Source organism: Opisthocomus hoazin, chromosome 2, assembly GCF_030867145.1.
Source record: "Opisthocomus hoazin isolate bOpiHoa1 chromosome 2, bOpiHoa1.hap1, whole genome shotgun sequence".
NCBI lineage: Eukaryota > Metazoa > Chordata > Aves > Opisthocomiformes > Opisthocomidae > Opisthocomus > Opisthocomus hoazin.
Window position 1 is genome coordinate 17,820,664 of NC_134415.1, and position 288,358 is coordinate 18,109,021.

The following is a 288,358-nucleotide window of genomic DNA, read 5'->3' on the forward strand; positions in this document are numbered from 1 at the left end:
AGCTTCTTAAGTCCAAACACCTCTCAGATATTATCTCTTCTGCATTTTTAATTGGCGGGACTGACAGGCTTAAAGCACTCCTGCGCTCAGTGCAAAGAACAGCATGGCCTCGGGACTGTTGCCAGCAGGATGCACAAGTGAGGCCATCCTGCTTCAGAAGAAGCGTTTAGCTGCATGGTTGTCAGCACCACACCATGCTGCTTGCTTTCCTCACCAGAGAGATGAGGTCTTGGCCTCTGAGAGCAGGAGAAACAGTGTCTTGTCCTAGTGCAGAACTTCTGGACTCCTAATGCTCCCTGTCACTGCTCCAGAGCGTCGAGGCCAGGCTGGCTGCAGAGGGAGACCCTTCAGCTCTGCAGCTGTCCCGGGAAAAGAATGGACAGAGCAATGTTTCTGTAGCCCTGGGGCCTTTCTCTTTGCATGCATCCCTCCACAGCCACCATAACTAGGCTTGACTTGAGAAGGGTAATGCGCTGGACTGGTATAGGCTTTTCTCAGTCTTGGGTTTCTCTGTAAGATCTTCTTCCCAGGCTGGCAAGCCTTTTGTGTCCTGTCTCATATCAGACAGTCCTTCCTCAGAGCGGGGCTAGCCCTGGGGGTACTAAAATGGAGCCCCCCAAGGGAGAGACCAGTTCTGTCCTGGCCTGGGCAGGCAGGCACTTTCCTGTCATAGTAACCCTACCTCGTGTGTCGGTTGCTGTCTGGAGCAAACCACCAGCAGAAAGCCACGCGTGCTAAGCTGCGACTCTGACTGGTCTAGAGCCCCGTAGCTCCTCTGCTAGTGGGGATGGTTACTGCCAGCCCTGTTGGCAGCCCAAGCGGTGCTTACAGCAGCTCTGGCCTCCTGGGGTGCCGAGGGCAAGAGGGGGCTGAGGCAGAGGAAGGGCCGCAAGCTGGTGAAAGTGCGCAGTAGGCTAAAACATTCAGAGGGGAGGTGTACAATATCTCTCTCAATAACATCTTAGACGCATGGCCCCAGTGTGTGGAAGAGCCTCCTTCTCCCAGTATAGCTTCAGAAGCAATTTTCTTCTCTGTTTTGTTACGGTCACTTGTAGCAAGATCACCAATCTTGTTCGTGCACCCTTGGTGTTGCTGTGAGATCCTTTTCCATAGTGACACTGCTATAAAACATCCTACTGAGCCTGTCCTCGATATTATCAGAGTCACCTGCTAAGAGAGGGGACCTGTCCCTTTTTCACTTACAGCCTGCTAAGAAATCCCTCTCCCTGGAGGTCCTCGTCCCCATGCTGCCCATGCTCCACTGAACTAGCTGAAGCATAGGTAGCTGCCTACTACCCAGCAGTTGCAAGGGACACATGCATCCTGGAGATGGCCAGATGGGCTTGTACAGACCTGGACCATGCACAGGGTGCAGAGCAGCCTGTCTGGGGTCTTTAGGGCGCAACCAGACTCTGGCAGGACGTTTTCTCCAGTCACGTGTCAGTCTCTGGCCGCCACACAAAACTCCTGGCCGGGACCTTCCCACAGATGCGCAGTGTTGGAGTGTTACAGAGTGAGGTGCTCTGGCACTGTGCATTAGGCAGCCTTGCCACACACTGAACTGTTGTTTTCACAGAAAGAAAGACAGTCATCAGTGCACAGACGTTATCTCATCCGTCCTAGCAGTACCCACTCCAGCCTCCTCAGCATTTCTCGTGGCACCCCCTCAGCCACGTACAAGCTTGATGGCTGGACTGCCTGATTCCTCTTCATTGCACTCAGCTGCTGCTGCCTGCAGCCAGCACCAGAAACAGCTTGTTTTCTCCCAACAGTACTTTCAGTCTTGGGATTAAAGCAGTGAGAAGCCAGGAGTGTTTCCCTTCTCTACAGTCAGGCTGTTGCCATTACAAGCCTTCATTTGCCTGGGCTGAAACTTGAAAGTGGAGCGCAGGGATCTGCAACCAGAGCCGATTGCTTCTATCACCTGATGCTTTCAACACTCACCTGGACACAGTGCCCAGCCGTTCCTACAAGAACCGACAACACTTTCATAGCAGCATCGTTTCTTGCAACGAAAGCACTTTGCTTTTGACAGTTGTCCACACCGTGCTTTTCGCAAGACTCTTGGTTAATGTATTGCGCAGATCATACAATGCTGTCACAAATCCCTCGCATCTTTAGTACGTTTTTCCAATGATATTCCAATTTTTTTGAGCAGGTTTAGGGTCAGATCAGCCTCACTCTGTAACTATTGGTTGGGGGTTGTTTTATTTCCCTGAACACAGAGTACCCTGTTCCTTCATGCATCATTTATAGTCCCTGCACCCTGGCAAAGCTCTGGCCATTTCTCTATTCCAGCCACATTTTCAGAAATGTTCATTTTCTTTCAGATTTTCTTTATAAAAACAGAAAAGCTCTATCATCTCCAGTGACTCTGAGGACAGGTGATTTTGTAGATTTTCCACAATCTCAGCAAGTGCTTTGTCTGCAGATTTAATAGACACTGTTAGGCTATGCAGCAGATTATAAATTTTAGCCCCCTATTACGATCAGTAAACTGCCAGTTTTTTTTTACATATTATACATTGTTCACTTTCGTAGCATAGGGGGAACAGTTTTCTCCCAAGCCAGTGGAATAGCCTGCTTTTCCCAGACAGCTGGACATGTTTAATTCTTTTCTCTTTCCCTCTGCATCAGTGGATTACTCATGGCCCTGTGCCTGCACCATGCAGTTCCCCATGCCATACAAGTAGGTCTCATGGCTCGCGTTGCTCACCAGCAGCCCAGGAACAGGCTAGAGCTGAACCACAAAAACAGGTGGGGAAGAAATCATAGAATCAAAGAATCATAGAATCATAGATTGGAAAAGACCTCTAAGATCATCAAATTCAACCATCAACCCAACACCACCATACCTACTAAACCATATCCTGATGAGCCACATTTACACATTTTTTAAACACCTCCAGGGATGGTGACTCAACTGCCTCCCTGGGCAGCCTGTTCCAATGCCTGACCACTCTTTCAGTAAAGAAATTTTCCCTAATATCCAATCTGAACCTCCCCTGACGCAACTTGAGGTCATTGCCTTTCGTCCAATCGCTAGTTAGTTGGGAGAAGAGACCAACACCTGCCTCACTACAACCTCCTTTCAGGTAGTTGTAGAGAGCAAATGGCTGTAAGTCCTGAGGGCGGGTCTGTACCAACAGCTTTTCAAAGGGATGATTATGTGCACCCATGTGGGTGGAAGAGCCTCACCATGAGGCCTCCCCCCACCTTCTCTGTCCTGCAAAGTGACAGCAGGAGCTCTGCTGATTCCTGCTGTGGGTTTGCATGGCATGGGTCAGCACTCTCATCTCAGCTGGGACCCCAGTTATTGCCATGACTCAAACACCATTGCCCTGCCTGCAGGCTGCTAGCAAGCTACTGCCACTTCTGTGTTGGAAAAATGACAGCCCGGTGGGCTCTGTGCAGGGTTTTGCCTTAGCTGGAGCATCTTTGAAGAGGAGGGTGGCTGCAAACCGAGCAGGTGAGACATTACATGTACTTTCTTCTTCTTTCCCCATGTCTGGATTTCTTTCTGGTGGTTGAGTCCTGCCTGGCTGTTCTCTGAGCCTGGACATCTCTAGTCGGGAGAAAGCTTCGCAAATCTTTGCATTTTGCAGGCTGACTGATGAGGACCTGCAAATGCGCAGCCAAGTAGCACAACTCCAGGAAAGCTTCTGAGTCCTCTCACCACCTGCCCACTCCCTGGTCCCATTGCTGTCACCTTACGTTTCCTCGGACAGCTGGATTTCACTCCTGGTCAACTCTTCTGCTTTCTTCAGCTTGTAGTCAGTTCGCTGGATGGAAGGATGGGGAGATGAGGAGGAGCTGGATGGACAGAACAGGCTGTGTATGTGAGATGCATAGTCCTCAGCATCTTGCTTGGGCAGATGATGGGATCTGTGAGATAAGGTGTTGCTCAGTATCAAGAAGATGGGCACAAAATGCCTTCACTCCTGTGTTGCAAAATGGAGGCACTGGGCTGGCCAAGCTGTGTCTGAGGCAGAAGCAATTGAAGCAGGAGGAAGCACTTTTCTGACGTCTCTCAACCCCTGGTCTCTGGAAGGAGGAGATGCACATCCCAGGCCCAGTGTTCTCTCTGGAGAGCTCTCTGCTCTGGGTTGACGTGCTCTCTGCTGAGCCATCCAGACCTTCGAAGAACCTGGGAGAGATGGGTGGGTTCAGGCAGAGCGTGCCTGAGCTATGGGAGGCCCTGAGGCTGTGATGCAGCTGAGCGGAAAGACAGCTATTGAGTTTGCTGAATGTTTTATAGTGCATTCAAGTACTGAGCCCACTATCGAAACTGGACATTATCCATTTAGAGCTTTGTCTTTAAAACAAATGATAACTCTTCGAGGATGAGCTGTTGCCAGGTGAAAGAGGGGGCTTGTATGTCTGATATGGGAAGAGAAGCTATACCAAGAGGGCTGAGCACTCTCGCCTGAAGGGCAGCAGAGATGGGAAATCAGCTCACAGAACCTAGGTATCTCTCCAGATCATGGCATCATCCAAAGCAAACTTCCCAGACAATGATATTTTTGCATTAAATTGGAGAATTTGGAATCCCACGGTCACCCCAGAAAAGAGGGTTTGCCTATTTTTTTAAACTGCAGAGGTGAGTAAACCCTGAGTCAGTACAAATGGCTGGGGGAGGACAGGGGAATTAGAAGGATTGTGCTGGGTGGGGAATGCGATGCTGCAGGCACTGGTGTGCAAGGAGAGGCAGCACGGGCCTGGGGAGGGAGCTGTGTTGTCGGGGAATTAAATCTGGGAGGAAGATGTGGGTGAAAGGGAGCTGTAGGTGTTTAAAGATGTGGGGGACAGGAGAGCAGTGGGGATACAGGAAGGTTTGCACGGCTCTGCAGGGAGCTGTGGGCCTTGTGAGCCCCAGGGGCCAGCAGTGGGAGGGAGTAGGTTTTCGTCTGAAGGAGGTGCACAGAGCAGGTGACCGGCATTTATACGACGGCGATGCCCACTGTGTGCCCAGCCTTGCTCAGATGTACAGAAAGAGACGATTGCTGCCTGGAAAAACACACGAGCCGTGAAGCCAAGCACTAAACAAAAGGCGTGAGGGAAGGGAGAACAGGCGGCTATTGTGAACACAGGAGATGCTGCACCGGACAAGATGAATGTCCCTTTAGGCCCTTATCTCAGCCCTGACAGTGGCTGATATCAGATGCTCCAGAGAAAGCTGCAAAAACAATCTTCACAACACATGTGGGCATCGGTGCGATAGTATCCCCACGAGGGCTCTTTCTGCCAGACCCCATTTGCTGATCAGCCTACACATGGAAATCAGGAGACTGAGAGCTCTTGTCAGTTTTGCTCTGACTGGTGTTGCAGCCAGAAGGACTTTCACTCATGTAACCTGCTACCCTAGCTGGTTTCCTACCCCCCCCACCCCTGCCATGTTGCTCTGTTCTGGGTGTGCTGTGGGCTCCTCAACACTTCTGGCAAGTGTAGACCCATGAGCTATGTCCCTAACCCCTGTGCTCCTGCAGACAAGAACAGCCCAAATTGGGGCTGAACTATACACTTTCTAGATACATCTAATTGCCATGAGCTGAGGGCTCATCCATTCTTCATCCCACAGTTTTAAGCACCTTCCTTCAGTTGTGGATAGGCAGCTGGAGCAGAGTGCCCCCACTCTTCTCCTCTGTGAGGGACCATTCCTGGAGGAAAGGTTAGCAGGAGTCTGAAGAATAAACCAGGTGACCCACATATCACTGCCACAGATAGTCATGGAAGCACCAACAATGCTACGTGGCCCAACTAGAGGGTCTACACCAGCATTTGCAGGTGCTCTAGACATCGATCCTGCTGCTTCCATGCTGCATGCAGCACGACTGTTGAATAGGGAAAACAAAATTGAGGAAGGATCCCAGGAGCAGACGACAAGCCTCTGGGATTGATTGAGAATTGTTGGGCAAGTTGATGGAGCATAGACCTCTTCATGGAAAACCCACACTATCTGTTCATACTCAAAGCACAAGGAAATCAAACAAGAGAATAATGAAAAGAAATACAAGAACTTTCGAAGCCTTGTTTGGCTGTAGATGACAGTTACTCTGGGCTCTCTGCACAGGATGATCTGCAGGAAGATTTCTCAGCAGCTTAGGTGGCTACTTACAAAACCAGAGGTGGTGAAACTGTGATCTGATAGGTTTTCTGGGCAAAGTCCCCGTGGATCTGATTAGGTGTGAGCCTGGGACTGCACTGGGAAGGACCTTCCCTTCTCCTCAGTGCTGCGTGGAAAGTGGCACCATAAACTGTGGGGGACCTCCTGGCTCACGGCTAGCTCAGTTCCTCTGATGGGGACTGCTGAACACACTGTGTGGGGTGGGGGTGGGGGGGCTGCATTCTGGGACCTCACACCCCCTTGCATGCACACACATGCATGCATGAGCACAAGTGCCAGTGATGTCCAAGTGCCATTTCTGTGATTTCCCCCAGCTGCAGGACTACACACCCAGCAAGCAGGAGTGTTTTTGTTCTGTCCTCCTGTGCCTTCCCTCAGAGAACTGATTTTGGTGAACACACCACCCCAGTTCATTGCTATTCCTTTACGTCCCTACTGTAAAAGCATTGGCTGTGGATCACAGCTCCCCTGGCCCATTTAGTGTGCTCAGGTTCACAGCACTGCAATCCCCGGGGCAGCGGTTGCAGCCTGCCCGCCTCACTGCGCCCACTCGGTGGAGGTGCCCCAGGGAGCTGAGCGCTCGGCTGCTCAGCTGCTGTCAGCTCTCTGGATGCCTCCTCATGTCTCCCTTCTGCTAGCACTGGGCTGTACCCCACGTGGCACATCGTGAGAGGCGGGGGACCACGGGGCTAGGTTGGGACAGATGGGGTGGTGAGGTCTGTCACAATCCGTCTGCCCTCCATGCCCTGCTGCAGCCCCAGAGGAGGTGGCTTTCACTCCTTGACTGCCTGCGTCATGGTATCGGGGCTGTGGTGGCTTTGCATTGTCACCACATGGCATGTGAGCCCAGTGGAGGAGAGCAGGTCATTCATAGGAGTCTTAACACATGAGACTTGTCTGGGCACTCCAGCTGCACTGAAGTCCTTGGAAAGATAAATCACTGTCTCTCCAGGGATGTTCTCTCTGCGCACCAGCCCTTCCCTTCACCTTTCTCCTGGCCTTTGGTGTGAACCTTCTGGCTCTCAGGGAGGTAGGTAGGGACACTTTAAAGCTATGATCCATGGTTTTAGGCTTAGGCTGTCTGATTTTTTAAGGCTGCCATGACAACACACTCATGCTCCAGCAGCTGCTTCGGTGCCATTATGTGCAACAGCACTTGTGCAAGAGTCAGTGCCCAAAGCAATGCCTCAGCAAGACCCCAGGTCTCCATGGTTGTCACTGCCCTTCCCAGGGCAGTTAGGGGCAGTGGCAGCATGGCACTTTGTGCAAGGTGGGGGCAATGGTTACTACCCCTCCTTGGGCTGCTAGTGGGTTCTGGTTTGGTTTATGTGAGCTTTGTGGTTTCTGGTATTTGGTTTGGAGCAACTGGCTCAGAATGCCTAATGCAGAGCAGTGAGCAAAGCCTGTTCACAGACCACATGAATGCTTGTACAGTCTTTCCCTTAAAATTAACACTTTCATATTGTCAACACAGAGTTTGGCATCCCACAGAGATTTGGGGGTTTTTGCCTTTTTTATGGCTACTTTAATGTAATTGTTTCTTCAATAAACATAGTTGGTTGGATGGTTCTGGGTTTTTTTTGGTTTTTTTGTTTCTTTGGTTGGTTTTTAGTAGTAGCAATGGCTATTTCAAAGCTAATTCCCAAACAAAAAAGCCCCAGAACTACTCAGAAAGTTTTTACCAGGCTGGGAAAATGTACAAATGATACACAGGCAGCTATGTCCTGACACAGTTTATTGAAGCAAACTAAGCTTCACCACCCGCCACTTGCAAGAGCAAAACCTGCAGTTAATGCAGACCAGAAATTCACAAAATGTTCCTTACATGGTTAAAACTGTCCCCCCACCATGCACATTATAGCCCCCTCGGAAATAAGAGCTTGGTACCAGGGCAGTCCCACTGTCCACACAATATGGATCCAATTCTCAAGGGCTACACCAACCTGCCCTACACCGCTGTTCTCCAAGGCTTGCTGTGGGGCAGGGCTGACAGGGGAGTGAACACTGTTTCTGTGCAACGAGTTTGAAGCAAAGCTCGAGTCTCATGAAGCTGAGATTAAATGTTCTATTAGCTTTGTGGAGGATTTTGAGCTTGGGCACTCTGGAAGTCAGAAAAGGTATTCGGGAGAGATGGGAGAAGGGCAGGATGGTGCCTCTGGCAATACAACTGTGTAGAAATGTGTTTAGCTGGATAAATTGCATAAGATTGTCTCAGTCTCACAAAACAAGTGTCGACGTCCTAAAAATTTGCCTTCATTGTTGGTGACACACATGCTGAGATGGAGGACTGCAGGATGGATTCATAGCTCCCCAATTGCTCCTAGCAAAGATCCCAGTACCGATCTGTGCAGTGCCTGTTATCTATTATGTGCATAAACAAGAGAATTCATCCTCCGGGGACTCTCAGTCTAGTTTCTTTCATTAAGAATAAATTAAACATTAAAAAAGCAAAAAGTAGGAGGAAATTTAAAAAAGTGTTTTTTTGATTGGAACACATTTCTGTAAAGCTCTGACTGGAAAAAGCAACATGTAGTGCAACATATTTCAAATAGATAGAAATAATGCCTTAAATATACCAGGCTAATTAGATGTACTTTCTCTACAAAACCACAATTCTAATGTTCCTGTCTCGCTGTAATTAAAGAAGCATTTACCACGCATTGGAACTTTTAATTAGGTCTAACATCTAATAAACTTGGAGTAAACTAACAAATATTTTCTCTGTCAGTAGGTAGTTTTTAATCAGTGTTTAGAGGTCTAAAATTTCAGATAGCAGACATCAGCAAGTGCCTAAAGAGCTTAAAAGACATTTGAGCATAACCTGGTGACCATCACGCTCACCCTTGTAAGGACGTGTTGAGGGAGCCAGTTCCCAGCCTTTCCTCTTTGGTAGTTTAATTCTCCTGGGGGATAACTACTTTGCAGACTGTATTTGCATGAGGTATGCTGGGCTATGGAGTGGGCTTGGGTTCCTGCTGGGTGCTGAGTGTGGGCTCCTCTCCCTTGCAGCAGCCATCCAGAAGCTGGACTACCTCCTTGCACTCCTGTAGTCAGTGGAGGAAAAAAGTGTTTATGCCCTCCCAAACAGGTGTTGAAGAGAGGTGAGCCAACCCCTCCGCCCCAAGATTCCTCTCCTTCTCCATCAAGACACAGCACCTTGGTGGCCATCCCAGATTACATGTCTAGATTATAGACAGATGAAGAGAGGTGAGACATCTCTCCATACCCTGTACCTCAAGAAAAACCTGCAGTAAGAGATGAAGATCAGAGTTTGCTGATGTGTCCTTGCACAGAAATCAGAGCACAGTCCCTTGGAGAGCTATCAGGGACTAGAAGACATCTCCTGGTGGCAATGGGGTTGCAGCAACCCAGTGGGGAGAGGTTGTGCTCTCTGGCTGGAGAACTGTGGTCCTTTCCTCAGAGGAGGGGGACAAGGCTGGGACCTGGATGCTGAGGAGGATGGAGGGGCTGGGGCCACAGCTATGCCCGTGTGCAGCGTGCCTGTGTGGGTAGGGAAATGGACAGGTGTCTTGGTGACAACAGGCTGTGAGTGGGAAGGCTGGTAGTCCATACTAAGCAGTTTGCTAAGACTGTGTTGAGGTTCACCTGGCAGTAAGACAGTCAAGAAAAGACACTACAGTGGCCATACACATGCACAAGCGGACAGCAAAAGTGCACAGGCCTTTCTGTGGGCTGACAGGTCTGAGGCCTGGGAAGGAGTTTTGAGGAGATGAGATTGTCAGGGAAGGCTGCATTGGAGGAGGAGAAAAGCACGCAATGGAGGAGTGCATCCATCTGCTTTATCACAGTGGCTCTTTCAGTGGGATCAGACCAGTGTGGACCCTTCAGGACTTGCCCTCTCTGTAAGCTTGCTGTGTGACAGGACAGCCCTTTTGAATCATAACCTCCTGTATCTGTTCCTTTGAAGGGCAGGGACATGATGCCAGAGGGGCAAAGCATAATTAGAGTACGGTGTATCTGCTTGTAGCACCTTCCCTGAGCATCCTAGACTGACTCCAGGCACCAGTCATGCTATCTTCCCAAGTCCTGTGTCTTCCCTCTCCTTCTGACAGTTATTTGAAGTTAATGGCCCCAAAGATCGTCCTCTATTACACCTCTGAAGTAACTTTATTCTGGTGATAACAGGCCCTGAGAGATTTCTACTTATTGTCATGGGGAATGAATCCCCTCCCATCATACCCAGTGGGGTGGCAGGACAGAGGGAGTGGGGAAACTGAGTAATGAAATAGTTCAGAGATTTCCACATTCTCCACAGAAGAAGACAGGGGGTTATGTTACAGGACTATGTGTTAAAGGAGCTGCCGAGGAAGCAAGCAGAGAAGGCGGGAGACGCATGCACAGGGCAAAGGCTGAGGGAACACTGTGGAGAAAGAGGGTGTAACAGAGGGTTTGTTGCAGTGGAGAAAGCTGGAAGGTTGGGGAAAGGGTAAAGGGTTTCGGATTTGTCCATGAAGTTGGGATTAGGACTCTTCAAAGGGGCAGAATGAAGCTGAAGTGTTGCTGAAAAATGGGGACACATGACTCTGTGAAGGAGCTTGGAGAAAGGAAGATGGTAGCGTGAAAGGAAGATGGTAGTATTTGCTTCAGTACAACTGGCAGGTGCCTATGTTTTTGGAACAGAAGGTCATATATTTTGTGTGAAGTCTCCTGCATCTAGGGAATGCCTTTAATGTAGCTTGAAGTGCCAGTAAGTGGAATAAGTATGTGCCATTGCCAATAAAGGTAACAGCCCTGGAATACTTTCTACTCACGGATCTCAAAGCACTCCTTTTTATGACTTATTCATTGACTCTTTATGTCCCCAGGGAGGCAGAGGATGGTAATGATCACCTGCTTTACACGTGGTGAAATGGAGGGCAAGTGGCTGAGCTGTGAATCGAGCTGTGACTGTTCTCCTCTGACAGCATCAATTTCCCAAGTCATTGCTTGGGAGGGAAAAAGCTGCCGCAGCTGCCAGGAAAAGCCTCTGGCGTTGCAAGGGGTGCACAGAGGGTACCTGCTGCACCTTCCTGATGTGACTGCGGTGTGGAGAAGACAGACACCCAGGCACTGCGAGGGCAGACCCGAGCAGGCTCAGCCTTGTGCCGGCTGATGTGTTCCCAGGTGCTCAGGCTCCCGTCGCGTGGATCCCAGTGGCATTTGGAGGTGCCCCAGCTGCAGACCTGCCTGGAGAAACAGATTTACATGGGCCAACCCCAGATCTCTCCCCTCACGCCCCGGCACACAGGCTGTTTCTCGCCTGCTCTCAGTGGGCAATTCATGAGCCAGACACGGGTGTTTGATCTGACCTGAGAGCGTGGAGAATATTTGTGGCCTGCTACCTCCATCTGGCTAGAACTGATGTCCATGTTGGCTTTTATGCTAGCAAAGATTAAAGGGCTATGGTGCAGGTCCGCACAGCTATGGGTCACAGTGCAGACTATATGCTATAGTGTGTGCAATACATACAAGGTATAGAGATATAAATGGAAATTTGAACTCCTCGGTCAGGTGCTTGGGAAAGTTTATATATTTAAGAAGCCTACTAGAAACTTACCTGGGCGCTACCAATGTAATAGACATCTTCCTAAAAGGCAGCTATCCACAGAGGTGGACATGCTTGTTTCCAGATGCAGAGCAAAAGCTAAAAATATTCGTGTTGCAGTGGGAAAGGGCTCAGTCCCTAACTGGAGAGGATACAGTTCAGTGGCTTGGCCAAAGCCATTGAAGAAGTCTTTGGCAGTGTTAGTGAAGCCTCCCTCTTGCCTCCCAACCCCTTCCACCAACAGGAGTCCCTCTTTCCGCACTTACTGCCCTTACTGGACCTGACTGAACAGAGACATCAGAAACACAGACTGTCAGAGCCAGGCTCCTGAAGATGTTTGTCCAGTGGGGCTGGGTCTGTCCTGGTGGCAGAAGATGGCCTTGTCCCTGTTTACATTGGCTGGCTCCATCTCTCAAACATGTACAGGCTAAAGCGAAAAGCCTGAACTTGCCTCCTGCAGCTGGGGAGGGGCTGGGGGAGCTGTATGGCAGCACTGAGAGTTATTGCTACGGTATTCATGGAGCATGTTGCTATGAATCAATATCTCAACGTAATTACCTCATTTGCCCATTTTTCAAATTAGATAACAAGGTTGAATGCTTGACCACACCATCCCTCATCCAGTTACGTTTCCTCCTCTCCTTGACAGAGGAGGGGAGCCCCTCTTCTATTAATTAGCAAGCTTTGGGCTGAGTAAAATCACAGCTCCTTTTGCCTCTCCTGCCTGGACATTGTCATGAAAAGGTGGGAGGCCAGGCCAGACTGCCCGCTTGGCGAAGACAGAGTCTGTTTGTCCCAGCTGGCTGTGTGCTGAGATCTTAGGTGGAGGGGAATGAGCTCATGCTCTGTTCAGACGGTGACATTTCCATGGGGCAGGGCTCATCCATCATGATGTGGTGGCTGAGGACAGCTGTTAACCCTTTCAGGCTGTCTGGCTGCCTCCTGCACTGCAGCCAGGGTTCCGTCCCCTGGGGAGCCCAGGACCCGCAGCATCCCTGGGGAAGCGGTGCCTGGGGCAGTCTGGGGGGAGAACCCAGCCCCCTGAGGGGTGACGGTAAGGGGGACAGGAGCCCCCCCACCATGACGCAGTGTTTGGGGAACACGGGGCATCAATTCGTAGGGGTAGTGCTCCTGTTTTATCCCTCATGGCCAGTGCTGGGGAGAGGTTTTTCTCTTTTGTACCTGCTGTTTTCTGCACGCAGGACAGGCTGACTCCCCGCAAAATATTCGTTACCTGCGTGGATGCTCACAGTCTGCACCACAGGCTGACATGTGTCTACCTCTTACCTCAGGGGCTGAGTCCTTGTTGGACCCATCACCCCGACACACACACTCTGGCCGGGGCTTTTTTGTTCCTGTTGCTCAGCAAAGCACTCATGCTTATCGGGGTGGCCACTTGACTTTTGTGAAAATGCTACTTGCTCAAAATCAGAAGCTCTTGCAGCTTCTGATCATATCCCCACCACACTCGGTGCCCTGTCCTCCAGAGCCAGCCTCCAGGGCAATACCTATTACCAGGTATTACAAGCAAAGCAAATGTGTGTAGTCAGATGGCTCATTAGCTCCCGCTTCTCTGGGGATGCCCCTGTGCCATTCCTCTGCTCTGTGTAATGAGCAAAGGACCCCACCTTTGTCAGCGCTAGATAAAGAACAATTAGAGAGTCATTAATCTCCAGAAGGGATGGCAGGAGGGGCTCCAGCTGCTGAGCTGCTGTTGCACGGCTGAAGTGTGGTGTTTCAGGGGCAGGCAGGAGTGCAGCTTGTATCAAAGACGGGGGAACTGTCTTGTGCCTCTCCCTCGTTGTCAATTAGTCCAAGAGGTTAGTGTTACCTCCAAGGAGCCAGGAGACCTTGGAACAGCTCTCACAACCGCAGGCAGACTCTTTGGAGACTAATTGGGGTCTTTCACCTCACTTTTGCTGCTGCTGAGCAACGTGCAGCAGAGGAGGCACTTAGTTTGCCAGACACTGGGAGTCAGCAGGAATTTACCAGTGCCCTAATAGAAAAAGAGACATGGGAGACACGGCCCTGAGGTGCTCTGATGCTGGGAACAGACCTTCGCATGGCAGGTTGGTGCCAGCAAAGGTACAACACCCCCAGATTTCAGACCCCGCACTGTCACCTCCAGAGCCTCCCTGCTCTTGTGTCCTTGCCCAGGTCCTTGGGTTGACACTCATGCCACAACAACCTGTAAAGGACCGTCTGCTTTCTTCTGTACCTTCTCTTCTGGTGGGAACATGTGTGGGGAAACGTTCATGTGTGTAGGAGGGAGCTGCTCTTTTCCCATTGTGCTGCAGAGGAGGAAAATAATCCACGTGGGGAAGCACCCCTCGCTCCTGCTGCTGGAGGAGGCTGATGGTGACTTCCATCAAAAGGTAATGGAATGTGTCCTATGAAAAGAGAAGGGGAAGGCCTGTCCAGAGGTCTCCTCCAGGAAAGGCAGCTCCTCTCGAGGAGAGGAGCACGGGACAGGGTTGTTCTGAAGAGACCCTCTGGACTGCACCAGAATGCACCATGCAATGAGTTTGAATGGCGTCTGGTTATGAGCCCCAGGGGCGGTGGGCAGCAGGAGCCAGGCTCAGTTATTAAGACCATAAATCATGGAGACAGTCATGGGGAAGGCTGATGAGGCGGGTGTGTGCAGCCAGGAATGCCGGGAGGGAGAGGCGGTGGGCATTGGAGGCACACGGCTTCTCCACATTGCATGTTATTTTAAAAATTTTTCATTTTTATAGTGGTGCTGTCAGTTTTCTCAGAAGAAGGGACCAAATGATTTCAGGCTCCCTGACTTCCTGATGACCTGGGCATGAATTCCAAGTTGCTCCTGATTAAGAGCAAGGGATGGGGAGTGAGCATGAAATGGCATTTGCAAGGGGTGCAGGGCAAGTGCTGGAGGCAGGGACAGGGCTGGGGTGAGGTACCAAAATGCCAACAGGAAACCCATGCTCAGGGCAGGGAATGCCCAGTATTGGAGATGGCAATGTTTTCACTGCCAAAAGCAGTAGGTATTATTTGGCAAGAGGGGAAGTCTATCCGTAGTGCTGTTTGCAGTGGAACATGGAGCTATCTGAGGCAGTGAGGCTGTGCAAAGCCAGGTGAGATGCAGCCCTTCACCTTGGGCAGACATGGTGCTGCTGGCTTCGCTGCTGTCTAGTCTGCTCCAGTGCCCAAGCCCTGTGGTTTGTGGTCAGCCCTGGCATTTCTGTCTTATGCTGTAGATACAATGCCTGAGTATCTGGAGAGTATGACAGGCAGATCCTTGCCCACTTGCAGCTGTCCAAGCCTCCTGCATCTCCTTATGAGCCTTCATCCCTTTCTGGTTAGATGCTGGGGTCTCTCTGGAGTATCTGGGGCATGTAGAGGTAAACAGTCACTCAGAGCTGTGCAGCCAGTGCGCCTGGCTACTGCACTTTGCTCAGGGACGGCCACTGTCAGGCCCAAGTTGATGGTGTGGCTGCTGCTTGGCTCTGGCTTTAGTTTTGGCTCTGGCTTGGAGTATCAGGCACAACTGCAGCTGCACGGGAGACATACAGTGAGCCTGAGACACAGCTCGAGTACTGACAGCAGGGCACTGGGCTCAGGCAAGATGCAAAACCTCTTCAGGGCAAAGGATTTGCAAAAGCTGAGTCTCACGAGTGTAAACCTATTGGTAAAAAGGCCACCCCAGTGATTTACCTCCACAGTCCAGCTCTTTTCAGAGGCAGACGAAGCTGAGAGCAGCCAGGGCAGCCCATGAAAACACAAAAACTGGCCCTGGCATTTGGGGATGGTGAGCTAGCACCCAGGCTGAAATAGGGCAGGAGCATGGCCAAGAGCTGCAGCTCAGCCATCAGGCATGGGGTGGGACCCCCTCTTCCTCAGTGGTGAGGAACATTTTATGAAGCTCGTGCAGGCAGAAGGTGATACCTTGATCTTGTTTGTGGTCTCCTGCTATACTTGCAGTCCTGCACTCTGCAGGAGCAGCCCTAGCCCTTCTGCCTTGTGCGTTCCCAAGGAAAGCCTCCAGAGGCACATCAGTCTGGCTTTTGCATGGAGTAGTCTGTGCTGCACTGCTCTTCCCTCACACCCAGAGGGCTCACATGGGATGTCGAAAGGCCCTGTTCTCTCTGGAATCATGACTGGGCTGTTGTGATGGACGTAGTCACAGGGCTGCAGGAGAAGTGCATGGCCAGACCATGGCTAAAAGGGTTATGGGGGAAGGAGCTGCCACTGAGGAAGGAAAAGAGGTGCTCTGGGGAGCTGTGGGCTTCCCTCTCACCAGAGGTGCTGGCAGCCCCATGGTTTGCTGCAAAGAAACCCAGAAGAACCGAAAGCTCATGTGGTTTCCTCCAGGCCAGATCCTGTACCATCTGCACAACAGCCCAGCAGCTGCACATAGGCACAGCACTGTCTCACACACCCTTGTCACTGCTGTGTCCCCTTGCCTGTCTGTGCCTTGCTCTGCCGCAGAAGAGGCTGCAGAGCAGTGTGCAGCCTGAGGGCTTTTCATAGGCGTCTGTCATGGGTTGACCAGGGGCACCTCTGGGCTGGCCAGAGCAGCCAGGACCCTTTTATGCCCTGCCTTCACGAAGGGCTCCCTCCTCAGCCTGCTGCCCCTCTGGTGGCCCTAGCTGTAACATAAATATGCCCGGCAGCCACATGAGACGTAGCACCCTGCTCCCTGGGAAATGTCGGCGCCTGCCCCAGAACGCTCCCGCGCCGTGCACACACACCGGCCTGGCTAGCGAGAGGAGGCTGACCTGTCTCAGCCACCCCAGGGAGCGATGGCCCTCGCCGGCAGCGGGTGGATGAGGCAGCTCCAGGCTTCGGCTGCCAAATCCTTCAACCCGCCCCGGCTTCCCCCCACAGCCACCAGCTGCGAGGTATCAGGCACTGGGCTAGCCTGTCTCTCCTCCAGGCGAGGTGAAGTCATTAGCCAATTAATCCCCGTTCCCTCCCAAGACATGGGAGCAGACAGCAATTTCATCTTATGCTAGATGTGGTAGCAGAGCTGGTGTGGAGGGCTCCAGCATCTCAAGCCCCTGGTGCACTAGGGGACAGGGCAGCGAGCCCTGGGGACCAGGCTGCACCACCTGCCTCCTGCCATCAAGGGTCCCCAGAGCAGCAAAGAGGGTTGACATGCAACCGTGAGAAGCTGAAGGAAGTCTGTCCTCATGCAAGGTGGAACAGTGCTGATGGTGGGCACGGAGGGAGGAGGGTTTCACAGCAGCATCTTAGGGATAAAAGATCCAATGGGAGCAGAAGACCAGAGCAGATCTGTAGCTGGCATCAGGACAGGGCTATTGCTGGTGAAGAAGGGCTGGGGGAGGGAGTCAGGAACAGTCAGAGCCCTCATGGGGATGGATGTATGGTGGGTACAGGGGACCACACGATGGAACAGCATGACAGCGTGCGTGGAGGAAGGCAGCTGGAGGGAGGTGCCCCCTCCATCACTGGATACGCAAGTGTAATCTAATTCAACACATCTTCCCCTTCTCCTGCACACCGACCTGACGGACAAGGCTTTCTAGCCAAACTCACAGCCCCGCTCTGCTCTGGGGCTCACATGGGCTGGCAGGATGCTGCTGCAGTGGGCTGTAGCTACAGCCTGTATCTCTAAATCTTCTCTGCTCTTTAGGTCACTTTGTTCTGCTTATAAATCCTGGCCTTGTCTTACAAGCCATAAATCTTCCTCTCCAGTCAGCATCATTTATTTTTTTCTCTGGTCTTGTTAAAACAACAGGGTCAGAATGTTTAAAATCCAGATTGTTGCTTTTTCTGCAGTTTTGGCTCATAATAAGTATTCTCTTCCTCTCTGGGAAACTGCCACAGACTCATGGCCAGACGGGACTGCTTGGGAACTTGGGGGGAGAGAGGAATGGCGCAAAAAGGGATCCAAAGGAGGTGCTGAAATGATCTGCCACTCACACAGCCCTCATGTATATGTGTGTAGCACCTACACGCACATAGCCTTGCCTTCTCTGCTTTCACACACCTAGCACCTTGCTGGCACCCTGTACTTGCCTTTGCTGAGGCACAACTTTGCACGGATCCCAGCTGCATCTCTTCTGCCCATCCCTGACCACCATAACCACCCCCAGATACCTGGCAGGGAATGACACAAGTGGCTCCTATCCTGTCCCTTGTCAAGCAGGCCCCTGACATCCCAGCTTGGTGCTCTGCAGATTTCCACCCTCCCCAGTGCCAGGAGCACCTTCTCAGCCACGTAATTACCCAACCCCGCTCCTTACCCCTTCCTGCAAGTTGCTGTTGGGACTCCACCTGGAGAGAGCAGCCCCTCTCCTCTGCTGCCTGACCAGGGAGGGTGAGAGACTCTATGAGAGTTGGATTCACATTGGCACAGTGGGAAATAGCCTCTGCTCAGCACCAGGTACCTGGGCAGCCCTGCACGGGACGATGAGCCTGCCAACAAGGCAGGCATCACCGTGTGTGATGGTACAAAGCCAGCATTCCCACGCTCAGCCAGCCTGGAGCCTGCAGAAGTGCGGTGAAGCATCCCTGGGTATCTGCCTTACGGTCCTCTTCTTAATGACCGTACAACTAGAGTTTCTGCAGGTTTCATGTGAAGGGCTGCACTCACTTGAGCATGCAGTCAATAGTCCTTTCGATCTTCATCACTCACTGTCTGGCTCCAGGTTTTATTTATAGCACAGCATCAAATCACCGAGCCAAAGACAAAAACGGCTCGCTCCCTTGTGGCCTTTTTGGTGGGCATTCCCAGCAGCAGAGCTTTAACAAAATTATCATTGCTTCTGCCTTTGGAGGTGATATTGCTGTCTGCAGTGCCTGCAGCAGGGGCTGAGCCGTCGCGGTGCAATCAATAGCACGGAGCACCTCGCAGGAACAGCCTGGACCTCAGTCTACTTTCTAATCCGCTGGCACATCCTCTTCTCCCTCGGGGAAGAACAGCAACATAAAGCCCAGGAATGTATTAGCCTGTAGGTTGTGGGAATGACTGCAGGTGGGATGCAAGGCATAGACACAAAGTAAAGAGGAGGTCTGGGTTATCAGAGGTAATTCTCAGTGGTGGTGCCCTGCTTGTGAGAGCCGGAGCCCATGCTTCTAAAGTATGTATCATTTTGTAGCTGACAACACACCGAAAGATGTTAAGTGCCTCTGCAAACCAGACCCGAGTGTTGGGACATCTAGAACGGGTGGAATTAACCATTAGTGACAAAAATACAAAAGATCAGTGGCTGGAGCAGACTCCAGCTCTCTGGCTGATATTTAACAACCTTACATGCTCCTTCTCTGGCTGCGCCCCCGCCCCATTTACCTCCCTATCTGAAGCTCAGAAACGAAGCCAGGTTCCTGCAGACAGCAGCCTGCTTTCCTGCCCAGCCCCTGTGCATCCCCAGAGCCCTTCTGGAGCGTGTGCTAAAGGAGGGGGGCCCTGAGGAGCTGTCATGGCAGAGCTGGACTCGGCGTCTAACGTGCATGACAAGAGTGAGCTGAACTGGTGCGGCGGTGAGAGACAAACTCTATGTGCATGCATATATAGGTGTATATATGTATATTACATACACATGTATATATGTATTTGTTTAATAGTACTTTCCATCTTTAAGATCTGAAGCTCCACAGTAATTCCAGTATCCAGCTCCCTCCACTCCCATCTGGAGCAGTTATTTTTCATTATGTAAGAGAAAAAAGTAAGGAAGAATTTACTAGGCATAATTACTTTCCCCTGAGGGAACCAGCCACCCGCTTTGCCAGTAGGTTTCACAACTCCTTGCCATGAACGAAGCATAGGAGGCACAAATACTGGGTTGTCTTGAAGGACCCTTCTGCATTGCTTTGAGCCCTATCTCCAGCTTTCTCCAGGCAGCCCAAGATGCCACTGACTCAGCATCCTTAAAACCAGCAGAAGTGGAGGGAGTGGCTGCAGCTTATGTCATCCACTGGCCCAAAGTCAGGGCAGGTACCTGGGTGCAGCTTCAATGTTTTAGCATCTGTGGAGCCTCAGCCAACAGTTGCAGCTTGTGGTATGTAAAACAAAACTATGTTTGCCTCGCACATCCAGCTCTCTTAAGTATTACTCTAATCGCAGTGCTGGGTTGTGGCAATTTTTACTTAGGCTCTAGCTGGGTAGCCCTGCAGATCTCATGGCAGAGAGAAGGCACCTTCAACCAAGAACATCTTAGGCATCATGTGGGCCATGGCTGACATTGTCCATTCCCTGATGGGTGTTTGGAGTAGCTGGGCCCCTGCTGGAGGCCCTGGGGTGGAGGGGAGTACCAGCACAAGGGGACCTGGTGCAACATGGACAGCCCATGGCTGCTGGCGTGTTTTGCACCTACTAGTTTTGGAGCTGCTCCCTGATCTCCTCTCCTTGTGGTAGAGGCCAAGAGCAAGGGACAGAAGAGGACCAGCTTTGCTTAGCGGCAGCAGGGACCAGCAGCCGCAATGGCTGCAGGCCTGGGGTGGGAAGGAGAGGTTTGGGAAAGGCGGCAGCAATGCTGGGTAAAGGCACATCAGGGGAGGGCTCTGCGCTGCCCACCGCCGGCTCCCTTCACAAGGCTCCCCCAGCACTAACCACCCAAACCTGCCCATGCCCAGCCACCGTGGTGGGGTCTGAGCAAAAATCCCCAGGGACCTAACCAGACATTTGGGGAAGACCCGAGGGTCAAACACTGCCGTTGTGCCTCCGTGTTAGGCAGCAATACCAGCTCCTCCCTCACCAGCCACTGTGAGCACAAACTGCGGGCTGCAGCTCGTCACCCCGACCCGGCACAGAGGGACACGCAGGCTCACCCACTCGAGTACTGCAGCTTTATTTGAGGGAAACAATCCACGTTGAGAGTCTATAGGTTACATGGCGGCTGCGTCAGGGTTGGGAGGGGGGTAGATGAGGCAATGCTTATAAAACATCTCACCCTGTTTAAAAGGTTCAGTTCGGTCCCTTTGTGTTTTGTGCTTTTAACGTTGTGGGCGGCTTGGTATCATGGTGGTGAGAGGGTCCCAGCTCCGCTCCATGATGGTGACAGCACCCTATGAGACGTGGAGCCGGACGGGACAAGATGTGGTGGAGATGAGGGAGACGGGTGGAGAATGGGGCTCTGTCCCAGGGTCCCCACCCAGGATACTGACGGGAAAGGAAACAAAAGACACCAGAGGACCCCCCCATCCTCCATAGTATCCCCAAATACACAGAGTCTGTGTGCAGGTCCTTTTCGGAGGGTGTTTCTAAATGCTTCTGTCAGGTCAATATATACTTTTTACTGGCCTTGGTGACCTGGAAGCACGAGGGTGGCATAGTCCCACTGGCACTGGATCCCACTGAAGCAGTTCACTGTTGGGCCTGAGCTGGTTCTCCCTGCCACTCACAAGCTGAGGACGGGATTTTGGTGTGATCCCCTTCTGTGGGATCCAGAGATGAAGTTTGTTGCTGATCTCTTCAGGCTGGAAATGAAACACTTGGTGAGGATAAGTACCGAGCCGGGGGATGGAGTGAGGAAGCGTGTGAGAAACACTGTCTGATGTTTGCTTCTGACCAAAGACAGGAGGTGCCACTGTTGCTTCCCCATGAGACAGTGGTACATTGGGTAATGGCCCCTTTCTTCCACTATGTGCACTGATACAGGCAGGATAGTTCTGGCTGGGAAAAAAGACCCAAGTAAAACCATGCTGGCACCAAATTTTCCATCCCATCCAGAGATTAGAGATTGTCTCCATGCTGCCAGGCAAGGGCTGTGACCAAATTCACATAGCCATTTGGCTGTAGCATCCACAGCTTTTGGGGAATGTCCTGAGAGATGAATGCATGCTGTGGAGCCCTCCAGGGTGAGATGGTAAATCTAGAAGATCCCAAGAACTGGGAAAACTGGCCAAGTTCATCTGTTTGAAAGCACTGCCACTAAGCCACTTTACTCGGCATTGGTGCCATCAGCTACATCAATGCACTGAGACGCTGCGGATGGGCAGCAGAGAAGGACAAACATCAAGGTTTAACAAGAGGAAAAGGTCACCTCCAGCAAATTCTGAAGAAGTCTTCTTGTCCCAGGATGTCAAATAGCAGGGCCCCCAGGAAAAAACCATATAAATGCACAGGAAAACTCCTTTGCTCCCAGTCTGTAAGCACCTTCCCCCATCGGCATCTGAATTTTCCCAGGGAAACTTCCAGTGCTCACAAGTCTCTCGCTGTTATATCTGTGCGGTACATGCTGCTGCCTCTACAAAAGAGCTGAAATACTGACCCCAGTCAATGCTTGTGGCATTTCAAAGACAGAACAAAATTGATTTTCTCCTCTCACCACAATTTAGGTGCTGTCTGAGCTGACCAGGCTGCTACGGCCTCTCCTGGCTGTTGCCCTGTTTATGGATACCCATAGCTGGTTCTCGACAACAAGGCCCAGTGGCACAAGGTGTACCAAATGCCCCCACCTTGGAGGGTGCTAGGGTTGGAGTGTGGACAGTGGGAGAAGGGAAAGGTGGGGACTGGCCGGAGATGCTGCTGCTTCCAAAAGGGGCTGTCGAGTCCTGTCTCCTCCCTGCTGCATTGCTGGCAGCTGCAACACACCCACACCTCAGTTTTCAGCTCTGATCCCTTACAAGCTGCTAAGATAAGTCACTCTGAGGGTGATGGAGCACTGGAACAGGCTGCCCAGGGAGGTTGTGGAGTCTCCTTCTCTGGAGATATTCAAGACCCGCCTGGACAAGGTCCTGTGCAGCCTGCTGTAGGTGACCCTGCTTCGGCAGGGGGGTTGGACTAGATGACCCACAGAGGTCCCTTCCAACCCCGAACATTCTGTGATTCTGTGATAAACACCTCTCCAGTGCTGGATGTACCCAGTGCAAGCAACACCTGGAGACAGCTTCAGCTGAGCACTGCATTAAATATCACGGTCACCAGAAGAAAACCAGTTGGTGCCTGCCCACGGAGGCTGCGATCCAGACAGGGAAGTGGGGCTGCGCTTGCTCTGAGTTGGTTTGGGCCCAGCCTGTGCCCTGAGCAGCTGTAACGCTGGGGGCAAAGCAGTCACTGCTCACCCACAGTGGCCGAGCAGGACTGCTGACACCTGGCATGTTCCAGCTCCTGCCCAGGGCCTGCCTTTGCTGATTACCTGAGGCATACCACAGTTATGCAAGTTTTGAACATCCAGGAGTAACTCTCCATTACAACAGCTGGGTTTTACGCAACTGAAAGCTGCTTCGCTGCCTGAATGGCAGGACCAGAGCCCAGGTCCCTCAGCCAAAGTAGACCTCTGTTGGCTAGCAGCAGCAGCAGCAGCAGGTCTTCTATCTTCCTACAGACTTGGCTGGTAAACAGGACACACACACGCACAGGGTGGTAGAGCAGGCAGGTACCCTCCACTTGTCAAGGACCTGGCTGTTGTAACATAAAGCACAGCGGTGTGAGCTCTGGGTGGTGGCACTGCTGGGGGTACTAGCACTGTGTGAGGGCTCTCCAGCTGCCCCTGTATTATGCTGAGCTTAGGCCACCCTGGGGGTGAAAAATCCCATTGTAAGCCAAGCATTCATAGCCAAATTCCCCTTTAGGACAACAGTTAAGGGAAGCACAAAATTTTGCCTCCTTCCCCAGGAGCAAATGGTTTACAGGCTATCCTAAATCCATATAAAACCTGGATTTACCACAGACCTTCACAGATCTCAACAAATCCCTCTATTAACCCAGCCCTCCCTTTGCAACAGCTGCCAGCAAAGACAGCATCTCTCCCTCTCCCCTTCCCTTGTTCTGTGCCCGGTGCTGGAAAACGCTCACCACGAAAGGCAGCAGAGGGAAAGGCAGCGCTTGTGTTGCTAGGACTCAAGCACTACCTCCCTTTGTAGCTTCCCCGAGAGAGAACCTGTGTGGGTACACTGGATTGCTTGGCTTCTTCATGGACAGAGGTGCTGGGGATTTGGAGCTGGATCAGTACATTTCACTAGTACAGGTCCATCTGGGAAATGTGGTCTAAGGGCTTTTCTTCAGTCTCCATCCCTTAGCGTCTGAGCAGCTGCAGGTGTGAGCCCACTGCCTGCCACAAGTGAAACGAAGGGCAATGCACCGTGGAGCTCAGCTTTCCCCTCTCCTGTTGAAAAATAACACAAACATGCCTTATCCCATTCTCTCAGCCACCCATGGGGCTGCTCTGAGCCCTCTTTTGCCTCTGACAAAGCCAGGATGTGACCCACTCTAGGTCCCTGATGGAGCTAACACAAGCCCTGAAGTGCTTCTGCCTTCCTGCTCCACCACCCCCACCCCCCAGGCAGCCCCACCAGCCTCTCAGGCTGTGCCAGGGCTGGAGGGAGCAAGACAGAGAAGGTGCCAGACCAGATCTAGGCAATGCAGAGTGTAACAAATGCCAGCGGCAGTCACCAGTGGGACCAAGCCCTGCATCCCCAGCAGCCGTATAGCACAGCGACATGGTGAGCCCCGTTAATGTGCTGTTCGTCTCTGGAGCTCTCTCCTTTTGAGGAAGGATGCTTGCTGGCAAAGTAAATGACCGTACACCTTACACCCAGCCCAGGGTCTAGATGACGCTGTTCTTCCATGGGCAAGAAGTGCCCTGGAGACTACAGCTCCCTGAAAGCTTCCTCCTCTCCTTCTCTGGAAAGGCAGATTCAGTGAAGGTGGCCCTGGGCTGCCCTGCAGTACACCTTGGGGTGTGTCTGGTCTCCAGGGATCAAAGGGTTGTCTCTGGCTTCATGTGACCCTACCAGGCTGTAAGTAGCTATCAGAGGACCCCAGAATCCCCCCATGGTGGGCTAGGTAGTGGCAGATGGAGAGACAAACTGGCATGTGTCTTACTTCCACGGGGAGTACTGAAAAACACATATATACCACAGCTACCATTTGGGATGCTGAGTGTACTGGGGCTTTTCAGCTCCCTGCTGGAAACTGCCCGTTATTACCATGGAATGTAAACTGAGTCCTGTTAAAATGCAATTTCCAGAGCTCTCCAGCACTTGTTTTTCTGCAAATGTCTTTCATCTGCATTAAATGCCTTTGCAGGCTGAGCAGGATGAGCAGTTAACAGCAGGGCCAAAGCAAATACAAAGGGTGGCAACACCTGGCTTCCCCTTCAGCCTGCATGGGGTCCTGCTACTGTACGCTTGGTGCCTCTGCAAAGAGGGGTGCACCCACATGGAGGGCAGCCTGGGAAAGAGAAGATGTCAGGGCAGTTTAATGGAGGGACAAAAACTGCTCTCTGCCAAAGCCAGGAGAGTGAGAAGGCCTCTCTTTTGCGCAGGAGACCCTCATAATGCCACTTCTTGTCCTCACTAAAAAGCAGTGTCCTGCTCCCTGGGTGCAAGAGCTGAGCATCGCTCAGCGCTGTGGTACTGTGTCCCACTGCACCCAGCTTACAGCGCAGGGCCCGCGGCGGTGCGTCCCTCCGTGCTGCTGCTGGGCCATCCAAAGGCACCCAGGAGGCGAAGGGGTGCTGCAGCATTTCTGGAGAGGGATGGACACCTGCGTGGCTCTGACAGATGAAGCAGTATGGCCCCGAAGCAGCAACTCCCTGAGCTCTCTGCTTTAAGGCAGAAGACACCATTTACCATATCTAGGAGAGAAAATGCCCTGGTCCATTTCTCTGTCACTGCTTGGGGCAGGTAGGGTCCCCCAGGGCAGCGTGAAGGAGCCGGTGGCTATTCCCACAGGTAAGCACCCGGCCTCAGCCTCGCTGGGAGCTGGGGGCAGCGGGGCTTGCTCCTGCCAGCGCCTTGCACAGGGACAGCTTCATGCTGGAGACAAGGCTCGGGGCAGCAACGGTGCGATGGAGGGATGCTTGCTGCTCCCAGTGACTGACCCTCCCGGGCTGAGAAGCACAGGGCACCAGCTCAAAAGCAGGGTGCTTCTCCTGGCACAGAGCGATAGGGACGGGCTGAGGAGGAGGAATCCAGACCCTGCTCTCCCTTTGGTGCTAAAGCATTTTGTGTCGTTCTGGAGTAGTGCACCCACAGGATTTTGTATAGAAAGAAATTAAACTTCCGTACTTTGAATAGCAATAGGGAATAAAACACAATTTGTATCATGTTTACTACACTCATTCACATATCCATAAATTATTTTTGCAAGCAATTTACCAGCCTAAACATCTGAACCCACCCCTACATTTTCCCTGATTGCCGCCCTATTTCCTGGCACAAGAAATCTGCTTCCCAGAAGAAGGGCTCCATATCGCTGCTGGTGCAGCGGGTCTTCAGGCAGCACACTGCACGGCTCTGCCGGGGCAGCTCTGCACGCGTGCCCATCGCAACACTTCTCTCTAGGATTTTCCGAACCATTTGTGCGCTACGCAAAGTCTTTTGTATAGATGAAACATTTTTTTGACTCCCATACAGTTGGGAAGAGTTGCGATCAGGCATTCCAAATTACTTAACATCAAAGGAAACTTATTAGCTCCATTGCTTTCCAGTGGCTGATCTATGTGGAAGAAAAAGAGTCTATTACTATTACCAGCCAGGAACTGCTTTTCAGAGCAGCGGTAGGAATTCATGTTCATGTTGTCAAAAGCCATGGATTAAAGTCCTGTTGATGACATGTTATTGGGACTTGCACTGAACTGTGGAAAATTATAATTAAAAAAGTATATTTTTCAGAATACAACAAACAACTACAAAAGAAGGTTTCAAATGGAAGTTTCTGTGTAAGCCCCACTTGTAACTACACAGTAGCATTCATTACTTCTAATATCTACAACTTATACCCAGGAGTCTGCACACTCACGTATTTTTTTGTTTTATACCCTGAAAAAAAAAAGAAATTGAGTATATATCGGCTAACACCCACACAGCATTCTTCCTAATGTATTTCTACAACTACCAAGCAGAGGTCTCCTTGTAAATAAAAGCAGTCTCTTAAATTTATATTGCACTTTTCTTCTGCAGAGACTTTCATACTATGTACAAGAGTAATCTCCACCATCACTGAAATGCAGCCACTTCTGGAGCGGGATAAAGCAGCTACTCGATAGGCACAGAGCAACATAAAACATCAGGGAGAGAAACATAATGTACCCAGTTGGGACTTCAACAGATATTTAACAAGACAGTCTGTAATTAAGTTTAAGGACTGTAATTTAGCCAGAACACTGTGAAAAATGTGAGGGGATCTTTAATTGCAAGGGATCAGGAGCATGGCTTTACATCTCACCTGGGATGCATACCACCACAAGGAGAACTGCCCCCTCAAGCATGAGTCTGGGGTAGTAAACCACAAATACCACTGCCCTCAGAGAGGGGGGACACTGCCTCCCCCCAACCCCACCCCGTCATCGCACAGCTTCTCATCCTTGCTGCTGAAGTGCCTCTTTCCTCTGCTGCACTCTCTCAGCACATCTGCCTGGGAAATGAGGTCCTTCTTTCTGACAAGCCGAGGCACTTGGGTTAATGACTTCCCCCCAAACTCACCACCAGCTGCCTTCTAGCCAGAGATAAAGGAGCAGAGGTCTAAGCAGGAAGGGGCTCCCTGAGACTTTTACTGAAGCTGATGGGTCCATGCCTGACAGCAGGAGAAGGCTTCACCTCTGGCTGGGGTGATCTGCTTGCTCTGCCCTGGACCCACTGCCTCTAATGGGCTTCTTTTTCCCCGCACCGTGAGTCAGCTTGGTGACACACTTGCACTTCCCTCACAGGAGCTGGCAGCAGGGCATGGACACCATCCCTGCAGGTGTCCCTTTCTAAAAATGTGGTGCCCCTTCGTTGACAGTTGCCTCACAGATAATGCTTTGTCCGTGATCCTGAACCTTCAGGCTGCACCTGCCCAGCCCCCACAGCACCTCTGCTGCCCACCAAGCATCAGCAAAATGGGCTTGTGCAACCCTGGCTAAGCAGCCAGTGGAAGCCTGTGGAAGCAAGGCCACAAGGGTCTCTGGATCAGAGCCTAGAAGGTGAGATGGTTGCTGTGGGCTATCTCTTACTGATGGGGAAACACTTCTCTCTCCACCTTCTGCCCACCAGAAGCCCCCTGGAATCAGCAACGCAACACAAACGTGTTACTGCTGAAATCAGGAGCCATCATGAAGCACCCAAGGGTTCCTGGAAAGCACCATCACTCTCCTAGGAGTGAAAATGGACTCTTATCAGGGGGAGGTGATGACTTCTGGCCTCCAACAAACATGGAGGAAAGGAACAGCATCAAACTGAACGAGCTCAGCTAAAAGATGATGGTGGGACTGGGTGTGCATGAAAACGGCGACAGCAAGAAGCAGAATCACTTTCGGCACCCACAGCACCCCACACCACTGTGTGGCCCTGGGAGACAGATGCAGGTCTCCCAGTCACACATTCACAGTGATTGAAGTCTAGGCTCTGGAGGGAGGAGAGGAGACAGAAAAGACACAGTCCTCACTCTTCGGAGTGGAGAAAAGCAACAGGAGCAAGGGAGACCTGTATCATCCCTTCTCACCGTCTTGTGAGGCCCCCTGTGGAGGAGGTCCCCTTGTCCCACAGAGCTGATGTCCTTTCTCTCTCCACTGGGGACTGGAGAGCATCACTGCAGATGAACTTCCCTTCCAGGAGCCAGAGAGAGCTGGATTTCAAGACTTCAGACTAGATTTCTTGGGAGCTTTCCCCCTCCATCAGTGGAGGAAATGAGGCACCAGCTGTTGCTGGAAGCCAAGCAATGCAGCAGGCAGCTAATACATTCAGGTGATTTTAGACAAACACAGTTGTCTCAGAGAAGCTGATGTATTCATCCAAAATGGGTAAGGAGCCATGGACACTTGGGGGTTGTGGTGAGAGAGCTTGTTGTACATCTATGGTGCCCCAGATACAGATTTCGGATGGGGTGTCCCTTAGGGGGAAGAGTCCCACTTAGCTGAACTGCCAGAGCTTGGGCTAGTAAACCCCAGTCCACAGTCCTGTGAGGCTGACTCTGCCCTGTGCAAGGGGAGAAGTCATGCCTACTTGCAACAAAGCTATCACAGCTCCCACCTGGCAGACCCTTCTCCTGCAGGGTTCATCTGGAGCTGCATGTACCTCCACCCTGAGGTGGCCAGGCCAGACCTGCTGCAGATCATCAGCAGAGAGAGGCACTAGCTTTACCCTTTCATGATACCAGCAGGAAAAAGGTGAATTTCCTCCATGCCTGTCTGTTCCCCTGTTCCTTGGTGGCAAACGGGGCCACAGCTGAGCACAAGCGCCTCTGCTGGGTCAAGCTTCCTGCCTCCATCCTTCTTGGGCACTTTCCTGCCTGTTCCACCTTCCAGCTCCTCTGCCCACTACTTTGGCAGTGCAAGCTGAGTGTCTGCAAGACTGCACGTGCTGACGGAATTCAGCCACCTCTGCCCCGAGCGGTGATGCTGTTGCTGTACTTCACCCACTCTGCAGCTAACGCACTGCTAAAAGGCCTCAGAAGGTGAGAGGGCAAGATCAGAGCTGCATGAACTGCTAGCTCAGGGGCTGGGTCATGGGCACGGGACATGCTGTCTGGCTGAAGAAGGCTGAGATGCCTGACTCTTCCCATAAACCAAAGAGCTTGAAGTGGGGGAAGTGAGGCAACAGAATAAAAGACCAAAATAAATAGGTAATGAAAGAGGGGCAGAGAAGCAATCCTGGGCTTAGGGCTGAGGCGATTCTTATCCCAGCATTCACAGGGGGAGGCCAATGTGCAACTCCTCCCCCCTTCCCATCCCAACACACCCCACCCCACCCCTCAGCCCCACAGAGACACCTTTCTGCCTGCAGCTCAGACCTTCTCTCACAGTTTCTGCACCCAGCAAGAGGTACTGAGAGAGAGAAAGGCGCTCAGAGGCCAACGCTGCAGCCGGATCCAGCCGGGACTTCTCCACCACTCAGTGTGTTCCATGTGATGGGTCCATTCCTGCTCCATCTTCTTCAGGCTGGCGGGTGAGAAGCACAGAGCGGTGGGGAAAGGCCAAAGCAAACCACACAGGGGGCAATTAAATACATGAGAGCCTGGAAGATGCGTATGGAAGGAGACACTGAAGCACATGCGGTGCGAGGCAAGATGCTCCGGCCACCGGTATGCCGGGAGGCTGCTGCCCCACGGTCGAGGCCGGCGTTACTGCAGGGAGCTGCAGCCGGAGCGGGGCAGCCCCAGCCAGCGGGAGAGCATGGGGAGACAAGGTGAGTACTGTGGTGTATCATCCACTAAGCTGTGGGCTCTGCAGTAAAGAAGGTAACTGTTCTGGTAGAAATTTGTGCTTTAATATATTTTTGTTTGTTTGTTTAAAACAAGTTCCCACTTCCCTGAGGAAGCCCTGTCCGACATTCCCAAGGAAACATGGGGGTGTTTTTTTCCGCCTTCATTTGCTCTTCACATTTCTTCGTTCCTACTTTTTGTCTTTCATTTCTTCTTTTCTGTGTGTTTCTGTTTCTTTCCTTCCTTCCTCTGTCTCTCTCACTCTCTCGTGCACGTGCTTTTAAAAAATTTTTGTCTTCATTTTTAAATTTTGTTCTAGACATTATGACTTTCTCACGGAGTGCTCCAGTTCTGAACCAGATCCCTTTGTGTGGTCATGCCTGTCAGTCTTTGGTAACATATGGACACTTTGGTGTGCCAGTGAGGAGGGGAGGAAGAGGAGCAGAGGTGGCCGAGTAGGAAAGGAGCAGGAATGTCTCAGTCCGAAGACAGGAGCGCTTGCTTGCCATCATCTGAGCAGCACGTAAAGGAAGAAAGTCAATGGGCCACAAAGACAAGGGCTGTGCAGGGCCGGGACACCGCTTCCTGGAAGAGCAACCGCTGCCAGCCAAGAAAAGAAAAGAAGAATTAGTGATGGGATGGATCCAGACCTCATCAAACAAGTCAGTGCATATCAGTGCCGTGGACTGTCCTCCCCCTGCCCAAATCACGAAGCACTTCCCAGATCTATTGGAAGATCTTTCTAGCCTTTCCTGGACATTGTCAAGGCTTCCCAAAATTACTTCTTTTCCAGCTCACGAGAATAGGGTGAATCTTAGTTGCTTTTTCAATCCAGCCCTCCTTTCTTCCCCAGAAGATTCAACTTGGGTCAAAAAAAAGGTTCTGTTTATGTTTTGGTTACAGCATGGCTGTCCTAGGCTGAAACAGACCTCTTACTGCACCTGAATTTTTGAAATTTTTAGGGTGTTTGGACTTTTTTGATGTTTTGTTTCCCCCTTCACCTTTGGAGTTAAGAAAATTGCTGCAAGTGACTCTTCCTCACAAAGGTTTTTTCCTTCAAAAATAAGACAAATTGAATTTTGCTCACAAGTGCCTGGTGGCTCTGCTTTGTGTACTCTGAACATCGGCTCTCTTGCCCACCTGAGGCATGTTATCGAGGGCACAGGCAGGACTAAGGCATGAGGCACATGAGTGATTGCCACCCAAGGGCTAATGCCTACGCACTGCTTATGCACCTTGCTGTGGCTTCAGCCTATGGTGCACCTCAGCGAGAGTGGGGTTGTCTCCATCTCTGCAATGCTAGCACCAGGATGATGTGGATGGACTGGAAAGGGGCTGGTGGGATTTAGCTCAAGCATTTACTGTCAGTATCGGGAGGGAGGTGATATACAGCTCAGGTAGCTTTCTCCCATCCTGCATGTGCAACACCCTGCCTGGCTGTACCTCTCTGCTTAGAGGGCAATGAGAAGCCCAGCCCTCCCTGGCTGCAGATCCCAAAAGGCAGATTTTTTTCCTGGAGAAGGACTGACCTAATGCTGCAGAGGTCATCAGAGCCTGCAGAAGGTCTTTCCTTTTCCAAAGCTCCCATACCTAGGGCTTCCAGGAAATGAGATCTTGCAGAATCCTGTAGCTGCCTGAGGATGACAACCCCAACCCAACATACTGGTCTAGACATCAGCATGCTGTTGTCTTGCAGCAGAGTTCCTACAGGATCTGGTTGTTCCTCTGAGCTCTTGCTAACTCACAACTATAAAGAACAAGTTCAAGAGTCTGACAGACCCTTTTCTAACTTCTGCTGATGAGTCAACCATCTTGTTGAGTCTCACCAACGTGTCAACATGCTCTGAAATTAGCTGTGCATCCCTAGCACATGTATGCATGTATGCATTCCCACCGACTCGTTTTCTTCTGAAGCACGCACACTCTCACCCTTATTCGGTACAATTGGCTTCCTTGGACAGTCCCCCTTTTTCAGAGTGACATCATCAATGGCAATGTCCCCCTCGTAGCTCGTGCCCCGGACACCTTCAAAGATGATCTGCAAGCAGAGCATGGGACAGAGCCCAACGTGAGGCTGCAGTTGTAGAGGACCCTTCCCATGCTGCAGGGCTCTGCAGAGGTGAGCAGGGCACAGACCAGGTCCCCAAGCGAATGATTCCTCTCTGTTTCTCCAGTACTTATAGGATCTGGAGAGCTGGACCCCACTGCTTATGGGAACAACGTCTGTGTGCTGAGTGTCTGCAGAGTAATAAATGAGCATGTAGAGCTCTGCTTTATTAAGTGTGCTGCACTAACAAACCAATTAATACTGAACAGCACTTGCAAGAGTAACTAAATTCTTCATTATTATTTTAAAGTACACAAAATCATGCTGGGCATTTTGCCACAGTGTCACAACTTACCAGCCTGCACAGACTCAACTCTCACAAACAACTCTTACAACAGCTTGTAGTATGTTGGGCAAAAGCATCAGCAATAAAACATCCAGTAACAAAGCAGTCCACTTCCCAGGTACACATAAACATCTTGAGCAGATACGGAGTGCCCAGTTCGTATTCACAAGCTGTCCCACAGTCCTCGATGAGGGGGACAATGGGGATGGGCTCTTGCAGCACACGCTAGAAGAAACCTCTGGTGCTTAAAGTCACTTTACACCAACAGGCCAGCATCCCCCAGCTGCTCAGCACTAGCAAACCTGTCGCACAGACCTGGTATCAGAAGGAGCTCTTTGACAAGCAGTTTCCAGCAATAATCAGAAAATTTATAGTAACAAACTGATGCTTGCACATAGCAAAGTTGTACGTCTTCAGAAAGACGTGGATTTGATTTCTGTTCATCCACCAAGCTCTTGCCTTCCCCAGTGATGCTGGGGGGTGAGAGCTCCCAGTGCCCTCCCAGAGCCCTCCAGCCGCTGTGCCATGGAGGCAGATGTCTGCTGGGAAGCCTCCATGGCCATGGCACATGGACAGGACAGGTGGCAGATGGTTCCTTGGCTGTTGACCTGACCTACCTGGAAGGGCCCGGGTGGGTTGATGGGCACGTGTGCTTGCTGCCACACGTTCCCCCGGTTCCCACTGAGCGACCAGACCTGGGTGTCGATGGCTCGCTTGTTCCGCACACGAACTAGGAGGTTCAAGGAGCCTGTAAGAGAGAAATCAGGTGCTGGAGTGCTGGGGCAGGCAGAGCCAGGTGACCTCTGAAGAGAGTCAGCTTTCTCCTGGGTTGATGGGCAAGTGCTACTGGCAATGTTTCACCCATCTGCGCTGTCCAAGGGAGGGCACAGACCCAGATGAAGACACAGAGGACAGGACGAGGAAGAAGCAGTCTGTAGCATGGCTGGGGTGGCACAAAAAGGGGGTGGCAGAAATGCTAGCTGCAAGTGACCACAGAGGCATCCCATCCAACCTCCTGCTTGAAGCTGTCTCCAGCTCTACATCAGGGCAGTACGGCTTTGCCTGGCCAAGTCTTAAAGTCCTCTGAGGAAATCAGCTTTTCCTAACGTCCAGTAGGAACATCCAGTGCTATCAGTTGTGGCCACTGTTCCCTGTTATAGTCTAATATTACTGACAAAACTTTGCCTCTATTATCTTTGAAATTGCCCTTCAAACAGTTGTGGGCCAAGGGCTGATAACAGCCTCCTCTTTGCCAGACTGAACAAGTCCAGCTGCTTCAATCTCTCTTCTTTCCCTGAACTTCTGGTCCTGGCTCCTGACCATCCTGATGCCCCTCCAGTTGGACCTGCACCAGTTTCTCCTCATCCCACTGGAACTGGGGAGCCCAGGACACGTTTTCCTTGTTCACCACTAACACCTGAGGTATACTATGTGGCTTACAGCACTCTCCCTGCCCTGGCTCTGGCCATCAGCTGCAGAAATAAGACCTGTGTCCCATCGCCATTTGACCTGGAAGCAGCCTTGGAGTGAGCAGCTGGTCTTTGCTGGTGCTGGGTGGCAGTGCCTGTACCGCACTGCCTGTACCGGCCCATCCCCACATTTTCAGAGGAACACAAAGCCCCTGTGAATCAGCACTGACTCCAAAAGGTTTCTTCTGCCATTAAACCAAAACTAAAGCCAACAAATCTAAAAACATTTCCAGTTCTCACTTTGAAAACAGTGTCACAGCCCCTTACCCTCCACTCACAAATGAAACCATCTCAGTTTGTCTTCCTGCAGCATCTTTTTAGTAATCTCCTCAGCTGACTTTTTTTTCCCTTTTTTCTTTCAGTGAAAAAACATTTTTAAACGTTCATTCAAGGCTTCCCTGAAACACTTTTTCTGCTGTATTTTTTTCAAATTTAGCTGGCAAACCAAAGAATCAATCACAACTCTGGTCACACTGTTGCTCATCAGTGTTTCTGGTTTCCATACACAGACATAATACACCTGAGAGCAGAGAGGCAATAATAACTCTTACTTATATGTCCATAGTCTGTCTGTGCTTGGAATGCTGCATTCCTACCCATGTACGTCCTTCTGAGAGCCAGCAGCAAGAGGTCAGAGGAAAAGACAGGGAAAGAGAGTTTCCTCTATAACCTCCCTCCTACATGATCCCCTGAAATTCTTCATTCTTGGCACACCAGCTTTGGGGGCACTGTGTGAAGGACACGGACCTGGAAGTACCCCTATCGAGTGTCTGGCTGTCAGAAAGTGACAGATACATCACAGGGAGTTCAGAGATGCATAATAAAGATGATGAAATGTTTAGATTCTGAGTGGCTGACATAAGAAAAGGTTAAAAGAATGAAATATGTGTATAATTTAGTCAACTAAGGATAGAGGGGTATATTATTGCCTGGAAATATCCAGAAGCATTAGCACTAAGGCTAGCTGAGAAAACTAGATGAAGGCCTGATGGGATAGGGAGAGAGTATCCAGTTCCCTTCCTCCATGGTACCCAGGTGGGGATGCACACCACAAACTAAGATGAGGAGTGAAATAACTTGTTTCCCTCTCTCTTGAGACCAGCTGGCACTGCACAGCCTTGGGGAGACAGAGGTAAGCAAGTGGGATCTTTCCCCTGGAAACACAGAGCCAAGGATGAGAGAAGTCACTACGGGAACCTCTGGCAAAATCAGCAAATCTGGAAAAATCTGGAAAAATGAGGGACAGTCTCTCTGGGAAGGATACCTAGTCCTCAAGGAGGCCCTTGGCCAAATTGATGGCCCACGCAGGAGCTACATAACCCCATAGATCAATGTCAACAGGAGCGTGTTCAGACCAGCTAATTACAGACGCCAAAGCCGGTGAGGTGAGGTATTGAAAGCGAATGAAGAATTAATATGAAGCTGCTAGCAAGCAAGGATTAAAACCAACTGCTGTCTATTCTACCCTTATTTGGGGACTTGCAGCTAGGATCTGTCACACAAGAGCCTGCCTGAGCAGCCAGCACTGGGACAAATCAGGCGGCAAATGAACTTTGATGCTCCAGGAAAAAAGTGAGGGCAAGATAGAAGGGGACCCAGTGAAGCATCTGGAATGCAAATTAGTGGCCCCAAAACACTGGCTGTGAAAGCCTGGCCTAAACCCAAACCAAGTCTGAGTATATTCTGGCTGACAGCTCTGTGTCCTTGCAGCACCAGGAAAAAAAGTTTCAACCTTTTCGCCCCCAAATTCCCTAACAGAACAACACTGACTATGAACAAGCATTCTTCAAAAGGTTTGCAATTGGAAAGGAAGCTCCCTTATCTGCCCACAATATGCAGTGTTTCACCACCCCTGACTAGACATGGAAAACCAAAGGTCAAAACAGTTGAACAGCATGCCCATGACTGTCTTACAAATCAGTCAGAACTGCAAAGGGAGAGAGATCTCATAGCCCCACCTGCAATCCCTGCTAAGTTTCCCAGCCTCCCCAAGGCTAGGAAAAAACCACACCACTCCCCTTTTCCAGTAGTGCTGTCACTGGGAATGTGCTTCTGGGAGGCATGGCAGACTCCAGGATTTCAAACTAAACAGTGATGAAGCCTCTAGCCCATATGAACTGGGTCCACAGTGTTGCAGATGTTAAAAGATTGTGCAGGTCTTCTGCTTTATTCCTTTCTGTCATGTGTCAGTCTGCCACAGGCTGTCAGTCAAGTTTAACGGCATGAAGCCTGTGATGGATGTAAAACGTTGCAGTCCTGGACTACAGAAAGCTCCAAGTCATCTTTCCAGTTGCTCAGGGCTCCTTTATCTCCTTTTTTCAGTCTGGCCCCGAAAGCCAACTGTGTGATGGAACAAGTCCTGCAGGGCTTTGTGTTTTCCAAAGGAAAGCTTTGGGTTCAGCCCACTGCCCTATAATCAAACGTTGCTCAAGAATCCCATTTACAGTCATGAAAATCCATAGATGAAGTCTCAGGCTAAAAAGGCAGGTGGAGCTTGTGTAGATATTGACATCTGTAGCTCCTGACCTTTGGTGAATTCACACCTGCCCACACCCACCTCCATGCAATCCAGCAATACCCATCTCATGCCCTACTAGCTACCTTCACTCCCTGTGTAGCTTTTAGCATGTCACACAAGTTCAGACCAAACCAGCCACCTGATGCTTGCAAAGTGCCCCTCCTAGAGCACAGGCTCCAAGCCCACTTCGCAGGAGGCAGCCAATGCACGGTCCGTGCACCTGTGGGGTGTGAGGAGCGCACTCACAGCTGTGAACTGACTCACCACGTGGTCCTTAGCAAACCGCTTTTACCTACTTTTATCTGCTGACGTGATACAATGATGATAATCAAGAAGCATAATAACATGCACTCACTTAGAAGGGAACTCAGAAACACAGAAAACATTTTAAAAGACTTGAGCAAGAAGACACTAGGGAATGGAAGTGCCTGAGCTCTGCTGCGTTTCCAGTGGTCACAAACTGAAGAAGAATCAAAGTGCGGCCTGCTCTCCAACCCCCATGTCTCCATCAGTGGAGTTGTGAAAGGCCCATCTGGGATGTTCTCCAGTGCCAGCTGTTGCAGCTATCCCTTTTGCCTGGTTTTATACTACAGTTTTGCCCAGTTTCCTGTATTGGAGTCCAAATCCAGCTGGCCAGTTTTTTTACCTATTTCTGTCATTGTCAACCCTTCCTCATCTCCCCCATCAGATGTGTCTGGCATTTTCTAAGGGCACCTGCTGGTGAGGCACACACAAAGACTGGCCATCTATCTACTGCTAAATCTCTCCAGCTAACCAGAGACAGGCAAACAGAAGGGAAATCCCAGGACACCGGCAATCCTGTTGTTACCTCTCCCCATACAAGGCAATCTTTGCATTTGTCTTGTAATCTGTATTATTCCTTCTTCCCAATCAAAAGGGAGAATAAAGGCCAGTGACAAGTGATGAGGAATCAATTACAGGGAGAGTGAGCCGTACCTTCTGCTGGCTGCCTTTAAGACCAGAGCTGGCATTTCAAAAGAGTGGCACTCACATAAAAGAGCACCAGCTGGCTGCCAGATAGAGTAGCCCAAGGGATGCCTTTAAATGTTACCTTCTCAGGACAAGAAAAGATCTTCTCTCAGTTTCCACGGGATGGGGACTTCACTGTCGCACTGAATAGCAGCGTAGATCCAGAAGAGCCATGGGCACAGTCCATGTGGGATGGCAGAGAAGGCAGAGGATTCCTCAAGAGCTGGGGGGGGGAATGCAGGTCGATGGGGTGGGGAAAGGCTGCTGCCTGCCGAGGTTGAGGCACAGCTCAGTTTACAAGGCTCAGATGCAGAGCAGGCAGCCAGAGCTGCTAGGAAGCAAAGGGAGGACGACGCTGCGCGCTGAGGGACAGGGTGCTGTGCCAAGCGCAGCTGAGCTCCGTGGGATGGGAAGCGAAGGCTGTCGGGATCCACAGCCTGGAGCTGGGCTGGCCGTGGATCTCGTGCACTGCCTGGTCTCCCTGCGACTCCCCACTGCTCTCCTGCAGGATCCCCGCTCTGGCATGGGGCGATATCAGGAGATCAACTATCCACGAGAAATCCTGGCTGCAGCCCCAGTTCAGGTTTGGCACCCAACTGGGAATCCAGGGCTGAAAGCCCCTGTGGAAATTCCTGTGGTGTTTCAACTGCAGGCAAGACACATTGAGATAAGAAGAAAAAAACGGATGCTTGGCAGGAGATGTCCAGTGGATAGAAAGAGATACACAGTATGGAGAGGACTCAGACCTTGTACAGCCTGGCAGAGTCATGTGCAGACCCAATACCAGGGCCAGAACCAGGCCAGGGAGAAAAGAGCCCTTACCTTTCTAACAGGTGGTCTGGGCACTTCCTTAAGTGTGGTTTAGTGTAACACCACTGATCACAAACTAAAAGCCCAAAGCTTTGTGCAGGCAAATCCCCGGAGTGAATGACAGTCCCCAGAAAGAATCTATTACTGTTCATAATCCCCGCAGCAGACACAGGTCTCTCTCCCTCTCTCGTTTAAATGGATGCTAATGAATAGCAGTCAGTGTCAGGCTGGTGTTCTCAGTTACAGTGCTCTGAGAAGGAAGCAGAGGGTGGAAAAATAATCATAGCACAGATAGAGATGGAGAAATAATATCAGCTTGTACTGAGTCATAATTTCTAGGAATGTAAGCTGTCTTCATGCCATGATGGGATGCATTTACTCTTTCACAGTCTCTAATGATGCTTCATACATTAACATATGCAGATTACGACCATTAAAGCCTGTCAGCTGCTTTCCACTCCTGATGACACAGATCTTTACCTCTACATGTCTTTAACTGATCCCAGCTTGGTGTGCAGGGTTCCCTCTGTCCAGTCACAGGGTCACTATACAGACCCCTTCCTGCAGCCACCGCTTCACTAACTTCAGAGCGGGAGGGTTCACAGAGCTCATCAACAGTGAGAAAATGGAGTTTTGGTCAGAATTTGGAAAGCACCACTATCCCACCTCTACTCACGAGACATTCGCTTTGGCTTCAGAGGGGCACTGAGCATGTTCAGTGCTGTGCCACAGACTGGCTAATTGCTATGGGACATTCTCTTGCTGCTTGATTGTAGTGAGAGGGATCAGGGGAATCAAAGCCTCCAGTTCCCTGCTGTGCCTGGGACTTTCTGGGGATATAAACAGCAATATGTTAAGTTTTGATTGGCAATGTTTCCCCTACAGTAAACCTGTGAAAATTACTTATATCTGGCTACAGGGAATTTTCTTTGGATTTTACTGTGGATTTAAAAAATCAAAGAAACAAGCACATATCCACCCCTGACCTCCTAAACCACCATCAAATGAGGATGGGCTTGAAGCAATATCCCCTGACATGGCAAAGCCAATTGCACAGATTGATCTATGATTCATCACTAGCTGACCTGTCTGGCATGCATATGAATTTTGGGATGGAGAGAATGGACCAGCAGAGAAGCAGCAACACTGCACTGTAAAGAGGTAAAGTGGATGCGTGGCTGGACCCCTGGGGGGGGACATGCTGAATGGAGGGGACTTGGGGTATTCCAGCGGTGGGGTAGATGCAATGGTACTGTCATCTCTGCCTTGTGATGAGGAATGCGAGTGGTAGTAGGAGGAAGGCAGGCAAACTACAGCTACAGTTCCTTCTCTCCAGCATATCCCCACCTGTCTGTGTACATAGACTGCAGATGGTGATATGGTAGGAGCAGACTCACAATGGAGTTATGTTTGAGCTCCTTTGCTCATTTGATCCACGGTCTAATTAGAGAAAGTGTTGGCATAGAAAGATGAATGATACAAGACTTCCATCTTTGATGCTGTGTGTGTGGAACAAAATCCTTCCACCGCTTTTCATGGAAAATTCCCTCAGAGGTTGTTTGTGACCAGTAACAGGCTTTCCATGCATGGACAACAGGATGTGGTTTAAGGAATTCAAAAAATGGAGAAAAAGATCTCCATGCTCCATAATGTTAAATTAATGCTTTCACAGAAGAACAAAAGCCCATCCAATATACAGCCAGCACGGAGCAGAGGGAGGGTACAGAGTCTGGTGTTCAGAAGAAAAGAATTGGGAGTCCCCGGGCTTTTCGCCAACTTCATGTCTGATACGTTATGCTGTCTTGCTTAATCCTGTACTTAAACATTTTGCAGGGGACGTGGGCAGACTATGTCCTTCCCTATAGAACAGATGGGGTGTCTGACTCTCAGCCCCAAGCCCAGCTGTGTTTTTACAGCCCCTGAATGCCACCACGGGCAGCAGCTCAGCTCCCACGTGCCAGCTTCCCACACCATTGTGCCACATGGCACCTGCCCACAGCCAGCGCCACAGTCACCTTGGCAAGTCACATCAGATCTGACCATGGGATCAGGCTAGGAGCAGGTTCCCTCTGCCTATCACCTGCCAAGTCACGGTCCCGCTTGCCTTCAGTCCAGACACGCAGCCTGGTAGTCACCAGGTCCTCAGTTTCCCCACACCTCCTGGAGACCTCCTGCCCTCTCAAGGCAGAGGCAGGCAGGCAGGATGGTGCCTATGACTCTCTCAGCTGGACATGTGCTTCTTCACAGCCCAGAAAAGCAGAAAACGAATGGCATCGTGAGCTGAGCAAGTCTCCAAACACCTGCACTCCAGCACGCGTCCCCCTCCCTCGCCAAGTCCGGCGGGGAGAGCATCCACTCAGCCCATGGGGACCAGGCAGCATCTGCAGAGCTCGCCCTTTGCAGCCTCAGCTCAGGGTACACAAACGCTTCCCCAGTGAGGCAGTCACTGACCCACCTCAGTGGGACTGGGAAGCACCCAGTAATCTCAGAGTCAATGACAGAAGGGACCTTAATGTGTGTTCCCTGCTTGCTTACAGAGAAGGCTGCTGCTTGAGCTGCCTTGCTGGTCACCTCGTCCCCTTGCAGCCCCAAATGTGCTGCCAGACCCTGCTCCTGCACGGTGATGCTCCATCATGAGATGGAGATCCCCCCTGGGGTTCATCCTGCCTTGCTACACCCCCCCTCTGCACTGGCATATGCAGCACGCTGTCAGAATGCATGGCCTAGCTGCAGAGAAGCTCCCATTTGCTCTGTGTCCTGTACGCCATGGTAATTCACGGTAACACTCCAGCTCCTTGGGTGACTCTCCATAGCCAGTATGTGTGATAATTGACAAAGTTTGTCTGTCCATACACCTCTTTACACAGAGATTTTTATCATGGGATTTCTCACCCTTCAGGAAATACCACCAGCCCCAAAAAGGAGGAATATGCATTACAAGAAAAACTATATACTTGTCGGAAATGTCTCCTGTTGTTTTGTACTCCAGACCTGCCTCAACATCTTGTCTTTATCCAGAGATCCTCGTAAAGGTTAAGGATGTGCATCCTTAGAGCATCCCCCCCAATCTCTCCAGCCTAAGAAGGAGAGAGACAGACGCAGCTGTGCAAAGAATTCCTCGTGGATGTTTTGAGCAGAACTCCATCTTTAGAGACTGAGATTGCACCACCCCTTATCTAGGGCTTACCCTTTTGCTCCTGCCAAGGATCCACTGTACAAAAACAGACACACGATGTAGCCTACCTAAAGTCACAGGGCAGGATGAGATAAATTCTAGTCTAATGGCAGTTTTGCAGCCTCTCCTTTATCCATCCAGCCCTAAAAAAAGAGTTATGACCTTTCCACAGCCAGTGCTTCTACCTGTGTAGTTCATCCTTGTCTTTCGGGAGCTCTCCAAGCAAGCCTGCAACAAAATAATCTACGTAAATGCAGAGGAGGCAGAAAATGGACCCTTCAGACAGCAGTATTGCCTTCCTTGCTGAGCATGAATAAACTAGACAGCTGGATCAAACCCTGGGTTTTGTCTGCTTAACAGGGAAAAAAAAACACTGTCAGTGGAATTGTGTTGGGAGGGAAGAGGTAGTAAAGGTACAAAGTGCCTGGTCAGGCAAAGCTGGTGCTGGTAGGGGAAGAAAACATGATTCCAGCAGAGCAAGTTAAGGGGGATTCAGGGGTAAGTTCAGAGCTGGTTCCTCACCACGGCCACAGCTGTGTATAAGTCCAGCGCTGCCTCTGACTCAGCCCCAGGCAGGGCAGAGGGACCCCAGGCACTCATCACTGAAACGGCCGCTGCCACCTTCGTTTCTCTGTGCAGCTCCTGACAAGCAGGATGGGACGTGCAGGTGGGGAAGCACTCGCAAAGCCCTAACTCCCCCAGTGCAAGGAGGGCAGCTTCTGTGGGCAGCAAAACAGCCTGTCCCTGATGCCTTTTTTATGGCCCTAATCCTCCCAAACACAGCACCATCTTGCTCTTAATTTAATGAACAGTTGTGGGACCATTTCTGCACCATTTCTGGTAGGCAGGTGGGGCAGGGGGACAGAAGGCATGCGAATTAGCCTTTATGGGGCATGTGATGCGGAAGGGGGGCTCCCCCCAGCTTCAGCTGCCAGGAAAATAGACTGCGCAGGGGCTTAGTATGTCCAGACAGGGCTCCAAAGGGGGCTCAGCGGGTGATTTGGTGGGGTCAGCCTCCTCTTTGTCCTGAGTAGGAAGACAGCCAGAGTTGGTCTTCCTCAGACACACCAACCTCTGTCTTCTCACCTGACCGCCCGCATCACTCACCGCTCCCCTAAAATTGAGCGCTGTAGATTAGAGTATCTAAATTAATCTCCAACCCCAGAATGGACTGTTTGGGTTATGGCCCAAAGGCCCTACAGAAGGTAGATGCCAGACCACGATTTCTGATTACAAAGACCTAGTCCAAGGCAGGACTTGAGACCTACTCTGGTGCAGGAGCTCTGAAGAAGAGCCTCCACAGGTAGCAGTGCTGGCCAGCCCATGGACAGGATCATTGCACTTGCTCTGTGCCTCAGGCGTGTGAACTGCGGCAGCCTGTCTTTCTCCCTCTCTGATGTTTTCTGGAGCGAAGCTGTCTGAAAGCAGCCAAGCAGCTCCTTCCCTTTTACTGTTCCTGTACCTGGTGGTCCCCAGAAGTGATTGGTACTACCTTAGGGAGGAGAGGCCAGCCTGGAGGAAAATGGGAGTACAAAGAACGTAGCAAGAAGGAGACCATGTGTAGGCAACTTTTCCCACCAATTCTGCAGACTGAAGTAGTGGAGTGAACCATAGTTGCTGTAAGGTCTGCTTGCTCCTTGTTCACCCTCTGTTTTGTGACATGCCCAGATGCCTCCAGGCAAATGCTCTCTCTTCTCCCAGCTTTGATAACAGACCCTTTCATCTTTGCCACCAGAGACAGCTGGGTCCTTTGCGCAATTCCTGCGCTCTGCTCTCAGACTGAGAGCAAGCACTGTGCTCAGCTCTCTCAGACGAGCTGAAACAGACGTTTGCTTCGTAGACACTGCCAGGTTTAAAAGAGCATGACAGCCAGAGAGGAGGAATCTGCTTGCTTCCCTTCTGTGGGCAGGCTTTGCAAAGACCTCAGCCAGCGAGGAAGAAGCCTCCCAGAGCCCCCAGAATACAAGTGGTGTGGGGGGAGAGTTGCTGACAAAAACCTTGCAGAAGCAGATGTACTTTTGCAGATGAAGACTGTCCCTGTCTCTTCTCTATCCTTATTAGCAACCTGTTTCCCCATCATCACCAAGTCTGTGGTCTCAGTCCCTGGAGCCAAGCACAGGGCAGCTGCATGGCTGCAGGGCTTGGAGCAGATGGGCTGTTTTAGTTTGATGCTGAAGGCAGTGAGACTGCAGGAAAGAGCAGCTGAGATCAGATATTCTTCCTGTTGAACTGAAGACTCCACTCAAAATCTGTTCTCTGGCCTCCTCCTCTGCCTTACCGAAGAAAAGGTGAGATGAATGTTTCAGGCCCGGGAAGCAGTTGGCTGCAGGAAGGCTGTTAGAACAGGCTGTGTTCCCAGCTTTGAGGCAGGATGCATTACAGCAAAAGACTCGGTTCCCATTTCATGCCTGGCTGTATTCTCACCAGAAAACTTCCAGGGGACTGGCTGAGACAGTGAGTCTCAAGTTCTGGGGTGCCTGTCATCTCTGCAGAGCTCTCTTTGGAAGATGTGGTCACTCCTCGAAGTAATGGTGATGACTGACACTTGTTGAGCATTTTTTGATTTTCTGGGAAGCATTTCAACATGTTACAAAATCGTGTCTTCTTGAAGTTCAAGAACAGATTGGGATGGTTGCACAAGTAGTGCAAGATAGTCGTGCACTTGAGCCCCTCAGCCTTTATCCTGTCAGAGCACCCAGGGGGGTCTCCAGATGTGCACTTGGAATGACCAGCTTCAGTCTCCATTTGTACAGTTATGATACTACTGAAATAGTTAATGGTCCATGGAGAGAACAGAAGAGTGACCTGGGAGTGCTAAAGAAGTAGTTGGATATGCACTGAGACCTCCCATTTCCTCTTAAGTATCTGTTAAGTTTTGTATAGCAATTTCAGGGTCTGAATAATTGATGCAAAACCTGATGTCTCAGGAGATGATCAGGTTGCAGTATATCCTTACAGCTACTCAACTTTGCACAAGGCCGCCGCTGTTGCTGTGAGCCAAGTCTGAATGGAAAGACGCTTTGTCAAGAGCTTGGAGGAAGGGAGGAGGGATCATAGCAGCTTCCCACCAGACGAGCAGCAGGGACTTAAATCGGGTGAGCAGGAGCAAAGATGATCTGTGGGGGTTCAGGCATCTGCAAATGAATTTGTGTCAGCAATCTGTGCCCCAACAACTTTCCCAACAAATTCTGCAGTAGGAATGTAGTCAGATCATAACTGGTAAGAGAGAACAAGAGGACATTTGAAGAAGGCAACAATTCAGTGGCTGGCTGCACTGTGAACTTGATTCAGTGATGCACTTTTAGTGAGCAGAAAGGAAAGGCAGGGATCAGTGCACCCAGATTCAAGGTACTAAGCAGAGTTCCTGCATCAACACGAGGACACATTATTCATGGAATAAAAATGAGATATAGCCAATCTGCATCTGAATACCTTTCCCTTCTTTCTGCGTCTTCTTCAGCTTTACCTAGCATGTTCCTTGGCTTAGAGATGATTCAGTCCCACATCTGCAAGCCATGTCAACCATGCTGTTGGGGCTCTTTCTAAGTAAATATGCAATGAATGTGTAGACACATAGTATTTAATGTATCCTATGAAGGTGTAGACAGCAAGAGTAACTGAAGGCAGTTCTCTGCCCTTCCTTATGCAGAAAGTTTGATTAGATGACGTATTGGTCCCATCTGGTCTTTATAATCTTTAAATCTATGGCTCTAATCCAAAGTTCTCTGAAGTCTTTAGAAAAACAATGACTTCAACGGTCTTTGGTTCATAGCCACAGTACTGAACCAACAGAACTTGAATGACACTTTACAAATATGTGGTTATCTTGCCAGGTATTTATAATCCTTGCTTATGATCATGGTATTTGACTAACTTCCCCCCAAAACAAGCAGATACTACCAGAAGAGACCACAGTCTATCCAAAGGGTCCATACCATAGCCCACAGGAAGTTGCTGGAAGTCTGCACAAAACATTAGTCATATACACATCTATTGATGGAAGAATGAATAAAGCCAAGAACCCATCTGAACAAGTGCAAACAGAAAGAGTATTTAAAAAATTGAATACATTTTTTCATTAAAAACTGTTCACTTAACTGTAACTGCAACTTGTTTTCAACAGCCTAGAGGGAAGTGAATCATACTCATTAGCAAAATCAGCTCAATCAATCCAGTGATGTAATCTCTACTGTGTAGAGTTACTGCACTGGAGATAACGGCATGGATTTCATGAATGATGCACTTCTATATAATGCAAACTTTATATATCCAACAGAATGCAGCTACCTGAAGGGTGTCACCTGTATAACTGTGTGCAGTAGCAGGATGCTCTGTTCATAAACAAGGCTTGGGTAGCAACACAGGAGCTACGATGTTGAATCTTACAAAAAGGATGTCTTCATGGTTCAGATTGCTTTTACATTGACATAGCTGGTACCTATCAATCTGTGTGACCTGACAGCTCTGACTACTGTCACTCATCAGAAACAAGATGCAGCCACATGGCATCTGTGCTACAACAGGCTCCTGACCGTGATCATTCACCATGACCTCTGAGACACACCTTTGCATGGACTGCATTATCTGAGTTGAAGTAGAGAAGCAATTCAGTTTGACAGGCCTTCCAGATCTGCATTTCCTACTCAGTAGGAAAGTGACGGTGGTGACACCACCAGTGAAAGTGGCCTGCCTACAACCCAATTACCTCTGTGAAACAGCTTATGGCTTTCTTGAACTTGGATGCTGCAGCAAGTGATCTGGTCAGGTCTCATTGCTTCTAGTGACTCAGAACCAAAACCCCTCTCAATTAATCCCAAGCACTGTTCCTCACAGTATCTTAGAATAGAATCAAGTATAGAATAGAATAGAGTAGAATAGAAATAGAAATGGAAGTAGAAATAGAATAGAATAGTTCAGTTGGAAGGGATCTACAACCACCATCTAGTCCAACTGCTTGACCACTTTTATCACCTCTCTAGGAAGCCTATTCTAGTGTCTGACCACCCTCTCAGTAAAGAAATATTTCCTAATTTCTAGTCTGATCCTCCTCTGATGCAGTTTTGAACTATTCCCACATGTCCTGTCACTGGACACCAAGGAGAAGAGATCAGCCCTCTCCACTTCCTCTCCTCAAGAAGCTGTAGAGAGCAATGAGTAGTTTACAATTTCATTGGAAGCTTCCCATCCTGATTACACATTGGCTAGACTTAGCTGGGGTGGTCAGATGAAGTCTGTGTCAGCACTAAGGTGGAACCACAGCTTCAGCTGTTGAAGGCTGAAGATGTTGTTGTTGTGTCAACACCTTCAGCTCTCCTTGAGTTTCATAGATGCTTGATACATGCCAGAAGATAAGCTTGTTCCCTGATTTCTGGGAGAGGAACTGGCCAAGACCGTGACACTGCTAGTGCAGAAAGGAGGCTCAAAGTGTGAAATTTGCAAGCCAGGGCCTCCAGACATTGCATTCAGTCAGGCCCAGCTCATAAAGCCCAGGACTTTCCAGTTTCACTACAGGAAACAGCTGAACAGTCCCATCTTGGGAGGTACCCCAGGGCAAGGAGGGGTCTGCCTTCTCCCCTCTCTGAGGCCGTATCTCATCATAAGCCTGCACGCAGAGAATAATGCTATTAAAAACACAGCAAACATAGCCTGAAAAGGGTCTACCAGAGAGCTCACAAATCAGAAGGAGGCTAAAAGAGTGCTGCTTGGATACATCCTCCATCACTGCTTGCATGTAGGTACCCGTGTGTGCAAGCAAACTCTTTGACCCAAGTGTTTTCCCCGTGAGCACAGTCACTGGCTCATGAGATAGGGAGCGACAGTGTTAGCAATCGCTGACGTACCGTGGGGACCACAATGGTCACACAAAAAGCTAAATCTACTGTGGCTGAAATTTCCTTGTCCCCTGAGCAACCTTCCTCCTGCGGTCTGACCATGAAGGTATCTCTTGCTGCAGGGCCTGTGAGAGCATCCAGCAGTGGACAGGAAGCTGTGCAGATCATAACCTGGTTACCACTGAGCCAGGAGACGTGAGATAGAGGTGGCAGGGAACTATGGTGGGAGCAGTCCATCAGGGACACTGCACCAAGCTGACCCCTCAAAGCATCCCCCTCCCAGGCAGCCCCTGGGAAGAGAGGAAGAAGAGTCTGATGGCTGAAGCAAGGACTTGAGGATCTCCTCCCAGGTGCGATGCTGACTCACCAAGCCAACTCAACAAAGAGTCTTTTGAACTTGGCGACTGGTCGCTGCCTGCCATGGCTAGCTTCCTCTCCTGGAGAAAGCAAGCAACTCCTTGTTTGATATAGCTGCACCTGCTGCAAGCAAGACACCCTCGTTCTTCAGTGCCTGGTGAGAACCAGATTTCTTCCCCTCCCCCTGATTTTTATGTTTGGGCTAACAGTATTGTAGGGCAAGGGGAAGGAAAACCAATGACCAGATAACTCCAGAAGAACGGGAATTGCCTCCAGGGAGCTCCCCTTCACCCTGCTCTCTCATCAGCTGAGAAATATTCAACATCGCCCTGCTCTGCTAGTGGCTGAATATTTTATACTATGGCTACAAACGCTCCATTTGTATTCTGTTTCTCTCTTTCGTCATATCTATTATAAACGAGTAGTGTCTGGCAACTCTCCCAGGGAAGATTTGCCTGGATGGCTATGGATATTTTATAGTCAAATTGTGAGAGTAAACCAGCTTTCAAGTTCTGTAGAGGGGGGAAAAAGGTAATAAAAGGGTTATTAAAAAAATAAATAAATGTCGGGGTTTTATATGGCTTCTTTTCATAGTGACAGAGCTTCAGTTTGCTCCACGATGGGCTGGAGCTGCTAGGAGAGGCTTGGGCTGGGAGATGTCCTCTTGCTGGCACTGTCTGCCAACAGGAGCAATCTGATACACTTTTGCTAAGTGCTACGGCTGGCTCAGCAGGGCTGGCATCTGGCTTGGTAGGAACTGGCTGGCACTACATGACCCAGGGGTTGGGGCCACATCTGCAGGCTCAGGGATAGCTGGCTATATGGGAAGCAAGACATGGCCCAGAGTTGTAGCCATGCCATATCTACCTTCGTATTGTCACATATGTGACACAGGTAGAAGGCCAGGGTCTGTCGCCTCATTTGACAGAAGTCGTCCTAGTGAGGAGCCCTGCATCTGAGAGGGGGCACTCTCCTCCTACCCAGGGCTAAAGAAGAGCTGAAGAAACTTGCTTTGCCCTCAGCCAGGCTGCCGCTTCCTCAGGGGACTCTGAGAGGAGTTCAGCCACCAATGGCATCGAGCCTGGCACCATCCGAACAAGCTAAAGCTCTCTGGCAGGGTTTCACAACCTCTGCACAAGCAAAACCAGCCAGGGAATAACCAACGTGCATCAGAAATGTAGCTCGAGCCATTAGACCTGCTGGTGAAACAGAGCGTGCCCCAGACGCGGGTTCGTTCAGGCGTGCGTAAGGATGAGGACAGCTATGCCAGAGTGCTGCCAGCATGGCAGCCAGGAAAAAGACGAAGTCGTGTAAGAGTTAGTAAGTAGCATAGCAGGAATGATGAAAACCAGACAATTTTAGGATTACTAGGCATTCTGATTTTTCCTGGAGAGGTCTCAATTTCATCCTGGTGCCTGGATATGTAGAATAGAAGCCAAAACAATTACAGAATATCATGACTGGCCTTAAAAGTTCAGAAGAGAGAGCAAATACAAGGCACTGAATTTCAATTTGCAGACAGCTATATTGTGGGTTCGCTAGACCAAGCCACATATTCCACAGCCCAAGAGAAAAAGAACCTTTTCTCATTTCTTTCACTTTCATTCTCTGACTCTATCTAGTCAGTCTAATTTTAAAATAATTTATTCACTCTCAGCCCAGCAGCACCCACCCTGGAAATCATCATATGGCATTAAAAACTCTGTCCACCTCGCACAAATTTATCAGCCCATTTCTGCAACAAGGGGAAAATGGGGAGCAGGCAGGGGCAGAAACAGTGAGTATGAAGGGAAAAATCAACGGATACAAAAGGTGCCTGAAGCCGAGGAATAGAAAATGGCACACAGCAGCTTTCTTAGGTCTTGGGAGTCACTGTATCTTTTGCTGTGGGCAATTTGTGGGTGGAGCAAGTAAATAAAGTGTTAAAAGGCTAAAAGCCAAAAACCCATAATGTATTGATTCCCTGGCATGCCCAGTCCGCCCCATCTCCAGACAGACCACCACATGAGAGCTGTAAAACAGAGCTCTCTTCCAAAACCTAAGCAAAGCTGACGGGCTTATACTTTCCCGGTGAAATGAGCTTGGAAATATGACACATAGCTGTATTCTAAAGGAAACACAGCAGGAGAGGGCTCCTCCCTCCACTTCTTTCCTTGCCAGTCTCCCACTGGTCTGGGCCACCCATCATTGAAATCACAAAGGATGAGATCCCTTTCCAAGCCTCCAGGAGAAGATGTGCAGGAATTAGGCAACGAGGCTGACTGACCACAACAGACCACTGCAGGGAACAAGGGAATTTGCATTAACAGCTGGACTCTGTCAGCTAAGCAAGACCAGCAGGTCCAGGAAAGCCTGGTGTGAACCAACGCTGACAGTGCTCTGCCTGAGCAACCCTCTGCCATCGGTGTGAAGGCAGCGTGGAACAGCCTGTCTGCACGGGGAATACAGGTGTGTGCAGACACCTCGGACCTAGCTGGACTCTGAGCGTGGACAGCAAACACAGGCCCTCAGAGCAAAGACAGAGATGGGGGCCTGCTCAGTGAACTGCAGCCCAGCTCTTACCACCCAGGGCCAACAGGATCAGGGTTTCAGCCTTGCCCCCACTGAGAGGAGGAGATTCCAGATTTTGCAGCTTAACCGCTCTGCTGTGCCACACAGGTGCAGAGGCGTAATGGCTGGACTCAGGAGCATGTTCCCTCCCAATGACATCAATGGTGCCAAGGCAGAGAGCTGTTAATTAACCCCGTTTATTGAAGGGCGGACACATTCCTGCCTGGGCCCTGATTTTTCAGTCAGGCTCCAGTCCAGCAGGTGATTAATAACCCAGTGTGCTGTGGGAAGAGTGTATCTATTATTCAAATTAATGAAATTATAATCAAGAGGTGACGAATTAGCAATTGCTCCTTGACTGGATATGGAAACTCATTAGTGTGCCAGGCGCTTCTGTGGTGCTTGCTGCACTCATAGGCTTACGGTTAGCGAGGAGGGAGTCGGGCAGAGCAGACAGCCCCTTGGCAGAGCTGAGGGAACATGCATCCTGCCCACCCCAAAATAGCTGCGGCCACCGCAGAGCCCTCTGGTCCCACAAAGCCCCTCCACCTCTGTCTCCTTGCCGACAGACAGACTGTTCACCTGGTGTCCTGCTGCCTAGAGAAGGTGGCTGTGGCTGTGAGCAGGGGAAACGTCTGCGCAGGAGTACAATGCCCTTTGCTGTGGAGGGTAGGGAGCCTCACGTGGAGGAGCAAGCCAGAGGAGGAGAGGTGATGGCTGACTGCAAGATGCTGCCCCGAGGATGGGCTGCAGCAGGCTCACAACCCTGACACTGCTGGGGTGTGGGTAAGGGACAAGTATCTGAAAGCAACAGCCCACCCTGGTGCTCCGAACACCTGAGTAGGACTCCCACCCTCCTGGATAGCTGGCTGCAGGCACAGCTGGCAGAGCAAGCGGCTGGAGGTCTTCCCTGACAGCCTGCTCTAGGCTGGGTTTACCCTTCCCTGGAGGGTACTCACCAATGTGCTTCCCGTACATGTGGTAGTAGAAGGAGACACAGTAATACTTGGCAGTAATGTTGTAGAGGGGGCTGATGAGCCGGGCTTTGTCTCCCGTCACCCGGGGTCGGGACGCCTCGATGAACATGTAATAACCTACAGAAGGAGAGGGAAAGGTGTGCAAAGGCAGTGTGCATTGGGCCTCCCTCACTGCAAGTGATGAGATGCCCGAGGCTGGGAGGCCGCTCCTCCTGTGAGAGACATGGCCCTGCTCTTCCCCCCTGCTCTGCACCGGGTCTGATCCGGGCCAGAGGCGCTTGCAGGATGTCTGCAGTGCCTCCCCTGCCGCTGCGCTATGGAGGGGAGAGCAGGAGGGACGCATCAGCAGACCTGCTGCGAGACCACGCAGCAGATGAGTCCCTGGACATGCACACACACATCTGTCTGGGTGCAAAGTTAGCCTTTCTCCTGCAGCACAAGGAGCCCCAGAGCTGACTGCACTGTGTAAGGAGAAAACCAGAAAGAGGAGGGAGAAACCTCTGCCTTAAGCAAAGGGAGAGAGGATTCAGTATATCTAAACAATATTGTTATCTAAAGAGAACAATACCAAAGCAGTTGTTAACAACCCAGGAAGGAACAGATTAGCTATTTAATGTTGGCAATGTTTTCAATGCTCGATCAGCCTGGTGTACTGAACACTAATGGGAAAAGCCATTTCCTTAGCTGGCCATTCGATGTTTCCCATTTCTTCTGAGTTCAAAGATTTGTGCTTGCATAGAAATTTACTTTCCTCATTAGAGAGAGGGAAGAGTAATATCCAGCTAAAATGGGAGCATGTACTCCATGAACAGCTAGCATGAGCAACAAACAACACCAGTGTCCTCCAGACAGAGGTGAAGCACTTGCTGTCGCCCTGCAGGCAGCTCCTGCCTGGTCTCTCATGCTCTTGCTTGGTACCCAGGAGATCCGTTTGCCTACCCGAGACCTTCTTTGAGTAAACAGCTGGCTAAAACCAGCAGGGCCATTTCTAGGTGTTAGAGATGTTCTCCTACTTGTTTATCCTTTTTTTGACTTCAAAACAAGCATCAAATGGGACAAGGGCATTAGGCAGCAGGCCATTAGCTGGTAACAAGAACTAATGCTCACACTATTCCTTTAAACAAAGTCGTGGGTGTTTTAATTGTGTGTTTAATGCCAATCAGTAAAACACAAATTAACTGCCTGCCCCCTGCACCCTGTGCGGAGGAGAAGCCTGTTGTGTGGAAAGCAGATCAGCACTTCACCAGCTCCCAGAGCCGTAGGACTCCTGACAAGCCGAAAGAAACCAGATGTGTGCCTACCCTCCGGCGTACCGCTGATGTCCGTGGGGGGCCCGGTGTTGACAGTGCGCTTGGGGTTCTGCGTCAGGGCGTTCTGCCGGGTCCAGTCAAAGTTGTCCATCTTGTCCTGCACGAAGCCACAGATCTTCTCGTCCTCAAAGCGGCAGGTGTTATCTGTGGGGAAGGGAAGGGGCTGGTCAGCTGTCGCTTTTCAAACCTCCTACCCAAGGCTGCCTGGCTGCTTGCTGCAAGTGTGACAGCACTGCTATGTCACCACTGCAGCTCTGTGTCAAGTCGCGGACAGACGGGCAGCCCCCAACATCAGGAGGAGGCTGAAAAGGAATATATACACGATTAGTAGGATTATGGAAGGGCTAGTCCAGGTTGATGGATGCAGTGATCTGATGAAACGGAAGAAGGCTATTAGGGCTAAAGAGAAAGAGAGATTCTGCTGGGAGGTCTGAGGGGACAAACGTAGAGGAGAGTGAAAAGAGCATTGAAGGAAAACAGACCACAAGGGCTTTTAAACCATAACAACCTGATGGCAGAATAATTTCTCCGAGAGAGGAAAAAGAGCCAGCAGATGACCCCCCCCTTTGGGCTACATATTAAACTAAACTACGACACACATGAAAAAAATCAGCTGTGAAGAAGAGGTCAGGTCAGTGCTACAAAAGTGTCATTTAGCTAAAGTACATCCAATTTATACCAGCTAAAAGGCATATTTGATATTGCAGCTTATGCTGGTTCCCCTAACAAAATAAGTTATGTAGGTAAAAGATTTTTATGTAGGATCAACCACATGTGCAGTAGGGCTCGGTTTTATTACTACCAGAAGACAGTTGCACCCTGAAGCAATATTGCAAGGTGAAAAATTGTGTGCATAGACATAACCCAATATGGACTTGCAGAGATTGGAAGGAATTGGACTTCACCAGGCTGAAGATGGTTCTTCATCTCTGACCTCTGTGGTAAAAAGGTAATTCTTGAGCCACAAAACCATAGGCCAATAAACCACTTTGCACTGCTGATACAGTAGAGAAGGATGGAGAAAACAGGGAGAAGAGAAAGAGAAAACAGGTCCACGACCTGATGTGAAAATTGCTTTGTGTTCTGAAAGGTCTGTGGGCAGAAACTGGAGCTGGAGCATGGGCTGAGAGTGTGATCTCCAACCTCGTGAGCGGCACAGACACAATAAGCACAGACCTTTTTACCTTATGTTTTCATATAAGAGCAAGGAGGTGTGCTATGAAACTGAAAGTCAAAGTACTTAAAAGCCATGAAAGAACACACACAGAAAGGTAAACAAGAGTCTTGCTAAGGGCTTAGGACATGCTAGAAACGTCACCCATGGCATGCTGGTGCGACATTCAGCTGTTTGGGGTTTACCCCCACACTGTTCCTGTTATCGTGCCCAGATGAAGAGAAGCCTAAATGCCTACTTGGGCTCCTGCACTCCTCTATTTTCAGTGGTGGTTTGCTCTGGTTCTTGGGCAGGAGGCTGCCCTAACATGAGTGACTATCAGGACGTGCATGAGAGAGCAGCGTCAGCAATCTATGGACTGGGTGCCAAGCATGGGATGGGCAAGGGAAGCTTTCTGCAGTGCCAGGGCCAAAAGCTCCAGACATGGTGCGTTGTGACAGTAGGAGCCTTACACACCTACCATGCACACCAAAATCTGCCTTCTTGTACCAGAGAGGAGAAACTACCCATGAAATGAACAGCATCTTGCCTCTGAGATGCTGCACCTCATGGTTCCTACCCTGCAGCTCAGGCCCTCTCATGGGGTCTCCACACTGTTGTTCCCCCTTCTTGCCTGTGTCTCTCCAGCATCCCACCAAAGGAGTGAGAAAAGAGGAGGCAACCTCCTGCTGTGGCCTGCAGAAAAGTCTGGGCACCGTGCTGCAAACCAAGGGCTTGGTTCATGGACCAGGGCAGCTGGGTTTTCTGTAAACTCAGCAGTCAATGTGGCTCCTGCGAGCTGAGCACAGCCATTGGGAGCTCGCCTGGGCTGGCCACTTAACTGCTGATTAACCCTCTCTAAGTGCTTTCCGTTCAATCCGCTCATTTCTAATTAGCATCCTAATCCAAATTAGGCACTGCTCTGCAGTGCCGAGCACAGGGGGCCACATGGCAGCTGGAGCCGAAGGAGGAGGGAGGAGCGGAGGACTGGGCAGATGCCTGTGGGGTCTGAGGCAGGACACCTACGTGGGATGGGGGGGGACCTCTTTCATCCCCAGCACAAGGATATGGAGGGGGAAAACGATGAGAAAGCAGCTTCTAAATTTCCTTCCCCAGCCCTCGTGGCTGAGAGAAGGGAATTTACGGCTGTACCAGACACCCACTGATCCTCAGAGGAGAGGCTGGAACCCACAAGCTTTCTGATGTTGCTAGGTTGGTCTAACACCCCAGTTTCTCTCCATTGCACCAAAGACAAAGATTTGCGTGGCTCCAGCTCACAGGCTGCCAGCTGCAGTTAGAAGACACAAGTTTTCTCTTACAATGGCATTACTCTACACAGCAGGATCCACTGTGATGGTCCTTTTGCAATCAAAGGGGCCAGGATGGTTTGCACCTCTAACCCTGTTGTCCACATGAACCTTTGGAGGAGAAAGGTGACATCTTTCTCCAGCACAAAATTCCCTTAACATACCACATCAGGTAGAAAGCAGAGCTGAAAGATGTAACACAGAGGTCAGCCAGGCAACTGATCGAGAGGGAGCAAACCCTTAGAGGATGAGGCACAGAAGCCAAATGAGAAGCTGATTAAGCAGAAAGCCCAAGCTCAGGTGGAGATCAGAACTATGCAAGACAAGAGGACTGAGGACAGTATTCCCAGCTTAGTGCCAAGGCCTTGTCGTGCCAGTTGATGAACTACTGTGCCTCATCTGTAAGAAGCCACACACACCCGTGGGAGGAGACTGCTCAGAGAAGGAGACTCAAAAGCCTCAAGAGAGCTTTTTAATGTCAAAACAGGGTCCTGTCCTGACTCCACCTTCTCCTCTCATTCAGATGCAGCTCCTTCCAGAAGGCAACACTTCTAGCAGAGAGCATCAAATAGAGCAGGGTCCTATGCACCACAGACACCACAACATGATCAGGCTTATGTGCAACACCATTTGCTGCACAGGAATTTATAACTACAGCACATTGCCTTTGCTTAGCTTGGGATCTCAAGGCACATTGCAGTAACTAATGAATAAGGCTTTTTAACATCTTTATGAGGTAGTGGTGCCTCTTTCTATACATCTCCTGCATTACACTGGGGAAACAGATGCACAGAAGTATAGAGTGACACATTTAAGATCACAGCAGGTAGTGCCAAAGCTGGAAACAGAACCCAAGGGCTCTGACTCCTGGTCCTTTGGTTTGAAACAAGCCACAGGAAGGCAAAGCTCTGGTGTTTCTCCAAGCTAGAAGTGGAGGTGCCTAGAATAACTAGATGTTCGGTGTGGTTTGGGACACTGCCAGCACATCACCTTTGGATGGTTATGAGCAAGGCTCACCAGGAGCAAGCTGACAGAATCAGCTGAAAAGCAAACCTTTAAATAACCTGCTGTATCTCAGAGGCCACAGCAGTGGTCTAACTGTTGACCTCAGCTGTGTGAAGCAAACCTGCTTGCAGACTCACATCATCTGCCAGGGATCCTGGCTCAGCACTGCGGCGCAAAGGAAGCTTCCCGTTTAAAAATTAAACAGTAGATTTAAATATTGAACACAGATGTTGTTCTCTGGATTGTCAGAGGCAAGGTGGAGGTGTTCCTCAAAGGCTGGAGTCAGTGCTGTCTTCACCAAACAGATTTCCTTGGCAGGCTTTGCAGTGGCGGCCGCTCAAAGTGCAGAGATGCTTGCTCCTGGTTATAGACACCTCCCTGCATTCCCAGGGGAGAGACCCTCTGCCATGGCTGTTAGCATTTGTTGTTGCTTTGCCTTCTTGAGAAACATAATGGAGGTTTTCATTTCAGGTCCTTAGGGGGAAGCCATCCCTGGTCCTGAAATTCTGGCTGTCAGATGAATGCAAAAAATAATAGTCCTATTCTAGCTGCAGACTATGGGTGAATAGCAGATGGAGCACACTTGAATAAAATTGCCTTTGTCATTTAGCTGTGGTCTGATGACTGAAACTGGCTTGGAGCATAAGGGACCACGCTCTGAGCCTCAGCTCTGTTGCAGACCTGCTGCGTGACCCACAGGCTATCACTTTCTCTCTGGAGATCAGTTTCCCCATCTAGAAGATTAAGACAATGAAAACTGTATTGCAACTTCAAAGTACGTTGGGATCTAAGAAATAGCATTCAATAGCCTTTTCCATGGTAAGCTTCTAAAGCATTTATAACCAGTAATGGAAGAAAGCTTCACAATACTGTAACTGGTTGGGTCATACTGGATTGCCATCTGCTTTAATATCTCCATCTGCGCCAAGGGGATAACACTATCCAGACAATCCTATCTGCCATCACGATACGAGGAATTGGTGGCAGTCACCTTTCTTAACCTTTGCGTTACACACATTCCTGTGGAATGGACACAGACTTGAGGAATCCAGCTCTAAACATCTCATTCCCACATCTTCGTACTGGGGCAACAAGCTCAGATTCCTCTAGACTATGAGGCATTGTCAGAGAAAGGACACACAAGCACTAGACAGTAAGCAATCAGCCAGGGCAATCTACAACAGCCAGCATCTGGTACTGATCACCACCCACTGCACTTGTCCATGATCCCAAAACATTTTAGCACCACGTACAGCCAGACTGCGGATATACAAGAAATAGTGTTGCTGCTCTGGAAGGGCAAGATGCACTGGCCAAGAGAAAAAAAACCCAGAAATCCCATATGCTACTTAAGGCTGCAAAATGCTACATCTGCTAGAACCAGGGAAACCAAACCATCCACTGCTGATGAGCTGGAATAGCTAGCGGGGCACCACTGCAGGGTTTGGGTTAGAAAGTGAAGGCCATATCCAAATGAAATTGCAGGGGAGAGGTAAGAAGGACAGAGCAGATTCCTCAGCACTGGAATTTAGTCATGACATTAAAATGATCAGTTATTCAAAAAGATCTTTAACGTAATATCTTAGAATTAAGATAATTCCAATACAATTTTTTAAAAGATAAATTCTGGTTTTTAGAACTAGATTAACTGATTTTGAAGGGTTACGGTCAGTCTTACTGCTAACCTCTAAATATCTGAAATCCCCAATGTCTTTTGTTCATTTCCTCTTCTTTTACTTTGCTTTTGCTTTATAGCCCCAGTACCTGGCTCTGTAATCATGCCACATGCATGCCTGCCCCAATGTCATTAACATCTTATTAGGCTGAGAGAGAAAATGCGTGAAGAAATAATTGTATTAAGTGACTCTCAGAGTTTGTAAATTAATCACCATTGTGCTTGCCCTTGGATCAGGCTGCCAGAGGCATTAATCATCTAATCTTTGCCTTTCACTCGAGAGCTCTCAATGTTTGCTCCCAGAATTTGGCTGGGCAGCCTAGCGTGAGCATACCTTTACAATCCTGTCCCAACCCTTTTCCTCCAGGGGTGGTGGCAGCAGGGAAAGTGGGAAAATAAGAGGGGGTAGCAGGGATTTCCATGTTACTGGGATGAGAGTCTGGGAACTGAGCTGTGGCCCAGAGACAGAGCTGAGAGCCTTTGGGCTCGTGTTTCACTGGCAGCAGGGCTGAAAGGAAGGGGCATCTCTGAAAGCGAGTGTGCTGGGTGCAATTTCAGGCAGTCAGTCTCAAGGTGTGAACTCACAGCCAAGACCCTGATGATTGGCCCAGGGGTCCCCATGTCCATCACAGGCTGGGTACCTCGTATCAAGGAGGATCCCCAAGTGCTGGGTTTACTGCATGAAAACGCAAGTGTGGCTGAGTTATCCTCCACCACAGGCAAATTTCATGTAGTCGTTCTGGTCTCAGTCAAGCTGCCAAAGCAACCCCAGGCGAACAGTCTGCAGGCTCAGTTTACAAAAAGACCCCCAAGAGATTTACACCACTTGGACTGAAGTTGCTCTGGCTTTACCAGCGATTTATGGTAAAAGCAAGTGGCAAAAGGCCAGTTTTTGTCACATCCTCCTGCAGGCTGAGATGATTGCCTCCTCCAGTGAGTACTGAGGGACACATTCTGGAGTGGGTCTCTGGCAATACGTTCAGTGTTTCCCAGTGAGTCTTCTATGAAGAATGTTTAAAGAGGATCAGAAAGTGGGGAAAAGCAAACCAAAGGGAATCAGGAATCAGAGACACAAAATCCCTCTGACAAGCTACTGCTCTCAGGCAGAGTATAGTTCATCAAACCATCCTCAGAGTGTGAACTTGCAAGAGTGAATGCCTCGAGGCTGCCCTAACAAGCTAACCCCATATACTGCTTCCTGGCTGCTGTTTCCTAATCCTGGCTTCTCCTTCTGACCGCTACCCTGCTGTGCAGCAGTAGCACTTGCTTATATAGACAGAGTAATAGATATAAAGACTGAATGCTGACTCAGCAACCGGAAACGGAGAAAGAAACAGCTGCACGGAACCATCTGCTCCCCATAGACCACCAGCAAGTAGTCTGTCTATCTGCCCAAGATCTTTGCCTGGGCTTATATCCAACAACCGAAGCAAAGGGACTTTGTTTCATCCTCTGAAGATCACTCCACCACTACTTCGAGCATGCTAGAAATCCTCTTTTATGCTCAGTGGGCACCATCATATCCTTCTTACAGGCCATCATTCTGAGACATTGTGCATTCTACTCTCAAAACCAATGGGAACTCTGGGTGCTCACTGAACATGGGCCTGCATCCTAGAAAGAATGACCAGAAGGTAAATAAGCAACTAAACAGCTATGACACTGGAAAGAAAGAAGAAAGGGACTGTGCTCAAGCAGTTTGCAAGAAGAACCACATCTGAGCTGGAGAATGCTCCATACCAGCCTGCAGAGATTTTAAGTGTCATCTTTCCTGGTCAGAAGAGAATAGGGGATATACATTCCTCAAAAACAGATATTTTGGGGAACATTTAACAACCTGCTTACTGGATGCAGATTGCTAGTGTTAGGGGGTGGGTGGGTTCAAGATAACGTCCTATCCAGTCACAGAGAAATCGGGGGTGAGTGGGAGGCGTATCTCTGGTGTGTCTCTCCTAACGTGTACTACATTCAAAACACAAATACAAAGGTCTCATTGCTTACCTGTTGGGTTGGGGTAGTTGATTGCTGGAAGAGGAAACAGAAAAACAAGTCAGAACAGCTAGTACTCCCTCAAATTGCAAATCACAGTCAAAGTCTGAAAAAATAAAAGGAACACATCAGGAAAGGTCATAGATGCACAAATCTTTTAGCAGCATCCCTGTGAAACAGAAGTGCTCGGTGTCTGCCTTGGTGATGGAACAAGATGCTGACTCTTTGATCCAAACAGTAACAGACCTTATGAAATCTCCACCTAAGGCGTGATCCTAGGATTGTACAGGGGAACCTTTCTGGCAACCCAAGCATTTTCTTTCCGGAGTACCCACCAGGATAGCACCCACTTAGATACCAAAGCTTGGTATCTAAGAGGAACTTCAAAACAGTCTGGGACGCTGTGGAAGTTTGAGACAACAGGTATGCTGGGGACACCAGAAACGCTGTCACTCCACGGGTCAAGAGGGTTGTGTGAAATCATGCACACATAGGGGGAGGAGGGTCTGTACTTTCTGCTGAAACACAGGGTCCAAACTCCCGAGGGGAGTGAAGAAATCATAGGGATGTGGAAATGGGGGGAGATGTGAGCTGTTGGGGTGCTGGGGAGAGCAGCATGGTCAATATATATCAATGGGGATATCTGGAATTCAGGGTACTGGACAGAGGAACAGGTTTACTAGTGACTAGTAAGGAAAGGAACTGTGTATTCAGCTCTGGGAAGAACTGAAAGCCCATGACATCCTCTTACTTTTATGGGCATGGGGCTAATATGCAGTGTCCAGTGGCTGTCCTCTAAAATAGGCCACCGTGCTACAGGAGGCTGCAGCATGGCTTTACTGGGGTCTGGTGTTTTGGGGCTCTGCTGCCCACAGAGCAGAGAGTGCAAGTCAGAGCTCCTGAGTGAAGGATGAGTGGAGACTGGCCCTCAGAGGTCTCTACCCATTGCTCTGTATTGATGGCAATAGCCAAAATATGGCCAAACATGATAGCACTGTGCCATCAAAACTCCAAGAGTGGGGAGATCCACCCAAGGGTCACAGGAGACAACATCCATGCATGCCCATGTCCCTAGGCCTGAGGCTCGGACCTGCTCTCGTAGCCAGGACCGAGGAGAAGACACCTACGTTCCATGTACCGGATGATGCGGGTAGCCATATCCCCAGCCCCAAAGCTGGTGATGGGTGTCAGGCGAACTTCATAGCTCTGAGGCACTTTCAGGTTGGGCAAGATGTGCTCCAGCAGCAGGCCCTTCTCCATTTTCTGCACAGGAATGAAGGTTTGGATGGTGTTTCTCTGAGTCAGCTGCATAGAAAAAGAACCCACAGTGTTACAAAAACCTTGAAACTGGAAATCTGAGGGATCCTATCCACCATCTAACACCCTACTCCTCCTCTTCCTGTACAGACAAGTACACCTGGTTTATCAATGAGATCTTCATGCAGAATTGGTTTGAAAATTCCCACTCCTGATACAGAACAGTGACCAGGAGCCTGAGCTCTCCCTGAAGTTGTCCTCCTGGCTGGGGGGACAACTTGAACTATGGGTCCCAGAACAACTCTGTGTTGGAACCAATGTCTCCAAGAGGGGAGGAATGAACCCAACTCACCTCCATTAGTGCACCAAGGTCCTGTGCACACACAGCATGGCATTTTGCCAAGATACCCTTCAGTTCACAATCACTGCTGCAGAATTCATGCATTTGTTGCCTGGGTCCCGTGGCATTTGATGGACCATACTGTCATGCTTCCTCAGCACCCTTCCATAGGATTGACCCTTGAACTCTAGCCCATGCTGCCTCTGCAGACCAGTGAAAGCCATCTAGTTCAAGTCAGTGGTCCTCTGGAGTCGTCCATAGGCTCCCTCTTTCTCTGGTGCCCACTGAGGATGGAGCTGAGCCATGCTAGCTGAACCACACCAGCTGAACATTGTTCAGTCTGCTAAGGCAGCAGGGAAGTTTCAATAACGGGAAAAATATCGTTGTCAGAATCACCACCACTAAAAATGATGAATTACATGTCAGTGAAACTTCCCTGCCACAGTCATGCTTGCTTGGGGGGGAAGGACAAGAACAAGGATTGCATTGTGAAGATATAATTTCCTGCCTGTTGCTGTGCAGTGCCTGGATCCTTGTGGCAAGATATGTTATTTGGGATGCTGGTCCTGGTAAAAAGACCTTTGGCAGGGCTTTCCGTGGCCCAGCGTTCATTGCCCCAGACACTAAGCTTCCCCCTGCCTTTGACTGACCACTAGACTGACAGGTTTCATTGCAAAGGCAGTTCTCCAGACAGGCAGTCTCAGTGTTCATCATTAACTCTGAAATTACAGGGTGACTGGAACAGAGATGCAGGGAGGAAGGTTTAGAGCAAATCTGTCAGTGTGGAGAGTGTCGGGCAAGAAAGTGAGGTGAGGGCCTGGCAGGAGCAAAGGCCATCAGCAAGGCGGGGCAGGGGAGCAATGCAGATCTGGCACTTGGTAAAAACAGGCACATGCAATCCCTCCTCTGCCTGCCTCCAGCCCTAACATACATAACCTTAAGTTCGAACTCAGAAGCAGTGGCTGCTACTGGAGAGCTTCCCATGGCAGAGCCCTGTTCATTTCGCACGTGGTCAGGACCCACCTCCTCACCTGAGCTGATCTGCCCACAGTTTGGATGGTGCTCCCAAGCGAAAGGGCAGGGCTGGACCAGATCCAGCCACAGTACCATGTCGGGGCAGGGACTGGCCCCTGGGAACCCATGGTTGCATGTGGTTCTCAGAGTGAAACATAAATTTGTACATGCCTTCAACAGATCTGTTTGCAAATTTCTTGAGGCACTGCTTTCTGCATCCTCCTCCTCCTCCAGGCAAGATGGGTTAGAGTGTTGGAAACTGCTCCAGTGCCTTCTCCCAGCTCGGTGCCTGCCTGTGAAGCATCTGGGAGTGGTCCCGGCGGGCAGGACCAGGACAGTGACTGCGGGAACCAAGCATGAACTTGGTACCGGGATGCTGCCAGGATCCTTCCGTACCAACAACACCCCATGTGTATGCACGCTAGTCGAGCGCTGACCCAACTGGCACGCCCACCGCTCAGCCCTCCTGTTTGCCAGCCCTCCACACTGCCACTCTGCCAAGCAAGAGCAGAGCTGGCTCCCAGTGGCAGTGACCTCGCCTGGGATCATTAGCACCAGACCCCCAAATATCTGGGAGGAGAGGAGGGGTCACAAGCCACAAGCAGGAGGCTGAAGCAGTATAGCTCCTGGCATGGGGCTTTTCGGGGAGCGGAGCCTGACTGGGAGGAGTGGCGGCAGCTCCTCCCCACAGGCTGCCATGAGCTGGGGTGCTGGGAAAGCAGCCAGCAAACAGGAGGAGTCAGGAGCCATTTCCCTTGTCTAGACATAACCTTTAGAAGAGAAAAAACATGGAGAGTTGGAGAGAAGCCTGAGGGTGAGATTCAGACAGTGCAAATTCCACTTCAGCTGGGAGTTAGGTGGAATTTGGGTATCTAAAGCCTCTGGGAGCAATGTCAAATCACTTACTCTCCCACATCACCTAATCCAGGACAAACTGAGAAATCAGCCTCTAGTCTGGACCGCAAAGCTCTAGATCCCCCAACTGAGTCTATCCTCAGGGGCACGTGGGTTTAACCAAACAAATACCTGGCTGCCACTCAGGTTTCGCGGTGAAACGGAAATTAATAAAGGCACATATGGTCTCCATGGGTTGCAACTGTCCTTCTTCCCAGGAGAGACCTGGATCACTAGGCAATGGGAAAGGCCCAGCTGGGGCCCAGCATGTGTGTCGTCTTGGGACACAGGGGAAAAACGTTTTGTGAGGGTCTTTTTCCCCCACCAAATACTTTGGACCCAACTCTTCCCTCAGCCGTGTTCTGTCCACAATTTGGACAGACACAGCAACTGGCTGCCAGCAAGGCTGCCCTCCACACATGCTTACTACGGGCCATGCAGTCCTGGCATCCCGACAGAACTGGCTTTGGAAAGACTGGCTCTTCTGTGTGAAAAGCAGCATGGGCCAAACATCTCCTCTGGGCTAGCTGCAGCCGTCAGGAGAAGGGGCCAGGTGCGCTGCCAGCACAGTTTAAAGGGAATGAAACTAGTGCAAGGGAAAAAAAGGGGCCAGTTCCAGTCAGCCGACTGCTCTGCTCACACAGAGAAGGTGCTGGCTTGCAGTCACTAGCACAGTGACTAGTCCAGCAGACAGAGATATCAAGGCCAAGGTCTGGCTTTGTCTTCCCCTCGCTAAACATCCTTTGCCTCTCTGATTGCCAGCAGCACGTCTGTGCAGAGCTGCGTGCATCAGTCCAGAAGGAACCCATTTTTTTAATCCTCCGCTTCAATAGCCTGCTGCTGCCCTCGTTCTCCTGCTCCATGCATGCTCTTCTCCCATGCTACTTGTGTATCTTCTTCCCTCCACCCTGTCCTCAGCCTCCTTCCTCCTTCTGATCACACTGGCCCAGTGCTCCAGCTTAATATTGCTGTGCTGCAGTTAATAAAGCAGAGGCAGGTGCAGAGAACAGTGAAATGCTGGACACCTTATTAGAGATACTGAAGCCTCAGTGAAGGATCTTGCGCAACAAAATCATTCATCACCAGGCTCGGGACACTGCCAGTGGGGCCAGAACAAGAGCACAGCGCAATGAACACCCTCATCTCTGCCTTTCCCTCCTTTCATTTCCAATAATGAGAGGGAGGGGATGGGAAGGGAAAAAACAAACAAACCCACAGTTCCTACCAGCTAGCTGTGAATATCACACAAGCTGCATAGGGGAGAACATTCTTGTAGAATGGGCTCACTGGAAACACCATACAAAGGGCAAAATCAGCCCCATGTGGGATGTATGTATTCACACGTGCAGTGTGCAGCCTGTCCCTTTCCCCTGTCACTTGTAAGCAGTATTAGCAGCCAAGGGAGAGCACACTCACACGCTCATATGTACTTAGCCATCAAGCCTACAAGACCGGCAAACTAGGTCTGCCCTTTCTCATTCCTCACCATCGCATCCTGTTGGTAGGTGTGGTCTGCCCAGTCCCCTGTCTTATCGTTTGAGTTGGCTCATGATGCTTAGAGAGTGCTTGTCCCACCGTGGCCAGCTGAGCTGGCTCATGGTCCAGGAACACACACCAAGAGCTCCAGAGAGAAAAGCAGGATGCCACACTACCCCTGCCCCCTGCTTCCATCCCAGCTGGGATGCTGTCACAGCAGAGGGGTCCAAAGTATGACACTGCCACATCTACATTTTCTTTTTATGTAGGCTGTTAAAGGAAAAAAGGATGTTGTTTTCAGACTGAATAATCTTTAGACCAGTTACATATCAGCTAACAGACATAGTAAAGCCAAAGGAGATTAGCAAATACATTTGTCGATAGTTAATGTTGCAGTCCTGCTCAACAAACCCCACCACGGATTCACAAGGCCATGATAACCTACCTGCGCTGGGACTTGGTGTGACCTGTGTAGCCACACATGGTCTCACAACCAGCTACACATTAAGCAGCTGCATGATCGTTTGAGGGAGGAATTAGAAAGAAAACCTGTTTCATCAGCAAGCCCCAGGGAACTGATGCAAACACCAGCTAGAAAAGCATACATTAAAACAACGCAGATTCCCCAACAAGCTGATCGGAGCAAAGGAACTGCTCTGTGGGCATCCAGCTTCCCAGCATTGCTATTTACTCCTGCCACTCTCTCCTTACTTGTCCTTCTTCTTAAGCAACTTCTCAGCTCAGGGCATGAGAACTAGCTCTCCTTTTCAGCACCTCCCCTCCAGACCCCTTCCACATACGCTCACCCTCTCTCCCTTTTTTCTCAGCCTCATTCAAATTCCCCCGGCTGCTCCTTCCTGCAGCACAAATGAGACAGGGGTGGCTGCCCATGCTCCCGCTCTGTCCTCAACAGCTAACCGCAGGTGTGGGGCACTGGGAAATCTCCCAGCTCCATCCCCAGCCATGCTGGCCTCTCCAAAGGGAGAGGACATGGCAGACACAGGCACGCTGGTGGGGCACAGCAGGGTCCCGCCCTCCAACAGGTTCTTCCTCACTCCCTGTGCAGCTCTGCGGAGGAGCACAACAGACAAATGCTGTCTCCAGCATGCGTGCAGGTGGGGCATTAGGCTGAGCACCCCCCACCCCAGCTCTCCTCTCTCATGTGAGAGAGTCAGGACACTCTGGAGAGCTGACACGCATGACATCAGGAGCCCTGGGGAGACTGGTGGTGCAGGACACAGGTATCTCAGAAAGGCCTGAAAGAAGCACGGAACAATAATGGGAGCAAAATAATCTTCAACCACCCATGCAGCTGGTGGACTGCACTCTTCAAGCAACCAGCAAATAAGGTGGTTTTCAAAGCTCAGCACCCTCGCAACAGTAGGTGCAAGGGCATCCGTGTCCTTCGTGCGTAGCAGAGCAGTGTCAGCCAAGCTGCCCAGTTTCTCATCAGGCATAGACATCCCAGTTTAGCATAGTCCAGGGGCCTGAGGAAGGTGACAGTAGCAGAAGGGCACTTATCCTCTAATGGGCAATACCACTCAGGATGTGAAGGAGCCTTCCATTTTTACCGGTTCAGCCTGTTTGCCAACGGTCTTGGACACATTATACAGCTCTGTCCTAGGGGACTGCAGGAACCTTCCCATATCAGATTTCCCTTGTGGCTGCAACTGCCATGAACTCATCCCAATAAAATCCAGCTAAGACACAGCTGCTCACTTCCAAAGGGACTGCCATTCACAAAGACTAGAAACAATCACACCATCGCCCTCAACATGATGAGACAGGCAGGGTCTGTGGCCTGAAACTGGTGACAGCCAGGAAAGATACTCCCAAGCACTCCATCCTAGTGACTGGAACAGACTGAGCTTTGTTGTGGTGTTGGTAACAACTCCTGGGATGAACACAGGGCTTTGCAATGCAAAATACATTGCTTCCTCAGCAGACATGCCTTGCCCTCAATGTCTGCCCCCACTGTACCTCCAAAGCTATAGCATGCCTTGCAGAGAGGTAGCTTCAAAGAGTTTAGATGCCATGGACTTCTTAAAGCTAAAAAAAAAAAAAAAAAGGAAAAGATGATGACAGGATTTATGTGTGTCACAGTTTACAGTGTCAAAGATTGAAAGCAAGGTATCCAAGGGCCAGACCCGCTCTCCATTGCTGGAGAATGAGATCCCAGAAGATGAGAAATATGATCATTGCAAATTCCTTGGGAAAAGAGGAGTGAAAAATGCCCAGAAACAAGGGCAGCAGGAAGATGGGGACAGGAAATTTTAGGAACCTCCCCTGAACATGAGGCTCCAATATTTTCCACAATGATGGAAAAATGTGCCATAAATCTGGCCTTTCTCTCCCACTTCTTCCCATGGACTTTCTGATACACAGCAATGGACTGAGATTCTGGTCCTTGATGCCACCTTAGCACCACAGGACAGAGCAGAGGAAGATGGATTGTCTTTGACATTGCAACTGAACACCACAGATTTGATTCTTGCTCTTTGAACTCTGGCAGAAGGATAAAACCCCTCCACACCAGCAGTCCCCTCCTATCCTCCAGGAGATCAAAGAAGAGAAAAGCACGGCCACGTTCAGAGACACAGCAGGGGAAGTATACTCCCCTGTCACCACAAGGGCTACCTCTGCTTATTCATTGTATGAATGTACCACGTCCCATCTTAAAAGCCATTCGCATCTGGCCTGCTTCTCTCACTGGACAGCTGTTCCAGAGCCTGACTGTCCTAATGTTCGCATTTCCAGCCTGAATTTATTCACAGGCATCTAGCACCCAGTTGATCTTGTGCCAATATTGTCCTTTAGCTTAAATGGCTCTTTTGCCTCCCTGCTGCTTGACTCCCTGATGTCTTTATAGACAGCAACCACAGTCCCCCTCAGTCTTTGCTAAGCTAAACAAGCTGAGCACTCTGCACCTCCTCTTGCGACACAGACTCCCACTTTCCCTGATCTACTCTATAATCCTTTTCTGCATGATCCCTCTTGCTGGAGTTCAGTATGCCAGTCCTGCATATAGGACACAGTAGCACTTCACCTTGCCTGGAAGTACCTCTGGCTTCACCTAGGAGTATGTTTGCCCTTTCTCACACCTGCATATTACCAGCAGCAACTTGAAGTCAACTGACTCACCCACATCATTCTTCCACTTCAGTCATTTCCCACTGACGAGCTCCCAGCCTGTAGCAGATTCCAATGAGAGCGCTCTCCACACGCATGACCTTGCATTTTTACTGCTGCATTTCATCCTGCCTGAACCACTCAAGCAGTTTTCTGTCTTTCAGAACTTCCTTAGTTATCAGATATCCTGATCCTTCACTAGAGGTGGTATTGCCTCCCAGCCTGATGTCAGCTGCACAAAATTTCAGCAGCACAACCCTAAGAGGGAAATGTGACCTGACTGGCTGGTATCAGCCATGGGGAAGATGCCTGGCCCCTCAGCAGTGTAGATGCCATCTGAAAAAGCCATTTAGGTAAGCTTTGAGTGGTGGAGAAATTTGGTTTGAATATGAGTCATGGTGGTGTTTCGCTATAATCTCTCACCAAACTTTCTGCACCTGTCAGAAAAGATTAAAACATTTTCCTGGGTTAGTACTTCATCACCACCTTGAATGGAAATGATGTCAAGCATTAGCAGCATCAGTTAAAGGGCTAGGGTAAGTTTAAACTTGGATTCATTTAATTTTCCTTGCTTGATGACCATTACACATTAGGGATTTCCAGAGCAAATAATCACATTGCAAACATAAAGTCGACATTTGCCAGACAAGCACACCAGTAAACTGAAATTCGTGCCTATGTTGTTCACCAGTCAAGCACACAGGTTCATATACAGGGGTTAAGCAAGCATGGATGGCCAAAGCAAATCCATTATTCATTCTAAATGAGGAGTCCTGGAAGCTTTTTCTCCTAAATTGTCCTTAACAGGAGGCTCCCTTTCTGGGCTGAGACATTCCCAGCTCCAAGGAGAGAAGGAACTGCAACCTTCAGTAGCTATTGAGGACAGCTGGAGCCATCTAAGCCAGGAGACTGTCTCTCTCTCTTCCTCTCGCACACACAATCAGCTGCCCATCCTCATTAGGTGCTGAGAGCAGCAGTTTACAGCTTCCCAGAGAAGCCAAATTGGTGCTGTCATGAATTACTGTAAGTGCTTGTTCCACACTCTTCAATAATGTCTTTCATTAGGGGATGATCAGAAAGCAATATGTATTTTATTAGCATATGTTCCCCCGTCTAAGAAGAACAGACCTAATCTTCACTCTGTCAGTAAAAGCCTTAACTGAGGCACAGCGTGACTGGCAACTTCATGAGCCATGGGCTTGCTGGGTCATCGCACGGCCTGAGAAGGGGGAGCCCGGGAGCTGGAGGTAAAAAGGGGTAAACCAGCACCTGAATTTGGTGATGGGTGGGAAGGGAGGGAGAGTCATGCATCCCCTAGTGTATGCAAGAAGCCTATGTTGGTGTCACTGGTTGGTACTGAGCTGAACAGGTTATGTGTATGCCTAGCTGTGCTTGTTATCTCTCTCCTGCTGTCTCAGAGCCGTATCTTCGATCCTGAAGGCACATGCAGTCCTTCTGTTCAGACTGGAAGCTCTACACTGCTGCTGCAAGATTCTACCTGTACTTGACTGCGCACTGCAGAGCCTGAAATCACATTTCTGTCTGCAGCATGGGCATAAGCTGAATAAGGGACAACATCCCTCATGTTGCTCCACAGCCCCCTCCTGCCCAGATCAATGGTTCCCATCTCTTTTGAGACTCATATCTGAAAATTGGCACTGCTTGGTGCCTTACACGATCCAACTTTATAGTCATCCCTAATCTCAGTGAGCAAAGTCTCCTCTTCCACTCATTTCCTTGCACTCATCGTGACTGCTTGCAGCCAGACCCACGTACATGTCTATGAAGCATGCTGTTAGCCCTTCTGGCTCCCAGAAGAAAAACCAAGCTGGCTCTGCCATAGCCCAAGTTCACCCATACGCAGTTCGGTTGAGCTCTGAGCCATTTTGTCTACAATATGGTTGTAATGTACCAAGGGAGACATGCTCCACCAACAGTTGCCATCTCCCAGGCTTCTTTTCTTGCATTCTCTACAGACCCTGGCATAGCCCACTGTTAGGGCACCTTTACCTGAGAAAACAACAATCAATAAAGGATGGGGCTATTGCTTACTGGAGCAGAAACAGCCTTCATGTAGGACTCTGGGCTTCTCAGTCTGGTACATGTAATGAAGACATATAGGTAAGTATCATTCCAGAGCCTATAGACCACCTCTAACTCTACTGCACTTGCAGTCCTGCCTCTAGTAAAGAAGGGTCAGGCAGCACACCATAAGGAGGGAGAGCCATAAAGCCCTTCACATTACTCCATGCTGCCTGCACTCATTTCAATTTTTTATGAAACACAGTCAAACATTTATGTAGTGCCTACTCCTGTCTGTTTGTCACTAGTCACTAGCTACAGGAGAGACTACATATCTCTTCCAAACCCTTCCCCCTTCACACACTCGCTCCTCTCTTATCTCCAGCGTGTTCTGGGAAATGAGAGCCAGGAAAAAAAAACAAAACCAAAACCAAGAACAAAACCAAAAAAGGAAACAGAAACAAAAGAGAGAAGAGGTGGAAAATAGGAGGGGAACAGGGAAAAGGAAGAAAGTGCACAAAGAAAAGACTCTGAAGCAGTAGGAGGAACATGGGCTGACTACAGAAAACAACAGATGAGCAGAGTAAACGGGAGGAAGCTGCATCACAGCCTATCGATAGGGACTCTCAGAAAGACTCGGTAACTAACACATACCCCTTGAAGCCACGGAAGGATTGTGGATAAGAGATGCACACAAAGGACTCACACTTATCTTTGATACCTGGCAAGCGTTTTTCATCCTGTGCTCAGCTTTGTGAAACACAAGCCAACAGCCTGCTGGATACAAACAAGCACGATGGTGTGAAAAAACATCTCAAGCCTGCAAGGCTGATATAAGGGATATATTGGTGGGGAGAATATGATTATCTCTTCTCTCATATTCTCCTTACCCTGAATGAGCGCTGCACAGTGGTGTTAGGAGCTAGAGATAGATGAGATTTTGCTGCTAGATGTGTTTAAAGATCATATGAGCCTTTCCAGCAAGATTATTTGTGCTGTTCTTCTCAGGCACTGTAACTATTCCAAACAGAGCTAAGAGTGGGAAAACTGTTCGTAATTATTGCCCTGTACTTGGCAAGCTAAACAACATCCTGCTTTCTCTCTTGCACAGTCAAGTACCTGAATTACATTAGGAGAAGTACTTATGAAAAGTGAATGTTAAGACAAAATCTCTTCTACACGGCACCTTATGAATGGCAAGCCACCTCATAAAACTTTCAGTTACCCTGTTTTGGGCAGGCTACCTTACTTTGGATAATCAGAGAAGAGAAATGGTACCATGAGACCGAGGCATAACTAACCTGCCATCACTCTTATTACCAATTTTCCCAATGAACTGATTACAAATTATCTGTGGGCCAGGGATAACCTGCTCAGAAAAAGCATGAATCATACTCAAGAGCAATTTGTGAATACAAAAAGACAGAATTAGTCAGACTAATTAATTAGTTAGGGACCGTTTGCTACGCTATCGTGGGCAAAGTGAAATCTCAATAGTGGCATTAGGAGATGTTAGGCAGACCCACGGGGGAAACCTCATCCCACGGCTCCCAGCAATTTCCACTGAATTCACCTGACCCATTGGTGCTGGTTAGGCCCGCATCAAGCTTCCCTGGCCAGCCATGTAGGAATCACTCGATCCTCTGGCTGGCAGGGCTGACAACAACCATCGCAGGGCAGACACCTTTGCCTGCAGTGAGCAATGGCCAGGAAGAAACTCCTTCCCTTTGCGCTGGGCGGAGGCTCTGCTGTTGCCAACTTAGTCAGTAAAGAATACATATGCAAAATGTGGAAAAAGTTCCTTGTTTCCCACCCCTACCAAACATCCAGCTGTCCTGGAGTCTTCCCTTACAGCACAGGTAGAGAGGACTTTGTTCTAGCAGCTGGTCTCATCGATACATCATCCCCCATGACAGATTGCTAGGGATGAAAAGAGAGATGGCTCAACGTGCTGTCAGCTGCGGTGACTGACGTTGTGTCCCATTTTCAGGCAGCAGAGAGCACAGCTGAGGTGGGATTCTGCCCTCTCCGCTCCCAAATGCCTGTGGCAAAGTAGCTGCTTTACCCCCAGGTCCCACACAGTAATCTTATTAAGCTTTCAGCACAGCTTGTCCATCAAATGCTATTGATCAGCCAGCTCTCCTTCCACCAGCACATGGCTGCCACTCAATCCCACTGCATATCCCAAACCTCTCCTCCTCTTGCAGACCAAAAACGCAGTGTCACCTCTCCTTTCTCTTGCTTTCCCTGGCTTTGCATCATGTTGGCTGTTCAAACTGTCCGCCAAGCACACCTCCTGTTGACACGATGGCTTCTGTCATCATCCTTTTCCACCCCCCTCAGGGCTGAGTTCTGCACAGCATCATGTATGCCACTAGCACAACTGAAGGCAATGGACTTGAGAGCACAAATGTGATCTGCCTGTTCTCACTGCCTGGACAAATATTGAAATTAAAAAAAAAGCATCAGTGGGTAGATGGGAGAGTTTGAGCTGAAAAAATACCTTTTCCTTCTACAGCAAACGGCTCAGCAGGTAGGTGGAATTGCGTTGATTTGACGCTGTCCCATATGACAGCAGCCTGTGATCAGACATCAAACTGGCAGCCACGGTAGACAAAAAAGAAGACAGGACTAAGGACGCTTTCTGGCAGATGTGACTTATAAGCCATCCTACACCAAAAGGTCTGCTTTTAGATTCAGTGCTGGGCAAACACTGGGAGGCCAAGTCACTGCAGTCCCCAGTCCTAACACCAGTGAGACAGGACCAGCACAACCTGTATCAAGTGAAATGATGAACAGTGAAGGGATGTGCCATTTGTCACACCCCGCAAGTGTTTTGATCCATGCAGCACCTCGCATGGCCACTGCCTGCTGCTTCACGGGAAGGCACACTCCATTCCTCGGTGCAGCTGGCTGGGACTGCGATGCTCTAGCAGGGAGGAGGAAAGGAAAAGGGACTCACACATCCCTTTTCCATATGTCCTCTCTATGCCACGCACCGGGGCACCAAACTGGACTGTCCAGTTAAGAAGCCTCTCAGCAAGAGGATTTCTCCGTGGATGTGGCACCACAAGTCCTTTTGCTTTTCCAGGTAACACAAGGTGAGTACAGCACAGGTCATATTTTATCCAGAGCAGGATGGGTCCCTCCTCACTTCACAAGTCACAACTCTGTGCTTTAAGCTTCTCATCTTCTAGTATGAACAGGACTTAGGATGACAGCTCTGACTGCTTTTTAGCTAAGCTGTCCCAAATCCTCACTATATCACCTCCTCAGCTTCTGCAGCGTCCCCCAGGAGAAAACCCCACCGCAGCACTAGTGGGGGACGTGCAAGATGGGGCCATGGTGCCCCAGAAAGCCTCGGGATGAGGGCTACGGACCCAGGCCAGTCGGCAGCCCCACGTGAGGCAGTTACCTTGGTGATGGCAGTGCTGCCCAGACAGCATGTAGTCTCCAGGAGTCAGCAACATGTTAGCGCCTTGGTTTGTAACGTGAGTTTGGCCACCCCTGCCTGCCTTGTACAGACACGCCTTCTTTCCTAGCCCTCAGTGTCCTCCCGGCCCCGAGGTGCAACCCCTCAGGCCACCCCCCAAAGCTCCGTCTGCTCATTTTACCAAGAAGCTTTGTCTGAAGCCACGGTTGCCTCTGCAGAAGAAAAGGGATTTTGTTCACCTCCTAGAGCACAGGGCTGGGCTGCTGCCAGGGCCACCACCTGCTCGAGCACACCACCTTTCTGCATTCATAGAATTTCCTGACCTGGGACCCAATAAACAAATAGGTTTATAATATCTAGAGGCAGAGAAAGCAATACCGCATGTGTCTGTCTTGGTTTTATACTCTTCTCCAGACACTGGCTACTGCTGAAGACAGGAGAAGACAAGCTTTTGGCCTTGATGTTCTCACTCCTGATGAGTACAGGGCTGGGTCGATTAGCTTGCTCTGGAAGGTTATTATACCCTGGCTGCCCAAACTAGCTGTTTATTTTATCACGGCATTGCTTACAAGCATTGGAAGATGCACCCAACTTCACTAGGCTGGGTTCTTCATGGGCCAAGGGCCATGCACGTGGGTTCACCAAGCTGTGGTGGTGCACAAATAGGAGAAGCACAGTGGTGCAAGTTAATTACGTTCTCAACTAAACATTTAAGTAAAAGACTATGGGCTGGTGCCTTGCTTGCTCATCATCCGTTTTGAGTAATATCACCCTTGCCTGGTACATGAAGAGAGTAAGAGACATCCCTGCCCTGGTCTGTGTGGCCTTGGAGGGGCGTCCAGCTCCATGTGCTGATGAAGCCAGAGACAGACAGCAGTTGACAGACACTGCTGAGGTGGGCTCAGAGGAGAGCAAAAGAACAACTCAGAGGCAGAAATGAAGCGATACAGATCCGTAGCTCTTGGGCCTCAGCATAAAACCTCTCCTGCTGCTTTGCGATGGCCATCAACAGAGTTAACCTTCCAGTCTAATCACAATCATTAAATTCCTGCTAATGCCCCTGTCCTGTGTCTGTCCAAACAGCTCTGTTATCTGTCACCTCCCCACACGGTGAGCCCGGCTCCCCACTGCCGTAGCTCTCATTAATGCCGCTCTGGCTGGCTGATGAGGCAAGTGGCAGCCGGCTCCGAGCCCAGATGAGTTCTGTAGACAGCGGGGGATGTTTATCCAACATGGAAGGGATGAAAGTACAAACAAAGAGAGACCGTACAATTACTCAGGCATTGCACAGGGCCAGTCTCATTAAAGACAGTCTCCCTGACAGGAATTAATCTGAAGTGACAACCCAATGAGCTAATTTAGCAAATGGGTCCAGGGCTTGGCCCAGTGCAAATTAAAGGGTTCTGCCTGGCAGGTAGAGCTGAGCCTGCTCTGAGGAGGGGAAAGGCAGAAATGTGTTAAGCTGGTCCCATTCTGGCCCAAGCCTGCATTTCAGAAGGTATGGAGGAGATAGCAGCCTCAGGTCTCCTTGAGGGGCACAATGAAGATTAAACTTCCCTACTGCACCAATGCCTTCTCCGTGCTCTTTCTCCTGCAGCCGCAGGTCATAGATGGGTTCCGGCTCATTAAGTGCACAGTAATTCTGCCACTATCCCCTGTAACTGTAACCACCAGCCCAGCTCAGATCTTTCCTCCAGGATGCAACCTGCTTGCAATATTAGATGGCTTTTCATTTCTCTTTAATGTTAGAGCAGAGCTCTGGGAGGGGATAAAATACACAGAGAGAAACAAGCAACTTAAAAGGCTTTTTATTTTTTAAGCAAAAATCTGGTTTAGGGAGGCTGCTTTGAATCCCCAAGCAATGAAAAACATTTTCAGTTGAAGTGCAGTGCCTCAGTGCCTTTCTATGGTACAAGAATACAGGGAATAAAAAAAAGCTGACCAAACAAATAGCCCAAAAGCCTCATGGCATCTGCCTACAACCAAACCAAACAAGGCAGTGAACCCATTAATTTCACTGGCTAAGGTGAAGTAAAGGTGGTCGGTGTTTGAATCAGTTGCCTTGGAGCAAGAAAAGAAAAATCTCCCAAGCCGTCAGGACAGACATCTGTATGGCCCCTGCCGCTCCTCAGTGGGGATGTTTTCCCCTCTGAATTGCCACTCAACACAATGCCACTGTCTAAGCCCGCCTGACCGATGTACTCCGGGAAATGATGGCCTATTTGCCGAGACATACAACAGAGGCTTTACGAGAAGCTCCACGTTGCTGTCGTATGCGCTTTGCCTGGGTCAGTGGCTCCAAGCTGTCAGGCTATTTATTTGGTTTTAATCAAAGGTTAATTCTTATTCTGCTGGAACTGGTACGTCTGCTGAGCCGCTCAGCCTGCTCCACAGTGCTGGGAACAATCAGCTCCTCTGGAAATACACCTGTCTGTCTTGCTGGGAGCCCCCGTGCATTGCTTAGGAAACCAAATTCCCCTAGACTGCTTGCAATCCCCCCAGGAATGCCTAACCAGCCCTCGGAAGCCGTTGAACAGGAAGAGTTGCAGGAGCCACAGCACCAGTCAATTAATAAGCAGCACTTTGACTCTCACTCAGCCCCATTTTCAGCAGCTTCAGCAAGCAAATTCAATTCAAGGGTTACCAGGTGCCTTGCAAAGCATCCTGCTACTTAGAGATCTTCATATTACTTATGCCAAGAGCTCTTCAAGAAAAATGGGGAGAGCAAAGCATTTTAAAGCCAGTGGGCATCCCAGCTGGCTGCCCTTTGGATTCCAGCTCAGCAAGAGTTAACATCTCCAGACAGCCCCTCACCACCCTGAGACTGCATACTGCTGCCGTCCCATTCATCCTTAAGATGCTGAAGAGCACCCGCTACTGAGACTGGGGAGCTCCCAGGGCTGGAGGAGAAGGTGGGCTGGCTGGCTGGGTAAGCTTTCATCAGCTTGATGCTGGCAATAAATCAGTCATGACTGGCCGCGTGTAAGGCCCATTTTATCTGAGGAGAATATTCCACTTCAATCCTAGCTCTCTAGGACGGTTTTTGTGCCACCACAGCTAGTGCCTGGAAGCCAGTATATCCAGTGAGGAGGGCACACAGGCAAACAACAGCCCCTCATTCAGGCAGACAAATCCCCTTGCTTAAGAGCTCTCCAGTCAGCAATGCTTTTAAGCTTTTGAGCTTTTCACAGTTATATTCAGTAATGTCACTGCGTTCTGCAGTCTGGCAATGGAACAGCAGGACACAAAGCTCAGCCAAGGTGCCCCAGCATGGAGAAGAAGGTGTGACAAAGCAGCAAAGGCTGTGGGACATGGAAGAGGGTGACGGCGCAAGGGAAAGAATGAAAGGTCAGGAGGTGTCACAAGGCTGCTTGGAACCAACGTGAGGCATCATGAGGCAAACACCAAGAAGGAAGGATGTGGGCACAGAGACAGCCCTGGGAAGCAGCAGGTTGGAGACCAGAGGGGATGTGATCCTCTGGGACAAGGAAATGAAGAGGGCTCAGTGAGACCTCAGTACGGCACATGGAGGCAGAGACCATACCATGCAATGCAAGTGTCTTTGTCAGAAGAGGGCCAAGAGGAGGCAATACCATGCAAGCCTTTTACAGAGTGTTTCCTGCTTGTGCTTGACAGATGTGGGAACAAAACTCTTCCTCTTCTTCCTCCTCTCTCTGCCTCCCCTTATTCAGACCCAGGCCACTGCAATGGCACCTACAGCCATTTCTAAGACACTGCCCATACATGAGACTGGGCTATAGCAGGGCCACGGTACAACACTCCTCTCAAACACACCACTAAATAGTCACAACTATGTAGTGATGCTGCAAAGGAAACATTAACAGCCATAACCGATAGGGTACGAATAAGACTGCGGGAGTTAGATTTGCACAGGCACTCGGCTTCCTTCATGTTATAACTTAAAGCAGAAATGTGATTTTCCCTTTTCTTGATCCTTTTCAGTAGGAGCTCAATGAGGAACAGATCCAGGATTACTTGTAGGCACTGTGCAATAGGAAAAAAATCTCAACATCGCTGGAGAAGGATAAAAATCACAAATTACTTCATTGAGTTGCAGTGCTGATAATAGCGAAGCTTGGCTAAGAGGGAAGGGGTACTATGACAAACTGCCTTCATTATTAGAGGCTCCCCTGTGTCCTATATTATTATTAAGCACTGACAATGTTCTCTGCGCAGTTTGAGTAACAAACAAAGGCTGTCCAACCCCAGAGAGCTCACAATCAAAGAGAGACATAAAACTGGAGCCTACTGTGCAGAACTAGAGGGAAGAGACACTTGGATCTTTTTAATTATTTTGTTTTCTATCTACAGTAAACAAACTTTTCCTTGCAAAATGCATTTGGTTCCAAGATACTTCTGAATGGCAAGAACCGCCAATTTTAAGTGTCCCCATTTTTTAAAATATGTTGAACACTGGCACTTTGCTGAGCAGGGATGAAAGTACCTGGCAATGCTGCTAGGTTAATGTGCTCTTTAAAAACATCAGACTTTTTTCCCAAACCTTCTCCAAGCAGTGATCTCTTCAGATTTCCCTCAGTTCTCCCCCCTCCCCCCCGCTGGTACGATTTCTCTTCAGACTCAGAAACCCTGAAACTCACTTTTCTTCCCCTGCAGGGTTTATATAGTCCTGATAGCTTCATTACTGAGATAGTATGAAAGCCCTTCTGCAACACAAACAACCGATGACTTTTTCCTGCAGTTCCTGCCCGGAGAGCCCTTCAGCTTATTACCTTTATTTCGTATGAGTGAGGAGGATGGAATTCCACTAGCTTGAGTCTTTCGCCTATAAAATCTACAATACCTACTAGTGACTGTGGGGTTTCATTCACATTGAAACCCCATTCAAAACACTGAGCATGAACAGTCTGACGGAAGACAGCAGGGCTTTGAAAGCCCTTGATCATACCCAACACCAGATGTAAAAACGAACACTGAGCTGTGCACTTGGCCTGTTCTCTTCCTTTCAGTGGAGAAGGTGCAAGACCATCAGTATCTGGCAATTTCATCACCTTCAGCTTTTAATTGACAAGGAGACATTGATGTAACTCCTTCCTGAGAGGTCCTCTTCCCAAGCGCATGTGCTGAGGCCCCAGAAGAGCAGACCTTACCTGCCGGACCTCCAGGCGGTACTTGAGGATGGGATCCACAGCATCGGGCTCCTTCTGTGTCCACTGCAAGACGTAAGAGTAATTCTTGGATTGCTTCTGGCTCAAGGTGGGGTTAGGAGTGTCATAGTAAAACTCTGGGCTGTAAGCTTTTGCTGGAGGGGGAAAAAAAAAGAGGGAGGAAAGTAAAAGATTGGGATCAAGGGGAACATAAATTACAAAGAAATGTGGTGAGAGTGGAACAGTTCCACTTGCCCAGCTCATCCACTTCCCTTTGACATGACGGACACCTTTACTATTGTAGCTGGTGTTGAACTGATGTGCCATCGTTTTCTGTGAATCACTGCTGCTTTCACAGCCTAAACTACTGGGAGAGTTAGCAGCCCTGCAACACCAGTGGGGCATGACCAACACCAGAGAAAGTGGGAACTTCAGTTCTCCAGCTGGAACCAGCTTTTATCTTTTTTCTCTTGCTTTGTAGTTTAGATTGAGGTTTAGACTGAGATTACCACTTTAAATTGGCATTTCTCCTGTTTCATGTTCTGCTTTACAGAGTCTCCTGCTAACTAACCCCAAGGAAAGATCATTTGGCCAGTAGGTCATAGGAAAAGTGTTATTTATCACACAGAGACCACGGCATTAAAAAGGAGACCTTGCTCCTTCTGCATCTCCCCTGCCTTGGCAACACAGCGCTCCAGCCTCTTTGTAACATGACAGTCAACTCAGCAGCAAAGGGGATGCTGACCTCAGCTTGGGTAAAAACAGCGGGAGCTTTTGCAGGGGCGGAGATGTCTTTCCTAAACCCACGTCTCCCCTTAAAAACAGAGGGCAGCAGGAGGAAACACAGGAGAAACGACGTACCAGAGAGAAGCTGAATAGTTCAGAGACGAAGAGATTTCCTGTCATTTCAACCAGCTGCTGCTGTCCTGAGCCACTACCAAACAGGATTCGAAGGCTACTGCCATGCAGCCCAGCGGCTAGTGGACCAATGCACAGGGCCCAGAAGCAACTTGAGGTCTTACCCACAACTGGTTTTTCCCTATTCGAAATCACCTTCATTTCAACTTCTGCACTTCAGTCTTTGGCAGATCCTGTCCTGGGCCAGGCAGGAGCTAGGCTGGAACCAAAACTCTCCTTTCTGGTTTCAGGTCCGACCTGGACCTGCACAGACCAGAAAGATGCCTGGGCAGCAAGGGAGAGCAAAACAGACATAAACACCATCTCCCCAGGCAGTCTGCTGCACCTTTCCACTTGAATCACGGGCCCTGCCATTCTGTGTGGTTATAATTAGGCTCGAAAGGATTCAGTGTTTATTTTTTATGAACTCAGATGGATAATATTGAAGTTTATTTCCAAGTCCTTTTTTTCTTATTATTTTTATTGACTTGAATTTTTGCACAAGCAAGAAGTTCAGAACCACCTCAGAGACTAATTGCTGCTTATTCAACTTGCATTGACTGTGAAAGTCAAGCTTCATAATGGATTCCAAAATAAAAACCAGAACTGATGATAATCATCGTCTTGCATGATATTAGTTCCTTATTAATTGACTCCAAGATGGAAACGGAAGAGGAAAAAAAGGCTTCAAATAGAAATGCAGCACACCAAGACACTTTTGGAACTTCCTTTCTGGAAAATTTTACCTTTGCTGGAAAGATATTTCTTCTGCTTACAGCTGGTGGGAAGAGCTGAACCTGAAAGGTTATTCACTCCATCTTTCAGGGCTTTCCTGTGCTTGTAGCTAGTAGGAGAGCAGGTGGTGACCAGTGTGGGCTGCCCTGATAACTTGCTTAAGGGGAATGGTTTGGATATCTTGGTATCCTTCCAAAATATCTCAGGAAGCTAATCTCCCATCCATAGAAGATATCCATATCCCATCCTGAGCAGGTTTATGTACTCGGTTTCCAGTACATCTGAACATCTCACAGTCACAAATGGGTCACTGCCTCCCTGTCAGATAGGAGGGTTTATTGTCCTTCCTTCACAGAGCAGAAACAGAGCATGCCATTCCCCCTGCTCACTCAGGAAGGCTGTGACAGATGGGAATTAAAACTCCAGTGGTCCTGAGCCCAAGTGCAGCAATCTAGCTACCAGATTATTTTTCAGGTTGCTCTACAGGCTCAGAAGGTCTAACTGATTTGTGGCTGTCCAAGATACAGGCAGAGATATCTGGAGCTGAAAAGCCACCATCAGGTATTAACGCCTTGGAAACAGAGAAGGAATGCAGGAAAATAGATGCTTGTTACTTTCCTGATGAGTGCTCTCTAGGAGCAAGGAATTCTGATCCTGGGAGCAGTCCCAAGCTTGCTAACGACAAGGTTTGCCGTGGTGGCTTATAGTGGGATATGGTTTGTCTTCATTTAGCTAGTGACACAACAGTTGCAAGCATATGAAGAAAGGGTAGAGAGGGCCAAAACTCTCAAGCAAAATCCACTGCCAGACAAAATTCCAGAAGATCTCAACGGGTCAGAGCCACATCCTGAAAAGGGGCCCAAACAGTAGAAGGGGCTTGGGCTTCCCCATTTCTGAGACTATGTCAGTTACAGGATACCAGAGCTTTTCCAAACCCTGGGAAAGATCTGCTTCAAAATCAGGCCTCTCTGGACGTTATTTATTCTCATTTATTCAGCCCTGACTTGAAAAGTGTTATAAATTGGCCCTGGACTAAATGTCCAGTATTTTGGCTGAATTTACTGCTTATTAAGGCAACTTCATCGGAGAGCTTGACTAGAAACTGGTGCCCAAGTCAATTTTGGGGTCATGGGAAAAGCAGATTTAATGATCAGCTGGAGAGGCTAGGTCAGACACGTGGGTTTAGATGCTATATAACTCTGCCATCTCTCTTTGCAGTTGCAAGTGCTGGAGAGGAGTCCTGTTACAGTGCCTGCTGGATTCACAGAACACTGTGAGCAGCAAATCCATACCAAGTACATGGATACTGAGTGCTAGTATCCATTCCCAGCTTGTGTTTGTCCTAGCAAGCATTGTGACACAAAGACAGCCAGGGGACATGGGGAAGGTACAGGAATACATAATACAGTTTTTGTTTGTTTGGTTTTGAAAGGGAAATTAGATGGTTTCGGAGGCTGCTAAGGGGGATGTAGAGCCTCTCACTCCCCCGTAGTCAATACTTCTCTATGACACAGGTTGTCCAAGCTGGAAAGCTGATGGCAGCCTTGTGTCCTGTATCTTTCAAGCTAGTGATCAAACACTGCTAAAAATGTACCAGTGGCTGCCACTAACTTCCCCAGGCCCATCCCAGACTTGGACTGCCTGAAGGATGGAGGCAGATCTCCCTCCTGGCTTACAGAAAGTCATCCCTTTTGAACACACAGGGGAGGCAGTGAATGTTGCCTGTACCGGCACCAGCTGACAGAGGAGCAAGCTTCCCAACTTCACGACCCCATCCGACAGCTCACTCTGACGTGCACTCCGTGACTTACCCGACACCTGGAAGAGGCAGGTGGAGACCCCCACGTCGTTGGAAATGCTGCACTCGTAGCTACCGCTTGTCTCCCGGCTCACGCTGTCCACCTTCAGCTCCGAGTAGTCCTGCTGCTCTGCCAGGGGCTGCGCCAGAAGGGTCCCGTTGAAGCGCCAGACGGAGGTGGCCACCTTCATGGGGCTGCCCTTCAGCATGGTGCAGCGCAGGGCAACACTGCGCCCCAGTCCCTGGCGCACGTCCTGGAAGGCTGGCTCCACCACGGGGGGGACTGGAGACCGAACAGAGTAACAGACGGGGTTGCTGTCAGGGAACAGCCATCTCGCTCATCATGGTCACCCCAGAGGTGCCTCTGAGGAGACAGGCGCCTATGATTCCCAAGAGGGTATTTATTTTCTAGCAAGAACCAGGCTTCATCAAACCAAAAGCAGTAACAGTCCTCTGACATCCCCTTCTGACTGGGCTGGGGCCGCTTCCCACCTCCTTCCCATTTATTAGGTGTCGGGGGCCTTTAGCAGGTACTCATCCCACCATAAGACACTGCTTGGAGGAGGTACCAAGCCCTGCTATTTCATGTGAGAAGTGCAACTTCAGCAGCTGAGCACCACAGCTTGGATTCAGTCCTTAGATCCTAACCAGAATAACCATAGTCCTCATATCCAGAGTAAACTGCACTCTTTGAGCAGGCAGGTATGCTCCCAAGCAGTTACAATCATGTTGTCCGCTCAACCTCAGACAGGGTTATCAGGGACACCATGTTCAGATGGAGGGATACACACTGGCTGTTCCCACAGAGAGCAGACCTGAGACCCTCAGAGGGCCCATCGAAATACATCAATACAACACATCAGAGACTAGCTACAGAGACTCTGGGTCCCATTTTTACCTCTGGCAACAATTCCCTGACGCTGGGAGGCGAGTCACGGCTCTCCATGTCAGCTTCTCTGCCAGTAGTGTGAGAATGGTGATATGTGGCCACCTCCTTAGCAAAGGGAGGATACTAAGTCTAGTTTTTTTAGCACTTGTAAAAATTTACAGGAAACTCACAATTTGGTCATGGCTGAGGCAGAGCAAGAAGAAAGTCTGGACTGGTGTTGCTTGGGTTACCCCTTACTTAATGCAATGGCAGAGGACTTCAATCTCCACAACCACCTGATGGACATGTTTCACTTGCAATAAACTCTTAATTAAAACACTACAGCATGGGAATAACCAGAAGCTCTCCTTCTAAAATAAGAAAAGCTTCCTGAACACAAACCAGCTGTTCGTCTGAATGCAAAAGAGAGGGAACAGATTTATGGCAGCTCCAGCACACTCACGACTCACCTTCTCCAGGTTCAAAGCACCTGCTCTTCTGCAGACAACTTCTATGCACTACAGGTCTACAAAGCACCTGCCTCGCACAGCCAGGCCCAAAAACCTGCAACACACAGCATCTGCAGTGCCACAGACACCGCTCCCCCAGGAACCATGAGTCCCACAGCATGCCTGCTGCCCAGAACACAGCCATGCCCAGAGAACTCCAGCACACCAGCCTCTCCTCTCCCATAGCCTGATCCCAGCAAGACCCGAGCTCTGTAACACTAGTGCCATCTCCATCTTCACCACAGATGAAGGTGGTGCATGCACTGCCTTACAGGTCTGCACGCACAGTGTCCCCTCTCCCAGGGACACAGACACATCTGTGGGCGCGCAACGTACAAGTGTCCTCTCCAGTCAGCAGCCCTGGTTTGACAGTGGCTGATTGTTTTCTAGGTATCCATCCTCGACTCTCAGCCTCTGGGCCCTTTGCTGCATGCAAGTGGATTAAAAGCAGCTCTTGCCAGAGCTCACGTTGCCGTGCTGAGTGGCGTGGTCAGCTCATTACAGATGGCTTTCCTATCAATGTGTCTCCGCGGGTGCTCCAAGCACTGACTTGCCTTTGGCTCACACATCTCCCACCTCACGGTGAGAATAATGTGAGAAGTTGTTTGATTAGACTTAGTGCCATGAACGTGTCATCTCCATCCCTAGCTGCTATCCCATTTCTTGGGTCACATCCTCTCCTTAATTGAAGCCAGTAGGGTCTTACATTATAATCAAGGCCAGCTGGTGATGTAGGGAAAAAAAAAAAAGGGGGAGAGAACAGGGAAAGGAAGGCTTAAAAAAAAATATGGCACAGCAGCTCCAGATGTACTCAGAGCAATCTGTCTCATGAGGAGGAGAGAGAGGGGTGGGGAAGCAGCTTCTCTCACTGCACTGAGTGGCACCTGTGTATGGAACTGGGACAGAGAAAAAGAAAAGGTCTGAAATTGGACAAAGTGCTCCCTGCACAGACACAGGCTGCAAGGAAGGTGCCCCCTTGGGCCTTGCTGAGGGAGTGTCTGGGGCTGGTAAAAACTCACAGCGGAGCAGGGCTGAGACACTCCAGATGCTTCCGTAGGTCACAGCAACAGCAGGGCAGCCAAGGATGCAGAAGATACTTAATCTGCTTCAGCTGGGAAATGGATTTACTTGATTTGTATTGGGACAGGCTCTGGACCTATGTCGTCACCTCATGAAGGGAATGTATGAAACTGCCTATACAGTAAAACATGATTACGTTTTCCCCTCTTGTCTGTGGCACTAGGAAACACCCAATGAGCATTAACTCTGCAGGTAGTCCTGGAGTCCCTGGGTTTGCTTGAGAGAGATGAAGCAGGTCATCCCATCACTGTGAAGGATGCATGCAATACTATGGCAAGAGGCAGCTGTTGCTGAAGGCTGCCAGTGGACGTGAAAGCAAAGAATAGTCAACAGTAATTACAGAGCCAGGCATCAGCTCTGGCCTCCAATGCCTACTGGGTAGCCCACTCTTCTTCACAGAGGTTACACACAAAAGTGAGGCCCATCACCAAGGCAGGGATCCAGTCTGCAAATCCTAACAAATAACAACACAGCCTTTCCTCATCCCTGGCTTAAATGTAAAATAAAGCTTGTTTAAATTAGCGGGTTCTCCTGCTCCACAGAACTGGGAACTGAGCAGCTCCCATACACCTGAGGTGTTGACTGTCTCAGCGCGGAGACCTCCAACATGACTCCTGCACAGACACCTTTAGGGAGCTTCAGGAAATGACAATGATTTTCCAGGTGCCATTAGTACCCTTAGGGAAGCAGCATCCCTGCTGGCTCTCAGGGAGCACATCTGGCTGTTCATGCTACCAAGATTCCACGGTGCTCTTTGGGGAGCTTGGCTATCAACCCCAGTTTTTAGCCCAGTTCCAAAGGCAGGTTCTTGTCCAGAGGCTCCTCAAACACCTTTCTGTATCTCCCCTGAACTCCAGTGCATGCAGCTGAAGTGCTCTTTCAAGCAGCAGCCACACTGCAGGCAGCAGGTTGCTACACTTAAAGAAGGAGGTAAAAAACCTCTCTGCGTATACAGGGCTTCGGGATCCCCTGGTAAGAAACACAGCAAACAAATATAGACAATTACTGTTTTCTCTCAGCATACAGCTTAATGCTAGAAGAGCTAGCTGGCAGGAGGAGTGATGAGAGGGCTGAAGAGGGAAGCACATTACCGTTCAAGGCAACACTGAAAGAAGGAGGCTCCTCCAGCAACCTTGTTAAGATGCAGCTGCTGTGAAACACAAGGCAGGGCAGCCTGCCTTTGCAGCAGAATTATTGTGCAACAGGAGAAAATATAATCACTCACCTGCTCATTAGGAGCAAATCAAATCAGCTGAACACAGGCAATCTACTCCAGCATGCCAGGCACCCTAAAGCAAAGCCGGGCTGTAGGCAGCTCGCTTGCTGTGAGCCGGAGCAGATGCTCTGCACTGAAGGGTTGCTAAGCTAGCACGGTGTTCACGATGATGAAGGCCAAGAGCGAGGCAAACACAACAGAGAAATGTCAAGTGTCAAGGGGTGTTGCTTTGTGCCCCCAAAACCTCTTGTGTTCTTGGTTTCACTGGAAATAACCAGCAATGAAATGCTCATCCTGCCAGATGAGTGAGAAGTGCACCAGCTCTTGAGCTGTGGTCAAGTCTCTAAGGATTTATTTTAAGTCTGTTTTTATTTTAGCCTTGAGAAAGGGAGGAGCGTTCTTATAAGAGCCAAAGTGCTTGCAGGAAACACCACAGTCTCCTTACACTGTTACTATGCTGTCCTGCTTGGGCACAGCTCAAGGTGGGGTGCTCAGTGATCCCTGCAATGCTGTTTGATTGCTCTAGGTTCCCATCAAATTCAGATGCCTCCAGAAGGTAACGATGCTTCTTTCATCAACGATGAAGTCAAAGCACCCCAGGATGGCAGTGATGCACTATGGAAAGCTTTTCACTTGTGGGGTAAATACAGAAAAAACATTTTAAGTGAAAATTTTTCTTTTTTCACTTTCAAAAATGGGGATGTTGTCATGAGGCTGCTCAATCTGCTATGGATGAAAGGCAAAGAAAGGCTCATATTGGAGTGGACAGATGCATGGAAATCAGTGACAAGATGAAACACAAGCCAGCATCTGCAGAACAGGGAAACACAGAGTGAACAGACCTCGCATTAAGAGCTCAGGCAAGAATTGAGAAAGTCAAAAACAACTACGACACTACTAGGCAAGACACACGCAAAGTCTGCTTTCCAACCGTAGCTTGAGGACTGTGAATAGCATATCCTGGTCAATTCCCAAATGCTGGCTCATTTTGAAAGGTCTGTCAGAGCTGAGACGCTCACTCGTAACCTGCTTCCTGACTCACGGGCAGCCCTGTCCTCCCTGTAGCCACCCTGACCCGCGGCTGACAACAGCCAGCTCTGTAGCTGGTCAGCTGCCCACATTGTACCGCTGGTCTATGCAGCCACCACGGACTGCTGCACTCTCACTTTTCTACAGGGATTTACTTCACGCAATGCTTCCTCTGCTGCAAGGTGCACCACAGTGCAGCAATGTCCAGGCAGAAAAAGAGAGGCACAAGCAGAAAGATGGCTTGCCCGAGGTCACACGAACCAGCAGAATCAGCCAGAAGCAGTGCAGGAGTCCTGTATCCTGATCCACACTTCAGTCCCTAGCCCAGGCTTCCTCCCCTGAGAACAACACACTCTACGCTACCCTCCAGAGTCAGTCGTCATTTAAGTTTTTACTTAAATCTAGAAAGCGCAGCAAGTAACACAAGTGATGAAAATAGCAAGCAGCTTTATTTTCAGCGGGTCTCATCCCACTCTGCTGGATGACTCCCTCTAAGATTAGCCATGCAATCACAGCACCGATGGGACTCTTGTTTTTATTCTCCACCTTATCCCACGTGTCAGAGCTAACTGGCCACTCGCTGGATTAACATTGCAAAGGACACAGAGATAACCCGTTATGAAAGACTAACTTCATGGTTAGCTACAATTATTAGCTGTGTTTCATGATACAGAGTGGCTAACAACACCAGGCAGTAATGTCTCTCTCTGGAAAGCGAATCAGCACAGGCTGCTATTAGGGCCTTATGAGACCTCTATGACCCCATCCAGCATCCATTTAGTTCTGATAGGTACCCTTCTGCAGTCACACTGGATGCAGTCTTCCCTGATCTTCTCTAGAAAACCAAAGCGATCCCAGCAAAGGGTGTCTTCCTCATACAGCCCCTGGTCCCATAATCCAGGGTAATAAAGATGTCAGAGGAGTCAAAGATACTGCATCCCTGCTTTCACAGCAGGTAGAAAACTCCATGGTTTCTGCTCCAGGAGAGACTCTACCCAAGCAAGCAGGAAGTTCTTTTATTGTCACAAGGCTGGAAAATCACAGCTGAGCAATTCTGTTCCCTGCAACAGCACCCACACTCCACAGCTCAAGAACTCACATTAGGCACCAGCACCTTTCCACATGGAGACAAATATCCAGCTAGTATTTACAAGCCCAGTCTTTTTGCTTGTTTCTGAGAGATGATATAATTGAGTAGTTAGAAGAGGGGAGCTGGAGGAAGGCTTTCTCAACCTATTTCTGCTAAAAGCCAGAATCTCTATGTCTTTCATCTTCTATGCCTTTTGCCTTTGCACTTCAGTCTTCCTGTGTATAAAGACATAATACGTGTATTTTTTGCAAAGTGCTTGAAAGCCAAGTTGCAAGTATTGTTATTTCAAACAAAACAAATTTGTTTGAGTACATTTTCTGTTAGTCAAGTGGGTGCAAGGACCGGAGAAGCAAGGCTTAGAGCAGAGAAGGCTTAGTTCTGTGCTAGTTGACGGGTTTTAAAAGAAGAGCAAATGAAATGTATTCACTACCATCTTTTCTGCTTTCCTCTTCTCTGAACTTTCCAAGCTAATTAGCTCAACCAGTCTTCACCTTGTTTTTAAAAAAGATGGGTTTACTAAAGGATTTCCTCTTCTGCATGAAGAGCTGTGCTGATTAATACATGAGACCCCTAGTTCACTTTACTCAGTGCTTTGAAGAAAGTCCATCCTGGGTGGGAATTTCCAGACCTTCTGCCTCACCGATATGCCTCCTCAAAAAAGATCTGTCCCAGACATGCTGGAACTCCACTCAGACTCACTGCCCAATTAATTCATGCTAACGAGACACTACAAAGACAAGTATTCTCCTGCAGTGTAAAGCCACCTCATTCCCATGCCTCACTTACCTTCAAGTGCCTGGTTTCAAAACAGTATACTCCCCTAATTGAAAAAGATAAGTGGGATAAGATGGTACAGATACAGAAGACACATACACATTTGTATGTGAAATGAATGCTGATAATCCTCCCCCCACCCACATACCATCCAATTAGCAAAGTTAGGCACAAGAGAAATAGAGTGAGAGTGTGGGCATTTCAGAGCTAATATATTCAATTACTGCCAGACCAGTGGCATAACCTAGATCTAGTTTTTTGTTGGGTTCTTTTTGCCACAGACTAACTTGAAAATGTTGTTTAACTCACAGATGATAATGCTTGTTATAACATGGTGAAGCAGGATGACGGCTAGGGTGGATCTGGGATTCTCATGCCCACCCACATACCCACAACAGGGGAGCCCTCTGTGTGTAGCAGCGTCAGACCACTAACTCTCTGCTCAAGTTCTGCCTCTGTCTTCTAGCAGATAACGAGATGTCAGCCCATACCCATGCATCTGTTATTACATGCTTCTGTTTAACAAATTGGGCTGGCAGTGACATGCCGCTCCCAATGGCATATAAATAGTTCAGATCCAAACATTCTCTAACAGCCAGCCAATGATACTCTTTCCCCAAAAGCATCCCATATGCATTAACTTTTGGCAGAGAACCAGTTATCTTACTACTCAATAATTCATAGGTGAGCTACTCAGCTGGGTAGTTCTGGGAATAAAGCAACTCATTGCCAGTGCAAACTAAGGAAAAGCAAAAAAACCAAAAAATCAACCCACAAAGAACAACCAAACGAGATTCTTCTTCTCAAACAGAGAATCCACATCTTTGCTCTCCCTTCAGAGTCTATCACTAGTTTTGCTTACCATCTAATCCAATTCTCTTGCTGCAGTTTAAGCCTACAACAAGTCCTCCCTATAGGTGTTTTTATGTCCTAGTAATCAACTCTGTCCTATCCCCGGTAGTTCCCAACCTCAACAAATACTCAGAAAGGATTTTTACTCCTCTTCTCCTCTCCCAAGATCCTTGACAAGATGATGTTGACATTTTTTATATGTGTGTGTGTGTATGTATATATATATCTTTACAGTTTCCTTTTCTCTCCTTCCTGTGCTCTTCAGGCGGCAGCAGCACAGCTTTAGTTCCTATCTAGATTTTGTTTTCTCTGGGCAGAAACACCATCGTAGAGTTTTAAATACCAGAGGAATCACATGCAAAAATCTGGCAAAGGACATAATATAAGAGAAACCTAAATCTACAGCCCTGACTCTCCTCACGTGCCTGGCAGAGACAAGCAGGACACAGGCACCTATAATGGGGCAGAGATCAACAGGTACCATTTGCAACATTGTGAGCAGAAACATGGGTTGCTTGGCCCATCACAGCAGAATCCATTCCCTATGCTTCCATCCACAGTGTAAAGCAGGGAAAACGGAGGGAAAACAGCAAACCTGTGATGTTCGTTGTCCTAGGATAGGCCCTCCACATTCCTGAGAAGGATTTTGAACAACTGAGAAAGGATTGATCATCCCCCCAGGTTTGACAGCAAACCTGGAGCTAGCTGGAACAGGACTCTAAAGCCCAAACTCATCCCACCTAACTTCAGGCTCTTCACTGAGGCACCCAAGCTAGGAATGCCATGTCCCTCCAAAGCCACTGAGTGAGAGGGATGTCTCCAGAGGACGATGTGGATGGTAGGAATCCCTAGTTAGCATTACCTCCCTCTGTCCTGTGCCTGTACAGGGAGCCTAAGGCGATCCCAGCCCTCACTTCTCTGCTTGATGAATGCAGACCACAGCAAATGCTTGTGCGACATCTGCACAGAAGTGGCCAGTGCCACCCCTCTATATGAGCCTCTCGAACTCTCAGTGCCTTGTTTATTGAGTTCATCAGTAAGCTGAGTCACAACACACATCTGATACTTGGGCAGCCTGCATGTTCCCCATAGCAAATATAGTGATAAATCTTTGGACTGCAGACAGCACCCCATTATCACCGCTGCTAGGGTTCATGTCCAGAGCATGCAACTGTCACCTGCAAGGAATTGACTGAGTTTCCCACAACCAGAGGAGCTACCAGGCAGAGGTGACTGCTGACTCCGAGCAGCAATCCAGTAGCAACAGGCTCCTATTCCATCTCCAGCTGCCTGAGCAATTCAATTGTCTCCATACGTTTAGACCCTTTTAATAAAAGAACTGAAAGTTAAGATGAGGGAGGCTGCAGGAGAAAGCAACTCCGAGAACTGCAATCCTGTGAAAATGGAGAAGAGTCCCTGCTTAGAAATACAATGATTGTCAGGGCCACAGGTGGTCAGAGCCTTCTGCTCACAGCTGGGCTACAGCGTTACCTCACCTTCTGTTTTCAGTTTGAAAGCTAAATTTGGAACACTAGATGATCCCTCCAACAGCTGCCTTTCACACAGGCAGGCAAAGCAAGAAGCAGCATAGCCAAAAGCAGAAATGTTGACTAAAAATCAGACCTGCTTGAAAGATGGGGTGGTGGGGTGAGAGCTGGAAAGTGGAGAGATCCAAGCCAGAAACAGCCTGGTAGGGGAAGGAAGACCTTCCAAGGCAATTAAGATGATCAAATACTAACCAGCACTCCTTTGTATGTTTACTTTGTATTCTTTGTCTGTACTAGTGACCAAAAAGGACACATGGAGCAAAGCTAGACCAGGAAGAGTTAATGCAATGGTTCTGCACTATCTACAGAGCGGAAAGAGGACAAACTTCCCCACACAAACCACGCTTTTCCTCAGCCTCTCCTTCAGGCCTAGTAGGGAATTTGGACCAAGGAGGAAGAACTCTGCATAGAGCAACTCCCAGTTCTCCATCACTTCTCTACCCGCTGCCTCGGAGTTCTGCTGCCAATTGTTTAATATCCTGCTCCGCTAACTGTCACCATTACCCCATTTTTCCATCCTTCACCCTTGATTGATCTTGATTCATCTGAGGAAGATGACGACAATGAAAACGTAACCGTTCAGAAAGACGCTGAAAGTATGCTTAAAGTAAAAGATTTATGGCAAATGTTCAGTCTCATAGATGAAGAAGCTGAGCTCAACAGATATCGAAGCAATTTTTCCCATAAGAATTAATATAACAAGGGGGGTGGTGCATACAGGAACTTAAGAAATGCATTCAATTTAAAAACACAAGATCAGTATATATAGCATAGAGAAAGCAGAGTCAAGAACATTTTTTACTGTAAGTATTTTTGCTGTTGCTCTCCGGATGGTTACCTCTTCATCATTGTCATCATCATCTTCAGATGAATCAAGGTAGTTCAAATCAATCACAGAAAAAGGATGGAAAAATGAGGCTAGGTTCAGGCGGTCCATCAAATGAAATGGGTGAGGTCCTTCAGAATAGTGACTGGCTCCAGAAAGCCAACTGCCAAATAGCCACCTTCTCTGCCATCTGAAAATCCTGTCTTTCCCCCTCCATCCTTCATAATGTTACCTGCATGCATTTAAAATGTGTGAATTCCATATGTGCCCATGTCCAACTCCTCAATTAATTATGGAAAAATAATGTATCTGTCATATCAGTAACTGTCATAGCTTTTCATAAATCCATCTTCAACAGATTGCTGGTTACAGAGAATCATCTCCCTAACTTTATTCCCAAAACTGCTAACTACCTATGGAGACAGTGGAGGAACTGGCAGTCCCGTTTCTTCAAGCCTGGATGATACCACCCATCTCAGAGAAGGGCATGGACTCAAGCTATGGAGGACTCGCTCCCCTGTTGGAAACATCATGCCTTCTCTCTACATTGCCACCGTGTTTCCAGAGAAGCAGCAGCACACCAGCTGCGCTGCTGAAGTGGACGCAGCCCTGCGGCTCGCGTCTTTCCTGACATTAGGAAGAGCACGGTCACTTCTGACAGCCACAGGTGTTCTGGGTTCCCAGCAACCACTCTCGGGGGCTTGGGATCTCCTCTGCAGCAAAGGGCACAGGAAGGACGCCAGTGACAGAAATGGCAATCATTCAAGGACAGCAGCCTGCTCCCTCGACATCCCCATATGGCTATCAGCTCTGTCCCATCTCCTCTGGACTTGGACCAGGAGAGGGAAATTTGTTAACAGTGCTGCTCACTGGATAAATCTGCTCTGACATTGATATTCCAGGCTGCTCCTCTGGATGACTTCAAACCCGACCAGCCCTACAGGAATCTTTTGGAGGAGCAACATCCCTGTAATGTGAGCACATGCCTATCCCACACATACTTTTTCATGTTGACTGAGAAGGACTTAGGCTGCAGCAAAGGCAACTTGCAGGACCAGTGTGAAGTACATGCTCCATTTCTTCTGCTTATGTCTGGGTTTTGGTCCAACAGATAAATGCCGGAAGATGGCTCCATGAAGTTTCCATTGTTCACATTCCTGACTCTTCTGGGACACAAAAAGTAAAGCTGTTACCTTCCTCATTCGCACGAATTGCATCAACATCTGAAAGTGGATCCTGGACTGAGTCAGTCCGTCAGCAATTATCAACCTGAGGCGTTGCAGCAGCACACACTGTAACATACCATCCTGTTCCTTCTAACCTGTACGTGACAGACAGTATCATCTCCCAGAATCAGATACCCCAGGTGAAAAGGACATTTTAAACAAGTTTCAGCAATGTTTTCTGAGCCATTCCACTGTGGTGGGCAGAGAGAGGGTATAATTCTGCGTATAGCTCTGAAAAGAACCTGTGTGGACTTAAATCTGAGAACATCTGTGGCTAAACCTGTGATAAAAGCTAGAGATGATGGAAAGACAGGCTCCTCTATACGCTGTTTGTAAGACTCTGGCTGGATCTGTGCACCCTGATCTGAATTCATCAGTGCAAAAAAGGCAGAACGACAGACTAACAACAGATCATAAAAACCTTAAAAATGCCATAGAAAGCAGGAAAAGATGAGGCAAAACTTGATCTAGCCAGGCTTTTGAGAGGAAGTTTGTGATAGCATTCTGCAAACACCAGAGGAGATAAAATTATTCTGTACCCTCTGTGCATGTGTTGCCTATGGGAGTACAAACACGAATCAGTTGGGTCAATGTAAGCAGAGGAGACAAGCTCAGAACAAACAGCAATAAACCTTTTTATTCCTCTCTGATTCCAGAACAAAACTCATGGAAGATGAATGTGGGATGCAACTTTACACGTTAAAAAATGGATGATGATTAATATAGTTCTATGGGTCCCTGGCAGACAAACTGGGTAGTGTTTGAGAAAGCAACAAGAAAAGTAACTATCTTGTCATAACATCCTCAGGCATTGGAAAGATCCTGGCTTGCTTCCACACGACAGACTAATTGAAGATATACCATTCAAATGCAGCCCACATTAAGCAGATCAAAAACACATTAACTGAAAGAGTTCAAAAAGAAATTTTAAATGGGTGCATGCACCACTGAGATCTCTCTAGTGAGAGGGAATACCTCCCTCGTGCGATCCCATATGAACCTCTTAAACTGATGCTATTTCATACCTTCATCAAGGTGAAAGATCCAGCCAGCAGGCTGGCATAGCTAAAGCATATCAATTACAAAGTACCCTGTTCAGGCTGTGTAGTCAACATCATACGTAACCACCTTTGGTGTCTGAACGACCTTACATCCATTTGCAGCTGGCATGACCAGGTGCAGACTTTGGCACAGCTCAGGGATGTGGCTTGTGCTTTGCTTCCTCCCCGTCCCCAGAAGGCAGCACTTTAAAGTGCAATAACTGACAATCACCATCCTTAAGTGCCTATGTCAGGACAAGATACCAACACCTGTAGGGAACACAATATGCAACAGTAAATAACATATGAGAGATATCTCACACAGGACAACGTGGTTTGCTTGATGGAATGTGCTTATGGTAACTGCATTCAATTCATCTGGGACAATGTATAGGTTTGGAAAGAAAACTATTGAGGAAAGAATGTGTTGCTTTTGTTAGGAAGGTGACGACTCTGAGAGGAGCCTGAGTTGATATAATGCAGTGAAGACCAGCTTTCAGCTTAATTCTGTAGTCCAAAGATCTCCAAATCCTTGGATGATTAAGCCAAAAGCTTACTAAACATATTGTGACATGGGCGTCACTTCTGCATCTGCATCGGTGAGATCATTTTTGAAAATTGGTTTAATACAGGTGACCATGCTGTCAGAATGATGTTGAAAAAAAACCTAAAAGAGGCCTATAAAACTGAATGCGGGGCGGGAGAACATGCCTTGCGGTGAATGGCTAAAGAGACTCTTTCTGGATTGTCAGCTGAAAAAAGGCTAAGAGACTACTTGTGCTGGTGTCTGAGACTACACCAGGAAGAGACTGCTCATAACAAACAGCTCTTTATGTGAGAAGACAAAGGCATAAACAGAGCTTGTAGTTGGAAACTGAAACGAGACAGGCTTAGATTAAGTCATGACAACTGAACCACGAGAGTAAAAAAACGCTGGAACAACTTACAGAGGTACACACTGAATTCTCTATCACTTCAGTCTGTGAGTAGATGCTGCACTGAAAATGTACAAATAACCCAAGATCCACAAAGGTAAACTCACCTTGTTCCTCAGCTCCACTAGGGAGAGAGAATATGCTTGGCACATAACTCACTCTCCTATTTAAACAAACAGCACAAAATGGTTAGAAAGAGATTCAAAGAGCTTTTGCTTTCTTGTAATGATCAGGAAGTTGGAGTCCCAGCGTTTTGGGTGGACTGGAGGACATAAGCTTCTACAAATTGTTTTTAAAAGAAAAACAAAACCACCAGAAAACCTGACTGTCTTTCCTCTTCTCATTAAAACCTATAGGTAATTTCATTTGCATCTTTTCATTTATACGTGTGAGTTAGTTCCTAGAAAGCTAATCAGAATGATTATGATGCCCATTTCCATGCATAAAAGGATTTTTGCAAGGCCTCATTACAAGCAGCCCAAGGGGAAGAGAAAAATCCCCAAATCACAAAAATCCATTTTGAGTGTTTGTCTGTTTTAATCCATCCCAACCAACTGCCACCATCTTCTCATCCCTTTAGACCCATTATGCTCTTTCCAGCAAACCACCTTAGATGGAGGGCTGCTCCCTTTCCCTCAAGACCCAGTTCCCCATTTTAGAGCATAGCAAGACATTGGCTAAAGGGCCTGTATTATGCATAAACTATGAACTACTCAGAAAATCCCTGCAGATCCAGCACTATTAAGCCCATCTATATTGCATTAAGTTGTTATTAGCTACTGCATTCTAGCTTATGATTAGGACAGTAAAATATCTCTTTGCAATAGCACTTGGTAGGGAAAATCCTCGTTCAGTGCAAATGCCACTATTATCTATTGTTCTCTTGACCTCAACAACAGCCACTGTCAGGAACCCCTGTCACAGTTTTGGCACTCCAGCCAATTCCTCTCACCAGACACTTGGGTGAGTTGGGCCCAGAGTTGTAGCATATTTGTGACGGATGAGATTTACAGCACTCATTTCATCAGATGCGAGAGCAGGTCACAACAGATCAAAAGCCTACAAAGGGTTGGCTGGAACGGCCTTCAGTTGCCATCCTTTCTTCAGCCAGCAGGGATTTATCCGAGATGCTTCTTCACCACAGAAATGGAGTCATTTTCACTCTCTTCTACATCCCATTCACCCTCTTGCAGCTTGGCAAACAAGCGAACAGTCTCAGAAGTCAGCTCCCTCTCAGCCCACAGTAATGAAAAATTTCCATGGCTTCCTGTGGTCACACATGACCCTAGAAACAAGGACTCCAAAATCATACAAAATGCAACAGGTCTGCATGCCACTAGGAAATTTAAGCATGTCTGTCAATTCCTGTGGCCAATGAGGGGTTTGCAGGTTCATCGCTGGGTTCATAAAAGAAAACCAACTGCTTTACCTCAAGTCCTGGAGGCCAATGAAATTCAAATCAGAAGCAAAAGCTGAGATTACATAGGAGCATGTGCACACACGTGCTTATTTGTTTTTGCAATAGAGAGGCAAGAAGGAATGGAAATCAGGAACTATATGAAGTGAAATAGGGAGAGAGGGGTGCATGTTTGAAATGTGATCTCTGCCTATTGAGCAAACACTGTTTCCTGGCTTCAAAGAAAAAACAGTTTCTTTCTCAGGGACTAGCCCAAGCGGAAAAGCACAGACTAGTAACTGAATAGTTGTTGCCCCCCAGATAGCTCCAAAAGGCGCCTATGCTCTTTCTAAAAACTGAACCATCAGCCTCCCAGTACAGTGTCCCAGCACAGAACAGGCAGCAGGAAGACCTGCTGAGATGTACAGAAGCCTGTACACCTGTGAATTCACATTCAAGCAATTTCCCTATAGAAGTGAACGTAGTTGGAACTGTTTCAGAGCTTGGGGTCTGGACGCTCAAATCTAATTAAAATTCAGAATCCACCCAGGATGCTGTTTCCTAGTAGGGTTCCTGTTTATATCAGGAGTGACTTGGGGCCTTCCCTGCATAAACCCCCTCCTCAAAAGTGGCATCGCTCTTCAGTGCGTTGCCTCCATGTGCCTGGCACAGTCCTCCAATGAGGCAGGGGAATATAGCCCTGGTCCAGCCCCAGGGCAGATGGAGTAGGTGAGAGACAGCATGGCAGCCTGTTCCTGCATTCTTATAGGTGCTGCTTGACATGGTTTATGGCCCAAAAATCATGGCAGAAAAGCAAAGGCACCGGCACAGGCACAATACCATGGCACCACATAACCCTCTCTGGGAAAGAGGCTGGGGGAAAAGAGCCTCTGCGCTTCGGCACAGGTCCTGTGTCAGGTCTGATGTCCTCTCCTCCCTGCAGGTGTGGGCAGCTGTTTTCACCTCACTGTGCCTCAGGCTCTTGCGCAGAGGCTTGAGAGTTATCATGAGAAAATAAACTGGGTTTTTTTTGCCTGCTTGGTTCCCCCAGTGGTTGCCTCACTGGTCCCCCTCCAGTGAGTCCTGATCCGTGGTATCTCTCCCCCCACAGCTGGGCACTAGCACGCTTATTTCTTGGTCACCAAGTAGCAGAATTTGATAGCGACAGGGCATTCCCTCTTTTCCTGTCTTGTGACCCCAGCCTTCAAACCTGCAAACTGACTGCAGTTTTCTAACTCCTTCTGTCTACCACCTCCCTTGCCCCACATCTCCCGATGCCAGTGTTGCCACATACAGTACATGCCTTCACAAATCTACTCTGCTCAGGTGTCAGCAGCAGCACTCTTTTTTACTTGAACATATAGTCAAACCTTCCCATTCTCTTGGTTCTCCTATCCCCGGCCTAGAGACCCAAAATCAGTATTTTTCTTTTTCAAATATACACACTACATCAAAGCCATGCAAGCAGGTACCATCTTCTCCTCATCCTACTGCATTCCCCATAAACTCAGATCCCAGTCCCATCCATCACCCCTGGCAGAGCGTATCTCGCCACTCCACTCTCCAGGATCCACAGCCCTTTCTCTGCCTTGCCCCAGTTTCTACATCCCCTGGACGTGTACTCGTGCTGTGCAGACCAAGAGAGAAAGCTTGCCAACAGCTGCCGTGCCAAGCTGACCATCTCTGACCCGCTGACTGGAGGTAAGCATGCAGCAGAAGTACTCACAGCGTATGCCAGAGAGAAACCTGCCTTACATCCACATGCAAACAGAAGCAGAGCCAGGGCAACCTCTCCCTCCAGCCAGGCTGCCTCGATGCACTCTGGGTACCACCAGCTGTATCGCACTTCGGCGGTCTTTGATAAAGGTTGTTTCACCTATGGCCTAAACCCAGACAGCAACAACAAGGCTCAAAAAAAGGTAGTTTGTTCAGAATGGCAAGATTCGAAGCACTGGGAAAGTGTCTGACAGTACTTCCACGGCAGTATGCTCCTGTGACTGAAAGGACACGCTTGGGCAAGACCCAAACATGCACAGCCTTGCAGGACGCCCAGCACAAAGCGTTTGAGAGGATTCCGGAGTTGGTTTTTATGCCAACAACCTGATGTATACCTAGGTCCTACAGGGAAAATAGCTGCCATGGCAGGAAAACCTTAAAAGGAGTGTCTGAATTAGAACAGTACGAGATGTGGTGTTCAGCCCTGAAACGGCCATGGTAGGTGAGCAATTGTCCACAGAGAGATGACCAAGACTGTCTGCCATCCACTGTGTCTACACAGCTCTTGTCTGTCCTTTCCTGACAAAACTGTATAGCTTGGATGTCTCTCTCAATAAAATTAAGTTGCTCTTCCTGGAAAGTCTGGCCAAAAGGCAGGATAATGGCAGCTTATGGAAAGTGTATTTGTTTCTGCCAACAATATCCGAGAAATGGATTAGCTGATTTAAACCAGTTCTCTTCTGAACAAACAAATTCATCTCTCTAGGTGAGGAGCTCTCACACAAGCTTTTACTCAGACTATCATTACAACCGCAGAGGTGTTTAGAGATGAGCAATAAGCTGCACAAAGGCTGAATGGCAGTGCAGGCAGGCTGCAGTCTCATGGAGCAGACCCAGGTCGCCTCTTAAAGGAGGGCTCCCACCTTCCTGATGCACATATCTCGGTATCATCCTCTCTTCTTTCACGGTCGTTTACCGAGGGCACAGCGAGGAGGCCTCGCGGTACTTCGCATCTGGTGTGTGGTGCCACAGATTGAACATGCCAGCTTTGCGAAATCTGCTCCCCAGCCTCCACTGCTCCGGTGAATTCTCCCTGCCATCTGGGCATTTTGCTTTATGTCTCAAGTCTCCTATATCTCCTGGCCACCACAGCATGCAGACACGCTCTGTCAGACCAATTTCAATCAAAGAGGTAAACTGGAAAAGCTCTTGGGGTGCAAAGGCGACATACCAAAAAAATCTCGGTGAGTGGCAGCACATGGGAACCTTCCCCACAAGGCAGCAAGCAGAGAAGAGACCAGGGTCCTGCAGAGCAAGTCCTAACTGCTACACACTGAGGGAAAATATGTTTTCCTCCAAAGCTACGTACAAACGCTACAAAAAAAAGCAGCACTGGGAGTCCTGGGGCTTTGCTCCACAAACATAAAGGTGGTCACAAAGAAGAAGGTTTTAGCTGAGTGTCCTTAGCCTGTCAGACTACCTACCCCTCAACGCCATGAGGCTGGCAGGAGGATAGGGCCAACAAGTCCTAGACAAACAGGAGCCGTCCTCTTTTCAGCTACATTTAGTACAACCCCATCTTAAGACCAAATCCGAAACTGATGTAAGTGCTGTCACAGCCTCCATCTGCCAGGCCCCAGCACCAATAGACGGTAATTGTTGAAACAAATCCGAGGTCGGCTAAGCCTCTGTGGTTGTTACTGTGCTCTGAACCATGGCCATTTGGGTTTACAGCCATGACGGAGTAAAACTGATTCCTCCCTTCAGCCTGTCCTTAGACTGACAACTCTAATTAGTTGTTAGCAGCCCGGGCACTGGGAAGTGGAGTGAGCAATCCTAATGCTGTATCGCTGAGGACACAGCTATGTGCACAAACATAACCTGCAAGCAACTTAATCCCAGGCACAATACTGCAAGCGGAGAGTGTGTTAACAATCAGGAACAAAACTCTCTGCCCTAAACAGGGGGAGCATAGGGGTTCTGTGTATTGATAGAAACGCAGAAAAAACATGTATACATTCAGCTTACTCACACAAACCGCTGTACAACAAATTAGGGGATAAACAGGGAGGAGTTCCATCAGCAGGACCTAACAACCAGGTCAGCCTTTGTTCAGATCGGTGGCTCAGGACTACAAATTATTTTCTTCTTTTCGCTAATGAAGGTCTCCAGGTTTGCAAACACTGAACTTGCAGAAGGCACAGTTTTCCTGTGGCTTTGAATACCGACACGCCTTTCGCAGAACATCAGTTCGTTCTTAAGCCTCTGATGGTCTAAAATGAACCAGAACATCCCAGAGCTCTGGTTGGTAGAAAAGCCCAAGGTTTCCCTTTCTTGGGAGTGAGACCTGTACCATGTAGAACAGCGATACTGAAACATGAATGGCAGGGCAGGAAAGCCCCAGGCACTGCAAGGATAGAAAAATCATCATCTTCCCTCAAGTTAGCTCCTGAACTGTGCTCCTCATCTTGGAGGAGGGTGTCAGGATAGACATCACTGATGAAAATAATAAAAAAAATTAAAATAATAACTATTAATAAATACACCCAGAAATGAAACTAGCCAAGTCTAAAATTCTTAACAGATGGCTCCATACTCCAGCTCACATGGCCAAGCAGCAAGACAGATAAGCCAGCTCTGTCACAGATATGGGTCAGCTCTGGCCGCAGACATGCTCGTTTCTCTTAGACTTTCTTCACATAGGCAGGGAATACTGTAGGGAGCTCTCAGGATCCAAAAGCCCAGTCCTAGCCACTCTGCAGAAACATCTCCATGCCAGGAGCATGTCTCAAGAGTGCTTTTAATGGAGCAGTTAATATCTAAGCTTATGTTTCAGAGGGGGCAGGGCACCAGCAAAGAGCACTGACATTGAGCGATGGCTTCAACAGTTGGTCCAAACAGTTTAATGCATTTCCATTTCCAGTTGCGTGGATCCAGCAATGCTTCTTACTTATTTACACTATCACTCCCTCCTCTCCTCCCTGCTCTTCTGTTTGCTACATAGATAACAGGGGAAATTGATGCTGACTATTGCCTGCCTGATGTACAGCACTGCCAATGGGTTCAGCAAGATATTAAAGAGGAATGAGTCAACAGCGTGTGACCAGGAATAACACTTGCTGGCATGTGAGCTTGACTAGGAAAACATATCTGTGCCCATCTGAACATTAATTTAAGTGACAAGGGCAGCAGATGCCCCGGCAGGACTTATTCTGGCTGCCTTCCAGGTCAGGGCAGTGCCAGACCTGCTGGTCACCAGCCCTATGGCAATGCCTCTGTCTAGGACCATGCAATGGCTCCTGAAATCCTGTTAACCACAATAACGGCCTCTCCAAAGAGAATGTCAGTGTGCTTCCCTGATTACATCTTATATTTACTACGCTTTGAAGATAAAGCACAGAACTCCAGCTGCTGCTTAACGTGTTAAAACTCTACCTAAGGGCAATAAGTATAATCCTTTGGAGATCCATCCCAGATGATTATGGACTATTATTTTGGATCCAGAAGGGGCCAAATTTGCAGGCCATGTTATTCCAGGGGAGGAGACACTCAGGTTAACTCCTTTTCTAGTCTTTCTTCCTGCCAAGATTTCACCTGCTCTGACCCAAAGATGAGGAACAGGATCATCTTTCAAACTTGACTATCCAAAACAATGTCAACCCTATATAAACATCTTCTCTTCCTTCTTCCCTTCTTTGTCCGGGCACTCAGAGACACCAAGGCTTCTACCAAAGACAAAAAATGGCTCCAGCGAAAGTTTGCTTAACCGATCATAAGAATTTGGTGAACTAATTAACATCTCTGAACAGAGGAGACGGGTGCTCTTCTACCAGGCTTTGGTGGTTATCCAAAGAGGGAGAACCCATTCAGGTGATTGAGCAAGGGCCTGAGATAGCAAGTAGGTTTATCCTCCTTCACACTACTCACTATCTGTGGGAAAATACTGGAGCAGATATATCAAGGATCAGGTGTGATGAGGAGTGCAGGGTTGAGCTGGACTTTGACTGAGCTGTCCAGTAGTTGACGACATGCTGTTCAGGAATGACAAAGCATCAGAGCTGACACAGTATCATTCAAGCAGGATAATGTACTAGGATTGCAATTTACACCACACTGTTATATGAGGCTCTAACAGAGCAAACGTAATATTCGCCATGAGGAGACAGCCATCTCAAAGGCCAGTTCTAGGAACAGCTAGAGTTGAGAGTCACTAGTAATCTTTGTAATTCATAGAAATGCTGTTTTGACCAGGCTTTTACGATACATGGCTAATATATTTTTTTCAATTTGTTACTATGTACTTGGTAAATTTGTGTCTAGGTAGCACCCTTTTCACTGATGCACACATGCACACTTACTTTCTTTCGTCCTTTAATACGTACTGGCTCAAGTGACACTTTGTATTCCAAAACTTAAAATGCTGCATATTTTCAAGCCCAGTGTGTGTTTTACAGCCTTACGCTATCTTACCTACACAGGGTGACCCAGCCCTCATTTTAAACCCACCTCTGCAGAGGTTTCATTTTTCTGCTGGGATTTTCTTGAACGAGTACCTGGTCCTGAAAAAAACCTTGACAACAGCATCAGTAATAGCATTGATGTTATTAACAACAGCACTCTGCCCTTCCATTACTATTTTTATTTCAAGATTTCAAAGTGCTATATTTATTATGCCTCACAAATCCTTGAATAGATGGGTCAGTTTTATTCCTGTTTTGAGGATATGGGAAAAGACAACAAGAAATTGTCACTCCAAGTGGTGGCCAGATCCCAAGGAATTCTGACAAGCCCAATCTCTCACTCTAACCAGTATACTACATTTCTTCACCCTAGCCACAGAGCTATAAGGCTGCAAGGACTTTCATAAACTTATTAATCTTCCAAAGCTCTACAGTTCAGACCAAAAAGTTCAGGGAACAGACTATGCAGCCTGTCAGAGAGCTGATGATACACAATTACAGCACACAAAAGGAGAGCAACTTTTTCTGCTTGCAAAATAATAAAAAAAAAAAAACCAACCCCAAACACTTTTTTTTTTCTTGACAGCTGACTTGTTCTTTTTGTCTTCTTATTCTCTTTCCACTACTGCAGTGCAGTTGGAAAAGCCTATTTCTGGGCTAGTTTGTTTCAATACAGCACTATATGCATGAGGGTGAGAGAAGAAAAAGAAAAGAAAAGAGAAAAACAGAAACAGGTTCCGACATCTAATCAGATCTGCTGTATTGATTTTGCAACTTTAGCTTTTGAGCAAATCAGAGGAACAACCACATTATCACCCAGAATTTGCTCTTCCCTTGTTCAAAAGGAAGCTCACACCAACACATAAAGAGGCACGCCTGCATGCACACACACACACACGCATGCACGCCCACCCGTGTGGACGAACACCCCCCCCTGAAGCGGCTCTCCGGTGGGATGCAGGGGCTGGGGGAGGCGGGAGAAGTGCTCATCACGGAGGCTGCAGAAGCCACACGATCCCCATTTCTGACAAGATGAGAATTCCAGAGCAAGCCACTGGACTAATGAGCTACCCACACTGAAGAGCAGCATTTCAATTAACCACAGCAGCCCCCACCACAGCACCCACCTCCTTCCAGCTGCATGAACAAGGAAGAAAGGGATAAACAGGGACTGTGTTGTTTGATGGGTTTTTTTGAGTGGGCGGAAAGGGGGGAGCCTATAGAGGGGACGAGGGCAATTCTCACCCTACTTTCTTGGTTCACAGTTTGTTTTTCGTGCTGATGGAGGGAGCAAACTGACAGCCCTAGAACCAAAGCTGCTTGCTCAGTCACAGAACACGCAGTGCCACCGTAAGGTCCTTCCACCGCTTCCAGGCAGGAAGTGGCAGCTGAGGTGTACACTCAGTACACACCTAGCTTCACCTAAGGGTACACAGAACTGATGGAGAAGGGAAGACAGCTGTCTTGTGGGCTGCTGCATGGACCATGCCACCATTATTTGGGCGAGATCACAACAAAGCATTGCTTGGCCTTGGGAAGAGTTATAGGAAGAGTATGTTGAGTGGCTCTTTACACAGAAGTTCAGCACATCTTTGCATACTTTGGGGTCACATCAAAGGCTCTGCCCCAGAACAACATTTGGCTTGTATCTACCATCTTTCTTGCATGGGGAGTCATGTCCTCCCCTCTCCAGGCCAAGAGTCAGGGTTGTGATCTCCCTCCAGACCACCCAGTAAGCCAGAATCCATCCCAGGCTCGGGACTGCCGCTCCTTCTGCAGTGGCAATGAGGGTCAGCGAGGACCACACAGCTTTCAAACACCAACACCAAACTGGGGACATCAGCAGGGCTGATGGTTCATCACTCCAGAGTAAGATTTTTCTGCATCTCCCATCAGTTCCTGGGGTGACCAGGAGTCACCATCCCCGCCATGCCCCATACACCTGACCCAGCCTGCCCTCCAAAACAGCTCAAACCAAGATGCACATTTCCACCCTGCTTAAGAGAAGCTTCTCCATGCACACCTACCTGCATGGAAATCTGCACACATTTCCCTGTCCCCATCCCATAATTTTGTTCCTGCCATGCTTCTGAATTGACAGAGATAATTTTAAAAGGTTATCTTCCAATACTCAAAGTGCCTGCAGGATTTCGCACGCTTCCATTACTGCTGTGCTCCCAGCAGCTCACACCTGTGAGCTGTGCGTCTGGTTGGCTTCAGCCAGGTTATCCGCTCCAGTCTCACCTCTCTTATTCCCAGGGAGAAGCCTGGGAGGAGTGTGGCAGCACATCTAATGAGTGCTGCTGTGCTCTGTGTGGAGTCTCGTCAGTCACAGCCCAGAGGTAGTCCACCCGGGTGCAAATTAACCTGCTCCCTACCCATCCCACACCCAACAGATCCTTGCGTCTCAGAGGACTCGGAGAGAGTTCAGCAATCGCACTGTCCCAATGGGATGAGGTTGCAGGAAGGGCTACTCTTACAGTCACAGCTCCTTCCAGACCAAGGCATTTTACCCAGCTACCTTCCCCCTGTCTGATTCAAAGTCTTGAAGGAGAGAGCACAGACCCTTGCATGCCAAAGCACACCTCAACAGCATCAGAGCTGAGCAGGCACTCACTTCTCTGGAGGGACAAGCCACTGCAGGGAAAGGAACGGAGACAGTCACCCAATACAGACACCAGCATCCTCCCTTCCTCTACGTTCACCTTTATGCACAGATATCACCTTCAGAAGGGGCTGGGAGCACCACCCATCGCTGAAATCACTCAATACACCACATGCTAAGAACCAGTTTTCTGTTACTCACAACTTTATTGCATGAAAACCATTTGGGAGTATGCAGTCCCTACCGGGGTCTGCCTAGCACTGCTTTTCAGGCAACATGGTTTGGGCACATCCAGAAATGACAGCTGGGGTAACTAAGGTGAAGAATGGGTTGTGGGGTAGAAATGGTCTAATTAACATTCATTTGCTACCTTTTGAATACTTGACTTTACAAACTTACTAATATACCCTGAGGTATTTTACACATACATGATGCACAAAAAATCACACACCTGATAAAGCTGCTCTTCTGCACTCACCCACCGATCGGGAAATGGAAAGCATTGTGCACAAACACATACAACACCTCTCCTTTCCACTTACAACACGCTGGCCATGCAGTATCCTGCCCTTAGCCTTGTGTAGCCAGACCAATTAAATAGAAGCTGTTCAAAGGTCCCTAGACAAAAGAGACGTGCCCAGTAAGAAAGGTCAACTCTGCCTGAAAGCAGTACTGAGTGTTTCAACCCCGCTGAGCCTACAGGCTTTTGCGTACACAGGCATTCAGACAGGCGCTCCGGTACCGTACGGTTATACTCACACTGCACGTTGAGCTGCACCAGGGCTTCCCGAGGTCTGATGTTAAAGCCATTGTACCTGGCTGTCTGACACTTATAGGTCCCGCTCATTTCTCGGCTCACACTCTCCAGGCGCAGCTTCCCATCGTATGTCTCCATGGTCATTGTCCCTGAAGGCATGGGGGTTTCCTTATCTACCCGGGACCAGATGATGGGTGGCTTGGGCTTCCCTCGAACCTCGCACTGCAGCTCAGCCTGGGAGCCCTCCCGGACGGTGATTGTGGACTGACCCTTAGGGACACTGATTGTTGGTGGCACTAAAAGGGAAACAACATGCGAATCATTTCACGAGTTTCCAGCAAGCAAGGAATACTCTTGAGATGCTTGTGTTCGAGTCACACCAACAGCCCTGAACTCCAAAGGTTTCCACTTGACGCAGTGCAACCCCTATACACAGTGACCATGTAAGTCATCCTACAGGGTCTGGAGTGGCAGGGCATCAAGGAAGATCCAACAATGTATCCCAATGCCAAAAGCAAGTATGAGCTGTACTGGGGCATTCTCCAAGCTCCCATCCCTCTGGTTGCAAAATGCTGCCCAGCAGCAGGGTTAGCACAGAGGAAACCAAAAACAAAAGCCTCTCCGATCCGTTTCTCCAATTCTGGTCAGTAAACTTCCCAACTGCAGTCTTTTGGTCAAGAAATAGAAGTCGTGTCTGCCAAGGTATCTAGTTCCCTTATGCAGACCAGGCTGAAACTAAGACATAGGATTAGTGCTTGTAGATTGCATCTCCAGCCTTATCAGACATCCAGCATTCTTGTTCGCTCCGAAACCACAGCAAGGAGCCCGCTCTGTTAAGTGCCTTTGCTTACTTTACATTGAGATTCACCGTGCACTTGTTGATCTCTGGCTCACTCAGGCAAGAGATGGGTCCCAACAAAGATCACTTCTGGCATCCCTTCCAGGCCAGGCTGGGAACAGCTCATGCAGCAGAACTGCTGCTGAGTCAGGGTTAGAGCTGGAGGTACAGTAATGCTCAAGAAATATCCAGCTATCAACTGACAAATGAAACTTTGCTGATAAACAAAGCTCAAAAGAAACCAAATGACTGCAGCTGAAGGGTGCAGAGATGTCAGTGGGAAGAGGTTTGTTGTTCACATCCCCAACTCCACCAAGAAGCAAGAAAGGGAATGTTTGTGCTAAACCCCATGTAATAATAATATTTTATTTGTATTAGGCTTCAGAGTTAACAGCTCAACTGAGGCAAATAGGATCGTCATCATTTTCCGAAAGCTCCTCTTTCAGCCCTTCCTGCTGACAGTGGCAACACTTGGATTGACACTTCCGTAACTGCAAGCGCCATGTACTTTGTTTCCATTTAAATCAAAACGTAGAACTACAGAGGCTGTAACAAGCTGGTCTGACCAACATTAGCTCAGTTCAGCTCCACCAAAGGAGAGTGTGCTACAGTAATTGCACACATTACAGCCCACAGCTGCTTTAAGAGCAAATTTAGGACGGCTACAGCCCAGTCTCCCTCTGCAGTGACCTCCCTATGCAACAGCAAGGCCGCATTTTCAATTTGCAGGTCTCCTGTGGGCTGGGGAATCTCATCACACCCTGTCCCGCACAGCGTGAAGGGACGACGACACTCATGGCGCCCAGCACTGCCAGCAGCTGCTCACCTGGCGACAGGCAATTTTCTCTGTGGGGAAAAGCTGTAAATTGCATTTGAAGATTTTATTTTTAATTAAAGTTAACTCCTCAGAGCTGCTCAGTGGAGGCAGCCACCTTGGCGAGCTCAGGCGTTGCTCAGCAGAGAAACATGGAGCCACCGGTGCCACCCTCCTGCTCTGATCCTGCGATCTGGGGAAAACCAGCTGGATTTTTACATGGGAACCACGTGTCAGAGGCGGCTCATGTCTGTTTGTCGGGATGCCACATACTGGACAGCCTCAGCTGCTACATGAAGGGCTGCTCCAGTGGGGACGGCTGTTTTCATTCCCGGAGTCACAGAGCAGGCTGGCTGGCTCGGGATGTCAGAGACGTCAGAACATCTCTGGCTTTTCTCCCATCCTTCCCCATCAGCAGCATCCACATGAGCATGTGGGGCTCACCCTCCACCAGCCGGACCAGAGCATGGGGCAAACTGGCACTGCAGACACCTCCTCTGAGGAAGTGGCCGGCTGGCACCTGGATCAACACTGGCACCAACAGACACTGCCCAGCCTTTTGGTGGGATCACCCAGGGTCTCCCAGCCCTTCCCTGCCTCCTACCCTTGCAGTCTTAAACACAAATGCATTCTGCCATCTAGTGATCTTGGGCAAAAAGCATTGCTCCTGACAGCAGCAGCCACACAAGGTTGGGAGAGCTGGCTTTGCACCAGGATTAGAGGGTTCCCCACATTTTATTCCCTGCTGGTACAACCAGGATGGTGTCTGCTGGCACAGAGAGCACCCTATTTGCCAGGGCTGCCAGCAGAAGGGAAGCACCAGCATTCGGTGTTCAGAAGGTCCATGGCAAGGTCAGGGCTCGATCTCCAGGCTGCTACTGGACTTTGGGCACAGTCTCATTAGGAGCTGGCTGGTCCCAGCATTTCTGCTGGGAGACCATTGCTTCCCAAAGCACCAAAAGCAATCACAGCACCTTCTGCCGGGGGGCTGAAGCAAGCAATGCGCAGAATCAAAATTGGGATCAGCCTGACCAATGGATCCAGCACATCCAGGGACTGAGAAGAAACTTTCCACAAAGGTTCAGAACAAAATCTGTGGGCAGTTGGTCCCCTTGAGAGTCCTCACTGGATTATTAGCCCAGTGCTGCTTTGTGCTGTACCCTCAAGGTCCTGGAAAGGCAGCAAGATGACATGGATGTAATGGAGAGCAGAGCTGGACCCTCTGCTTCTCCAGAAGCAAGAAGGCAGCCCTGAGACCCTGCATTTCAGTCCCCAAGGTGACTGACATGCACACTTACAGATTAGTCTTGCCCTCACCAAGCTATGGGGTGAAGTTTTGACCCTGATTTTAAAGAGGGGAGGCATTTGTAACACTTGGACTCCTACAGACAGATTGCAATTTCAATCCAGTAAACATTAAAGCTCTTAATAGAATTTTCTATGACAGACGATACCAATCTCCTGGCCACAGCTCTGAAAAAAGGGACGTTCCTCATAAGCAATGCCAAAGAGAGGAAAGAGCAGCATTCTTTCTCTTTTACTTCCTTCTAAGCAAAGGGACATTTGAAATTTGGTGAAATATCACCCCCTCTTTCTTCCTTCACAATTTGGATTCTTCTTTGAGCAATCACACTCTAAACCTGTCTCTGTATTTTTTACTGGACTGCACTTTGGACTTTTCCTAAGGAGAAAATATAAAGGAAATCTGCTTGGTGCACAACACATCTGGCAGAGGATCTGTAACTATTACCCATCTCCAGTCTCAGCCAAATTCTTGCCTGAGGATGTGATACTTCTTCCCACTGGGATTCAAGACACTCATGTGAGGTCCTTCAGAAAATCTGGAGGCATAGCTAGGGATGCCAACCACTCTCCTGGGGTCCACAGCTGCCACAGAGAGGCTCACCTGTCTCTGAGGAGATGTTCACCTCCACACTGAGGTCAGGAATGGGTGCTCCCTGGAAGGCAGCCATGCACAGGTAGGTGCCGTAGTCACTGAACCTCAGGTCAATAATCTCCAAGCTGCAGGTCACAGGTGGGAGCTCAGGGTCATTCCTGGTGATGAGCAACCGGTCTGAGAACCTGGCTGGTTTCCCGTTCTTGTACCAGGAATAGACAACCTTCTCCTGGGGGACAGCATCCACGTGGCACGAGAGCTTCAAGTCCTGCCCTAACTGGATGGTCTCACTTTCTTTGATCACATCAGGGGTGATTTGGAACGTGGCATTCTTCATGGCTGGGATGAACAGAAGTGCAAAACTGGTTAGGGACAACAAAGTGTCTTGCATGTGACAGGACAACAGCTCTTTGCTGCTCAGGAAGACAACATCTCCATTCAAAACCTGCCTCAAAACCTCCCCCACTTATGTTCCCACAATAGATCCTCAGGGCCTCACATCTGGCAGTCTGTGGTCATTCTCTAATCTAGGACAACGCTACAGCCCGGGATGAGGCTGCAAGCAGTGCTAGCACAGCTGCTGGTCTGAGAGCAAAGAAGCTTGCTCAGGGGCTTCTCCAGAATACCAATATCTGCTAAGTATCACATGCATCCTCAGCTGTACAGGAACAGCCAAGAGAAATGCAAATCTAGCCCCTCCACCCTGAAAAACCATGCTCTGAGAAAAAGAGCAACTTACACCGCACCAGAAGGTTCACTGTCTTCTTTGCTGGGTTCCCCACATTGTTGATGGCTGTGCAATTGTAGTAGCCCGAGTCCTCCACGCGGATCCTCCAGATAGTGAGGTTGCCTCCTTGCACAAGGCTGTTGGGAGGTATTGGGCCAGGAGAGTGAGACCAAACCACCTCTGGCTGTGGGTCACCGCCTGTCAGAGAGCACTGCATAGTGATGTTGTCACCAGGGTTGACTACCAGTGTCTCATTGACAGACAGCTTCAGAGCAGGTGGGGCTGCAAAGGTACAAAGAGGATCACTTCAGAGCTTGAAAAAGACTCACCCACTTGCCTGTGTACAGTTTCATACTTTCTAAGATTTGTTCTGGAAGATGACTGGTTTGAATAGGGAGAGCTGGAGAGTTCCATGACTTCATTACAATTACAAGGTGTTTGTGACCCTACAGCATTATCATTACCACATCTTTCTGTTAGAGCATCCTGCTCTGTTATGGTTAGGAAATACTGCAGGCAGTACCTCGCACTGGCCCAGAATAGACATCATACTTAAAACACTCCACCGCTAGTGCTTAGCATTGGGGCACAAGCTAGGTATGACATTTTAGCAGTGTTTAGCGCAGGCTCTTTAGGCTTAGGAGTCAGGTCAGAAAAAAAGCCTGATGAACTCCCTTTGCACAGGTAGGAGTGGCAACCAGACAAAATACGGCAGTGGAAAACCCAAGGCTAGAGGCTGCTTGGCTCCTAGAATCACAGAATCATTAAAGCTGGAAAAGACCTCTAAGATCATCAAGTCTAACTGTCCACCTAACACCACCATTCCTACCTAAACCATGTCCTTAAGTGCCACATCTACATGGTTTTTAAACACCTCCAGGGACGGCAACTCCACCACTTCCCTGGGCAGCCTGTTCCAATGTCTGACCACTCTCTCAGTAGAGAAATTTTCCCTAATATCCAATCTAAACCTCCCCTGATGCAACTTGAGGCCACTTCCTCTCATCCTATTGCTAGTTACTTGGGAGAATAGATCAACACCTATCTCACCACAATGTCCTTTCAGGTAGCTGTAAATAGCAATAAGGTCTCCCCTCAGCTTCCTCTTCTCCAGACTAAACAGCCCTAGTTCCTTCAGTCACTCCTCATAAGACTTGCTCTCCAGACCCTTCATCAGCTTTGTTGCCCTTCTCTGTACATGCTGCAGCACCTCTATGTCCTTCTTGTATTGAGAGGCCCAAAACCAAACACAGTATTCAAGGTGCGGCCTCACCAGTGTGAGTACAGGGGCACGATCACCTCCCTACTCCTGCTGGCCACACTATTCCTGATACAAGCCAGGATGCCATTGGCCTTGGCCACCTGGGCACAGTGCTGGCTCATGTTCAGTCAGCTATCAACCAGCACCCCCAGGTCCTTTTACGCCGGGCAGCTTTCCAGACACTCTCCCCCAAGCCTGTAGCGTTGCATGGGGTGGTTGTGACCCAAGTGCAGGACCTTGCACTTGGCCTTGTTGAACCTCATACAATTGACCTTGGCCCATCAATCCAGCCTGTCCAGACCTTTCTGCAGAGCCTTCCTATCCTCAAGCAGATCAACACTCCCGCCCAACTTGGTGTCATCTGCAGACTTACTGCGGGAGCACTCAATCCCCTCATCCAGATCATTGATAAAGATACTAAACAAGACTGGCCCCAAAACTGATTCCTGGGGAACACCACTTGTGACTGGCTGCCAATAGGATTTAACTCCATTCACCACAACTCTCTGGGCTGGGCCATCCAGCCAGTTCTCTCCAAGAGAACAAGAGATGCGTTGCCATAAGGTATGGGAAGCTGGAACCATGGACTGAGCTTAGCATCTCAGGACCCAATCCAAAGCATGCTGGCAAGCTCACTGGGATGTCAGTGTTTGCTGGATGGTTCTCACAATCCCAAGGGAAGGTCAGGCAGAGAACAAGGTGTATGCCAGTCACAGCCTGCTCCTTCTACCTGACCACCAGAGCTCCACCCTGGAGGCGTGAAGGAGAAAGGACAGGCTCAGAGGAGCTTGCTTGAACCCGACAGCTGCCTGTTCCAAGACAGTTGGATTAAACCACTCCTCTCACACAGAGTTGCCATCCCAAGAAGTCTTGGGGAAGGTCTACCATTAAAAAAGGACCTCAGCTATCCCCATGATATACTCTCTATCTCTCATACCCAACTAGACATCTTTGAGAGGCAAAGCCTTTGCCAGGCAGCTGGCCCTTTCAGCTCAGAGCCTGACACAGAGAACCGGGACCTGTCTGCACCGTAAGAGACCATGAACAGCAGCTCTGCACCTACTCTTAACCTCCTTCACCTCCACAGGTGTCAAATACACTTCTCTATAGACCTGGGGACTGTAGACCAGGTCACAGGGTTTGTCTTTGATGCACAACTGAAACTGATTCAAAAAGTCTAGACAACCTCTCTTTTGAATATCCTAGTACCTGTTTTGGTTTATTTTATTTATGCACCCTTCTCACTACATGCCCCTCCAGGAACTGATCAAAAAAACTTCCCTTTGTATTGTCCATTTCATCCCATGAAAAGCCTTTTAAAAGCCCTTGTCATCATCATCACTGGCTCCATCCAGATAGAGCTGAGAAAGTAGCAGTCCCCAGCACAAAGGCAGGGAGTATGTTTTAAGTAACAGCGATAATAATGCAAAATAAGACATTGTTCCATATTCATGAAGCCTGATTTAACAGCGTCATTTCGGCTTCTTCTCTCCCTGGACCCTGCGTTAATGAGCTGTGCTGGATTTGTGTTGGATGTCTGAATTACAGCCCACACAAACAAGGAGAGGAGGACTGCTCTCAGCACCGGCGCCATAATTTAGCAGCGCAACTAGTGCCATGCTGGGATATTGCTTTGGTGCACTGAATCAGATGCCCTCTCCCTGGCCACAGCGCTTGCTATTTGTGCCAGAGGTGGCCAGCTGTGCCTAAGGGAGAAGGTCTCTTTGCTGGAGTCTCGGAAACAGTGTGCAAGGGTTAACGAGCACTAATCAGCAAAGGAAGGATTTTACATTCTCTCCAAGCTCCAGGTGGTGTCATGAGACTCAGTGAAGCCCAGGAACAGAATAGTTCAGCCCACCGTGGTCAGGCAGGACACATTCCTGTTCCCTAACAGGTTGTCAGATGAGCATAGCTGATACCAAATATCTGTTCCTGCCCTCTGCCATTGAACTGCTCTCAGGTTCACAGGACACAGGCCAGCTGACAGATGCAGCGTCTTGCCTGGGAATCTCTAATCATCAACATCAGAGCCAGAGAAAGGCTGAGACTGGCCTATGACCAGAGAGAAGATGTCAAGGTTGGGGAGAACAAACTGCAGGCTCTGGATCTAGGGATCTTGCGGTGTTTGATGTGCACATACCTGATTAACACACAATCTTACCCAGCAATGACATGTTCCCAGTAAGGCAACGAGCCAAAAATGTGACATGCTGGTGCGAACACTGCCTCAGGGTAGGCTGTGTGTGCATGCAAGAGGGAGGCAGGGAAACTGCAAAGCTGCAACCTGCGTAGCTCCAGGCAGCAAACTCCTATGATGTGCCCCAAAACGGAGCCCTGGGTGGCAGCTGCGCGGTCTCCCACTCCCACTCGAGTCAGACGACAGAGGTTAACAGTCTGCAGACATTGTTATGCAGGAGATGAATCTCATTTATTTGTAACCTGTAGCAATTCCTTTTGTTCTTGGCTCAGAAAACCTGCTGGCGGAGTCTGCCGAGCAGCAAGGGGACCATTAAAAACAAAGAGTCGCTTTCAATTCCCTTTGAAGTCCAATTTGCTGCAGTAAAACTGCAGGAGAATTAACCAGCTGGGCTGCTTAATTTTGCAGAAATCGAGGACAGGGAAAACCTGCTGGAGGCAGGTGACGACAGCCCGATGCTGAGCTGGTCCTGGGGTTCTGCAGACCCAACCTGTTGGTCTAGAGCCACACAACACCAGCAGGACAGAGGAGGAGCAGGGGAAACCTCCTTCCTGCTCAGGTTGCAGACCAAGAACCCATCCCCTACTGCAAGGGCCAAGCTGCTGGCGCAGAGCTGGGCAGAAGCACATCTCCTTACAATCTGCCCAAAAGGCACTGCCAGAGGAGCCAAAGTGAACCGGGTGAGGAACAGCAAACAAACTGGGAAAAGAAAATTCCCTTGGCCTGACACGACCTGACCCACCAATTCCCCTTAAGGTCTGTAGTAACTGGGTCTATAAATATTTAAGAGATTGATTTCCATGCTCCTCAGTGCCCTTTGGGCCCTCCTCATTTGTAAAGGTGAAGGGATCCTGAGCGAAGCTGCTCAGGATTCTGGGCACAGCCAAGGCTACAGAGGTTGTTAAAGCACGAGTGCAAGAGGGAAAGAAAAGACCTGTGCAAAAAAGGAGAGAATTAAAGATTTTTCTTTAAATATTCTCCCCTCTATGCGCAATACTACCTACAGGGCAAGTAAGCCAGATAGCACGAGTATATTTAACATGAAATATTATTTAACACAAACCCTGCTTACAGCACAATATCAGCTTCATTTTCACCTCCAGTTTTTAATACAATATGCTAGGAACACATTTTCCATGGCCCCTTTTAGCTTGTGGTGTCAAGCTCTACTGTAACTATTCATAAATATACATCTATAGCTAAACAACAAGAAAAAAGAACCAGATGCATGTGCTATGTTTTACCAGGTTCAGAGCTGAGCGAAGTACCCAGGAAGTTGGTGTAAACTCAGCCATATAACTGGCTTCTGATCTGGCTACAACCTGAAAATAAGTTTTCCCCGTTCACTCAGTAAAGTGGATGGACTAAAATGAAGGGTGGTTTCCCTGTGCGTGGGCTGGCAGGGGGGGAGTGGACATGAAGAGAAACTTTCTAACTCTTCAAAGGTAAAGACAGAAGAGGGAAGAAGAGCTGTATCAAAGCCCTTCATCTTGAGCACAAGATAAGTTTTTAAAGGGAATATTCCAGCATTCGCTACAGTCTCATCCCGAGACAAACTCAGGCAGCAGTATATGTTGCTTGAGACATGTTCAGAGACCTTACTACATAGAAAATATTTTTTTATATATAAATATATATATTTATATTTTCAGCTAGATTTCACTTTCTTCAACTCATTATTTTTCTTCTTTCCACATAAAATGATGCAACTATTTCTCAGCACCTTGGGCTCAAGCCAGATCAATAAACATAATTTATACAGTATCAACAACATCCCATCAACAGCTGGCAACATCAAAAGAGTTCTGTTTCCACTGCACAAAGATGACACAAGGGATGCAAACTACTTTGTGTTACATTAGAGAGGTGAATAATTCAAAGAACTACAATTCCTTTCTTTCTGATCACGGAATACCCCAGGGCTGGAAGCGATTTCCTGACATTTACTTTATTTGAAAATAATCAACCATGTGGGGCCTTTGTGGGTGGGTTTTTTGTGGGTGTGCTTTTTTGTGGATTTTTTTGTTTGGTTGGTTTTTGTAGTTTTTTGTTTTTGTTTTTTTTTTTAAATGGACAGGCTGCGATCAGGTCCTTGCAAGCATTTGGTACGTGATACTCTGTTAGCAGTCAGTTCTTGCTGGCCAAGCAAGAGGCACCAAACTGATTCTGTTCACGACTGGAGGAGCACTCAAGCACTGCCAGCATGAACAGCAGTGTAAAATTTATTTATTTATTGGGAAGGCACTGGAGACATTTGCTTTCCGCAGACATCGGGCAGTGGAGTCCGTTGGCTGGGAGGTGCTGCGAGCACAGCCTGGCAAACCAGGACAGAGTCACACATGAATGAATTATTTGTAAGAACTGCTGCGCATCTGCCCCACTCTAGACTGTATCAAATCTATTTTTAAAGTCACTTAGAATTATAAATACATAAACCAGTGCCTGTATTAAAAACTACACAGTGCCTCAACACCTACATCTAGTATGTTTTAATGCTCACACAGCAGGCCTAGCCAAGGCACCAGCTACACACAGAGCGACAAGAAATTGGATCATCCTTGGCCACAACACTTCTGTGTGAAGGATTTTTAATCCCAGCAGCCATGTACATGAATGTGAGGTGCTGCAGGCCCTGGACAGGGTGCTGTGTTACCCTCCTGGAGGGGTAATGGCTGCTGAGCAGGCGAGGAGTTGGAGGGCTGCGGGGACCCTCTGCTTCCCCTCTTACCTGTGGTGTTTGTGAGCTGGAAAGTGATGGATTTGTCAGGGATGCTGCAGACGTTGCGGACGGACACCTGGCATGTGTAGCTGGCGTAATCCTGGGGCCGCAGGTTCTTCAGCTTCAGGACTTTGGTTTCACCCTGGGAGTTTGGAAAAAAGGAGGGGAAAAAAGGCACAGGTGTACAAAGCACAGCTCATCACTGCAAGTCCATAATCTGCCCCGAAGTTTACAGATTACCAGCAGCTCCCATAAAAACCTCAGGGAACCTTCCAGACTCCAACTTCCCCTAGATATATACAAATGAGACACAAAATCTTTGCAGTGGTAACTCCACCTCCAGGATTTCTCAAAACACCCAGCAACCGACTGACATTTAATCTGAAAGCGCTGCCAAACAGGTCTAGGCATAATTTGTCATCAACTGCCATGGGAACCATCTTGCAGAACTTGAGAAACCTTAAATGTCCCAGAACAGACTCCGAGATCTCACACTGAGATGTCGGTAGGAATCCACAGGATGTCATTGGGGTCTCAACATTGCAAAACCAAAGTAAATCAGAGCAGATTAAGGTGTTAATACTGGTCTAAATAAGACAAGTTCTACAGTCACACTGTAAAAATTTGCAGTACAGGGGAAAAAAAAGATAATGCAGAGAAATACTCAAAGAACCCCCCAAAACTTTCTGATGTCTATTGTCCCAATTCTAATCCCATTTATGTTGGTGTAAATCCATAGTGACTGCACGGACTTTGATAGCCATGTCTCATGCTATAGTAACAAACAAACAAAATCACTCACTGGCACTCCATTAGTTACTGGCTTGTTGTAAAAACAGAATCAAGCTGTTAAATTAACAAGAGATGCATTCTGTGGATTTTTATTTACAGAATGTGGAAAGCTCCGAGATGGATCCTGCAGCTTGTGCACCCTGCAACTCACATGTCTTCCCACGACAGCTTGCTGCTGCTGTTCTCCCTGTGTTTGTCTGAATCTCTTTTGGAGAAACCATTCCATAATTGCCTGCAAATGTGAGAAGGTGTCAGCATGACAAATCCTCTTGAGGACAACCTGAAGGGACTGGACAGTGAGCTCAGGCATGCTAATATGCAAAGAACAAGGATCTGAACTGAGCAAATTAGAAAGATAAATACCTTGGAGACCAATAACCCTACGAAAGTCCCATCCCCCGAGATTTGTTGCTATGCCACACAAATGACAGCATTTACAATGTGCACGTCAACTCCTTACTTACAGGGTCATATGTATCCTGTTTATTATTAGTAAATGTTGGTTAAACGCATATAAAACTTCAGTGTAGATAAGTTTTTAAAAGCTTAAAAAGTAAAGTCTTCACCTCCTTTTTAATGTAAAAATCATACCCAGACCTGACACTGATACAAGCTCGTCTCTAAGACAATATTACAAAGCCCTGGGAAGGGTGTTTTGTTAAATGTAGTGCATTGGAGCTCCAGCAAGATTTTCCCCTCCCAACAGTGTTGCAGACGTGTTTTTGTTAACTTCTACTCTTACCATCCCAAACTCATAGGTTTATGCTGGTGCTAAGGAGAGGACCGTAAGGGCATGCCTGTGTGAGCACAGCAGTCCCAATACCCTCTCTCAGAGCTGGGAATGACCCACCACGGTGGGAACACTGCCTGACAGGAGCTGCAGGATGCTGGGTCATTTACACATTAATGCTGCAACGTGGTGAAATTCTGCCACATGCCTTATTTAGGTGAAGAAAATATCTCAAGTCCTAAGACATCCTCTCACTAAGCAATGTCTCCTGTTAATTACACTGAGCTGAGTGAATGCTGGAAGAGCCCATGGTGGCTTCCTTTAAGGCCGGGGATATCCCGGTTGGATGGCACGTAGTACTGGACTAGACAAAACTCTCTTCAGGGCCCAACAGCAGCCCTGACCTACAGCATTTCTCCAAATCTGCCGTTAACCTGCAGCTCTCTCCTCACCCCCCTGAATGTTTCCATTTGGCTGCCCATTTCCATGACCTACAGAGACAGCGTGTTTCAATAAAAGATGAACATGACTACATTAACTGAAAGGTTGCCTGGAGCATTGCTCAGAAATCAAACTCAGCCAGAATTTGCTCAGGGCCCAGATTTGGGAGTGCGAGGAGATGCGTGGGATGAAATGGGTGCCCTCGGGAGAAGCCCTTCCAGCCCTCCCTCCCTCCCCACCCATCACTGCCTTATGCTGCCAAATGGCCCTGCTGGAAGCTCTGGGGGTAGTCAGCATCTGAAGGACATTCAGAGCCAGACCTCAGCTTATGATAACATGCCCAGAGTGCCTTGGCAAAAGAAAAAATCCCCTCCATCTCCAACTGCATAGACAGGCTAATTTTTGTAAGTGGTGTCCAGAGGGGCAAGTCCAGCACAGACAAGCAGGAGAAGCAGAAAGGATGTAGAACTCCGTCACAGGACAGCAGTCAGAAAGTGCCCAGGCAGTTGGGCTGCCTCTGTTACTTATGGCCATTAGGAAAAACTCTTCTTTGCCTCATGGATCCCACAACAACTCCTGCCATTCACTCACACTGCTAAACAGGAAGAAATTCCCCTGATTTATGGAGCCTGGGTACTCAGTTAAGAAAAAAAATCAGTAATGGGAGACAAAAGAGACCCAGTCTTAGGACTGTTTTCTTGGATTTTAGTCTCAGACATCCAACAGCCAAGTAACCTCATTAGGGGAGCAGTGACCTGCTCTCAAGGACAGTGCCAAAAAGGGGAAGGGAATTCTGGGCTGTCACGCTCCCTTCTGCTGTGCTGCTCCTCTTGTCCCCCAGGAAGCCACACACAGAAGTTGGCTCTACCAGCCCTTTTGGAGACAGTGCTCCTTGCAGTGACCACCACCCTCTCCCCAGCATCATAATCAACACAGGGAAAGAAACGCAACCTACTACAGAGTGCCCTGCATCAGCAAGATGCTAAACGCAAGCTGGTGAAGGTTTGGGTTTTTTCACCTGTGTGTAGAGGGGTTCATAGATGTCCACGCCATTGTCCTGACTGTGGGAAAGCGTCTCAGCTCCCCGTTTCCAGATGAAGCGAGCTGGTGGGTTGGAGTTGACAGTGCAGCGGAGGAAGACAGTCTTCTCCTGGTAGAAGCTGCCACGTACATCACTGATGGTCTGGTGAACAGTGAGAACAGGTTCATCTAGATCTGGAAGGAAGGTAAGGAGGGCCGCAGCAGTTGTTAGTGAAGTTTGGCCTGCATGTACAGCCTGCAGAGCAGGTGATGCTGCAGGCAACATAGAGAGAGGGGAAGCACCTGCGCATTTGGCTGATGACAGCTGCTGAATTAAGAGCTGATCTGAGGGCAGGTAACAGTATCTAATAACCAATACTTTATTATATTATGTTAATATATTATAAATTTTATTCTATTATACTGTATATTATAAAATACTATTTATTAGATTATATTATTGTATTAATATATTATATTAACATTATCTAATATTCAATATCTAAAGGGAACAGACAGCAGAAGCCAAAATTCTCCCGCTCACCACACAACCTTCAGAGAATAGAAAGCACCCTCTGGTTTGCAGATCCCATGTGGTCCTTGAGCTAACTCCCTGCTTGCCATATGCCTTGCAGACCAGTGTGCTGCTCCACCTTCCCCAGGGACACCCCACACTCCGAATCACTGCTCTCTGCTTCAGTGAATGGTCAGAAGGATCCCAGGAAACTCTGCTCTGTCATTGTTCCTTCTGGTCCCACTTTGCACTTCCCAGATCCCTCCTGAAACCATGGGGCTAATCCCATGGCTGTGAGATGCCCACACAAAGGACATGACAAACCTTCACAGAATCATAGGTTGGAAAAGACCTCTAGGATCATCAAGTCCAACCGTCCACCCAACACCACCATTCCTACCTAAACCATATCCCGAAGAGCCACATTTACACATTTTTTAACACCTCCAGGGATGGTGACTCCACCACTCCCCTGGGCCACCTGCTCCAATGTCTGTCCGCTCTCTCAGTAAAGAAATTTTTCCTAATATCCAATCTAAACCTCCCCTGACACAACCTGAGGCCATTGCCTCTCATCCTATTGCTAGTTAGTTGGGAGAAGAGACCAACACCTGCCTCAGTATAACCTCCTTTCAGGTAGCTGTAGAGAGCAAGTCAAGGGGTGAGAGTAGATCATCAAGGAGCTGAGATGGCGAGTCATCTAGACAGCAGCAAGTCTCACAGGGTACCATGGGAACATAAGATGCAAGACACTGTGAAAGGTATGTACAATTTCTCTCTCTTCCTATTAAAAGGAATTTAAGGAATCTGTGTATTTTCTTCAAGGTCTGTACTGATTCTCCATCTTCAGCTACTTCTGCTCACTGCATCCCTATCACTCTCTCCTAAGCTGATCACATTCTCTTCTGTTTTCTCCCTTTACAGAAAACATTCCTTCTGCTTCCCTCACCATACCTGCACCAGGCATGCAGCCATCACAATTGGATTCATGGTTATCAGTCACTTCACTTGCAAGGACACAAAGAACAGCCCTGCAGGGAGCATACTTTCTCTATCAACCCAGTGCACGCTGCTCCCCAAGGCCGGCCCTCCTGCTAAAAAAGGCATTGTTTTTTGGGGCTTTTGCACCAGATACCAATGTTTGTACATCAAGGAAGCATGGGGAAAACCTGAGAGGGCTTCTCCTCCCAGAACCACTTTGAGACTGATTGGGATTAAATGTAAAGATCCCATTTGACAAGATGGGACTGATTTATCCTCTAACAATCAAATCTGTTGCCATGTCCTTAAACATGCCTTATAAGGCATCTGTTGAGCTCAGCTGAAGCAACTCTATGTTTTCAGCAGCCTTATGACACCACCTTGAACTGCAAGGCAACTGAGGCACATGCATCCAGTATCCCCTTGTGCTGCCAGCGCTATCTTCTGCACATGTTAGCAGAGAGGAAGAGGACACATGCTCATCATCTCTTTCTCTCCTATACAACCAAATTTTCATGATATTTTATTTTAAAGATTTGTAAGCTTGGAAATCTGACTCCCAGAAAGGAAGGGGGAAGCAGGAACAAGTTTCTGCTAACTTGTCATCCAAATAATGTGTGTTCTTTGCTGAATCACAAGTGTCAAGTTGTGGATTTGCATATTTTAATGAGCTGTATGCTTGGTAGACAGCAATTGTAATGGCACTTGAGATTTGTCGGCTTGACCACACCATAGCTCAGAGATATGAGCAGAGCCATTACAGAATAATGAGAAGGCACAAAAAGAAAAACACAAACCACAAAGCCGAAGGCTGAAGAAAAACATACACAGGCGGAGAAAAACAGGCTCCTCTCCATACAGTACTGTCTCCATGTGGCCATAAGGTAACTGAATTTTACACTAAATTCTCTTGGACCAGGACCTTGGGCACAGCCTCTCATCTTTCCCCCTTCATTTTCCTTAACCCTTCTTTATTTGTTCACACTTTACTTGAGTATCTCTGTAGCTACCATCCTTCTGAGGCTCCATTTCTCACCAGGATGCACGGGAAAACACTTCCCTTACTGATGAAAGAAGATACCATTCTCCTGGCTCCCCACTACTCCCCACACAGAAAACCACACATTCCTTTTGGTTGCTAAGCCTTTCCTCCTTCGAATCCTTCAGCCTTCTTTCACAGCAGTCAGCTCTAAGTCTAGCACTCCTGAGAAAAGCTAAAATAAGACCTGCAATGTATGTCCTTGATGTACGAGTAACGCCACTGATGTCAGTGAGCTGCACAAATGATAAATTTGGCCCAAGGCTGCTCATGGAGATGATCACATGGGATGTTTCATGTGCAATATAAACTTGTAAACATCCATTCTTTCTTTTTCTGTACTTTCCCCCTCTCCCATATGGAAATACTCCAAACAACAGCTGCCTCTCTGCCAGTGTCTAACCAACAATTTAAAGCCTCACTTGATGCCCACCTCGGGCAAAGGAAGAACTTGCTACACAGGTTAGTGTTTCCAGTTTAACATCCTTTTGGCACCAGTGGTGCTCCCCGCACAACCTTGCTGTCTAATACTAAAAGTATGAGGACTAGGACCAGCTGTCAAGGACACCAAGGTTCACATGAGAGTGATTACTTACCTCCAACTACAAACTGGGATGCAGGGAAAGGAGGACTTTGTTTTCAAATTTTGGTTCATTCAGCTGAAAGTTGCCTGAGTGAGCGTTCAATAAAAACTGTGGCTTTTCCTGTGTGTTCCCTCATACCTACCTCAAATACTAGCAGAAAATAGTCTCTCCTCCCCAAAAAACAAGTGAGCAGAACAGAGGTACATTACCAAGTCCATCTGCAAAGTAGATGTTAGTATGAGAAAGCCCTTGGCCACCCCATTAGCCCCATAGTTCTACAGGTCAGAGCTGCATAAGGGACCACAGGACACTACATCACTCTAGCTCCAGCCTGCACACCAGAAGTAAAGGGATTGCCCTCAGGGCATAAAGAGATTCATGCCACAGTCCTGCTTCTAGAGACAGAGGCCCTGGCAAGGTGTCATACTGAGGCTGGAGAAAAGCAAGTCCCCTTTGTAACGGAGAGTTATTATATACTTCCACCACATGTAGGAGAAGAAATGGGCAGAGAAGCCAAGCAGATCTAGGTGGGTGTCAGAACTCCACCAAAAAAAGCTATGCAATGCCCATGAAGAAATTCTCATCCTATTCAAAGTGGCTGCTGCTGAAGCAATCTCTTTTCCCAGCCTGCAGGATGGCACACTCACACTGCACTACTCCAACACCAGGGTAGGGCAAGGACGGAACAGAGATGGGAGCTGCTTCAAGCCATGTGATACAATTGCGGATCATGAACCTACCAAAGCCTAAGGATGTTCAAGTCTATGGCACACTTTGTGAGGGTCACATCATTGTAGGACTAACAGGAAGCTGTTAGGCAGCAGTTGCTGTCACCAAAGCTCTACCCAGACTCCAGGCAGGGTACTGGGATTTTGAAGCCTGGAGGTTGCTCCCCTGACAGATAACCACAGTGCACCTCAGTACAGACGACTGTCTTGCTAGGAGTGTGGGAACAGTTGGTGTCAGGTTTGGGGAGAGTTCCAGCTGCTTTATCACACTTTATATCTTTTTAGTATCAACCTCTTGCTGGATAGGCCTTCTCAGAAGACATGAGCAAGGAGAGGGATTTGGTGTTACTTGGGTTGGAGAAAACTGGAATAGTGGATAGTCAACGACAACAAGCAGAATGGTAATCTTCCCTAAGAGAGCAAATCTCTTCAAAAGTTGCCTAGACCTTACATCTTGGATTCCTCCCATATACAGGTTATGGGATAAATTTAATTTCCCTCCCTTTTGGCCACAGCAGCCCAAGAATAAACAACATTGAGCCAGTATGAGAAACCTTCAAAACTTGGGGCCCAAGGTGAAGACATCTAACAGCATCTCCAGGACATGAGAAGGATGGACATTGCAACCAGCCAGAGAAACATGGAGTTACTGAAAACAAGGGGTCCTCACAGATTTCTTCGTGTTCACCCCTTCACAGCTCAGCCTCTTCAGGTGCAGCCCAAAGTCTTTTGCTCTGTTTCCAGCATGCTGCAGAGGTAACAATGCTGAGAGCGGGGCACTGGTTTCAGGAATGCCCCAAGCATCTGAGGCACTACCCATTTCAAGAAGCATTGGTTTGCTTCAAGCATTGCCAGCTTCAAAATGAAGACAAAGAAAGCAGAAGCCATCTATAGTGCTACATCCCAGATAAGTGCTAGGGACCTTCAGAAGTGACAGACATCACAGCACCTAGATAAGAATGACTCACATGGACAGGCAGAGCTATCTTTTTTATGGATAGAATTAACCTCCTCGGGGAAAGGGGCCCTGGGAACACCACACCAGTCCCTTTGCTCCTGAATCAGGTGCGTGTGGCCCTAGGGCAATGCAGCTCCCTGCCCGGCCCCGCAGCGAGACAGACATGCAGTAGAACTGTGGGAAGGTCTGGGTTGCCGCTAAACGACTTACACTGCACATCTACTCGAATGGACTTGATGGCAGGGACCCCAACCCCATTTTCTGCTTTACAGTAATAGCGGCCCCCCTGCAGCCTTTGGATCTTCTCAATCCGAAGGGTCTCATTAAGCACTGATGTCTCTTGGAATTTGTCCGACGCGCTGCCAGCAGTTTTAGTCCATCTCACCTGCATGAGAAGAATGAGACAAATTCAAGTAATCAGCAACACAAACTAGAGGTTCCAGGAGACAGCAGCACTCCCTTTGCTCCTCTCCTGCCTCCTCCCTTCCTAGCCATTCTCAAAAATGGGTGCTACAGCATCACCAGACCTTACCAAAGTTCAGCTACTGACCTTAGTCTGTCCCAGTAGACCAGCTGCTGATTCTCATCTGTCAACAATCTCCACATCCGAGTGTCCAGGATAACCCCTCAGTTCACCTGGACACACCCTGCATATTTACCAGTCCTGCTCTGGTCCTGTAAACCCAGGAACTCAGTTAGTTTTATACCACTATCTGCACAGCACAGGACTTTCAGCATTAAGCCCCGGGACTCCATGTGGTTGGTAGGCCGCAAAGTTACAACAGACATCAGCTCACAGCTACACGGCTTTTATTGCAGTCAACACTCATCTTTCTCTGGACAGCAAAGCTATTTTTGCTTTTCCAAGTAAGGGCGAGAAAATGCAGTTACTATCTGGCTCTTGCCCCTTTTCCACAGGGAATCTCTATGTATGTTATTTTTATAAGTCATCCTTCTGCAGTACACAAGCTTTTACTTTGATTTTAAAGATACAGAAAAGGAAAAGAAAAAATACCCTCAGATTTCAAGCTATCTTGCATTTTTTGTTCTTATGTTACATGTCTTAAGATCCCGGCTTGCGGGGGCAATGGAACCGCATGATATTTCATGGTGAATGGTGGAAAAAGGACAGCACTCCTAAAGATTGAATGGTTATTCTTATGTCTGGAACGAGGTACAGCCCTAGCAGTGGTGGTACAAGCTTCCCCCTTGTTTTCTGCCGTCCAGAAAATGAACGAGAGAGATGGCTTTTCTCAGCCCATTGGTTTCCTGTGTCTGCAGTCTCCCTTCTAAAGGTTGCTGGCTGGTGGTCTCCCCCACCGGTGCCTATCTACACTCAGACTGAGATCCAGCAAGATCAGCCAACAGAAAGAAGACAGACTTTCATTCAACAATCGCCACAGACAAGATGGACCAGATAACCTTGACTGCTCGCCCAGACTTTGCCTAAAGCTCACTGCCAGCACCTGATTGATGCTGTTTCTCTACGAAGAGCAAGGGTGTCTGTCTACATCCCACTCCCAGAGCACCGGGCTGAACAGATTTTTGGAACTAATGACCATGGATTTATTTAGCCTTTGCAGGCTTATCATGAAATTGTCTGAGGGCCCCAAGACTCTCAGAGTCTCCTGTTCGCAAGGACACTTCAGCCAGCTCTTTCATCTTTTCAATTTCAATCTCATTTAAGTATTTTGGCCACATTTTCATGCTTTAATGACTGACTGATAGAAGGGAAAAGAAAAGATTAAACAAAGGTTAAGATAAGAGCCTCACTGGGGAAGAAATACATACACAAGGAGGGAGGGCAGAGACAGGATGCATGCCACATTCTAAGTGGGCGGATTCCATGCCTGGTTCCATGCTCTGGTGTCCCCTGTGCATGTCCAGGAAACAGCAAGCCACAATGTTGCCCACTAGCATGCTGTCTGCATCAGGCTCTAGTCCGGCAATCGCTCTGGCTATTCAGGCTCAAATCCCCACAACCTGCCAGCACCTTCCCACATATTCAACATCCTCAGGCAAGGCCAGCCCTACCACCTTGCTCGTTTCTGACATACACAGCTATTGTCTGCCCATCACTGTCACAAGCCTAGGCTGGTCATTTTTGCTGGTCTGGCTCAGATTATTTCCTTTTTATGGTTTCCAGCATATGGTTTAACGGATAAACCTTTTCAGATCCTTCTGGCTGAGTCTCTCTCCCTCTCCTTTGCCATCGCCTCTTAGCCAAGTAGCTCCTCACAAGCAAGTCCACAGAGGTGTTGAATGGTGTATGCAGATGTATGGCTTCCCTGCACAAACATCTTTGGCAGGACTGGGGAAGGGGGCCAAGAAGGCACATGTATTGTACTTGGCTCCCTTGAGTGCATTCTGGCACATCCAGCCTCGTAATACACACCAGCTGCCACGCCTAACATGCTCTGTCCAAGAGCGAGCAGACCCATGCTTTCGTCCAGTATCTTTATAGACACAAATCCACATTAGCATTGAATCAACCTTCCTGAGTATCTGAAGGGTGGGGAGGTGGCTGCAAGGGGCTTGAGGTTATGCAGCCCTCTAGAGACCCTGAGAAAGGACTGTAGCAGTTAGCCAATTTCAGCTCCATACCTCTCCACTGAACTGTGACTTTGACCAGAGCATGGATACATCCAGCGCTGGAAGTCTGAATTTGCCTCTGGATGGTGAACATAAAGTAATGACCAGTGGGCTCTGCGCGGGGCTCAGCAAAGTGCACTACAAACAACTTCCCAAACTCCTCCAAGCAGGTTCCCCTTGTCTGTACGCCCAGAGAAGCTGAGAGACTGACGGACCACAAAGGACCAACTCCTACGGCCAGCACATGTGGGAAGCCTCCCCTAGCCTGTTCAGGCTGTTCCTCCTTTGTAGTAAGAAGGTTAAAGATTTGAGGGTGGTTTGTGTAATGGATTCAGTTTAGGTTTTCAGTTTTTTGGGGGACTTCACATATTGAAGACCATTAGAAGGTCTGTGCAGGCTCCTGCAAAGCTTTGTGGACTGTTTTCCATGAAAGCAAGGCTAGATGCTTCATAGCTTAACAAATCAGTGCTTGCACTATGGGGCATCCCTACCTGACTCTGACACGTAGGAGAAAGCTGGGCACCCGGCCGCCCACAGTACTCTACATGGAGACTGCAAAGAAGTGCCATGGGGAGCATGGGTGACAGGCAAGACTGAAAGCTTACCTGCGGCCGGGGGTGTCCTGTGACCAGACACTGCAGGACCAGCGTGTCCCCCTCCCGAATTGTGTAAACGCGTTCACTGATGTTGTCTTCCTTCACCACGCACGCCTGCCCAGCATGGATGATTTGGGCCTGAGCAGGAGCTGCGGAGAGGAAAGAAGTGGTAAAGAGGGAAACAAGCAGCAACTCAGCCCGTTACGCCCACTGCTGAGAGTGGCTGCTCCCACGGCAGGGTGGAAGAGCCAGTTCTTAAGCCACAGAGGAGAAGAGCTGGACATTGCTTGGTATGAGACACAGAGGTCTTGGGAGATATAAAATTGAGCGATTTTCCCTATCTCCTGGACTGCTGGTATCAACTGCCATCTTAAAACCTTCGGTCCTGTTGGAATGAGCAGCTCTAGTCCCTGAAAATCAGAATATGGAGCTTTTTGGGGGGATCCTCCTGCAGGGGCTGAGGAACAAGAATTCCCTGCTCTCATCTGTCCCAGAGAAGAGTATGTGCAAGTGGTTAAAGCAGGGACCTGGTCAAATCAAAACTGCTCTATACCTGTCTAAACCAGGCCTGATTACTATGATTTACCTTGCAGGGGACTTGGATAACTACAGAGCAGAGTCAGAAAGGGCCTTGAAGCTCTGTACAGCTTTTAGCACACATGCCTAGAGCAGGCATAGCACACGCTGCAGTCTTTCCCAAATTACACAGCGACCTATCTCAGCCCTGAGCCAGAGGGAACAGACTCTGTGGGATCAGGGGACCTGTAATCTCTAGGGATCTCTCCAACTAGGGCTCCAAGCAGAGCCCAGTTACTGCCAGTCCAGCCAGGAAAGCAAGTGAAGACCAGCACTGTTGAAAAATACGTGGAAAGTTCATTCCCAGAACAAAGTCTAAAAACTTCATGCCCAGCAAACAGCAACTATGTCCCACTGTAGCCCTGACCAATATTAGGGAGAGACAAGCTCTAGGATAACAGGGTTTTTTAAAAGAAAAAAAAGCCTCAGCTCCAGAGCCCTGTGCAAACAGCCCTTGGGTCCCTTCTCCAAAAGCGTTTGTGTGATCACCGAAGCGGCTGAGATGTACTGAAAGTCACTGCGCAGCCCAACGGGACACCTGTGCTTGTTCGACGGGAAAACTCCAGTCGCACTTCAAGGAACAGAGAAACCCGCAAATGTGTCTAAGAATCGGTGCCTCTGTGCGAATCCCCCTGGGATACTTCCCCATCTTGCTACAATGCTTCCAGGTGACTCTGGAGTCAGAGCTCTAGCTCCCATTAGTGAAATACAATGCAAGTGAACAAATCACTGAGGAGATGATCAAAGGGTTTAAAGCAATGAGCCTTAGCGAGCCTTCTGAAACAAGCATAGATTTTGCACAACCTGTTAAAGCTGAACTGAGCACCCACTTTTTCCTCAACGTTAGCCGAGCTTCAAAGACTACCTTTTTTTTTCCTCCGTTCTTTTGGCATGACCAAAATGCTCTAAACCCAATCACCTTGGCAAGGGAAATGCTCTGATTTCTTCTGGTTTAATCCACCAGCAGAACAGACCTAGGGCACACTGGGCTTGGGCAGTGGAGGAGCTCTGCCTTTGAGGTCAGCCTGTACAACCTGGTCACCACGATGTGCTGACCTGCCACAGCCACCCAGCACCCAAGCAGCAGCACTGCACATGCAACTAGCTACTCTCTCTTTTTGCATCTCTTTCGTTTTTCCAGCATAGTGGTACTTTGTTAAAATCATTATTACTGTCTAAACTGTTGACTAACAGAAGCAACACGTGTATTTGAATAATATGATGGCACAAACATGGACCAGTCCCTCAGCTTCTCCTGTCTTCCCCCTCTGCAGGGCTCCCAGGAACGTGCCTGCCATCACTTAAGCATTATGGAATGCTGAAACCAATTGTCAAAAGCTTCACTGATACAACTGAGCAGATGAGTGATCCTCCCCTGCCTGGATGGCAGAAGAGTCTTATCAAACTTAGGAGAAAGCAGAAACCTATCTATGTGCTTACATACGTCTGTGTGTATACACATATATGTATGGATATACATACAGATACATAAATACATCAGGTGAAGTAGTGACTTATCAGGAAAAGACATCTTGAATGATTGGCAAGCAAACAGTGGCAGAGGAGTAATTCAGAAGCCTATATAACCTTTGTCAATACACCTTAATGCAAATGATAGTCTCAAGTGCCATTTCAGCCCTCAGATCAGTCCTCTGCAGACCTGCCATCACACCTTCAACACCACGTGCACTGCATAGTATTGCTCACAGTGCCAAGACTCAGGTCGTGATGCTGAAAAACCCCTGCTCTAAGAGAGACCCTGACCCTTCCCATCCTGCACCATTTTCCTCCCCACCCCTAACCCATGCTGCTTGCATTTCAGCAGGGTCCTGGCACCCTGCAGCTGCAAAGCTCTCATAAGCTTTCTTCACAGTCTCTGGGCTGCATTTGCCAGCTGGTGGCTCTATTCTCCCTTTGCAAACATGACCTTGCTGCAAAACCTAATTTCCAGGCACCCCATGGAGAATCAGAATATTTGCCTTCAGCTGTAACTCCCAGTTAAATGTTTCTTCAAGTTGCTCTACTGTACCCCACGTAGTATACAATGTAAGTCTTTCGGCTTACACTCTTTTCCCTTTGGCCATCCCACTTTCATAATTTAACCTGTTTTCTGTAACCCTTTCCTGTTGCCTGCCTAAAGGCATTTCCACATGGGCCATTTCGACAGAAAAATCATTAGGTACAGTGGTAGAGGATTAGAGGGGTTTTGTGCAACTATTCTGGTACCAAAATACCTTGTGGCAATTTGCTGGTGTCTCTCCGAGTTTGACAGAAGCATTTTTTAAACCAGTCCTTATTTGGCACTATAAAGCATTATATGGCATCAGTCTACAGCAAAACAACAACTCTAGGGACAAGCCCCATGTCATAATTTTGTCCTCCTCTCCCAAATTCTTCCCTGGATCCACCAGGCTGCAGTGAAGCTTTCAAGCAAGGGTATGCGCATCCAGGTTTGCTGACAGGTGTTTTAACTCACTTGTGTTACCATCACTAATACCTTTCAGCTACATTAATTGGAAGGGGACATCCTTTTAAATGAATCCCCACTGTTTAAGATGTAACATCTCTCTTGCAACCACAGCACCAGGTTCCCAGCAGAACAACCATTCTTCCATGACTTAAACCCCACGTGAATCCAGACCTCTCAAAAGCGAGCTCAGAAAGTTTGGGGTTGTCTTGCAGAGAAAAGCACTGAGGTAGATGGCATAAGAGCCTGAGAAACTCTGCCCTGGACTGCAGCTTGACCTTAGTGAAGTGGTGGGGGCTGAGCATGAACCAACCCAGCTCTTATGGGATTGCATTAATCACAAGAGGATACTCATGAAGGTCTTGGTTCCAGGCTCAGCCTGTCACAGCGCACAAAGGCTGGGAAAGTCATCTCATGCCATATTACAGATGGGCAGAGAGATGGTGAGGATTAATTGCACTTTTAATGTGCTTGAACAGAAAGAATACATTATTGTTTGACATCATCCCAGATCTCCTGGAGGATTCAGCATGCGGACAGTTTGCACATTGCCAGCACAACAGGATGGCAGGACCGTGCCTGTCAGAGTAACCAGTTTCACAGAAGACCCTTAGGAAGCAACAGAAAGGCTGGAGCATGAGGCCAGGTGCTAGAGATGAAGTCATACTCTCAGCCATTCTCAGCAGTGTCCCATGAAGAACAGCCCTTGCACAGGTGTCACCCACCCTGCTAAGTCCTGCTGGAGCAGAATCCCTCTCCTCAGGCTGGCAAATCGAGTAGCAGAGGTCCAAGGAAGACTTCTGATGACCTCTGTGGGGACAGAGAGGACAGGTTGTTCCCTGCCCATATGCCCAACATTTTGAGGGATGGATGCATCATCACTTCCCTTCCACTTCCAGGTAAGAGATCAACTAAGGGAAGGCTCCCAACACAGAGCCCTCCAGAGAAACTTGGCCAGCCAAATATGGAGTGCAAGATTCTTTACAAGGGAAAAACTCAGGCTCTCAACCTGCAGCATCGGGCCCTTCCTTGGGAAAGGGCTGGCTTACGATGCATTTGGCCTCTGCACTGAGATTTCCTACTATGCTTTCACTTGATATATTTACGCATTAAAACAAAGGGAAATTGGAGTGGATAAAATAATTTTATTCCCAGTGCAGTGTACTGTACAATGTTATTATTACCATAATCTGGAAAGTTTATGAGACTCCTGGTGCTTAGAGGTTGCTAATATCATTAAAATGCAGAAAAGGAGAGAGAAACAGTCTTTTGGAGAGGACTGAGTAATCCGTATTTGGTTCACAGGTCTAGCCATTAATCTTTTTGAACCTGAGATCCCATCGCTACACTGGCAATGAAGAGCGCTCCTTCACAGAGAGGGCGGTGAGTGACAGACACTGCACTGACACTCCCTTGGTCAGGTCAGCAACTGCAAGGGAGGGCTCCTCACGCCTTTTGCTGCGCAGCACCAACCGCACTTCACTGCTGCCTTCTCAGCAGGCGAACGCTTGCCATCACCATTAGACTCTGCCCCACCACCACCTTTGCCACCTGCACATGTTCTGCAGACAGCCTCTAGGATGAAGACCATTCATCCCCAAGGCTGCTGACCCTGTAGCTGCAGCTATGCACACAGGGACACTGCACCCACCCACCTACCCTACCCACCCTCCTGCACGATGGGGAGAGAGGGAAGCTGCACCTGGAGCTTACCCTCTTCCTCAGGCTTCATCAACCACCCTGCTTTGCAAGGCAAATTATTCCATCCCGTACATCTGGTGTAATTATACTTCAGCCTCTTCTGCACAGGAGCTAGGCAAAGAAGCCAGGGTCCTTCTCCACCCCTGCTCCTGTACAGTCTCCCCAGACACGCTGCTCAGTTACATGGCAGCATGGCAGGGGGGACACTGGCTCCTAATCTGCTGCTTAAACCCCTCACAGTAAACTGCCTGTCTCTTTCCCTCATCCTTCCCTTCCTGAGCAAGTGGCCTGTAAGGGATGCATCTTCAAGGGAGTTCCCAGAAAGGGGAAAAATGCACCTTGTTTATGGAGCACGTGGGGTTGAATAAACATTTCATTAAGGAAATCCACATGTGGCATTTCTTGCTGCTCAGCCACTCTCAGTAACTGCCTGTGCATGGGTGGAATTGCCCTACGGCACTGTTAGTTATGGACCCTGCATGGCAAAGCACCCAGGGAGCACCTCAGGCCTTGAAGTCACTACTTTAGTTAGCATTTTATCCCGCCTCTTCATGCAATGCACAACTCTGCTTGAAGAGCAGGGGCATACAAACATGGAGACTTTTGAGGAAGGGGTCACGTCCCCTTAGCGGAGCACAAAGAGAAGCCAGCACACAAGTAAAGGGAAGAGACATGCTAACAACACTGAGCAGAAGCGAGGAAGGTCTAGTAGGATGGGAAGGGGCTGCAGGGGCAGCATCCTGACAGTCAAATGACACCTTGCTCCTGCCTGTTCTGGGAGGGGATGGCAGCTGCCTTGTGTGCTCCATCACTATTTAGCCAGTCTCATCGATTGCTCCACTGTGGATGAAGACCACAGGCTTTGCTGAAACTTTCGACAAAACAAATTAACCAGGCCAGCTCCAGCCCACTATGCCGGGCATGATATCGATGGGCTGTTTGAAAAGGAAAATTCACTCCAGCTTGAGGACGATTATGGAAATAATAATACACAATCAGTGTCCATTAACACTGTCAGCAGGGCTGTGGATCAATAACATATTAATGGCTGAAGAAAGACCGCCTGTAGGTACCAGCAGTTAAGACCAACACAATAGCAGAGGGAGAGGAGATGGCAGTGGGTGGGTGTGATTGAGCCCAGGCACCGGATGTCTTTGAGCAGCCTGCCCAGGGCATCCCCTATGCTTGCCACTTTCTGAACACGCTCCCTGGCTGCTTCCTTGGGACCCTCCTCGGCAACTCAGTCTCCACCAGCCCCTTTGCCCAGTACAATGGCAAAGGGTGCACAGCCTGGGCAGGGAACTTCCCCAGCTGAAGCTGCCCCGTACAGCTTTGCCTGATTAGGCTCCAGCTTTTAACACAGGGCCAGGCTAGTCCCACAGAGTCCAGAGGAGGGCTGCGAAGATGATGAGGGGAGTGGAGCCCCTCTCCTATGAGGAGAGGCTGAGGGAGCTGGGCTTGTTCAGCCTGAAGAGAAGGCTGAGAGGGGACTTTATAAATGCTTATAAATATCTTAAGGGTGGGTGCCCAGCGACAGGACAAGGGGCAATGGGCACAAACTGAAGCACAGGAAGTTCCATCTGAACATGAGGAAGAACTTCTTTACTCTGAGGGTAACAGAGCACTGGAACAGGCTGCCCAGAGGGTTTGTGGAGTCTCCTTCTCTGGAGATCTTCAAAAGCCGCCTGGATGAGGTCTTGTACAGCCTGCTCTAGGTGAACCTGCTTTGGCAGAGGGGTTGGACTAGATGACCCACAGAGGTCCCTCCCAACCCCTACCATTCTGTGATTCTGTAGCAGAGAGGGAGGCAATGCAGAAGCTCACAGGGATAGCTGAGAAGCAAAGCACATCCATGGTCCCATGTCTCCTCCCACTCCTTGGACTTCTCTCTTGCCCAGGCTCCTCCTGTTGACTCTTCCAAGATGGCATGCTGTGTGGCCAGCTCCAGGCTGTCCTAAAGCAAAAGCCACCAGGAAGCCCTCCCTGCAAGCTGATGCTAAGGATTACAACCCCAAGCAAGACAGACCTCCACTGAGACTTGTTTGCTCCTGTGCGTCAGTGTTCTCACTGCAGACCAAACCATGTACGCTCAAAAAAAAAAAAAAAATCTGCTTACTGTACTCCTGGCCTAAATTGGCAGCAGGAAGCATGTCATATTTCAGAAAAAAAAAAAAAAAAAAAAAAAGGTATCTGACTCCTTTGGTATTTGTACACAGGTCATGATTAAAACAAACATCACCCACAAAAGAAACACAGCCACTTCAGAGATGGGCAAAACAACAAGGTCTAATCCTACAGAACTCTCCACAACACTCACGAGCAAGAAGGAAAGAATATAATGTTCAGTGGGAAACGCACAGAGAAATGACAGAGTTGTAGAAAGTAATCACAGAGCATGAAACCTGGCTACTTAAAATAGCATGAGGAATTTTTTTTTGACTTGGAAGAGACCAAGACTTTATCTTTACATCTCTGGCTGACTGCACCTCCAGAAACAGAGTTCCCTTTTGCAAAGCTCAGCCAGACGATTTGCACAGTCTTAAAATAACTTTTCACTTAATCAATGTCACTTCCTTGAAGCATCTCTATAATTTTGTTCCTTTTAGAAAAATGCCAGCAACAAAATCATGCAAGATGTCACAAATAGCAGGTACATCCCCCAGTGACTGCAACACCTGCTCCCAAGACCTTTATTCAATTTAAAGGTAAAGAAGTATTGTGTGCTTTACTAAAGTATCCAAGTCACTGACACCCCCCACATCCCCTACTGCCTGTAGCAGCTCACTAGTATTGCTAGGTGTTCCCAAAATTTTTGTACATAGGTCCACCTAACTGCAGAGTATCAAGCAGCAGATCAAAATTGATCTGTAACATTGTTTGACAGGAATCAAGTGACAGATGTTACACACACAACATTACGGTGGCATAAACTCTGCATCACTGTCTAACTCCTATTACTGAGCGGAATCTGTATAGAAGACTCAATGCCAGAAATAGGAAATAGGTTGTCTTCAGATCTTTAGGGGCTCCAGATATGATGGCAGCGATACTGTCCTGGAAGCTTCCAGCTTTGGTTAGGAAATGAAAAAAAAACATGTCTGTCTCGTAAAAGAGACCTAATCATCTTTCCCAATCCACTTCCCACTGTGCCAGCTTCAGAGCCTGAGCTATATCTCCAAATCTTGCTGCAAAACCCAATGAGCCACAGAGCCACACTCAGGTGAGGTCATCCTACCAAGCTGAGTACTCAAAGCATGGCAATTACAAAACCCATTTCTTGTCTGGTTGCTACTTAAAGCTCGTAGGCATTTTAGGGGAAAAACACAAGTGAGGCAAGCAGCTTAGGGGAGAAACCAGGCATCAACCACTTTAGAGACTACTGACAGACTGACTTGTTTGTCAGCTGTTAAAATACCCAAAAATGAAACAGTCCAGTCAGAGAAAAGAGGGCTGCAAAGAGAGGAACTCAGCTGGACATGGGAAGCACAGACACTCGCATATTTGCCCATGTGCTGCAGGAACAGTCCCCAAAGGACAATCCTGTACCGGGCTCCTTGGCAGGTTTGATTCCTTGCCTCGCACACCAGGCCTCCAGTCCCCTGAGTCGATCTTCAGCTGCTCCATGCACCCATCACTCTCTGAAGGAGAACGAATAGTTACAGGCATCTATAAAACCTGCTGATCCTCTAGCCTGTGTAAGCCGTCATGCTCTCAGCTTCCAACGCACCCATCACCAGGAGCCTCCGAGCAGCCAGTGCGCAGGAGAGCCGAGCCTGGCTCAGACACAGATGCGAGTCAGCTGCTCTTCATGCGTCTCGCACTTCGGCTCTGCCTTCTCACTCCTCTGTCTCAGTACACAGGAGCCACTGAAGCTGCATGTCCCCACTCAGCCAAGAAAACTGCCTTTCACTGGCATGCCACAGCTTGTCGGCACAGGTAGCAAAGCCCAACAGGCAGCGTCCCCAGGTTCTGCTGCTAATAATCTTTGCAAGCAAAAGGGCTTTGCGTGAATGGTCCCGAGGGTTTTGCCCCTCTCTTCTCTTCCCTGAATTCAAGATCACCTCATACCCAAGGTCACTGCTGGTGCTGCTTGTCCACTTCTGTTCCCATTTTATACTTTAAGCCACTTGGTACAACAGTGACTCTTCAACAAAGAGGTCCACACGGACAGATCTATAAACCAGCATACTTTGAAACTCAGCTGTAGTTTCATTGCTGGGCCATTTAACATAAGAGATGAAAGAAGAACACACCACAGACACTTCATCCCTTCAAAAGGGAGAAAAAAATGTCAATTTGCTAATCATCTGTAGACTAGATTGGCAGCAAAGGTGCATGAACTCTAATCAATGAATAACTACAGGCTCCTTTTCATATCAAAAGGGGAAAAAAAACCACCAGACAACAGCTGTAGCTCCTGAATCATGAAAAATAAGGATAAGCAGAGGCAGTGGTTTCAAATTGGGTTCCCTGTCTGGAAGGATGCTCCAGACTTTGCTTGTGAGGACTGCACCAACGTCACACATATGTGCCGAAACGCACCCCTGGAAACAAAGGAAGCAAGACAGATTCAGCTCTGAGTAGACTAAAAACTATAGACAAGAAAAAGAACAAAACCCAAACCAGTATGCAATCAGATACACCAACACAAGCTGGGTAAGAAGAGGAGTATTTCCATGAAACTCCAGCTGGTGCTCTTCAAAATGCTAAACCTTTAGGCCTTAATTCTTCAATGCTGAGGTTGAAACCAGGGTCTGGTAAGCAGGAGAAGAGCTGGCAGAGAATAGCTGTCAGAGGAGAGGACATCTCTCTACATGCAGAGCCAAAGGGAACGCTGTACGCTCAGAGCTCTTAACCCCAAAGGCTGGGTGCATGGCTGTGGAGTGAGCAAAGCAAGGCCCTTGGGGCTCTGACTAGCTGGTGACACAACTCTCCTGTAGACCTCCCCACCCACATGACCGAAGCAGCTCCACCATTGTCAGACAAGCTCCTGCAGAAGCACACAGCTCAGAGCAGACCACAAAGCCTGTCTGAGAAGCTGGGTAAACACTCAGGCACTGAATCTACGCTAAATTCTCACCTGTCACAGCTCCATTGCTTCCAGGGCCCCATCTAGCCACCTCGGAGGCAGCTGGGGATGTGAGGGCAATCATGCCATCATGGCATTGCAAACATTCCCCCCACACTGGAGAGGAAAGATTCAACAAACAGCCATGTCTACCTGCTGCTATGCCCAACCTTCAGAGAAAGCAAAAGGCTATTTCAATTGTGAAACACAGTAGGGGCGGGAGGGGGATGAATCACTGCAGGAAAGGGTGATAAGAGCCACAAGCAAGAGAATGAAATAAAATTTCACTGAGAGCCTGATTTGTTCTCACCATAGTTAGAAAGAGCTGGAAGTACAAACGCCACCCTTATTTCAAGTATCTGAAATCCAATTTTGCTACTGAAAAGTGGTGAACAGCAGGGACTTGTCTCTGCCCAAAGCTCTGTGCACAGTGGCACCCATCCCACAGGCACCGCAGGTCCCCTGCAAAGTCACTTCCTGAGGGATGAAAGCATTGTGTCTGAACTAAATTAGCTCTCAGCCCCAAAACACTTGGTGGGGCACAGACAACTGCGGCACAGACCCCAACACAACCACTCACTGGCAACACTGGCAGAGATGCCAAGGACCCAGGGGACAGCAGAGACTTGGCACCCCTCTGGCAGGTGCTTACCTCCTCCCAGCACGAGCAGGATTAGAGACAAGGGTGCTGCTGATGATACAGGAATGCTACTGGTGATACAGCCCCTCGGTGGAAAGCAGCCTTTGGACTCAGATGGGTTCCCACACAGGCCCCCACCAAACACTAATGCTTTTATCCCCAAGAGGTGCTGTTAGGTGGGGAAACGTTGCTATTGTGCGCTGCCAGCTGGGGAAGGTAAATGAAACGTCTTGTCCATCATCGGGCAGGAAGCCTGAAGCACAGCTAGAGATCAATCTGTGCCTAATTCCAGTTTAGCGCCTTGTAATGCAAAGGGCAAACTTTAGCCTCCAAGGCTGCCTAAGACAGCACTAAAAATTCACATTCACCGGGAGTGGAGGAAGAAAACTTCTTGTGCAATACAGAAGGACTTACTCAAGAAAAACTGTTTTCCTCTGGATTTTCTCCCATATCCCTTTTTTGCCAGCACAAGGAACTAGAGCCTGAAAACTACTGCCAGCAAGCACAACAACCTAGAGAGCGAAAAGCAAATGCAACAGCTCAACTCCACCCCAAAGGAAGAGAATCAGCACCAAAAGGAAACACCATCAAATTGTCAGCAAAGCTGAGGCAACCGGGGCTGTGTGACACCCCTGGAAATCAAGCCAAGTAATGTTTTATCTTGGCAGCATCCTTTACATCTCCGCAGTTCCTTTGGCGTGCAGAGTCCTAGGAAGCCCCCAGTTCTTGCCCTCTCGAATACCGATAATTAATAACCACAACCTGGCAGACAAGCGAGCAATTCCCTCTGGTTCCGATAAGAGGAGCTGACAATCTCTCTAACCCCAGCCACCTCCATTGTTTTATTCTCTTTGTTTATTGATCCTTTTATGCACATAATGCAAATTGACATTTAATAATTCAGCTGAGTTAATGGTGCTTAAATATTAAAAGGCTTTTCTCTTTTAATTAGCTGTACCAAAGTAAGCAACAAAGGAGTGCTAGATAGATGCCATTTAAAATGCTCTCTTCCAAGTTCCTTGGCATTTTTCTAGGGATGGGAAAGAACAGTTCAAGGGAAATTTTGTACAAGTCTTCTACTCTCGCTAGGAAGGTGACAAAGACATAGAAGAGTTTCCAGAGGCTTTGATTCATACAGCATATTCATCTCTGTCAGCTCTTTGTTTTCTCTCCCTTCTGCTCTTCTCCTAACAAAGACAGAGGGGAGGGGAAGCAGGGACAGAGAGTAGAAGCAAAATCCTTCCCTCTAAGAAGTGCCGCCACTAGTGACCGACACCCTCGTAACAGTGCAGATACGGGTGGAGAAGCCTTCTGATGTGTCATTGCAAGACCTGCAACCAGGTGAAAACAGAGCTAAAAGGAAAAAGTACACACAGCTAAGCAAAGAGTTACAAACAGCACAGAAATCTTACAATTATTCCCTGGGGCAAGAATAATTAATCCAGGAAATAAATTTAAGATTATAATGAAAAAACAATTCTAGATGTAGCAGAGAAAGGCAACATACATTTATTTCTCTTCTGTTCATTATGCCAAGGGTTGAGAATGATAGGGAAAATACACGGTATCTTTAAAGCTCAGTCTCATCTCAGCTGGAGCCAATGGCAGTGATACATCTTAGTCATAATGTTGCTGGTGTATGGCATCACAACCGCAGAGTTGGTATTATTTGGGCTGGTTTACCTCCTCTCTTTATTGGCTCTCATTTTAAGTCCTGGATTGGTTTAAGTTTGGGATAACGATCTCCCACCTGACCCAGAGCAGAACCATGAAGTCACAATAATTAGATATATTAACTGTTAATAACTTAATTACAACCTATTCTCTTCAAATTTAGCCTAGACATAAGATTTCAATGAATTTTAATTACATGCCATGTTTGAAGAGCCTGTGCTATTGCATTATTAAGTTAATTACAGACAAAGGAAGAGACTGACAAACACTACATTCCTTACTGAGGACACTTAAAAAAAAAATTAATCTTGATTCAAGCCAATTAATAGATTGACTTGCAAATTCTCTGCAAATTCGTTTTTCCAGTGAGGACCAAGTACTCTAATCTGTAGAAAGTAAGCTGCACATTTCACACATATCAAAGAGATCAAATTCCCAGTTTACATGCAAAGTTGAGTTCATCCCTAAGAGCAGAGCAGCTAGCTGCACTTCCACGAAACGCTGAAGTCACCACTCTGAGCCTGCCAGGCACGACATCATGGCAAAGGGTGTCCCCACGTGCATTGGCACCCAAAGACTTCAGGATCATGGGAGAAGGCAGAGCATTGGTCCTTCTGCCCAGAAGTGACAGGGGTGTGCAACACAGCCTTGTTCCCAACCAGCATCCACCCACGCACACAGGAGAGGGCAGTGGTGCACATACCAGAGTCAGCCCATTCTATTTATGACTGATTTTAAGGTGGGGAAATTCGGATGTAGGAACTGCTACTTTACCTCCCCTTGCATGCAAATGCTTTCACAACCCTCTTGGACTTGGGGTATCCCCTGCCCATTGCTTTGGCAGAACATGGGGAACCCATCCTGGCCTCTGTAAGGCTCTGCACACAGGGAGTGTTTTCTGTCACTCCACATCTGAGACACGATGCTCATGCAGTGAAATATTCCTGACACCATAACAGTTTGCATTGTTTCCCTTTAATAGATTATCAATCTACTCCTCTCCAGCTGTGCAGAACATCTGGCCACACTGCCTCTCCTGGGCAGGCACTCCTCAGCCCAACATTCTGCTTATTGTCGCTCAGCAGACTTAGGAGGTGATGGAGGAGTAAATGCCCAGTGGACACGTTGCACCTCCAGGAGTTTTCAGCAGCAATAAAACACAAGCCTGTTTCCAGCCTCTTCAGCAGCGAGGTACCAGCTTTGACCTTCTGTAATCTCCCTTCCACCTGCAGCTGTTCTCAATAAGATAGGGCCACGCTTGAAATGTATGTGTGATTAAGTCACACAGCACCACAAGGCTGTTCCCGCAAACGGGATGAGCTTTGGGGCACTACTACAAAGAGCTTTCCTCAACTGCAAGTGCCAGGTGTTGGTCTCAGGAGCATCCCCCAACCTCTGCAAAACAAGAGTAGCTCTGGCATTGCCACATCCTGGCTACACTGATAGAATTCGTTCCAAAAAACAGCTGCAGCAACTCGAACAATTAATCTGTTGGGGAGACAGAGAAAAAAAAATGAAAAAGAGGGAAAAAGGAAAACGGACTAGTAAAGAGTTTTGAAAAAATAAACCCCTCATTACAACTGAAACACAGACAAGGAGAAGTGAGGCAGGCTGATGCTGGCTTGGCCGCTCCCTGGTGAGAGACTGATAGCAATGAACTTGGGAGCAAAAGTTCCACAAAGCTAAGTTATGAATTTCTTACTCTGCATCAGTGCGGAGTCAAAAGATCATCTGAAACACCAGAGACTTGCAGAGGAAATTGGGGAAGCGTTAACGCACATGGGACGCTGTGTAAAATAATTTCTCAGCTGGCTGACTGCACAGGGGATGGGGACAGAGATTAATTCTCTACCTGAGATCATGCATTTGTGCAAACATTGTTGAGCAGCTTGTTCAACAGGGGATTTGGGGACGAACGCAGCCGTATCAAAGCAGCCAGGGTCTAGCTGACAGCCTTGCAAAGGAAGCAAGATGATCTTTGACACTAAGGAAATAAAGCTCTGAGAGACTGAAATGCTGACAGGTACCAGCCTCAAAGCCGAAGCGTGTCTGAAGAGGAAAGCTCTTTAAAGACTTTTGTTCTCAAACTCTCTTCTGGAAGAGAAAAGGCTTTGGCCTACTTAGGCAAGGCCAAGGGCAGGCTAAGACCTCAACATATTTTAAAACCACTTATCCTCAGCTCCTTTTGATGTTCTCTTGATTTTAGTGAGAAATACCATTTTCTTTAAAACACTCCTGGGCCTTTGGCTGTTCGTGGGATGACACAGAGCAGCCCATCCCACAGGGAACGAAACAGTCCCTCGCTCTCTGATGGGGACAGGAAGAAAGCAAGCTCCCAAGGAGAGCAAAGACTCAAACTACTGTCCCTTCTTAATGGCCTCAACCAACCCAGTGTGTTGCAGAACACCCTTGGACAATTAAACACCAAACTAGACGGTGGGCTTCCCATTTAAAAGTAAAAAGTGTTTGAAGAGGGAAAGAGGCACAGTTTCTGAAAACACACACTTACTTGAACCTCCACAGTGTGCAAACTTGAACTGCCATCCCATAGATGAACAAGTCCTTTGTACTGCCCATCAGGAAAGGAATTTGTTTACCTTCTGAAAGTTGGTTTTGCCCCCACTTTCAGCCAGCTCCTATTTCCCACAAAGGGGAAAGACTCCAGATCTGGTTATGCCCCAGCGGAGCTCCCCAGCAGCCCATCAGACTGAAGGCTGACAAGAACTATTTCCCACTCTTTGTCCCACAAGACGTGCACATCTGTCTTGGCCATTTCAAAGCCCTATGTGACAAAATATTGCTTCTGTTATAAATTACACTGGGGGAACAATCAAGAATCATTTGAGTCTTGGAAACCACTTTTGCTAATCCTCATCTGGAGGGATGCAAGTTGGCCTAGACAAGCTTATGAAATTGGCTGGGGTAAAAAGAAGTCATGTCTTGCTCCAGCAATGGGTGCAGCCCGCGCTGCTTCCACAGGCAAACAAGCACGTGTCCTGCTGAACACCAAAAAATGAGCCACTCTGTCACGTATTACAGTCACCACACCTTCAAACTTCTCTCCCTGTTTGATCATGTCCTAAAACAGGTGTGGAACAAAAAGTTCAGTTTTCAGCCATGTGCTTTTCCTGCTGCTGCCTGCCAAGGAGGGAGGCAGGGAGCCAACTGAAGTAGCTGGGGAGCTACTCATTACACACCAAAGGATTTCACATGCAACGGCAGAAATGTTCCAAACCACCAGTCACCATTGAGCACTGACAACAAATTGCTCTTCAGGACCCTGATAACCACAACGTTTTTCAGCCAATCTACCCCAGCTCCTCCCAGGAGACATAGCATCCTGTATTTTTACTCAGTTACATGGACCTAATGGTTTTCAATTCATGAACTTTACCCTCTACTACTCTCATATATTGCTGCTCAAAGATGACACCAAGACGACAGAGAGTGGGAGGGAAAACCAGAAACACAGAATAATCTTCAATGAGCACGAGTCAGTAATTTACTTGATGTCTGACCCTGGGCAAGCACGTTCTCCCCTTGGTGTATCTATCTCCCCATGTGTCATTTGAATAATTACACTACCATGTCACGCAGGGTACTTCAAAACTTGTATAAACAATAAGCTTTAAAGATACAAAACATCATATAAGTGCCAAGTATTATTGTGGTTATTACATTCCTCACAGGGGGGTTATGAAGCTTCATAATTAATGTTTCTAAAACAAATCTCTGTCATTGGATAAAATGTGCTAGAGAAGTGCAAAGGATTAATATCCTCAGTAATCTGATGTAGGTTTCACTGTTCCACGCAATACTTAATAAAAAATAATTAAAAACAAACCTAAGCTGATACTGATAGGAAGGATGAGGAGGCAGGGCCAGATGCATGTGGGGACAGCCTGCTCTCCATTAATTAAGCCCAATACCATCAGTCCCTAAGACAGTGCCAGGTATTTTCTTGCTAATGATAATCGCGCACTAAACTTAAAGCTGATTTTGAGTAACCAGAACTCTTGAGCACCCAGAGAGACTCACACTGCAGTCAGGAATACCAAACACGGCTGAAGCAGCACAGCACTGAGCCCCACAACCCCTTCCACAGCAACTCCTTCCTGAGGAATTGTGTGGGCAGAGAGGAAACAGGTGCAGGTATGCTCAGGGACCCCACAAGCATCTACAAGGGAGCCAAAAAAAAGCTGGAAACCCACCCACAGGGCCCTGCTCCCATACACCCCAAGTCCCTGGTCTCCAGTCAGTACCCTGGAGGAGTAGCGAAATATCACTCCTTTACTGCTCAGGATTCAAGTTCCCCCAGAGCACAGGCAGCTACCAGTCCTACACAGAGAGCTGGTAGCTTAGTGGCTCTGTAAAAATACATACCAACAGCTTTATGCTTCTTCAGTATGAGAAATGTGGTGGCTGAAGTTTTGCAGTGCAGCCATTTCCACGTGCAACAGAAAGCCTTTGGAACGTTTCTTGGAGAACAATTACCACCAGAGAAGGAAAACTCCTGGCAATTGCTTTAACTGCTTTGCCAGCTTTCTTCCTAGCACAGCAGGTGTGGACAGACTACCTCCTTCCAATACCCCCGTACATGCACTAAAGAAAGCAGCCCTCCAGGTGCTTCATATGACTGAGTTCCCACTACTTGTGCCCTTGCACTGGGTATTAGAGGCATGGGCTGTCTTGCCTTTACACACACAGGCTGCAACAGCAGCTCCCTGGCAGACTCCAAAATCAACAAGCTGTCCAAGCCACGCAGATTTTTTGCACAACTGTTAATTAGGCATCACTTATTTACTGCATTTGCCCACATGGTTTCTTACAGTGGCAACTCTCTTTGGTTAACACCAAAGCGATAAAAGTGATACTGGTGTTTCACTGCATATGTGCATACAGATACAGCAGCACTTACCACAGGCAAGCAGACCAACAGCAAAACTCAGAGGAGCTTCAGAAAGAGCTGAAGGAACCACACATGTTACACAGAACAGTCCCATGGCACTTGCCAGGTCATCTGCAAGACTTCCCTACACATTGCTCCACAGTGATGAGCCTGATCAAGCTTTAAAACATCCCCAGAGAATCATCTCCACAGCAGCTTTCATGTTTGCATCAAGGAACTTGTTCTGGCATTTAGCCCAAGTTGTCCCCACAGACAGAGAATTTAAGATGGGGTAGAAAAACAGCATGCAAAGCACCTGTCTTCTAGCAGGCTTGTCACCTTTTTATCACTTGAAGGAATACAGCAAGGGGATCTGAACTCACATCATGTATTACAGTAATAGGTGTGATTATCAACAATCTTGGTTGGGCCTGATGCACCACCACAGCAAGCAAGACACAAATCCTCTCTCTCTAGAGGGCTTCAAGTGATGATGGGAAGCAGACTACATCACCACAAGAAGGACAACAGCCACTCGAGAAGTCCATGGGAAGGGGTAGAATCATGAGAAGCTAAACAAATGCCCTTCTTCACATAAGAGGCTCCACTCAACGCCTACTTTTAAATCCTGAGAAACCACTTCCCCTCTACACTGACTCACTTGAGACTTGAGAGTAATACAGTGTGTGGCACTATGCAGCAGCATAACATCTCTTCTCCTCTCTCTGCCCAGTGCAAAAGATCAAGCCAAACATCCCCTCCATCTCCAATTTTACAAGGGAAAAGTTGGAGGGGGTGTGCTTCATTGGAGGATGCTCTGCTAACCCTTGCTATTCATGACCGATAAGGGCAAGGGATTATCATCACCAGCTGCTCTGCAAGGAAGTGCAACACAGAAAACTAGATGCATGTATGCAGTGTGGAGCCATTAGTAAGAACTGTCTCAAACAAGTCCCCCTCCCCATATTGCAGTTTATAATTCCCCCATGCCACGTCCACTGCACTCCCCTTCAGCACAGTCTTCATCTCTTGTCTCCTCTGCAGCCTGTCACTCCAAGCGCCGTCTCCACCGCTGAAACACAAGCGACACCCCTTTCCCATCTGCACTGCTGTAGAGCCTGTTACTCTCACCAAAACCATCCCGGGCAGCTGGCACATGCTGTAGAATGAGCACAGAAATCGGCACCTTCTGCAGCTTGCTCTTAGCACAGAGATGTCAGAGACCCCTACCTCACATTTTGCTATCATTTGTCATATCAAGAAGACTTTAAGTACATAGGTGGGGGAAGCGGGCTGTTTCTATAAGCAGTAACACACAGCTTCCTCTGAGGTGGAACATAGCTGGTTAACAGGGCTCAGGAACATTATCTAATTGCTCAGGCTAGAAAGGAAAAAGCAATCTAAACTGATTTGAAGCTTCAGAGGGAATTAGGGAAGCAGAGTATAATTACCTAAGTTGGAATTTGGCCAGAACTCGGGGTGGGGGTGGGGGGGGGGGGGAGCAAAAAAAAAGATTACTGGTCTTTAATGACCACGAACAATCATCAACTTAGTTTTCCATTTGCAGAGTGGTACAGGCATGCATTTGATCTCCTTCATGCTAACATCGCTCTCTATGAAGCAGCTCTGAGGTAAAGAAAGATGAACTAGATTTACAACAACACAGTTGTCAGTTACATTGCAGCACCGTGCTAGAGACACCTTACTGTCTCACACCACTCAGGGGACCTCAGATTTGGGAATATCACAGAATCACAGAATAGTAGGGGTTGGAAGGGACCTCTGTGGGTCATCTAGTCCAACCCCTCTGCCGAAGCAGGGTCACCTACAGCAGGCTGCACAGGACCTTGTCCAGGCGGGTCTTGAATATCTCCAGAGAAGGAGACTCCACAACCTCCCTGGGCAGCCTGTTCCAGGGCTCCGTCACCCTCAGAGGGAAGAAATTCTTCCTCATGTTCAGACGGAACTTCCTGTGCTTCAGTTTGTGCCCATTGCCCCTTGTCCTGTCACTGGGCACCACTGAAAAGAGCTTGGCCCCATCCTCCTGACACCCACCCTTCAGATATTTATAAGCATTTATTAGGTCCCCTCACAGCCTTCTCTTCTTCAGGCTGAACAAGCCCAGCTCCCTCAGCCTCTCCTCGCAGGGTAAATGTTCCAGTCCCCTCATCATCCTTGTAGCCCTCCGCTGGACTCTCTCCAGTAGCTCTTCATATTTCTTGAACTGGGGAGCCCAGAACTGGACACAGTACTCTAGATGAGGCCTCACTAGGGCAGTGTAGAGGGGCAGGAGAACCTCCCTCGTCCTGCTGGCCACACTCTTCTTGATGCACCCCAGGATTCCATTGGCTTTCTTGGCAGCCAGGGCACACTGCTGGCTCATGGTTAACCTGTCGTCCACCAGGACTCCCAGGTCCCTCTCCGCAGAGCTGCTCTCCAGCAGGTCCACCCCAAGCCTGTACTGGTGCATGGGGCTGTTCCTCCCCAGGTGCCGGACCCTGCATTTGCCTTTGTTGAACCTCATCAGGTTCCTCTCTGCCCATCTTTCCAGCCTATCCAGGTCACGCTGAATGGCAGCACAGCCTTCTGGTGTATCTACCACACCTCCCAGTTTGGTGTCATCAGAAAACTTGCTGAGGGTACATTCTAACTCTTCATCCAGACTATTGATAGTATGCAGACTATCAGTCCTTGAACTTCATAGTTTTTAAAATCCCCCAGCAAAACTTCAATAAAGTAAGTACAGACCAACAGCCAACTGCAGCCAACCACTTTTCAGACTATTCCATATTAGTTGTCTCAAGACTCTTCAGAAAGCACCTATGGAAGAGCAGTAGGGTTTTTCATGGCCAGCTGTTGGCTGCACAGATCTGGGTCCATGCAAGCAGGACAGTGGCACTGTCCTGGGCTTCTGCCCCGACAGAAGATCTTGGTGGAACAGGGCTTGGCCAAACTCTGCATCCCCAAAGCATATCAGCACTGCTCTTAGCAGACCTAGTGCCACAGTGAGAAGACACCAGAAATGCATGCATTATCAAGGCTGTAAGGCCTTCAATCTCATCAGCTCTGGCATGCTGTTACTTCGAAGCTTCCCTGGTATCTTACAAGCTGTGAAAAGCAGCCAAGCCAAATCTGGTCTGTTTTAAAGGACAGCCAGACTCTCACTCTGATCTGAAAGACTACACAGCTGCCTGCAGCTCACATGAAGTCCGTATGTTGGACAGGTCATGGGTAAAACACTGCTTGTAAAAAGCTGCCAGCGGTGTCAGGCTGTCCCTGTTCCATCTCCAATCTCGCAAGCACCAGAAAACAAGTAAAGACAAGGTTGGTGCCCTTCGGCTGCAGCCTACCCAGGAAACAGAGGCAAAACTCAGCTCTGACAAGGTCCGAGCCTTAACTGTTGCTGTTGTAGATGTGGCAGGAGCAAGCTGGACTGCACAGAAGACCCTGGAGAGCAAAGCTCACTTCTCCTGTTCCCCTGGGGAGCGGTCTTGCCCGATGGCAGTCATCACTAGCCCTAACTTTGAGAGCTTTGACAGCCAGCCTTCACAGAAAATCCAAGCCTCCACAGAAAGAAAAATGTCACAAGCTAAAACATTCAAAAACCACATAACAAAAAAAAAAAAAAAAGGAAACCGTTGGCAGCAGGCTTTGCTCTCCACCCTCTGTCGTGCTTCAGTCCTTAACGGTAAAACAGGCTGGTGGGAGACACTGGATCTCCAGCCCACTGCACACCGAGTGAAGTGCTGGTCACAAACACTTGGAAAGTGTCTTGCACTGACCTTGGACAAAGGTCCAGAGGAAGCCAGTCATGGGTTTTCTGTCTCTAATAGGTATGGATCCAATTCCACCTTCTGCTGCAAAATTGTAACTTTCACTGCAGTCGATGGGAATTACACCTATTTAACAGACGGCAGAATTGATTTTGTGATCTCAGGTGTCTGGGCCTGCAAGATTTCCAGCCTACATATCTTTAGATAAAAATCCAGAAAACCTCAAGATAACAAAGTCTTTGAGACTCCACAAACACTGCCTCACTGAGCAAAGCTCAGAGGTGGCTGGAGCTCAATGTAGTCACAAGCTTCTGCTAAATTACCTTGGGCGAGAAACATCGCAGATCAGGACATTTCCAGCCAGGCTAGGGACTAACGTCATGAGAATTGCTACGTAAGGGATATTTTTATTGCTACTCCATTGCTCCCGGGAAAAATGCAAAGCACATGACGTGTACACAGAGCTACAATTCCCATCTAAGAGTTGAGCCTAAGCTTCACATCAAGCTGTTTGGCTTTACTCTGCAAGCTTTTCTTGTCACAGTGCAAATGCAACGATGTGTTTAAGGAGATCCTGTTACCAGACAGAAAGAGTGAGAAAGACAGCAGGAGCAGCTGTCACCTGCTGAGACATGGCTTTGCAACTTACTCAGTGTCATGTTGAGCTTTGTGAAGTGCCTGACAGGAGCAAAGAAAGGTCACGGATATATATTTCGCTAGTGGGTCTTAGCACCTCGATCTAAGCACCCCTGGGAAATGGGAAGACTCCTCAGCCTTGTTTCCCTTTGTGCTCTGCTCGCTGAGCTTCTGAGCACAAGTGCAGGGCAAGAGGCTGCTGCCGGAGCCAGCGGGTGCCTGGCAGCTGGGGGAGTTTGATGGAGAGGGCAGGACAAAGACCTGAGGCATGAGAACAAGCATCTACGCCTTTTTTCCCCAAAACATTTGATGTTTGTGTGGCACGGGAAGCCTCACCACACTGGAAGCGCACGCGAGGCACCACCTTCCCTCCAGCAGCAGTGGGAAGGAGAAATGCGAGCCACCCTGAGCAACAGGCTGGGAGCTCAGCAGGGCTCACCTCACAGTGCCATCCCTCAGCAATGCCTGCTCCGGAGTCTAAAAATGAGTTAAGAGCGTTCAAGCAAGCTTTTGGCATGCGATCCCTGCTCCCCTCGCAGGACGCAGCCTCTGCTCTCCTCCTCCCTCAGGAGCACTCAGGGAACGTTGCTGCATTCAATTCAGCATCCCTTCTCCATTAACAGTAACTCAATACCAGTGGACCCTGCGGACGTGGGTGATGCATTGCTCCCGCTGCGCAGAAATTACATTGTTTAGCAGGCACGCTGGCCACAAACTGCGTCATTTTGTTGGCTCTGGGCCATAGCGACTGCGGCCCACTAGAATGGGGAGCAGAGGCAGCTTCCAGGGAACGGGCCCTGCTGGTGGTCCGCTGCTCATCTCACCAGAGACAGACAGAAGAAGGAGGTGCTGTGACGCCCTGCAGGAGCCTGCGCCGTACCTGGAGAAAGGGAGGTGGGAGTAGAGGGAAACAGACATGTCCTCTCTCCTCTGCGGAGGGCAAGCGGTCAGACTGAAGGGATTTGGTTCACTGTTCTTCCTCCCAGCCTTATACCGACCTCTTATTTGCAAAGGGACAGATGCTCAAGCCCTCCTGGCAGGATGGTCAGCAGCTGCATAGTTAAGCGAACCAGGCACAGAGAGATTAAGGACCACAACCAGGATGCTCAGGGAGTCAGCAATTCAGTCCAGGAGCTCACTGCACTCGTTTGCCCCCATCGCGTTAGCAATCTTCAGCAACGTGCGGTGAGGAACAGCCTCTTTGGTGCTAATCCTTGCAATTTCCAGTCCAACAGCCCAGTCGCATGTCTACCAGCCTCCCACAAATGGAATCACAGTACAGAAAGCACCACGGCCCTCAGGGCCTGTTTTCTGTACGGTATCCAGCACACGTTAGCACGGGCTGCCTGGTGCATCCCCACCCTATGGTAACTGCTCACTACAACAGCTCGCGCCACACAACACTCTGAGAGCCTGGCAAAAGAGGTGTTAGGAGATGGAGGGGTTTACTCCGCTCACGAGCAACGTGATTTGCTGCTGGAGAGATACAGCCCCTGAGGAATAACGCAAGGGAGAGAAGTGGTGAGGACCCAGCAGGAGATGGAGACAGAAAGCCTGCTTTGTGTTTATCAAAATAATATCTGCTAGCCACCTCCTCGAAGGTGGCGGCATTTGTTCTGCAAAACAGTGCCTTGAGGCAGAAGTCAGTACTTCTGGAGTAACATCAGCACCCCTTTGAGATGCCAGAGTGCAAACACCTTGTCCCACAGGAGGCTGTGAGCACGCCCTTGCCAGCTGCCTCCTCAGCTGCAGGTCTTTCACTTCCAAACTGCCCCAACACATGGAGGCCTTCAGCCTCCTGGAGCCCTGTCTCACACTCCCACGGCTCTGCAGACTGTGCTGCCTGCCAGGAAGGGCTGTACTTTTGCACTGTCTGAAATACCCCTTGTTTTCTTCCTCCCTGCCACTGGAAGGGGCAGCTGGAGATGCAGGACACTGCTGCTGCAGCAGCAGATCAAACCCCATCAGCTAGACATGTGGCCAGCCCTGCTGGGGAGGCTGTGCCTCACAGCAACTGCCAGCACTGCCCTCCCATTATCCCAGTAACGCAAATTACAGTGGGCTGGATCCTTCAACAGGGAAGGCACAGGTCTCCCACATAACTTCTTCAGCCACAGGTTTCAGGCTACTAAACACGCAACTTGCGACAGACCCCCGTTCATCGCTTGAGCCAGCTTCCTCAAAGCGGAGGTCGATCCTTGCACTTCAGTATTTACCACTTCTCCCTTTGCATGCTGCCTCCTTCCTCATAAAACCAGACACATGTAAGGCTGTTCCATGGTCTGTATCACCCAGATCAGTCCACTCACCACAGAAACGCACCCACATGGGGGCTGAGCCCAGCAGCGGTTTAATGGCGTGTTGCAGTACCAAACACCACTTGAGTAGGGCAGGAGGAGGAACATTAAATATGATCTCACATCAGACATTAAAATCCTTCTGCAGTCATAAAAAAAAAAAACAACCCAGAACAGAACATAAACCCATGGTGGGTTTTTTGGTTTTTTTTGTTTGTTTTAAATCTCTAAGTAACCAGGCAAGCCAAAAGACTAGCACAACACTGGATATTCACACCAGCACGGTGAGCAAGAGAGCATTTTGCCATTCACCCCCCACTGCTGCTACCAACGCACTGGGAGATGCTCCCACCTGTTCCCAAAGCAGGGATTTCCTGCTGTATCCTGTGCTCTTGCCCTGCAGCACTGCACAGGATGCTTACAGCTCTACTTCACGCAGCTGAAGAAAGACAGGGCAAAAAACCAAACCAGCAGCTAATAGCAAAGGGCTCAGAGTGCCCTTGTATATGCCCTGATGGCAACAGTGCTGCTGGGCAGACACTGTTACACCAGTTCTCACATAAAAGGCATGAGTTAGAGCCAGAGAAGGCAGTTTTGCAGTAGCTGTAAGGGACAGCCGGTGTGTCAGGGGCTGAGGAGAGGGTGGGAAGCAGCGGAAACTTTCAGCCCAGAGGCAGCCCCATTCTAAGCTGTTGGCACTCTCACAGGTGTGAGAGTGTTCTGTGAAGGATTTGCCTCGGGAGGCCACCAGAGCCAGCCAGGTCTGTAAATCACTTTCCCAGGGCACTACGACAAGAAAAAACTCCAGGTTCATCTGGCTGGAGACACACATGCTGCTTCCCTTCCTTCAACATCTTCCTGCCTAATGCTGCTGGCTGCCAAGCCCAAATGAGGCAGGAAAATAAGGGGATTTGTTCTGATGAAGGGTAGGAAAAAAGGAATAACCTGCTCCAACTATTTGGAGATAATTAAGGTTACTCTCGGAGAGAAAACTTCAGCGTCAGACCTGCCTGGGGGAAAGCAAGTGTCTGTTCACTCGAGCCATGGTATTTTGTTCACAGACCAAAGAGCAGTCAAAACTCAGTTCTATCTAAGACAGGAATGGATGTGAAATCTAGGACAGGAAAGAACCAAGTTTCATCCTGACAGCATTCAAATGGTCTCGGTTTTCCTTGGACTGCATTTCTCAAACTACTTCTTCCCTCCACACCCCCAGTCCCTTCCATAACTGAATCATCCCTCTTCTGCAGATGCAAGGCTGGTGAAGAAGCAGAAAGCATCTGAGCCAGAAGCCTGAAAGATTGAGCTCCTTGCAATTCACAGGGGCCAGAGAGACAGCTTTGAATCCACTGCAGCTACCTGGGCTAGAGCACACCTGCCTGGCAAAGCTGCTCCCCTTGCTCCTCTCTGCTTCTCCCACAAACTCGCCCTCAACTCATGGGAAGAGGAAGGAAGAGTTCCCATCACCACCCTTCCCGTCCTGGTGGGAAACCAGTGTTTCAGCCACAGTCCACCACACAGATGACCACAATACAGATCATCCCCGCACTGACTCCAGTTTACCACCACTTTTGATGGGAATCTGTGGTCCAAGGCCCAAAACGTAAACCACTGCTCATGCCAAGGAGAGTTGCCACTGTCAGCAGCAAAGGCCAGCAGTGGGAGCTGATCCCTCTGGTGTCATGTCATCAGCCTCAGATGAGCAGACGACGCAGCCCCTGGAGCCCACCCATGCAGAGAGGCTCTTGCCGCATGAGATTCAGAGCTGGAAGAGACTTTTTTGTTGAGCAGTGCCCTGCTCTCCTGACTCACACCAAGCCCCCAGCAACGTGGGCAGGCAAGCACATAAATAGGCAGATGCGAGCGCAGCCTGCAAGGAAAGCTTCCTCTAGCATTTCAGAGGAACTAACCCTGCCAGTCGTGTTACCTCATGAAATAAAACACACCATACAAGGCATTAAAAGGAGCACAAGAATACATGTCTACGGAAACGGTGGAGGGAAGCAGGTGCTGTTTTCCATAGTGCTGAACCAGATAGAACCTGCTACACTTTCTAGGAGAAACATGATGAAGCAGTCTTGCACAACAGCAGGGATACAAGAGGCTGTTATTCTGGTGACCTGTCACAGACTCTGCTGTGCATCCCAGGGACACAACAGGTTTCTATAGATATCTCAGGTACTTTCCCAGTAGCCATTTCCAAGCCATACTCCACAATATATGCTACCAAACTTTAAACATTAATTGGAGGAAACAGCTTGCCTCAGTCCTTCTGATAACTTGTCAATACTATGCATCCCTCCTTATCTCCCCTTCCTTCAGCAGGGCAGAGACACTCACAGCATTTTATCCCTACAACCAAGGCAAAGCAGCCCCTGCAGCCTTCCCCAGTGTGGCTGCTGCTTGGTGCTGTGCACAGCATCCCCCATGGCAGCAAGCACACAACTCGATACCAGCTAGGCTCCATCTCCCCAGCACAGTAGCTTGCTTGCTTTGCTGCAGGAACCAACACTGCAGAGGACAGGCAAAACATTAAAGGCAACAGAGACAGTTCAGTTCCCTCCTATGGCCTGTGCCACAGCCCAGGAGGAGGGAGACAGTGGAACGAAAGGGCAGCATATCCAAAGCAACACCAGGGACCCGCAGCTCGACAACTCTGTTTAATGATTCATTCTTCTTTCTGCTAAAGCCCTGGGAAATGGTCATGCTTAGGACAGGGACTGGACCAATTAGCTGGCCTGAAAGGCTTCAAATCCTACACCTGATGGAAGCCAATCACTGGTGCATGTCAAGCCAGTGGCACCTTGGATTTTGGTTGTCCCCTCTAGCCCACATTGCTCAGAAAGCCTGGCTCTGCCTGTTGTCCAGAAAGCCATGCCACAAGCTGGAGAAACAGAGCTCCCCTTCCCATGGGAACGTGGCCAGCAGCCCTCCAGCAGCAGCCAGTACCATTGCCTGCTGGGCAGAGGAGCCCGCCCTCCGCCAGCCCTCCCTCCAGCACCCTAACAAGCCCTCTGCTGACTATAAAGGCAGCAACAACACACTCTATAGCCCCAATACTGCTAAATACTCTCCTAAATATTACAAAATGCTGCTGTCATTGTCCTCATGCAACCTCCCCTCATGCCATTGACTGCAGGGACCTCTGCTTGACTGCTTTAAAAATATCATAAACTTTCCCACTCTTTCTCAAAACTGGAGTTAGTGCTCTCTCCGGGACCGAGGCAGGTTCCCTGAAAGTTATGGGAAATAGTAAAAAATGGTCAAGTCAAAAACAAACTCGTGGTTCAAAAACTGTACAGATTTAAGACGCTTATTTATTTCTGCATTCCTACCCCACCCCACCTCCCATAAATGTTTCTGTGACCATCACTAAATTCAAGAAAGTATAACAAGGCTGAGGAGAATTCCAGCCAATTTTAAAAGATACAAACAGCATAAGGAGAATAAACCCATACTGTTACTGCCCCCTACTCTTATCCTTTTGCTTTTATACAAAGGAAGGTTTTCCTCTCTTCCTTTCTTTACTAAAAGGATTTTTCCACCATAGTATCTCATATTCGGGTGAATAATCAAAAACTGGCAGTATGGTGTCACTAGTAAAGTGGAAGCCCAGTATAGATTTAGGGATCAGGAGCTTGGTCAGACGAAGTTTAGAGAGCTTCCCCAGTTCTTACATATCTCAAGATGACGTATCTCAAGACACAATATTGACTTTTCTGGTCTTCTCAAAGGCAGAGTTCCTGCTCCTATGCATAAACAAGGTCTTTCCAAATCACCTCCCTGTTTCTCCAACCATGACTTTACAACTGCCTCATTACCAAGATAGATGGGCTAAACGCCAAACCTGGAGGTCTCACGGCTCGCACAAAGACCAGCAGGAAGCAGCTGGCATCAGACCTGCTAGTGATCCAACAAACACTGGAAACCATGAGCCTTGCTAACCTTGTCAGGTTTTTCACTATTATTGAGATTTCTTGCAGCTCTTGACTGCTGTAGGAACTGTATTTAAGGGGTGCTGAGATCATTTCTTCATCTGGATTACTTCTGAAGCATTACTGTAACAAGCAGCCAGCTGGGAGGAGTGAGAAAGGGAGCTCCACGTCACTATAGCAGCCTCTGCGCCGCTTTGGGTGGAAGCTTATTGTGATCAGGCAGCTTCTCGCAGACCCCAAGAAAGCATGGGGATCCAGCAACTCCTGTAGCAGGCTCTTAATTCAAGAAGCAGCACCCACACAGGCGCTTTCCAGCAGGAACAATTGGGGTCAAACCAGTTGTAAGTCCAGCTGGTCCATGCTGAAGCCCACCAGTGGAGCCAGCCAGCCATTCTCAAAAGGAAACCTGTTCCCCAGCCAGTGCTGGCAGCACATGGAAGGAAAGTGTAGGCAGGAGGCAGAGACCGCCTTTGCCCTCTCTCCCCATCTCTTTAAAAGGCTGCAGGGAGGGCACCTATCTCCTCCCTGTGGCATTTTGGCGTGGCAGGGCTGTGCCTCCTCCCTGCCAAAGGGGTGCAAACGGCTGCCCCGCTCCCCCCGGCATGCAGGCCTGCTGCGATGCCCAGATAACCCAAAGAGACAGATGGAGGGTACCCAGCTCAGAGTTTAATCAGGCAATTTTTTTAGCCAGCTACCTGGCTCAAGCTTGAGTCCCACTTGAGAAGCACCACCCTGCAAACCCCCACGATGGGGGTCCCCTCTGTACACTGTGCAAATTGGAATACAAATCAGAGGAAAAATCTTTCCTCTGTTTGAACAAATTGCTATAGATTCACCCCCGCCTCAGGTCAGAGCCCCCGATGGGAAATATTTTCACTGGCTGACTGCTAATAGACTCTGGAGCAGCCACTGGATCAATACCTGAATAAGAAAATTAGCCAAAGTACACAATCTGATTTTGTCTTGTTTTGAATTACAGCAGGTTTGTGTTTATTTCACTCCCTTTTCCCTCCTTCCCTCTCTACCACACTTCCCCCGCCCTTGCTCCCTGGTTACCTATCAAATCTAGTCAGATTTGTGGGAATATAATAAAGTACGTGCAGGAAGATGTAACGGCTTTTGAAAAATGTTTACAAGCATTAATATTTCCTAGTGAAACGGCAGCACTGCCACTCCCTCAGAGGAGACGGCTCGAGAGCACTGGTGAGATTTTCACATACACTCCCCTCAAAAAAAAAGCCAAGTGCAAACAATACAAAAAAATCCGCAAAGCAGGAGTGGGCGACAGGCTGCAGACTCCCTCTCAGAAAACTCAGGAGGTCAGCAGCAAGGTTTCAACATTGGGAATTAAAAAAAATACAATAATAAAATAAAAAAGCAGCTCAGGCCTTTCAGTCAATACTGGTAGGAATGGAGACATGTAACTACACCTGGCCTAGATTTCAGATGCAGAGGGCAAGACAGACGCTAGACGTCATCCCCGTTGTTTGCAAGACTTCACTAGCAAGGGAACAAGCAAAGTTGATGCCTTTCACAGGGATTCAGTGCGGTGTTTCTGGCAGCTGAACACATGGACCTTCCCAACTTTCCAACCCCTTCTTGCTAGTTTAAAGCCTATTTCATTTTAATCTGGAAATGACCCTGCAAGAGAAGGAGAGAGAAAAAGAACACAGATACTAGGCACATTAAAGAAAAAAGCTACCAAACCAACTGTTCAGATAGGGCACGTTGCCCAGATAAAATTCAGTGGGAGTAAAATAATTCCTTCTAACTTCCTACCCCAGCATCCCACTCCCCATGCCACCTACAATTGTGTCAAATGAAGAGAGAAAGCACGACTCAATCTTCAGCTTCCTGCTCCGGCACATCACGCTGTGAAGCAAAGACACCAACTGGGTGCCTATGGAGAACTCGAAGTGTAAAGAAGCCCCAGAGCATTCAACGTGAGATGAGGTCCCCCTGTCACATTAGCACACCGCAAGTGGCCTCGAACCAAACAGGCTGAGCGGGACCTGACATCCCCTTCACAAAGCTTCCCTGAGAAACTGCACGTCTTTCTTCCCACCCTGTCATTTACTGCTATGCGCTGGGGACAGGACCCTCTTCTCTTGACATGGCACACAGCGCAGGGCTGTGTATCCCCAAGACAGACCCTGAAAAACGCACTTTTTTGTGTAATAAATGTATATATACTATGTATGCACATACTTACGTGCACTTGTGTGTACATATATGTATATGCACATACACAGATATTTTAATCCCTGTGGTATGTGGTCTATGACCTTTTTCCACCATCTCTAACCCTGTGTTTGTTTAATCTTTACGTCACGCTCGCAGAAGAATACTAAGTGTGATTATTACCAGAGATTATGCTGCACATAACGGAAAGTTTACAAATGTCTACCAGTGCATCTTCAGTTTCCCTGCTTGTATGCGGCAGACTATGCCAGGAGTGTGCTAATTACAGCATATTAATCAAAGAACTTTGAAGAGGATAGGCCATAAAGAAATCCTTTCCAGAAACACTGTGTAGCAAGGACCATATCAGAAGAAACCAGAAAAGGCATCTTCTGCAGAAAGCAGCACTTACATACTGGGCCAAGTCCAATAGGGCACCACCAAAATGCCCCACCTGCCTGACCATATGGTGCATGAAGAAAATCTGAGAAAAGTTTGGGTGGGTTTCTTTCTTTATTGATTTTGTTTTTCTGGGTTTTTTCCCCTAAGCCTTAAAAAAAACAAACAAACACAAGGCAGACCTTATTGCTATTACCTAACTGGGTTATGGAGGGAGGGAAGATGAACACAGAGTCAGACTCTCCTCAGAGGTGCATGATGAAAGGAAGAAGGTCAAAAGCCACAGAATGCAACACAGGACGTTCCCATTGGCCATAAAGACAAAAATCATTTCACCATGAAGGTGGCCAAACACCAGTAGAGGGGGCCCGAGAGCTTATGGACCCTCCATCCTTGGAGATGCTCAAAATTCCACTAGATGAGGTCCTTAACACCCTGCCTAACTTCAAAGTTTGCTCTAAAACGTCAAACTAGCACTGCTTTGAGTAGAGGGCTGGACCAGGTGACTACCTGAGGTCCCTTCCAGCCTCAATTATTCCATGAAGTAACCAAGGCAAGAAAGTGCTAGATTGGCACCACCTAGATGAGAGGGTTTGCTCTGTGCCCTTGCCCTCTCCAGTGGGGAGAAGTGGCCATACCACCTTAAAAATACACACACACACACCCCTGGACTTAAGCTAACAGATTCCAACTTGGAGATGTAGAAGCAAGTTCAAACACCAAAACCACCACAGAGGACTGTCATGGACATTAGACTTACTAACCATGTATGTGTCTTTTGCTTATTGGTTTTTGGGTTTTTTTGTTCGGTTGCTTTTAAAGATTTGTTCCATTATTGCAGATGTTGACAGAAATTAACAAGGGTTTTTATAGTTTAGGGCCTCTAAACCAGGCTGCAGTCCGGGCAGTAGGAATTTCTGTCAGTCTTTTCACTGAGATCCAGACTGAATCCTCCATTACAATTAATTTGGTACAGGTTTAAATCTCTGGGCCTTACCATCTCCAGAAAAATGGTGAAAGGAACGGAAAGATGCCACAGATTAGGTGCAAGCTCAGTCCAAAGCAAACAGAGCTATAGGGTTTCTTATTCCTTTAAAAACAAACATGGATCTCCCTCTCCCCTCCGTATACAGTGTTGATTTTCACCATTATGAAGTTACTGTACTGTTTCCCCCCTTGAGGACCATAAAATCAAGAAAGAGCTTCTGGGAAGGTAGCCACAGAGCTCCCAAAACAATGCAAAATGTCACAGCTTTCCCCAGGCAGGGATTCCAGGGGAATCTAGCAGATTGTCAGAGACACAAAAGTACTTTTCCCCAAATGGATGAACGGTGCCATTGCTGCAACACCTACAACCACACTGCTCACCTAAGACACCTCACTGCTGCTGTCTGTGGGCATGCATGAGCCTGGGGAGAGCCACCAAATACTGGAGAGGATGAATAGAGCAGCTATGAAAGGGGAGGAGTCACACTCCTGAGAGACTGAAAGAAAGAAAGGTCACTCTGCAGTTAAAGCAGATGAGGGCTTCATGCCATTCTTTCCTTCAGTAAAAGGGACTGCACTTCTCTCTGTTCAACCTAACCATCCCCAGATGCTGCACAAGTACTGCAGTTTTTACACTTATTGCTCGTGAGTTATCCAAGAAACGACAAAACACTGATCCAGCAGCGATGCACATTATGAGCGCACGAGCATCATGAAGAAACAGCTTCCTCTCTCCACTCTGGGAATTTTAGTGTCCGGAGATTGTTCTGTCCTGGAACACAGAGAAGCTGAGTCCTGGCTTCATTTCAGCGTCAGCCCTGGGCTGCCAGGCACCCCGGCCCTGCTGACCCCCGCCAGAAAGGGCAGTGCTCCCAGAGACACACCGGCTCCAGAGGCACCGACAGACCTAGGGCCAGCACTTCCACCCGGAGGGTAATGAGAAGATGGACAAAGTAGTCTGGGAATGCATCTGCCCAAGAAAGAGGCAACAAATAAAAAAATACAGGCAAAGACAGCAGTAATGTCTGTGTTAGGAATATCACAGACTGAAATCATGTATGTAAATCTACACACTTAGTTGGCCAAAGAAGAGGGCAAGGCTGGCAAGATGTCTCTGGGAAGGAAAGCAGAGTGAGGGAGCACTGGGAATCTGAAAAGCCACTTGACAGGAAAAATAAAACAGCTGAAAGTAAGTTCACTCTCGAACTCTTGCTCTAAAATGGAAGCAGTGATGACAGTTCACACCAGCAGAATAAATGCAAGAGCAGAGATCATTAGCACAGCTACTGAAGCAGCCCTGGGAGACTGCAGCCCTGCCTCCGTTCACTTCTGATCTCACACGCAGTTCCCAAGACATCCAGGAGCTGGCCCTCAAACCCAAACTCCCAGCTCCCTGATGACCACCAGGCTAGGTTCTCACCCCAGTGGGATGACACATTTAATGTCAAATGTGTATGAATAACTGCAAAAATATTAACAGGAAGGAAATGAGAGAGACAAACACAGTGGAAAAGTCCATCTGCTCTGGAGCAGTTAGCAGGGTGATCAAAACGCATTATGCCTGGGTCCTTCTCAGATATTTCTCCCTGAGTAACAAATAGAATCTGGCTACATTTGACAGAAGGAGCCTAGATTCACACAACTTCGGAGGCCTGTATGCACGCACACAGCTTTCATGGCATACAAAGGATTTGGAAAATACAGGCCAAAGCAGCAGACGCAGGATGAAAACCTACAGCACTGCTCAGACCCTTAAGCCTCCCACACAGAGAGCCAGCGCTGGAGTGTGAAAGCCACCACAAGCCAGCCGTAAACCCAGGAGGTGAAGAAGGACAGAGCAGTCACGCAAGGGGCTACTTGAGAGAACATTCCTTGGTTGCAAGGGCAGCTCCCCTCCTCTCACTCAGCTGCCATGTGCTACCAGTCTGTATCCAACTCCTTAAAAGTCAATCATTCAGATTTAAATCAGGAGAGTCAAGCTGCAAATATCAGCCCTCCCCAATGGAGACACTACAAGCACAGCTGGTCAAGCCACACACACGCACATCACGAGGAAGACCGACACACCAGTAAGGCAGATGGACCAGGTCAAGCACTCCGCTGTGCCAAGCTCTCCAGTCACCATTCCTTCAGCAGGTGCTGAAGTTACTCTGTGCTTCTCCAGAAGTGTTCAAAAGCTTTGTGGAAGAGGGTCAGGAAAATACCCCTCACCAGCACCATGCCTGCTAGTTAATCTTATTCCTACAAAAAAGATCAAACCAAGCCTCCAACTGCTGTTTGCCTTCAGTGCTGTAACTCAGTGTAAAGGTATCGCTGGCAGCATTTCAACACCGCTTGGTTTTCCCTTGCTGCTGCTTCAGCGGTAGAAATTGCCATTGTATTTGTATATTTGCATGCGGGGAGGCAGGGGGAAAGGGCTTTCTTCAGTTGCAGACCGCTTGCAGGATTTTGTTTGCATACTCATTTTATGGTCAAAAGCATACAGTTGGGCTTTCTTTGCAAAGCCCTCTCTCGCAGAGCCAGTATGTGTATTTAAACTAAGTGACAATGTATCCCTTTAATACAGCTTTTATTGTTCAAACAAATATTATTTTAAGCAAAGTGAATTTGGGAACCAAGGGAAGAGAGAAGGCAGAGGGGAAGATGGTGGGGACAATGGAACAAAGACTCCCCACCACCAGGCCCTTATCTCGAAAGCTGAATGAGATCCTGAATGCTAGCTCTATTTATGTCTCTTCCTTCCAGCCATACTTTTTAAGGCCACAAGAAAAGTTAGGGAACAAATGTAGGTGACAGAGGCAAGGAGAAAAGATTTCAACCAGTGTAATGCAATTAAGCAACAAAAAGGAAAAAGAAAGGAAAAATTCCTCTTATCCCAACACAACAGCCCTGCAGGAAAGCAAAGGAAAAAGAAACAACTCTTGCCAGCTACCTCCAATTCACTTGGACACAAGAGTGACAGACCTACAGTCTCTAGGAAAGAATACACAAATAATACCACATACCAGAGAAAACAGTCAAAAACTTCTGGGGTAGGAAAAATTATTTTTCTCCCCGTTACTCCACACTGACCGACAAGAGCATGACTTGCTCAGAGTTGAGCTACAGTTCAAGTATAATAAGAATTATCCCATGTGGAAAAATCACAAGCACAATCCAAGTCCTCCAGAGTAGTGGGTTTTGAAACCAAAGTGCACAGACGCTTTTGAAGCCCAGAGAAAAGAGGAATCCCCCTGCAGAAACCACCGTCTCAGAGAATAGATCCAGAAAGCACTGACTACAGAGCTTGGTCCCTCTGGCAGCATGTTACCTAGCTAGCCCGAGTCCCGAGGCACTGCAGTCTGGTTGCACAAAGCAAGCACCCTATTGCTTTATGAAGCAGGTTCACACTTGAGGATTTTCTGTGCTTTGATGACAGACCTGCCGTTGGGTTCTCCAACAGCACTCGCTGAAGGCAGCTCAGGGGCTGCCTGAGAGAGTGGCAGCAGCTCAGTGACCCCAGCAACCAGCCATCAATGAAAAGATGCTCGCCAATGCATGGATGTGGGAACTGCCACAAAACAAAAAAAGTCTCGAGTCAAAATCTAATGGTGATTGAGGGAAAAACAAACAAACAACAGATATCTGTGAAAACCTGTACACTACTAAGACAGGACACCACACAAAAAAGGAGGTCGCCTGTCTATGCCCTCCCTCCACATCCAGATGGAAACACCTCCCTGAAACCATCAGCTTCATCTTCAAAACACCTGTCTGAGGAAGACAACTGGCACCACCTTCCATTGGCACAAGCAAAAGACCAGGAGAAACTAACAGACCCAGCCTTTTTTTTTTTGTGGTTTATTTTAAGGCGCCACCTTTTTTTTTTTTTTAAACATATGTGGCTTACACTGAAGTCTTTAAAAAAAAAAAAAAAAAAGAAGTCATAAAGAAAGACTGACAGTGACAGGATCCAAGCAATTACATGCAGCATTTCAGGCCAGCATTTTTACCAGAGCAACAGCTCATCTGGGTTTAACCACCTTGCCTTAGAATTAAAATGGTATCTACATGCGTAGCACAGCCGAGCCAAAAATTGTAGCCAGGAAAGCGAATCCACTAAGATTTCCCCCCACCCTGCTTCTAACTTCTGTTTTCGCAGAGGATCCAAAGAAACACAACCATTCTTCCCAGCCAGAGAGTAGCAGAAGCTGGAGTCGGAGTCTGGCCAGCAGCTTTTGCTGGTGGATCACGGGCACAACGGCTGCCTGCTCACGCCCCCGTAGCAGCATAGCTTCCTTCTGGGCTAACAAGTAAAAAGCCGTCTGTGTCAGCAAGTTGAGCAGGTGTGACAAAGCACACGCAAGAAATAAGACCTTATATCAACAAAAATCCAATAAACCAAATATGCCTCGGAAACTAATTACAATGACTTTAACTGGATACGACAAACAGGGAGGAATAAAACACAGGAAAAATCAGAAGAGTTAGTTCAGCAAATGAGCCACTTAATTACAAGCTATCACCCATCCTACACCACCCTGGGGTATGAGCTCCAGCCTTGGTGTTATCCACAGCTGTTTCCCCACAGACAATGGCAATGCTCACAGAGCATCCAGGACCTTAAAATAAGTGTATAGGAGTTTACCCACAAAAGCTACATTAAATCCTCCTGTTTCTTGCAATGGGGGTGCTAAGACTAGCCCCCTCCTACACGACCTTGGAATCACAGCTGTGGGCCTCTGGGAGACGTGCAATCCTGTCCGGGCAAGGCTTCCGCCCCACGGGGACAGCGGTTCTCACTTGCTCTTCCAATCCCTCATTTTCAACAGCAACAATGTCATGTGTATTATCATGAGGCCAATGAAAGAGAGAAACATTCTCCCTCCTAGAATTTACACACCATCAACAGCATCAATTTCTTCCCTTTTTTTTTTTAAATCTAGCAATAGCTATACACATTTCTTTCTCATTTCCCTGTCTACCTCACCAAGCATATCACAGATCCTAGTACTTTTTAGCACCTTCCCCTGCTTCCTCCTTCTGCAAAGCTTTTATTTAGGCCTAAGAAGCAAAAAGCTCATACGGTAGTTTCCTTCTCCCACCCTCCTAACTTACTACTTCCTCTAGACTTGCTTTGAGACAATCAAATGCAATTCTTAAATTAAAATCCGTTTATTAAGAATTAGCTCTGCTGGAGCTTTCCTGCACGCTGCTCTATGCAAGGGAAGTTTGCCATGCTGTGATGCCGGGCTTGCTCCTCATTTTTCTTTACTGCTCTTTTAAGTGTCTGTACAAAATGCCCTGCTGACCCATCTGAAGGGGAGTGATAAGCAGCTGATCTACTGTGTTTTACCAAATGTCTCTTATCTAAAACCAACTCCTTAAGCAAGCCATATGCTGCAAACATACTTTGAAATGTCTCCATAATAATCTGAGAAGCAGAACTATTTGTCAAATAGCACACACGCTACTGCTGGCCACTTGGAATAACCATCAGCCACAAGTAGGTACATATGCTCATTGTGATCTGCAAAAGTCAGCATGGCATCTTTGCCAGCGCTTAGCAGATGTCAGAGTGGTTTCTAGTTTCAATAACTACCATTCACTTTGGCTGATTTCTCCTTTTACATGGAGCTTCAAGCCTGATTATCAACCACGAATATGTAACATACTGCTCCTTTCAATTTGTTGTGGTGATATTCATGCCTTTCATCCAACATCCCAACATGAAAGATTTATGGTATTAATCATGCACATCATAGTAAAAAGTCATTCTCTACTGTCAATTGCATTTTTCTGCTGGAATAAGGATGAAAGTCTTGAGCTGCTTATCATTTGACCAGCCAGAAAACAAACTATTATTGTGCTATTTTAACCAAAGCTGGAGCTTAGTTTCTGTGGGTAACATCTTCAGATGCAGCTACATCGTTCAGGAGCTTGACTATCCCATTTTGAAAAGCAATTTAGAAATGTAATCACAGCTAAATGCAGGGCTTGTCTATGGCAGGAGTTATTCAGGAACAGCCTTTCAAAATTCTAGATGAATTCTAGACCTGTTGTCTAGAGGCTCTCTCACAACAGTCAGCTGCATTAAACTGGCTTGCATTCCCGTATCTCAAGCTATGCTTGCTTGAAAGGTACCACAGAGCAAGAACAACCCTGGCATTTGTCTTGCTCGAGTTAGCAGCTACTGGATTGCGGTAGCTCAGCTGCTACAGCCCTTGAGCTCCAACCTGCACCCCACAATAAGCCGGTTAGTTGGGTTTGTAGGATCACCATGCGGTTGCACAGCCAGGATTTGAGTATATTTGTTTGTCTGACAATACAAAAGCAAGCATAAGCCTGGTGTAAGTGCCCCATGACTTATTTATCACGGACTTGAGCGCAATATGTTGCTGCCAGGTGACCCTAGGTGCAGGGGGCTCAGCACACGCTGCAAAGCCTACTCAGGACGTTGCATAAATGGTTGAATCACAAGCCAGGCTGAGTTCTGCGCTGTTAGAGCTGCACTGTGATCAGTAGCTGGAACAGCCAGTTTAAAGCTAGCTCAGGAGTGCACCCACAAGTTACAGTCCTACTTTTGTGTAGGCATCGTGTATATGCACTTAAGTCGATTTGTTCGCAAAAACTTTCCCCTAATCCCACTGTCCCATAGCATCGAAAAGCTTCTGTATTCTTGCCAAGTTTCCAAGTACTCCTCATTCACAGAGTTACAGGGAATAGCAAGGTGCCATCTCTCACTAAACCTTAAAATGGGGATCTTCCCAACCTGCAGCTAACACCACTGCCCACTTCTGTGTCCCAATTTCCAGAGCTAAGAAGGTCATCTTCTTCAGCAATTGTTTGACGACTGATCAAGATAATCCCCTTCTCAAACACATACATGTGAATTTTAATTGCTCTAAGTATGAAAGAAAAATCTCTCTTTCAAAAGAAAAAACAAACCTCAAAATCACTGACATTAATTCCTTTCGGCCTTCGTTAACATTTGGGAAACAAACACTAGAGACTACTTCTTCCAATCTTCGCAATTGTAGGAAAAACAGGAATACAGCTTAGCACATACTTAACAAAACATGTTGGAATATTCAGACTTTCCTTTCGCTTCTTTGAAAGCTGTGCTCTGCTCTGGCATACAGCCTTATTTTAGAGCCACAGTTCCACCCTCATTATCATAACTTCTCCTCAGTCCCAGACACTGTCCCTTGTCATGCACCTACATTACGGTCCCCTGCTTTTTTCCACCCATCCCAAATCTCTGCTCCTTCATGGCAATCTCAGACTTCTTGTCCTTCTCTCCGGTACCATCAATAGTCATTTATTCTCCTCTACTCATGACAACAGCTTTTCATAGTAAGCAATACTGGTCCTTTGATCAAGTGCAAAATAATTTGAATTGTTGCAGAATGAGTCAACAGATTCCAGAACCAAGCCTGTCCTGTTCTGTCCTCACAGCAATTTTTCCAGGCTGCCCACAGATTCACACAGAAAAGCCATGTATGTACCCAGGATTGAAAGATTTCCATTTCTCCCCCAGTGTTGTACAGTAAGGCTCAACTTCTGGAAGACCTCCAAAAGGTGTCCTAAAATAAATTCTAACCCGTGAACAAAGATGAGATAAATAAGTACTGAAAAACAAACAAGCTTTTGTTTTCTTACCAAAAAAATCTTAATTCTGAGGTAGCTGGATCAGAGCCTGTTTTCAATGGTTTATTCCTTCTTATTGAGGATGTATTTACCTTGGATCTACGAGCCACACGGATTGCACTTAATACCAGCTGCATTTTACCAGAGAGAAAAGGATGGTTAAAACTTTGCTGATGTTCGATTCTCCAGTCTGCCATGGGCAAATCACTTCATCTCATTTCCCCACATGCAGAGTGGAATCACTGTAGGCAATGGGGGCATTGTAAAGGTGGAAGTTCATAAATATTACAGTGATGGGAAACACATAAACCCACCCACAAGAAATCCTACCTGCGCACTCAGAGGGATTTTTGGGGTCAAACAACTGCAGTGGAAATGTCCAAGACCGGTTAAATTTTCTCAACCCCCCAGCTGGATTCACTTGACTAGCAGGGGAGTTCAGTCTCACACTCCCAGCCAGCTCTTGCTGCTCAGGTTACTTTTATGAGCCTCAATTTCTCATATTTCTGCTATTTCGAGGAATGCTCCGAGTCAGAACAATCCTTTTATTAAACTTCGAGAGAGACAGTAGTTTTTCATTCTAATTCTACAAATGCCTTCTTCTGCTGTGCAAGGCACGGAGCAAGCACCAGAAGGTGAAACAGCATTTGTAAGCAAAAGCCATTTTGCCACGTTCCTCAAACATCTGCCTGAATCACATCTTTGTTTTTCCTTTTTATTTCATCACAAAGGCACATAAGAGATGCACAAGATTCCCATCCACATTTATCTTAAAACAATTTACGCCAATTAGTGAAGGACCATTTCCTTCTGAAACAGGAGTAGCAACAGCAAGCAGCTACTCTTGTATTAAATGTCCACCTGCAGACATCCTAAAGCCTTTCTCACAGCTTGACTTTAGCTTTCAATGTTATGCCAGTAGATCTTTAGGCAACATTTGCTAATTTTTCTTCAGAAACTGCTGTTCTTACTGCAACTTTGTCAACTGCTATCCTCACCCTGCCATTACTTCCTTTTACATGAACCCAGCAGAAGTATCTGCGCACCGTTTGTCCTACACTACAGCTCGCAGCGCAGAGAAACCACAAGCCAGGACATCACAATAAAGTAGATCTTTAGTTACATCAGTGATACCTCCCTTATGAAAGCTAAAGCAAAAGGATAGCAGCCCACATCCCCAAGCGACTTGCAGCACAAGTGAAAGGAACAACAGGAAAGCGAGAGACTGGCCAGATTGATAAAAGGTGCTTGAGAACCTTGCTTACCACCTTTCTGCACCCTCTCCCTGCAGGTCTGCAGCCCAGCACAGAGCAGTGCTGGTGACTCTGAATCACCAGGCCACTCCAGCACCATGGCTGTCCCCAGAGGGCTATCCTGCCATCGTTCCAACCACTGAAATGTACAACCACATCCACGCTGCTGATCATTACTAACACAAGACTAAGAACCCAGAGCGCTTTACAGAAGCACACAGAGGGAACATCCTTCTCAGAGGATTTTAAACACTACTAGACCATCAAGCTCTCTGTAGATTTTGGGAATACAGTCATACAAGCATATGCGGGAGTAATCATATCGCCTAGTCTAGAACAACAAGTAGAAAATTTAAAGAAGTAATAATTTACATTCAGCTGTCTCTCTCTAGTTCCCTGGTTAACTTCAGGCATCTCCCTTTGCCAGCTATGGACCAGAGTATTCAGGCATTAAAACTGAAGGTATTAGTAGCCAGAAGCTGATCTGGGATACAGCCTGGCCAACGTGCTGGTGCAAAGAGCTCTCTGTCGGCAGCCACAATGCTCAGAAGATAATGCTGCACTAAGCCAGGGCCCCTAAGTCATGTTTTCCCAAGAGCCAAAGCACGAGCATCAGTCAAATACCTCTGCTGTGGCACCCTCAGCTCCGCTGGCTCCCGAGCCATGGAGATACACCACAACACTAATGCCCTCACCTGAAGGCATTACAGACCCCAACAGCCAGCCACCACCTTGGTGTCATCTTCTCCTGCCAGAGCAAGGCCATGCATGAGGGTCCCTCTTCCCTCATACCTGTTCAGATTACTTTAACCCTCCCTTTTTTTTTTTAACCCAAAACCCAAACAAAACCCCAAACAAACAACAGCAATAAAATTAATATCTCCAAAACACAACCACGCGGGTATGTCAGTAAAAAAGACATGGAGACTAGGGTTGAAAAGCTACTTCAGGATTTGAGAGGCCTGCACTGACTTCATCGTACGATCTTTTACAGGAAACATAGAAGATGCTCCTGAAAGAATAGCACTGTCCCACTCCGCAGGAGTATTAACGGGGGCGGGGAGGGATTATAAAATGCTCGGGTACAATGTGACAGAGCTTCAGACCCTAAAACAAACCAGAGAGAGATGCAAAGCAGCACGCCAGCAGCCAGCACTGAAGGAATCCGGGACGAGTCCCCGGTAAGACGGGCGGGGGGGGATTCCCCAAGCCCGCCAAGGTGGGAGCGGAGAGGACGAGCAGCCCCCGGGCGTGACCCGGCGCTCAGCCCGCCCGTCGCTCCCGGGACGCACCGCAAGCGCGGCCCACGCGTGTCCGGCGCGGGAGACGGGCCCTCGCCAAGCGGCATCACGGCTTCCACGGGGCCTGCCCTGGGAAAGTCCCGGCCCCCCCAAACCCCAGGTCCCCGTTCCGCACCCCCCAGACCCCGGGCGATGCAACGCCTCCCTCTGCCGGGCAGCGGCGGAGCGGCACGGCCCCGCCGCCCAGATGTGCCTCCCCCCCCGCCGCCCAGATGTGCTCCCCAGCCACAGCTGGAGGGGCAGCTGGGGTGGGGAGGGGGAGGAAGCCGGAGTCCCGCTCTCCCTGGGCAGAGGTGAGGAAGCCTTGGCTCCAAGGAGCGCCCGACGCCAGGCACGAACACTCTCTGCCTCCCAGCGAGCCCTGTCCCAGCCAACCTGTTGGTACCGGCCCTGCTCTGCCTTAACTTTTGTGGAGCCAAGGTCAGCCGGTGCCCGGGATTCTCCCTTTCCTGGTTCTATAATGCAGCACTTTTGATGGTCAGCTTCATCGGTTATCACACATCCAATTTCTTCCTTTAAAAACTAAGCAAGTGCTATAAAAAACAAGCCTCTGTTATTCATTCAACCCCTTCCCCCAAATAGAGGGCAGATGAAAGCTTTTCTCTGTCCAAAGTAGGTACTTTGGATCCTAACAGAGTGGAGCTCTCACCAGCTGAACATGGGCACAGAGATGCAAAGCATGCACACCCTCCTCTCCCACCCCTACGCAGCACGTCGCTCTCTCTGGTGGATCCTGGTGTCCCTGCCAAGTCCGCATTCTGCTGTGCAGTGTCAGCGCCCTGTCCCTCCCTGTCCCTCCACAAGCCTGGGGGAACACTGGCACGTTTTCCCCTGCTGATTTTAAACCCGTGCAACACCAGCAGCTTGTGACCAGCCAAAGGTGACTGGGACACGGGCACCTGATGCATTCACCTCAACTGCTTGAGAGCAGAAACGGTCTCAAAAGTTTTCTTAATAGTTTCAGTCTACATAAGACCTGAGCTACCAGGTATAGCTTAAAGAAATCAACGGTTTTTTACCAGATGCAGGCACCTACAGCATCTCTGAGCACATTTTCCACTGTCTCTTGTCTGGGAGGCTCATCTTCCTCACAGCAAAGTACAGCCCCCTCTGAGGACACAACACAGCAACACCTCTGCACAAAAAATACCAACGTCTCACCTACCCTGATGAGTACTTCACCAGTGAACCGTCTCTCCAGAGCTACACAGGCAAACCAGTTGACTGTGAACTTGCCTTACGCTGACTAAAGAAACCTTTTGCAGGTAGGGTTCAGGCCATTTCCACAAACGGAGTACGAAACACCCTCCACTCCAAGCATTTTTCACTAGTGGAAATACGTGTCTCTATTTTTTTTGCCAGCACATTGGCTTCGATCGCAGTGCAATTTTCCCCAGCCCCCCCCAACTTTGCCCTCCTTGTAACAAGCCGTAGCTGCACAGGCAAGACTTTTAGGCACAGACTATGCTTAATGAACCAAGAGAGCTTGGTATGTGCGGAGGGAGGGATTAGCAGCCTGAAACTGCACTACTCAGGAAAGCAGAATAGCACAAACTCCAGTCAAAACACGCGCAAAACAGTAGGGCTTCTGGTTGACGAGAAGCGTCACAAGATCTCCGAGTTACAAGTATGGAAGTCACTTTATCTTGTTACTTAAAAACAAGAGCAGCCCCAGCAGCAGTGTCCCTTACTGACACTACTGAATTGCTGTCTGACTACGGAAGCTCCAAGGCCATCTTCTGCTGCATCTTCCGCTTATCAGGAGCCACTTACTATATCTCCCTTCCCTCTCTCAAACTCATCCGAAATACATATATATATTTCAAAAAAATCCAGTGCAAACCTGACACGGTGATAATTTTAAAAGCTATGCTGCTCATGTCAAATTATTCAACATCTGTCTTCATGTTCCCACAAAAATTAGCATAGGATGGTGGTTTCTGATGACACCTATAGTGAAATATTTTGACTTCTACCAGCAAGTTGCAAACAACCTGTCAAGAGGATAATGTCAGTTTTCTAGTACTGCATATTAAAGCCAACTGAGGGCTTATCTGGTGTGTGAAGCTATTGACCTGACCTAAAAACAGAGGCTCTGGTGTCACAGGAGGGTGAAGCTGACACGCTGCAGCGGGAGAACAGCAATGCACGCTGAAGCCCAGGGCTGGACAGATTTAATGCCTTGACCTCAAAGAGCTGCTAAAGAACTATGCAAACCTTGGACCGAACCAGTCCTTAGCAAGACTATTTCTATAGCCCTCTAGTTACAAAACTCATTCCTCTAACCAAAAGGCTACAACCTAAGCCACCATAGATTTAATGTCTGGACAACAAGGAGAAATGGCTAAGCACAAAGGATGTGTGCACATGCGTGTATATATATGTACGCACACACAAAAATTTATATACACATACACACATATATACAGTTTGGAGGATCACTGTGCTCATAAATTGCATTTTCCAAACAGTATCAGCCAAGAAGTGCTTCACAGGAGCCAGCTCCACTGCTACTTCAGCCAGCGATCCGCTCACCCGTCTCTGAGGGCACAGGGATAACGGCAGGATAGCTGAAGAGCTCTGTGTCTGGACTTCTGTTCCCGCTGGCAAAACAGCTCTAGGCAGACACAGGGGAGAGGGACTGATCCAGGTCACCAGGCTCAAGGTTAACATCGGAGTGTGTCTGTGCCCCCAGAAACCAGCAGCAAAGGACAGGTGCACGCACAGGTTGCAAGAGGGTGTGAGGCATCCTGCACTGAAAACTCCAGGAAAAGAGGCTTTTACTTTTCAGGTAAAAAGAGCAGGAAGCAAATCATGCCACGGGTACGTGAAATGAAAAAGGGCAGATGTTTATGGCCTAAACCCAGGATATGTTTTACCACTCCTCCACTGCAGACGCAAGAAAACATTCTTCCGCTTGATCTTTTGGCTGCTTGTAGTGGCATCTCACGGGTGATTCAGTGTGATGGGGTCTCTTTAAAGAGAGAGCTTTACTGGGTCATTTATTCCCCACCTCAGAGGCCAGAGCAGGACTACTGTGTATCACAAGTGCTTCACCCGCACCGGATTCGAGTGCCTGAAGTGGTGCAGCCCATCCAGCCCCTCAAATCACCGTGCCAGGCAGCTTTCCCTTCTGCCCAGCCTAAACCTTCCTTTAATTCCCTTTCCATCACCTTGCTGTAGCCCCTCATCACACACTGTGATGACCATTCCTGAAATGCCTTTTCTGCAGGTGAATTGTGAAAGGCAGAGAACAAGATATCCCACTCTTATTCAGCCTGAGAGGCTGCTGCAGATCAGCCGGACTGTACTAGTTGCAAGACAACTCAGAAACGTTAAGTACGTGCTGCACATGGAGTAAGCAAAGCAGCAGCCCTGTGCGCACTCTGAACCAGAGCTACGCAAGTCCCGAAGTCTGCAAGGCCGACTAGGAAGCTAGAGGCATACTATTCCCTGTGGAAACACTCCCTGTTCTCCCCTATCAGTCTAATTTACAGCTCTTAAGTGTTGGTATCTCCAAGCCTGGGAGGGCAACTCCCTTTTCTCCTTACCTCTTCCTCCCTGCCCCCAAATTCTGACATTTCCTATAGATGTATTACAGCTTGCTCCTCGTCTCAACCAGCAGCATTAGCGCACCAGGACTGAAAGCCACATGCAGTTTGGGAAATGGGGTACCACAAAAGGCTAATAAAAGTTACCTTTTGGCAGTCTGCTGAACTGCCTTCCTTATCAGGCCAGCCTTGTCCTACTGCAACAAACAAGGTTTAAAGGATGGGATCAGCTAATGAGAAGAGGGTTTCAGACACACTTCAGTCATTACAACAAATGCCAATTAATATAACAAGCCTCTTCAGGTAGCAGGCTAAAAGCACCTTGACTCCTAATTAAATTGCACCTCCATTGCAAATGCTCTTTTCCCAGAACCCCCCTTACAGACATTTTATTTATACCATTCATCTCAATAAAACTCTCCAACAAGTCCGCTCTCCTAGACAGAGGTCTTTTGTGCGCATCCATGTGGGTGTATTATTTAAAGGGTACATCACATGCATACTTTATCTCATTTAATCTGATTTAATCTCAGCAGATTTACTAAAGTAAAATATATTTATAGACGCATATAGATGCCTCTCTCCATCTCCATCGCCACAAATAAATATTCAACAGCAGAAAAACAGATCAGAAACATGATACTTGAGTTCCCATAATTTCTACAGTAAGTGCTACATGAGACCAGCATTCACAACACAGAACGCTCAAGTACAGATTAAAGCTGTGGCCAGAGACTAACGTTTAGGACAAACTGAAGTGGAGGGGGCCAGTAGGACTAGTTTCTAATCCTGCCTCATTTATCCATAACAATATCCATCCAGCTCTGCTAGAGCCATCAGTAACAGCAATCTCATACCCAGACAAACGGTGCTGGCTGCACAAGGCATGAAATCAGTGCAGGGCAGTGGGTTGAAGGCAGGACTGAGAAAGACAATATGAAAACTATTAGTCACCATAGAAGTTTGCGGTGTGCTATTTCCACGAGACACTGCCCTGGGCTGCACTCAGAGACAGCTGCGTATTAAGGCTCCTGATGGTCTCGACAGATAGTTTGAAGAGGTAGGGGAGGGGAGAGGAGGGAAGAGGCTGGATTTCTCCTTTGTGTAGTTAAGTAAGAGAATAGATAGAAGTAGTGTACCATTTTGGCTTAAAAGGATGCCTTCATTTTAGTGCATGTCTATATCTGTGCTTTCTTTTGTACACAGCTTCTCCAATCTCTCTGAGAGAAAAAGACAAGAACACCAGTAAGTTATTCTAAAGATCTAATTTAGCAACAACTCTATCAAATGCAAGTTCACTGAAGTGAATGAAAAAATACAGCAGGCAACCTTCCACGGCACATTTAAGAAAAACCAGTTTTAAGCTCTCTCCCTATTGCTAGTATCCTGAGCAGAGAGGCCGTTCTACAGCAAGTGATAGTTACTCGGCAGCAAGGACACTAAAACAAAATTTTAAAAGTTCAGCTAGAAGCAGATTACTTGTTTGAAAGGTTGAAGTAACCTGCCCAGACGGGGTTTCTGTGACACAAACTCATTCTACTCCTCATCTTTCCAGCCTTCGGGGGGTCCTATGGTTTTGCTCTGAACGTGCAGACTGGGAGAAAACACACGTACTGGGAGAAAGAAAGAAAAAAAGAAAGGAAGCTAAACACCCTCTATTTAAAATTGTTATTTTACAGAACGGACCCAAACTCAAATTAACATCCCAGCCCTCAAGGAGAAAGGAGGAATTGTTTCCATTTAAGAAATACATCATTAAAAAGTGACCTACAAAGACTTACCCGTAGTCAGTGAGACTGAACCGATCTTTGCCAGAGCTCACACAAGAGACTGGCTGCGCGCTGTTAAAAAAGGGGGAGCGGGGGGGCTGGATTCTCTCACTGGGGTCTCTCTTCCGAGCTCAGAGAGCTTGGCTCGTTAGAGGCAGAGGCATGCCTTCCAGGAGGACTTTACAGCGACGCACAACTGAGTTGTAAGCCAAGATAAAGCCAGCTTGTTGTGAGAGGCAAGTCTTGTGGGTTGCTTTTATTTATTTTTCCCCCAGTGTACTGGAAATGCAGATCTTGTAAAGCAAGAATTAAGAGAGGGCTGCGAGAGGGAAAGGGGGGCTGCGCGGCTGGCGAAAGGGAACCCTGGCTGTTCTCTCAAGCCAGGACCTGCGCTCGGCGGGGTCACGGGGTGCCATCCCCAGCCGCTGTCCCCTCTCCCCTGCCCTCGGAAGCTGGGGGGCTGCGGGAGCCAGACGTCTCGGGGGGACACCCGAGCTTGCCATCTGCCACCCTGCCTGCAAACAAGGAGGGGAAATAAGCAACCTAACTGCAAAAATAATAATAATAAAAAAAGAGAAAAAAAAAACCAAACGAGCAGCTCAAGATTAGCTCTGCCAGAGGCCACCCCCCACCCATCTCCTTGGTCTTGAGAGGAAAACCGGCAGCGAACTTCAACACGGTGCAAAAGCAGCCTCGCCCCCCCGGGAGGGAAGGGAGCCCGGCGGGGCTCGCCCTGGCGGGGGGTGCGGGGGGAGCCGGGGTGCCCCGGCAGAACGGGAGAGCCCCGGCCCCCCCCCGGCACGGATCCCGGCCGGGCCCCGGCGGCCGCCCTCCCCTCGTCCTCCGAGGATGCTCCGTCCCCACCCGCCCCAAAGAGCCCCCAACTCAGCGATGAGCGTCCCCACGCCGGGGGGGGAGGAGGGGAGGCAGGGCCGGGGTCTCTCCCCGCGGCAGCGCTCGCTCCTCCCGGCTCCGGGCGCGGCCGGCCCGGCGGTCCCCGGGCTCGTAAATCGGAGGCGGCCGGGGGTTACGGCGAGGAATTACGAAGTAGCTGGAGGCGCTGGGAGCCCCGCTGCCGCATCAATCTTCCCCCCGCTCGGGCTGCGACCAGCTCCGCCGGCGTCGGTTACTTTCTCCTGCAGGTGCTTTTTAACTTTGATCCCACCGCCGCCGTCTGCGCCCCCCCCCCCCCCCCAAAACAGTGACCGCCACAACGTCTCTTACCGTAAACCCCTTGTCCTCTGCTGTACACCGGCACCAGAGACAGGAATAAAAACCAGATCATCTCCATCTTCAAGGCAGAGCCTTCATCGTCGGCGAAGAAAAGCAGCCAAAACAGCCCAGGCAGCATCCGGCGGGGGAGCGGGGAGCCGGCGAGAGCCTCCCGAAACGCCGCCCCATGCGCTCCGCTCCGGGCACCGGTGCCCCCGGGGGGGAGGAAGGGACCCCCGACACCAGGGCGGCCTGGGGAGGAAAATTTAAAAAGAAAAAAAAACAAAAAAAATAGGGGGGGTGGGGAAAGGAGGCAGAGAGCGAGGGAAGCAGGCAGGGAGGGGAGGAAAGCGGAGCGCTGCTTCCCACTGCCCCTTGCCAGGTTGCTCGAAGATCCCCAGGAGAACGGGCAGCCGCGCCCGCACCCGGGCTACGGGGAACGGCCAGCCCGGGGGGGCCGTGCCGGGGCCAGCCCAGCGCTGCTCACGGCCCCTGCGGGAAGGGGGGTTTTGGGGGGTTGCTTTGTTCCGCAGCAGCCGCTGAGCGCTGCCCCGAGTCCCGCCAACTGGGGCCAACTTGGGAGAGTCCTCGCCCTCCCTCCTCCCGGCGAGGCTCTGGCCGCAGCCCCAGGAGCGAAAGGAGAAGGAGGTGGAGAAAAATGGGGGGGGGGGGGGGGGGGGGAGAAGCGAGGGGGGAGTAGGAGCCAGCTGCTGAAAGGCGGAGGGAGGGATAGGTGATTCTCTCGCCTCTTTTCCAGATCTTCTGGGGAGGGGATTGTGGCAATTAATCAAATCCAGGAAGGTCTCTTTTTTTTTTCTTTTTTTTTTTTTTTTTTTTTTTTTTTTTTTAAAGCGGCTCCCAAGAGCTCCCCCAGCTGCACTGCATCGTCCCAGCCAGCCTGAAGGGAGAAGCAAACGAGGAGCACATAGACCACGCACCCTCGCCCCGTCTGCAGCCCAGCTCAGCCCAGCTCTCCTCGCCTTCTGCCCGGCCTGCCAGGTCCTTCTCCCTTCAAAACTTTCCCCGATGCTGGGTGCCGGGCTCGGGCGGGTGCTTCGTCTCCGCTGCCTGCCTGCTCCGCCCGCCTCCCAGATGTTTTGCAGCTGCAGAGATGTCTCTGCCGCTCTCCCTCGACGGCTGCTGGAGTCCCGGCGGGAACTACCAGGGGCTGCAGCTGGAAGGGAGCCGACGAGGAGGGACGAGAAGCCGGAGAAAGTTGCGTTCCTCCTATCAGACGCCGGCTGGAAACCGCTTGGCAGGTCCCTGACCGACCGCTTTTTTCCTGAAGGGCCGAAAGCACCCGCAAAAGTTGCCGGGAGCGTCCCCGCTCCCCCTCTGGTCCCGGGGGCTCTCGGCCCCGCTCCGCCGACCTCCGACGGGGCGTGCGGGGGCACCGCGTCGGGCTGGCCCGGGGCAGCCTCACACCCCACCCCCCCCCGCCGGTGCGCTGTTTTCTTCCCCTTTGGCTTTCCAGGTTTTTCCCCTCCCCTCTTCACCATTTCATTACCCTTCGGTTTACCAAAAAAAAAAAAAAAAAAAAAAAAAGAAAAAGGAGCCAATTAAAGCGGCCGTGCTCGGAAGAGCCCTGCCTCCCGCCCAGTTCTGCGAGCCTCCCCTCGGCCCCGGCAGAGACAGCACAGCAGCGCCGGGGAGAAAAGGGGGACTTGCTTCGGGCGGAGGGATCTGCCGTCAGCCCGGGGTCCCTCCATCCTCGGGACTGTCGCGGCAAGGTCGGCTTCTCGCGGGTGGGACCTGAGAGGCGAAAAGCCGGGCGGCAGCGCAGGTTGCCGGGGGGTGATGCTGTGTCTCCTGTGCCGGCGCTGACCGGTGCCAGCAAAGTTTTCCCCCCCCTCCCCCCAAGGTAGGCTGCAGGCTGGCGGGGCTGCCTTGTGCGTGCTGCTTGGGGGTGGGGGGCTCCGGTGGGGCGGGGGCGACGACTCTGCGTGGCTGTGGGGGTCGGCGGTGGGGCTGCCGGCCCCGGGCTCTGCCGGAGCGGGGGAGCGGTGCGTGTCCCCTCGCACAGGGCCCGGGGCCAGACCTCCGGCCGGGAGGAGGGACGAGGTGCTGCGCGGCCCCTCCCCCGGGCATCGCCACCGGCACCGGGGGGGCTGCGCCAGCGCGGAGCCTTGCTTTGCCATCCCTGTCCCCGGCTGCTTTGCTAGGGGGAGAAACGCTGCTTCGGGGGAGCCGACCCCCTCGCCCCACGGGGCTCCAGAGCTGGCGAGCCCACCCGTGCCCGGCCCCGGCCCGTGGCATCGAGCCCAGACCGTAACGCAGAGCTTCCCCGGGAGGAGCTGGCCCCGCCGAGGCTCCCGGGGCCGGGCTGACGAGCCCGGGTCCCTTACCGGCACCGCGTCCCCTCCGCCCCTTCCCCGGGGCCGGTCCCTGCGCGACCCCGCTGCTCGGCCACGCGTGGGCTCGGCGGCCCCACTCTGCGGGAGGGGCCGCAGCCGAAGGGAAAGCGGACGGGCTCCGGGCCGCCGTGCGAGCAGCCCACTCCCGGGTAGACATGTCTTTGGGAAAAAAATCAGAGAGAGACAAAAAACATTGAGAGATGCAGTCCGGAGAGCGGCTGGCTGCTCCGTCGTGCTCTAACAAGCCAGCAATTAATAGATACAGCCTCTAATTAGTAAGCAGTTATTCTTATCGTAAATGGCAGGGGGGAGCGGTGTGACGGGTGGATTCCCACGGACCCCCTTCCCTCTCTTGTCTCGGTGTCGCCGGTATAAAACGGCTTTGGGGCTGGTTTTTCTTTTTTCTTTTCTTTTTTTTTCCCTTTGTATTCTTTCTTTTTTCCTTTTTTCTTTTTCCTATAACCGAGCTAAGGGAACATTTGCCAAAGAAACTGTGGGCTTCGCGCTCTGAGGTGTCCTTTCCGAGGATGACAGCATGGAGTGGGGCACTTGCGCTAGCACCTGAGGTGAGCGAGTTTATTTTTTGACCCAATAAACCCTTCTCCGAGGATTTAATCCTTCCCGCGGTGGGTGGTGGCAGCCCTGCCGAAGGGCGGGCAGGTGGAAGGGGGCAGCCAGCACTGGGAGGACTGGCGGAGCAGCCCTGTGCACTGGGAGAAGCAGGAGCCGGCGGTGATGAGACCAAGTGAAATTGCCCGCCATCTGCGTGAAGCAGCCTGAAAGCAACACAAGGAAACGAGATGAAGAGATGTTTACAGATCCAGGAAGCTTCATGGTGATAAAAAAAAACCCCATGGAGACATAACTCTTGTTTTTTCTATTCATAATTTTGAAATAAGAATATTTATGGGGTATTTTCATAGCCTTTCCACTATTTTTTTTTTTTTTTTCCCCCAGGGATTCTCATTAGATCGTGCAATAGTGCCTAGGAGTTTGAACGAGTAGGAGTTGTGTATCTGGATAATGAGTAAAAAAAAAAAAATCCCCCAAATGTGTGCTCTACACTCCTTTTTATCTTAAGATTCAGTGCACATGCTCATGTTTCGCTGGCACAAATGCTTGTGAAAAATGAATTTCAAAGTAAACTGCCAAAGTATGTGAAATAACCCAGCTTTCTCTTAGCAAATAAAAGTATTTGTGCCAGAACTACCTTTGAACTCATCCAGTTAGGGAACAGTACAAAAACACGAAGTGAGATTTTATTGTGAGCAGTCCGTTGAATTAGAGGGAAAATAATTAGATAATAAGTAATTAGAAAGAGCTGTCATCTGTCCATGGACATTCTGAGTGGAAAAAATACTTCCAAAAAACCAAGTACATAACTGCATTCGCTAAGTAAGGTAATTAATAATTATTGGTTGGGGCCTAATAAATCGTAACATTCGTAACTGTGGTGTGTCCAATGGGTGACAGCAAGCCAGGGCTCCCATGCACACTCGCGGAGCAATCTACTTGTCATAAGGCAACCATACCCTGTAGTCATTCTACCTGTCAAAAAGCAAAGATGAGGGATGTCTTTCCTCCCCCCAGACTGTTTCTGCAGAACGTATTTGTCCTGTCTTTCCAGCTGGGAGTCAGTGTCTCCGGTCCCTTCTCAAGACCTCACTTGTCAAACTAGTCCTGTCTCTTTGAAATATTTGTACATACTACATCACCTATATTTCACAGCTACGTTAAGAGGTAGACAGTCTCTGGGACAGATGTGGTGCTCAAAGAGAGCAAATCATATGTAGCTCAACATCACCAGGCAAGAGACGATTGAAGAACTGCGTGAGGCCAAGGTCCAGTCGCAAGAACATTAATTCTCTTTGTGTCAATGTTTTCATGCTATTGTCTGGTGCCGGCTGTCATTTATATCTTTTCAGGGATGATGCAGCTATCTATGGGCCCCAGTGATCTCTTCAGCTCATGGCCTGACATTTTTGTCACCTCTTTCCTGCTCATTTTCTTCTTTACACCACATGCAAGAATGTCTCCAGGATCCCTAAAGTTTGATCTCTTCCTCCCCTCCCTCCCTACACACATGCATGGAAGTGAGTGCAGACCAGCTGGAAGCTTTGCTGCAGCATTTCCCTTGCTATGGCTTACTAAAAGGGAGGAGAAATAGAAAATAAATAGGGAAAAGGAACACAACAGGGCAATGGGCAAAGCCAGGTTGGCTCCAAATGCTGTGAGAGGTGAGAGCTGAGAAGGGGAAAGCCAAAGGACCCTCTAGCACTGCAGCGGGGATATTAGCAGGGAGATGGGAAAACACAGGAATTCTGACTGCAGCACAGGTCTGTGTCGAGGAGCAGAGCGCGCAGGGTTGCTCCTGCAGTGCTTCGATGCTGGGCTGAGCTGGGGCGGGCTCTGCGACAGCGCAACGGAGGGGCAAGGGTCTGACCTGAGGCAGCAAGATGGGGCAGCAAGAGAGACAAAGAGGGGGAACTGGGAAAGGCAGGGAAATGCCAGCGTGTGGGTGAAGGGGGAGCTCCGTCAGATCACTATAAAGAGGGGCAACAGCACCAAGGACTCTGCCAAGCACGAATTACTGGAAGATGGGAAAGCACGGCTGAAGCTGCAATGACAGGATGCAAACTGTCCACTGTCTGTTTTCTTCCTGTTTAGCTGGTCTTCACAGGAAAACTGTAAAAAAAAAAAAATTAAAAAATGCTAGTTCGTCATTCTGAAGTGCTGGAATCATAATTTTTTTGAGGAAAAAAATCCCCCTAGCCTAGAGCAGTGCTTCTCATCATCCTTAACACTAGGCTGGTGTTGCTCCTGGCCCAGATCCTCCTGGGTATCTCCTGCTTCCAGTATGAAGTGTGTCAAGATAGGGCTATAAATCCCAAAGGCTCTGCTTTGCTGTCCTCAGTTCTCCTTATCTGCACTCCAGGGAATACACCTATGCTGTGTTCTCTTGCTTCCCAGATGCATTTTACAGCCCTAGTAGTACCTCTGAGCCTGTTGTGTATTCTCTGCTTTTTTGATTAGTTCTCATCACAGAGTGTTTGGTACTGAAAGGAGTGATGAAGAGAGAGTTCATCTCTATTCCTCACCCAAGGTATTCATCCCGCCTGGGCTTTACCACCCTTCCTCCCTGCACTTCCCTGATGCAGCCAGTCCCAGGGCCATGCTGGGATTTCTGGCACCTAGTTGCTATTGTAACGGATTTTGCTATTCCCGCTTTTACCCGATTATACTTTGACAGGCTTCTGTTTCCTGGTTAAGGCTTATGTGAAAGCCATTGCAAGCCGTTGTCCCTCTGATCTCTATGTGTGGCCACTCTTCTTTCCTCAGCTGAAGTGCTCACACGCGTGCACATCACCCCCCAGCCCGCTTCCTGTGCACTAAACCCACAGGCTTTTAACTCAACATTTTCTACCAATCTCTATGCTTTTTAGCCTATATACCTAGTTTGCCAGAGATCCTGCTGGTTTTTTGCTCTTCTGCTTTAGGACAGATTGGGGCTGGTATAGGGGCACAGACAAGTGTCTCAGCATCACTGGGAGCATCTTTTTCCTGTTTCACCCTTTATTTGATCTTTTTTTCCTCTCTGCTTCCTTCTCCTGCATTCATGCTTTCTTCTTCTTTCCCACCTTCCCTTTCATGTGTAAAAAGTGAGTTGAAAAAATGTCAATCTGGTGCTGGTCAAAGGAACTTGTTCCCTCTTTCTTCCACTTTCTTGCATTGCCTCAGCCCCCCTCTCCTAGCATGCATCTCCGGGAGTGCACTGGAGAGGGATGCTTTTTCGCAGAGAGCAGATACAAAGCGTTTGGGCGTGATTCTCCCCTGTTCATGCTCTCTGCCACTGCCAGCACAGGGTGCATCTATTGTGGATCCTGTCAGTGCCAGGCAGGTGGTCTCCACTCTGTGGTGGAGGTGGTGGTGCTGGGGAGGGTAAAGGAGCTACTCCTGAAGCAGATGCCTTCAGCCAGAGGCTTGTGTTTGAACCAGTTGTCAGCACTCTCAGGAGGCTGTGCAACTTGAATTTCCCATGAAAGCTTTTAAACATCACTCACAGCATGGAGATGATTGATTGACATGAGGTAAAGTAAAATCTACGTAGGACAACTCTCAGATGGGACCTTGCTGTTTAGGCCTTGGTGGAGACAGCCTTTGACCACAGACAGCACGTTATGTCTCCCATAGCCTGACATGATGAGGTGGCCATCCTGCAGAGTCACTTTTGTGGGAGCGCTCGGATGAGGTGGTGGGCTCACATGCCCTGAGACCACTTGTTGGTGAGAAAACACCCCAGCTGGTACCTCCTCACTTTGATAGCCCAGTGGCTACACTATTTTTGGGGGGGATCCTTGCAAGGGAAGCCAATCCATTATCAATACATTGACTTACAGTTAAACACAAGAAATTCCTCAGTCCGTGTTTGTCCCCAGACAAAGACATCTGTGTTTTGGATGTAAAAAGGAAGGTGCAGAGAAAACTATTTTTCTGCCAGAATCTGCCCTGACTATGGATCCCAGACCACAAGAGGTGGGAGAAATGGTTGCAGAAAGATTCAACAGGCAGGCTGCAGACAAGAGCATGCAATTCAATGCCTGAAGCAGCCCCACTGTTTTCTGGGGAACCGTACATTGTTCGTCAGTGGTGCAGCTCTCCACCAGCCTTTCACTGCAACATGACAACAAAAAAAAACAGAAATCCAAAGCTGTCGGGAGGTTATGTGCACTGCCACCATATAATCAACTTGGGCAATTACCGATATGGGCTTCACCCAGGAGAATGGGCATGCAGTCTTCAACTTACCTGGGCATCACTGGCTGTTCTGGCTGGAGATATCTGAGTCAGCCCAGTTCCTGGTGGATGCTTCCTCCTGCTCGCTTTTTGGCAGCTCTCCAACTGATCGCTGTTTCCCTTCACTACCACAAGCCCACTCTCCCAGCCTGACCCGTCTTTCCTCAGCCCAGACTCCTTCCAGGAGAATTGTAAATACGCACGGCTTCAACCTGGGTTTTGGAAATCCTGGGGCCAGAGCTCTTGTTGGAAATATAGTGGCCTCCATGCAACTATCTCCTCCGGAGGTACTCGAAGCTGGATGTGGACACTTGTGTTTTAATTCAAATTAACTTTTATGGCCTGTTTCACTGTCACACCTTGTTCTGCTCATACCTATAGCCCAGGGTCTCAGGTGAATCCATCAGAGGGTTTCCAGGCTTAAGGAGAGAAGGCAAAGAGCCACCTCACTGGGCAACACATGTCTCAGTGCCACTGACCTTCCCTGCTTTGGGTCTGTAAGCTGGTGAGGTCTGAAGGGATAGAGTGCTGCAAGTCTTACCCTCATGAGGGAGGACTCTCTGAGCTCACCTGCAAGGAGTCAGTGTCTCTCAGCCCTCATAAATGTTCCACAGCAGTCTCTGGACAGGCATCACTTGCGTATACTCTATTTCATCTCAGTGTTTTGACCCTGTATGCCTTTAAGGAAACTTGGATGCCTGAAGTCCAAGCATCAAGAGAAATGTGGAACACAAAAAAGCAAGAATAATTGGCCCCTCTGACTTAATCCAAAAGCCATTTTCGTCTCTGGACCCAAGTCTAGCTTATGGTGCCAAACTAGCCCACAAGGCTTGGTGCCTCTAAGTGAGTTTGAGCATGAAAACTCCACGGCTGATGCACAGTTGTTTCCTTGTTGGATGCTATGTGTAGTCTATGAGGTACTCTTACAAGTTACTATTGCCTTTTCATTTTCAGGTGTCGTTGACCACTGCTGGAGCACTCTTGGCACAAGAATCCAGTCATTTTTGTCTTTGCATGAACCTGTATGTACATATACACACATATTCTTTCCCTTCCTGTCCAGTGACACACTACAGCTACATTTTTAACAAAGTGCTCGTTCAAGTCAAAATATCTTAAACAGTTCTTTGCTCAAATCCAGAAGTTGCAAAAGCAATGTGCAAAGGAAAGAAAACATTTGGAACTGTGCCCACTGAAAGGATGCTTTAAAACACAACACCACACCAAGGGCTGCTGCTCCCTCCTTACCTTTGGGGTGGATCTGAACCACAATTCCCTGTTGCCTCTGTGCTTAAATATACTCACATCCGCAAGGCACAGCGACGTCCTTGTCTTTCCTCTATAACTCGATCCATTTTAGAAAACCTACGGTGAAAGACTGTTTCAATTTACCATGACTATTTATAACACAGTTCTCTGGCAAAGCAGAGTTAGAAAGGCCATTACTGTAAAACTAAGTAACATGAGATGGTACATACAAGAAATTAACAGAAAAACCCTATTGGGAGGAAATTATAGAAACACCTACTGCATTTACCAAGGTGTTTTCCTTTTGAGTTGCTCTAACCATTTCAGAAAAGCTGGGGCTGCCTGGGGATGCGATGCGGGTGTGGCACAGCTGCTCCTGCCAGGGTCACCCACCTCTCCGCTGCTCCCAAGCAAAGCAGCAAACGAATCCACGCGCACACAGGTGGGTTTTGCTGGCACAGCCGCCTCGGTCGTGGATTGCCCCCCTGATCAAAGGTGAGCGTGAGGGAGCGCTCCCCTGCGCGAGGCGGGGGGATGAAACACAAAGTCGAGGTGTGACTCACCCACGTTCAGACAGCGAGGCAGAGACACGAGCATAGCTGTAACGGAGTCCTTTCTTCCCTCGATTCTCTGTGGCTGCAGACAGCCAACATTGCCACTGAACTGTGGATTCCCATGTATAATTACTTGCTTATTAGGTTGCTGGCTCATCATGCCAAGAAAGTTATGGGGAATGTGGAGCAAAGATATTTCTCCTCTCCCTGTCTTTCAGCCCAGAGAAGAAACGACAGATCACACGACCTGCTGGGAACCTCCGCCTCCTCCACCCTTTATAGGCTGACAGAAGTTGAAGTTTGATTGATTTCTGTGTTACATCTAGTCCTCAGAAGAAAGAGAAAAAGAGCTAATCATGCTAGCCTGATACTAGGCCCAGGGACTGTGACGGCTGTGGCTATTACCGCTTCCACAGTGATGTGCTGGGCACGTGTGCCTGACAGGTGACCTTGCACAGAGCCATGAACATGTTGGGAGCATCCAGCTCTACCACACACCATTGCTCAGTATCTCACAGAGAGCAAAGAATATAACAGAGAGTCAGCCTATGGTAAAGACAAATACAGGGCCATTGGAGTCAACATAGGGTTTGGCTTACCTATTGTATAGGCGGCATGTTTCTTAAAGCTTGAAAATGTAATCCCCTCTGTTGCAACCTCCCTCTGGGGGCTCACCAGGCACTGCGGTATTTTCATACTCGTCCCCTCATGTCCTGAGCGTTGCACACTGACCCCATGGGTTGCCAAAGAAGTTTCTCCATGCAGCTCCCCAGGTGGCTGCACTCCGGTGGAGGGTGAAGTGGTTCTCCCTGCTAAACCAAACCCGGCACCCAAACTTCCCCAGGAAAACCAGATCAGGGTTTTGAATAACAGGAGCAGACTTCCGTATTAGCAAAGTCAAGCAGGAAAATTAGTGGAAAATAGCGTCATCTTTATATGGATCAAATCATTCATAGATTATGGAGACAGAAGGAAACACTGCTGGTCTGACCTTGTGTTCTAATCAGAGTGCATTGTGAGGAACAACCTCCAGTCCTGATTTCTGAGAAGCCAATAATAAACCTTTCATTTGTATTTCACACAGAGCAGTGCCATATTCCATCAGGATGCAAAAACCGGTATTCTTAAGGAACAATATGCATTTGGGATCAGATTTACAGCTGTTCAGTAGCCCTCAGATTTGCAGGTAAACCACAATATCTGACTAGCTGGAAGGTTTCATGGCATGTGACACTGGCACAGACAAATAAATGCCTCTGATTTTCCCCCTCTGATTTTTTCTGGTCTCTGGCATCAGGACTGAGGGAGACATGAGCTACCTCTCCACTCAGCTTCAGGACGGACTGGGGGAACCAGCAAGATCCAGGAGAGAGGGAGCAGCCGGTGGGAAGCCAGGGCAGGACTGACTCGGGAATTCAGGGGAGATGGGATGAAAGAGTGACACTGTGGCAGCTTGAAGCATGGGAAGAGAAGCAAGGACTGCTGGAAAGATGGTGGAGGCAAGTTGACAGCACAAACTTGGGGGAAAGCCAGGATGTAAGCTGGCACTGCTGCGGCATCACTGGGGCAGGCACTGATGGTCCTGGGCTGGCACTGCTGCGGCATCACTGGGTGTGCCTGGGGACGCGATGCGGGTGTGGCAGAGCTGCTCCTGCCAGGGTCACCCACCTCCCCACTGCTGAGGCTCCCCCAGGGCTGAGGCTCGGGGTGGGGAGGAAAGCTCCCCAGGACCCTGGCATCTCTGCCTCTTCTTTCTGCCCAGTCTGCTCTTACTTTTCTCCATCCCACCTTTTGGCACCACATCACTCGCTTCGCACCCTGCCAGACTTCCCTTATGGCCCTGCGCTTGCAAGGGCTGATAGGAAGGTGAGGGGGGACGGGGGGGAAATGCACCTCCTTCTGCCTGAGGAGCCAGCCCAGCTGCCCTGGGCATACCGGCTCCTGAGGATAGCATGGAGTTTGAGCACCTCAGCTGACAGGGGCTAACAGATCAGCCCTGCTCTAAACGTCCCATATGAGGTATCTCATGTTAAATACTCTTCTTTACTCACCATGTCTGGATGTAGTACCTCTGAGACCCTGAAAACAGCAGACGTTTTGATGGAAGATGCCTGAGAAAGAATAATTTACTGGAACCAAGAGATGCCTGTCTCTCTGGAAAAGGAGCATTGGAAGATCAAGAAATTACCAATAGAAATGTCTCATATTAGCACTTTTTTTTTCCTTGCTTGTCTTGGTGGAGAATCACATTTCATTTTCAAACTGCAGTTCTACATTTATCATCCCTGATTTAGTAAATTGCTTCTTGCAGAAGCAGTGACTAACCTACCTTTATTTGAGACTTTGCAGGATAACATGTTTATGTTGGACTCGGAGAGGGTCACAAAAAAAGTGGCAGGTGCTGCAAACATATTGAAATGGAGGTAATGTAAATTATTTTAGATTCAAAATATTCCTCCTCAAGTAACTGAACAGTTTCTGAAAATATTGTATTGTCAGTGAAACTTAAATCTAAAATCTTGAAGAAAGAGGAATTTTATTGCCTTTCTCTTCCTTTTTTTTTTTTCCCTAACAGGGATCAAAATCAACTTTTCAATAAGCCTCTCTCTGTAGTCAAAATAGAAGGAGGTGAAGATACCTCCACGATCAGAGTTGGCTCAAGGCTTATCAGCAGGGCAGGCAAAATTTAATTTTGCAGCTCAAGGATTTTCTCTTCACCATTGGGCAGGCAAAATTCTGCTGTGTGGCAGCCACAGAGTGGGTCCCTCCTGGGCTATGTTTTCTCTTAGTCTCTCCTGGGGTGTGTTTTCTCCTTTTTTTCTTGATACCGCACAGCTCGGGGAAAGGCTGGACAGTGGTCTTGTGCCTGCTGCAGCTACAGCCATCTCCATCTCATCCAGCCCAGGCAAACCAGAGTGCTGGTTGCCCCTGGCAGGCTCCCACCTTTGGCAGCCAACAGCTTTGCTTGTGCCTGGAACCAGCCCTGTCTGTAATGAGGTAGAGAAACTCGCATCTGCAAAGCCGAGCCTGGAATCATTATCTTATAGCTGCAAATGTAGCCTCCCACTTAAATGAAAGGATGCAGATAATTGGGTTATCTTGTTTAAAACAAATTTTTCTGCCATATAAACTGTAGCCAGTACACATGATGCAATCTCACTCTGCCAGGCTGGAAAGCGGGGTGTTGGGAGCAGGGGTGGCTTACTCACCCCAGGCAGGAGAGGACTCCTCCTGTGCCCTTAGCACACACAGCTAAGCTTCAGGGGATCATGACATTCAGACATATGCCCCCTTCCCAATTGAGCTCCATGGGAATATGATCAAGCTGATGGTCTCCAGTGAAATCAATAAGAAAGGTAGAGGGCATCAACAAAATCATTAATAATTTCTCTCCATTATAATCTAGTTTCTTCAAATACAGCTGTTGCTGGAGCCTCAAGCCAGAATTAATGATACAGAAAATCTGAAGGACAATAAACAGCATATTTGTGAGCTAGAGGGATGTGAACAAATGGTAAACAAAAAGGAAAATGTCAAAGGGGTTAAATCTTTAATAAACTACTGCTCCAATGTGGTTTTATAAGCTCTCCTTTAGGTATTTCACAAATATTCTCCCTTGCTTTCAGAGTCAGCCTGATCTTTTTCAAGCCAAACACATTTCACCATACAAAATTGTAGAGGAACTGAAATGGGCCTTTAAAAGAGAAATAGACTGTAACCTTATTCTTACATTTTAAAAGCAATGACATGAACACAAGATTACATATTCCTTGTAGCTGGGATTCCTCATTCCTTGTAGGTACACAGCCTGTCCTGTGTTCAGCACAGAGCTCATTGGTGTTCAGTAATTTCTGCTCTTTATAAAGTGAATGCTAAGCAGGCGCATTTTGCAGTTGTTAATACCAAGGGTAATAATGTACACACACATGCGTCCACCCACATGAGCACAGAGAGGTTAATACCGATCTAAAAATATTTTGTATGGCAGAAAGAACACAAAAACATTGTCAGAAGAGTTGTTGGAAGACAGTGGCGGTTAACGGGAGGTTTGTAGTCTTGGCCACGTGAGTGCCGGATTTAATCTGTGTTCATCCATCCAGCCTGGCGAAACACTGTATTTACCTCTTTTAAAGCACTTTATCAAGTGCTTTGGGATGAAAAAGGCTACAATCCCTGTATGTCTTAAATAAAGTAGCCAGCAACCCAGATGAAAAAGGCACATTTACGAAGCCAAGGAAGGAAAGGATAAGTTCTCTTAGGCCTGATTTCATGTCACAGGTGCATCTTTATGACTTTTGGACCTGCCAATAGTGACTCAAAATGCAGAATTCTAATCCCCCCAAGACGCAGAGACAATCAATCACTGGTGAAGGGGAAATGCTGAATCCCCAGTATCTGGCCTTCTCCAAGAAAGCCTGTCAGCTGTGTAATGCAAACTAATCTGTTCCAAGCATCAGCTTTTTTGTTTCTTGCCCTGGTTCACATGTATGCACACATCCAGTGGGAAAGAGAGAGAGAGAGAGAGACAGAGAAAAAGAGAGAGAAGGGGAGAGAGAGAGGCCACATCCATTTTTATCAGTAAGTGTTGGAAGAAAATATCTAACACATGGAGCTGGAGTTGGAGAAAAGTGGGACTGCTATGCATTTCTTTTGCTGAACTGCAGCCGAGGTCAGTCTAGAACTATCAGAAATAAAATACTGCATGGAAGACAAAAATCAGGGCATGTTTTTAACCATCTGGGAGGGAAAAATAGCTACGGATTCTGGCTGGGAGAAGCAGATGGTAGTGAATTACGAGAACAGGGCACTGCTGCTGTTGCAGCCGCTGCTGCAACTGCCACAGCCCAGCTCTTCCCATCTGACAGAAGGGCCTCTGGGCAGCCGGAGATGAGTTGGGCTTGTGTGTGTTCTTCAGGCGTCTCTGGAGAACTCCTGTTTTTCCCTTTCATTTGTGTGGCACTGCTTCAAGGTTTGAAATGAGCAGCGCAGCCCCTACATCCTACGAGCACCCTTTCCCCTCTCTCTCTGTCTTTCCCAGTGTCTGAGCTGCGGCCAGCCCCGATGAGCACAGCATGGCTGGATGGCATCATGCAGGAGGGATCCCTGAAGTCTCCAAGCAAGGGTGTTACTAGCATCCTCTGAGTGTCGCAGCTGAAGTCCTGAGCTACCACCAAGCCAAGCAGAAGCAGCCATTGAGGATGTTCCCATTGAAGCCACCTTGCTTGCACTCCTTGGGAAGACCTGCGGGTTCCACCTGCAAACCCAGGATGTGCAGCAGCCATGTTGCAAAGCTTCAGGATTTGGCAAACCCACTTAAACCTCTAGGTTACCCATTAGCACTGCTGAATAGTCACCATTGGCTTTGGGAGACATCTCAGACCCTGACCAACACTAGCTTCAACCCCAACAGACAGTGGAAGCAGAAGGGCAGTGTTTTGAACTGGAGACTGGCCAAAGCACGTCTAGTGTATCCCACTGCACAAGAAACTTGTAGCTGCTTGCAACAGAGAAACTATGCCAGCAATGGCACCGTGGATCACTCTTTATACACATGACAAAGCTGTTAGTTTGAAGCTGGTGAGCAGTTTCCTATCCTCAAAAGACTATTTGAAGCTCCGTAGAGAGCAGTTGTTGAACAAGCTTTGTTGATACAGAAGAGCAGCAGCAAATTCATTTCACCTTCTTAGCTAATGCCTTCCACTCCTGGAAAAGGAGTTCCTGAGGAAAGAAACAAACAGTGCTGTCTCTGCCACCAAGCCCGACCTGAGCCTGCCCGCAGCAGGCTGCTTGCCCCAGCATGTGGGAGGGGAAGGGGCACCTCTCTGGCAAACTGGTCTGCCCTCAAATACAGGACTGGAGGCTGAGGGCTGTGCTGGAGGATGGGAGACGAGTTGGGTGAGGAATTGTTGCTTTCTGTGCTTTGATACCTTCTGGGAGAAAGTTAAGGATACTTAGCTGCTGTTGTACAAACATTTTATGCAAATCTTATCTTTGTCTTCTGCATCGTGGTACGTAATTTGCATCTGATTATCAACTTTGGGTCTATTGTTTTATTCTAAACAGAATTCCTGCTGCCTAAAGGTGTTGGATTGACAGCTCTGGTGAATAAAGTCATCTCTCTAACAAGGGGGTAGGAGAAGAACAGCTTCCCACACAGGGCTCTAGCATTATTCCCCAGCCAGGGCCAACAGTGAAGATGCCAGCCCTTGGGTTCTTCCAATCCTGCTAGGTGATGTAGAGCAGAGCTGTGAATGTGGAACTCCCGTGAACTTTCCATGAAGACAACCCCAAATAGTTTAAAAAGGAACAGCTACTCTGTTGGGTCAGATTCACATTTGTGCTACACGCAAAAAGGGTTCCAGTACCTAGCTGGCTTTGAAGTCACACCCAAGGATCATGAGAATGTTTATATGGTAGTATCTTCGCACCCCAATTGAAAGCCTTTACCCTCTTTACCCAGAGGAGAAGAGGCTTTTACTCCCTCTGGCACATGCACAGACATTGCCAGCTGGATATAGTGCTGTCTCCAGCAGCAGCAACAGGCTCAGTCCTTGTCCTCATTGTAGTAGGGTGTCTTGCCTTGTGTCACAAGGTAGAAAGATTTGTCTGGGGCTAAATTGATTCAAGTTTGCTGGAGTCAATGGCTTGACTTCATTTTACCCTGCCTGAGAATTTGACTCAGTTACACCATCTTAGCAGAAACTTTTTGGGAAGTCCCATGTAGAAATCATAGAATCATAGAACGCTTTGGGTTGGAAAGGTCCTTTAGAGTTTGTCTAGCTCAACCCCCCTACAGTGAGTGAGCAGGGACATCTTCAACTAGACCAGGTTGCTCAGAGCCCTGCCCAATCTGGCCTTGAATGTTTCCAGGGATGGGGCCTCCACTACCTCTCTGGGCAAACTGTTCCAGTGTTTCACCACCCTCATGGTAAAAAATACCTTCCTTATATTCAGTCTAAATCTGCCCTCCCTTAGTTTAAAACCATTACTCATTGTTCCATCGCAACAAGCCCTGCTGAAAAGATTGTCCCCATCTTTCTTACAGGCCCCCTTCAAGTACTAAAAGGCTGCTCTAAGGTATCCCTGCAGCCTTCTCTTCTCCAGGCTGAACAGCCCCAACTCTCTCAGCCTTTCCTCATAGGAGAGGTGCTCTAGCCCTCGAATCGTCTTTGTGGCCCTCCTCTGGACCCGCTCCAACAGCTCCATGTCCTTCTTGTGCTGGGGGCTCCAGAGCTGGATCCAGTACTCCAGCCAGGGACTCTCCAGAGCAGAGTAGAGGGGTAGAATCACCTCCCTCGACCTGCTGACCACCTTCAACAATAACCAGAGATCATGGTCTTTTAGTGCTGCAACAAGTGGATCTTATCAGTTACCTCCTCTGTCTCTGGAAAGATAATTTTCTTTCTTCTTGAGTCGGGGTGCAGAGCCCTCCTTAGTGCTGGGAAAGCACAGGCAACTATTCACAGTAGCTACAGGATGAGAAGGGGACTGAACTACCAACCTACCCTGCAACATGAGGCTGCTTCAGTCAAACCGAAGGATGAGGACAAAGGAATATTAATCCTGATGCTCGGGCTTCAGCAGTCACAGCACTGAGCGATACAAGTCTGTCCACTTGACTTTGGGATGGACGGGTGTTCTAGCTCTGTTTGTCCTGTCGATAAAGTATTCAGCCCCAGTAACAGCTGCTTCTGTAAGAGTGCCAGATTAAGACAAATAATGCAGACTTAGTGCTCTTTACATGGATTGCGTGGGCTGACCCTGCTGCAATATGCACACCCACAAATCTTCTCAGCTCATTACCTCATTGAACACGGCTGCTCCTCTGTAAGGACAGGAGCTGGGTGATACCTTGACAGAATTTGAACACGACAAGCTAAGTCAGAGCTGGAAATAGCTGACTGAGATCTCTGGACCTGGCCTGGCAGAGAGGTGGACCCCGTCAGAAGAAAGACACATGGCAGCCCTGCCAGACAGGACCTTTGGCTTTGCGGAGAAGGGGGCATAGTTTTCCTATCACTAAGACATTCCTTATTATTTCTGCTCTTATTCTTTGCTAAGCCCCCCTTGGTATTTCACATTTCTCCTTCTCTGCACAGACAGTTCTGGATTAAGAAGGCAGGAGTATGTATTGTGTAAATAAAATTTGTTGTTTTCCTTTGAAGTATGTGGGAAGACTTTGAAAACCCAGCTGTAGCCTTTCCCCATAATCTCAACTTTCTGCTCTATTTCTCTGGTTAACCTTGCTGACTCAAAACAACAAAAAGCATAGCCTGAAGGAAATAGTGCTCACTGCTTTCTTTACTTTCCAATGACATTTTACCCGAGATATTTTCTTTTTGTTAAGATCTTTGAAGTCCATTCCTCTCTTTCTATGTGGATTCCCATTGAGACCAAATGGCTCTTCCCAGCCTGCTTCCCCAGGCATGGGGTAGGAAGTGTGACTGTCTTCCCCAGGTCATAACAAGAGGGAAGAGTCAGTGAGGGGGCTGCTGTGGTGCCAGCAGTAAACAAGTCAACACAGAGATGTGATTTGTTTTCTACCTAGAGGATGGTGGGAGTGAGATCTTCCCTTACAAGCATGTCCCAATTAGAAAGCCAAGACACGATCTATTAGGTCACCACTCTGTCTGTCTAGTAAGACTGAACAAGTCTCTCTTTCATATTGCTTAGCAGCAAGCTCAAGAGGTCACTCTTGATTCAAGCAAACTTTCTTCCCATACCCACACTTTGCTTGCTGCCACCCCTAGCTGCATTTACAAAGCAATTGCCTGGAGAAGGAAGTGATGGGAACTTCACATCAAGGCAGGCTCCCGTCAAGCTTTGCTAAGATACCTGCCTGGCTGAAGGGGGTGAAATCTGCCAACAAGATCACTTGAGGGAAAGCAGACACCCTTCCTCATTCCTCTCCTGCTACAATACTCCTGGACAAGAGTCCATCTCCTCCCTCATCTGGGCCCAAATGACTACACTTTGCTTGCCAGCCTCGGACACTTCTCTCAGGAGAGTTTTCCACGTGCTGGTCAATGGCTTGTGGGACAATCATCCCATGCCTGCAAGGTGTAGATACTGCTTCTGCTGAGGTGCAAATCTTGAATGTGAAGAGGTGACGAAGAAGGGCATTTGTTACACTGTGAAATGTGTACCACACTACCACACCATATAGCAGGCTGCAAATGGGAAAGACCCACAGCTGGGAGATGTTGCTGTCAAGATTTTGTTGAAATCCTATCCCATGGATGGAGCCACAGGGTTCATCCTGACCAAGTGAGCAGAATTTAATATCACCACTCCCCACCTCTGTCTCATCTCTAACAAAATCTCTATTTCTTCAGGGGAAGATGAAGAAAAAAACATGTTCTGCCTCCATAAACCCCAGTCCTTCCATCACAGATGTGACGAATAAAGGGAGGGAGAAAGAACCATATAAACAGGCCCCTTGAACATAATTGAAGAGCCAGACTAATTTGGCTTGTCTTTATAACAGGCCAGAGCTGGGCACTAGGCTTACCCACAACAGATAAAGATGAGTAACTACATAATGAGGTTAAAATATTCATTAAGCTAATTGCGTGTTAATTAAGTAAAGGATGCTATTAGGGATCCATTGAGCTCCATCTGTGTGTGCAAACAGGAGTGAGAATAATCGCACCAGAAAGCAGAAGAAGAGACATTGAGAGCTCTGGGGCTCCTGGCACAAGGGAACCAGGGCTGGAAGGGACAACCAGTGGTGGCAGCTCTGGGTCCTGTGGGAGCTGTCATCTGTGAAAAGGAGGGTGGTCTCGTGAGAAGAGGGAGAAGTGATATTGAGAAACTCTAGGTGCAAAATTCACGTTGTAAACGTGCGTGTCATTTCTCCATATTCGATTTCCAGATATGTAAAACAGGAACTATAGCTGTCTCTCCAAGTGACAAAATTAATTAGTAAACTCAGGAACGGGTCTAGCTAAACCTCCCTTCACTGTTGTATCTGTTGATTTTACCAGAACTGCTTGCAGGGACAGAGATCCATCATCCCAGAAAGTGCCATAGGGCACTGGAAAGGTCCATTTTTGAAAATGGCCTACAAGAAGTCTAAAAATAAGGAGGCAGAAATTAGTCTTCCCTTTAAACTTCCTCTGTCAGCACCACAGAGGACAGTTTTTAATAAATACTTCTTCAAAAAAAGGAGAAAAAAATTCCATCTGACATAATTATGGCCAATGCTCCATAAGGCAGAATAGGGAAAACGCCTACATATTTCATGTTAAAATTCATTAATAATGGAAGGCAAGGATTAAATTATATAACTGCCACCTTTAAGTTAAATAATATTTTCAGCAGAAGGAAAAGGAGATGGGACAACTCCATAACCAACACGTTTATTTCAGCACATGAATAATTTAGGCAAATAATACAACAGCCTTTTAAAGGGAGAAGATTTGACGAGGAGGTTGGGTTAGAAAGGACTTGCACTGCATTGGATGATTTGAAGGACTGGGAGAATAATTCATATTCAATCATTCATTTGATTAATTTCTCCTTTCTTTCAGGCCATTAATGGGCAGATTGTTCTTTTCGCAAATGCACTTAGAATTTGAAGTTACTGGAATAAATCTGGTCCATGGTTCCCCTTGAGTGGCCAGTTTCTTGCAACAAGTCAATGCGCAAAACAGAAACAGGTTTGGATGGGGAGGTCACCTCCCAGTGGGTTTCTCGTCTCAGACCACCTCCTTAAGCACTTTTTGCTATGAATCTGATTTTAATGTCTCCTTGTTCTCCTGCAATAACTGATTAAAATTTCTACTTTCCCAGCTCACCCTGCTCATCCCACATGGGCACAAAGTAGAGGGCAAAACTGGAGTGAACATGAATGAAGCAGATTCATTAAAAGTTTTAGACCATTATTGACGAAAAATCAGCTTATTGTGTTAGCTTGTCCCTAGTGAGGCTGGCGTTGGTCCAAACTACCATTCTGATGAGTGGGAAGGAGAAGAACTGCCCAAGTCATTCACACTTCTGTGGTGAAACCTGACAGATGACGCTTTACCCAGGGGCTGATTACTGTCATGGGCGAAACCAAAAAAATCCCTGAAGATTCTGCTAAGTGCCCAAACATGTGTGCTCTTATGCACAGCCCCAGAGCCTCCCAGACACACTCTGGCTCGTGAAAGATGCCTAGGAGAACTGGCAGAGCCTTTCACCCAGACTTCCAGATAAAAGCAGCTGCAAAAATTAACAAGATTTCTCTGAGCGGCTGGAGATGCTGGAGAGAGCTCTGTGCGGGTCTTGGGATGCTGATCCCTGTGTAACAGCAGAGCTCTGGTGTCCAGAAACGATCCCTGTGACTGACTCAGCAGGAAGCCTTAATCCTGATAATTTTTACAGCTCTTAGAGGCCTGTGCGTAATGATTTTTGTCTGGTGTGCCTACCCATTCCCAGGTAGATAAATGCCTGCGCAGTGAAAGCAGAAACCCTGTTTGGCACTGAGGTGCCTGCCAAGCTAGAAATCTCAATGGGCAGCCTCAGGGCTCACTTCAGTTTCTGCTCCACATCTAGAGAAGACTGTTTTGCAGTGAAAGGGACGGCCAGCAAAGGAAGCACAAATGCATGTTGCCTCTGCTCTGTCTGTATCAGGAACAAGCAAAGAACACTCATCTCCAAGGATGCGAATTAATTCTACACCATATTCTCTTCACTCAAACAAAAATAAGAAATAATAAAAACTTCTGAAAATATTTGCTGTAGATTTGAGATCCAAGTGAAATCCAGGGAGTTCATGTGTCTATGCAAAAGGGAGGGGGGGCAAGAAGGAACAAGAGAGGGTGTATGGCTGAGCACGAAAGCCTGTTATTTTATCTGAATTGCTTTATGGACTAGATGACCTAATAAGTCTTTTCCATCTCTAATTTCTCTGCTTCACCTATCCCTAGTTTATCATTAAGGAGTCAATTATGCAAATTCGAGTAAGTATTTAACATTTTCCTTCCTGTAGCTCCCTGTCTCACTGATTGATCCTCCCATTTCAAATCTCAGCTGACATCCCTTACCCCTCTGGCTCCCATTTCTTTGCCCTTAGACTATTAACTCAGTAACTGTGTGATTTAATCCACTGAAACATTTTGGGTTTTCACTTTCTCACAAAGGAGAGACAAAGCAAAGCTGCAGCGTACTGCATTAGCAAAGCCCAGCTTGCAGCTGCTGGGTGCACAGTCGTACGCTGCAAGAGATGAGCACGCTGGCCCAGCAGCTCTGATGACCCCAGTCCAGCGCTGCATTAAGTCAGGAATTAAAACAAGGTTTTCCTTTCCATTGTTTGTGTTCAGTTAGTAGGCACAACATATGGGGCTGAGTTTAGCAGAGTGCATTCATGAGCTTGGGATGGGAAGAGGCAGGCTATGGCGTGGGCTGGAGGAGGGGAAGAGTCGTGCATGAGGAGTTCAGGGCTGGAATAGCAAAAGGTGAAAGGGTTGCAGGATGTACAGCAGTGATCTGTACGTGCTGCACAGTCTCGGCTGAGAGTTACAGCTCTTTTGGATTTTGAGAAGGAAATTTTAACAGTTTAGCGCCTTGGGTTTTATCCTCTTTTCTTTCTGCCATTAGTCTTCTGGGTTTTCGCTCTCACTGGCATATACTACCTTCCCTTCCTATGTACTCGCTAATGCAATTGTATGTAAACTTACTCAAGTTGAAAAGCAATGTTCTAGAAAGGCTCAGGAGCAAGTCCCAGCTAAGTGCATAATTATATAGTACTTGGAGTAATTTTCCTTTTCCTCTGAAAATGCACATTGGCTCTGATTTTCCTATCTGCAGACTGTAAGCTCATAATTAGCAGTAAATTACTCACACAAGTGACAAATTTTGTGCTTTCAAGTAAACAGACAAAATACCCACAGTTTACAAATTGCCTTTTGGTGCTGCAGACACCTGGCTTTTCCTGCTCCTATCTATCCCACTTGCAAGAGGGATAAATGGATCAGAAAATATCTCTTCAAGGAGCTTGGATGATGACATCAGTTACTGAGTTACTGTAAAAAACTATAAAAGGCAACTGCTGAGCTAATGCTGGCTGGTCCCTGAGGATTCTGTGGCTTGGCTGGGTGTGAGCAGGACAGTGTGTGGCAGAGGCACCTCGGGACCAGAGGGTCTCCCTGCAGCCACGTCCCTAGCCTGCCTACCCAGAGCAACTGAGGACATCAATACACCCTTGACATAAGAACTGTAGACAGAAGAATTGTTCCCCCTCTCAAACAAGGGGAAGAAACATGAGGTCACACATGGTCTGCGAAGCTGCTGCAGAGCGCTGGAGGAAGGTAAACTTGCTGAGCTATTGTGGAGCAAGGGCTAGGGTAAGCACCGAGGGTGGAACAAGCTTCTTAAAATGCAGTCTGGTCTTGGGCAATGCTGTAGGATGGAGCAATACCGATACAGTTTGTTAGTCACAGTCAAACACATTTAAGTTGTGCTGATAGCCAGATGTCTTGCTGAGTAGATAGCCCAGACAGAGTGGGTGGACTTCAGGGCAAATGAGGATATGATTTTCCAGTTTTAAGGGCCATCAGCTGAGAAATGGCTCCTGGAAGAAGACCCAGAGGTGGGTGCAGCTGGATGGAAAATCATCTGTCCTGACTGGTCATCTGTCTGGGGCTCAGAGAATGGCAACAGGCCTGTTCATCTGGTTAATGAGCAATATGTTTTCATGGATTTGACCTGATGGTGATCAGTATCTCTACCACATAACAAGAAGGTGTCTCAGAAAAAATTGCCACAGCAATTATCATAGAGGTAGAGACGATAACAGAAAATAAATTACTTCTGGGGTCAAAAGGAAGCTGTTGGCAATATGTAAATACAGAGGAGGGGTTGTTGGAACATGCAGTTAGGAGCAGAGGAACAGAAGGAAAATGCGAGGAGAAGATGCTGGGTGAGGCAAGTTGGTTGGGTTTAGAGTATCTTCGAAGCACCAGTGTGTGCAGTGGTAGGGTATACCCTGTTCCCTGAGCTGGGACACTGTCATGGATGCTGCTGTGACAACGTAGGCATAAGCAACGGCAAAAATCTATCCTGGTTTCAGCTTCATTGGTAATGCGGGAGGAAAACCACATAATCTACTCAGCAAGAAGAAAAGAACAAAAGAGAAAAGGAAAGACATTAAAAAATGAATTAAAGAAAAATAAATAAAAGGGGGAGATTACATAAAACCAGAGGTTGCAGTTGGCCTGGTATCATAACCCTTTCATTATTACATAATAATATGTAAGGAGTGTTTGCAGGAAAAGATATGATAAAACAATTAATCTAGAACAACCAAGCAAATAGAGGCAATTCTTTCCTCTCTGTAGCATCATGTGAATACATTAGAAACAGGGCTGATCACAGAAGCCTTTCATATAGAACTCACCCACATTATTAAAGGTGGACTAATATTTTCTAAAATATATATGTATTTAGGAACACTGCTGAAGTGCTGAAATAATAGTACTTTGCGCTTTTGTGGCGGTTTCTTTCTGAAGGACTGAAAGGACTTTACAAAAATGAATGAATTAAATTTCTCCAACCTACTGTGAGGGAGATAACTACTTTTACCTTATTATACCAAGGGGAGGAGGGGAAACAGCAAGACAGAATAGTTCAGCAATTTGACAAAAGTCGCACAGTACATCTGATGGTCTGAATGAATTTAAGAATGAAGTTGGGAAGTTGCTCCAGAAAGTATGCAGCCTGGCTGATATCAGCTCTACGGAGAATCAGGGGGCAGCAGATGTTGCAGCAGCCTCTGAAATAGGTGTTTGGGAAAGCAGAGCAGGGAGTGTTGGTTACATGCGATGAAAACAAGACTGGAATGACAAAATAGCTGAAAGTTGCAGATAGAACAGGGACTCTGGAAGGGCATTTGCAAAACCACTTCAGTCTATTAGCACTCTTTGAGTGTGTCAGCAAATATGGAACAAATGAAAATTGTCTGCCTGTTTTCACTTGGATTTTCAAAACATTCTCGACAGGACCCAAACAAGAGGGCAGGCAATCAGGTACTCTATTAATGAGAACATCATGCCACGGCAAGCAGACAAGCTGGCTATGCATCTGAAAAAAATAAACATGTAATTTAGCATCTAGTTTGCCATTTCCAACGCAGCAAAGTATTAGTAGCAGCATGCATCTAGGTCCTAGGAAGATCTGTATTGGTTTGTAGATTAATAAAAAATGTGGTAAAGGCGAATAGTTGGTAAGGTGGCAATATTTGCAAATGACAAATATGCTTTGTCAAATCTAAAGAAAGATGCGAGGAATCAACCGCATAAGGGTGTAAAGTTTCTTGTAACATTTGCACGTTTGAAGTATTCATTTGAAGTATTCATTTGTGTTCCCAGGTTCAAAATGAGAAAGATTTGATGTCCTCCTAGGCTGCAGTCTACATCCTTGTAGTGCCATGCTCCTCTGCGGTCAAACAGTGCTCTCCATTTGTTGGGGCATGTATAGGGAGTAGAGTGGAGTTTCTTACTAAAACCGGTGTGAGATCAGTATGTAAGCGCATTATGTCCAGGACATTGTGTTCAGTTCTGTATTCAAAGAAAATTATAGCAGAAATCAAAGGGGTCCAGAAATAGTCAGCACAGTTGTTTCAAGGCATAGCATAACTTTCATGTAGGAAGCAAATTAGAAGGCAGGTGTATTTATTTTAGAAATCATATGAATAAAATAGTCATTCAAAATAGTTAGAATAAATTATGTAGAAAAGAAAATTCAGTGTTCCTATTTACCTTGTCTTTCACACTCCAGCACCAAAGGCACATCTCATTAAGCTGAGCGATATGGAAAGTATGCCATCAAAGGGAATACTTTTCCTCAGGCATCTTCTTTCACCTGTGGAAATCTCTGCTACAAGATATCTCTGAGGTGTGGGGTGTGGAAGGATTTAAATAAGAAGGAGATACTTGTGGATATTGAAATTTTCCAGATTTACAATAGGAGAAGTTAAGATAGAAATGATGAATATAGAAGATTCACACTATAGCATGTAAGCCAACTGCTAATGAGGGTGCTAGGGAAGATATTTCCCTAAGCAATGGTTATCCTTAACTGTCCAGCGTGAAGTCCTGTGAGCCTTCCTTTGTAGCTTCTGGTACTCACCAGTACGAAAGACGAAATACCAAACAAATGGATAATTGGCCAGATCAGAAGTGGCATTTCCTGTGTTCTTGAACCTTCTTCTCCTCTGTTTCTTTCTAACCTCAAGGCCACCCTTCTTGTCATCTAAAGTGCATGGAGGTACCGCTGAATCATTTAACATTTCTATTGGTGTTTTTTTGGTTCTTTTAAGCAATTGAACTCACGGTGCCCAGGATCAGGCTCACTGCCAATTTTGACTTGACCTGGTCACAATTTTGCAAGCACTGTCAATGCCAGAGCGACAAATGGAATGGAAATTTTAATGATGTTAATGAATAAAAGTTTAAGATGTGCTTCCTGCACCTGGGCAGCAAAAGTGCATTTATAATTGCTTGCCAAACAAGCCTCCTGGCTGCATTCTATCTGCCTCAGGCAAGCAGTTAACTGAGGTTCTCTTCTTTCACCAAGATTATTTTTGAGCGAATACTTCTGCTAGTGAAAGGTATTAGACTGACAGCTCTGGAGACTGAAGTCTTCTATTATGTGACAGAAATGAAAAAATCTGTAACAACAGTTTTTATTAGGTCACCTAGTTCATTGCTCTGTCAACACAGGGTTGTTCTCTATAATACATTCTTGAGTGATTTTTTTTCCCCCACTTCCTCCCACTGCCGCTCTTTAATACAAATCTCTAGGTCTCTTCCATTCCGCTGTGTGCAGCTCTGATCCCTACCAGTCTCTTCCAAACTGACATTGTAGAAAAACCCTTTTGTATGCATGTGCATCTTCCAGGCTCCAAAAGTACATTAGAGAAGGGGCAACAAGAGAGTTTGGAACCAGCAGTTAAGATACTGAGGAAATGTCAGATAGGTAGCAATTTCTGTGGGCCAGTGTTTTTCCTCATAGACACCTCCTGAAAGGAGACTTCAGATCAAAGTTCTTTCCCTTGCCCTAATGCTAATACAGTATTGGTATTGTTTGGATGACCACCACCTTTTTACCAGCGGAGCACCCTGAGAATGCATCATGGCAATGTTGCTGCTGTTTAAAGAAAGAGAACTGAGTCACAGAGGGCTTAAGTTACTTGTCTGAGCTCCCAGTGGGTGAAATGTGTCTAGATTCCTCCCTACCTTCTAGCTCAACCCCTTAAAGCCTCTTTGGGGACTGGTTCAGCAAAACTCAACTACCAGTGAATCTTTGTCTGCATAACAGCATGGTGGTCCCATACCAATGTAGTAAGACCAGAAAAGCCCTGGGCTCAAAGAGTTCATCCAAGGAACATAAAGTCCTAGTCAAGTTCTGCATTGCACAGATTTCCAGGCATTCCACCGTCCTCTGAGCCCCTTCTCCCCTTGCATATTGCCAGAGTGCTGGATTTATTGCCCTGGTATTGTAACATATGGGTATTTCTTCCAGGATAGGTCCTTCCCTTGTATCAAAGTTAAATCAACAAAGAGATGAAAACCGGAGCCTGCTTAGCCTGGTGAGAAGAGTCTGACAGCTGTTGCTATTTAGTACAAGAATGGGAATGGGAGCAGAAACTACAGTAGGGATGACCAGTTTACAGAGATGCATTTTATCTCAGTTCTGAAATCTTGTATCTACAAATCATTCCAGCAGCCAGCAGCAATTACAAGACACCCTTTCTTATCAAACTCCCTTTGTGCTACCAATTCTTCTACTCGATCAGACTAGACAGCTTCCTCCAGAGAGGCACCCTGAAACCCCTTAACTTCAAAGCAGCATTATATCAGTATACAAAATGGCCAAGACTACTGTCCTGACATGATCCAGTTTGATTAGCATTTGGGTTCCTGCCATTTAATTCTATACGTCGGGTTTATAAAGGAACCTTAGCTGGCTTAGCTGTGTCAAAGAGTAACCAGGTGTGCTCAGCAGGGAAATTACAACTGACATTCGTTGCTGTGATAGTGCACATGGATAGATCCTAGATTGTGTGCTAAAAAACACAGGGCATTTTCTGTTCTTGCTTACCTTAGAGACCATATATCCATCATGCAGTGCAGCTCACGCAGAAATTTCCAGGCTTGCAAGCCATGACTTAGCTGTGGTTTTGAAGGCACAGAAGCTGCGCTGTGTGGTGCTGGCTCCAGAGAGTAGGTCCTGCTGGGAGCAGTCTGCTGGAGTTGCTGTGCCACTTCCATGACCCAGGCTAATGTTTCCAGGCAGCACCCTGCTGCTGGGCTCTCTTGGTGCTCCAGTACAGCAGTCTGCTGTGCCATGTGGACATGCCCACGGGTCACGTGCCAAAATCACTGAGTTCCTCCCAGCTCATGCCACAGCAACTGTGCAGCATCCAGTTGCATTTATTGAAAAAGAGGGTGGTTACAAGAGGGTGCAACTGACAGTCTCTAGGAGCCCGAACAGGAGAAAGATTTGTTCAAGAAAGCCAGCACATGAGCAGAGCTTAGAAAGGAGTCTGAGACTAAAGACAGCCTCTGTGCGGATTTCACTGTGCAGGAGAAAGGTATGTGCACGGACCAGATTCAACAAAGAAATAGAGGATAGTGGAAGTGCACCTATGCTGAAAAAGAGTCAGCAAGGCACTTTAAAGAAGGCGAGAATCTGTGATGTAAATACCGCTTGTGTCAGATGTCTGGACCAAGCCTGGCCACCTGGCCTCCTTCTGTCTGGTATCGTTACTTTGCACTCAACAGAACAAGGGCTGGCCGGCTATGCAAAGACACCTGGAGCCTGCCCCATCCTGGAAGAGAGACCTGGCTTCCAGCCATCCTCACGCGCCACAGAGCAGCCAAGGACAGGAGCTGCGAGGACCACCCTGGGGTCTCGTCCACACCATACCCACAGCACTCATCCAGGATCACACCATCTTGTGCCCTGGCATAATTCATGCCCTCTTTAAGTGAACAGTTTCCAACAGAGTAACACAAGTGATTCGTTCTGTCTGACAGTCTTTCACATGTAAATATTTTATATTCCTATTGAATATTTTTGGTTGATTATGAATTCTTGATGTGATGAGGACCTTGCTATGTATGAGATGCAGGCAGCAGCAAGGACTCGGCAAGGAGGAAAAGCATTCAAGAATAAAAAATAAGATATCATTACAAACTACAAATTAGAAAGAGCTGGGATAAAAACAGGTACATATCACTCTTCCTTCCTTTTCTGTCTGGACACTTTCAGAAACTGTCTGGAGCTCGCGTAAGGAGCTTTGCACATGGACAGATGTGGAGCTGGCTGCCTCTCTCTCCTTCCCCTCCTCTCTCTCTTCATCTGATATAGTTTTAGTTTCTTTACTCGTGTTGAAAGATGCAACACCAACAGCCAAAGAGACCCAAGAATGATGTCACTCCAGAGTTTCTGCTCTCTTTTCAGTTTGACACTGTTTCTGCCTTGCATACAGAAACGAAGCCTATGCCTCTGAATCCAAGCAGTGAGTCTAGACTGAAGGTAGAGGATTTCTACAGAAAGTGACAAGATTTGCGCAAGACATTGATTACTTTTATACCCTTGGTACTGTTAGTGGCAGTAGAAGCTTTGTGTACAAGTACCGAAATATCTCAGAGTCAACAGGAGGGACCTTCGCTAGGTGGCAAGAGGTGAGCTCTATCTCAATGATCCAGTTACGCAGAAGGACTTGCACACATGCAGAAGTGAATGGGTGAAAAATGTTAAGTCTCAGTCAAATTAGGAGAGAAATTGTCAGCAGAAGCATATTCTCTTGATTTGAACTGAAACAGCTAAAGGTATGAAGTGGAATTAATGTTGTTTTTCCCTATGAATCCATACACAAGTTTTGCTTCTCTTCTAACTGTCCTCCCCATGTCCTAAGACAGGGACTGGTACTGCCAATCCTTTTCATGACTGGCAATGCGAAGTCCACATCTGTGGGTCACCCCAAGCTAGCTGAGGCCTCACCTGCTGGTCCACATCTAAAACTACATGGGCCTAAATCTATTCAAAGGGCATGCAGTTTACGTTTTTGGTATATCTAACAAGATAAGGAATAATACTCTTTCCAAGGTTTCTTCAGGATCCTGGTTGTCCCTTGTCCCTGGGTCCAGCAATTCCATCTCCATAGAAATCCACTGACAAAGCGCCACACTGCTATTTGCAGAACCATCTCTCAGAAGCTTCTAGGGAATAGCAAAGATTCCTTTGTCGTTGTTTAAGTGGTGACAGAAGAGAAGCTACCATTGTCTTTGCAAGAGTAGAAGATAATTTGGACAGACCTGAACGAAGAAGTCGATGCAGGACATGCTTAGCTGTCCCAAGACCCATCTTCCAGACCTGTCCACCTCTGCTCATGCATCTCTAAGTGGCTGTCTGCAAGAACAGTCCCCCTAAGACTGTCTGCTTAGCATGTTGCCTGCAAAGACAAACCATCCCACTGTGCACCAGGGAAACATGGGCCACCAGCAGAGCGAGGGGACTCCTCAGCTGCTCAAGCCCAGATAAGGATTGCACAAAGGGCCCTGGTTATCTGGTTCCTGTCCTGCTGGCATCACAGTCCTGCACTGAGCATTAGGGTTTCCATGTGTCCCCAGGGTGCGGTACACTGACTTTGCTTGAAGTGCAATTTAAGACTGATGAATTCATAGGTTTTAAATCAACTGCAAGCATCCGGGCTGGCCCCTTGATGGAGGCTATTAACTTAATGAAACTGAAAGGCTGTGAAGTCAGATAACAGACATTAGAGTCTTTATTTACCTAGAGATTTAAGGAGACCTTTCTGAGGTAGCACACGGCTTCTTTTTTGAGAAGTGTAAGCTACTGCCTAGTAGCACTTCCCAGGCACATGCACACACAGACAGACACACACACACACTCAGGTTGCTGGGAAGGCACTGTGTGCTGACAAGTGCTTGTTGCCTCTCATGTTGGCTGACAAGTGGTGTGTAGTGGCATGAGGCGAAAAGCTTCTTTAAAAAGCACAGAATCTGCTGCATAAGCTGTCCAGTGCCACAGCAAGCACACTCCGCAAAAATCGGGATTCCACATAGCCAGCCCCCAAAAAATGAAGCAGCCAGATGATTAATGGGTGCTCTTGACTGGGCATATGCAAAGTCACTCAGCAAGTCAGCAGCAGGGCTGAGGGCAGAGCCCAGCTCTCTAGACCGCTGCCTGGCTGTGCTGGGCACCGGGCACCACAGCTTTCTGTCACACACTTCAAAAAGACGAGCCAGAACAGCTCTCCAGCTGAGTGAGCTGAGATTTAGTATCAACTGGGATGCCCCTGCTCCCCACCTCATGGTTAATGCATACGGTGTAGCACGTACGTGCTCATTCTGTGTGCAAGTGTTGCCCATATCAACTGCTATCCGAAGGATTCTCTCTGATAAGCTCAAACCTTATGTTCCTGCCTTTCTCCCGCTTCCACACACAGCTACAGTGACAGGGTGCACGGTTCGAATGCTCCGGTGGCTGCGCACGAGGCGGGAGAGGAGCGGCCATCTGGCTCACTGCTTTCGGGAGGGAGTGGGGAGCAGCAGAGCAAGCACCCAGCACGTACAGTAATCCCCAGGTCCCTGCTCACACAGAGGCAGTGCTCCAGCCCACCCTGTGCCGCATCCCAGCATCACTGGCAGTACCAGGGAAAGAGCAAGGAGAACCGGCGTAGTGGATGGATGGCAAAGAGATTTAGTGACCCCCTCCAAGCCCCTCACCTCCTGGGCAGTCAGGTCAAGGAAGAGAAAGAGTGTTTGGAAAAAAAGATGCACCAGCTCAAGGTACCTTCCTTCACTGCAGCTGTCTTACACAGGGCCACCAGACTTCACGAACCACACATATTTGCGATAAGAGCTGTCAGGGCTACCGAGTAGCCTCCTACAAGGCAGTAAGGATGTCCTGCTGCTTATGCACTGTCAAAGAACAATCTTAAATGAACCAGTGGTGGTTGGATGTGTTCATAGTTATGCCTCCTTTGTTCAAAAATACCCCCTTGCTCACTCATTGAGGTGAGAGAGGGCAAATTCTTCATAGGTCACTCCTACCCTGGAAAACCCACCACAGAGCCTGGCATGCCTTGCTCAAATGTACTTGGACTCCTCCCAGCACCAGACAGAAGGACTCTCAGAAGCATGTGATAGAGGATTTAAGTGTCAAAATAACTAAGGAGTATTAGGGAATTTATCTCAGCTAAATGACATATGTTTCAATTTGCATGAGGCTGAGGACTATTCCATTTAAGCCCTTATGCAGATAATTTTGCTCCTGTTCACCTAGATATAACCATGTCTTTTCAGAAAAAGTGCAGGGGTCACTTTCTGAAACAGTCTTTCTAATCAGTTCTCTTCAGGAAAAAAAATGGAGCAGTTAAAGTTTACCTTTTAAACCCTTTCCAGTTTCCAGTTTTCTTCTTTCAGTGATGTAACACCTCTTTGGATTTTCTGGTGGGCTGAATGCATTAGTTAGTCTGTAGAAAAAGGGCTATATTTAAATTCCAGAATAATCTTCCACCTGCAGGAAGATGAAATCAAATATTATATCCAAGTTCTTGTTTATGGGCACAGCGGAAACATGCACATATATATATATATATAAAGCCAAAATTCGTTGTTAGTATAATTGAAATCTAAACAGTGTAATCCAAGAATAAAACTCCAGATTTGACTATAACAGAAAAAGGAAGTGTACTTCTGTACAGAAAAAAAACCCCTCAATAATAGTAATAATGCATTTGAAGTGGTTTTGCACTCACTTCTCTGTTTCCACCCCTTTTCCTCGTGTTACGCTCACCCTTCCACTGGTTTTCTGAGACATGATGGTGGTGGTTTCTCTCTGATGGGAGGGGACAGGGGTTGTCATGGTGCATGTTCAGCACCTGGAGTCCCTCACCAGGAAGAATATAATGTTGATTTTGATGGTTTCTTCTTCCTCACTCTAGGGTCCTATGAGGGTCTTTTTCATATGTCTGCTTTTACACCTTGCTCTTTCTTCATCAGTCTGCAACTCCACGTTACATATGAATTTATCATGTATGATACTTTTGACATATGTGAAATACTTGTCCTTTTTCTCTTTGTTGCCCAGAATAACTGTTTTTGTCCAGCTCCAGGACATTTGTCTAGCTGCATTTTTTAACTGGCTCTTGCTGAGTTGTTTACAGCCATGCAGCTTCCAGTGCCAGCCTGTGCTACCTCTTGTCATCCCATACTTCTACTGTCCTAAACTGCATCCTGTGCCCCCACTTCCCAAGGCCAGTTATCAAACCAGACTTACCTTTCTCTGTGCTATGTCATGATGTTAGAGTCAGAAATATGGTTACACCATGGAAAGATAAACAAAAGCAAAACAGCTAGCCCTAGCTACCTGGTCAGTTAGCAAAGCTGTTGTTACAGCTAAACCAAGTAAAGCAAATCTACATGCAGAACAAGACAAACCTCAGCCCCGAGGTCTCGCGGTCTCAGTACAAAGCCTATGACCTGTTCCTAGCAATGGTAACATCTTATTACAGGGCTACAGGTTTGCCCAAGCTCTTTCTGGAACTTTATATAAAATAACTGGACTTTCAACCAAACATACAGAGCTTCGTGACTATGAAGCTGACAGAGATCCACCTGCTGCACCCAGCTGGTGCTGTCCAGGTCTTTTTGCCTTAGTATTCTTCGCTGTCACAAAAATCTTGAAGACCAAACACAAAGACAGGGAACTTTTTCTTTTAAATCCCTGTGGCTTTCATTCCTCCTACTCACTGTCTGCCACCTCTAATTAAAGTGCAAGGACCATGTCATGAGGATAGTGAAGTTGTATCCAGACTGCAAAATTCGTTTCCTAGCCCTGCCACCAAGTTACTGACTGACATCAGGCAAAAACACAGTCTGTGTCCTTTGTTTTTCGCTTTGTGAGGAAAGGATGACATTGCTTATGTATCTGCAGAACTTCTGGAGAAAGGTTAGATAGACAATGCATTGACCCGGATTTGCAGATGTGCTCTGACAAATAAGTCAGTGAAATAAGTGGTCAAAACAGAGTAATTCTCTGGCCAGTTTTTTGCTGGTTGTGGTCCTGGGGTGCAGAAGAGAAATCCTGGGGATCACCAGATGGCAAGCTTAGGTAGTCCTTGAGGGATTATCCCCCTGCAGGGAATGGTGAAACTACAGTTATTCCCCACTTTTCCCATATCCCTCACATGCACAGTGCCAGCGATGGGCTGGGGATGATGACCTAATCCGTGAGACCTGTGACAGCTGAGTACGTGGAACTCCTCAGTAGTCAGCTACCCATCCCCTCTGGCAGGACAACTGGATGGAGAAGGTCTGATCACCTTTCAGAGAAGCAGTAATAACAGCAATAAGAGGGGCCGTCTCTCTTGCAGCCTGCCTCCCAGAGTGAGAATTTCTTGCTGAGGCTCTCATCCCAATTCACTGCTTCATGCCTCCCGGGCTGCAACTACAGAAGGGCTCTGTTGTGCTCAGAAACATTTCTAGTGCACAGCTGCTGGCTCCACTATTAGAATATTGTGTGTTATCCACAGGTGAGTGACTTGGGTGTTAAGTCACCTGCGGGCCCCTGACCCCCATGCACACAGGGTGGTGCAGCCTTTGGTTGCTAAGGTCCGGCACTTTGCTTCCAGCAGCTGCAGACCACGTTTCCTCTCCATCACTGCATCACACCATCCACCGCACTCTAGCCATAGCACCGTGTACCAGAGGGCTGCTTCTGCTTGCAGTTGTGCTGGTGCAAATGGGCAGTAGTCTTACTGGGGATTGATGGATATATTCCAGGGTGGGTGAAAGCAGAATTCGGCCTTCTCGTTCTCAGACACATCTCCTGCAGCAAATGCAAAAAGTACTGTAATACGAGTAATTGTGTCTCCTACGTCTTACCCTTCAGCATTAGGCATAGTTAGGGACCTGGATGTAGTCCCATATCCTAAGTCAGGATTGTACATTTTGCCTTTTCAGCACAGCTGATAATAGGAATCAGAGAAAAACCCAACAAAATCACAACAAAATGATAACCACTCCTGCCCCTATTCCCTGTTGGAGGTTTGCTGCCATTTGGTTGTTGCAGAGCCCGACAAATTGCAGAGAAATAACTGACAGTTACATTTCTTCTTTGGCAAATGGCCCTCCAAAGGCATCACCCTTTCCCTTTTCATTTTTTGCTTGGGAGATTGCTCCTTCCTGTGCCCTCACCACGGGTTTTCACCCTGCTCGGCAGAAGCAGCCAACTCGCTGTGTGACCCGGTCTACCTGAAGTGGTATCACAACTGGGTGGGGGAACGGGACCCCCTTAGCTTGAAGGCATTCTGGGGAACTGAAGGGGTACTCTGTACAAGACAATAACGAAACTGAACCCATTATGATTTCTGAGAACAGTAATTAAATCCACTGTGAACTACTCTAACCTACCCCTTCTTTCTGCAGTCTGCCTGGTTACATGTCCTAGGGGCAGAAACGCAGCTTGAACTGGGCAGCCACCCCGAACGGAGATCATCCGGAGTTACCTGAGCACGTGCCGTGTCTGTAGGGGCAGCTGGGGTGATAGCCTAGCGGACAGGCATCCCCCTTGGGACTATATCCAGCTATTACAGGGAGTCAAGATCTCTGCCAGCTGCCTTGACCAGATACCTCGGGCAATTTCAGCATTTACCCTGTAATACCTGAGGTAGATTTTACGAGGTGTCACTTCTGTTTTGCCCAAGAACCAACACAGATATTTAGCTACAAGTGAGCCCCAAAGAGGACTGTCTTCTCCCAGCTGTGATGCTGTGAAGGAAAGGTCTATGTTGCCTGCTGCTCAGATGGGGAGGTCACACAGGGACTGTGTAGCCACGTGCTCCTCAGCGAGAAGGGGAAGACCCCCAGCTTCTGGGTCTTGGAGCCTTTCACAGCCCTGCCTCGGCCCTACCTTCCCCACCGTCTTCATCCCTGGAGGAGAACCTGATGGTGCTTCTCCTACCAGGCTGGCCCTGCCCTGTGTGTTTAGTCTTTTCACTCGTCACAGCTGGATTAACCCCCCTGTTCAGCTGCACAAGCTGATTAGTTAAAGAACTTGTTTCATCCCTCTCTAGGGCTTTATTTTTCATCTGTGATTTTCTTCTTTATTATCACAGTAAGCCTCTGCCTTTTCAGCTCTTTCTGTGCTCCCTGCTCACTGCCCCTTCCGTTTCCCCTGCCACCAGCCCTTACCAGCCTTTCCCAGCTGAGGTGAGGGAGCAGGGCCTTCCTGTTTACCCCAGTGTGACACGTCCCCATATCCTTTCATCTCCTCCATTCAGACATTCCCTTTCACATGAGTTAATCTCCAGTTTATGCCTCCAGCACTCTACTTTCATGCTCCCTTCTGTTTCATCCCCCCAGGGCCACATTGACCCCGCACACAGGACTACGCCTGAAGAACCTGGTGCTCCTGCACATGCAAAGGCAGTTGGAGGCGCCTCATCATCTTGCGGTCTCTTCTTACCATGTGTGGCAATCTCAGGTCAGGAGTCAAGGAGGAAGGTGTATGAAGGTAGCTGCCCTGTAGAAAGCTTGAGCATCAGTGCTTGTTTCTGGACAACAGGAGCTTTGAACCATGGAACGGTAGCTCCAACAGCTTGCAATCCATTGGAACAAGAGGGACTGACCCTGGCAGCCTTCCTCAGCCTTTTGCAGGTCCAGCAGCACCATCCCCTCGGCTTCGTTACTCATCTCAGCAGTTTGAACACAGCCCTATTTCTCCTGCTTGGCTCTGTTTAGGTTGTTAGTTACCTGATCCTGACCATTCCTCCTTCCTCCTGCCACCTCTCATTGTTGCTGTCCTTTCAAATGCCACTGCGCGTCTTTCTCCATCTCTGAGCAATATAGACAAACCTTCCAAATGGTGGGCAAGTGAAATGTATCTTTAGGGAAAAAACAAACCAAAAAGAGCCTATAATTATGCTGCCCCTGTGGCTGCCAGCAACAGCCCTGATTACTTTGATTGTACATTGTGACACCTTCTGCCATGCTCCATCTGTTTGTTTTTAGTCTGTGAATTTGCAGCAGCAAAAAGACCGTGTCTTCTTATTTGTATCTACAGGGTCTCCTGTGCAATCTGCCCAGTCTTGACCAAGGTCTTGTTCTACAGGAGAAATAAGTATGAATAACAATGAAGAGTGGGAGCTGCATCCAGCAGCACAGCCCTACTTTGGGAGCAGAACAAGACAATTAAGGAAAGGATTTTAAAATAATCCAAATGAAGAATACAAGAGAATAAATATTTAATACTCAGTCATGCAGCTTCATCCTCTTTAATAATCCCTAGTATTTCTACAGTGTCTTTCAGAAGGGAGCAGTGTATAAAGGGCAGATGCAAATTGTGACTCCAACAGGCAAAGATCTCCCCTATTCTCCCCACAGGATGGCAAGCGTGCAGCTACACCCAAGAAACAAGGGAGTCCCTTAAGTGGGCAGGCATATCTGTAGCCCCATGGAGCCCTGTTGGAAGAATATATTCTGCTTAAGCAGTAGCTATGGCTATAGTTCCTATTCTTACTCCCCCTGACTCCACGGTCAGAATCGTGCACCGATTATGAATATGTAATACAGTAATAATCTTTTTAAGATTAAACAAAACCAACTTACACTTTTTGCAACACAGTGCATATGCCCCTTTGTGTGGAGGCTCAGAAAGTATTGTGAAGTGCAGAAGAAAGGATTCTTCACGTGAAGAGAGGGCACATTGACCGTAGCTCTACTGCAAAAACTCTGCGTCACCCAGACAATTTCTCAGCCCTCGTCTTCCCCAGGCACTTTCAGGTGCCTAGCTCCACTCAGGAATTCCCAGCACGGACCAGTGCCAGTATGATGAACATACTGGGAAGGGACAGACAGATTATCAGCAGGTTGGACTGCCCAGAGAGAGAAAGAAGGACAGGCAGAGAGGCTGTGTGTGCATGTTGGAGGATGCAGGAGCCAGTGCCAGGGATGTGTGTGGGTGGGAGTATTTTGTCTGTGTGTGTGGAGATAGTGGAGGATTTCAACATTCTGTTTTTTAAACCTTTTTCCCCTTGTTGGTTTATCAGTTGCCATCATAAGCCAAAATTGACGCGCCATGCTCCTGTTGGGCACGTAGGAGACTTACATGCAGTAGGGAACAGGCCACCTGCAGGGTATCTACAGCCTTCTTCCTGCTCTAAGTACAAGCTTGGTCTAGCTTTCTTCTTAGTAGTCCAGGGCTAACTGCAAGCAACCGGAGGAAGAGTGGAGAACTGTTACCAACAGGCTGCATCCCTGTTTCAGAGATTACATGAGTGTATTTGGGTGTGAAGAAGTCCCAATGGCAAAGGATGGATCCAGATGAAATCTCACTCTGGGACCTGAAATGTTTATCAGTGATCTATCTTCCAGAGACTTGGACAAAGGAGCTGCTCTACCACATTCCCTTCACAAGCTCTGCAATCTTCTGCAAAATCAAATGTGTGTATGAAGAAAACACCTGCTTTGTAAGGTGTTCTTAAGGTGTTTTTCCACAACTCAGCTTCAGGTCCTGCATCTGGAGTGGAAGACAGGCTGGCATTTCAGAAAGGCATTTTCCGTCAGCAGTTTCCATGTGACCATGAGTACAACACTGTGTAGTGGCAACCTTGGGAGGAGAAAGGAGAAAAATAAAGAATTGCTGAATAATCCAGGTCGAAGTGATCTTCCAAATCCTGATCACAGGATGGTTAACTTCAAACCTGACTTGGGTTACTCAAGGCATTGTGCAGCTGGGTGTTGAATATCTCCAAGGATGGAGATCCCACAACCTCTCTGGGCACCTCTCTCACGACCACCCTCATGGTGAAAAATTTCTTCATTATGTCCAACTTGAATTTCCCATGCTTGAACTTGTGATGACTGCCCCGAGCCTTTTCACCTCTGAGAAGAGCATCTTCACTATCAACCCTTTCAGTAATAGAAAACAGCAATTAAATCTCTCCTTTGTCTTCCTTACTGAAGGTTAAATAAAACAAGTTCTCTCAGTCTCTCTTTCTGCATCCTGTGCTGCAGCTTACAACTATCTTGGTGGCCCTGCACTGGAATCCTTCTCATTTTCCAAGTTCTTTCTTTTACTGAGAAATCCCAGTCTGGGCACTGGGCACCAGATATGTCCCCATGAGTGCCAAATAAAGGGGAATAATCACTGAGCTTTCCTGATCTACCCCTAATAAATCCACATTGTGGATGTGTCCTCTGCTGTGCTGTGCTATGCATTGCATACACATCAGAAAAGGGAGAGTTTACTGATGAGTGTTGGGCAAAATTTCTTTTTATAGTAAAAAATGAAAACATTTCAAATAATTAATGTTTGAAAATTACCAAGAGGGAAGATATTTTAAATGTTCAGTAACATTTAAGGGCAAATTGTGTGTGTATGCATGTGGAATGTAAGTGAGTAGGTGGCTGAGTGGATGTCAGTGGCACTAGAAAGGAATTCTTGATGATTTTTAAAATAAAAAACGTTAAGCAGCTAACAGTATGAAATAGCAATTATTATGAAGCATGATCTCCTTTCTGAATCTGGTATGAATTTCAGGCTCTGCAGTTATTACTTTTTGAATAAATAGCAAGTAACATCTAAGGCTTTTCTATTTCTTTTTTTTTTTTAACTGTGGGCTAACAGACAAACTTAAGCCATTCTCAAATTCAAATACCTCCAAAGAGAATGTCAAGACCCCTACATCATTACTAATGGAAAAGAAAAAAATCCAAAGCATGTTGTCCAACTTTAAGATTTTGATGTATCTTCCCAGACTGATATGCACTGACCACTTGTGGATTGTCTTTTATTGCAGTGCAAAACGCCTGCAAATCTCATACTGACTTTGCAGCTAGTTTGTATTTCAGCTGCTCATTCTAGTGCCTAACTGCCAAGTTTAGACTTTTTTTCCCTTGCTTATACATTAAGATCCGTTACAAAGTTTTGCAGACCACGTTGTACTGTCAGTGGCATCTGAGCAGCTCCACTTGGTGCAATTCGCTGATAGAAGTGCATATGCTAAGTGTCCAAATTGTGCCTGAAGCAGCAGATGTGGGATTCCCTCACGGCCTCTGGAACATGTGAAAATGCAGTGTGGAGAAGAAGCACGGCAAGCTGGAGCTTCAGGTCACCGTTTCAGGCCTGTGTTGGTGCTGGAGGAGACCTAAAGCTGAAAACCAAGGAAAACAAACCTAGTTGTCATGCAGTAACATTCCCTTTCACTGGAAAACCATTTCTGACCCATCTTCTTCCCCTAATGTCTCCAGTCAGTATATCTAACATCTAGAATTAGAAAAAAGCATGGAAAATGAGATGAAGCATCCACATCAATGGATGAAACATTTTTTTTCAGTTTATGAGTTCCTTAAAAAACTCCAGAGTAAGTATTATTTATTTCATGTAGAACAAACATAAGACAACAGACTACATTCGCATCTCTTTGTTATCATCTGCAAGTCCTGTAGGAGCAGTCTGGACTCCCAGGAATCTGCGGAGCTAAGACTGAAAACTATTGCAGTGATGTATACGGAGTAGATACAGAGCCTGCAGAGCAGCAGTTGGACTGGTATTCAGTGAGGTATGAAAGCTTCTGAACAGACAAAATACTTCGGTCTTCACATCTGTTTAATAGAAAGTGCTGTTGCTGGAGGACTGATCCAAGTTTCACTTTTGAAGAAGCAGCAGTACTACAGGCCACTTAATTCTGAAACATACTGACCTTACTAAGCAAGCGGTGCAAACAGATTAGACTGTGCACTCTCTGTTTTAAGAAAACCACAAAAGATCTTCCACCCCTTTCGTTGGGAGACAGTTCCACAGCCAGAGAGATGCTCAGTCAAGATTTGCCTTTAGACTGAATAATGCAGTTTGCTGCTATTTTATCTCCCTACCCCTTTTTTACATAATGCCTTCGTGTATGCTTTCCAAACCTCCTCTGAAGCAAGCAGGTGTATATGCAACACCATCTGAGCGTGATGCTAAGGCTCCGGTTGTCCCTCTCCCTGGATGGAGGAAGTTTCCTGGAAAGTTTCCTCTCTGCAAGTGTGTGTTTTTCCTCCGTTGCTGCAGGGATGAACCTCCCATTGCGGTTTTCAGAAGGCAGAAATAGGGAGCTGAATGGCATTGCTGAATCTCTAATTTGTGGCCGTTAACAGGGGTCACTTTCAAATGCTTCTCCGTTAATGAAGCACTGGCTGTTCCTTCCTGGTGTTTCATTAAATTGCAATCTGGAGCAGGCAAAGATGCACTGGAGTGAAAACAGGGAGATAGGGGCCCCAGCTGGAACCCTCTGCCCTCCCTCAGTCCCTCCAGCCTCCTGCAGCTGGACCCCCCCCAGTTCACAAAAGGTAAAAGCAACTATTTTTTGTGTTGAGGGGTTTTGTTGTTGTTGTTGTTGTTGTTGTCATCTTTTCCCAGTGCTGTGCCCATCGTTCCAAAGAGAGGAGTGAATATTTGATTGCGGTAATTATTTAATCAGTAACTGGCATAATTTTTTCCGTGATTAATGCTTTGAATAATCATTGCAGCCCTAGCTGTAGGCAGCCCTGTTATCAGAGTCACTTTGAAAACAGCTTTGAGAAGATAGATCTGCATCCTTACAGATAAAATTAGACAGGTCAGAAGCTCCACCCTCTGAAAACTGCTCCTTCATTGAAGTTGGTCAGGGGAAAAAAAGAGATCAAAAATGCATTCTCTTCTCCCAACTCACTCATTTGCACTTCCTTATAAGTACCATGCTGGAAGTGTTGCACCTGGGCAATGTGTCCACATGGAACGTTTCAAGCTCACAGGGCAGATGGAGGCACAGGATGGGCCTTCCTGGAAATGAGGACCAGGAAAAACATTTATACAAAGATTAATCTATCTCTGTCCCTACAGCTTTTCTCATTGCTCCAGGGGAATGCTGAAACAGGGGGATCACACACTGATCTCAAAGAATTGTGAGCTCAATGTGGACTCTGTGTGTTTATACATGTGTATATAGTATATGTGTATATATAAAAAATATTTTTTTAGTTTAAAAAATATATGCACAAGAAAATCATTAAACCTAACTTCATAGAAAGAGAAGGATGTGATGTCCTCCTTGAAAGAGAAAGACCAATTCCTAAAGTGGTATTGAAGTTCAAAGTCAGCCTTGCTTTGGAAGTATTGCTAGTGCTCATTGGGGATCCCTATAACACGGCCTCAGTGGGAATTGTTCAACTCCAAAAATTTTTTGTAACAAATTATTAATTCTGAAAAACAGAACCCCTGCAGAAGAACATCCCAGCCTCAGGAATGGTCTCTTTAGCTCCTGGGTGGGATTTCTAAGAGAAATATGAGAGACGCAGTACAAGTAAATACATGCAATGCTCAGAATGCTTGACACGAGGTGGTGCTCAATGGGAAGTGCCCAACTTTCAAAACCATGGCCTCTCCAATTGAGTTTCGAAACCTGGACCCCAGTTTTACTCATCCCTCATCAGTGCTGTAGTCTCCTGCACATGAGCTATTCTAAACGTCCACTCCCAGTTTGTCATCTCCCAACAAAAAAAGTGAAAGACTGAAATTTTTTCCCTTTTTCCCAGGGAAAGCAGGGAGATTTCTGAAATCCTGAAGATGCTGGGAGAATGAGTTACCATTTCCTGACAGCTTCACCTGGGTCACCGATCCCAGAAATTGTAACATCTGCAGTGGGCACATCAGTAGTTGCGTGACTGGCCCATCAGCAGCTGTGACTTGATCATCAGGTCAAAAACCCAGATCAAGAAGACGGAGGGTATTGTCCCAAGGCACATTTTTTTTACTTGACAGAATGCCATTGGTGTTTTATCAGCCACTGTAAGCTATCAACAACAGCTGTGGGAGACTAGTGATCCTTGCTGTGCTTGTGGCCAAATAAACATATCGAGAGCCGTTTCCATCTTTGCTAGAAGAAAACAGTGAGAAGATATGTACAGCAGGTGGAGAAAATGCTCTCTCTGTAACTGGGGCTATCACTGCAAGGATCGTCTGAATTCGATAAAATAGAGATGTACTCCAGCATCCTGTCCCAGATACAAGCTGAATCCCCTTCTCGAGCCAGTTCTCAGAAAACCACAGCACTGATGTGTATCAGGTGGAAATCAAAGGGATTTTTAGATTAAAGGAGAAGAAAGAAGTAGCAGATTTGTGTGTGAGGACTGACACTACGTCATTCAGAAGAGCTGGACCCAGCTACACTGTGTGACCCCACAGACATTAGCAGGAAAGGACTGAAGGAACCACCTCTATGAGACTAGGATTTCCTGTAAAAAGTACAAAGAAATATATCTAGCAATCTTACAATGTGATACTACAGGTAAATCAGGAACAATGCAATACAGCTACTATCAGACCATCTTCTCTTTGTCTAAACTATGTCCTCAGTTATAACTGAAGTAAAAAATTAGATCTACTGGCTACTTGGCAATGAGGCCATTTCTTCTGACCTTTTGCCCTTGGAAAGCCTCAAGTCATTTGTCTCACACCTCCAGTATTTCCTGGACATTTAATTTCCACTTAGCCTACCTAATGCTGAGCTGACAAAAGCTGTCTTGGTAATGGGTACTCACATGGGCGAAACTACTACCTATACTCCTATTGTATTCTACCTCTAATGATTATTGTATAATATTTCCTACTTTCTCTTATGCTTAATACTATACTTAGACCTACTAAAAGAGTCAGGATTAAATGACATGTGAACAGCTATCAAAATGGATAATACTATTCCCCTTGCGTCAGGAAGACTCCCAGAGTGACAAGGTCTGGCTGGCCAGTGCATTTGTAGTCATGAGAAACCGAGCAGGCAGATACCTCCTCATTTCTCTCTCTGGAGAAAACAGAGCCGCTTAGAGCGGCTTTCTGGCTGCTTAGCACGCACTGGCCACCTATAGGGGCAAATAAAGTAGGACCCAAACAGTGACTGGAGAGGACCTTTGGACAACTCAGTCTCATTCCTGGACTTGGAAGAGCCAGGTCACTTACTAGCAAAGCCGGTAAAAACCGTGAGATTCATTCTTGCTTATATGATTTCAGAAATAGCTCTCATCTTCTAAAGACTGTTTCTGCCTTAATAATTTACCTGGTCCTGGCAATATAGAAATATGTGCAGAGGGGAGAACATGATCATTTATCGACATTTACTCACTCTTCTCCCAGTGGGGATGCACCAAAGAGAGAGGGGTCATGGCCTCCCTTGTCCATTTATTTAACTAAGGCAATTTGTGCCTGGAGCTGCCCAGCAAACCCAGGGCTCCCAGACTGCAAAGAGCTAAGGCTGCTGTCCTGTCCCTCCTGATGGCAACTCCACAAGCCCTGGAGACACAGACCTCACCGGAAATGCAGGGAGCAGAAGCGGTGTTAAATTTAGGCCACCTTCATTTCTACTCTCTGAGGGAAGAGGGAGCAGCTGCCTATGCCCTGGATCCCACATCTGAGCTGTTTCTCCCTCACGCTTGGATGCTTGGGTATGCAGAAAGTCTGGGAAAGGACTAGGGCTGGGGGCAGAGGCAGGAGAGCTGAAGGACCTCTACCCACCCCCATCCCCAGGGAGAATCTTCCCAGGCTTGGATATATTTTTAATCTGTTCCATCAGCAATAACAAACACAGCCAGAAGAAGTAATAACAGGGATTTTTATGTGTATTAACTTGTTATCACAAAATGTAATCTCTCGATCAAATTAAAGCTGTGTTCATATGTTCTCTTCACTGACCTTAGGCTCATCAAGAGAAAAATATTTCCTTCCAAAGGTGTCCTGTTCATCACTCAGGCACCTAAGCACTTTCCCTTTGTAACTACGTCTTTGATCTGTTGATGCCTAATGACACCTGCCTAACTCTGGCTGAGTCAACAAGCAAGGTCAAAGCAGCTTGAGATGTTTTCTTTAACATGAGATGTCCCGTAAAAACCGCAGTTGAGTCTTTTTGGTATCTGTGCTTTTGTTACTTCTGTGCCTGGGCCAAATTCCAAGCCAGAAGAGTTACAGTCCACCCTGTATTTATCCTATAGTTTCAGACGGCCAAGAGTACCTCTCCTCTTCCTGTTCTTGACTGATACGTAGCTATGAACTGAAAAGTGACTTCAGTAGTTCACAGCAGGGCTGACCGAATTTCAGTGCTGAGCAGAATAATACAAGTATGTATGAGGTGTAGTAAGTTGGTGAAGTTTGTTAGGTATCTTGGGTGTTAGACATCTTGGGTGGAAGACACTTACTCATCATTTACCCAGGCATAACTCCTCAGGCAATGAGTTCAGGATGTCAGACGTCCTCCATCGCAGAGTGCCAATGTTTAATGGCTCACAAGGAGCAAACAGCTACTGCACGTGCTTGCCTGGCAAATGCGCCGTATGATGAATGCTTGGGAGGATTCCCTCCTGACCCCTAAGGCTGATTGGACAATCCCCTGATGCAGGTGGGCTGGGTCTTTGTCCAGTGCTCCAGCAGGCTCTTCCTAACCCACCCAGCAGAAGTTATAGGGCAGAGGTACCAAACGACCCTGCTGTGTCCTTAACTTGCCAGCATGCATAATTCATCATCCTCAGACAACCTGCAGTCCTTCCACCCTTCTGGTGACTATATCAGCATTTGAAATGCAGAGTACTCCTTTAATTTTATTTATTGAGGGACTGATTTGCACAGCAGGGCATCACTCTGTTTATTCTCCACTATCATTGTTACCTTTAATGAAGACAATGAAGAATTTAAAATAATAATTAAAAAATATATCCCCCTCAGTTACCGTGGCAACAAGATGGAGCTTTTTGACACTGCCACATATTCCATCTGTTTCTTTCTTTTAAATGACAAAACAGCTTCCTCCCATACCAGCATTGCATGGAGGAGAGGAGGTTCTCAGGTGAAGGAAAACAGAAATTCTAGCTAACAAACAACTTGCGTTACTACCTTGAAGGAAAGCCCCTTTCTAGTCAAGAGAGGTTTCCTCCCACCAATGCTATCTATCAAAGGTTTCTCTACACAAAGAAAGGCACAGGTCTGTTAGCAGCTAAGCCTCTGGGACTTCTGTCTCTCCTCAGTCCCCAGGCAATACGTACAGTGGTGAATGTCTCCCTCCTTGGCTCTATCTCAAGCTAAATCAGACTCTGTCAGCTGAATGTCCTTCAGCTTGGTGCAGGTCTAGACCTGGGTTTGATTCAGCCCAGTGTGGAAAGCAAAGAGCAAGAGCATTACATGTCACAACAAGGTGCTTTCAAATAGATTTGGGGGGTGTGGATTAGGGGTAAATAAAATATCGTAAAATTATTATTTTCCAGCCTCAAAGTTTCCCTCACTACTCTCTCACCCAGACTTCCTGGGTAGACTCTTTTTCTCTTCCTCCTCTTTCTCAGACTCTGTTTCAGGGTTTGCTCCAGCCCATCACTGTTCCTAGAAATCTCTTAACTCTCTAAAATGGACTCTGGTCTTCTCTCTTCCCTTGGGCTCATAGTTTTGTTGGCAGATAAACCCTCTCCCCCTAAAGACTGGCTGTCTGCCACGGCTCAGATTTATGTCACACCTGCCTCCTGCTTAGCATCTGACTCACAGTTTAATCTGGAACCATTTGTTATATGAAATTTCCATCTGCAAGATTTTGCTCTTACTTGTATGGATGTATAGACAGAGCAATTCTCCCACATTTGGTGGAGATATTCCACCTCTCATGCTTGTGTTACCGAGAGCGGGACTATGCTCAGATTTTCCCTTTGGTCTTGCAACTGATGGTCCGCAGAGGAAGGCCAATGGACAAAAATGGATGCTTAGAAAGTTAGGAAATGGTCTTATTTGCACAGCAAAAGCAAGTCTTGTCTTCAGAAGTATCTTCAGAATGAAAGAGGCTGTGGTCTCTCTCCCTTTCTCTCCAGCTTCCAAGGCTGGTTTTTTTCTTTTCCTGTTATGTCAATGTCTCCTGTAGTCTTCTGTCTTCCTTGGCGGTAGATTTTGCTTTTTTCATCTTGTGCCCCAGTGTTTCTCTCAGAGTCCAGTTTAACCACCCAGAATTTTAGTTTCAGGCAGGCTGTATAGTGTTTTGGGGTTTTGCCTCTTCTCATATAGTCAGTTTATTCGTTCCTTCTGTCCTTTCAGATAAACAGCAGATTGCAGCTGGAGGGGCAGGAGAGAAAGCCTGTTGGCTTTTTCTCTCTGGGAAGCAATCTGAGAGCCCACCTAGTGATGGAGCAGCAACTCTAATCAAGCCTGAAATAAAAGCCAGCACCTGCCCATGAGGAGTTAATGCCTTTCACCTCTTGCATATATGGATCCCAGCTAGAGCCAGGTCTCGTCTTCACAACTACTAAGGGACACCAGAATACCATCATGCTGGCAATCTCTGCTTTGGAAAGATTCAGGGCAGAACAGTACAGAAACGCGACAGTCAATAGCAGGGTGCAGGAAAGTCTGCAGGAAAGTCACAGACTGGAGTAGAAGAAGGTGCTGTACCACTAACTGATGTTGGACCAGGACATGAGTAACAGGACAGGAGTCGAAGGGACAAATGTGTAGTGGTTGTAGTGTAGAGAACTGAGAAGCAGTAAGACTGAGTGACGGATGAATAGCAAGGTCTGGGTATGGACTCACAAGAAAGAACAGCAGAAGAGGAGCTAAAAGAACAAATGTTGATGACACCAAAATGAGGAAGTCACCAGGATCATGCCATATCTAAAGGTAGTTTCTCAAGAAACCAGAAAAAAAAAAACGGAAAAATGAAGGACAAAGTAAAACAAGGGATACAACGTTTTTGTTTTGATCAGCTCTGGTGTTCTAGCCCTGAAAGATGTCACTGCAGAGGCAGAAATACTGCTAGCTTTTCTCTGTCACACAGAGGTTGAGATGCTCCTTCTCTCCTTCTTCTCTTCTCAACTTCCCCCACAATAAGGAGGTTCCTAGAAATGCTGTTAGTTTCCTGGAGGAATAAGAGAGAGTTATGCGAGCAGCAGGGATATTATCCTGTAACCTTGATGACCCATGGAGCCAGGGCTGGGGAGTGGTGAAGCTTGTCTGCTTACCAGCCCAGTGTGGGAAGAGCGGAAGAGAGCTCCTCAGTGAAGCAAGAACTGGACACTCTTAGAGGCGAAACAGAAGGGCTGAGTGGCCTTTTAACAAGTGGGTAGAAGAACCAATTGGTGAGTAGTAGAAGACAGAAAAAACGGGCTGCTTTTTTGATACCTTGCCTTGGGGTTTCTGAGGGCAATGTGCAGTGTCTGAATGATAAACTACCAGCAGTGTGATATTAACCTCAAGAGACAGAAGGGGAGAAGAGATCTGTAACATCTTCTGTAATATCACATGTGAGCCAGGAGTGCTCGGGGCAGAAATGCCACCATCCTGCCTCGGGCCTGCTGTATCACAGTCGTCCATTGTGGAAATCTTACCTTCACCCTGAGGTGTCCCTTTGTGTCTATCGCAATAAACAGGGCCTCAGAGCCAGATGGTCCCATTAGCAGTCCTGATGCTGGCAAGACGAGAGAACAGCACTTGGCGCTTTATTGTGTATAACTGATGGTTGTGCTGCTAAAGAAGGACAAATATGATAAATAACCATGGAAAAGAAATCTGTGGAGATGGATATTCTACTGTAAACCATATGTCTCTCTCCAGGGCTACTGCACAATCATTACTGAAAACGGCAGGGTAATAAAAAGCAAGATTTCCTACATTTTCAGTAATGTTTTCTGACCACCTGAAACATCAAGTGTTGAGAGACTGGCCAGAATTTCAGCCGTGGAGGCCAGACAAAATGTCCTCATGTCACGCCTTCTGGGACCTTTAGCTAAGAGGAGGGAACCATTGCTGTCGGCCAACAATTGCCTGGCACCCGGCCCTCCTTCTCATGCTGGTGGTGAATCTGTGCCTCCAAAAGAAGCCAGTTTTCATGCAATCCTGATGATCAGAAAGCTAAATGTATTGGCCCTTGGCATTAGCTGTGCAAGGATGGAAAACTTACTCAGAGGAAGAACACATGCACAATCTGAGGAAAATCCAGAATACTAGTGCCAGCAAAGAGTTAAATTCCCAATTTCCCAGGATTCCTGATGACAGATGCAACCCATCAAATTCTTTTCACACTCTCTGATGAGGATGTCCTACAGCGAATAGCTTCTGGACACCCGTCTACCAAACTACATTCATGGATATCAGCTCAGATATTCCTTTGCAGATCTCCCTCTAATCCCCACAGAATAACCTGCTTTTGCTCTCTTAATCCAGCGAATTATTCACCTCAATTAACATCCGTACAGGGAGGATTTACCAGAGGCAATTCTGCTCTAACATTGCTCTGACCATTGTCTTTGTCTCCCAAGTCTTCTGTAACAGCTGTCACTGTCAAGCTTTCAGTCTGCGTTGGCTCTCTGAATTCCTTGATTTATATCTTCTGCAGCAAATACTTATAAAATGAAAGCTAAAAGTGCTTAGCAAAGCAAGGACCAAGATCAATGAAATCAAGTGTTTGGTACTCCCAGCTGAGCAGCAGGACAGGAGTAAACACAATATGCTCCAAGTTAGAAGCAGTTCTGCCCCTTTACCTGCATCCAGGGAGACATGGTGAGTGGGCAGTTAATTAACTGTTGCCCCCAAATACAAATGTTTTCTGCAAATAGAAATAAATTATTTTGAATCTTACAAATCTGAAATCTAAAGTTATAGTGTTTTATTGCCCTGTCACACAGAGCACTATGGGTAGGGAATCTATACAAATGTAAATAGTCAAAGAGTCATTTCCTCCTCTACCTGAATAGCTGGAATAAAAAGTCTTTCCTCCCTTGGAGCTCTGGCTCTTAAGCATTGGCAAGCTGGGAAGATTATCTTTTTACTAGCAACTATGGATGTAATAGAGATTTTCAGTTGGATTTCTGCCCCACTGGGTTCGTAGAAGTGAAGCATTACAGGAGAGCAGAGCATCTGCAATCCCTCCTTCCAAGTCTTATCATCTTCTCCTAGCTGCTAAGAGGAGCCGTAGGGTTTGTTCCCCTACCTGTCTTCCCTAAGCTATTTTTCATAGTGGACTGAGAAGGGCTTAAATGTTACAGATGGCTGAAAATCTTGTGGCATCAGCACGGAATGGCTGTTTTTATTCATGCTAATAGCCTGAAATGAACAGCAGCAGCAGGGACATGCCACTGTGAGCCTCGCTCTGGTCCCTTTAGTGTCAATCAGCTGAAAAAAATGAATCAACATACCTGACGTCAAACACTGTCCAAGGCCTTTTTGGCCCAGATTTCCCACTAAGACTGCTTTGGCTCCCTCAGTGGTAGCAATGGAAAGTGAGCAGGTTCACCAGACAGTTGCCAGCATTGTTAATGTGTTTTTCAGCAAAGCTATGCCTAAGTGGCTGTGTAGGATATTTGTGTATTTTAGGGAGCTTTCAAAGCCTCTTGTTGTGTTTGAGACCATTTGGCTACCAGGTCCCATTAACTCAGCTCTGTACTATAGCTGGGAGCCCACAGGTCAGCATCGCCCAGCCTTTTCTTCACTGTAGGCTTCTGGAGCAGCATTAAAGGTGACTAGCATCTGGTTGTCTAACTACTTTCTGTCTGTTAACCAAAGCAGTAGATGAATGCACAGCATCCTATGCATGTGAGCTGTTGGTTGGGAGACCTCTCAGTCTGGCCTTATACAAATCCTTCTGCATACTCAGAACCCTTCATGACCTGCCTCCTTTTTCTTACTTCTTCCTTTTATTAGCATGCAGCTGACTCTGGTAGGACGAGAAATCAGCACAGCAAGCTGATTATTTTCATTCTCACATCAAGTAATAGCAGTAAATACAGATGCTTGGTTCAAGAGCACCTGTGGAACCCATCACTGGAGTCCTGGAATTCTCTGCTTCCCTCCTCCTCTGTGCAAGACAGGTATTAGCCCGCAGACATTTGCTTGCACATATATGCCCTCTCTACAGCCTTCTCTGTAACAAAGTGCGTAAGGGGGTGTTCAGCCAGGCCTGTGTTTGAATTGTTCATCTAACAACAGAAAGATTGTTACTTTTAAAAGAAAAAGAAAAAAGAGCCAGAATATTAATACTTCAAGAGATGCATTTGTTAGAGACAGATTCCAGGGTGCTCCTGCGAAGTTGAGCTGGGCTAGTATTAAATGACAGGGCCTAAAACTCACTTCCCATGTTTTTCTGCAGACATGTTGTTAACACCAACCATGATTATGCCTTGGACTGGCATCCTAGGAAAGCAGATGGGTTTTCTGGCTTCAGGTTTCCTGGGCTTTTGGCTGTTGGATAGTACTGCATCCTGTCGTGAGGGGAATGTATTTTCCAGTGCCATAACCGGATTCTATCTATTTCAGTTATAATAGTTCCCTCCTAATTCTCAGTCATGAGGCACTGCGAGGCATGGCTCAGCCTGACACCATTTTATTACAACGCACATGTGAAAATAGCCTGATTTCTGCGTTGAGTTTCCAAGCCAGGAATTAATTGAGCCAAGAACAAATAAATAATTCCTTGTTTATTCCTCAGTTAAGCTTTGCTGCTGTTGTCAGGCCATAACAGGTCAGGCAGGAGAATTGCTCTCTGTCTCAAAGAAAATATTATTCAGTATTACAGAAAATTAATAAATGACAGGACCCCAGAATGAGAAAAGGACTTGTCCTCTTTGTAATTTTCACTAGTGTTAGTAATCTCTGCCCCTTAAAGGTGGTTGGACTATCACTACCACTTTTTAGAACAGTGGAAATCTTCAAGCCAGAAATCACAGAAAGGATAAGATGCAGTACGTCCCTGTAGTTTTCTTCCACCTCGGACACCACAGTGGTTCCCCTATCGGGAAGCTGCAGATGTCATGCTTGGCTTTAGCAACAGCTACAAGGACAACATGCCTTGAAGCACTGAGCTTGTGAGCTGAACCTCTACATTTCCATGTGGAAAGACCTGGGAGTTAAGTGTTCAACAGAGCATCATTGCCTCAGTAAAGGCACGGGATCTGAACCTCAGCCTCATTCTGAAGATCTGCTTCCCATACCATCACAGCAGGAGGCAACAGGAGTTGCTGGTACCTGCAGCCCGATATGCTCTGTTCCTTTGTAGGTGCTTTTGAAAAGCTCTTTAACTTGTCATTCCATTTCTGATCACCAGGGAGTTTACTTTCAACTTTACATCTCGGGTGAGAGTCAATCTGGAGAGCATGGACGTTTTGTAGTAATGTGAGCATTGCTTCTACAGAGTGAGCCCTGAAAGGAGAGGTTTCCTTGGGGTTCAACCTCCTTTGTTGCAGGCTTCCTCTCTCTGGCAACTGAGGAGACTCTCCATGGTCTCTGCACAGCAGGGCAGAAGACACGCGGCTCAGAAGCCTGGCTCATGTCCTGTGAGTGGAGACACACGCACTGCTATCACCCACTTCTGGCTAGGCAGCAGCCTGTAGTCATGTGCTTGAGCTTGCTGCACTACAGGGGCACTGTACAGGTGCCTTCTTGGCTAAGCTTGCTTTCAGGAACTGGCTAATTTAGAGGGAGGCCTGTGGGGAAACCCAACAGCCCTGCTGCAGCAAGGGAGGTGCCCAGGCCATCTCCCTGTGCTCAGGGCTGATCAGGATGCTCCTCTTCTTGGTGAGACAAGGGGCTGCATGTGGACTCTGCTCCATGGCATGTGGCTACTGTTACTGCAGTGCTTTTACCTTAATATTTTACATTTCTATTCTGCTCTTAGTTTCAACATTGTTTGATGAGCAATGGTCTTGTTCCAGAGTGGTGGTAAGCACCACTGAAATAATTCACAATTGGCAGAGCCCGCCTGTCTTTATGTAACATGTAATTTTCCCCCAGCTTTGAGACAAATAACTTGTTGAGAAGAACAAAGTGACCATTGAGTGGTGTCCACTAAAATTCTGCAAGAGTATAGGGCAAAAAGCAAAGTGAAATCCTGCACTCATCAGAAGTGTTAGGGAGATGTAAAGAGCAGGACTGCAATCAACCAGGAAGGAAAGTGGCCAGGAAACCCTGTTTAGTGCCTCACTCTCTTTAGGAAAGGATCTGAATTTTCTATGTGCATCAAATAAGGGATTGATCAGAATATTAACAATATCCCCATCCCTCTATGACAGCTCATCCTTGGTACAAATAGAAAGGTATTGCTTGCCACCCGCGGTCTATTGCCCTTGCTGCTTAAAGACCCCAAGCACTTTGCATTTTGCCAGCCACTTGGAATATATATACTAGCTATAAAATTATACTTAAAGAGTTCCTGCACTTTGTACAAATGGCTATTTATGACCTGCCATCAATGTTGTTCTACAGAGAGGCATGAGGAGGGGGGATTGATGGAGCACTGAGCCTAATCCATCAGTCACTTTGCTACAAATTCTAAACAGATTTTAATTGTGAGGCCAGATTTACTCCAGCCATCTGTATGGCAAACATGTCTCCCTGCTGAAACAGAGAAATACGTTACACTGAATGCTCTTTTGCAATGTATATGTCGTATCAATGTCAATAAAATATTAGTCACAACAAAAATGTAAGCCTGTCTGCTGCATAACAGAGAGCCCCAATGGAAGGCAACACTCCCAGATTTAATGCTGGCTAAACTTCTCAGTTTCACAGGAAATTAATGGGGCTGGGGAAGAGCCTTGCAATTAGAGGAGCAGGGCTACAAATTCTTGCCTTGCTGTTGGCTTTCTTTATTGGAAAGATCTCAATGCTCTGAGCAGGACTGGGCTGACGTCTGGAATTGCTGGGAGCTTTTATTTCTCCTCAGAGCAAGAAAAATAAAGCCACTGGCACAACAAGCTTGCCTACGCCTCCACTCCCTGCTCTGCCAGTGCACCCCAGGTTGTTCCCCACCCAGAGCAGTGGATTTACTCCCTGCAACCCCTTTAAACCATGACATCACTGCTGAGACTGCCAACACGGGAGCCAATTAGGTGGTGCTACAAAGATGTTGATGCCTGTGGTCTGAGATCTATCAGCTCATCTCAAATATCCCCTGAACTGCCATGAAGTGGTAGCAGCTTTTAATCACTGCTGAGCTTGACTCAGTTCAGACCATTTCCTTGAGCTATCAAGTCCTTTCGTCCGCCTCACTTCCATGATGATTAAAACTCTGTATACTGCAAGAAGACACTATCTTCTTTAAATTTTGTTACTTTCCTCATCGCTAGCTACAACAGAATTGCTCCTGAAGATCTTTAGGTTAAGTGACTTTCATGTAACATACCCCTCTCTCGTGCTCTCGTGGTAGACTCAGCCTGCCACCTCAGACCTCCAGACAGCCTGGCACAGTCACCATGCTTGAGACCTGGCATCCAACCCTGCCACAACTGAGCTCGCTCTGGTGCTTGGAGAGGCATCGAATTACGCTGTCCTCTCCACATTACCATAGACAGACCCTCTCTGCCACTCAGATCTGTTTTAAACCAGGTAGAACAGTTTTTCCTTGCAATTCCTAATGCACGTTCTAACGATACATGGCACAGACTGAAAGTGCCCAGTACAGCCTGAAAGCTTGTTTAGGCAGGAAGGGTTGGTCTCCAGTACTCCCAGGAGCACCATGCAGGTGAAAAAACACTTCCTCCACAATCAATTGACCAGTGGTGCAGGTGTCATCTTTATTATTCATGAAGATGCAAATCCTACCAGTCCACATTTGTATTTTTCTCCTGTGACATTGCAGGTACCACTCGTTCATCTGTTGTGATTTTTGGTTATACACACAGCTGATGGCACAGGACTTTAGTCTAATTAACCTGAATGGATGCTGGCATGCTAAACATTGCGTATGCTGATTTATAGTGGATACCTCAAATGCTTATCTTTGCAAGGCTTTTCAGAATCCAATTTGCTTTTCACTTTCTGCTGTTTACTTGTTCCTTGGCATTTCTCTCTGATGGACAATGAAAACAGACGCCTGGCTTTCACTTCAGTTTCTGGTTAGGTTTACTCTGAATTCTGTGGCCGAACGGAGTAACATTTGTGTTGGAAGCCCCCAAAGGGAATTTTTTCTTGTTTTTAAGAATGTTTCTTTCTTTTCTTTTCTTTTTTTTTTTTTTTAATGAATTGCTGTGCAATATTTTTATTGGTCTGTGGTATTTTGGGGGCAGGCTTATTTCGAGCAAAAGCTGTACTGGGACTTAAGGACTAGCCTTGGTGCTTTCTTTAAAATGGTAGCCCCTGGCCAACAGTTATACGAATCTAAAACATTCATCACAGGCTTCCTGTGTGCATGAAGGGAAGAGCAGATATTGACAGTCTCTTATCTCTATTTCTGGCCAGCCTCGCTTGGTATCAGGGCAGCTAGTTCTCAAATCACCAGATCAACCCAGACTTCTGCACCGTGTGATTCAGAGAGGTCTGCCAAAAGAAGAAAATAGTAGGTCAGTGTCAGTCCTTCTGCGTTAACCTGGCGATGTTTGTTGCACAGGTGAGAGTCTCGTCTCCTGGGTGATATTGAACAACCCAGGAATGACTCCAAACTCCTCAGGCTTTGCTCTCGCTAGGCTGTCGGCACATTTCGCCCTTCTCTTATTAGTGGTGAAGTGAGACAAGTAGTATATGGATGCAAAGATGAGAAGGGATCCCAGTGAGGCACACAATAGTTTGGCAGTTAAATTTACCATCAAAAACATTCTAATATATTCTAGAGGCATTTTAAGTGCACTGCATTAAACACAGCTGGTAATACAAAAACAGAGCAGAAATATGGCTTTGATTTGCTTGCCTGTGTTTTATTGTTCCAGTGTGTGCTCTGCAAACCATGTGAGCATTTGCATCCAGGATAAGCCATTAAGTGACAGTGCAAGTCAGCAGGCAATGTTACTGCCTCTAGGCAGGAGAGTCGGAGGTTCGGATTTTCCTTCAAGCTCATATCTGCTGGCAGGACAGCAGAAAAGGGCTGGAGGGATAAGTTGCTTTTTGGACCAAGCACTAAACACAGAAACATTATGAGATACAACAGGGTGAAAATGAGGTTGCACATCACTCATTATAGCAGAGTACGTACACCTGACATATAAGAAAACTTATTAAAATGACAGTAGAAAGTCAAGCACTGAAAAATTGGGAAAAGGCAGGAATCTTCAGGCAACCATTAGTTTGCTCCCTTATGCATTAACTACGTAACTACACAGAGTTTTCCCTGCAGGGCCCTGTTTTATTCACTGCACAAGGTAGGCAGCGCTAACTTAATAAACAGCATTTCTGTATTTCCTTTCCCCTTGGTGTTCACTCTGCTGCCTACACGGTTGGGTTCCTCAGCTCCTGTGCCCCTCCCCCCTTCTCGGTCCCAGTGCTGCCAGCCATGCTCCCTGCCCTTGCTGGTGTCCCATGACAGATCTTCTCCTCAGATTCAACATCGAGTCTTGCTGCCCCTGCCCATCAGTGCCCCCAAGATACCTTGTCCCATTAGTCTCAGCTCCCCAGTATCCTCCTTGACTCGCATCTGAGAGTTGCTGGCAGAGAAAACACCGCAGTCCTGGGGCATGATTCATCCTAAGCAGAAACTTAATATAGATCAGATGCATTGTTCGCGATGAGTGCCACTAACTGCAAACAGAAATAGAGTGCAAGATGAATGCCACACTGGTGGCCAGGAGGGGGAGATCACACCATCACCTAGACAGTCTCCCTCTCCTCGATCCCAGTCCCAGCCTGACTCCCTGATCCCACTTCCCTCACCCAGACCATTTTCCAGGCCCAGCCTCTTTGCTCATCATGTCTCAGTCTTTCAGCCTTCTCCAGATACCAGCCCAGTTTCCCTCTCTCTTTTGCTCTCACCAGCTCCCAGGTGAAGCTCCAACCCTCACCAGGCTCCTGTGCAAATCTGCTCCCCAAGCATTCACCGAAAGCTGGTTCCACATGGCTACAGCTCTTGTATAGAAAATTCTGCATAGCCTGGGGCATTAAACATGCCCAGGACAGACAGACTCTTGGGGGAACATTGCTTCTACAACCCGAGTAATTTCCGGTAGGCATGTGCAAACTCCAGTTTTTGGAGGCCAGATTTGGGGCAGGTTCATGAAGACACACATGGTGCATTCCCAACTCAGACTCCCCAAGTCCTCAATTTCAAGCCCTATTTCCACAGCATGCAAGATACAGAATATTTAATGATAAAGGTCACCTTTATTTTTTAACATGGACAAAGGTGTATTTTTTTTCTGGCTTCATTCTTGAAAACTGCTACATCATTTTGGATGAAACAGTCACAAATACACGTAACATCCAACAGAAGACTGAGTAATCACAAAAAATCACTGCCCAGAAAAAGTCTAACATAACTAAAAAGTAAGATCTTATGGTGGGAAATGCTGGACAATCTAAATTTTACGTGTGGCTAACAACCTGTGCATAAAGATGAGACACTGTCAGGAATCGATGTGTCAAAAGAAAAGATGCTAGAACAAATGCATTACATTAAAGAGTTGTAAATCACCAGTCTCTGATGGCCCAGGTTAAATTCTGAGGGCACCTGAGAAAGAAATTTTGAAGGAAATTACATAATCTCTCAGTAAAATTAGCTAGACAGCTGCAAGATAGCAAACATCGAGTCTACAATTTTCAGAAAAACTAGGGTTACTCATCCCAGGAAATACAAATCAATACATCTTACTCTGATAAACAAGTTTTGTAATGAAAATTTAAAACATTATTACAGCACCACTGATTGAGATACACTAAGGTCTAACAAGCAAATTTTCAACACAGAAAATCATGGTTCATTGGTCTATTGGACTTCTTTGGATAAAAAGGCAATGGAGAATTGGTTGCTACAGGCTATTGGATTCCTACAGAACTTTTGACAAAGTCTTTCTTAATACAGAATTGCATAAAGTAAGTAGCCAGAGGCAAAGCAACGTCATAAACTAGAGTGAGGCTAGAAAGCAAAAGAAAATAAGAGGAATAAATGGCCAATTTTCATTATGGTAAAACACCATCAGTGAGATACAATAAGGTTTAGTACCAGGGGATCAGATCATTTAACACAACCATTGGTGATCTTTAAATGGGAACAAGCACTATGACAGCAAACTGAGCCAATGAGCTCCCTTTACTTGGCCAAGGCTGTGTAAGACTATGAGGGCTGATACGGGTGCCCAGGCTACTCAAACCTGCAGTGGGTCCACCACCACCAAGTAGGCCAGAGCTCAGGGCTACAAACCTCGATTAAAGCTGCCTACACTGCTTTCACAAGCCCACAGCTGCTGTGTTACATCTTTCCAAATTTAATTCAAAGTACAACTGGTCTTCAAACAAATGCTCCCTTAAAAATCTCTGATATTATTTATGAAGCACAACCTTAAAGCTCTGGACCATGAGGATCAACGCTTGTACCAACAGGGATCTTTTCCTGGAAAGCTTTGCTTCAAACTCTGTAACATTTCCACCACATTTTTAAATAGCACAGACTCATGTATATTTATAGCATTATAAAAAATAAAATAGTATTTTTACTACCACCAGTCCACTCTAATCAAGGGTCAAGCCAGCCCAGGTCCTTTGTCTTGGCACATTTGAATAGGAGACTCCTTAAACTTTCTTCAGGGGCAGCCAAAATGAAGCCAGTTGCTCTGGAGGGTGGCTGCTTTAGTGTCTCATGTGCCTCTGCCTTTGAAGTGTCTACTGAAAGTTGCTGAGGACAAGGCACCTCTCATCCCAGCAGCTGGGCATGCATCCATAGATCACAGCTCCCATGCTCTTTGGCCTGACCCCACTTTTTGCTGTGGCACAAGCAAATCTCCCAGATTGTGCATTTAGTGGGTAATAAACATGCCTTGTGCTCCCTGGCATGCATCACTGCTGAGTGTGGGGAGCCAAGGAGGAGACGCTGTTTCCCTTGGCCTCAGAAATGTTTCTCTGCTGCGATTTTCCTCTCTTCTGTGGTGGATAGGAATTGCAACATCCAGGAGCTTTCAAAAGCTCTCCACCCACAGCAGCTTCCCACAGCGCTGCAAAGGGGGACGTAGGGAAGGAGCGGGGGAGGATGAAGAAGTGACTTAAACTCTTCAGGAAGCAGAGCCAGAAACGGGAAATGTTTCCAAGCCCTCACCTGCAATGCAATATTCAGAAAGATCAGGCTGGTTTAGAGGCTATAGTTCTGTGGTAAGGTTTGGAGAGCGCTCTGGAAATAGCTGGACAGTCCTCAGCTTGGTGTCTCTGCAGTATGACAGCAATATGCTCTACAGCTATCCAGCTCCAAGCAGTGCCAGGCACCGGGACACATGCTGCCCATGCTCTCAGATGGGGCTGTGTGTTTCAGAGGTGCTGCTTTCTCCTCTTCACACAGTCATTTCCTTCTTTGCACAAAGTGTATCAAGATGCTCAAGTGGAGATCATGGGGGTCTTGGTGATCTGGCGACTCACAGTCATTAGCTGTATGACAGGCTGTGAGAACGCATTCACCTCCCTTCCCCCCTCTAACTCTCTTCTTTGCTGTATAAGGCAGCAGTCTTTCCTCCTGTCTGTACAATCTGATGTTGGAACTCAGATTCCCATAGGGAAATTCATTTTTTCCTTGTTTGAATTCCACAAGGGCCCTCCCCCAATACCATCTTTTTAAGAAGTGAAGATCAAATCAAGATTTTTTTCCTATTCTCAGACAGCATAAAAAAATAAATATTTACTGTTGCCTCAGCTATTTACAAAGGCAGGTGGACATTCCCCTACCAGTAAGGGCAGGACATAGCGAAAACCATACTTCAGGGCTCCTAAATAAAAGCAGCTCCACAGCGCAGCTGGCTGAGCTGAGCTCCAGGGCTGCTCCTCTGCCCTCCCTTTCCCTCCTCATCCCTTCCTCCAAGCCTCCAGCTGCAAAGCAGAAAGACAGCAGATCTTCAGATGTCGAACGCTGGTGCTGGCTTGCCAGCGTTGGAGAGTTTGGCGTCTGACTTGCGCTGTGGGGTTGTTTCCCTAGTGCCCAAGGCAGCATGACAGGCTATTTCAGGGATGACACCTCGGAAGTGAGATGGATACTTGGGGTCTGAGTTGGATGACAGCTGCCTAACAGATTGAAAAGAAATGTAAGAGGACAGTCATGTGGGCCTGGCAGTGGGGGACCAGCCCCCTGATTAATATCTTTACGTGCAGGCTGGAAAGAAAGTCCTCCTCTGCTATCCCCCTCTTTGACTGCCTTGGAGACTGGAGGAAGCATTTTCTGAAGCTCCTCTGGCAGAAGTGCACCCGTCACAGCAAGGAAAAAGTGGTCAAAAGGAGGGCAGCTCTGCGGCATGGCACACTCCAGTCTCCCTGGAGCGATGTGCAGAAGGTACCAGCCTGAATGCGCACAGTGGAAAAAAACTTGGCTGCCTAAAAGAGAGGCAGTGCAAAGAAAATAATGAAGCTTCTGTATTTGCGCCATGAGTTTTACGCCAGAGAGTCTATATCTGGGGTCACATGTGCCCGGGGCTTAGCACCTGCTGTAAATAGTTGAGGTACAGGGAAGGAGAAAGAGGACACCTTTCCCCAAGCACAGCTGAAGATTTTGCTAGCTAGACTCCACCATAATTTGAAGGGAAGGGGAGGTGGCAGGGGCTGCTGCAGCTTTCCATGCTGACCTGTTCAGCTGGATGGATGTGGGTCATGCAACTGGCAGAGCACATCAGGATATCTGCAGTCCCCCGGCAGCCAAAGCTAGGAAGACCATCTGCTCTCTCCTGCACTTATAGCCAGGGTGGAGTTGTGCCTGGCCATCAACACATGCCTGGGGATGTTTTGGATCTGTGTGTAAACCATCCCTGGGGAAAAGAAGAGAGGCATCTCAAACACACCTTCTTGCCCCAGACAAGGAGGTTAAATTCATAGAATCATAGAAACATTAATGTTGGAAAAGACCTCTAAGATCATCAAATCCAACCAACAAAAGGTAGTATCTGGTGATACGAGCAGTTGAGACTGTTAGAAACTGAGGGCAATTCCCACAAATTTGGTTTTTTTCTAGTTTGCATTGAAAAAAACAAGGACTAACAATCATTTTGGGATATTTTTTGCATTTGATTTTCTGAGAGAAGTTCATAAGTTTGCGGGCAAACCCAACAGCTAATGCAAAACTCCTCCAATGCTCTGATGGGGCACACATGCAGTCAGGTAAAGATCATGAGCAGCGCTTGTTCGACTTTCTTGACAGTGTCAGAAATCCCCATTAGCAACCTCAGGTATCCTTTAAAACGACAGCGCAGCTATGCTTTTAGGGTTCAGGCTATCACCTCATTCTGCTCTAAGTAATATCCCAGGGGAACTAAAATAACATTCCAAGATAGGCTCCATCAAGCTGTCTTCCCTTCAGCTAAGGTATCAGAGACTTTTAGCTCCACCGTATAACCTCATACAAGAGCTTTAGCTGGGCAAAATGTACTGAGTAGGAAGCTGGGGGAAGGTTTATCCTTTTTTACATCCTTTTGTCAATGGTTTTCACTATTAGACTTCTTCTTCAACAGGAATTGTTTCAATTTAGACCCTTAGGGATAGTCTGTGTGTAATTTTTCATACTGACTTAACTATATTATCTTCAAAGCCAATGTAATTAAAGTAGTATTCCCTCCTCCTCCACAGTCACACTTTAACTGGTATAAAGGGACTTATTATTGCACTGCTTACATGAAAATTAACTGCATTAATTCTTTCTTCTCTGCACACCTGTATTATGTCTGGACAGCTGCAACATCACCAGGATATGGACTGGAGATGAAATATGGACACTCTTCTGAAAAAGTTAAACGGCATAGGCAGGTAATACTAACGAGGCAGACCATCTTACACTCTGGTTTCACATGTAGTGGGACAGACTGAGAACCAGCATCTACGGGTGTGAGTAAATGGAATCTAGAAAAGTTTGATTCGGGGCACAGTGTCAAGAAAGCCCCAAAAGAAAGTGGAAGTTACAGCTTATGCTCTCACACCAGCATTAGAATCTCCACTCCAGATGGCAGAGAACAATGTGGCAGTTTCAACTATTGCCTCTAACTATCTCCTCCTACACACAGCCCTGCCAAGTCTCACAACTCCTTGTCTGCGTGCTGAAGTTCGCAGCCAGCCCTCCACCCTCCCTGCCCTGCCTTTCCCTCTCCCCACAATCCAGGTCTCCTTCCAAAGGAACTAGCTGCACCCTGCATCAGGCAAGCACCTGTAAGTCACTACAGTCATCTTCCCTACACAGACACCAAACAAAGTGCAACATAATTTCACATTTGTCACTTCCCAGACTCCTTCCCAGTCTCCCTGATTTGTGATTTCTATTTCAGGAGCTCTGCAAAGGAGCTCCACTGATTAATCCTCACTCTACGAACTAAAAGTAGCTGTAATCCCAGGGCATGGGGGAGGGACCCTTAAACACCGCCAGTGGAAAGAGGCAGTATAAATTCTGGCATGGGAACAGCACTTAGCTTGCCTGCAGAATGACTTAATTTGTTTCTTAATGGACACAATGCTTTGCTGATAAAAGCCCTAAAGTGCATTTAAAAAAAAAAAAAAATTAAGAAAGCGATTGTTCATTCTTTACCCATTGGAGCTGTCATTTGTAACATTTATGCTCCGGCCTGGAAAGTGGAAAGGGTTGTGCTCCGGATGGGAAGTTAACACGTGTGCAGGCTCAGTTACTTTGTTAACTTGGAAAGGGCAGGGAGGAGTCCACCATCAAAGAAAGGCAGAGGGCAGCTTGCTGTAGGAATTACTGTCCAGCCAGCACTTCAGAGCAGGGCGGGAGGGATGCCTACACATCTAGGGAGATTTCTTACCTGTCGTCTTGTGCGTTACAGGAAAAAGAGATGGGACATTTAACACTGCATCTAAATTGCCCTAAAATGGATAGTAAGGCAAGTCAGATCCCTCTGAGTCAGGTTCCCAAAAGCTGGCAGCAAACACCACTCCCTGGGCATGGAGTGCTACCAGTCACTTGGCTCTTCCTTCTGATCACGCCTTCAGGTGCTGACATTTCCTTATAATTGCTGATATCTCAGGGAAATAGACGAAGAGGAGTGGTAGGTCCTAGAGACGCGAAAAAGGAAGAGCTTTTTAGATTATGTATGACATCAGAATATCAACCAAATATTCAGAAACTGAAAATCAGATCACTGCCTGGCTCTGGATCCTGGCCCAGTGCTTTGGTTTGGATATTTCTGCAGGCTGAATTGGTGCTGCTGACCGCTGCCAGGGAGTCTAGCTCTGAGCTAGACAAATTATTTGTTTAATCTAACGTGACAGTTCCTGTGCTTCGTAATGCATGATGGCTACTACACTTCTAGAGACCCCAGGCTTTCAACTTAGGCCCAATATCCAGGCTTTGGTAGCCAGCCTCAAGCGCTGGGGCTCCTGCTTGCACTACTTGCCACATTTGCCTGGAGATGCTGGGTGAGTGCCAGCCCCAGCACTGCCATTTCTGCACACCTCCATGGCTGGCAAAGACTTTCTGGCATCCCCTTGGTATGTGCTATGTGCCAGGGATGGTGCTGCAGCAGTGTTGCTCATGTTTCCTGGCAAAGTTAGTAGGTCACTCCCTCCCACCTCCCCTAGTCTGGGATCCTTTGTTCAGTTACTTTCACGCTGGATTTCTTGGAGATGCATGGCTGCCAGGACACCATCTGTTATGCCTGGAAGCCTCCTCTAATAAGATCAGGAAGGAGGGGAAAGTAACCTCTCCTCAGAGGTTCATCCCTCTCTCCGGAGTGGGGATAGCAGACTGGGTCAGAAATGGAGTGCTTGGAGGTCAGAGCCCCCCCCCCCAGCACAGAGCTTCTTCCCTATTGAGGAGATGAGGATGGAGTAGCAGAGCTTCCAGGGGCTGGGACTAAAGGAGATGAGAAGCCAATGTAAAATATTTGAGCTCACAGAGAATACTTGATGATCCAGGAGTACCAGTAGGATGAGGGAAGATCTTGCAGAGATCAGAGCTATAAAGGCCAATAAAGCAAAGGAACCCGACTAGCTACTAAAAATAAAGCTTCTTGAGTCATACTGTGTTAGCCCATTGACTTCAGCAGGAGAAAAATACCCTAAGTAATGTACAGAGCAACTAGGTACAGAAATCCTGGGCCAGAACTGAAATAGGGGGAAAGTACAAAGGAGTCTCTGTTTTAGTGTAACCTTGTCATGAACACTCAGAGAGGTTCAATATCAGTGAAAGCTGTGCATCATCCTGCCCCTGTAAGCAGGAAGGTCACCCTTGTGTCTGCAGAGCAGGAAGGATGAGCATGAGAGAGACGCAGGGACTTGGCACCAGGCAAGGGGAAAGTCCCCTGACACTGGGCAATTCCAGGCCGAAATCAGTGCAGGAAGCCCCATGGTCTCTTGGGCTTCCCTTCCTCTTGCCTAGCAAGTCAATACGCTGTTACTTTCTTGTACATGAGAAACCAGGGAAATCCCATTCCTAGATGTGCTGTTCTCTGGCACTGAGCATCCAGTCCAAATCCTGATCTCACTCTTACAGGCATCAAGGCAGCATTAACATCATCTGAGCAACTTCAGACTCAGAATGGTGTAACCACAATCAGAATCAGGCCTTCAGTAATTCCTGGCATGAGACTCTGTTTCCCTCCCTCTCTTCCTCCCCTATTTTCTGCAGTCTGTAAGATAATTCACTAAAAATATTACAATGTGCTGTTTATTCCGGCTGCCTCTTCCAAGACCTTCCTGTGTCATCACCTCTTCCCCACTCCACTCTGCGGGAATTTCACAAATCACTGCAGGTTACACTCACCTAATGTGGGGACATGCATCACCCAAATACCCTCTTCACAAACTGCCTTTCACCTCAAGGACAATAAGACAAGATGCTCCCGCTGGCTGGTCCGTTTCTTGCCTCGCAGAGGATGTGTGAGGAAAACTCCAGACGCAGCAGTATAGTGATCTAAATTAAACATACACACAGAGTCTAATTGAACTGACAGGAAACTGGTGTTTAAAGGCAGAAAATTAAAGCTATTAATATAATAATGAACAGTTGTGCTTACTGTCTGTGCCTCTGACATTTCATATTGTCATCTCCCCAGCTAATCACCGCCTCTCCCCCTTTTGTGGGAGTTAATGTGTTTTCATCCATTCACCCAACAAGGTAGCTCTTCAATTGTCTGACAGTTACTAAAACATCCTACCTGCTAATGAGCCACCGAGCTGGAGCCATGCAGGTGATGGAATAACAACTGCCCACCGCTCCGCAATAACCCTGGTCAGGCCAGGCACGGCCACTGCACATCCACTTGCCACTCGCCTTGTCCCCTCAGTTGCGGGCAGACCCCAGTAGCCCCACTCAACTCCCCGGTGCTGGGAGGGACACCAGGAGCAACTCTGTCCGAGCAGTGAGGCTACGCTGCTGCAGGATGAGGGGAGAGCCACAGACGCTGCCTTTGGCCGGAGAGGGCCCTCCCCAGCTCAGGGCTGGGATATTGGACCCTGGCCACGGATGTGGATCCCATCCCAAACTGCTGCACCATCCATGGCTTTGCAGGAGACCTGGCACATCTGCCCATGCAGCTGTTCCCAGCACAAGTCCTGGAGGTTTTGGAGGCACTGCGCTAGACGATGGTCCTGGCTTTCACAGTAATTCAGCTTCTCTAATCTCCAGACGAGAGCTGTGAAGAGTTCAGCCTGCAGCCGGTCAGGCTTCCAGGCTGGGCCATTTCAAACAGTCTCTACAAGTTTGCTGGCCAACTGCCACCTGCCTATTTGCCCAGAATCAGGGGCGTGAGCACCGTGGCTTCATGGCTGTTTTTGCTCGGGGAATTGGGCTCACTGCTAAGTGAATATCTCAGCTCCCCAGACGGGGAGCCCGAGGGGAGGAGAGGAGGACAGGCTTGCTCGCGAGTCAGCAGCAGGACTGGGAAATGGACCCTTGCCCCAGCCCTCAGCACTGCCAATTTCTATTTCCAAGAGCAGAAGAGGGAGAAGGGGAATGAGGCTCATCTGCTTTAAAGATGACCTGTGAGCTGATTTCCTCCACTGATTTTCCAATAAACTTGACTACATTGCTTGAGTGGATTCTTGACAGCCTCGGCATAACAGAAAGGGCACCACACTGCACTACAGTAGCCCCCACGAGGGCTGCAGAAGCTCAAAGCCTGTGGAATAAATGTTACATTAGCCAGGCCAAATCCTGCTTTGCGCTGCCCACCAGTCATGTCCTAGGTGATGTGTAACTATCTTGTTAATAGTAGAGGGATGAGCTTGGAGTTGCCAAATTGATTGCACCTATGACTATTCATCATCATGACGGAGAGACACCTCCTTCTGCTTGCACAGCCTGTGTGTGCAAAGTCCCCTGTCCAGCTGGGAAGGAGGAAATCCAGAAGAAGGAAGGAGGGAAGGAGGGAAGGCAGGAAGGCAGGAAGGCAGGAAGGCAGGCAGGCAGGCAGGCAGGCAGGAAGGAAGGAAGGAAGGAAGGAAGGAAGGAAGGAAGGAAGGAAGGAAGGAAGGAAGGAAGGAAGGAAGGAAGGAAGGAAGGAAGGAAGGAAAAGCCACCTTTCTCTGGATCTGTCACCACGGGCTCTGGAGACTCTCACACTTGGGCCTCTGACTTGAAACATGGGGATGAGCAGAACCTTGAACTGGTGCTGTGGTCACATCCTTACTGAGACTTCCAGAGGACAATAAGAAAAACTCTGCAACATAAATTTATGAAAGCATGCATCCCTTGGGGAAACTTCCTCCACCACCCATCTCACAGAAATTGGCTTCTGCCATGAAGATGGGAATTGATAGTCCATCTTATAAAATTAAGGGTATTTCCACTCTCCATATTCATGCCTAATTTTTTATTTTGGTCCCACTCTGTTTTTTGGGCACATTAATTTCTGACAGCAAGGAGTTTCACAGACCTGGAGTTATGCATTACACAAAAACAATTTCCTAGTTTTTACGTGCAGTGTTTCAATGTAATGAGTCATTACATTGAATGTCAATGAAAGTCAAAAGAAAGTAATTAGCAGCATCCAGTATACTTTCTCTAACTCACCTTTTGTTTTATTCTTGTATACCAAGTCCCTTGTTATTTATCTCCTTTGTTTGATACAGAGATTCAGCATTTTCCACCACCTTCCCAAGTCTTTTCTGTCTGGTTATCAGTTCCTTTTACTTCTCCTACATCTTTCCTGGACAGATCTCTAGGGCTGAGTATAGTATTGCAGGTAAAAGCAAGCCATCAAGCAATATGATGGCTTTGCCACATAGCTGATCTTCTATCACATTTCCAGCTCTTCTTCGCTTTGCTTCACCACCTTCCTGCATGCTGGAGGACTTTCATGAAGCTCTCTGTACCAGAAAGCTCACTTTTTTTCCTTTCCTCAAGTGAAGAGGTAGCAATGTCATTGAATGGTTTAAACTATCTCTCCCTGCTCCTCATCCATGATGGCACCTGCATCTTTTGGATGTCCATCTCTGTCCACTTGTCACATTCTCTTTCAGGTCTCTCTGTTTATGGGCTGCATGAATTACCCTCCAGTCCCTGAGTTAGTCCCATGTACACAGACCCACACCAGCCGTAGGGAGCAGCGCTGGATGGAGACGAATGGAGCTATTTTCCCTTGCAGTTTGCCCTAAACTCTCTTCTGAGGAGCTGCAGGAAACTGGCCTCCAAGCCCATTGCTCCCACTATCAGAGACGTCAAGAACAAAATAAATCTCTGTCCCTCCAAAGGGGGGCCAGTACTCATGGGTGGCATTCAGACTCCTGCAGGGAGGAATGAGGCAGTCAGATAGCCCCATGCAGCTTTCCCAGGTTCGCTTCAGTGCTTGTGTTGATAAAATCCAGAGGACAGTCAGCAAAGGCTACTGAACAAGCAGGGACAGCAGAAATCCTGTTTCAGGGGGAGAGAGAGGACAGTGAGACATAGTGGAAGGGGCCTATCCTGTGTAGCAGAGCTGACTCCACAGCATGCCACCAGCACACTGCAGAGCATTGGTGCTCTAGTCCCTGGGGACTGCTGCCAGAGAGGGGGATGCTCGGTGGAGATGCTTCACTTCTGGGCAGCGGCAGCCACTGGCACCACATGTTGCATAATAGTCAGCAGGGATGGGAAATGGAGATGGAGGCGATTAGAAATGCCAAGATGTGATGAGTTGTAGCAGTGATTCAGCTCTTTCCCTGGCCTGGCCCATCCTTGTCCACGTGGAATGGCCAGCAGATGTTAGGTGCAAATCACAGCTACCGTGCCTGCCTTTCCCATTAGGATTGAGCCCACTAACATCCCCCTACACATGGATTCCATCTTCTGACAGGCAGGTAGCATCCAGGCTCGCCCTGCAGTTTGCCACCCAGAAGTCTCTTTTGGGGTACTTTGCTTCTTACTTGGCCCACAGCACAACCCAGAGGAATGCAGGAAAGGATGTCATTTCCCATTGCCCAGCCAATAAAAGTATCCTTCCTAGCTTTACAGACACCTGCTGACAGGCTTTAAAAATAGGGGACCCAATTTCCATTTTCATGGTGTTCCCTTATATAATATAAAGGAGCTTTAAATTGGAGTGATCTATATTCATCTCATGGTTTCTTTCTACTGCCAAAGTGCTGTAAAATCTGTTGTAGTGTAAATGAGAATCGGGTCCAAAATGTTCCTCTACAGCACAGAACAGCACTGGCCCCTCCAAGGCTTTCAGCAAGGTACCTGGGAAGGGGGAAAGAAAGAGAAATCCCACAGTCGAGGAGGAAGAGAAGTAGGAGGGCAGGAAGGGAAACGTGACATTGACGGGCATGTTTGAGGAATAACCCTCTAACAGCTTGTGTCTGTGGACGGCTCTCAGGGATGTGAATGCTCAAAGAGGTTACGTGTGGGTGAATTAACACAGGTCTAGGCTTGTGGGAGAAATAGGTACCATGCAGGTAACACCTTCAGTGACACTGTATATATGTATGTGTATAAATCTGTATGTATCTATACATGGAAACCCCTGACTTTTGGCAAATCTTTTCAAATTTGTTTTGAGTACCGCTGAAATCCAGTGGACTACTGATAATTTAGACTTATCCTTCCTGTACAAGATAACCAGTTTCATACACAGTGTAAGCAAATATGTCAAGCAATTTCTTGGTTCACCCATCTGTAGCTGCCAGTCATGCTAGGATTTATGTATTAACTACATTGGATCAAATGTCGGCTCAAACGTTGGATAATTTGGGGAGGGAGGCCAGTGTTTTTCCAACTGGAAAGAGAACACGCTGGAAGATGAACAGGACTGCAAGCAATGATATAGTTTTACTTTTTTAACCCCTGACAAATGCCACAGGGAGCCAGGCTGATCCTCTCCCCTGTTAAAACTGGGAAGGTGGCCATGGTTTTTGTGTATATCGAACTTACATGAGGTAGCCACCACCACGGGCAGGCTCCCCTCTGACCTCCTCTGCTACGCCTATGGGTGCAAAGTGATAGTTGTGACTCCTGGGCTTGAAGGAGGAGGAAGAGGTAGCACTGCTGCCAAGAGTTGGAGAACAGAAACTGCTCAGCAACAGGTTTCCCTAACAACTGTCAGCCTCCACAAAAAACAGCTTTTTCTGTCAGGGTGCCTGTGCAGCCTGTCACAGAATCACAGAATGTTCGGGGTTGGAAGGGACCTCTGTGGGTCATCTAGTCCAACCCCTCTGCCAAAGCAGGGTCACCTACAGCAGGCTGCACAGGACCTTGTCCAGGTGGGTCTTGAATATCTCCAGAGAAGGAGACTCCACAACCTCCCTGGGCAGCCTGTTCCAGTGCTCAGTCACCCTCAGAGGGAAGAAGTTCTTCCTCGTGTTCAGACGAAACTTCCTATGCTTCAGTTTGTGCCCATTGCCCCTTGTCCTGTCGCTGGGCACCACTGAAACGAGTCTGGCCCCATCCTCCTGACACCCACCCTTGAGATATTTTTAAGCACAGGTCCCCTCGCAGCCTGTCCTCTCACTGCTGACGGACAGACAAGCTCAGCTAGGAGGCATTCTGGTTTTATGACCAAGATCCACACAGGCTCCCAAATTACTCTATGCATTTATCCTCCAGATAAATTGGTATGGAGAGAGCAGAGTAGCAGTTCCCCATCCCTTGGACCCACACTGAGCTCCAGAGAAACTTTCTAGCTTGAAGAAATTGTACTGAATCAAACCCTGGGCCCTGCACCAGGCCAGTGGCTGAACGCTGGCATGTCCCAAGGTCCTCCCAGAGATGCTTTGAGGACTGGAGGAGGGACAACCTCTCTCATCCTTGTGTCTTTGCTCTGGTTGTGGTACCACCTGCCCATTTAGCTTCCTGTGGGACCCTGAAACTTCTGGGAAAACCAGTAGCTGGGCAAAGGGGAATCAGCTTTCACCTGATTGCCTCTCTCTTGGAGCAGCGTGAAAGAGTCAGGTATGGGTTTCTGGGGTGTTGAAAGAGAAAGGAGGGAAGAAGGGAGTTTTCCAACCCAGCAAGGGTGAAAGGACATGAAGGTTGTAGGAGGCATCCAAAGGAAGCTTTGTTTGAGGTCTCTGGTGCATTAGACATGTTCAAAGGGCAAACACGCTGGCCAATGTTTATCACTAATGTCCTCTCACCATGGAGTTACCGTCACTGGGTGACACTGCATTTGGGGTGAAAGACAGGACCATGTGAATGTCAATGGTGTGGGCAGCAGACCAGGAGACCCCGTTAATTCTCTCCTCTCATGGATTTCTGCTTCAAATTGAATCGACAGCTGGCTTCAGGCTCCCCCTACAGAAAGCAGCCTCCTGGTGTCCAACTGGTGTTCTTGTTCTGCAAACATCCACACAGTTCTCTTCAAAGAGAGAGGTCAGACATAGGTCAGCAGCTATTCAAGCACTGCACGTTTTCCAGCCAGAAAATGTGAAAACACCTAAATAAAGTGAATGGGTTAGAATTGGTCCTGGACGCTGGGACTCTTTGTGCTAGGGAGAAAAGCTGCGGCATTTGCCAGGAATATAAGTAGCTGTACAGTTCCTCCAGGTCTTACTGACTCTTTTGGTGAGCATGGATTCAGAGGGCAGAGAATGGCTGTTCCCTGCAAACACAGGCACACCAAAATACCAACACCATTTCCCGGAGCACTTAAGTTTCCCATAGTGGGGTACTGACACAGATTGGTGCTTCTTACTTTGTAGGACAGGCCAGAAGCAGAGCACCAAGTGATGCCATGTGCTTGTCATCTTCCTATAAATTCCTCTTGCTCAGATTGGTCACGTCTCCCTCTAGCCACCCTGGCCAACATATCCCGAGCAGAGATTGCTCTCCCCAGCTGAAGCACACCTGACTAAAATAAAATTAAAACATCACAGTACTTGGCTCTTCCAGAACAAGACCTGTCCACAGCAAGCCAAGGAATGAGCAAGAGGCAAGAGTGACTCTTCCCGAGCTCCCAGGCAAGGACCTGCTCATGCCAGGTTGTGCTTCCCAGAACACTTCTCTGACTGGGATCATTCCTCCAAGGCTCGCTTTGCTTTCTCTATTTCCTAGCTCATATTTGACTAGTTAAAAGTTTTATCAGCCAGGGCCATAAATTACCATGACAGCTTCTAGGGAAACTCAGCCCTTTCGTCTCCTGCTCATTTCCTCTCTGTCCCTCACCATTGATCAAACCTGCGGAGTTTTAGACTCTTCAAAAGCAGAAACAAAGAGAACTCCAACCCTGTCTAATTGACACGTGGGTAAAGTTAAAAAGCAGCCACCATGCACGTATTTGCCTCAATTAAATTGGCTCCTTGATATTTCTGATAATTCCTTTTTCTTGTTTCCTTTTTTTTTTAATAGCAGCTTTATGATTAATGGCCACTGATGTGCTGACATTTCAGCTTTTTGCATATCCCACACCCCAGTTAAATGATGGGGCTCAAGCTCCTATTTGCAAGGAGCGAGAGGACCGCAAGTTGTACTATTAATCAATGGGGTAATTCAGTCAGGGTGCGGAGGGAGAGCTCAGAGCCCAGCTCCTGGCAAACATGATACTCCCCAGGAACCTCAAAAACATTTGTATCTGATGCGCTCTGCACCTGAGAGCAAAGTGACTCGGCTGAGTAGAGGGCTCAAGGAGGTATCACTGCACTGCTTGAAGGTCATTAATTTGTGTCTGATGAGGGAGAAGCAAAGCAGTGAAAGCGAATACTTTTCCAATGTGTGGATTGTGGGCTCCAACAGACCCTGAAGAGCTGATGCTGGAGAGCAGGAGTCATGTTGCAACCCATTAAGCCCTGGCCTGACTTCCAATGTCAAAAAGGAGATGGATGGTGGTGCTGAGAGCACAGTTTTCCTCGCACAGGAGTTTGAAGGCTGCACAGTAAACTTTAAACTGAAGGAAGTGTGAGGAATATTAGGCTTTGCTGGGGGCTGCCTCTGTAATAACAAGAGTTTCAGACACTGTAACTGTCTTTTATCCCAAAGGGACTTCAGCAAACCCGGATACAGGAATCGGTTGCTGTGCTGAAAAGGGAAAGGCGGCTGCTCCTGGGGGAAACAGGCACAGTGGTGTCAGACAGCACCACACGGCAGCAGGGTGGGACTGGTCCTTTCCCATTTAAAGGAAGCATCGAGAGCCCAAAAGCAATGAACTCGGGTAATGTTCAACCATGCCCCTAAGGGTACACCCTAGGTTGCATGAGCACTATGGTTGTTTGCCAAAAAGCCTCAAATTTCCATAGGCAGGTTTCTTGGTCAGGTCTCCCCTAGGTCAGTCATTCTGCAGCTGGGTAGATCACATAAAGTCATAGCCTGAGGTGGGCAATGAGCTTCATGCACGAGCAGGGGAAAGCACAGCTGAGAGATGAGCAATCAGGATTCTCCCTTTCTACCTCTGGCTCAGCATTTCTGAACAGGGCTGCCAGCTCAGCATTTAGTATCTGAAGAAGCATCAAAGCACTGCACACCCTTTCATCTGGACCGGAGCAGAATTGACTCTCTTGCTGTTGAAGGGGTAGTTGCACAATATGGTGCATTCAGCTACAAACAAAAAGACACAGGTTAAAAATAATCCTTCCAGAAAAGGGCTGGAGAAGCTAACCCCGCTCTTCGTATCAATGCACAGCACAGCCCTACAATCAGTTGTATCAGGACAACTGAGGGGGCTGCAAAATGTGTTACGAGAGCAGGAATATTGTAAGTCAGCTTTGTGAGCAAAGGACACTTGGGATACAATGACACCCTGCCAGCAAGTACAGCAGCAACAGGTCTCTGTTGTCTCTGGATTTCTGTTCCTTCCTAGATGGGTGTAGTTGTAATAAAAGTAATCCAGGCAATCCAAGCTACCCCACATAAAATAACAGCAGTGAAAACAACAGTTGAAAGCTTTGTCTGCTGTGGTCAGGCAGGGCTTGTAGATGACATTCCCAGCCCTAGGAACAAGAAAGGCTTCTCTGGGAGATCAGAACACCTGTAACCACCATGTCGCCTAACGAGTGTGGAGATGGAAGAAGTCGCCCTTATTCTTTGGGAAGACTCGTAGAGCAGCAGCCCTCAGAGAAAGCATCAGTGCTGGTAATTAGCTCTTGCAGGGAGTGCTCTGATTCAGCACCACAACAGTAATTATCCCACGCTGACTGGGAGGGGAGCAAAGAGCAGCAAAGCAAAGAAGAGAAACCCCCAATCTCTTCCAAATCGCCGCCTCTCTTTCCGAAGCACCAGCAGAGACACACAGGAAGAGATGCAAGAGCCCCTTTTTTGGTAAGTGGTGTCCAACCCCCTGTCTTTGCTGCTGCCCTGCCAAATCCAGCTCCGAGAAGTACTGAACAAATAGTCTCCAACCTAACTAAAACATGGGATAAGCAGCAAGTGTTTTCCCTGAACTAGAGCAGCTCCCAACACAGCGTTTGGGAGGCCTGTGAAGTCCAACAGAAAAGGATTTAAGTAGGCTTTGACAGTGGGCTCAGGGCCACAAGCCTGAGAAAGGGAAAAACCAGAGGGACATGTTGACACTGTTTGCCTCACCTGGGGAGTTTCTGGTGTGGGTATGTGTCTGCCGGGAGACACCCAGCTCTAACTAACCGGGCTGGCGTAGGAAGATGGACCAGCAGATCTCATGAGGCCCTTTTTACTCCCATTTTCAGCAGCTGCTATGAAAGGGGACTCCTTGTAATTAAAATAAATTATTGTCTTTATTCTTTCACAACCAAAAAAAAAGCTTAAGCAGAGCAAAGAGCTTTAGATATAAAACCCAAGGGACAGGCAGCTCCATTGGATGCCATAGCTTTATCCAGTAACCCCAGCCATGTACTCCCTCCCCCACTGAATAATTCAGAGCTTCATTTTCTTATCTGCTCTAATCTGGGTTTGTACAAACCAGCCCTGCTGTTAAGTAACATGAGCAAGATAACGAACAACAAGGCATCTTTGTGCAGGGGGAGCCTCAGCAGGCAACACATACCTCCTCTTTGTGCTGCCATGCTCTGTGAGAGGAGCTGGCATCTTTCCTCCACTCTGGCACATTCTCTTCCCTCCATTTTCTCTCCATGCTCCTTTCTCCCCAAGGATTTGGCATGTGCCTAGGCTGGCCTCTACCTGGAGTGGGGAAAGCCAAGCAGCACTGAGGAGAAAGGAAAAAAAAAAGAAGAGGCAAAAAAAAAGGAGGAGCCCCAATCTCTGTAATAGACTTTTCATGACATTTACTAAATCTTTTAGAAGTTTTCCTTCTTTCTGCACTAAATATCAGTTGCTTAAGATAATCTGCGAACCTGTAGAACGGCCATTATGAGCTCCCTGGTGACTAGGTTAATTCACAGTAAATTACAGTCACTGCCAAGGAGATTGCAGGGAGGTTAGGAGGAGATTGGAAGCGGCAGGCAGCAAAGCACTGTAGCATTTACCAAAAAAAGAAAATAGAACAATAATCAAAATTCTCCTTTGTAAGGAACAAGGAGGCCAGACATTGAATGCATGTTGGAATATGGTCATTTCCAAACTCTGACAGATGCTGGTAAATACTGGGGTCAACACTGGGCAAGTTTTCTGAGTGACAGGCCAGCAGCAGCTAGCGTTACTATACCCGGAAAGTATGAGGAACAGCCACAGAGTGACTACTCTTTTCCCAACTCTTTTTTTAATCTGGAAGAACCCAGGAGTGCTGGGCAAGAACGAAAAACTTGGCCGCACCAGCCATTGTACACATGGGAAGATGTTCTTCAGGCAGACAGTCACCTTTTCCACCTTTCCTTCCCCTTCTCCTCACCATCCTTCCATCCTCTCCTATTTCGCTGTTAATATGACAGCACTGACCTTGTCACCAGCCCCATTGCTGGTGCTGCTGTGAGCACCTGGGCTCTTTAATAGCTCAAAAGTTTGCTAGTGTGCTGGGTGCACCACAGCTCAGAGGCAGGCACTCCAGGTCCATGATCCCAGTCCTGGTGATGACCAGGTAATTTTAAGCACAAAATGTGGGACAAGTTCATTGCACAAGTCACATCTCACAAAGCACACTTTGCCTCCTTTCTTCTGGCTCAGTTTGGAGACCAAATCCCTTGCATCTATTTGGCCGCCCTGATGTTGCAAATAAGTACATTTCTATAATCACATTTGAGAGGGGAAAAAGGGGAAAATGCCACGATCCAGGCAACCCCCATATTACTGAACAGTAGTTTGAGTAACATGCAACATCTAAGCTCTGTGACAATATTGTGCCAGGAGAGTTTTTTGGAGAAAAGTCTCCACTGTCAGGCCTAGCTAACAAAGGACTGCAGCTGCCCCACTGCAAACCTTCTCTGTGCTCCCAGAACAACTGTGTGTATCACAAAACTGCCAGATTTCTTCACCACAGCTGCCAGACCCAAAAGACTTCAACACACTTGTGCAGTGTCCACATCGCTTCAGGAGACACGTGCAGTAAGGACCAGCCTGGCCCATAGCGGCAGTGGGGTCAAAAAGAAAAAAAGGACATGTGGCAAGTGTCACTGTCCTGCTGCAGCTTCTCTTCAACCTCCCACCCAAGACCCATGTCCCCTCCCTTGATATTTCCCAGGTGTCTTGCTCCAGCCGCTGTTCCCGCTACAGCTGATATTCAGATCCCTTTGATATTCTGGATGTGGCTTCCTAACACACAAAATCCTGGTATTCAACAGAGTCCCAGTAAGTCAGTAGTAGATCATCCTCTGAAGTACTGTGGTTTCCTGCACAATTCAGCTCAATTCATTCCTCCACCACCTACCCCAGGAAGCTGCAGCAGGCACCTGTTTTAGAACGGTAATGCCCTGACTTCCGACAACCACCCCTTCTCTAAAGTGGACAACAGGCAACAAGGTATAGAGGTCCCTGGAAATTCAGGTATCAGCTCGTCCTCCCCTCCCTCCCTCCTTTTCTTCCTCCTTCCCTCCCCAGCAGCTTCTGGGCTGCTGGCTCTTTTAATATGAACTTTAATTTCTGCTGATAGTAAAATTTAACTGTACCAAAAACCTAATTTGTGCTTTTTTGTTTTCTTCCTGAAAATATACGTGTTAATCTATTGGAAAGGCTTCCTTTCTTCTGCCAACCGATATCAACAGTCAATCAGAATCTGTCAACATAGCAATTTTATCATCCCCAACTCGGGTAGCAATGCAGTTGTCATGGGAACCAAAATAGTAACTATGGAATAGCTGCCTTAGTAACAACAACAACAACAAAAATGTGTTGGCATAAAATTTCATTCGTAGTAAATTTCAGTTAACACTTTAGAAATTAAACAGTCACTGTGTGAATCCTGGAGTTTGTAAATCCAAGAGCCCTCTCCAGGGAAATGGTGGCTTTTAAAGTTCCCCAAGATGAACCTTATCGCCAGCCCCTTGCGCTACAAGCTGAAAGAGGAAGAACAGAGGGAAACATATCTTTATTTTGATATGGATATGGGCATCTGTGTAATTTGAGATCAAGGATGCAGAAGCTTTATCCTACTTTAAGAGGAAACCTTCATTCCTTATGTATAGAGTTAGATTTGTGATGCTGGGGAGAACTACTAACTACAGAGACTTTGAAGGCAGCTTATTTTAGTGTATGAGAAGATCCATAAGAACATGACCATGGGCAAACAGCAGGAAGGGAAACACGGAAACTGCTGTACCAGAACAGACCCATGGCCCAATACTCTGGGGCATATCCACATTTTAGAGGAAAATGCATACTCTCAAAATGCTTTTGGTCACTTTTGCACAGGTATTCAGCTTTGCAGGATAGTGGGTCATTCCCTTAATCCATTTGATGCTCACACTATATTCCCACAAGCAAGAGATCAAAAAGGCAGGGTATGTCTAAGAGGAGCACTTGCTGGGTTTTTCTTTTCAGAGGACAGGTTTAATACACTCAGTGCTTTTATCCCCTCCAGACCTCTGGTTTCGGTCCTGTAACACCTTCAGAAATGTAAAAAGTAAATCCTAGCTTTACTTTGTAAGCGACCTCTAAATATTCTGCAGATCTCCTTGCATTGCATAGACAAACATGACTCTCAACAGTGAAGATTAATAGCTTTTTAGCTATTTAATAGCAGGATGGCTTTTTAAATTCTGTCACGGAGGTGACCTGCTCAGCTGAGCATTGACTCTACTCACAACAGCAGGTTCAAATCCCAGCAGTGTCTTCTCTGCCCTGCATCTGCTTATGGAAGATAAATCGTGTTCTCTACCACTGAAGTCAACAAGACACTCTGGATAGTTGAGGAGGGTGGTTATAAGAGTCCCCAAAAGAGTAGTGAAGTTCCTTAAGAAAGGTCTTAAGGCTTTTTTTGAAATGAGAGCACTATTCATTACAGGCAAACCCTACCAAACAGCTACAAATCACATCTGGCACTAGAAAGGTTGAGCCACAGGAGGTTGGGGGCTGGAGAAGATGCAGGGAAGTATCACTAGCTGCTTACACTAATCTTATATTGTTTCTGAAAGGTCCAATTTTTGGCTCCTGATAGAGAAAAGATATCGTGCTATATGAATTCTTGACAGGCACAGTTTGCGGATTTTAACATTCTCCCATACACATGCCCAGTTTGTTATCTGGCTGCATTCAAGGAATAGTTTAATTTAATTGGTGCTGCATTAAAATTGTGAAACCATTCTGATAAAAATGGGCTGGATAGGTAGTTAATGTTTATCTTTCCAGAATAAGAGGTAGCTTAAAATTTTGTATAATTGATGTGTCACAGGATTACAATTCATTCACTTTAGCACCAAGATACCCTTTCTCGGAAACAGGGACATTGAGACTGTCCATTTGGGACAAAGGCCAGTCACCCAACCTTCAGCCTCCTGCTCCAGCAGATGATGTCTCCTAGTAGAACACAATCATTTAGAATGGTATATGTAGTGTACACAATTTAAGTGGCCTTTTATCCAGACGAGTTTGTCCTAGTGCCTAGTTACCTAGAGAGAGCACATTCAGAGGAGACCAATGGTCAGAAAGGTCAAGAAACTTTCCACTCTTCATTGTTCTGAAATCTTGTGGTAAACCAAAGAAGTGAGGATGCCTTGAGATGCTCCAGAGAAATCAATAGGAAAATTCTGCTGGAGCAGTAACAAAATCTGTGTCATGTAAAATGAATTTAGACCTAAGGTTTAACGTCATTATCTTAAAAGGGCATCTCTCTACATTCTTCCCAGCACTGTTGATAGTACAGGGTAGAATGGCCAGAAAAGGTGTTTTTCAAGAGGAGATGTGAGTGCTGGAGGGTTTGGAGGATTAACTTTTTATTTTTGGAGACCAGGGCTCAAGCACAGACTTTGGCATTAGAGAAGTGGCTATGAGTAAGTGAGTGCTGCAATGCTATCAGCATGGACTGAGCTGACAAGGTTACAGAACAGTTTGTGTGATTAGCCAGGAGCCACAGCAGAATCAGTGACAGAAGTGAAAATAGATTAGAAATTCTGCAGCTTTGAAGACAGGAACCAGGACATTGGCTAGAGAAAAAGGTTAGTTTGCTGAGAGGTGTTCCTGTGCTAATAAACAGGGGCCTGAGGACTGGGGTGGGGGGGTGTCTGTAAAGTTGATCAGGAAGGCAGAACTGAAGGATGGAGGAGGATTGACCTTGGAAGCATTAGCAGGTCTAGGGCGTCCCCATGCAAAAGAAGTTGTAGCTATTCTGGCCTCACTCCACACTTTTGCCAGTCTCTCTCTGTCACTTGTCCCTTCTTCCCTTTGATCTGACATACGCAACCATGTTTGCAAGCAAAGGTGGGGGCAAGGTGAGAAACCTTCACAGTCGTACCACTGAGAAGAGCTGAACGCTGACCAGGGCGTTCACATGAAACTAAAGGGCTAATCAACTTCAGTGACTGCTTTGCCAACCTTCTTGTGTTTTCCTGTGTCTATGAACCACATTCCTCCAACACCTGAAAGACGATTGCTGCTGTTCTGGTTTCTAAAACACACAAGAGAATTAGGACTCCTTTGCATTGGGGAGTTATGGGTTGATCCCAGTGTTAACGGTGCCTGGCTAATGCCTACACTGTTCTCATCTAATCCTCAAAAGGTTGCTTTACCTCATATATGCTACAAATAAAATGCTTTACAGAGAGATTTAACCCCAAGCAAAAAGAATCTGGAATACTCCATAAACCCACTAAAATTTACTGGGATAAGGAAAGCTTCAGGAAGGGCAAAGGGAGAAAATAAAGCTATTTCAGGAGACAAATGGTGCATAGCACAGCATGTGCATGACAGCCAGTTTGTCACTGTCCCTCAGTGCCACCTCTGGCTCAGGAGGTCCCGTAGCTGCAGAGCACAGGCAGTCAAGGAGAGTGCACCAAGAAAGCATCATCACCCAACAGCTTATTTCTGGTGCTGTTCTCCAGGCAACAGCTGCTGCCAAATACTGGATCCTGAATGAAGTGGCTCTTGGGTCTCACCCAGAGCAGCTGTTCGGATGGTTGCATCCTGCATTCCTGGAAGGCAGCTCTGACTACATGAGCTGGAAAGGAAAGATCTCAGTCCAGGATGAAACACTATGAGCAATTCACAGCATCTGTGCTCTAAAAGTGTGTGCTTACCTTTGACACTTACAGGCAGACATTGCTGAAATCAGGTCTGCAACTGCTGACCTATTTTTGCAGTTACAGAGCATGTGATTTTTGAGGAAAAAGTGACCAATTGGTGCTAATTTTCCCTTATCTCAAAATAAGGAGCCAAACAGGGAAGGCTTCTCCAGCATGCCCTTCATGGCCATCAGCAATATTCCTGGTAATGCAGCAGCACTCAGGTGAGGGAGAGGGGGGCGAAGCCCTGTCTCAGCCACTCGCACATCCCAGCAAAGGCAGAGAGCCCGGCTCCGCTGAGGTGCGGAGCGGTCTGAATGCCACAGCAAGGGGAAACCCAGGCCTGAAACAGTCTCCCTGCCCAGATTCGTGCAGCACCATACTTATCATTTGATGCAATTATGTCATTAACTAATTTGCAAATTTGCATAGAACCGTTCATTTCATCTTTAAATAAATAGTATGAATTTAGCACTGGTGAAAGCACTCCAGATTATCTGCTTGGTGAATTAAGCCCTCTGCTTGTCTGTGAGACAGCAGCAGGACAAGCTTTGTCCACACACTGCCCTGCCAGCACACTGCAACCTTGATTTAACAGATACGTGCACAGCTTCACCTGAGGAGTTTGAGGAAGGAGCTCCGCTCTCCAGCTCAGGCACCTCATAATCTCTCCTGGGCCAGGTAGTGCACATCAGGGCACAAAGTTTGCACGGAGGGCAGCTGACACTGAGACTCTCCACAGTTGCTGCGCTTGAATCTCAGCATCCTTGGAACTGAAGTGACTAGTGAGTTGTCACACGGAGCCAGAAATGGCCCCTCTACAAAATGAATGCTACACAGCTGTGAGCAGCCGCAGCAGAATAACACTTTCACACATTCTCCCGCTCTTATTGTCCTGTGCCACCCACCTCACTCAAGCTATTTATACCATGCTCTACACAAGATGCTCACACCTCCTTAGAGACAAGGAAGACAGACAAGGCATCTGATGGTTGCGTTATGACAGCTCAACTGATTGGATTATCTTGACTGCTTGGAAGCTGCCCCCACAACCACTGCTCTCTTGCAAGTCACAGAGAGAGGCGGCAGTTGGGCTGAGGGGGGGCAGAAGACCCGTACATACCTGCTTGGTGGCAGATGGAGGTGGATTCCCTCATCCACCTGTCACAGCTGAGCGGACTGACAGCTAACAGCCCTTCTCCCTTCAGCTGGAATAAACACAGGGCTTACGCCCCAAGAGGAGGAGGAGGAGGAGGAGGAGGAGGATCCAGGCTTTTGCTCTGCTGCCTTCACGCAATCCCAGGACAGCGATATAACCATGACAACTACCACTTTGCAATCAGGGGAGTGAGTACTAAAAGACGGTTGCATCCAGCCATGAGGAATGGCAGACAAAAATCAAAGGTAGAAAATAAACGGGAAGGGGGTGACTTTGCATAGTGCGATGTGACAACAGACCCTGCTGCCTCGCACCACTGCCAGGGAGGAACGCTCTGCACACCTGGACCAGCCGGTCGGCTCTCGGCTGCTCTTGCTATTCCCTGCAACCCCTCAGCATGATTCTTGACAGAAAAATTACCAAATGTAATGCACTTGTGACTTAGTTAATTTGCACCTGTACCTAATTTCAGACTTGCTAGAATAACAGAGCAGCTCTGTAATCAAAACAGGAGGAAAAAAAGGCAGATCTGCCACTCACTGGCAGCTGTGGGGGGAACTGCCTCCACTTCACACAGGGACCTGGTGCAAGAGCTTTGCATGAAGGTCGCAGCAGGACGCAGAGGTTTCCCTAAGAAGGCACGAAGCGAGGCCCTGCACGTGGGACCCAGAGCGAGCCTGTGGCCATTCACAGCAGCAGCTGGCAGCACCACGCTCCTCCCTGCTTTCCCAGCCAGGAATTGCTTCAGTCTCCTAAATGTTTTCATTTTGGGAGATTGTTCTGAGCAGTTTACAATTGTCTGCTCGTGGCTAGTGGCCATGACTCTCTGGATGCCAGAGGGTGTCACAGTTTATCATCAGAGAAAGCACTAATGAGGCAAAGTGCCTCTGGCCCATGGTTGTGGCTCATTAGTGTACTAGTAACTGTGCTTCAGTTTCCCTTCCAGGCTCTGGAGACCCATGGCAGTCAGAGTTCATGAGTCACTGTTAATTCTTTCCCTCACTCCCTGCAAGGGTCTAGCTCCTCCAGGGTATTCAAGTCCCAAAACAAGAGCTGTAAGAAAGTTAAAACTTGTTGCTTTTGACAGGTCTCCCAGGACCCTTACCCCTCCCTGGTGCCAAGGTGTTCAGCCCGGACCGCTCAGCACTTGGCTGCTGTGCCATGCTGCCCACTGGCCCACAGATTTCTTCTGGGCTACCCCAGGGGACCTCGGGCTGGCCTCAGCCCTCCTGGCCAGCGCCAGCAGCTGCCTCTCCTTCAGTGCCTGGCACAGAGCTGTGATGACAAAAATGGTCTTTCTGAAGGAAATCCACAAGGAAGAGCTTTGATTTTTGGCTTGGCCACCTTCTCTGTCCAGCCCTCCCGAAAGAGGTCCTGTCTGCCTCGCTTTCTGCTGTCCCCTCCCTGCATGGACCCCATTGCAGCATCTCCAGATACATCTTGCATCCTGACGTCCCTTAACCCAGGTACAACTCTACCCTGTCACACGAACCACTGCTACACTAAATCCTCTCAACCCCTACCTGGCCTTGTTCCTGCACCTTCCCTCCATGGCGTCTGCGGTTCCTGTAGCACAACCATCCCATCTGCTTCCCCATCGAGAGTGGTGACTAACCCCAGCCATCTTTTCTCTGTGGGGAGCTGGAGGCAATACAGACACACATACAGCACAGAGCAGCCTGCATTTTTCCCCTTTGAAAGCCCATGAGCCTATGACAAAGCTGCATAGAGAAACCAAATCAGGACATAAAACATTTTGATATCTTCAGATTACAGGTGTTAGTACATCATTAACATCAGTTTCTTTGGCTGAGACACATGGTAAGCACAGGACTGGGAATGCGTAAGTTTGACACTTTAGCCTTGGCTTTCTCACTGACCCCCCATCTCTAAACCTGGTCATGCATTTTAATACCCTTGCCTCAATTTCTTGTCTACAAGGAGGCTGATCCTAACTGCCCTACCTTGCAAGGCTGCTGTGGTGATGTAATTAGGCCCAATCTGTAGATCACTGTAAAGGTAAAGAGCAATATGTAAGCATTATCTATTTATAGTATCCTCAAAACTCATTGTCCTTTGATAGCGGGTGTTTCACAGCAATGTTCTCACTGAGGAAATCTGTCCTTCCACCTCATGGCCTTGCTTCCCTCCATGTGAAAGTGCTCTCTTAGGCAGTCTGCACAGGAAATATTCACCCGCTACAGCTGAAGCTGAAGGTTGAACCAAGAGGAAGGAATTTCAGATGCTGTCTCAGGATGTCCTCATGCCACAAAAGCAGTATCATGCTGTTACCCAAATGGTCTCTCCACTAGAATACAATCCCAGGAGGTGGTTGCTCACTCATTGAGAGAGAACAGTGCAAAGCACAACTGTTGATCCATGCTGATCATCCCATCACTGCTGAAATTTCCTCCCAGTGATGCCCTGCAGCAATAAAGCCTGGAGAAAAGTTTGGGTGAAGGGTATGCACGTCTGTCTTCAAAGGGACAGCTGAAGCCACCATTCCTGGCCTGCCACAGGAGAGCAAAGGTGGACTGTGAGGAGGCCATGCCAGGAACCACAAGAAGGACTATGGGGAGCAAAGAAAACTCAGTGCACAGAGTGGTGTCAATGAGTTTCTTCATATTGCAATTGATGCCAGCAAACCCTCCACTTTGGTCAGCTAAAGAACTGTTTCACGTTCACTGTACCTGTGCAGAAATTCTTTCTTTTTGCTCTTTCTATGCCAAATAGCATTTCTATGACACACTTTTTATATGTTCAGAAGAAACAACTAGCACAAAAGGTCCTGGAGTCCTCTCAAGCCACCGTGATTCATGACTAGGTAACCACCTACAGACCGGCTCCTGTCAGACAAGCACCTACCTATCGGCTAGCATTCATCTGTCATCTTACTTTTGGTCCTAGCAGAGAGGCCAACCCCCAAATACACATGGGAAACTAAAGATCTAATCCCCAGAGGTGCTGCCTCCAGGGCAAGGTTGAAGGCGTACTAGCGATAGAGTGTGGGAGCGCTTTAGTTTATCTCAGGAGCCAGAGCTATCAATCCAGCGCTGCGGTGGGGAGATGCAAAATCTTTAATTAACTTTTGCGCGCTTGCTCCCAGCACTGCTGGAGGTGGGTGGATGTGATTGTCGCTCCAGGGAGGATTTCCCGCTCCCCCTGCTTTTGAATTCCCAGGCAATTAGTGCTCTGTATAGAGCAACATAAATAGAGCTCCTCAGACCTGGAGAGTTTAGTTTTGTTTTGTTTTCTTTGGGGTGGCTTTGCCCTCCTACCTGTTCTACCAAATACCAAGCAATCTATGGACCACTTTGCATGTGTCTGCACACCCTTTTTGCATCTTAACTGACAACCTACATGTTTTTTTAATTAAAATTTTATTGGCTTTTCCATAAGTGATATACCTATTGTAAGTGAGCACAGTTCAGTACAGATAACATGTGGTTTGTTTAGCTATCTTGCAGGAGATTATTTCTGTTATCGTTGTAAGTTGATTATTGTAATTATTGAAAGAGAGAGAGCTGAGAGAGAGCATGCAGAAGGAAAATGGAGGGGGGGGAATTAAAAGATAATAATAAAAGATAGTAACAGTCTCCTTTGTTCTTATTTCTTTCTCTTGACAACCTACTGTATATGCTAAATTCCAGTTCAATGTTAGCGTCAATCCCTCCTGTTGCTAACACACCCCCATCAATAACACAAGGTCTTTAAACCCTAGATGCCTGCAATTAACTTCAGTACCAAAGAAAGTCAGGAATTGTCTCTCTTGTTAGTGCTACCAGCACTAAGCATCTCAGAGTGCTTCTTTTCACCTCTTTATTCTGAATTCACTTGACATTTTTAACCCTGTTTAGAAGGCGTATGGCTTAAACTTACACAAAATTAAAGATAAGCATTATGTATGTGGGGATGCGTGTATGTGCATAAAAAGACTGGGGGAGAGACATTATACACTGCACTGATAACCATGCTCTCCTGCCATCACTTCAAGGCCAATGTGTGGGACAGGCAGGCTGAAACCCTGAAGGCCAGTCCCGAATCTGTTGGTGAAACATTGTGCTACCTTGCTCTAGTCAGGAGGGACGTGTGTTCCAGAGGCAGTGAATATTCCCCACTTGTTTGAAGCACAGGGCAATCTGCAGACCCTGGGCATCTCTGTAAGGAAAGTGCTAACCATTCCAGGTGAGGAGATTGTTCCCCACACTTCAGAGAGACACTGACCAATGCTCACAACAACTGGAGGAGGATATCAGAGAGTCACCTCTTCCCCTGCTCAGTTTTTGCTGCAGTGGGAAATGGCAAGATTTTTGTATAATTCAGATGGTGCTGATAAGTGGCTTTTTTAGATACTTTGATCCAGGCTACTAAGGCTTTCAAGGGCTGAGACTCTGAACTTGACTACAAAGTCTCTTAAAACTTGCGAGGAGGGGATGGCAGAAGCAGCTTGAGCTCTTGAAGTGTTCTGGGCTGCAGCGAAGTCTCCCACACCCTGATGATTTCGTGCTTAGTTGGGTCAGCAAAAAAGGGAAATGCATAGGTCCTTGTGGGACAGCACCACAGCCAGACATTAGCAGTAGGCGTGTACATTCACGTCTCTACTAACTGGGTATGTCCCATCGAAACCAGGCCCACCAGACTGCAGCCCTCTCCTCAGCAGGGCCCAGCAGGAGTTCATGATCAACTGTCGGATGCTGCAGAGAGATACAGCGGGAAATCTGTCCTCTAGCCATCAAAAGCAGAAGTGCCACAAAAGCAGTTTCATCTAATGTCCTGGCCTGACTCCAGCCGGAGCCCCTGGGTCATTCCAGGAATACTGCGAGTGGCAAACCTCACTCGGGTCGGGGCGGTCAGTGCTGACACTATCCAGCCAGCAGCTATTCAGATGCTTCTCAGAAAATCCTCCCAACAGACCAAGCCCCGTGAAACCAGCCTGAAAAATAAAAACCAAGAAATCAATGCTGTGCTCTTTACAGTTTCTTTGCGGTAAATAAATACTGCATTACCTACAGCGTACTCACATTAAAGGATTTTCTTCACTATGGGTAGTTACTCACTTCAGCATATTCAGCGCTTGCTTCCCCTCTTTGCCAAAGGACCTGATTTGTGATGTCGCATGAAACTTGAAAATGAAGTGCAGCGCTCTGTTCCCTCACACGGAAAAGGAGACTAATCAGCCGCATACCCTTGCCCACCTCTCCTGGGGAGGCAGAGCTGCAGCCCATGTTCTTGCTTTAGAATGACATGACTACGTACGGTTGCAAAAATTCTTGCCAGGGTTCCTCCAGTGAGGAGCAGAAAGGCAGGAGTTCAGACTCTGAAGGTCAAAACAAAATGGACAAATCAAGAAAATATTTTTTCCACTGGGAGGGGGTGTGTGTGTGTGTGTGTGAGACAGAGACAATCAGCCCTGTGAGACCATCTGTGAACATAAAAAAGCGGTAGGAATCAAAACAGACGATTTTCATTTGAGGGGTAGAAATCTGGAGATCAGACTGAAAATATATTGAAGAATAACCAATTTTACCATGCCTTCATTACGTAGCAGTGCCCATCCTGACCTGCGTGTGGGAAGCAAAGAAATGAAAGAAACTGGAAGGAAAATATTTTTAAATTAACCCAGCTTCCTCAAACAACTTCAAATCAGCAAGCAAACAAATAAAAAAAAAACTGAACCGTCGCTCACTTCTCACATACAAGCTCACGGCAGCTTATATTTTTCTGAATTGATTCACTTGTTTGTATTGCTTGCCATTTTTATTTTTCCGTCCCTGAAAATATTGTGAAAATCGACTAACAGAGGTACAAAGCAGTAAGTTTTATGTACGCTGCAGACACTCGTGTACGATGCCGTTGGTTCGGATCTCCGCCGCTCCCCCGGCAGCGCGCCGGGACGCTCCAACACCCGGCCCCGGAGTCACAGCTTTGCGGCGCCGATTTACCGCGCCCTAACCCCAACACAGCGGTGCATGGTGAGGAGGATTTTTCCCCCCCGTACCTTATTTAACATTTCAGGCCCCAGGCAAACACCACGAGGGCAGACGGCGGGAGCAGGGGTGCGATTTACCGGAGCGCACCACGGAAAACCGGTACCCGGGGACGGGTCGGGACCAGCCCCGGGGCGCGGCGGCGGCGCGCGGGGCCGCCCGGGGCAGCGCTGCCCCCTGCCGGCGCGGCTGGGCGCGGCTCCCGCAGCCTCCGCCGCCGGGTCCCCGTCCCCGTCCCGTCCCCGTCCCGTGTCCCCCCCCACGACGGGACAGCCGCCGGTGCCCCCGCCGCCGGGCCTCGCCTTTCGAAACGCCCGGGACCCGCGGCCCCGGCGTCAGGTGGGGGCTGGAGGGTGGCGGGGAGGTGTCACGACGGCTCCATCCGCCCCCGTGCGCCTTCAGGGTACGGAGCGAGCGTCGCCTGAAAATAATAACGATTCAAGGAAAAGACAGCACTCATTAATTAAAAAAGAAACCCAAACCAACCACACCCAAGAACGTGGCAAACAGAAACTAATAAAAAAATCAACAGGCACAACCCCTTAATTTCCTTTTATCACTACCGTTAGCGTCAAACTGCAGACAATTGGGGCAAAAGTCGAAACGTGCCAGCCCTCGTGCACCGGACGCCAAACTCCAGCCTTGGGCTCGTGGGTTCCTTCCTGGGATCGTGCCATGTGCCTGGGCCACCTCTCTGAGGCCTTCACCTCCCCAGAGCTCGCCTCCAGCCTGACAGGTCTCCTGCAAGACGCTCGGGAACGTCTGGGCAACCCCAGGAAGAGCAGCAGCATTGCTGCTGCTTTTTAAGACTTTTAATTCACCGTTCTCCAGCGAGTCGTTTTCGCAACAGGCTAATAGGTTCTAATAATATTGCCTGCAAAACCAAGTCGCCTTGCCTTGCGACGGAGGTGGTGTGGCAGAAGTGCGCTGCAAAGTGAAGTATCTTCAGGGGCGGAGGAAAGAAGGAAGATGCTTTGGCTCTCCCGACGGCCCCTCTTCCATCGAGCCCCCTCTGCGCCAGACTGCCGCTTGCCGTCAGACATGTCATCACCAGAGTCGGCTCCTGCTTCAGTCTCTGCTCCTCTCTGTCACTCTTCTCTCCTTCCCTAGCACACCAATTTGTCTGGTTGTTTGCAATTAACTGTTGATTATTGTGCACGGAAGTCCAAAGAGGATAATTAAAAACAGTTCAGCCAGCAGCAGTGGGAAGAGTCTGCTGCCGCGGAAGAGGGAATGGCACACAGCAAGCACATCCCTGCTTACAGCACACCAGCGTGAGCTGGGGAGGACCAGCGTGGCTGGCAGGCAGGGGTGGGCTGCAGGCAGGGCAGGGCAGGCCAGAGGCTGCTCAGAGAGCTCGGATGAAGCGCTGCAGCTTGCTGCCCCAGCTCCCAGGGGCCCTCACGCTGCGAGAAGCACCCAGCAAGCCCTGAAAGAGGAGTCGCTCCCCATCCCATTAGCCAACGGGACCAGGAGCCCTGCAGGTGCAATATGCAGCCAGGTCCATGGCAGCAGCCACAAAGCCGGGAGCAATTTCCTCAATAACTTTGCTGAATGGCTTGAAGAAACCCAGCTTTCTGCGTTCTCCAGCAGCATCTCTTTCTAGACAAATTGGCAGCAGAAAACCTTTCAAGAAACTACCTCGCTGTGAAATACGCTTTTGTTGCTTGGAGTAAAGGACACAGGCAAATGCTGGATAATACAAAGTGCCCACTCAGTCCTGTGTCAATACAGATCATTTTTATACACAGTAATATACAACATGGACTGTTGAGGAGATGCCTGAACAGAAACAAAGTACACAAGATAAATTCAAACCTTGGAGCACAAAGTGCGGGAAGCAGAGTTATAGTGAGGTAGAGGGGTTTTGCCTCCCCAGTTATACAAAAAAGAATTGCAGGTCGATTAGATTGAGGAAAAGTCTGTCCAGTTGTATGTGCTGAGCTGTAAATGCAGACCTCAGAGCCTCTCTCAGATGCCACCTGTGAACAGGAACAGTCTGCGACTGTGCAAAGGGAAGGGGGGTGAATGAGAGAAGAGGGGTGTGCGGAGAGGACAGCTGTTGACCTCTAAGAGTATGTCAGAGAGGAAAAAAATAGCTTTTCCACTTAAAAAAATGAACAAAGTACTCAGAAGGGGCTACTAAACTTGCATCACCATGGGTGAAACCAAGTCTTGGTACGTGGTAGGCTGTGGTTTCGCTGAATGGAAGCGACTTTCTTCCTCGCCCCTTTGTCTTTACCTCCCCCATTCTTCTGGCCCTGTGGGCCTATGTTTTCCCTTGAGCTGATCCTTGCTGCGCACCAAACCCTCCAGTGAACTACAGGAATCATTAGCCTGGCAGGATATGATCCTATTTTCTGGGGTGGTTTTCTGCTATCTTACTGAGTTAAAGTTACTCAGGGTATGACACATGCAAGGTAAGAAGAGGACAGATGCAGCTGGAAGAAATAATAAATCTTTATTCAAAGGGAGATAGCAGGATGCCAAAGCCTGGTGATATGGTTCAATATTTTGTTAGAAATAGACCTTGAGTAAATCCCAACCTTGGCCTATATTTGGGTGACTGCCTTGTACCCCGGATACAACCAGCAATGCAGAAGTGGGTAAAAATGAAGAATAAAAAGAATAATTGAACTGCTTTGATTTTCAAAGAGAGGTTGAGGACAGCCCAACTGTGAATATAATGAGCATCTTTTGTTTGCTCCGTAGGAGATCTGTAGGGATAGTGTTCCTATCAAGATACGGGCTCAACAAACTGATAAGACATGATTACAGGAACTGTGCCATGCTGCTATAACAAAGCATACTTCGAGACACACATAGTATCTTCTCTGAAAAAGGTGGAGTTAATTGTAAATTCTCTTGGTTTTGCTGAAATCTGCTTCTTGGCTTCATTTCATAAAGCCTGAGCCAAGGAAATGTGAACAGCTGGGATACCAGAGGCAGAGTAGAAAGGAGCAGGAATTCTGTGCAGAAGAAAAGGCAAAAATGCAAACTGAATGAGGCTTAATACATCAAGGATGAACTGTGCTTTGACTTTTTTTTAATAATATCCCACAGCCTGAAGATACAATGCTAGATGATGTAAGAAAATAACTCTTCTCTGAAGCCTGATGTTTCAAAAGAATCAAGGCTTCAAATCCCATTAGATGTTTGTTTAAGGACTAACACATTTAGCAGCTGTAAAGCCTAACTATGATGTCTTATTGTTTGTCCACTAAATCACATTACTCTCTAGCAGTGGGACGTATACTCTGCTTTGCTGTTCTGCCTGTCCCCAAAACTAGGGTTTTCTTGCTGAATGCACCAGTAGTGTTGTACGGTTCTTGTTCTAGACCTTGTAGTTAGAGCTGGTCAAGAGGGATGTGAGAAATATCTTCGAAAGAGCTGACCTCCTGCCAGGCAGCTCAGGAGCAAAAAAGGCATGACCTGAGCTGAGGTAAAAAAGGAAACAGTTTTTCTTTTGTGAGAATTCTAGAAGCAAAGGATCACTCCTGAAATACACAGCTGTGGGACATTGATTCCAGTGATGCAGTGCTTTCCTGACAGGTTTCTTCTGTCTACACCATGGGACGGTGGACAGGTCTCAGGGAATGAGGGTTCCTCTCATAGCAGGCACTGTCCTGAAACAAAGCAGGCTGACCATGTTTTGTTTATAATTGCAGCAGGAGCTTTGCTCTTTTGAACCCAGTCTGTTTTGGTCCGTGGATCTTTTCCAGTGGAGACTAATGCATGTTTCACGGATGCTCAGCTACTCACTGAATCTGTGCTTGGGCGGGCTGGTAAGTCCCCGTGTCCTGGCATTCGGGCTAATGCGAAACCTTGAAGCCTCAAATCTTCAGGTCAAGCTTCTCATTTTTCCCAGTCGCTGGCAGGCTTTCATCGCACCCAGAAAAGCTGCTCTCCGTGCTTAGAAAGTCATTCTTACAGCCCAGTCTAGCCTCTCTGCTGAGCCTCATAGCCCATTGACAAGTTTATAGCTCTCTCCACTGCTGTGGATTTGCCAGACCCAGAACTGACAATCCTCAGTACTCGAATCAATAAATGGTGCCCCAAAGTCGTGAGTTTTGTCCAGAAGTTGTAAGCTGAAATAGATTACTTAGGGACAATTTCAATTTGCCTTAGTCCGTATTTCCCTATGAGTAGTTGGCTGAGATTTGAGTTTTTTAGAAAGAAGGAAAGAACAAAGGCATTAATTCCTTGTAATCACCCAGCTCCAGGAGACAGACCTGCAAGACATCAGAGATCCAGTAAAATTCTGAGCTGGCAACACCCCAGCCTTGGGGCCTCTCAAGAGCCCCTGGGTGAAACCATGCTGCATAGCTCATCAGCACGGAGCAAATACAAACTGTATTGTGTAATCATTGTCACTGGAAGAATTATCTATATCTCTATGAGAGCTCGAGAGATTAAGTTTGGAAGCCTATTAGCCACCACTGAAAAGCCTTTGTTATCATTCACTGTTAATCATCACGCCCAGCTCTAAGGCACTTAATCAGAGCGGCTGACACTTGGGCTGTAAATGAAAGTCAGCCAAGAGGGAGGGAGGAGGACAGTGCCCATGGCTGTTGCATGGGGCTGGCATCTTCTGCTCATGGCAGCTTTTGAGTCAAACGAACACCCCAGCAGCGGGGTGGCAACTCCTGGCAGATTTTTCCAGATCCCTACCTGATAACAGCTGGTCTTGGCAGTACATTTAAATGGCATGGGGAAGTTAGCAGAAAGGCTCCCTGTCATGAAATGTCCAACACAGGACTAACAGACGCATTGAGGAAGCCAGCCCATGGTCAGGGAAAAGGCTTCTTGGGGTCTTTTTGGAAACTGCTGCCTGCCAGCTGTTAACGGATGGGGCTGAACTGCAGTCTGAATGTTAATGAGCCTATTATGAACAGCACTTCATCTTGTGACAAAGGTGGATTTAATGGAGTTGAAAGGTTTCCCAGAGTAAATTTCAAAACGTCCTAATAATGCAGTGAAGACTCCATTAGTGTATTTATTAATTACAATGCAACCACGTCTCAGCAAGGCTATTTCAGCAACCCAGGATGTGAATCTCACAGCAGAGGAAGCTCGTATGGACATGTCCTGCAATCAGAAAATTAGAGCATACAGGTCCATGTCACAGACCAAAGGATCTCCTCGCAGTTCTGGGCCTTGTGGGTGGACTGCTGTAGCAAAATATCATCTCCAAATTTAGCTGGAAACATTTAATTGGAGCAGAGAAAACCAGAGGGCGGAAAAGCCCGGTCTATCCTGCACAGATGTGTGGAATCCAGGCAAGAAGAGACCTCTAAATAGTGCACTCTGACCTTGTAGAAGCCCTTAACATGATGCTCCTTATCTCATCTTGCACCTTTACTTCCACTCTGTTTTATTTTGCAATAATTCTAGCCTTGATGTCTATCAGGATCTCCAGGTGCTTATCACCCAAATGCTTCAAAACACCTCCTCAGATGCTCTGTCACTGATACAGTTCTGGAGCGGGATGAGGCCCCCCCTCTCATGTAGGTTTGTAGGTTAAGGCCAAATCTCACAGCTCCCTAGGCATATCCCATAGATTCTCTGGGATATTTTGATGAGGCTTTTGCCTCTACCATGAATCCTCCAGCAAAAGTGACAGTCATGTCAGCTTCTACAGTGCCTGCTTTTGTAAGCTACTGTGACATGTACCAGTTCTTATTCTTCACACGCCTGGGCTCAAATCCTTTAAAGTTCAGGTCAGTCTCAAGGCTAAGATGAATCCCTTTGTCTCAGGATTGATGCTGTCCTTTTGACCCTGCTGGTCAGAGGCCTCTTCTATCTTAGATGCTCTTGCTGGGTTTCCATGAAGATTGTCCAGAGGAGATAGGGACCATATTCATTGTTTTACAGCACTGTCAGATAGAGGACATCTTTCTTTGTCTTTCTGCTTATGTCTTGGGTTAATAGTTAAGCATGAATGACTGCAGGCTTTCTGTGGGTTTGCTGGAGTCAAGCTTTTGAACTCCTTCCTCTCCTAGGAAATAGCACACTCAGAGGTGAGGAAAACAAGGTGTGCAATTAACATAAAATTCTGGCACAGTTTCACGAATCACAGAATCACCTGGGTTTTCTTTTCTGTGCTCATCACCTCTGTCTCCTATTGAATGCCCTCTGTGCACAGAATACCTTTGTTGTCAAACTGTGATCCACATCTCATTCAGCAACTGTACACCTGTTAAAAAAACCCAGAAAAACAACAACAAAAGCCCATTTTCAACGCACAACTTTTTGCTGACAAGGAGAATGTGAACTTTCCTACCGCCAGTTGAACAACTCTTCTTGCTGTGAAAGGAGCTGCAGTGGTCTATAGGAGACAGTCTCCTTCATGACACTTGGCTCATTAGTAATTTTAAAGTAAGAGTTTGAAAGTCTATTTCAGCTGGAAAAGGGGACTAAATAGTCTCCTTCAACCCAGTTTCACTCCAAGCTCTCAGCTGCATTGTAATTACCTTTACTAGCTCCAGCATCTTCAGTCAAAATAATAAATAATACTTCTTCTATAGTACTTTCTATCCAAGACTGCTAATATCCCTGAATTATTTATCGTATCATCCTGGTGCCTGTTGCCTTTGTTTTGCTGTTGGAAGGGCTGACTCGAGGTGCTGTGAAGCAGCCTGTCTCCACTGACAGCGAACAGTGGTGGGACAGACAGACTCCATCTTGCTGGCCCTGACTTGCTTCCCGCTCCTACACACTCATGCTGTCTCATTTGAAGATAACACGAAAGAGGCCATAGCCACATGAGCCCTATTTTGTGGCAAGCGTGCCCCACTGCGTAATTCCAGATGTCATCAGAGGTCTAGCAAGTATTAATGCTGTATCCAGAAGAAAAATGGCTGCATTTTGGTCTTCTAACAGGAGGAAAGGTAAAGTAATTCCAACCTTTCTTTACAGCAAGGAAGACATTGCTCTGCACATGTAAAGGGCCCTGCTCAGATCATCTGGACCACCCCCTGACTCACATGCCATCGTGCAGTCATATAACCGTGAACTTCAACATCGTTACAGAAGGGTATCATTAGAGAAAGAGGTCCTGTTTAACACAGGTATCTACGCACCTCTGAGAAACAAAAGGACTATGACCAGTCTAGGAATCTGTTTTACACACTGCTCCAGGGGTAAATTGCATGAGTCTTGGCAGACATCATGAGAGAAACTATCAGCTTCCTGATGTTTGTCATGAGTGACCAGAGAAGTGCATAAAACCACAAATAAAGCCATTTGTATAGCTAAATGAGTCCCAAACATGGTGTTTTTTCTAGAAAATACAAATAATAGAAATTAATTTGTCAGCCTGTGTTTAGGCCCCAGCCTGCTCCACAGCAAAACATTGAGGAAAGCTGGTTGAAATAATTATTCTCAACTTATGCAATCATTCTTTTTATTTCTGAAGGCTAATGGAGTGAAAACACACTTTCCAGACCTTCGCTAATGACAGAGTCAGGAATAATGATCGGGGACCCTTATGTTCCTCTCATAATGAGGAAAGCAACACAAAATGATAGGGATGCAAGTTCTCAACAATCACTTGTTCTTTATTTAAAAGGCAAATGGAGCGTTTAGATGAGTTCTTCAGGTTAATGGAGCCACAAATAAGGTTTTGGAGCAAAGATTTTTCATATATAATGCAACACGGGCAATACCTTCTCTGGAGGACAGAAATATTTACATATGTTGAGATTTCACTGACACGAAGAGGCAACCTAAAAGCCAATTCTGTGAGGTAAGCCAAATCCATCCTTTACTTCTCATCCCCCCCAAGTCCCAGACTGGATTTCAGGTTCTGGACTGGTGCAGAAAGGTCACAGACGATGTTTGCCCCAAAACAGATTCAGAGAAGGGGCCACAGCAAATTTAAAAATTACTCCTCCTGTGCCTGTCAGCCCAACCTCGCGTCTTCCTGCCATGCACTTTCCTACTCCATAGCCTGGCCAGAGGCACAGATGCTGGCACCAACCCAGCCTGCACAAGACCCCCAGCCAGAGGAAATGACCCAGTGACTCCTGCCCCATTGCTGTCTGCTGGGGGTCGCTTGTTTGGGTGGGCCAAGGCCAGGCTGGCCCAGAAGGCCCCTCAGAGGACCCCAAGCAGCAGCTCAGGCAGTTTTACCCCAAGGCCAGAAGACAGAGGGAGTCTTCCCCAAGACGTTCAACTTCCCCACAAGCAGGAGCTACAGAGGGAAGGGGCAGAGTGTGGGAAGTCGCCCAGGCACTTTGCTGATGGTCAGACATGATTTGTTTGACATCTGCTACAGACAACTGGAAGAAGTGAGAGCCTGGAAATACTTCTGCACCGCGAAGTCCTGCTTGCTAAAGGAGACTTGTACCCATTGCTTTCCCACAGGCTGGTGTAGGAAGTGGTGGAGCAGAGCACCCCTAACCTTGGGATGGCAGTTCAGGTTCAGGTCTCTGGAGGGATCTATTTCTTCACCATATAACCACGTGAAGCAGGTTCATGTTTCCCTCCTGGTTCTTGTGGTGCTCATCAGTTCTCCTGTAAATAGACCCAACACAACAGCCATAGACTGAGGACTTTTAGAGAGAGGGACCTTAACTACTTTGTCACTAGCACCACATAAATTAATTTTATGCCACAGCTTTCACTTCTGCTGCAGCAAGAGGACAGCCAGGCTTAGTCACGATCTCTGCCATAAAGTCCTGAGTCACTGCTCTTTCTGTAGAAATACAGAGGGGAATACAACATCTCTCCTTCCCTCTTAGCAAAGCCTACCCTGCAAAGGAAGGATCCTCTTAGTCCTTCTCAGGCTGCTGGTTCAGACAGTTAAAAAAAATCCAAATGCATGTATACCCATATCATTGATTACTCAGAAGTCAAGGGCAGTACATAATCCACCAAGTTCTTAAAGATGCATAATTAGTACAACTAACAGTCTCCCATTCCTTCCAATATGAGACCATCACAAGGGAAAAAAATTTTCTAACAACCGGTATGATATTTATAACTTGGTATCTATCATGAAGCAGTCTCCTGGAAAGAAAGAGATAATAGTTCACAGATATGTTTGTTTTTTGTCAAAGCCTGCGCAGCATTTATACACTAGAAAAAGAAATTTAAACCCATTGATCTGTCAGGGTTAATGACAAGAGAAACAAATTTGAGAAATTGGTTCAATTCTCAAGTCCCTATTTTAATACAGCAAACTGTTTTCCTAGGTTGTGATCTCATCGACTCTCATAAGCTTTGTGGCAAGAGCTTTGTCAATGTGCTCAGTGGGAGCCCGTGAGCATGTAGGGAAGCACCATGAAGTAATGGAGCAAAGCTGCCCGGTCCTGCAAGTCAAGACTTTCACCCAGCACCCTGGTTGACGTTTGCCTGGTGTAGACACCTGTGAAAAGAGATGTGGAAACAACATCCTCAAAATCTGTGACTATAAAAGATTCCATAAAACTTAGTGGGTTTACATTAGGATAAGTGATGTTTGTTTGCCTTTGAGGGGCAAAAAAGCTACTAAAATAGAACATCTATCAATGGATACATCTTCTTAAGTTTTTGCACTTTCACTTGAGATCCTGGATTAAATCAAGATATTCCTAATATTCGACCGAAAATAGACTCCTTTTCTATTGTCTTTACATTGTTTTATAGAAATATGAGTCTTTGATGCTGTACAGCAAGCATCAGATGGAGAAATTCTGCTACTATGACTTTCCCTACTCTAACCAAGACAGTGATGCTAATCACCCTTCAAACCTCAAACCTCTTGAGAGGCTGTTAATGAAGACCCAGCTGCAGTAAGCTGGGCTTGTGGTTTGGACAGATGGTACATGAATGCCCAAATAATGGACTGGGAAGGGCAGTTGTCCAAGAAAGTACTTCAGGTAACTTTAAATGCACATTTGACTGTGTCTAATTTATCAGCTAGTGCATGAATCTTTAGCCACAAGCACAGCACCAAGCTCTGGGAAGATATAAGCCACTTTAATCAGCTTGGACCTGGACAGAAAAATCGTATGAAGAGAAGGGTATCATCACTAGCAGTGTGATACGTGCTGAGCATAGAATAGGTCTCAACAGCCACCTACACCCGCACTGAGTCTGATTCACTCATTGCTGGTACAACACTGTCACCCTCACCTGTAAGAGACTAACACTAACATACGCAACCAGCTAAAAACAGCCTGTGCTGGCAAAAACCATTGGCAAAACAGTCAGTGATAAGATCCAAATGTATTACCCTCGTGTAACAGCTATTTCAGGAGAAAAAAAAAAAAGAAAAAAAGAAAAAAAAATCAATGTTAGGGCTGCCATGAGTAAGAGTTGACCGCATCAGAATTGTTCCTTGTTCCTGCAATCCAGGTGAATGACTTGGCATTTAGCAACATTAAAAAGCGTTTTATTGAAACAGGCACTGCAGACGGCACCATCCTATCTCTGTGTAACCACTCTGTTCCCATTATTATTGGCTACTCTGTCAGTTTGCGTGTCATCCTCAGATTTTATCAGCAGCAATTTTATATTTATTTCCAGATCACTGATAGAGAAATTGAAATAACACCGGACACAGACTATTTTATAAAAACCCCACTCCCATCAGTCAGCATTCCCTGCCTCTTTTGACTCAAGTCAAAATATTGCATTGGGCTATGCTGAACTCCTTGCAAAGGTATACTATCTCTCTGCAGTCACTGTTGACAACTACATTTGTAATCACATACAAAATGAAAGTTGTTCTTTTTAGCAGGCTTTACCTGTTGAAAGCTACATTGCATGATATTAATTATATTTCTATTTAGTAACTGAATCTCCTGTTTCCCTCCACATTATCTTGCCAGATATTGCCTTCAGGTTGGTCAGCTTATAATTATCTTAACTGCTTCTCACACCTCTCTGAAGTACTGGCAAATCCTTTGCAGTCATCTGTAATATTGCTAGCGCTCTCTGGTTCATTAAAACGAGATGTTTCCTGAGCCAGCTCTCTCAAGACTTTCAGGTATATGTTATCCTAATAGATGATGTTTAGCAGACTCTTCGGTTACTTCTTCTTGGAAGTAATCACCCTTATCTAAGCCCATATGCTGCAGCTTTTAAAATACAGAGTGGGAATCACAACATAATGCCTTTGACTCCCTGGCCTCATTATAATATCTTTAATTATCTCTGTCGGATGATGCCAGCATTCCTACTGTTCCCAAAGCTACAGAAATTCCGTGTTGCCTCTACCTCCTCTTGCTAAACTGGAGGGTTTACGTGGTGTGTTTAGCTGTCCCCAAGTCCAGCGACCACTTTTCTGCTGCCCCTTTCCCCTCTCTGACACTGAAGGGGTGTCATGGTCAAGGAGCAGCAAGCAGTCCTTGAGGAGGATCAGGAAGGACTCCCAAGAACTGCCTTGGCATTCGGAGGCTTTCTGCAACTTATCTAAAGGTTAATAGGGCCAAAAGGCCTGCCTGCAATTAGGGGAAAATTGTGCAAGGAGAAAAATTTACTCCCATCCTCAGGGTCTCCAGGCTGTTGTACAGGGCTTCTCTGCGTGCAAAAAAGGCTAGAAAATCAAGGTAATAGTTGGCAAAGAGCCCATAACAAAGACAGGGACAGAAGTCACTGCTCTAATCTTTTTCCCATTCCACTCCATCTTTTTTCTAAATTACCTGCCCCATCTTGTCGTCACTGCCACACGCACAACTGAACTAAAAGCTTTGCACTCAGAATAAATATCTACTACCAGGAGAAGGTTGTTGTAGTAATAACACATTCACTGCACATACACTGCATTCTAATAACTATGGTCGTGTAGAGAAATCCTCTTAAATCAAAGAAATACCACAACGAATAATGAGAATGTTCAACAAAACTCTCTGAAGCAAACAGGGAAATAGAAAGATTGTTTGACCTTTTAATACTGTAAATACATCTGCAGTGCCCGAGAAATGGCTGCGTCCCACAGCCTCCTGAACAAACACCCGATGTCTCTAATAACACTGTTTTCCTGCATGTCTCTGTAACAGCCACATGGCTCCTCTTAGGAGAAGGACAAGACAGTTAGGATTATATGAAGCAGCTTTTCCCAGGTGTTTTGGTTATTCTTTTTTCTTCCAGGAACTGTGTCCATTGAGTAGGCTAGGTCATCACATGGAGCATCCATTTCTTCTCAATAGAGCTAGGCAGTAGCAGAATACCGGGGATCCACATGTGCAGCCAGCCAAGGGCTGCTTTGTTAGTCATGGCAGCCTGAAGAACGAGCTGCAACGAAACACATGTCCCACTGAACAAGCCACAGTTCACTGGGAGAAGAGGGATGAACGGCCTATCTTAGAGGTCTTACAGCCCTGAAGAAGCCATGAGGGCCAGAGGGGGATTCTGATGAGTGCCTGAGGCAATGGCATCTGCGCCTCCTCAATATCTCCCTCAGCTGACAAAGGAAGGTGCCTCTGTGGGTTTTGAGTTCACCCCACACGGAATTGGTTGCGGGAAGAAGGCTCCTCATTGTCTGAAATTGGGGTGAGTGGTTGCGGGAAGAAGGCTCCTCATTGTCTGAAATTGGGGTGAGCCTATACACTCCCCAAAGCACCTTCTACGAGCTTCCAAATGGTAGTGATGCACACAAAGCATAAACTTGTCTGCTTCAAGAAACCGTGCACAGAGCGAAGATCATCAAGTTCATTCTACTCTAATTGTCTCCCAAACTGGAAGGAGAATGTCTGTGAAGCTGCTTTGCTCTACAGCAAGGCTAATTTGCTGGGCACAGAAGTGTTTACTGGATCTCTGGAAGAGGAGCTGTTATCTGCACAGAGCCACGCTGTGCCGTGAAGACTCACCAGCTTGTTAAGAGGTACCAAGGCACAGCCCTGGGTCAGCTTTCCAAAACAGTTCAGTTCCCACTGTGTTAGGTCTGTGAAAGTCTAGTCCCAGGTATGAATACTGACCTGTTTGGAAAATCAAGCTCTAAGCTCTTGAAATCTGCCCTTTGTCATGCTCTTCCAATTACTACTGATCTCCTCATTTAAAAGCCTGGTAGTGCTGAGGGGTGGTGTGATCAGCACAGTAATAGAAACAAGTTTTTGGAGTCTGCAGAGCTGCCTCTGGTTGAAATGTTTTATCCATTCTTCCTTGAAAGTAGCATTAAGAATAGGAAGAAAATAGCAACAGGGTGTTTAAAATGACACCCAGAGAAAGCAGAACTGTTTCACTAATCTCTCACAATTCTCTGGCCTTGTCAAAGGAAAGCCATGACTTACTCAGACTGCCAAAATGCTTTTGAGCAAACATCACAAAAAAGAGAAACTGTAGGAATTAAGAGAGCATAGAGACGGGGGATGAAATATTATTTGGATGAAACTTTAACAAAGAGAGAAGAAGCAAAGAAGTGAAGAATCAAATGGCCTATTTTCACCCTGGCAAACGTCATGTGCCTCGAGGCTCCACCCTGGATCCCACACTGTTTAATTTGCTTGTGTTTATGAATGCTCTAGAAAGGGATGGAACTGAAATAGCAAAAAAACGCACCAGTCACAAATTTTTAGGTGGATCAGTAGTCGGAAAGGTTATGGTGACATTCAGGAAGACCTTAGGCAACCAGATGACTGGCCCAGGTAATCAAATTCCAGTGCTGAAACACCAAAGACATGCAACATTGGAAAGGGGAAAAATATATGCTTGCACAGGAATGTAAATGGAGGTGGGCAATGTTTTCTTCACCAAGAAAAAATTTTTTCTTTACACCCATGCCGTGATCTGTGCCCCCAAAGTGCTGAGGCCCCTCATTGCTGCACAGTGCGTCCCCATAGCAAGCACGTGCCCAGTGCCTCTGGTGCAGAATGCCACCATGGCTCTAAGCAGCAATTGTCCCGATCCCACCATGGCATAGCCTGTGCCCCACAGCTGGGCAACACCTCCCCTGCCTCCCTCCCTCTCTCCCTTCCTCCCCTGCTTCCCTCCCTCCCTCGCCCTGGCTCACAGCACGGGGCTCTGCCAGTTCACGCAGGCAGGTCCTCCTCTGCCTTCTCTTTCCCACCACACAAATACACACATGGGTCCCTTGGGTGTCCCCTGGCCTCTGTCTCCGTGAGGAGCACCAAGCAGGAGAGCAAAGAAGGACAGAGGATGCAACAGGAAAGAGAAAGAGGCCGAGATGTTATAAGGAGGAGGAGGAGAAAGGACAAAGACAGAGCATGGAGGAGAAATTTTGAATAGATGAGGCTAGGGAGAAGATGCTTCACTGCAGGTGGTACAAAGATATAATGCAGGTGACACAACGAAGTAGTCCAGGACAGCATTGTAGATATATTCATTTAGATTCAATATGTGCATACATGATAGCAGAGAGCCAAAATTAATTAGAAATCAAACACTGAAAAATGTTTGAGCAATTCTACATAAGCACTAGAGAACCAACTGAAATGCTACACATAATGTCTCTTCATAGGCTCTAAAAACTTCCTCAGAGACACTGCACAAGTATCTCTGGAACAGGAAGAAAAAAAAATCCTCTTAAAGCAAGATATTAAGAAGATATCCTAGGGAAAGAGCAGAAGACAAGGCTAATGGCTAGGGTTAGGGTTAAAAACTATAACCAGAAAAGATCTACAGATGAAGCAAGGAGAAAACGGGATGCCAAAGGAACAGGGAGGCTGCAGATGCGTTCTGCACTGGCAGCTTTTCCACCTCCAGGATGCCTGAGGGTCTTGGGTAGGGCTGTGCTGACAAAAAGAGCAAGCAAAAGGGTTAGGGTTAGTGTTGGGAGAGAGGCAAAAACTACTGCTCCAGCTGGAGCAGGGCAGGAAAGTGGCTGCTAAGGGATAAACTGTCTGAAAAAATAGCTCTCCTATGAGTACTTGCTCATTTTAGCCATGACTGGGAAAGCTGGGACAAACGTCAGCCAAGGTCAGCAGTTTGGATTAAGGTGTGGATTAGGGTTTGTGTTGGGAGAGGTGCAAAGACTATCTCTCTGTTTTTGAGCGGGGCTGGAAACTGGCTGCCAAACCAATGCTTGAGCTGCTAAAAGAATTCATCCCCTGAGACCTTTTGTACAATAACATGATGAAGGAATGTGTAATCTTTAGAGTATACTCACTTTATCCCTACTCCTTACCTCATAATCTCAGGGAAAGAGACATGCAGTGCAAAAAAATCACAGGGATATCACCACAGTTAAAAAGAAATATTAAATACTCTTTCCAAACAGGTATTTAAGCCTATGTACTCATTGCTATAGTACACCAAGGACACGGGATGATTCAAAATGAAAATTTATTTGTCTATGGACAACATTGGTTTCCAGAGACATGCAAGTTAATGATAAGAACAATTTTTAGAGCACATTCAATGACATAATTCAAGGCTTAATCCAACCTCTAACTATTTAGGGATCAGGATGAGATCTAATGGGGCTTGAGAACAAGGTTGAAAGAATTGATTATCCTGCACCTGCCTGCTGTGAGGTTCTTACATCTTCCTCTGAAGCATGTAGTGCTGGCCAGGGTCAGAGGCAGGATGCTGGACAGGAAGGCACCCTGGATTAGATTGTTTGTACTCCCTCTGCTCTGCCTTGGCTGGAAGCTATACGAGCTTTTATGTCTGTAATCCACAGCTCTCCTTGAGAGACACAGAGGGCCTCTGAAATGCTGAACAATCCAGAGAAAGCAGCTTACCTGAAACCATGAGTAAACCCAGCAGTCAAACCTCTGGCGTAGATTTTGGCTTCTTCCTCTTCTAAATGGCTCAAGGTTTGGATGTCTTTGTTTTCAGCCCTGTATCTGAAAGATAAAGGAATTAGCAGGATTTCTTTAATCTTTGTGTTCTCCCAGATAAGTGTATTAGAGGAATTTTGTAGGTTATGAAAATATTTATTCTGAATTAAAATTAAAACTGCACCACACTGTGTATTATTGTATCTTAGCGTAGGGCACAGCTGAGCCACGCAGTCTGCTGTACCTGACTGCAGAAACATTCCTTTTGCCCAGACCTGGATAAACGAAACGACGACGCTCTCTTTTCAACAATGCCCACTTTATATATGTTGTGACATAGAACATACAGGGTCCAAAAAGTCTCCTTAAATCTGTATTTTATTTTCAAAATTTCATAAGGAAATTGATTTTGGCTTTCAAACAGCAAAGACCTAGAAGTGTAACCTAGGGCATTGTGGAGGCAACATGCCCAGTTATTGACAGAGGGGACCAATAATTGCGTTTCTGTGTAAAATTCTTTTAGTGAATATAAGAATATCTCAACTGGCTTTACCTGAGCTCTCTCCAGCCAGTTTTCTCTAATTTAACTGGACAGAAGGTTGCTGTTGCCTTCTAAGACAAAGAAGAAAATAGAAAAAGTGATAGTCAATTAATAGGCAGACATGCTTCCTCACTACAAGCAGAGCTGTTGCTGGTGTCTACAAAATTTCCTTCCCACCTCCAAAGGAAATACAGTTTACAGCAAAGACCAAACCCAGAACACATTCTAAATCTCAGAGACAAAGATTTGTGAACAAAGTAATATATTTCTCAGGTGCAGTGCTCCTCTACCTGGACAGAGGGATATAAGCAGAGCTGGGAAGCACAATACGAATCCTTCCCATCTCAGCAGCTATTGGCCCCTCTGTTTCCTCCTCATGCCTGCGTGAAGCCCCCTCCAAACGCAGCAGCCCACCAAGCAGCATAGCTCCAGCACCAGCTGAACTACTTTCTTACCTACATCCTAGCAACCCTATCACATCCTATCAACTCTTCCCTCTTAGCCTTGGCCCAGTCAACACTCAGGGAAATGCAGTTTTATTAAACCTTTTTCACAAGGACTGCATTCAAGTACAGCATCCAGGTAAATACTAATGTTGGCGTGGGTCCTACTGCCTCAGTTTCTCCTGCCACTCTTTTTACTTCCTGCTGCCTTCAGTAAGCTCTTTAGATTCAAGCACTAACCTCAGGCAAATTTTTTATTTCAAAGCTGGATTACTGCCTTAAGTCCCTCTCCCCATTTTTCTACCACTTATCTCAATGCTCTCTAACTGTGAGGATGTAACACAACAAAGGACCAGGAAAAATACAAGGGATTAAAGTATAAATGGATCTAAATACTTAATAGCTGGAAGGAAGAAAAGTGTGACCTACATTAATCAGAGGCAAAATAGTGACAATAGGCCTCTGTTGGTTGTGTACCTGTTTTTTTATTTTTTTATTTTTAAGACACCAGGTATCAAGAAAACATGCTTGAAAAGGTTTCATTCAAATGTGGATTCAGACATGATTTGGAATTTTTCTACGCTTTGGAAACAATCAGACAGCATTTCAGGGAAAAAAAATAGAATTCACCTTTATGACGACTGGCACTCCAGAGAAGAGACAGTCAAGAGTTGCAGATTGAACCCTCCTGTCTGTAAATTACTGAGATTTGTGTTTAATTTCACCATGATGATCTTTGTTGCCAGTTCTTGAAACTCAGCCACACGCCATTCAAACTGCAACTTAAAGCTCCAGGCTCTGGAGTCAAGAGATTATATGAGAGTCTCAGCTTCCATCACAAATGAAATTGAGGCCTGATACTTGTGATCTTGAAGATAATGTTAAATGTCAACAATGTTGAGATATCTGAGAATAAACCCCTCTTCTATCTCTTTTTGACTTCTCATTTTTAAAGGCAAGCTCATAAGCATGGTGTACCAACTTGTCTTCTGAATTGCTGGAGTGAGCAGTGCAGTAGACATGGTGCTGTTGTAAGTGTACAGACCCCTCAAGGCTGTTGGCTGCATCCTTTATTTCCCACTCCAGCAGTACTGGGAGAAAAGACAGAAGATGCAAATGGCCAGTGCAAACAGCTAGGCTTGTGCCATCTGCTGCCTTGTGGGAAGAAGACTTGGTCTGCTGAGACTTCTTGGCCTGCCCAAAACAGGGTGACTTTGGGGTCACCAGTCCTGAAGCAATGAGAAGCTGGGAGTGATGCATTCATAGCTTCAACCAATACCTTATCTGCTACCCCTCTTTAAAACACTGCAGCTTGACTCGTTGACGGTACTCTTGTCTCAGTAGCCTCTTGAGCTCCAAGCTGGATTAGGTTTCCTTTAACAAATCAGCCTCCTAGCCCCAGTTTCAACATTAATTGATTGGAGATGCTTTTAACAGTTCCTTCTGGGTGTATTAATTTTTTACAGATTGAATTCGGTTTGATGAGGCAGGAAACCTGAAACTATTCCTGGCATCTCCCGTATACTCAGAATAACCACTCTAATGCATTCAGAGAAGCACACAGCAGCAGGGTGGTAACAGAGCAGGGCTGGGGAGGGAGGAGGCAGAAGGAGGGGAGTAGGGGGAGCCTAGGTAGTCACCTATCCATTTCCAAAAGACATCAGTAAGTGATTGCTTACCTGTGTCATCTTTTATATTAAACATTTTTCCCAGCAATGCAGGTATTTCGATCAGGCTGGGGCTGCTGACATTAACAGATATTAAATACACTCAGGAGAAATATGATCAAATGTTTGAAGTGTCTCGCAAATGTGCTGTTAGCTGCCCTCCCAGGGAGGCTTAGTGCAAGCTATTGTGTTTTGCTGAGCGAGAGAAAGGCTGGAATATTAGACAAGGAATCCAAAGGCAATTTTATCAGCAGTGTTATGCAGCTCTGGAACACATTGCTAAAGGTTTGGAAGCTTTTCTATTACAGCCATCAAATTACTTGCTATTCTTAAACATTGAAATGCCATTTTGCATTTTAAACCCTCTGAGCTGGCACCTGTAAAGGATTGCAATACTCAGCAACGACATCTCCTTATTCTGACACTGTGGCAAGGCTCTGGGCAGGGCCAGACTTTGATGCCCTGTTAGACCGAAGGTTTCGTTCTTCATTCTCACTCAGACAGGAGTGGGAGATGCACCTGGCCAAAGCCCCTCTCTCACGTAACCCCACTCAGCTCAGCACATTTAACCCATAGATGAGGTTGCATTCCAAGTGAGATGCCCGGGATCATCAAATAGGCCTTCTGCATCTCAGAGAGAATTCGTTTCTTCCTCCAACAAGATTTCCTATCTTTTTACTACCAGAGATGCAGTACCAGCAAACCCCATCATTACAGCTCAACTACTTTGCTCCTGGAGCAGAGGAAATAACATGTGGGAAGACAATTGGCAGAGGAGGAAGGGGGATGGCCACACTGGAAGCTATGTGAAAAAACATCAGGAAAAAATATTGGGTGAAGATCCTCCCTGAAAGTATATCTCTGCACAGTGTCTGTTTTTCAGCTTTTAGTTTCATGAGAAGGAGCTTGAGACTGGTCTTTCCTCTTGGCCCATCAGGGATAACATGCCTGAGCCCGTGAGACATCTGTCAGGCTGGGCAATGTAAACACTCCCTCACAGAGGTTTCCTCATCCTTCAAACAACCCTGCTAGGAAGGACTTGGACTGTCTCATCTGTCTGGTCAATTATGTGATGTTGCTATAGGGCAAAAAAGACACACAAGGACAGCAGGGCCATACATTGCACGCTGGGGCCTCCAGGTACACTCACCCTTTAGCACCTGTACAGTACCGTGTTTGCTTTTTCCCTCCTCCCTATAAGCCTGGGCTGAACAGCTGAATTAGCCCAGAAGTACCCCAAGGCAGTGATTCAATAGTCTAGACAGTCAGTGCAGTTGGCTTCTCTCAAGGCTTTGACACTAGTCATTAATCAGTCATCATGGTCAAAAAGTAACTGGCCAATGTACTGCACAGGATTTCGCCCATCGTTGAAGCACTGGGTACCAACAGGTGCTGGCTTCGGTAAACCTGTGGGCTCATTTAGCAAAGCAAGACCTAGGCCCTCCTGTTTGTTAGAGTAGCATGCTTATTTTAAATTCAAACCTGCTGTCTTTTTCTGCTCTTCTTTTTCTACTGCTAAAAATGGTTTTATGACAGATCTTGATGGATATGAATTGTCTGCCATATGTTGTTTCCTTTCCTGACTGTTATCTCCATATGTCAAATGTACTTGGATCTGTTGATCTCCATACAAATGATAACAAAACAAACAGGCAAGGAGAGGCCAGACTACAGGGGAAACAGAATCCCAATCAGAGAACTGAAATACCAGCAGACAGCCTTTTTACTGGAGAATGTGCAGTTTACATGCTGTCACTCAAAACCAATGACTAGCTACTCCTTCCAGGCACTCTTGCACATTAGTTGCTCTCTGACTGCTAAGCAAGGATGTGTTTGAGGGAAAATTCCCTGGGGATCCACCACCCTGGTTAGGATATACAGAATCTAGCAAGACATCTTGTAAGTAAGGGTTGTTTTGCTTCCAGCATAACCACTGCCAAGCTTTTCATAACTTCTTTTTTCCTGGTAAATTGGGTAAATTATCAGAAGGGCCTCAAGTGACTACAATTTACCAGAGTTTTGATCTCCTAAGTCCCTTAGACACTTTGGAAAATTGGTTCCCTTCTCTCTTACAGTTTTTGTCTTTCTTTTTCATTTTCTCCTTAGCATATTGCTATTTTTCTGTGTCTTTGAGGCTTCTCCCATTCTCCAAGAGATCCAACAGCAAGGAGTATTGAGAAAACAGAGGATCATAAATACATGATAATCCAAGATAGTGTAAGGTGGGAAACCTACCATGTTGTCCCTAATTTCTTTTTCCCTATTGGTCCCAGTTTTGATTTCCTAAACCAGATATGCAAATTTTTGCTCGTCCTTCAGGCTGGTTCCTTCTGCAACAAACTTCTGTGAACTGGGGAGCACTTGGCCTGGCCAAAATCTCCTTTTCTTGTCTTTTGCAAAGAGGACAGGCTATTCCCAGCAAGGGTGGTGACACTGAGGATAGGTGAAGCCCTACTCCACAGCACTCTCATCTCTGTGGTGGGAACACAGATCCAGAGTCACAGTGTGCAGCCCCTGTGACCACATTGCATTGGTGGAAAGGAATAATCTTTCCAATGAGCAGTGTATGTGCAGCCCTGCCTCCTTGCTCCTGTGCCCAAACTTTCCACACAACAGCAAGGTGCAGTGCCTTTCTTCCTGGCTGAATCCGTGAGGAATGAAGTTCTTCCTTATGGGCCATGGTAAATCTGTGCAATTCCTGAGAAAGAACACACCAGCAAGGTAAAAATTAAAAAAACATATTTTAGGTGTGATAGTTTCTGATTTCCTCCAGTTCTGCTTCTCTGAATCCTGATTTTCTTTCTTCCTCTCACAGTTAATGCCCTGCTGAGCTGCTCAAGCAAAGAAGCAAAGTGTTGGAATAGAGATCTTTGCAAGGTTAAAGAAGACACCTTTCACTTTAACAAATGATGATCTATCTCCTTCTGTTTAGCATCCCTCTCATGTGTCTGTTAACAGATACAGGCAGAATTGATTGTCTTTACTTCGGGTCTACTAATTAAAGCCCTCCTCTGATGTAATGGTAGCACTAAAAGTTCCACTTGGGTCGTCTGTGTTATTCTGTGGATCCTACCTTTTTTTTCAGGACAGAGAAGATAACATTTAAGGGGGTACATTTTTCTAAGGGAGAGCAGACAGAAAAGAAATGAAAGGAGCTGAGGAGTCAAAACAATCAACATGAAGGAGTTCTAAGATCTAGAATAATTCAAGTTGGAAGGTATTTTAGGAGTCCATCTAATCCAAGCACAAACTCAGAGTCGGCTTCAAAAATAGATCAGGTTGCCGAGGGCCTTCTCCAGAAGTTCTGAAAATCTCCAAGGATGGTGATACCACAGGCTCTCTAGAGACTTCCTCCAGTGCTTGTCTGCTCAACTTGAGAGCTTTATTAGCTCTATGAGCACCCTAATAAAGCACTTCATGGCTGGTATCTGTCTTGAGCTGTCCTTTCAAAGCAAAACATAGAAAGCAGGACTGGGTGTGGCCAGTATTTACATGGGGCTCATCATCTACCCAGGAAAACTCTAAGGCCACAAGAGGTGCTGGTGAATTGGTGTTTCAAGCCTTTGTTCGACTACAAGACACATCAAGGATGCTAGCTCCTAGGGAAGCATAAGTCAGCCTGTACAGCCATTTGATGAGCAGTGTGGAGAGAAAAAGGTCTGTAACACAGCTCACGTTGATGAGCCAGCACTTCCCAAAGCACCCCTCATCAGGGGAATGGCCACACTGCACTTCAAAATCAAGAGGATTTAGGGAGTCCTTTGTCACTCGTGATACTACTAACGTTTTTATTAGTCTTGTAGTGCCAAGCACACTCAGTTTGTTAGATAACATGGCTGCACAGATTTCCTACCATCTCCCCCATCATCTTTTCAGGATCTTACCGAGTGGTCCAAGTCCATAATACAGCCAAAGGGGCAGGCAGCTGGGGTACAGAAGCAGAAACGAGCAGCAATGAGCCATCCAGGTCAGGGGACAACAGACCAGGTTATGCCAGCTTCAGTGCCAAAGCTGATGTGTTAAAACTATGGCCTAAGTGCTGAGCCACTGCTGGAAGAGATCTTGCTTGAACAAGTGCTGATGCTTATGTGAGCAGCCAGGCACAGGAGAGGAACTGAATCCTTCAAGAAATGCCTCTTTCTGGGAGGCAGGCTACCACTTCCTAGTCTTGAGCATCGTCAGCTGAGGTCAGAGGTTCTCTGTAACCCTTAGGGCAAGTCCTTCACTTCGTAAACCTTGCTGCCATTTTGCTGGCTCTTGTGATGGTGGTGGTCCCTCGGGCCCTACCCACAGAAGAAAAGGAGAGAGGTACAGGCTGCAGCAGATCTTTGAACACACAGGGAAAGCTGAGATTTTTCTAAGAAGATGCACTACACGTGTAGTTTATTTGTCATATTAGTAATGCCTGAGATAACAAAAAGCTTGCTGCTTCTCTAATGAAATAAAATTTTAGATGTTGGCTGAGGCCGATGCTGTAGCAGACTGCTTGGGTTGCTTCTGTTCTACATGATGGTTGTTAGTAAATGTGTGTTTAGAATATTTTAAAAGATGAATGTGATTCATTCTTTTGAGCTAACTGAGACAATGATTTGATCTATAGAGAGTGAACAGAGAGTACAACATGCTTGTACACACTGGAGTTTTTCTTTGCTCAAGTAATTCTAGCACCAGCCAGGCCTAAGGTTTCAGTATTTAGCAGTAAAGTTCATGTTTGTTAAAATTCATGTCTTCTAGGTCACTTGCTTATTAGCCCCCAAAGTGCTCTGCTTGGAAGTGCAATATAAATAAAAAAAGGATAATGTATGTAATTCAATTTCAATTCAAGAAAAATTAACCTGGAGAGTTTTTCTCAAAGTCATTCAGCTTTCCAGGACTCTGGTCTTCTGATCATGCTTTAACAACTGCTGTTAGAGTAACAAGCATTTCAGCAAGAGGCACTGGGATATGGGAAGGGTTGAGGGCCAGGAAAGGATCAGTTTGGGTGGACTATAACCACCCTAGCATTAGCACTGAAAGAAAGCAACAATTTCAGACCCTTCTTACCACAGCTCCTGTTACCAGAAGTCTGTCTGTAAGGATTTACGTAGTAAATAACCCCTAGTTTTGTCTCTTGTACATCTCTAGCCATTAAGTACCAGGGTTGTTGCCCTTGGGGAGCACTTAATGTCTCCATCTATTTTAATTTCATATCATTTTGCACTAGTTCTTTAGAAATGCAATTGCATGCATGGCTTTGTTTCAGTCAATACCATCCAGACAGCTTGAAGTCAGTACACAAAATCCTTAAAGATAATAATGCCCTGAGATGAAAAGAAAATATTTGACTCCTTCATATAGTTGAATAAGAAGGAATTGAAAGGACCACTACTAACATCAGATAAGCTCACCATTTAATTTTATATTTCAAGAATCTGATTATATTTTGTCATCAAACTCTCGCAGTTCAATTCAGCACAGTTTTTACCAACATCCAGAGCACTTCAAAGCTTCTAGTGCAATTGTTTCTATTTAGATCCTGCCCTTTAATCAACGCAAGATCTAGCATTACAGACAGCATATATGTAGAACTCATAGAAAGCCTTGCCAAATCAGAACTCGTGAACCTTCACATGCTCTAAAAACCAGGCCTATCTGTGACTGGAGGATAATAGAAATCATAAAGCTTCCCTAATTAGTGCATTCAGTTTTGGTGCCATCTAAAGACTGAAGCACGTAAGTCTCCATGTTTAAAATTAATTCTACAAGACGGAGAGGAATCACCACAGTGCACAAGCAGAGCCAGGAAAGGTAAGAGAGGAGGAACCGGAACAGCAAAATGACTGTGGCACTAGCGATTATGGCTAATGACAAGATGTTGCAAGAGCTAAATCACCAGAGTGAGTGTGTGTGTGTACATGAGTGCATGGGGCTAGCATCAAAAGGATGAACTGCTAAACCTCAGTGGAGTCGAGCCAATTATTTAATATAAATAACTTCTTGAGCTAAGTTTATCTTTTAGTCTATTTACTCTTTACAAAGTGTCTGTTCACTGATTTGAGATTTCTTCTGAAATTAATTTATCATTTGAAATTGTATCTGGAAACCTGTTAATTAATTCAAATGATCTACAGTTCATTCACAAGCTGTTTGCTGCAAAAATTCAGTACTTCAAATTGCACTGGTTTTGTCTAGATTTCTCAACGAGTTAATGTGCTTCTCTATCCCTAACTGCTGTTGTTCATTAATTGTTAATACCGGTTTTTAAAAGCAGATTCTGTTACAAATTCAAAATTCACTGTCTGAAAAGAATTCGCACACAAGCTGAAATTCCAAGTAAATTGTAAGCAAGGAAATTCTTCCTTTTTACAAAATTTCTGCATGCACGTGTGCTCCTGGGAACTCTGGCTTCCAGCTCCTCTTGGCAGAACATGGCAGGGACAACAACCACCAGGTCCCATAACAAGGGAGGGCTTGCAAACGTCATGGGCAAGGACTAGAGAAATCAAAATGAAAGATACACTTGTTGGGAGAGCAGTGGTTTGAGCTTCCATGTCTTGACATGGGAGACAATTCAGATGATAGATACTTTGGACAAGCTGAAGAGACATCCTAAGCAGGAACAATCCCAGTGAATTCATTTGAAAATCACAAATATTGAAGGCAAGTCGATTAAAGGAATCCAGTAAATGGTTGATTTTGCTCCAGTGTTAATGACTGGAGGTATCTTGAATTTAGATGGTACGCCTCTTCGTACAAGAGAAGGATGGTCAGATCCCATTCCACCAATGCAGTAAATCTCTAAATAACAATATTTGGATTCATGACAACAATGCAGATATCGCAGCAAGTGGCCGCAGCTCTGCTGATGTTGAGTTTTCTGAAGTGACATCTAGGGAGGACAATATAAATTCCTGCACATATTTGAAGATCATATATAGCAGCGTTAAAAACGACCAGTGTAGAAAGTATCTAAATATAACAACATGTCTGTATTGTGCTAAGCTGAGTAAGTCGGTGAAACCACGTGTGACACAGTGAGGACTCACACATTCCATACATTTTAACTACATTACGGGTGAGCTCCCTGATTCAGCTGCTTAGACGGGCTGTAAAATAAAGTGCTGAAATCCTGCAGAGGATATCTAACGTGAGGTATCATGAAAAATAGAGCTTGTAATGATGGGATCTGCCAAGCCAAGGGACAGAATCACAAGAGAACTGGTAGGAACCACATTTTTGAGATACATACATTCAGTCTGATAGCTGCTCTGTACAGAGGCAGCTAGAGGGATGCTGAGTTGGTCTTTTCCACGTATAGCTACAATTTTCTAGCAGCTGGTGCTAGGAAAAAAAAGAAACTTCTGTTTTCCTGAGGGTAAAGCAATTTACCATTTCAAACTCCCTTTCTATGGCAACATTTATGACTGCCAGAGAATGGGGCAGCATGTTCCCCACTCCTCTCAGTGCTCCTTCCTCAGACAACCCTTCCCTTGCCATGCTCGGCATCTCTTTTTGGTACTTATTGTTCCCTTGTCAATGATCAACCTACATCCATTGCTGCAGCTGTAGGTTATGGCATCAGGCTGGACTCCCAAACCCGTGGAGGCAGGACTGACAACAGGCAAAAATTTAAATTAATTAAAATTTCCCTCCTCATTCGGAAGTAACTCAGGGAAAACATAAACCTTGTCATTTCTGAAGGACGGCTTAATACTACACTCCTAAATGAGACATGACTGAGTCTTAATCCCGCTGAGTGAAACTTGACTTGTTCGTGTTAATAGTTTATTATTATCTCTGATAGTTCCCCCACTCCAAATCCTTTGTGCATCATTTACATAGGATTTTTAAACGGCAAAGCAAAATCCATTTGGAGAGACATTTTCCCATTTTAATAACATTTTCACACACATCAGCTAAGTCAGTCACTGTTGCAAGCTCAGCCTCCCTTTTCTGCTGTGATCAAAATTAAATGCCAGCTGATCTCCAGGGAGGCTACAGACTGAGGCAAGCACAGCAAGCTCCTGTGGTAGATACTGATGCACTCTGTGAATCCCATCGCCACTTATTCACGTGTTTAGCAGTAATTCAACGTTACGTTTTTACACAAATCACAGGATCCCAGCCCTGCAATTTTTGCTGAGGGACTTTCTCTGTACCCTGAGATTGGTCTTCAAGCTGCCTCACTCCAGCCTCTCCATTTCTCAGTGCCAGGTTAGATGCTGTCTCCACACTGGATTGGGTGAAGAAGTGGCCCTGAAGTTAAGACAAGAGCTTAGAGCTAAAGATGGGGTCTCTTCCAGGTCAGGAGCCTGAGAAGCAGATGTTAAATTCAGGCTTCGCTTTTGTGTGGACAAGCTCAATTATAAAGCTTCTGTTTTCACAAAGCAGCAGAATATAAAAGCCTTTATTTCTCCTTCCCACAGAACAGGTCTCTATCTGCCTCTGCTGTGAGGAGCTGAAAGAGGAACTAGAAACACCACTGTGCAACATCCCTAATAGTTATGTCCAGCACTGCCTGGGGCAGCCACAGCTGGCCAGGGTTCATCCAAAAAAAAAGCCCTGAGAACTCTTAGCACCTGCTTTGCCTTTTTACAGGTAAGGTGCTTCTTTCTAAATGCTGTAATCACATAGATCACACACATTTTTGTGAGGATAATAGCCCACAGCACCAAACAATTCAAGGACCTGTACCACCAAGACCTCCAGATTTGGACTGGCAGACAGTATATACACATCATTCTGAGGACACCAGAGGGAGATAACCTCACTTGCGGAAGTAAGAAATACACTCACTTCAGGGGTCCTTCCACAACTGCTACCTCCTCTCATCCCCCAAGAATACCTCCCTTCTTGATAACCTGAGACCCAGCCCCTACGTGGCTGTAACAAAGAGCAGCCGCTTTGAAAGCAATCCTTAAGGGAGGGCACACTGCTGTCAGCACTGCCATCACCCAGAACATTTTGTAGGACTATAAAACATTTAGAGAAAAAAAAACCAAACACATATGTGCAGGACCACTGTATAATAAAAAACGTTTCATTGTGTTTGAGGTATGAAATGGATTAGAGGTGGCAGGCACTTTAATTGTGAGTGCATACAGAATCCTTTGCCATTCATTCTGTGTTGCAGTTACAGGTGATCATGCGACACCTGAAAATTACTGGGGGGTGCTACTGGCAACGTTATAATTCCTATACAGTCTCAGATTTTGAAAAATTAAGTTTTATTTGTGAGTTGCACGTGAACAAGGTCATGGGAAGTGGTGTTTTATTCCTAGTAGCTTTCTAAATGTAAGCCAGTTTAGTAGGGTGAGGACTGTGCTCAGTCTCAGTGATCCTGTTTTCAGACAAGATGCAGAAGAACTAAGGAAAAGTGCTACCATGTTTTAGCATTTGCTTGTAACATTCTGTGATTGGGACTATTGTAATATCTGAGCTAGTCTTGCTTTGCACCTTGCACAGGCATTCATGCCTGAACAAAGAACATACAAAATGCTACTCTCTGGATTTGGCAGGGTGTTATAAGCGTTTGGCACAAG

The 288,358-nt window shown here is 47.5% G+C and overlaps 1 protein-coding gene and 1 long non-coding RNA gene across 6 annotated transcripts; one reads left to right on the forward strand and one right to left on the reverse strand.

Moving 5' to 3' along the window:
- Positions 1 to 29,291: 29,291 nt before the first annotated feature.
- On the reverse strand, positions 29,292 to 175,262 carry MDGA1 (MAM domain containing glycosylphosphatidylinositol anchor 1). Of its 5 annotated transcripts, none has more exons than XM_075445701.1 (18): positions 174,652 to 175,262; positions 126,712 to 126,851; positions 123,725 to 123,899; positions 118,709 to 118,905; positions 116,671 to 116,751; positions 115,737 to 115,869; positions 109,563 to 109,832; positions 108,833 to 109,162; positions 105,277 to 105,570; positions 81,362 to 81,631; positions 77,922 to 78,073; positions 60,355 to 60,532; positions 59,240 to 59,263; positions 52,102 to 52,242; positions 50,771 to 50,905; positions 32,729 to 32,859; positions 31,648 to 31,756; positions 29,292 to 30,318 (listed from the first exon to the last, which is right to left on the reverse strand). In XM_075445701.1, the coding sequence occupies exons 1-18, from the start codon at positions 174,776 to 174,778 to the stop codon at positions 30,227 to 30,229; spliced, it is 2,979 nt and encodes a 992-aa protein (XP_075301816.1). In that variant the 5' UTR covers positions 174,779 to 175,262; the 3' UTR covers positions 29,292 to 30,226. The 5 variants fall into 5 exon arrangements, with proteins under 5 accessions (XP_075301816.1, XP_075301806.1, XP_075301825.1 ...); XM_075445691.1 differs by having other exon boundaries at positions 52,090 to 52,242; XM_075445710.1 differs by lacking the exon at positions 116,671 to 116,751 and having other exon boundaries at positions 52,090 to 52,242.
- Positions 175,263 to 176,227: 965 nt separating this feature from the next.
- Positions 176,228 to 184,824, forward strand: LOC142365165 (uncharacterized). The gene is made up of 3 exons (XR_012766392.1): positions 176,228 to 176,500; positions 177,461 to 177,559; positions 183,808 to 184,824. It is a non-coding gene; the product is annotated as an uncharacterized LOC142365165 (long non-coding RNA).
- Positions 184,825 to 288,358: the final 103,534 nt, after the last annotated feature.

Bases quoted from the DNA above. Each gene is read 5' to 3' on its own strand.
- MDGA1 (XM_075445691.1), bottom strand. From the start codon at position 174,778: ATGCTGCCTGGGCTGTTTTGGCTGCTTTTCTTCGCCGACGATGAAGGC. The intron at 109,163-109,562 runs GTAAGTTGCTCT...TGTTCATCCCAG, and splicing joins AGTGAACCTTCTGGTGCGGT to CCATGAAGAATGCCACGTTC. The intron at 31,757-32,728 runs GTAGGTCAGGTC...CTCTGCTTGCAG, and splicing joins ACCCACCCGGGCCCTTCCAG to ATCATCTTTGAAGGTGTCCG.